Source organism: Myiozetetes cayanensis, unplaced genomic scaffold (assembly GCF_022539395.1).
Source record: "Myiozetetes cayanensis isolate MyiCay16 unplaced genomic scaffold, myiCay2020 scf5-8, whole genome shotgun sequence".
Lineage (NCBI taxonomy): Eukaryota > Metazoa > Chordata > Aves > Passeriformes > Tyrannidae > Myiozetetes > Myiozetetes cayanensis.
Window position 1 is genome coordinate 83,272,952 of NW_026087742.1, and position 245,594 is coordinate 83,518,545.

A 245,594-nucleotide genomic window follows, 5' to 3' on the forward strand; every position below is an offset into this window, starting at 1 on the left:
TGTTGATGGGACAGAACATGGTCAGAGGATCTTCTTTATCAAAACACTCAGCCAGAGTTGATCACCTGCCCCAGGTGACCACTGAGGATGGACTCCTGAGCTCTTCGGAGCTTGTGTTCCTATGTGCTTGTGACCACTGGAGAACAACATCCAGCTGCCCCCGTGTTTTGTCACATGTGGTTCAGACAGCAGTGCCGCAGCTCACCAGCATCCAAGCGGCATTTAATTCACCAGGAGGGAGGAAAAATGTTTTACTAAGTGTTTCACCAAATAAGAAATCCCTCCTGCAAAGAGGCTGTGCCGAAGCTGAAGCTGCAGTCTGTCTGTGGAGTTAATAGACCCCTCATGGAGCCTCCTCACGCCTTTGTCTGGACACAGTTAGTGGTGTATTCACAACTGCCTGTCACGCTACACAAGTGCAGATGAGGCTGGAGGGGACCGTATATTGATGGAATTAATTGAGCATAAGCCATGCTGACTGGCGGGGAAAATCACATGAAAGAAACAAAACACACGTGCCTGGCCATTTCTGTGTTCTAACAAAGAATGAGCAGCTACAAACAAATAAAAATCATGGTGGAGGATGTCAGCCCAAGCTCTTTATTATCAGTGGCATTTCATTCCCCAAGGGATCGCACACCCCTCAAAAGCAAGGCTCATTCCCCCAAAGTCAGCCGCGTTATACCAGTGAAAATCCAGTTTAAATAAATGCAATATTAAATCCTGTGACAGCCTCTGACAGGGTCAGATTCAATCTCCCAGTCCATATTGCTTCCCTCTGACTGCAGCCTCTGCCTTCCCTGCTCCTCCCTGCCTCCACCCCACATGCTATCTAATACGTTTGATGTTCTGCAAAATGAGGAAAAACCCTAGTGCTATAGCTATAATGAGAATGTGTTCTCGGGATGCCCATTAATTAATCCTGGGAGACCTCTGCTCCCTTGTGCCGTACCGTTAAAGCTGCAGGCAGCTCAGATGCTCTCCCTGGCTGTTCCCAGGGATGCGGCAGAAGTGGAGAGGAGGGTTTGCAGGGAACTCTGAGGTGATGGCTCTGCACACCCTGCTCCCCTCTGCCCACCCAAGCCCTTGCCAGGGCACATCCAGCCTGTGCTTCCTTAATTGGCCATCTGACCTGGCGGCGTAAAGACAGCGGTGGCTGCTTCTCTCCCGTAGCAGGGTGAGAGAGGGAAAAGGTACAATGGGTTGGTCTTGAGATGCTATTCCAAACGTCAAGGCCAGGCAGATCACCCCGTGCACATGACAGCTGGCCCAAAAATAGCAAAGGCAGCAGAAGTCGGAATCACCTAATGAGCCTCCTCTTCCCTCACTTCAGCGGGCGTTCATGTTACAGGCAAGGCCAGCGATCTTACACTACAGAGGCCTCTGCTTCCTTTTTTTTAAATATATTTCCAGCTCCCAGATATGCTTTGGGACAGCTCTACAAAAACAGTAAAAAAAAAGTCACATCTTGAAGCTGACAGACACATTCATCCCAATATTGTCACTAAGAATCTAGCAGGGGAAGGAAATGGAAAGGGGGAAACAGAATATTAAAAAAAATAATAATAAACACCCAGGGAAGAAAATGCCAACTGTCGCTCAACACCCAGCCTAATTTCCTGTTGTTCATATGAGAAGTTAACAAAACAACACAGAAATATCCTGTCACCCCCTCTGCAGTTATTACAGCATTTATAGTGGCTATGAGAAGTATCTACACACAGTAACAGGATTTGCAAGGATGCCAAGAATAAGACAACTCTGTCACCTTAGGCTGGCATCAGTGACATCAAATGTAAAGTGGCTGTCACGTGCATTAAGAACTTCATGCATGATCTAGTGGGCCCAGGAAGGATGGTGCTGCAGGCTCCACAGCAATTCATGCAGATGCAGAGGCAGGTGAAGAGGATCCAGGCAAGCCCACCTTCCCGCTGGCCGAGACCTGGGATGCCAAACTTCTCAAAACACAATGAGTCAAATTGCCCCTTGCCCTACTATACTACCCCTCATCTCTTCACCTGCAAATTAATCCTTCACTGTTCATAAATGTAGACCTAGAAATATTATGCTCTCAAAGTCAAGAGACCATTATGGACAATGCTGATGACAAAATGGTCTGTTGCTTCTGTCTCTCTGCTGCCTGGTGTGAAGCCTGAATGCATTCCAAAATTATAAAGAAAACATATACAGTCTTCTTTTTCTTCTTCTCTCCAGCTCTTTTCCATTCAGAGTCAGTGGGGAACGGACTTTGTTCGTACTTATTTATAATTGTGGTATATTGAGGAATGTTCAGAGAGATGTGTTTCACATCTCATCTCAGAAGTCCATGCCTATTTCGATCTTTTCCAAGCATAGTATCAGATATCTCTAGTTGCTTACAAAGATTTGTACCCCGCACACATGAGCTGTGCACTGAAGGACAGTGGATTTGTTTTCTTGTGGAATTCAAGTATTGTGAGTCAGAAGAAGAACACTTTGGTTACACTGCTCCTTGCAGCAAATTAGTCATTACCTGGTTTTTGTTTGTTTGAAGATGTGGTCCAACACCTGCTATGTCCTATTATGTTAAATAGCTCACTACAGTCATTTGCTTTTGGCAGCAAATTGTAGAGATGGGTGCTTTGTGTTGAAACAATTGTGCTGCCCACTTAGCACATATTGCCCTAATATTTTTATAGCTATATACATAGAGGAGGGCTATTCAAATACTTTCCATAGAAAAACAGTTTACTGACGGTTTCCATAAAACGCTGCTCCTTTCCAAGGAAAATTTTACTACTGGCTGAGAAGCTAAACAACTGAAAACTAGTGGGCTTTTAGTCTTGGGGCAATAACCAAAAGAATGCTAATTAAAAAAATGTACAAATGGTGATTCAAAAAGCAGAACAGTTTTCCTGCAGGAAAACTTTATAAAGCAAACAGTGCTTTACAAGATTTGTAGTTTTAATGCTCCTCTTTTACGTACAGGGCTTTCTTCTGACCCACTTCTTACGTAATATAAGACAGGTAAAAGGCTACCATGATGCAATCAAGAGAAGACACAGTGGCACAACAAATACACAAATACTTGCAAGATCAGTTGCCAGTGAGGGAGAGAAATTATAATGCTACCTTGACTAACTCTTCCAATGTCAGTGTAAGATATGGGGAGACTTTCTGGAGGTGTCTTTCCTGGAGTCACTTTAACAAAAAGACAGCCCTTGTTTCTACTTTAAAAATAATAAACAGTTGCAAACTATCTTAGATGTGCAGGAAAGATGACTAATAGGCATTAAAGGCTTTTAAAACATCAGGCAAATAAAGGAAACTCAGAACATACTCTGTCTATATTGCCTCATTTTGAAGGCAATTTCTAACAAGAGATTATGTGAAAGCAAACACAATTTTTCTCACAGACCTGAGCTGGCACTTTGGGAACTATTCAGTGTGATAAAAGGCATTAGAAGAAGGCATAGTTAGCTTTTCTTATGATCTAATTAATTTACTTAATATCCCATGGTTGTAGAAGAAGTAGTGTTTAAAAGAAATTTAAGCAGTGTTTAAATATTGTTTAGAAGAAATTTAGTACAGAGATTCAAGCCAAGAAATCATAAAAACCATGAATCAGTGTGGTTATGTTCATTTCCAACAGGTTGGAGCATAGTTTTCAAAGTAACCCTATTACACTAATACACTAAAAATGCACACTGAAATCTTATGCTGGGAGAGAAACTAGATGACTAGGTTTTTTCCATCTACACTTTCTCTGGTTCCAGATGTCTGTGGTTTTATTATTAGAAATTATTTTAAGAATCCATTTTCCTATAACAGTGAACATACTTGTTCTCTGTTATAATCACTGTGAGACATAACAAGGTTAATATTGTCATATATTAAGTAATTCAAGCACCAGGCCTTCAAATGCAGTGATAACCCAAGAGACTACCACTCCTGTGAGGTTTGTATCACTTGGACTACATAGCTCCTATAGCCTTTTCCTCTTTTGGAGGAACAGAGGGGAAAAGAAAAAAAAAAGCAGTCAAACTGCAGGGCTTTTTTTTTTTTTTTTCCTGAGCTTTAAAATTTTTCAATTGTCTTTCTTATGGTTGTCAACCATGCCAGCTCTTCAGAGGCCACACCAATATGAACTCCATAATTATAAGCTTTGAAGGCTAGCCAGGACTAATGGGGTCCTCACATTTGGATAAAAGTGTGGTACTCTTAGTCTTGATGAATAGTCTGGTTTTGGTCTACATCCACCAATTAAGTTCCTAACGTCAGGAACAATAGGGAGCTGGAAGGAGCAAAGTTTTCGAGGACTCCACCAAAGCCAAAAGGTGACATGAGGAGTAAAGCACTGTCAAAGGTTAGGAAAAGCATCACTGAATGACCTTTTGTGAACAAAGGAGTCTGGAAAATCCATGTACGCTACAGTTTAGAGCAGTAGTCAGGTAGAGGCTGAAGGAAATAGCTTCACTTTGCTGCTCAAAGTTATAAAGCCCAACACTTTAGACTTCTCCACTTCAAGCAGCTCTGTGTGAAGTGAGTGATTCTGCTGTGGTCACAGGGAGTGTTTCTACTGGTATGATTTTGTGCAGTTGAACCTCAGTATAATTCCCATGTTAATCTGAATCGTCACAAGAAAAGAGAAAGAAAGAATGAAATGAATATGCACAACTAAACCTGTCATTGTAGCTGGCCAAGGTAAAGAGCAACAGCGTATTGAAACAGAACCACTGTGGTCTGCAGAAACATCTGTGAGCTAAGAAATGCACTGCAAGTAAAATGTGCATTATATGCTGAGTGTTAAAATGTGGTGCCCTGCTTTAATGAATCCCACAGAAGCAAAACCCACTTTTTCAATATCTGTGGTAATCCAGTGAAAGGAAGGGAACTATGGAAAGACCTTAAGGATGCTTTTTCTTTCCAGTAACAACAGATACAGGCAGTGTCATTCCTTTCTCAAAACAAAAACAAAAACAAACAAACAAACAAGACAAAAAACAAACAAAAAAAACCCCCAACACTTTCCATTTCTTTGTTCAGTTTCTTTATGCTGTGCAGCACAGAACATAATTACTTTACACTGTAGGCTCAAAAAGTCACTAAGCAGCTGATAAAAGGCAAAGAAATCAGTACAAATTTCTAGCTGAAAAAAAGACTTTTCTTATTGGAGCTGATAACTCTCACCAAGGGCTCCAGGCTTTTGTTACATCAATTTGAAGAACTCATAATCTCTGCATTATGAATGTTCAACCAGGATATTTTCTGCTGTAGTGTATCAGGCACCTTCAATATCACAGCTCCTGTTGTCATTGTTGGGTAAACAGCTTTTGACATGTTTTCAATATGATTACATTAGAACAAGTGGGTCATGATTGATAACCTAATATTCAGGCCATGCAAATCATCAATCACAGGAAGTATATTAATTATTCAATGTAACCATCTAATGCAAGAATCAATGTTGGAAATGAAGAAAAGAAACTCACAGCTCCCAGCAGAGGCTACATCAGATAATAAAAAAGGAATGCTAAATAATCTCAGCCCATAATCCTGTTTAATAAAATCCATTTATTTAGCTGTCAAAAACATGATACAATTATTAAACAAAACAAAAAAAAAAGATAATTAAAAACATTTTTATTTTTTTTACTTGTGGAAAACAGACTTTTGCACTTTTATGCTGTGATTAAATGTGAAGTCTAAAACTACACTGTAAATAATGAAGATAGCTGTAACATATGTGAAGAAGAAGTATCACTTAAAAAACAGGTGTTCTTAGTCATGCTTAGTGAGGTTAAATCAATTATGAGAGTATGACACTTGGTCTGCCACCACCCAAGAACCTCACAGATCCTCTACACATCCCACACACATAGAGTAACTAACGATTCTGCATAGGAGTGGACACAGTCCCTCCTTAAACAACCCAAAATTACTTTAGTAGCCAAAGTAGCCCTAGGAAGAAGGACACTCGAAGTGTGAAGAAATTGTGGCCAAGAAGATTTGTAATACAAAACCAGAAGGGCAATGTCAGAAGTTGAAAATTTTGTGACCCACCTGGCTGCTGTGTTGCTGCATGGTGGAGAGGGACTTGATGGCACTCACCTGAGCAGGTAGCTCTCTTCAGACAATTGTTGACCCATATTCTCTGCTTTATTTGACCTCAGTAATTTCTGAAATAACACAGCCTGCTTCATTTGAAGTAGAGCCCAGAACATCTTAAACATAAATTCTCTGGCAATTGATGCTGATGTAAGACCTGTCACTGAAATGAATATCTACCTCATAGCCACCTTTCTTTTAATTTTAGCATTAAATTAGTTTTTCCACGTGCTTTTCTTCTGCATTTTATCATCAAATTCTCAGAGCATACATTTTATTCATAGGATCTGCTTTTCTTCCAAAGGAAACTTTTTGAAATGTATTGGTGCACCCTATGCACCCAAACAGAAAAGCGTGAGATTTTTCACAGAAGTTCTACCACACCAGACAGAGAAAGAGAAGTAAAGACAGGAGCATTTGACTTTGCCTCTAAATACAAACAAACACTCTTGAACTTTGTCCTGTTTCATTGTGTCTAAGATTTACAAAGGTCTCCATGTACTCCCTGAGTGGCAGATGATGACAATCTGCAATAACAAGTCCACCAGAATGAAAAGGGGACCAACCCCACTAACGTTACCCACACCATACCAGTCCACCTGCAGAAAGGCAATAATTATCGTCATTTTGTGGCTAATATTATTTTATCACCATCAAGAAATAGATACTCTCTATCATGAAACACGGCTTTCAAGATTATATGGAAGAAGGACAGTGACAGTCATAGCATGCTCTTGCAGACAGCTTCAGAAAGCCCTGACTCTGATGAGGCAATAGCTCTATCCACAGTATCTTCCCAGTGAAATACACCCAAAGATTTCATTCAGGCAAACTTACAGACCTCATAATTTATCTTCCTGCTAGGATATGGTGTAATAGTTTTCTGGGAGGATGATGGCATGTCAGCAAGTCCCTTTACCTTAGCAGACTCATTTACAAAGTCTTGATTTTGAAACAGGATATTCTAAACAAGCTGAATAAGCAAAAGCTTCTCTGATTTCATTGCTACAGTTTTAAATGTTATCAAGTGGGCTCGACTTTCTGTTTGGGCAGACACCCAGCTGGTGTTTAAGCCCACTGAGCTTTGTGTGCTAATAAGTTCCTAGGGGTCTGCATGACTTTCATGCTTGTTCCTACCTCAATATCTTTCAAGTACTTTTCTTGAACATTATTTGCTACCTGTGATCCCTCTATTAACCTGCCATAAGGTCTCAGATGCTGTAGGTCCAAACCAATGCCAATCCCAGAAGCGTTTCAGCATCTGAAACACAACCTTTCTCTTCTTTCCAAACCTCTTCGTTATCCAGGAACAAAAAGCTGGTCCCAAAGGCAATCAGGTTTTAGGAAGGTAAGACTTGAAAAGAATTCTAGGCTGAGAATGCACTCCCTTGCTCTTAGAAGGATTAACCATACAAATCATTTCATTAAACTCCCCCAGAAGCTTCTCAAGTTCTAACATTTTTTTAATTTTTTTTTTTAAAGCATATATGCATACATATGTGCATGTCTATTATTTTTTGGGCTTACCACTGCTATCGTAGGATTGTTCCAGAGCCTGACTGCTATTGAACTGTATTCTAATTTCCAGCCACAAAGCATTCATTACCAGTTTCTGCTCATTTATTCTGATCTTAACTTTGTTCTGTAGCTCTTCTCTTTCTCCTGAATCAAAAAAATGCAGAAAATGCTGACAAGCCCCCATATTCAAAATGGAGTACAGAGTTTAATGCACATAGAGATAGGAAGTTCCTGTAACAAAAAGAATTCTTAAATTGTAAAGTCTTCCTCAAATTGCAGATTAATAAAAATCTTCATGCCTGTTTTCTAAAAAGATAGCAAAAAATTGAAAAATATTGTTGAATAGCAAAAAATTCTTAAGCTTTAAATGTTATACCAGTTCGTAATGAAGGTCCACTGAATTTTATAACAGAACACAGACAGTTGTTTTACAGGAAAATGGAAGTTGAGTGTGTTCAACTCTCCCCATTCAGTCTGTAACAGGGAAAAAATACAGATATACACACAAAGAAAATGTGTTTAAATAACAGTTTTCCTATCAAGGATATCAGGTAATTATTTTTGGAGGACATGGAAAGAAAATCAAGAAGAAATAAGATCAATTCATCTTTCCAGAGAGGTTTCAAAAAACTTTTTCCAGTACTAACGCAAATAAATACAAATCAGAAACTCTGAGGTCTCAGCAGTATGACTGTGCTTTGTCATTGCTTCTGTATCACTACAACACAGCTTTTCACAGCCCACTGCCCTACTGCATGTGACTCCAGGTTCTCAGAGAAGCTCGTTGTGGTTCATCAGAGAAGAGTCAGAGAAAGAAGTTGCAAGCAATTTTCCACTATAACATAGTAAAGCACTTTAACAGTCTGTTAAAACAAATGTTCTGATCACTTATTTGAGCACTTGCAGATTTTCTTCTGAGGGAATTTAAATGATGACACTGACCAAAGGAAGTTCAACCACAGTTGGAGCATTTTGATGACTACAGAAGACAGTGTCATGCAGGCCTTCCTCATTCTTGGCAACTCTTGCTAGTACATTCATGCTTCTCCTTTAAAAATCTCTATGGACAGTTGATTAAACATACATAATTTTAGCTGTGATTATCTTTTCAGCTTTTTAATCAGAACATGCATATTGGTAGTTACCTGGCCTCTTGCATGAAGTAGTGGGGAAAAAAGTACTAGAAGTCGTATAAAAGGCAACGGGAGCCTCACAAACAGAAAACTAGTCAAAGCACATGGAGTCAGTCCATCATAGAATAGAATTTGGCCCACAGTCTATGTGAAAGCTACCAGTGGCAATTTATCCACAACAGTTTTGCTTTCTCTCCTTTTGAAATCTTATTTATACACTGAGTTTAATCAAATCATTAATTTGACCCCACAGAAGCAGAAGATAAATTTTACCAGTCTCGCTCCGTGCTGAAAATCTCTCAGACTTTCATTGTTACAGCTCCCTAGCCAGGCATTCTCAGCATAGCATTGAATCTTTCCTGAAGCCAATGCTAATTTTCTCTTATTATCTAACACTTTAGTTCTTTCAATATTATGATATTGCTTATATGAAGAAGACCAGAAGAACTCCAGTACATTACCATGCTGATGCAGATCTGTGGGGTTTGGGACCTGTTCTGATCTCTCCAAATGGATATGCTACTCCTCTCTGTGCCTCAAGCTCCATTTTCAGTAGTACTGTTATACTCAGAGCCCTGAATGCTCTCCCCAGGGTAGGTATCGAAACTTTTTGATTCTAAACCTGAGAGTAGGTTGCTGTTTTCCTTCATAACCACATTAGAGTTTTCACAACCTGAGCAACCAAAAGCTGGGAGCACTGGGTTTATTGCCTTCTAAGTGATGGGATTCATGTTCCTTACTCCACAGGTGGTTTTAACCTTCTCTCTCTAGGCTATTCTGCCAAGACAAGAACACAGCTTCAGCCCATCTTGGAAACTGTTTCATTCTGCATCAAAGATGTGACTCCAAATCACTTTAGGTACCAATTGGAGCTGACGCTAGGTTTCTCACACAGTCAATCAAGGGCTTACTCACCTGGCTGAAGGGAGGGGGATGAGAAGATGGAGAGGTACTCAATGATTGTATTTTGTGCAAAACCCAGTCAAGTTGATATGTTTGTAGAACATCTGTTGGATTGAACCCCTCAGGCAAGAAAACAGAAAGACACATCATTTTGGATCCAAACAAAATTAAAACATAATACAGGCTCTGAGCTGCTAAGATTGTCCAAGCTGAGGTGCCTCTGAGATTGACCAAAAGTAGAATTTCGGTTCCTGAAAAACCGAAATGTCAAAAACTTGCATAACTGTAGGTTTAAAGCAGTAGCTGAGCAGAATTTCTGAGATTAGGTTTTTGGTCTAAGATACCAAAGCTCCATTTAGAAACTTTGGTTTCTTCATGGGTGTGACTTCATTTCCCTCCTGCAAAAAAAAGAATAGGAGCACTCTCTTCTGTAACAGAAACACTGAAAATATGTACACAATAAAATCAGTGAGGTGATGAGCCCTAGAGGAAAAGTACAAGCTTTTGAAAAAGAAAATACAATTCATAAGTGGATTTTGCAAAGTAGTTCTTCAGTCAATGGCAAGCTTACAGGAAAAAAACATTCACTCTGTAGCAGTGAGGCCTTGCACCTAGCACAGGGCTGTGCTGGCTGGACACAAGTCAGTCTGTGATACCTGAACACCACTATATCATTTATAATATCTTGTGTGTTGTTGACTGTTATTACACCATAGGGTACAGGACTCAATATGTTATTTCTTGTATGGGACAAAACACATGCAGAACATGCTAGTCCCTCACTCTGCCCTGTGCCTGCTTTAAGCTGTCAGGGTAGTGGAGGAAGAAACTCTGCTCCTCTCCCACATGAGCCTTTGTCTGCTTCCTCCATCACAGAAATTGTCCAGGGTTCCAGAGAAATGTTCTCAGGCATTTGTTGCATGCAAATAGCTGCCAAATAAATCATTGTATATTGCAGCGCAACCCCTGAGGGGGTTTGTACCTATGGAACTTGCTACTGTCACTCCACTTCCCCACACACCTTAATCATGTTATTCATTCAGCAAGAAGGATGAATGTTACAGCATGAGACTTTCATCCTTCACTGCTGAGGATCTGACTCTCAGGGAGAGCAGGGGAAAGAGAGCAGGAAATATAAAGAAAAAAACTTAAGGTGGGAGTCAAATACCATTATTTCTCAGCAATGGGTTTAGGCAAGGACTGCATTATAAGAACATCTTCCTAAAATATTTCAGGAGAAATTTACTACCTGAGCACACATTGACTGTGCATGTGTGTATATATGCACGTCTGTAAATACAGAGCCTAAATAAGCCTTTTAAGGCAGTGAATTTGCAACCATTTAAAGCATCTGAAAAATTCTTACCTTCTCTTTACCTCTGTGGACTAGCTCTATGGATTACAAAGTATTTTACGAGAATGTTTCCTTAGAATTTTTTCTATAAAGACAATAAAAATAAAATAGCAGCAGGCATGAGAGTGAGAGAAGCACAGCATTTAGTGGTAATCTAAGAGCCTGTCTTTTCAATAGCCCCAGTACATTTTAAAGGTACCAGTTTATCTGATATCTCTGCAGTCAGTGCTTTCTGTATGAGGGGCAATGCCTATTTCATCATGCTGGCCTTGACAGTAACCCCGATGAATTCCTTCCACTGAGATTTAAGCTCTCAGGTTTCTGCTAAGACTGCCAGGCAATATTCTAACTACCAGGTCATAGACAAATCTAGAGGAAACTAGAGGAACACGATGTCACAGCCCATAACCACCCTAGAACAGTTATGGTATAACACTAAAGGACAATTGATGGTTTGGCTTACCTATGGTGTGTACCTATAACTGCAAGGTGGTTATAAATCAGCAGATGAGACATGCAATGCTATTGTCGTTCATTACAAACTACTCCCTCCAGCTGGCCCTTATTATTCCAAACAACTAGGCAAGTACAAGAACTGGGGGCGAAAATGCAGCTTTTTGTATTTTCAAACAAATTGAAAAGAGGAGCTAACACAACATCGTCCAGTTTAGAGTTTATGAGAAGCACATCTAACAGATTTTTTATTTTTTGGATCTTTCCCCTAAGCATGACTAGTGACGACTTAATGAACTATCTTCATAATACTAGATCCATTTACACAACCTGAAGATAGGGACTTACATTCTTTTTCAATACATCTTTCTGATCTCATCCCTGCTTGAGGGATTCAATAGTGTTAATTTTCTAGCTCTGTTTTGATGTAAGCCGTCTGTAAACCTGCTGACTCTCTCCCTTCTTGACCTCATTCCATGTCCTCTATCCATCAACATGGGAAAGAGGACTGCTTTTCTCAAAAGCCTTTACTTCTGAGAAGAAGCAGAATGACAAAAGTAATGAGCTATTGAAGCTAGATACAGCAGAGGTCTCAGCCCATTGATCAATTCACCAATTTTAGTAATACATTATAATAATATTATAGCAGATAGTCATAAACTGCATTGTTCCTAGTCCATGAAGGGAGTAGGAAAAATCCCTTTTTTCTTCAAACTAGTGGAAAAGGCAGAAATCTATTCCAAAACCTTACCTGTCTATCAGATTTCCCAACTGGTTTGTGAGTCTGTGGGACTCATTACTATATTACTAACCACTATTCAGTGATTGTGGTACATTACCACAATTTTCATTTTTCCAGTACTTATTCATCTCCCCTAGACAGACTTGACACCTCTATCTGTTCTTTAAGTTCCACATGATTGCTAGTTTCCCAAGTGTGAGAAACCTGGAGTGTAAGGATAGGACTGAATCCCATTCCTGCTACTGCCACCCAGCACTGAGTGGCCACAGATCGCAGTATAATGACAACAATGGCATTCCTGAGTCACCAAGGATTTGTGGCACACATTTCATAGGCAAAATACAAAAGATCATAATGAAGACTGGTGATAAAAAGCCCTCCACACTTCCTTCTTACCATCCCTACCAAGCTAGGGAAGAATAGTGGTTCATGGACAAACTCGGTTTACTGTCTTGTCCGTTACTATTGAACATTCTATGGCAACAGATGAAAGTACAATGGTTAACATTATAAATTATTTGCTGCAGCTTGATCTATAATTAAACAATTATATGTGTGACAAGATTTTCAGGGATAGGAATAAAAAAGAATATGATGAGGCACAGAATCTGGCATGAAATTTTTGCTGACTATGTAAAATTAGAGATCAACCTTGAGCTGTTACCCAAAAGTGCTATATCATCTCAATGTGCATCAAACACAGAGGAATTAAGGTATGGGACTATACAATACTTACAAGACATAACAGAGACTAAGGACCCATCTTGAGAATATGGCTTATATTTTTTGATTTTTTAATAATCTCCTTCATTTTTTTTACTTTTTTAATCAAATGAACTTGGAAATGTCAGCACTTTATATTTTTGCATAATCCACAAGGAAGGTAATAAAAAAAAGATAATCCTACATCAACTATTTACTGCACAGTACTCCACAATGTTCTACAGTCTAGATAATCAAGCTTCATGAACTCTGTGGACAGACTGTGTCATGCTAAACCTCAGAGCTCCACTGAATTGATCTACAGCCAGTATTCTCTGTCATGGTCAAGAATAACAACTGTATCTTTGACCCACCAAATCTGAATAATTGTCCTTGATCCCAAAGTTTTCCACTTCTATTCCAGTACTTTTCCAAAGCAGAATGTCATGATAGAGTCCCATCGCAGCTCAGATCATCCTCAACACCACAAAGGCCTGTGCAACACAAATGCAGTGAACCATTCACTGCTGAATAGTTTGATCAGGTTGCCAGTAATGGTTTCACGAAATGGTGCAAGAAATAGTTTTCTCATTATATGTCTTTAACCAGATTATTATCCTGGGAAATACTAATTTAAGAGTGCTAGTATGTACTGTTGCAAATTAATGACAGTTACTTTCTCAAAGGCAAAAATATTCTACTGGAAAAGGATTTGTTATGTTATCCACCACTTTTCTGATGTTACATTATTTGGATTTAGCCCTAAGTTTAGGACTGAAATCCAGACACAAACATCTATGCACTCTTAACCCCTACTGTCACCCTGGATATTTCTGCTGGTACAGCCTGCATTTTCAAAGTTGTTTGGCACTTTGTTTCATGTAGTGCACAGATTTTCATGAAGACACATTCAGACTGTTAAATTACAAAGATATTTAGGATATACACAAAATAGTTGTGAACTCTTTTTTTCCTTTTTTTTATCTCCTCCTTTTTATATTTTCATAGACCACCGGCCAACATCAGCATAACAGCTATGCTGACAAATAATAAAAAATCCAAGCAATAATAAGGTAGAGTCTATGTACATAAATTCACCCTATTCTGGCAGGACATTTCTTATTATTTTTTAATCTGGAGACGTGTTTTACAGGGCAAATATGAAGATGCAAGCACCGGAGTGACCTTGCAATCCAGCTTTCATAAAGCTGCAAAGGCAAGATGTCATGCCACAGACTAGGCTTTTATTCTTTGCTCTGCCAGTATCTTGCTAGCAATGCTAGGCACTCACCTTAGCTCTCTGCACCTCACTTATCTCATCTGTAAAGCAGAGATAAGACTAAAAAGTACCTTAGATCTATGTTTGACAACAGCAGTGTAGTATAATGGCTGATCTTTTGAGGGAATAAGTGTTATTCCTTCTCAGAGCTTGAGTAAATTTGGTCGAGGTGTGGGGGCAAGTGGGAACAGCACAAATTAAACCAAGGAGGATTTCTCCTACAAAACCATCAAGGTATTGCACAGTTCTGGCCTAGGGGTCTCTGGCTACATGACCCCCTCTCATCCTCCCAGTGTGAAGGATATTTCTGGGACCTGGATTTTCTCCTCTCTTCAAAATGTTCCTGCATAGCAGCTAGCTTTGAAGAATACCCCTCCACAAGGGCTATATGTGCAGCCAGTCACAGGCTGCTGTGTATCAGAGAATCAGAGAATGGTCTGGGTTGACAGGCATCTTAAAGGCCATCTAAGTCCAGTCCCCCTTCCATGGGCAGGGACACCTTTCATTAGACCAGGTTGCTCAGAGCTCCATTCAACCTGGCCTTGAACACTTCCAGGGATGCAGCATCTACAACTTCTCTGAGCAACATGTTACAGTGCCCTACCACCCCACAGTAAAGAATTTCTTCCTATATCTCATATAAACCTACTTTCGTTCAGTTTGAAGCCATTCCCCATTGTCCTCTCACTACATGCTCCTGTAAAGTCTCTCTCCATCTTTCTTGCAGGCTCCCTTCAGGTACTTGAAGGCCACAATTACGTCACCCCAAAGCCTTTTCTTTCCCAGGCTGAGTATATATATATATATATATATATATATATATATATGCTGTATAACCAACAACCTTTTTTACAGACCTGTTAAGATTAGGCATGAAGAATGAAATATAGCAGACTCAGCCATGCCAAAAAGCACACATGTGTGTACACATGCACATCACATAGCCATAATTAGTCAGGCTCATGCTTTTACCTTTATTACTGTAGCACACAAGTAAACCAGAGGGTTTTTTTATAAATGCTTCTACGCTCTTACTGCTGTAGACCTGTCTGAAGGGATGTCCTAAAAGTCACCAGCTTAACTTGGACAGCGTAAAGCCACGACAAGACATTTTATGTCACTAACCAGTGGCTATATCTCTTTGCATTGGGTTTATCTGGGACTTAGGGGTCAATGTCAGTTCCAGCATCTAAAGCTGATAGTGTCAGATATTGCTAGTGAACAGTTTTCAAAGTCTTTTAATGGATGACAATCAAAAAATATCGTCAAGAAAATAAGGTTCTCTTCTATGTAACATAATAACAGACCCTTCTGCCTCCAAATAGAACTTTGTATCCATACACATCTCATATTTTTCAGGTAATGTTGTTGCCTGAATAACATCAAGTGTCAAGGAGTGGCATGGGTAAGTCATGCAATACCTACAAGACAGTGGTTTAGGTTCACATGAATCACCCCTTCAAACACCTGAAATCATTAGAGAGCTGTGGCCAGGGGAGCCTCAGTCCAGGCTGAGATAATTCCTTCTGAGGGTCAGCTGGCCGTGCTTGCCCAAACACATCTCATCTCTGGCACTACACCATCACCCAACTACAAGCCTTCAAGATTCAAGGGATATGAAAGAGGGAAGTAGCATGGCGAAGAGATATTTGACCATCAGATGTTAAAACTGGCCAGCAGGAAGTCTGATTAATATATTTCTACCAAATGGGGAGTAATATTTAATAAATATCCTATTTATCAAGCTAAGAATTATCTGGCCCTTTTTTTTTTTTGGCTTTTCTTGATGCAAAAGGGGAGGAGACAAGCAATGAAATTACTTAATAAAGGCTCTCAGAGATTGTACCTTGTTAGCAAATAAATTTTTCTGTAACTTCTTCATTGGTTTGAAGAAGGCCTGACAGATGTTTTAAATCCTGTAGCCCGATTCTTGGTTTTCATTTGACAACCCTGTTTTCCATGTTAGGAAAAAGGATAAATGAGAGCCCATGAAATATCTATTTTATGTCCTTCATCTCTTTTTATACTTTCATCATGCTCCCTCCTAATTGTCCTCTCATGCTGTAACCTTTTAATTCTTCCCAAATACAGAATTTATGCATTGCCTTTAATAACTTCAATCCACTGCCCATCCCATTTGTGCTCTCTATTTCTAATTATAATTATATTATGACAATCCAAACTTTCAATGTTCTCTAGTCCTTGATTTTAACACTTGTCTTGCTTTTTCATCATCATGCTTCTACTCCCTGATTTGTCCAAAGACAAACCCTTTTCTGCAGTTCAGTTAGAAGGCAACAATGTGAACAAAGTAGATTAAATTATTCCTTCCAATATGTATTACCATGTATTTGTCAGTACTGAATTTCATCTGACATCATGTTCCCCAGCCACCTAGCTTTGTTAAGTTCCAACAGAGTTTCTCACAGTCTCATTTTATCTGGACTAACCTAAATAATTTTGAAGATTTTGTGACCTTTACATTTTCCTCCCATGCTTCTTACAGGTTATGAAGGGGTCTGTTAAATCCTTGGGATCACACACAGCAACATTGCCATATCACGCTGAAAATGGACCATTTATTCCAACTCTTTTTTTTCTGATAACCAGCTATGACTGGTGGCAGAATTTCACCCCTCTCACCTCCCCTAGAATGACTGGATTTTGTTGACTTTATTTTCTTAGGAGCTTTCTGAAAAACAAAAACGGTATTTGCTAGTCCTCAGTAGCTGAACACAACTAACATGTAGTCCTTACCAGCCTCTCAGGTGCTGAATGTATTAATTTGGATGCATACCTCATCTTTTGACATCTCAGCTTCCTTAGTCAGGGAAAGTATCCCTGAAGGCTTGCCCTGTTCTATACTCCTCCTTAGGCATCTGCTATTGGCCACTTCTGTGACAGAAGTTGGAATAAATGGGCCTATGGTCTTGGTTCATACAGACGTTCTTATGCAGTAATCTCATCTTCATTATCTGAAATATTAGGTTTCAGGTTGGGTTTTCCCCAGACTCCCTGTGATGACAAACGATTTAAAGGAAACATTAAGACAAAAATGCTCAAAAGTGACTGATTTTGGATGGCATAGGATGACAGCTTTGTGCCACGTCTGAATGCAAATAACTTCCTGCTTACCCTCACCTTCGAATCTTTAACAGAGACAGTAACATAAGACAAATCTTATATTAGTACACCCTCAAGCCCATCAATCATTTCCCTTTCTCAACAGAATATGATTACCTTTGTATATGATTTTTTTCTACAGTTTTGAACCCACATGACAGTGTCCATACTCAACCACCTTTCAATGAATTAAGAGAAAAATATTTTTGAGATGCATCTAATGTTTCCCATGCTGTTATTGCCTATATGCTCTGAATTTCCTTTTTTCTTTTTTTTTTTTTTAAAGGAAGAAAAATAGCAGACAAGAGCATTTATGAAGCATAATTTATAATCCCATGCCTGTAGTCAGAGCTCCACAGAAGCTGTATTTCTTTCTTTTCTTGTCGTATTTGTTGGTTTATGGTGTTAGAAGGAAAAGTTCAACAAGAGATTCAGTCACCCTTTTGGTTTTGAAGATTACTATATGCTTATCATTATTTAACAGTCGATTTGAGTGACTCAGTCCTAGACTTTCTTACTGGCATCAGTTAAAAGTCCTCTAGCATTAATAGCAGACTCCACATTGATAGATATTTTAAATTAGAAAATGGAGGGTCTGGATGAAGGGTGAGTTAACAGCACTGGCATTGAGTTGGTCTTTGTACCAAGGCAGATGTATATGCTTTTGACAGTAGCAAGATTAATCAGCAGTGAATATTTGGGTAATATTCCTCCTCTGGGCCTGTTACTTGCTGCCAATTTTTCAGAAATATGTGAGGTTTAGTGCATTGGTGATTAGGCTTTGTACTTTTGGCGCTAGGTCTGACATCTGGACCACCCAGGTAAAAGTCCACTGCAGTTCAGGAAACAGTTGACTCTGAATGCTTGGGAATGTCCCCTTACAGAAATTATGTTTGGGGGCTGATCCATGAATTCTACATATGCTGCAAACATCTGCTTATGCTCCAAGCTCAGAAGAAGACCTCTGAAATAGCAGAAGTGAAATAAAACACATCTAAATTTTCATTTTCAAGAGCCCCAACCCTAGACCTCCAAATCTGAGTGTTACAGGGAAAAAAAATTACAAGGCAGGTTGAGGCAACTGCTTTGAGATTCTTTATCATTGACTGTCCTTTAGGCTGGAGATGCCATGTTCCACCCACAAATCACATGTTCAGTAACCAATCCACTCAGCCACAGCCAGCCAATAATTGTTTGCTGCACAAACTCTGTAACACTTCATTAGTTTTACCACACATCTACTTCCACTGAAGTAGTGGTAACTTTCCCAAACGAAAAATCACAGAGCAACATTACAGCTTCAATCTATTTTTAGTGCAACCTTAAAAAAATTCCCAAAACAAAATAGAAAATGCAACTGAGGAAAAGGGCTGCTTGCACTGTAGTTTACAATTTAAAGCAAAAATATGACCTGCATTTTTGGTTGGGTTTTTTTGGTTTGGTGTTTTGTTTTTTGTTTTTTCCTGTCAATCTTACATTTCTCCAATGAGACTATGAGAAATGTGCAAAGTTATGTGATCATTTCTGACAGTTCTTGGCAGCAGAGCAGGAAAGCATTGGAAAGGATCTCTCTCTCCCGATCCAAGATTAAATTTGGACTGAAACACAGGGCTCATTTAGGCAGCAATTAAAGGACCTTATAGACTGAGGGAGAATGAAATGATAAATGCAAAGAGGCTTATTTAATGGGGATATTAAGTAAACTGCTGGTAAAAATGCCCATTTATCATCTACTGATTCCTAATTGGTTTCCTGTTCCTGCCTGCATGTGGCATTTTCAGAAGGAATTACCTTCCTTTAGTGCGACTGTTGCAAATGCAATAAATCAAGGCCATAGATTTCTAGCTAATTTAGATGGAGACTAAATTGGAGCCAAAGCATACAAGAGTGCTTGCAATTAATGTTCATTACAACTTCTAGCTTCAAAAACAGGAAGGATCATTTTAATGCACCATTCCCGATCAAGGGCGCTACTTCAGGACTCGGCCACTCTTTGTAGGCTCAGCAAAAATTGCTTGCCTTTGTAAGCCACTGGCCTTCCTAAAAACTTCCTAGGAGTCCAGGTAGAGGTCTAGCAACCCTTTAAACACCTGTACTTCAAGAAAATTCCCTGTCCCCTTTTTTTTATGTACGTGCCTTATCTGTCTGTGAAGGCCAACTTACACAAAAACAGCTTTCATTCACAATATCGTTACTGATCTCAGTTGTCTGATTCCTGCAACATATACTTTATTTCCACCAGGTAGTGTGAGCAGGTAACAATTTTCTAGCTGAAAAATCAGGAAAGTAAACTTCAGTTTCCCAAGCAGTAGCTTCAGTAGTTGGTCTACAGTCTTTCGACATATTCGTTTTCCAGAGGTTCAGCTTTGCCAAAGAGAAGAAACAAGACTTGTTACCGTGGGAATTTCTTTGTTTCACCATTCTCACAAGATGCTTTAGAGATGTTTGTGTCTCATTTTATGATATTTTATTGTTTGATGCAGCAAGCACGCTATTTTTGAAAACACGTACAGTGACCCACAGTTTGTGCAGCTTTTCTCAGTTGCTTCACTTGATTGTAGCCCTGATAAACAGCACTATGAGCATGAACAAAACTTGGTTACCTGTTGTGAGTTTCCAAACACAGCAAAAAGAAAAAGAAATATCCCACTTTCTGAATTCAGTGAAGTTCATAGAACTCATTTATTTTCAGTGGCAAGAAAATTGGTTTATTCAGTCTGAATTCCCCAGAAAGTTTTGCTTTTGGATATTCTCTTTGTTTCTTTTATGCACTGAAAAAAAATATATTTGCCTTCTTGTCTTTTGCTTCCAAAAAATACAATTAGCACAATCTATGTATCTTATGTCAATCAAGAGAAATAGATTTAGAAATACTGTCTATCCTTAGTGTCACAGAACAGGCAATAATCTATCTTTTATTTAGATTTGAATCCAGTTACAGACAGGGTTTTTTGTCATCTCTTCTGCTTGGTCATTTACTGTTTAATTCCTTGTTTTCATTTTGGATCACCACTCACAGAATTAACATTCAGAATTTACAGCCTTCAGAGCTGGAATGTTTGTTGCAAATGATCAGTTTTGAGTGGAATAGGTTGAAACCCAAGTGGGTGATAAAGAAATCCATTAACTTACTGACACACAAATCTTCCATCTTCCCCTGTAATGTACCCATGAATGGTTAAAGGCAGTACCCTGGGGAAGATGAGGGTTACACTTATTCTCCTCCCTCAACCATATGTAGATAAATATTCATTGGAAAAAAAACCTGACATGGAAATACAAATGTTGGTATTAATGCCCATTCTGAGAGTCCATGCTGTGGAGGAAATGGGCTGGCAATCTGAAGATCCAATTTCCTTTTTCCAGACTCTGCTACCAACTTACTATTTCATCACATGCAGAACACTTCATTTTTCCATGCCTCATCTTCTCCCTCAGAAAAACGTGACTGCATTCCACAGTCAAGAATTACCATACACAAGCATTAACTACTTTCACTTTTTAATTTTAAGCAGCTTCAGGATATTTACTCTGAATGCCAGGAGCACAGAGAAACATTAAGGCAGGCCTGGGAATGCTCTGCCATGACAGAAAGCAAAGAATAAATGTTCCTTAAGTGAAACAACCTGTCAAGCTCTCACCCCAGCCACACTTCTGTTTCAATGCTTGCTGCACACACAACTGAAATGAGATACATAGTGTTCAAGGAAAGTGTGGATTATACAGAGAGGAGGAGCACTTAAAATTTCCATTCTACCTAAGGATTCCCTTTGGTTTGATATTTGATGAAGCCAGCAGAGATTCCAGGTTAAGGAATTTCATATTTAATTTACACAATACTTCAAATAGTAGAAAATTACCCTTTTAAAAGTACTTATTCTCTTTTTTCCTCGTTTTACATTACTCTAATACCTTAATAAATCAGAACCTATCTCCATCTTGCCAGCTCCCTGCCTTTTTCTCCAAGCTCAGAAGATGATCTCTGAAATTAAGAGACCAGAAGCAGATTTTTACCAACAGAGCATACAAAGCTGTTGGGGCCTGGTGTACTGAGACATTACACGTCAAAAGGCAGGGACTGCAGATCCCAGGGTACAGTACTCTCAATTCCAAATAACTGACCAGATCCTGATCTGACATTAATGGGTTTTATATTTCTTTAATGCCACTGACTCTAGTGGAGCTACTGATGTTTATTTACCAAAACAAGTAATACCAGAATCAGGCTCCAAACCTCATGGTTGATAAGCTCTCTTACCCAACCTGCTCATTATTTTTTTAATCCTTCTCAATTTACCATTCTCAAGGCCCCACAGTCTTCAGAAAGGAAGATGTTTGGGTTTTCTTTAAACCAGATGCAACTCATCTGCCAATCATTTAGTCCAATTAAGTCCCAGTTTTATATTATTTTTCAGCCACATGTTACAACAAACAACAGAGTGGAAACCGACATATGTTTTCTGATATTGGAATAACACAACTCAAAGAAAGAAATATTTGAATTTCCTGTGGTTCCTTTTAAAAATATAAAATGTGTAATATTCTAATAGACTAAAATCAGTTACCCATGGAATATTACTTGGTCCCATCTGAGCACTAGGTTGTACATTAATGGAAAAGTCCTACTGATGGAAGCAAAGAGGCAGAACGCTGTACTAAATAACTGGGAATTTATTACTCAACCAAAACCATGCACAGAAATGGTACATGTCAAATCCACTGGCAGAAGAGGAAAGCATGTTCGTGTTAAAAGCAGCTGCCTGTAGCCAGTGGTGGTGGAGCAAAGTGATTCTGATCTCACACACCTACAAATGAGGAGTAATTCCAGTGTTTCCACAGGGCTGCAAGACTGCAAAACAGTTGAGGAGAAATCTTAATTGGCCCACAGTGTAATTGATTCCATCAAGTCCTCATGAACTCATCAGCAAAACACATGTAATACTGCAGTCAGATACAGTCAAGTATATTTAATTTCTTTTAAATGGTGTGTCTGTCCCATAAACAGTCTGTCTGCCCTGATAATCAATTTGCTGTCTTCATGTTTTACTCTGCAATGCACAGATTTGATGACGGAAGATTAAAACTAATGTTCCACAGGTCCTCCAACATCCAGACCCAGGAATGCATGTGCTACTGATCTTTCCCCTGTGCAGGCTCCACAGAATCAGTGACCATCCAGGGTGAGGCAGGTTCAGCTGAAACCATAGCCATTCATGCTTTTGGCAGCATTGGTTCAATCCACAATCTGTCAGTTATGATGCCAGGGAAAGACTCACTTCAGGGGGCAATGGCTAATACCCACAGGACATAGACCTCAAACCTGGATGCCTTAACAGTAAGCCATGAAGACTGAAAGATGTTTAAGTGCAAATTATTTATTCCCAGTGAGGCTCAAAAAGAAAGAAATGCAGAATCCAAAGCCTCTCCGTCCATCTCTCAATCACTTGCTGTGACTTAGGAAAAGAAAAAAAAAGTAACATAGTGACCTGTGCAGCCTACCTCAAAACAAACCTGTGTGAGGAATGTACTGTTATTAACCTTCCCCTTGGCATACATTAATCGACAGCATTCTGCACATCTGTAGGGTATCAGATGCAGGAGGGAAACAACTGCAGAAAGTAGAAAACAGCACAAAATAAAACTACAATATGAGTCTCTGAAACAATAGTAAAATGCAGTAATCTGCAGGGGTGAAGTGACCACTTCAAAATTAACTGCAAGGATTTACAGATGAGAATTAATTTCATCTCTCTTATTATGTCAGGTAAAATAGTCACAGTTATACACTAATTTATATAGAATCACAAAGGAAATCCTATTTCATTAAGTGGATTAAGCATTAATGTATTACCCTTTCCATTTTTATCTTCATTTCATAAAGTGCCTAACAGGAGGTCAAATTAAGAGACCAAATTAACATTTAAAAAAGTCATAGTGAATGCTATACCACAGTGATTCTAACCACACTATTCTTTATCATGATGGTATCAAGGCTATTTTAGCCTTGGTACTTGAAATTAATAACTGTTATTTCCATGGGGAACCATTTTTCTTGAATGTAAATCATTCAGCAGAGTCAGACAGAAGAAACAAAAGCATTACTCATTTCTTACAAAGGTGTAAGCAGAACAGGGAGAAAGAAAGCAGAAAGTGCTACATCAGTTCCCCATTTACTCTGTGTGAGCCATATGAAGGAAGCCCTCACCAAGCTCAACTTGTGTTTATGACTGAAACCAACGCCATGCACCCTGACCCAGTAAATCATATCAGCTGCTTTGAAGTCCTTTCTTCAGTTTCTGGTTATTCAAAACAAGATGATGTGACCATTACCCAGGTAAAAATACATGCATGTGCTAAGCTTTATACAGTTACACAACAGAGCAGGTCTCCAAATCAAATTCCAGCCACAATATTTTCTTTGCTCTGCTTGTTTGTGTTTCTTTACACCACAGGCATTGTCCTGCTAACACAGTTTCCCAGTCTGTTACTTGCAGTTGGTAATTTATATTATCCTTAGCTAACATTAAAGGTTTATCACTCCAATATTATTAGATCCATTTCCTAAGGAATTTCTATTTTATTTGTCTAACACTGTTTATATGTCAAATGTGTGTCAAGTCTGGGGGCATTGAGAGTTTAAGAGCTTGAAGTAACTAGTGAAATCACATCTGAAAAACAGCATTTGTTGGAATCTGAATAATACATTCATCTTACCATAATGCCAAACAGGAAAGATTTCTGTTTAGTAATATATAACTTTGAAGAAATATTTTTTTCTATTCTATTCTTCAGGTGCCATGTTGTAGCTGGACCAGTCAATTTAATTAATGTATGTATTCACATCTGCTTTTTTGTCCCTTTGCTCATAATAAGCTTTAGTTTGGAATGTCTTTAGACACCAGATTTTCCACATCATGAGTAGGGAAAGGAGTAAGGAGAAGAGTATCAAATGCAAATTGAACCTGTCCTCTGTACAGGAGTTGGATGTGCCATCTGTCTACTTCTTTTTTTCCACCAGCAAGCAACCTCCAACCTCCAAGTCTTTTCCTAAGAGATGTTCTTTCTGTGCAAGCAGTTTCACAAACATCCTATTCCAGTGGTGGCTGGCTTCTCCACCATCCTCCCACTCCCACATCCAAGTGTAGCTTTTCTGTTGGCTGGTATTATTCCTTCTCATTTTTGAGGGTTCGACTTCCTTTTCGTGAGACTCACCTCCCTCCTTAGAGACTTCCCACGCTATGAGAAGAGCACAAAGGCAGCTCTGACCTCTCTGCCAAACTCTGCTTCCTGCTCTTCCTCTGTCTTTCAGCAAAGGGCATTGTGGGTCAGTTCCTAAGGTGGAATAAACTGGCTGGTAGCTGTACTGGGAGAAGAGAGGAAACATGACTGGGGATGCTAACAGAAAGTCTTTCCTGGACAGTCAGTACTTTTTCTGTGGGTAATGTGCCTGAAAATGTACCTACTGGTCAGCTTACAGAATACAAATTTTTGTGAGTCTGACAAGCTATTTTCTGAAACTCAGGATTATTCAAACATAGAACTTGCAGAAATTTTGTATCTCCATAGCTGAAAATTTATTCTACTGCTAAGAATTATTGCTGTTGTATTGCACAGGAATTCCAGGTAAGGAAAGGGACAAGTATGTCTGAAATGTCCCTTTCTTATTCAGTATGGGATGGCTTACTAAGCACCTTCTAATGTCTGGGTTTCCCAGCTAATTTTAATATACGTAGTCTTGCAGATCTGTTTAGGCAAGAAGTGCTATGTGGTCCAGATGGCAGAAAGAAAAAACTCCCTAGGGAAAAATTCTGTAAGGTCATTGTTTTTATTGTCCTATCAGAAGTACTGTTCTGAGTGAATCAGTATTACTCTAACTTTTTCTAGTCAGTTTGGCCCCTTGTACATCAAGGACAAAATGTAATGCATGCCAGGCAAATATGTCACCAAGACTGTGGGATTTGCCCTGTGAACGTGTTTCTCAGCTGGTTACAGAGAAGGTCTCAATCACTAGTATAGACTACCTGGACTTTCAAATGGCTAAGTTGGAAGAAATCAATTACGTTTACGCCAGAGGCCATGAGCAAATCAAAGGCCATTTTACATTGACACACAACAGAATTATAGTTGCGTGCCAACCCAGCCAGAAAAGAAGGGAGAAGACAATGAGATGCTACTAGTTGTACTCGGCACAGATAATCCACCAATCTTCTGGTCTTACACAGAACAAATTCACAGACATGTAGATGGGGGAAGGAAACAGGTATGTGTTGGTCCGAGCTTACAGTGCATTTAAAAAGACAAAGCTTGGGGAAGGCATGTTCAATAAAAGCCCCATTCTTCCAGATGAGGGAAAGTTTCTTCCCTTCTTTTCCATTTGGACAGGGAGTCACTGGAGTGGAATTGCAGATAGAATAAGTTGAGCAAAGTCATTTCAGCAGTTCAGAAACACAGAAGGGAGCTTGGAAAATGATGGTCAGTATTTTAGAACTTGCAAAGAGACCAGTGTGGGGCAGGCAGATAACATATAGAGTAGGGTGGCAAACAGAAAAGAACAAAGGGGTAGAGGGGTTGGGGGTCCAGAGCAGCTGCTGAATGAGGTTGATGTCTGGTCATTTCTTCACAACTCTATTGACCACACAGAAAAAAACATAGAAAACAAGCCAGAATGGCCACAGTGGCCAGTCATCCTGATGGCAGTCCTCCAACAGGTGGACTGGATTATGGAAGGAAGAATGATCTGTTCTGTACAAGTTGGATGTTTCTGGATAGTTCCCAGATGTGTTAATAAAGCTGCAGGCTATTCAAACAGCATCTCAGGGTCTATTGTAGCTCCCCCTCTACTTCTACCCTCATCCTGAAAAAAACAAGACTGTTAGTTAAGCCAGTGAACAGCTTACTTAAGAAGTCTCAGGTTTTGTGAAATAGAGCAAACTTTGTTTGGAAAAACATAAAATCAGGAACTAATGGGATTAAACTAATTGGTAAAAATGGAACAACAGACTCTTGGCGCATTTCCGTATGCAAAATTTCAGCAGCTTCCAGAGCTCAGAAATCCAAAGGAAGGAATTCCCTTTTTTACATAGGATCACAAATAGAAATCCAAAAATTATTTTGTACAAAGTCATGCAAGTTTACATAGGTCTGATATAAAAAATGTGTTTCTTTCAGGTACCAGTAAAATGGCCATGGCTTACTGCCTTTCTGGGTATGGTGCCTGTCAGCTGTTCACTTTCCCTCTGCAACTAAAATGGGAGTGCTAGTCCTGGCTTTTCAGGACATCCGTGACAAGCAGAAGTCAGGAAAACTAGCTTAGTTCACGTTTTTCTTAAGCACTGAAAAGAGATATTCGAGCACATAGACTCAATAATGAGATTAAGATATTCCTGATGATTTTGCTGTATTTTTAAACACTGCTTTTGTTTGAAAACAGTGGAGTTTATAGACCCCTATAATGCCTTCACAATGTCAACTGACTGTGACCAAACAGACTGAAATAATAGCTCTATTCATTTAATAGGGTGTTAGCTTTGAAGTTTAATTATCAGGGATAGGAACTCTCCACATTCAGGGAAATGCAGACTGAAGTATGAAATCCACTTGGCTGCAGATCATTTCTACACCATGTCAGTGCAGGGAGGAATTTCAATTGCGTGCCTGCAGAAGTGAAATCAGATCCGTAGACGTTCCTTGTTGCCTTTCACAACCACAACATCCAATCCAGTCCATACAGCCTCTCACTGATTTCCTTCCAGGTCCTGACAAAATCTACTCCTCTTTTTCTAAAGTGGCCCCTGGGAAATAGGAACTTGAGTGGATTGGATTGTTCATTCTTGCTGCTGTCTGCACTGCCCTTTGGAGCACCCAGCATTGCAGCTTTGGCACAGACATCAACAACCACATAAAAAACTCTGAGGCTTTGGGGACCATCCTAAATGCCTGAGAACTCTCCCAGAAGATAGAGGGACCTTTCTGTTTAACACACTGGGCACTCATCTCACCTTCATGAGAGTAGGTGTAATAAACTCTCCTCATAGTGTAACAAAAATTGTCACTTGCACTGCAATAATGTAAATTGGGTTGATCAATCCAGCTGGCCCATGCAGTCCATCCATTCTGCTGCCTTTTTTCCCCACGTCCTCAAAGGACATCAAGAACAGCTGTTAGGACAGTACACAGAGTACAGAAGCCATTTGGAAACCTCTCTCACTTCCAGGACATGGTTGGGTATTTGGAGCTACGAGTGACCACCACCACATGGGACACGGAGACAGTTCCCAGGCTGGCATTCAGGTCCAGTCTGACTGAGAGAGTTGAGATACCCTTGATTTTAATGTACCCAAGGGAGGTAAGAAAAGAGCACAAAACCCATGCCTGCAGCAAGGCAGATTTGCTTGGGAAGAGACTTACTTCTCAGGATTTGGGGATCTGTGAACGTTAAGCCTAAGGGTTTATAAACAGAATTCCAAACCTTCTCTGAAAATGTCACTGCATTTCATCCAAACAATCCAAACCTGCTGACAATCAAAACAATCTTTTCCAAATCCAGCAATGGCCTTTTCTGTCAGTGTCCATTCTCAGCTTATAGGCTTAAATGTCAGCTTTTTTTTTAGAACCTAGTTCTCAAGGAATGCTTAAAATGTTTTATTTGTGGCAGCACAAAATTATTTCCATTTCTTTCATCTCCAATACCTCAAAAACCAAAAGGATTTCATTTAAACCTTTCAAAACTGAGATGTGCACCACCAAAATTGTTCACTCCTGTGCCAATAAAATCAATTAGCATAACTTCTCAAATACATTATTTGAAATATCAAGGGTTTTTTTAAAAGTGATTCTGTATAGTTGAAAAAAACCATAATTACTTTGTTTCAGCTATCAATTATATCATAGTAAATACCTTATTGCATTGTTTCAGGACTACAATAGACAAACTTGTCACAGCGATATAAAACTATGAGGTCATCAAATTCAACAGCATCACAGTGACTCTAACCAAGCATTTTAAGACATTAATCACACCACTGATTTATAAAAATATGCAATGAACTGCGCACACAGTGTTTGTGGTAAACAGCTCTGCACCTTCTCTTCCAGTATTCAAAGGCCAGATAGAAAAGTGATCATTTCCTAAAAAAAAAAAAAAAAAAAAATCTCACTTCTGACAGATAAATCCCCTTAAGCTAAAAAAAGGCAAATACGATGCAATAATTAGGGTGAGTTATCCAACATGCAAATCAGTTTCCGTGAATTGCTCAGGAGCTGCTGAAGGTTATTCAGCAGGTTTATCCAGAGACATTGGATTCCTTTAAAAAAATATATATCCTATGGACAATGGAATGAGTGGGTCCTGCTCTTTCACAGAAGATCTAGCTGACATGTAGCTTACTAAAAAGTGTAAATGATTTAAAGAAAGGCTAAGCAGAAATGTACATCAGGTGCCATTATTTTATCACCCACTTTAATCACAGGCTGCTGTTCAGAATGGTTTGAGATGTTGGTTGTTACAGAAGAGATTTCTGTACCATTATTAGTACCTCTGAACAAATGCAGTGAGCAGGGGGAAAGAAAAAGACAGTGGGGGGGGGAGAAAGAGTGAGAGTGAGAAGGAAATGTAGCAGCAGTTAAAGCATAGTTTAATAACTCCAATCTCAGTCATTTTTTTCATATGTATTGTATGTGCAAGTCCATAGTACAGCATAATGTGTCATAATTTGGCCTCCAATTCTGACAGCACTGCTTGACTTGGGCATTAAATCATTGCCCCGAGGAATTCACATTCTGGCAATTCCTGATGGTAGGACTGTCATCTCCTCCCACACATGACCTATCATTTTTGACATGATTGAATCAAAATTAGTCAGTACATTTAGATGTAAATTAGAGACATCCAAGAATAATAATGAGCACAAAAATATAGCTCTGTGTAATTGACACGGCAACAGCTTAGTACAGTCTTCCACAGTGTCCTCGAAATTATTAATATCATGATAACAGAAGTACTGTATCAAAAAAGTGAGAAAAGTTTTCCCTTTTTTTTTAGAGGGGCATATTTAACTAACCCTTAAATCCTAAGGAAATCTGTAAGTGTTTGCTCATCTGGTATTTGCATTATCCATGTGGTCCTAACCAGAGACAGACATAACCAGACAGCCAAAGAGTGCATGAGGGCTCTCATGTCCTGCCACAACTCATGTCCCGTACTTCCACCTTCTCCGCCATGCCCCCTTCAGTCACTAGTCACTGTCTGCCCTGGTGCCACTCTGGGGTTCCCTGAGGGGGACAGCCACTTTCTCCAGGAGGTGATGCCTCCAAAACCAGGCAGAAACCTTGTGAGCTTCCAAGTGCTGCCCCACAGCAATATTGCACCCGGCATTTTCCCTGTTAGAAGCCTGTTTTCCATGTATTTGTACTGACCCAGATGGGTGATGCTGTCGGGAAGGTACCAGAAGGCACGCTGCCCCATAGGCCCTGCTCTCCTCATACCTCCCACTACACCTGGGGCAGCTCTGTCCAGCCAAGACCCAGCCTACCCTTGGGCTCCATCACCCCTTCCCAGCAGAGAGCACATGAGGGAGGAGGGCTGAAACTCTTGAAGGTAAACTACACCAGTACTTCTCCAGAGCTCTTGCCTTCCCTGGGCAAAGGGTCCTCCATCTCACCACTGCCTGAGGGAGCACCTGCACCCAGGGTGGGTGTGAGGGGTACAAGAAACAGCCACAGACTTTAGGGAAGAGAGACACCCTTAATTTCTCTAAAAAGTGCATAATCCAACACTCCTAAAATACTCTTCTGTGAGGTGGGAAGAGGGGGAAACAGGAGCAGCTCTTGTTTTTTCTCCTGTTTCCCCACTTTAAAAAGGTCAGGTGCCCTCAATGTAGGCAGGTGCCTGAGAAAAGGACAGGTCTTAAAACCAGAGCCACTGTACACACAGGGATGAGGCACACAAAAACAAGATTTAAAAACATTTCTAAGTAGTTTCCACCTTTTCCCCATGAAATTCCATTTAACATTTCTGGTGGTGGCACTTTGCCCATGGGGTGTGCCAGCATGCTATCCTGGAGGAAAGGCTGCCCACCGTTAGCTGTTCCAGAACTGCAGGGTGCATCACAAGGATAGAGCCTAATTTTGTTCCCATGTGCCCCACAGGAAAACAGGTAACTGTTTAGAACCAAAACAACTGAGTGAGTCTTTCTTTTTTTTTTTTTTTTCTTTTTTTTTTTTTTTTTTTTTTAAAGATGGTGGGAGCATTTACATGTGTTAATGTGGCACTCAGTGATCTTGATAACCCAAGTCTGTATTACTACCTTGAAGCAAACCTAAAATCTCCTGGGGTCATGCCAACATCTCAGTGGTTGCGTACTGAGTATCTCCCTAAAGTCTTTGATTACCATGTTGCCGGGGGAAAAAAGAAATTAGCTGGAACAATTTCTGTGTCAGTTGTCTGTGATGAAAGAGGAAGTGCCCAAGATTACTATGTCCTCGATGTGCTTGCCATACTTTCACTCAACAGAGATGTTAATATTTTGAGCAACCAGGTGAAGCAAATGTCAAAGCTGTTTCCTTGGAATATGTTTTTCTGGAAGCCACAAATCACAAAGCCATTTCTGAAACAATATTGCAAACACTACAAAAGTTACCCTGTGCAGAGAATATGTGGCCAGAAACACTGCTTCATGAAAAAAAGTGCTGGTAAGAAAGAAAATTGTCTGCTTCTTGCAACTCAGTTTTCAGGGCTGGTTAGTAACTTGTACACTGAACACTGGAGTTTTCAGGAGCTTAACACCTCTGGGAACATGACTAGTGAGGGCACACAATTTGTGAGACTTAAATGCCAAAGCTTACTGGGTGAAAAAATCTCACGGTATGCATGGTCTCACTGGTTCTGCTTAAACAATAAAAATAAAATCCAGGAGTATTTTTGAGAGAGAAGAAAAACGCAAGCAGTTCTTATGTACTTCAGGCAGATGCTCACCGTTATTCTCTTTGATAGGAGTTAAAGGCAAAATGGTTGCTTCCTGTTTGATTTTGACCCTGCAGTGTCACTGGATAGTTACTGCCTTTTGAATTTGCCATACCACCTGTGCTAAAGTATCACATCTCACATTCAGAAAAAATTCAGTACAGGTTGTTTCTCGGGCTTAGAAACGACAGAAGAGTCGGAGAAAGTAAACCTGAACCCAGGTGCATCTTGTGCCAGCTTTGACTGGATGAAATCAGCTCTGTAGGACCTATAATAAAGTTCAATTGGACTCAGACAAGTTGGCAGCAATTAGACATATGTAAAGATTGTGTACTAGACAAACATTCTTGGTCATATTAACAAATCTATGCAGATTTAGCAAAAATGAAGGGCATTTCAAATGTTCAGATTTCGTGAAGAATGCTACTAAGAGGACTGACATTTGTGAATGTAAAATAATGTTTTCTGGTAAAAAAGGGCTTTGAAATCAACACAAAATTGCTTTCCTTCAATGACTGTGCCTGAAAATGGCTGTCATCTCCCACTTCCTCTTAGCCAGGACTGACTTATTTAAAAGGCCTGTCTCTTTTTTTTTGTTTTACTCAGGAGGTGTTGCTTCTAATAGAGATGACCATTGGAAGGTCCCTTCATGGGAAAGGACCAAAGAATAAAAATGAGGTTAAAAAAGGAAAGGTGACATTCCTTCTTGTTTTATTTCCCTATGGGAAACTGAAGAAATACAAGATGGGGAAGACTGAGAAGTAAATATTTAACGTAGGAGGTAGGAATGGGACTGGAATGCTTTTTTGGAACAGCATTATTGGGCTAGATTCAAAAGTTTCAGAAGAAGGAAAAATTAAGGAGTTGGCAAAGGTCCACGTGAATTACACTCTGCAATTTATGGAGGTGCAGTTGAGACTCAGTGAAGCTCCAGTGGACTGCCAATGAAAATGAGCATGCAGAGGAAAGGCCTCCATTTTAGAGTTACCAGAAGTGGAAATCCAAATTCACCAACTACAAATTCAGGGTGAGAACCTCTCACTCAAGTCGAAAATAGCCAGGACATAAACCCTCACACTTGACAACATTCTATTTTAAGTCCTTGTATTTAGCTTCCAGTCATACTGGTTCTGATAAGTTCCCCTTGCAGTCTGCACTACCTTTAGCAATCAAAAAACTCAGGATAGGGACAGAATTCAACATTTCCAAGCAGCCACAGAAATGATACGCTCTATTTGAAGATACTTGAGCAGGCTGCTAAATGTTACAATAAGCCCAAACCACCGACCCCTTGCATTTGCAATTGTTTGGCTGACTCTCAGGCGTACACACCTCACATCTGACCCCTAACCCTTGAAACGCCTTATAGTGTTAAATCAAGGGGAGAAACAGGCTCGTGTGTGCTACATTGTGCTTCTCCATGCATCAGAGTGGAAAATGCTTTCTTGCTTAGTGGGAACGCTCAGGTGGAATTACCCACATGAAGGACAAGAAGCGCTCTGGCAGGTGCCTGCAGCATCAGGACCCTCCTCTTTAGTCATCCAGCTGGTTGTGTATAGTTTGGCATATTAATTGCCAAAGCAACACTTACACTTTTGTATCTGCTTTTTTTCCATGTCCTACCCTAATGGTACCAAGGAAACCAAATGCAAAAAACAAAGGTATTAAATATTACATTATAAGAGAGAGCATAAAGTGCCTTGATAAGGCTGACAAGCCAGCCTTGTGGGAAAATGTTACAAAAATAATTCTCTTGCAAACTTTAGCTGTGTTCTTTTGAAACGAGTCTTCAAAAACTGAGGCAAATCCCACCTCAGTTTGACATGCAACAATAAAAGACACACATGATATACAAAATTTCTGTCTGATAAACAGATCAGCCAAGCTACATTAAATTAGGTAATTAACACTTACTTAATTTGTCAGACATGTTTAGGGGAGCAGCTGATTCTTGAAAGTGTCATTATGCATATAGACAATCTCCTCTGGCATTTCTTTACTTGTCCAAGAAAAGCCTAATATACTTAAAACTGTAGGGTCTCTGTATACAGCTGTATTTAATGATTGCCTCAACATTGTATCAATGACTGGTCTAACTAGGACAAGGTGAAAACCCGCCTCCAGCTCTGTAGAGGCAGGAAAGCAGAGTGTATGTTTATTATCACCCTGGTGAACAGAAATTCACAACTAAAATAATAACACATTGTTATAAATAGGGCAACTCAAAATCCACCTGAAGAGTATCTTGCAAAAGTGCTTCAGCAAAATAAACTATAATAAGCCACATGAAAAAACTTCTTTTTGTAATAGTTATTTTAATCTCTTTTGCCATCCGTAGGTATTTATCCTTGTAATTCCACTACAGCAGTGGAAAACATTTTGAATATTCTGAAGTATTTCAGTTTAATAGTCTTCATAGTACCAGGGGAAAATTCTGTTACTACAGAGCCCTGCAGAGATGATCTAAAAATGGACTTAATCCCAGATTATGTTCTGTTTGCCTCAAGTAATCAGGATTTTTAAGTGGTAATAAGTATTCAGCAAAAAGCATTTATCTTAAAAAAACCCAAGCAAACAAATAAAACCAAGCAAAACCCCCAAACTTTCTTCCTCATCCTACCTTTGAAATTAACTGACATTTTCTGATTTTCAGAACATATCACAGAATGTGTCATTCTGTGACACTGCAAGATTTATGCAACCCCTGATACTATCTGTGTCACAGAAAGACTGCGTTCTGGAAAGTCTTTAGCAAATTAACAAACACTAGATGATTTCACATGAGAGAGAAAAACTAAGAGTTTCATACTCAATTGGCTCCTCTTGTATATTCCCTAATGTGGTTCCTGAAGATATTCTCATGGAAGTCTAACATTAACTCCATTTTCTTGTTAGCGCACTTGTTCTTCAACAATGACAGAGAAACAACAATTTGTTGTCATATTATATGACAATATTTCTCAGTCTCACATATATTCTTTATGTATAGAAATGCTTTTTCACAAGGACTGGTGCATTGTCTAAAAGATTTTTGATAGGTAAAAGGTCTGCATAGGAACAGTAACTGTCTTTATTTGCAGAGTTCCAGATCAAAATATTTTCTTTAGACCATATTAGGTGTTATCAAGGTTTTAAAATGTCCTCTTCATTCACACATAATCAACAAATTTAAGAGTGAGCTCCAAGAAAAGATCATCTTTTCATTCCCTGGGCTACCTTGGAATATATAGTATTTTAACTGCCAGATTCTCAAAAGTTTTCCCTGAACCCTTTAAACACATTGTCCATCTGCATCTCTAATACCCTTGTTCCTGAATGCTGCACTGCTCTTAGACCAGTGCCACAGATGTCTTTGACCAGATGTCGAAAAAAAGAAGTTTTCAATTGGCTGCAGTACAGTTCATCTTGTCTTGGATTTTTTTTTCTTTAATTACTTTATTTATTTTACTCAGTTCATTCCATAAATCTTTTGTCTACAAATTGAATGAGGAAAAAAATGGGCATTTCATATGAGCAACCTATGCATATTTCCTGCTAGAAGATGAACTAGAGAACTTAAACTCAAGACACTCTGAACAAACACACATGTCTTTTTATTTTAAACATGATAAACTAGAAATTACCCAAAGTTACATCTTATGAGCACAAAAAGGAGGAACAAAAAAAGTGTGACTGTTTTGGAACAAGTTCTAATGTCCTCCATAGTAACAAATACATTTTTTTATGAAATACAGAATTTATCATGGAGATATATCATGCCTCACAAGAAACCACTTGCCATGTTTTGAGGTAAAGTATCACATGGCAAACAGCAATCACATACCTTAGGTTTTCAATGTTCTAAAGAAACTAACCCCTGTTGATCATTTTTCTTCTTGTTTCTTGCATATTTGATCATCAGCTAAATAATAGCATGAACTCTGAGACAGTCATTATTAGGCTTCAGAGTCAACAAGAGATTGAAGTGAAAGAATGGAATATAGGCCATTCTGAGCTGCTGTCTCCAGTTATTACAAAAGCTAGAGGCAACACAGCATCAATTTGCTGTCAGTCCAAGTGGGGAAGGCTATTTTTGCAATTATATGCTAGAGGCTATTTTTAATGAAGGATTAGAATTTGGAGCACAAGATGACAGCTTCCTAAAACAATAGGACTTGTTCAGCTGCTGTGAGCCAACATCATTCATCTGCTGAGTCGTGGCCCTGATCCGTCAAAGCACTGGATCTTCAAGGAGACTATCTGCATATTTTTCAGTTTTATTACTTGAGCACCTGGGAGCTTTTTGTCATGGGCAAAAATGCCACTCTGAAAGTCACTGTATGGACACCAGCAAAACAGCCCTGCCCCTAGCAGCTTAGAGTCTAAGCTTTCTTCAAGTTTAGGGTTCTGTTGGATCAAGGACTTCCTGCAACTCCTAATCCAGTTCTAGTAACACAGATGCTATAAGACAGTGGCCAAGCACAGTATTTCTCTCTTCCAAACTCTACCAGTTCAAAAAATAGCTGGGGAGAAATATTAAAATGGCAGTAGGAAATCCTTCCTTGGCCTGGAATACGAGTAGGAAAATGCTATTTACCAGCCCGTAATTCTGAATCCAAGCTGGTATTTTCTGCACTTAAGAATAAAAATGTGCTCTGTAATATTCTATTTTAGAAAGTGCATCTCTTCTAAGGAGTCTGGAGTTTGGCTTCAAAAGTCACCAAGTTCTTTATTACGTAATTAATTTACTCCACTAAAACATACTGCAAATTCCTTGGCTGAAAGCAACCATCTTATTGAAGGCATAAGCTGGATTCTCAGCTGCCAACCCTTCAGCTTAGTGAAGTAATGGAATTAAAATAGACTTAAATTGTCATTTTTGGAAGAGCTCTGTTTCCCTTAGTGTTTTGGCTCATCACAACACAGATTGTTGACATGCACAAAAATCTAATGCAACATGGTGAGTCAAATTATTTGGCTAGTACCACTCTGCAGAAGTCTGTCACTGTGTTAATACCCAGATTTGATGCATTTTGGAAAAATGTCATTGTACGTCCAGTGTTCAAGCTCTTTCTGCTGGGAGTATAGTTAAAGCTATCGGACTTTTTATCTTGCATACAATATTCAGGTAGGTACTTACCCTGAAGTTTTGTCATCATAATTTAGCATGCAACTACAGAATATTACATAGAAATATCTGCAGATAAATTAAAATAAACAAGCTCCAGTGTGAGAACAGTTCAACAGGAACTCAAAGTGCCTTACAGTGGCAAAAAAGAACAGCCCTTTTATGCTTAAACAGGAAATGCAGGAACAAGAGAGGGTTAATGACAATGGTGAATACCTGTAGTGTTTGTGCTCTAAGAAGGAAATGGAAAAAAAATGGAAAGTGTGAAGAAAGCATCCCAAGAGCTAAGGAAAATGCTTTACAATGAGACACTCTAGGAGCTCAGTATATTTATTTTATTGAAGCAAGATTGAGAGGTTACATGATTTCCGTAACATCTTCTCAGGTAGCAAATACTGTAAAAAATTCTAAAAGGGAGAAGTATAGCAAGAACCCAAAAGCTGGGAAGCTTAAGCCAGATGATTCAGATCAGTATAAATGTATCTGGGGTTTATGGTGCAGGATGGCGATTAAGCTCAGGAACGCTCTACCACTAGAAGTAGTAGGATTCTTTTACATTTTTGGACTTCTTCCATGTAAGACTGGTTGGCTTTACGAAGATATTCTTTCACCAAAGTACAAGTTATTTGGGTTCTATGTCTGTAATTTGGGATACATAATGGTTTATGATAATACTAAAGGCTAGACAAGATGATTACTTCCTGGGCTTCAACTCTACATGTTCTGGGAAAAGAACAGATACAATTTCTACAGCAAGGATTTTCTCTCTCCAGTAAGGCATTCAAATTCAAAATAAACTCCTTCTTAAGTGCCTAATTCTGCCTATTGAGACAAAATGGCAGCCTAGGTTGGCTAATTCTTGTTTGACTGTGTAATATCAGATTAGAAAATTCAGCCTACTAGTAGGCAAACGGGATGGATCACAGTCCCATACCACTCCATATTATATAAACAGGGAATAACCAATAACCACCGCTCCCAAGAGCCTACATTTCAAACCTGACAATCAACAGAAAAGTATAGCATTATGACAGGAAATCCTACAGTTACTCTTCACGGAAGGGCAGTGTAGCAGGAACACCACCCTCTCAAGGATACAGCTACCTGCTTTGTCTGCATCACCTGCAGTCTCCAGGTGTTAGTAGTGGGATGTCAACAAGGGAAAAAAGTTACTACAAATAGGTGGATGTCATATCTTTCTCCCAGTACTACTCAGTGCTCACTGGCCAAAGACATTTAATTCAGTCACTAAGTAATCATGGGTTATGAAGGGAAAAAATAACAGTACAATGAACATAGTTACCAGTCCAAGTTCTAACCAACTGGGTCATTCCAACACTATTAATTCATAATGTCTGCATGTCATTACAGCAGTGTCACAGTTCCAGTGGTACTCACGTGAATTACTCCACACAAGTCTTCCCCAGCTAAAAAGATGTATCTAGAAACCCCATAATTGTCTCATTGTCACAGAGGGGTTTTGCATGGTATATGATATAACTGGTCATGGCAAAGGAACCACCTCTAGAAACTATAATTGTTGCCATCCTTCTACATCGTATGGGTCCTTCTACACCTAAATGCTTCCTGTGGCTTCCAAGTTAGCTAATAAATTTGCCTGGTATAGAACTTTTTGATTGAATGTATATTTCTCATGTGTGGTTGTGTACAGCATTATCAGGGAGATACACAAAAAATTAAAATAGTAGTAAAAAAAGAATTAAAATACATCCAATTAAGCATGAGTGAACATACACGCAAGGTAAAAAAAACAAGCGTGCAGAAAAATATATTAATTTTAGTAAGAGAATTACAAAATAGGTTTTCCACAGAAGCTATGTCCCACATCAGGTGCCAAAGGCTGTCACTTTCAGAAAAATCATCTCACAGAGCACTTGGGACACCTGACCGCTCCCTAGAGGATGCTGGGTTCACCCCAAGTGAACATCCAAGGCCCCACATCCTGACTGCAGTGATTGCACTGCTCCATGAAGCGCCTTAGCAAGGGAAGTGTTTCAGAGAGAGACTTTGGCTGATTTCTATCTGTCCCATCACTCCAGCTGGAGGAGCAGACAGGGTGGTTTGCTCCTCCATACATACAGTGGGAAAACTGCAAATGTTGACAAATATCTGGTGGTTCCAGTTGGTTTTGTCTGAGTTCCACCAAGATACTTGTTTGCTCATCAGGCACCCCAAACCTGATATGGCATGCCACTTTTGGGGGCTTAAATTACAAAGCAAATTACAATAGTTTTAGAAAAATACAGTTTTGTGTCCTTTAAGCACAAGGTTTTCAAAAGCAACTAGTGATTTTTGAAGGCTTCCATATGACAAAGACATGTCTTGCAGAGACCTCTTTGAAGTGTCCCAACTTCCAGAGGTCAGATACTCTTCATTTCCTTAAAGTCTAGTGCCTTTCAAAGACCTCAAGATGAGCGTTCAGATGCTGAGAAGCCTAAAATCACTAAATTGCTTGGAAAACCTTGAGGTAAAAAATGTACCTAACTGCAAGAGATCAGATTTCAGCTGCTTGACAGAAAAACTCAACAGTTGCCTTTTCTGAGGCCAAGAGCAAGGCTTACTTTGTGTGATAAAGTGTTCTCCAAAAGGAACTCATTGCATCTGACGGAAAATTAACACAGGGCATAGAAGATCACAAAAGACTATGACCTTTCTCCTATATAAATATTTAATCAGGTACTTGACCTCACCGGATTACAAATTAACAGTAATTGGGACCCAAAAGGTTTCCTCCTCTTAACAATTTTTTTCAATTGAACATGTTATTAAATTGGTTCAACTATTTTTTTTTTAGTAGAAGGGAATTTTTTACTTACAAAAAATATATTGAGGGACATTAGGAAAACTGTCATCCCTCTTACCAGTTCTCTGAATCCATGCGTTCTTCTTGTTCCACAAGAAGAAAGTCACCCAACCTACCCAAGTTTCACCTGAAGAGATTGTAGGCACAAGGCACAATGTTGTTTGTATTGGACCTCAAATCCCAGACAGTAGCTGAGGTTCTTAGAGACCCCAATTAATATCCTTTTCCCCTTGTACACATATACAACAAAAACAGGGAAACTTCCTCAAAAGCTTTTGATCATTTTTTGAAGAGGCAAAGGATAGGTTTTGATCTAAGCTGGGACCTCACTTCCAGGCAAGACAATGATTTTCTAGCCTGGGAATTTTGTTTGCAGTCATCCTATGAAACAACATGCATGTGTTGTAAAGATTATATGGGCATGTCTGCCCAGTCACAGGGTTCATGAGTCCATAATCTGCACTGAAGCAAAACTACCACTGAAGTTTCCAAGAGGATTTTCATTTGCCCCAGGCTTTCTGACTCCAAAAAAATGTTTCTTTCTTTCTTCATTAGTGCAGCAGTCTCTACTACTTATGCTATATTTTTATCAACAGTGCAATTATTTGTCCTGCTTTTTCAAAAGTTCATAAAGCATACGGAAAAAATTCATATGAGAGGGAACAGTCAACACATTTATGGGAGAGGACTTTTACTGGACATGAAGTAATTTGGTTCAGCTGTGTGCAAGTTAAAAGAGAATTAAAAACAAATATAGCAGTTTTGTGGAATTTGTTACTTTTTCTTTACATCTGTAATTCAAAAACAACTTTGAAATGACAACTGTGTGTTAGCACAGACACATTCTTATCTGCAAAGTGCCATGGCCATGTGTGGTGCCCCACCCTAGACGAAAAATCCCCATGTCACAAAGACCTTTGCCCTCCTAAATAGGAAGGATCTCTTTCCCTACAACTACACATCTGTAGCTTCCATTTCAGCACAGCACAGCTGCAACCTTTCAGATCTAACAAAACCTGCTTTGGATGTCCAGAGACTGACCTGGATACAGAACATGAAGAAGAAGCCTGTGGAAGGAAGAGCTCAGAGTGATTCTATCAGTCTCAGAGGGAGGTAGTTTTACATGTAAACTGGCCACAGCATAAGTGAAAGAACTCAAGAAATGACTGTGGGAAAACAGGCCTTCAGATTAGTTCAACTATTCCCTGAGTTAATCTCAATGCCTGATCTGATGGAAGTAAAAAGGTGACTTTGGGCTCAGCCTTGAGAGGCAAATACCGGTGATCAAAGAGACATGTTCTTGAAGCTCCTTGGTGTCTGCTCTTCATGTCCTGAAGACCAAGGTTATGTTCACCTTCACTCTGGCAATAGCCAAAAACCACGTTAAACACCAGGCCCTTACACACTATATGTTCTGTACCAGCCTTGTGCTGGGCTGCCTAACCAGGGGAATTCTCCAGCTCTTTCATAGGGTGACCTTGTAGCTCTAATATCAGCCAAATACCAAAATCTAAGTTTTCCTATAAGCACAGTACCGAGGTGATAAGTTTGTCTGAAAGTCCATTCACTGGCTGAAATCCCAGAATGTAAACCAGGTGATATATCTTCACTCTTTTTTTCTGACAGCAGTAATCTTGCCAAACTCTGTATTTCTGGGCTGTGGCAAACACCTGATGACTGTTACAGTTCTGTGTCCATTCTGACTTCTCAAGGCTGTTTGCCAAAAGTCGCAGTTATATGTTGTTCTTTGATTAAAGTTTGTTTCTACGTCTCAGGTGTCTATGCAGACTTGTATGGATGATTTCCCCCTTTTTTTTTGCCAGGGTTCCTTTGTACCAAGTGTTTCCTGAGCAAGTTCTTCCTTATGCAGAGACTATTCTCTGGTGTGCCTCTGATATCTATGGTTAAAGACTTACTTGGGTCTTTATGATACATATGGGTACCTATGGGATTTGAGATGCCCTAATGTGTCCACCATGGCCTCCAGCTCACACTGTAGTAATACACAGGTCTCCTTTAAGCCCTACATCATTCCTTGGGGATGTTTCAGGTAGTGTGTGCATTCTAAATGGAAGCCTATATGTGGGTGAGTGAATCAAGCCTTTGATGTCTTATTTTAAAATGCATACACTGTAGAAACATTTGGGAGTTCAGAATTTGTGAACTGAAGTACAATAATAACCATTCTCTTTCTTAACAGTTATGCATCAGTTGTAACACACTTGATCACAGCTAAACCTGTGGTCTTTTCAATTAGTTATATGCCTTGAGAGATGCTATGCTTATCCACATAAATCATGTTTCACTTCTGATTTTGGAACCTGGAACATATGAATAATACAGACATTACAGGCTGACTTACAGAGGTCTACTTGATGCATTTAAACCAGTCTTTATTTATGAACACCATTTATGATATCTGTCTTCATCTGTGAAAAAAAGTGCAACTTCAGGGGTATGTTTTTTGACTGGTCATTCCAAGGTCTCCTTGTTGATGAATGTCCTGCCTATATTTTATTTTGCTTTACTGTGGTAGCTGCCATTCTTGTGCTTTTTGTGACTGATCTCCAGATGATCCCATGTGAGCATGAGAAGTGTTTTCCATCACTCTCTGCTTATAGTTCACATGACTGCTTGCATAACTCATCCCACATCCAGGGTAAATACAGAGCTTCATACATTTGTAGTGGTCATACACTGTGTTATAATTCATTCTAGGTCTCGTGGTGGCTTACAATTACTAGTTAACGTCTTAGCAGGACCTCCATGTTCACAGCCTCCTCTCTGCCTTCAAAAAAAAAAATAAATTTTAGTAAGTTTGTTTGGCAGTGTTTCACTTAGTCCTTTCCAATATTTCATAAAAATGATCTATGCTTAGTGTCTTGTCTTTTGATTCTAGACAAAATCACAGAACTTTCTCTGGCTGTTACATGTTCTACTTAGAATGTGCATTCATACACTTGTCCTATGTCACTGTCACAGCCCTCGAGGCCTCTTCGGTGGATGAGTTAGGCATCATTTGGTTTGTGGTCTATTTCTCTCACTGGCTTAAGATTGAGAGTTTGGAGGTGTTCAGTTTAAGGTTGTTTCTTCTTGCAATTTTCAGTATTCTCCACAATTCTCCACATTCCTGATGCTCAGCACTGCTGCTGCCCTTTTGTCTTATGTCATTCACATGTATTTTCGTCCCTGGGAGACCTCCTAGTGTTTGGGTTGTTGTGCTGCAACACGCTTCTGGTGGTAAATGGATTCCAAAAGGCAGTCTCAGGAAGCGGCATCTGAAAAATGGTGATTTGAAAGCAAATTTCAAAGCATTCAGTGTCCAGGGTTTGTAACCAGGGTGTCTGCCAAAACCCTCCCTCTGTATCTAATCTTCTGAAGAACTTGCCTACTGCCATCTCAGCAAACATTTTGTTCCTTGAGGGTAAATGAAAATGCTTCCCTTTTTAAAGGGGAAGCATTGTTCAGCATCTTGTGGTCACTGCAAAATCTAAGACCAATCCTTTCTGCTATTTTTCTCCACAGCTACAAAGAACAAGCCTATTTTATTGCCCTGGCTGATCCTGTGAATGAAGCCATCTGTTGTCATGTTTTGCTGCACTTTTATTAGTGCCACATGTAAGAGATTCTGCATCTTCCATTAACTGTACCTTGAATGTCACCAGGTGACCCCTTTTTTCTGCAAGCACACTTCACTTCACGCATTGGCACATTCCTGTCTGGTTCAGGTTTGTTCCCAGAGCTATGAATCTGGGATTTGGCACACATTCCAGTGACGAGACCAAGCTTATGCCCATGGACTACTTTCTCTCCTTAGTGCATTACCACAACGTCTTGTTTTACTTTTTGTGCCTTTGAACATCAGTGACACTTCACACTTGGCCAGGCCTGGAATTTGTCCCTTGCTTTCAGATTTCAGTCTCACCTTTGACTTCTCTAACTTTATACTTTCTTTTGAACAAGTGTGTTTTAGTTTTTCTCACTTCTTTCATTTTTGCTCCTGGGCCTAATTTGTGCATCACATGGAGGCCATTTGTGCTTTGTTTTATTCTCCATTCTTTTGACTTTGCAGCATCTTTCTTTGCTGAGCAGATGCACGGCTCTCCTCTGCACACTCTTTATTAATTTCATTACCTGTTCCAGTCTAAGTGTTTTTGCAAACACGTGGCTTCTTTTCCTTTCTTGATATTGGCACACGTACTGGACAATTTTATACCCATTCACATCAGCTGAAAAGGCTATTTTTGTTGTTTTTTAAAAAAAGTACTTGCGTTTTTCCTACAGACCCATTCTGTATTCTCAGGCACAGGCTCAAGCACTTAGTCTGAACATTGAGCTTTCTACTGATTCACCACAAAGTGTGTAGTTTTGAACAAGGGCACTTTTCAATGCCCTAAATGCACAAGGACTGACCTGATAATTTTGAGTCTATCTTAAATTGTTCTATTGTTCCATCTATATTATCGATAGTATCTCTTCTAGAGGCTTTTTTGTCCCCTGATGGAAACCTGAAGATCAAATGTCTTTCACTTTGCTCTCATGAGAAATGAGGTACTTCTATGCACCAAACTCAGTCAAAAAATGTGTTCCTCTTCTGTTTTATTTGCCTTTACAGCTTTCATGTAGCCTCTAAATATCTGCCTGAGTTTTCCCCTTACCTTTTCAGCATTCACTATAATTTTAAAATGTTGGAGAATTTTATCTACTCCAGGCACTGGTTCCTTAGCAGGGAGAAAAATAAATTTTTATTTTTCTACTCGAGGATCAGCCCCAGTTGGTTCAACTTTTGTTTTTGTTTTTCTGGACTCTGAAATAGATCATCTTGGTGGTCTGCCGATGAAATTGGGGAGCTACTTTAATTGTGTGTCTATGTGATGAAAGTAACATCTCCCATCCATAAGTCAGAAACAACCCCATAAGCCACCCTGTGAGTGATCACTGCATTTCCAGCCCTTGTGCCTCTACAGGCAATCACAGAAGATTTGCAGACCTGCCAGCTCTCCATCAGTTTGTGAAAGTTAGTCCTAATGAGAACGGGGAAATGTCACACCACATTACACTTCCCTGGATTTTTTGCCAAATCCAAAGCACTCTGTTTCACTTCCCTCTTCCTCTTACCATTTGTTCTCTTTCTTGGACTCTTAACACCCTGGTTTGAGATGCATTGCTCAGGCAGACCTTCAGATTGGTGTGCCAGTAAGGTAAACTACTAAATTTGGAGCTGCAGCTGTTACAGCAATGTTATACAACAGGCATCACCTGTAACTTCCTACTTTTAGTAATGTATTTTCCTAGAAACCTGTGGCATTATTTTATAAATCAAACAAAAATGACCATGAAAAATGATGAATCTGTGTAATAGCAGCTTTGAAAGACAAGATAGGACATTTGGATCCAAACAGTAACCTGAACAAACCTAATAGTTTGTCTCTCCTTTTCTCTGAAACTTCCAGGCATTATGCAGAACAATTTTTAATAGGACAAAATAGTTTTGCCTTCTCTCCTAGGTAAGAAAACACTTCGTTGACATCATCTCCATGAGTTATTCCTTGGAGTTCTTTCTGTTTCTCTTACTTCTCTCCATATACAGAGATACAGAGTTTTACCTCGTATCTCCTGTTAGCACAGTGATGGAAAGTTGCATAGGTGGACCAGAAATAGTTGAGATGTTTGGTTTGGAGTTGTGGGGTTGTTCTCCATTTATTTCTTCCTTGTGAAGGTAGTTAACTGTAGTCCTAAGAAGCCTGGGTTAAGCTCTCTGAAGTTCACTTAGTACTAAATTAGGCCAGTTTATCCTGGAGAAGGACTTGCCATGTAGCTGTGGGACTTTAACTGTCACCATGTTCTTCAATAATGTAGCAGGTGAGAGAGGGCTGAAGTATTGTATTCAGCCTTTTGAAGTGTGCAGCAGGGTAGGTTATACTTTTCATACAAAAGTGAGCATGTCAGAGGGGTTATAGGGTGAGTGGAGAGCTGTGGTGAGAGGAAGATAATGTTAGGACCATTGTATTGTGTTAAAACCTTATTCTGAACTTGAGGTTTTTCTGAACTTGAGGTTTTTCTGGTGTGCAGACTGCTCTGAAAAATCATACTTCTGATACCTTATTTTAAATATATATACATATATCTAAAAAAAACCCAAACAAACATACTTCAACGTACTATTTCAAAGTATGCATGCAACAATGATCCCAAATGAAAATACTGATGTACTCTAATTCCCTTAGAGTGGTTTGCTCACTTGTTTGCTCTTGGAAATGAAAGAAATAATTCCAGCGTTACACGTGAAAGAGTGTATTGTCTTTCATGTTTAATTCTTTACTCTCATGGTTTGACTTCATTTTAAGAGTAAAAATATTTGTACTCAAACCAGTCCAAATACTTACCTGTGGTCGAACACTAAGGATTGTCATTCTTGAGTGCATCATACAAACCAACTCAAGCTACTTAGGTGCCTGCATGTATTTCCAAGATGGAATGGAAGGATTTGGGGATAAAGGAGGTGTCTGGAAACTCCATCCAAAAGAAAACGTCAAATTTAAATTTTACTACCAGAATCAAACTGAAATCTAAATTTAAATTTCATTATATATAAATATTTTTCAAGTATTTTGTGTTTAAAATATCAGCTATTAGTGAGAATTTTCTTGAAGCCATGACCAACCGTGACCAAACAAAACCAACACAAATGATGGAAAGTCATCGTTTCACAAATCTTTGCCTCCTTCATGAGATTTGAAAGCATTTTTTTATTTTTTACATCATTTTATCCCTGATAATTTTCCCATAAGAATTGTGCTTAATTTTAACGGTATCCACTGTCATACCCTTTTAAGCTAAAAAATCCTGTGCCTTTGCATGAGCCTCTTCTGCTAAAGTAGAAATATGCCATCGCCATGCAAGCAGCCCATCCCACTGTGCATTTCACTTGTGCATTGAGTGTTCTCTGTAAATAAGAAGTAAAACCTACAAACTCTCAGCATCCAAACAATTGTTTCTTTTAATGTAGAAACCCAAGCTAAGGTCTCGAATAGGCAGATATTAAACATGATTAGGCTAAATATACGCCTAAGGACAGCTTTATGGTAATTCTATGTACCGCCCCCTCCACAGTCCATTGAGTTAAAAGCAAAAGCACAAACACGAGGCAAACATGGAAAATGCCATTACAGTATTCTGAGAAAAGCAGCAACCCAGTGTCTATGAAAATTTAATAACCATTGACTTTTTTTTTATTATTTCTTACTGCAAATCCAGGACAAACTTTTATTTGACAACCATATGTCCTTTAAAAGAGATCCATAAGTCTTCAAATAACCCAGACTGTTCTTCCCCCTCTCTTCCCCTCTCTCTCTCTCTCAGTCTCTCTCTGTCTCCCCTTTTAATGCCCACATCTCCACTATCAGGAACAAATATGATTTCTGATTGAACATCACTTTATTTGCCAGTTCTGTGGTCTTTTCTTATCTTGTTCCACACTTCTCAGGCTTTGTGGTTAAATTATGTATTAAGGTCAATGTCAAAACACGGAAGATCTGTAATCTACAGGGAGCTCCCTTTTATTCGTTATTACAGTGAAGGCTGAGCGCAACTGTCAGGGAGCTTGGGATGTGCTCAGCATGGAGGCTTGCTACACAGCAGGGCTCTACAAAGCCTCTCTCCTTGTTCTCCCAGGACGAACCCTTGATAGATTTACCCAGATAACCCATCTCACTTTAAAGCTCTCTTGTCTCTGCTTCAATCTGAAAGCTGTCAAGTGCACCTATATAGTAATGTCATAAATCAAACGTAAAATGTGTACACTGGAGACACTGCAAGTGTCATGTATTCACTTGTACTTTGAGATCTTCTAAAGTAAAATGGTGTCAGAATAAGGAAGGCTGGGAGGAATGTTTTTTTCCTTAAAAACGACAGAATATTTGAAAAGGTTGGCAGTAAACTTTTTTTAAAAAACTTCTGTTGTTATAAAGCCGAACTCTGGTTTATCCTAAATTAATCAGGGACAGCTATTTAGTAAACAAACAAAAAAAATAAAAATAAAAATAAAAGCATTTCCAAGATATCTATCTGTAAACAATGTGATTTAATGCAAGACCTTGTATTGATTTTGTTTCTTTGGTTTTCTTCTTGACAAGCATTTGTCAACATGGATTTGTATTAGTTCCCAGGTTTGTTTATTAAAGACACGTCATTCTTTCCCTGAACTAGAAACAATTCTCTTGCAGCGGGAGTACCACATCAGAGGCAACCCAAAACAAGACGCTAAGCATGACAAGAAAGAAAAGGAGCCCTCTAAGTGGAATATACCATCACTGAACTTAATTTGTTCCTTACCTTTAGATAAAGAGAATTTTAATTTTTTTACTGGCAGAAAAGGCTTGCTATTTCGTATTTAGTAAAGTCTATTTTATTTTTCCTGTGGGAGGAAAGGATTGCATTTGCAACAGCCATATTGCCTCATAATGAGATAATTTCTAGCAAAACATCCTACAGAATTTCCTATGCAGTTCAGACTTTTTTGACTTTAAATGTTCTGGTTCAAAGCATATCTGTTTTCAGGCCAGTTTGCATATGACACTTAAGTAGAGGTACCTGTGAATCATACTGTATTGGGAGATCATTAATCTATGTATCCTATACTGCATCTCAAACAAGTTTACATCATTAATCTGCAAAGAGCACTAGCATAACTGTGAAAGAATCTCACCCATACAAGCCCTAAAAGGGGATTGTGTCTCCTTTTAAATCATCTGGAAGTGAAAAGTATCCAGTTCAGCTGGGATCCAGAGCGTGTGCGCTTTCTGGTGGAGGGCAAGGTGAGGCCCAAGAGGTGTTCAGCTCTGGAGACAGATGTGTGAGCCTGAGCTATAAACCAGCTGGTGCCAAAGGTCACCCCAGCGGGTGCCAGATTTTTAGGCTGGGGAACCAGCCTGAACAGGATGCAATACTAGTTTTTTCATTCCCCTCCTTAGTGCTTGGTTGCAAATCTCTCCAGCTCCTTCACCAAATACACCTATGGTCTGCTTAGGTTCATTGAGGTACTTGGACCTCTTGAAGCTGTAAAATCATTCATCTTTATTTCTGATATTTATGACATTACATCATGCAACATTTCAAAAGGCTTCAGGTACAGGGAGTGACTTTCCCTGTAGTCCATACTACTGACAGAGGTAAATCTACTGCATGAGGTGTTACTTTTGCACATTCCTAATCTATATCTTTTGCCTTGTTTTCATTTAAAACAAAGGCCTTTCTGTGTAATAGCATCTGTTTCATTCTCTTTGAATTTAAAAATGATTCAGAAATGCTTGACCATCAAGATCTCAACATGATACCTCTGTGGAGACCTATTGCAAGAACATAAGTCTAGCCATGCTGGGTCAGATCAGAGGTCCATTTGTCCAGTATCCTGTCTCCATCTGTGGCCAGCCAAAGAGTACAGAAACAAGTCAACTAATGTTATTCCCACCAAAATGCTCACAACCCCCAGTAATTTGTCACTGAACAACCTCCTAAGACAAAGATTGTGTCTTTGTATTTAATAGACATCGATTGACATTTCTTCCATGAATGTGTCCATTGGCTGTGTCAATATTCAAGTATAAGTATCCATATCAGGAATCCCACAGTCTAACTACACTCTGTGTCAAGAAAGCCTCACTTCACACTTTTGAATAGTTTACCCAAGATCCATAAAATGGAAAAAGAGCAGAGAAATGCCAAAAAGGGTCTGACTTAAAGGAAGCCAGGAAGCATTAGAGGCTGTCTAGTCTTCTTGTCATCATCTGGAATCTTTTGATTATTTCAAGCAGGAGAGGACCTTGTGCTTTTTATTTCGAAGCGTAACTAGATCTACAACTCTATTAATGTTGTTATGTAGAAAGAAAAGGCTTATGAGAAGAGCAGTCCCAACTTCTGCATCTCCTTTACTAGGAGAAATTTGCCTGTTCCCTCTTAAATATTTTATTCATTATTGAAGACAAAAAAAGTCTTAAAAAAGTTTTTTTCTGCCATTCTTCTACCCCATAGTTCTTTGGGGTAATCCCTAAGTAATAGCAATGTTCTGTGTTACTGAAATTTAAATGACTGTGATCTCACCAATTGTATTTCTGCATTACGGGTTTAAATTCAGCTAAAGGAGGCATTGACTATGAAAAAGAAAATATTTTAGCTGTGTGCTTCAGAGTGTGAATCTTTGTACACCTTCTCTTTCTTAGGTGAGTAACATTCTACTGAGAATGGTTATTACTGGAATGAAGAATGTGAGTGTTGAGAATCATGATTTTCCAGACTGTTGAAGTGCAGAAAAGGTAAACAGAGCTGTGCTTTTAAATAAACATAGAGTATAAGATATCTAGAGAAAATACATTTTTCACTTTAAAAAGTAGAAATTGGAATAATTTCACTTTCTTTATCTGTCTGAGAAAATGAATACCAACCTATGTCCAGATTTACTCAACCCTTCCTCACAAAACAGATCTTGAAGCCTCTCAAAAGTACCTCTGGGTTCCAAGAGTACCTTGAACTTGTCTGTTTAATGTAGTAACTATTTAATGTTTGAAGTAGTAACTATTTGTTTAATGTAGTAACTATTCTAAAATGACTTTTTTTCCCTTTTTAATAAAAATAGACAATTTTTAATAAGAGACAAGTAGGTTTGTTATTCAATGATTTTCTTTTTGTAGAGGTCAGAGGGTATACCCTAAAAGCTCATGGTTACATTATTATCAGCAGTAGCTGATCAAAAGAGGAATGAACATTCAGAAATACAAATCACATTATCAGTCATCACTCATATTTTACACTTTTACATTCTTTTCAGTGTCAACATTCCTAAGTGGCAACAACAGTAAAGAGAAGTCACTGGAAACCCTGCAGATTTTTTAAGAGGTCACTCCAGAGAGCAAGTTTAGGGCTTTCTCTTTAAATTCATGTTTTTATATTCACAAGCCTGTGAGTGTCAGGCTCACCACTGCTCCACTTTACATGTATGCTTTCCACTTCAGAAGGAAAAGCCATGGTGCATCTGAAGCAAACCCTATCTGAACAGCCATGAAAATAACTTCTGACTACCAGGCCTAATTAATGCCTCCATGCTGACCTCTACATCCAGCCCATATCAAAAATGTTACAGCAGTGCTGATTCAACATGAACTCAAGATCAGGCAAGACCTGGTACTAATGAATACTAATGAACAGTAATTACTGGAACTCTGCCACAGAAACCCACTGCAGAGACATATGCTAATGGGTTTTACACAACCAGACACGGGACTTCATATCCACTAAGAAACTTTTACTAGCCTGAAAGCAAAAGGAACCATATGTCACATGCCATCCTGTTTGCATCCATTTCCTCCCTTACTCCCTTGTACCTAACATCCAGCTTCTATCTCCACCATACAGGCCAGCTCAGACCCAGTTCAGTTCTGGTTTACCTCAGCAGGCACATACAGTCATTTGCATCAACTTGGCAGCCGAGTTTGCTCTTCTGCTCTTGGTTCTTCTTTAAGAAGTCTTAAGTCTCTCCCTCAAGGCTGAAAGAATCAGGATTTTTAACTCTGGAGAAAAGAAGGCTCTATGAAGACCCTATTGCAGTCTGCCAGTATTTGAAAGGGGCCTGTAAGAAAAAGAGGGACAAATTTTTTTAGCAGGACCTACTACAATAGGAAAAGGGATAGAGGTTTTAAACTGAAGGAGAGTCAATTCCAGTCAAATATAAAAAAGAAATTTTTTTAATGAGAGAGGTAAAACACTGTAAGAGGTTGCCCAGAGAGGTGGTGGATGCCCCATTCCTGGAAACATTTAAGGTCAGGCTGGATGAGGCTCTGAGCAACCTGATCTAGTTGAAGATGTCTCTGTTCATTGCAGGGGAGCTCAACTGGATGATCTTTAAAAGGCGTCTTCCAACTCAAACTATTCTAAGAGGGGAAGGCTGAAAGGCAGGAAGGCTCTGCAGAGGGACCTGGATAGGTTGGAGAGTTGGGCTGATTCCAACGGGATGGAGTTCAACAAGGCCAAGTGCCGGGTCCTGCACTTTGGCCACAACAACCCCTGCAGCGCTACAGGCTGGGGACAGAGTGGTTGGAGAGCAGCCAGGCAAAAAGGGACCTGGGAGTTTGGATTGACAGGAGGCTGAACATGAGCCAGCAGTGTGCCCAGGTGGCCAAGAAGGCCAATGGCATCCTGGCCTGCATCAAGAACAGTGTGGCCAGCAGGAGCAGGGAAGTGATCCTTCCACTGTACTCAGCACTGGTGAGGCCACACCTTGAGTATTGTGTTCAGCTCTGGGCCCCTCAGTTCAGGAAGGACATTGAGGTGCTGGAGCAGGTCCAGAGAAGAGCAACCAGGCTGGTGAAGGGACTTGAGCACAAGTCCTATGAGGAAAGGCTGAGGGAGCTGGGGTTGTTTAGCCTGGAGAAGAGGAGGCTCAGGGGAGACCTTGTCACTCTCTACAACTCCCTGAAAGGAGGTTGTAGCCAGGTGGGGGTCGGTCTCTTCTCCCAGGCAATCAGCAGTAGGATAAGAGGGTATGGGCTTAAGCTCTGTCACGGGAGGTTTAGGTTGGATATTAGAAAGAAGTTCTTTACAGAGAGAGTGATCGGGCATTGGAATGACCTGCCCAGAGAGGTGGTGGATTCACCATCCCTGGAGGTTTTTAAGATGAGGCTGGATGTGGCACTGAGTGCCATTATCTAGTAGTCACAGTAGAGTTGGATCAAGGGTTGGACTTGATGATCTCAGAGGCCTCTTCCAACCCAGTTAATTCTATGATTCTATGATTCTGTGAAAACATAACCTAAGGCAAAGGAATTTTATACAGACAAATCTTCATCTGTAACAATTGTGCAGATAATGTGATGTGCCTGCTAAAAGATTTGTACTCATTTCTGAGCACAGTTCACTGTGAATGGCCCAGCTGGCTCCCCCTGAGAACACTCAGCTACCAGGTTATTGCTGGTCATAGCTCACTCAAGCTGTTTAAATTTGCCGTGTGTTAGTGGTAGCTTCTGTGCTGGTCTGCACATCCCTAAACATAGGAAGGACTTTCAGGGAGGAAAAATTAACCATCCCTGACAATTTCTATGGGGACAGAAAGAAAAGAGAAAACACAAGGGCACACAGAAAGTTTACTTCTTCACTTGACTGCATGCTCCTACCTCTCCTTATAAGATTATTGAGGGTTCAACTTTTACCTGCCAAGAGATGATAACGTAGCACATGATTACCTGATGTAAGGAAGAGAAATGACAGACATGATAAGCAACTGCATGGTGGGCCCTGTAGGGTCATGAACACTAAGGAACACTGTGATTACCGCTGCCAGTCATCATGTACCCAGCTACAGGCTTAGCTGTCATTTAACACTGTGTCCATTCAGATGTGTTGTTCTTCGTAACTTTTTGGCGTTCAGTTATTCTTCAGAAGTATTTTCTTCATCTGATCCTCATTCCTTGCCTTTTTCAACCTCATTTGCCCCTGCTCTATGCAGAGGTGCCATAGTAACTCATGGTTCCTCATAATTCATGCTTCCTATGACTTCAGACTTCAGAGTTCACTGTTTGGTGAGTTGGGATGGAGAGATTTTTGTGTTTTGAGGCATTGTTTTAGCTGGTGTGTTCACTTAGCAAGAGTGATGGTTACACTTGCCAACATTTAAAAGTTTCTATCCTTTTGGCTAGAACAGAAATATTCCAAGTTTTTCCACTTTAAATAAAAACCTAAATTCTACAGAATCTGAACCTACCACATAACCCATAGAAATGAGTCAAACAAGAAAGAACCAACCCATGGACGAGCTGTTTGACATCTGGTTCCTACTTTTGTACTTCTGCATCTTCTCTCCAACCTTCTCTTACCCCTGTTGTGTTTGTATCTTGTTAATGAACTTGAACTAAACAGGACATCACAATGAACCCATAACAGTCAGCAGAACCAGAGGTGTGTTTATCGGCTATACTATTTAGGAAAAACGTGCACCTGCCAGCTGAAAGATCTCAACACACTTGACCTTCAGTCTGAAAAGACAAGCAACAGAGTTATTTTGCTACCGCCCAGAAAATATATGAAAATCTTTATTCCTTGTCCTCTAAGATATTAGTGAAGTTATCCCTTTTCTAGAAGTTAAGGGGTAGTAAACTTTCTTTGTTTTGTTTTGGGGGTCTTTTTCTCCAAGCATTAATATGATTTTTTTTTTTCCTCATTGTCTATTGTTCAAAACTAAGAAATCAGTTTAACTACAGGTACTGGGATCTGACTACGTTATTTCTGGAAAAGGTCCACATGATCTTTAATTAGCTACTACAGGCTGAAACAAACAAATGCAGTGTCTGTCTGATTTGGCTGTAGAACTGCTCCTCCCCATTTGGTCATCAGAACAGCAATCAAGCTGTTCAGCTAGAATTGGATTTTCTCTATCACGCATGTTTTACAGTTTTTAATACATTAACTTTTTTTGTTGTCTTCATCAATGCATTCCTTTTTTCCATTTTTTTCTCATAAGATATGCCTGTAGCTCATATATGAAACTCTCAGTGCTAACAGGCCAGACTTCAGTAATACAAAGGATGTACATGCTCTGTGAAGTCTCTTAGTTCAACCGTAAAACACTGTAAGCATTGATTAACATTTTTCAAACTATTCAAGAGCAATCAGGCATATAGTCCTACAGCCTGATAATTTATCCTTAGAGTTGTTTGGTGCCCAGGTAGACTTTAAGGAGGTGGGGTTGAATCTTTTGATATATGAAATTCTAGACAACATTGGCCCTAAATCTTGTCAACTGTCCATTTCTTCTAGCAGAGACAGGGACGAGGTTCACTTGCAAAGACCGAAGCAGCAAAAGTCAACTTTGAGGACAATTTCATTCAACCTCCTAGTCACAAGATTCACCAGAGGACAGACAGGGAACATAGCTCTCTAACTGTCAAGGCCACTGCAGCATAGACATACTCGTAGTCACATGATGATACAACATTTGCATAGCTTTCCCACTCACTTTGCAGATATAAAGGACTCTGAGAAGTTTTCGTATTTTATCAGCTCGTCCAGTCAAAGATATTAGTTCCCGTTACAGACTTTAATTGACTTGTAACCTTACGTCCACACTGGTACAACAGATCATTTATTTCTTTTTATAATTGCTTTAGCATTAGAAATAGTCGTTAACTGTGTATACACTTTACTTCAGGCTCTTTTTTTAAGAGGTGATTTGAATTTTATGTAGTGCTTTAGAGTTCATTAAGTCACAAAAACACAAAGTGTTAAGGCAACTTTGGTACTACCTGTACCCTTATGCTCCTTTAAAAAACATACTGTGCAGGTCTGGAGATGAAAAGATTTGAGTTCAATGCCTTGAATACTTTGATATCAACAGTGCAAGAGTCACATATGAGCAGAAACAGATCTACACAGTCAGCGATAAGCTTTGCCAGAAAGATTCCCATCCCACCTGGTAGTTCTTTATTATACCAGAAGACAAAACTTCTAACTTGTCCTGTGGAGAACAAGCTAAATTTGAGAGACTTTTAAAAGCTGGCCTCTTTCAAAAGCTCATCTGCCATTTCTGAGGTTTTCTTTTTTACATGTGGTAAAACTTTATGTGTATTTTTGTAAAGGATTCCAGGTTTCAAGGAAACTTAGAATAGCTGTTGCTTCATTCCTAAAAAAAAGCTTTTCTGAATGATTAATAATCCATCCCTTACTACATGTCTTATTCATCAGAATTTGAGCAGTTTGGTAAGTACCTGAAATGCTTGAATGTTTCAAAATACAGCATCTTTTAAGCCTAAGTGAAACTTAGCTTCAGCCTTCAAAGTCAAAACACTGGCAATATGTAGTGTTATTGCCCCCTTCTGAGCCTGCTTCCCATGTCATGTTCTTCAAAGAGCTTCACACATGTTAGCAAAGCTCCACACTTCTCTGTAGGACCAGATATCATTATGGACTTCTTAAATATGGTGGAGTTTCTGAGGGATGAACAAGTTAAGCAATTTTAACCACACAATACATCAATTCCAGATTGGGACTTGATCATTAAAATGTTACAGAATCAGGTTGCAAGTTGGCTCAACACATCATTGTCAACCTTTAAAATATGTGGTAAGCGTAAAAACATTCCATGTTCAAGCAATGAAAACAAATCAGATGGTCCGCCAGCAGGATTTTGCACAGTATTAGTCCAGAAGAACTTAAGGGATTCAAATTTTAATGAAGGATGACAACAGGCCTTGTGCTTGCAACTTGAATTCTTGAAGATCAGTCCAAGGTTATCAAGCCAAAGGTCGAGCCAAGGTGAAAAAGCATAGATCTTGCAGTGCAAGTCACAAAGCACAGCAAAACTACAATCCAAAGCAGAGTAGAATAAAATATAAAGTATGCCAGATGTAGATACTTTAAAAAGCTAAGGAAAATTATGATCCTACAAATCTCTGGTTGACATCACTTCAAAACTAGTAGAATCCAACATACCCTTCCCATTACTAGCTGGTTATGGGAGCGTTAAGCTGTTAACAGTTATTACATCATCAAAAAGGACATTGCTTTAATATGCTGTCAGAACAACATGCACCCCTTAAATATTTCATAAAGAAATGAGAACACTGTAAGGGGAAGCAAATGGTAGTTTTAGATACATCTTGATGGTATCCTTGTATTGCATCATTCAAGGCTCAGTGAGCAGGTGCTTAAATAACATATTGAAATCACTGAAGTTTCTAGTCTGGAGGTAGACCAAAAGAAGTGTGTCATGAAAATGAATCACTCATCTTTTACGCTTTGTTGTAGATAGCAATGAAAAAGATCTGGACTTGATAATCAATGCTGAAAATATTCTATGAATTCTGCAGACTTTAGTGAATGGTAGGAATATCTGCTTATCTTGGTGACTGCTTGAAGAGTATTGTTACATACAGATGCCTGCCTAGAGTGAGCTTTTCCACTGACTTCACTGCACCATAGACCAGGTCCTACAGTGCTGCAGTCTAATTTAGTTACAAAGATATTAGGGAGTTTTTAAGTGAATCATTAAAGACATGCTCACTAAGGCTCAGTGTTCCCCTGCTTCTTTATTCAACCATAGCTTGGTTTTATGTCTGTCCAAAAGTGTTACCAGTCTGTGTATACAGCAGAAATCTCCAAAGATCTGGCAATCAGCTTCTATGTAACATCTCCCTTTGTTTTGCCACTACTAGCCTTTCTGCATGCCTGAAAGTACCGTGGAGTCAGGGAACAGGCACTGAAATCCTGCCACCCAAAACATAACGGAGAAAGAGAAGAATTTACTTTTCAGTCAATCCCTAACTGTACTGTGTTGTCCCTGCAGATACCATTCTGCTCTTTTCCCACTGTATCCACACTGTCAAAAGTGATAAGCCAAAAGCTTTCTTTTATGGAGTGGAAAAGATATATTTCCCAAGTCTCCTTTCAGATTTGATTGTACCACTTTTATCATAGATGAGGTTAATGTGTATATGCAAGCACTCTTCATTCTAGATTCTTTATTTTTTATTAAAACAACCATTTACCAATTTTTCAATAATTTCTTTTTACTCTTGACAAAGATCTTCCTGATTCTTTCTCTCTTTCTTTTCTGAACTCAAATATTCAATCCAATTAAATTATCATCTTTATCCAGTGTTTAGCATGAAGAGTCTCACTGTTTAATAGATGCAGTCATCTCTTTCTTCTGTGCAATGCTCGGCTTTTTCTTCAACTGTTTGTACCTTGAGGAAGATACATATTTCATCAAAAGACCCAATAACACATTAAACACATAACCCCCTCCTACCTTCAGAAGATCATACCTAACCCCCTCTTAATTTGGTGAGGTATGCAGCCTTCATCCAGTTTCTGCTGAAGACAATGAAAATACAAATTCCATCTTTAAAGGAGATAATTCAAGCCCTTGACATGCAACTACAGAAAACCCAGGCCATATCCAGAAGGAGACATTATTTTCATAAATGGAAGAAGACATCGGTCTTGAAGCTATAAGTCTGAGGCTCTCATGTGCTTAAAATTCATTAAAACTACTCCTTTAAAGAAATAGAGATAAAAAGCTCAGAATATCATGTGACACAATATAACCTATCATGGCAATAAATCAAAGATTCTGACCATGATTACAGATATTATCCCTTATTACTTGCAAAAGAAAATATAAGCCAGATATCCTAGTTTGTATCCAGAATTTCTCTAGTGGTTTAGCAGTTTTCTAATGAATATCAGCTTAAAATAAGCTCATCTCCTTAGAGAACTGCTTCTGTGAAGGCAATATTCCCAGAGAAAACTCATGACTGCTAAATAACCTTTGTTATACTCATATGGCAATGATCTATTGGCCTAGGAAGCATGTACATTTTGTATAATTTTCAGTAAAAGGTAATTTTTTCCCTGGGAGGTTTTAAGAAAATATCCCTTTTAAATGTTGATGTAAAACTAATTCTCTTTCCTCACTGATTAACAAAAAATATTGCTACTGTGGAGGAGAAATGTCAATGAATGACAGCAACCTCGGCTTGATTTGAAAAACAGTAGAAGAAATATGGAAGACTATAAGAGAACTATATAAAGGCAGTATTTTCAAAACAATCTACTTGGATGTGAAAACTTTCAACATCTTGGATGTAAAAAATTATTTTTTTATCACTTCTGCATATTTCATACCAACTTATATTGAAGAATCGTAGCAGGCTCGTGATGCAATTTTTATTCATCCTGTGAAAGCTGTTAAAAAGTTAACACATATTACCTTTTGCTAAATAAAGCAAAACAAAAGAAAATCCATTATTATTTGACTACACTTTTCTGACAGCTGTAGTGCAGTAATAGGAAACTTTTTCAACAACTAATCTGTATCCAGCATAATTACAGTATTTGATAGTTTGGTTTTGACATATTTGTTACTTACCTCATTATCTCCCTATAAACCTAGATCATCATATTTAAAAATCCTCCATCCATTTTGAAAAGTTTTAAGCAACATTCTTTCCCTTGCTCTTTCGGTACCTCTGGAATCTGTTGTTTGATTAGTGGATGCCCTGTCCTCATTTAAATATGCTAAAATACTCACCTCTTCTGATTAGCAGTCTGCCATGCAAAGCCTTTGTGTTGCACTTTCTACTGATTTGTACTGTATTTCACCAAGATCCAAGTATGTGTCTCCTCTCTTCTCTTGAACTCATTTATCTTTGACGGTCAGCCTTACATGTGCATTTGGTGTCAAGTGCTGGAGAGAGAAGCAGTCACAGAAATGCCTCTGCTCCTTTACTCTTAATTTTAGTACTGAAGGGAATGTGGATTCAATGCCTAGCAATTGCCTTTCAAGTTAGCAGCAGAACCACAGATAATTATCGGAGTTTGGATTTGAATATACTGTGCCAGACAAAAGGCTTCTTGACAAGTTAGCCTCTAGGGGGTGGGAAAATGTAGCAGGACGAAAATCACAGTGGCCTAGTACAATGAGAAAGGGTAGTATACAACCAGTTCTTGGGTCAAGATGCCACAATGGTGTCCTGATATTGTTGGTACCATTCTCCACCCAGAGCAAGGGAAGGTTGAATAGGTGCTCTGTGTTATGCTGTGCCAGTGTTTCTAGGGTTTCTAATAAAATAAAAGTCTGGCCTTTTTCCCGCTGCTTATCTTTCATTTCACTTGATTTCAATGCAAATAAAAAGCCAAAGCTGTAGTTACTATACACATCCCCCACTGCAAAACCAGAGGAAAACCTGACTTACTGAGGCAGTTGATAGCTCAGTGGAAAAACTGAAGCCTCCAGCGTCCCTTTATCACTGGCACACCTTGTGTGCTAACTGGGCAAGTGGGGGAGGTCTGCACTGACCAAGGTGTCCCAGCAGGGAAGAGAAAGACTTGGCTCAGAATTATGCTAAGAGCTGAACCTTCAGGTCTTCTGGTCTTCAGGTCTTTTGTATATGCTGAAAATCTTTAGAAGAGCAGAGAGTGTGTCTCTACTGAGAGGCAGTAGAGCTGAAATCACTCAGGTGTCAGCTCTGAAACTTTAGTACAAGTGTCCTTAAGGTCTAGTTTTTCAGCTTGCAGTCTTTGCTTGCCTCGGATGAGCTCTCATGGAACAATGTACTTGAACCTTGAAAGGTACACAAGTCAGGCAGCACATCCTACAGATTCAAAGGAGTCACACCAGCATCTCTGAGGTCAGAACTGAACCTACGGGCTTTAAAGCTCTGTCAGCATTCTCTGATAGCTGTTCAAACCACTCTGTTGCATTGGAAGCATATGTGTAGGCATCATACTGCGGTTAGCATAATCCATACAAAAACATACCATCTGCAGAGCACCCAAATCTCAACCTCCAAATTTAACTCTGCAGTTCCATTACAGCAAGGCCAGGAATGATTAGTTTTCCTCTGGGATGAGTAGACAAGCTGTCTTTATTCCGCCTGTATTGCTTGCAGCTTTCTTGTTCATGTGGCTGCTTTTGTCCCACTCAGAACCTGTAACAAACACATCCAGGTGACATGGAGATCATACAAAACCCTCTGCAGTCCTTCCATCCCAGAAAACAAAATCAAGTTTGGTCTTAATGGACAATCAACTAGATGCAACCAAGGAGTGGGAATGAGGGCCGGGGGAAAGCCATCCATAGGTTACTGATTACTTTGTGACAAACAATACTGGGGAATTATTTATGGGGGAGAATGCTGAGATCCCATGAGCAGAAAGAGATCTTTTGAGAGGAAAGTGTTGGCAACCCTAGAAACTGAGTGCCTATCTCTTTCTGAAGATATAATTTTTCAGTGTGCAAAAACAATCAAAAAAAAGAGGAACGAAAAGAAAACATTTTCCCCTAGTAAGGCCGTCTGATAAAAACTGTTCTTTCATCTAGCATTTGATACTCAAATGCACTTTCCCATTCACAGTTGGATGGAGATTTTTTTCAAGTTCAACTCTAATTTATTTATCTTAAAGCAGGCAATGTACTGTAATTTTACAATAAAGGACTCCCAATCAAAGCTTACCTTATCCAGAGGTAATTAATACAAAGATTGTTGAATTAAAGATGTGAGTCTTGACACTTTGGCGGGGGGTAAGGGACATGGTCTCAAAGGCACAAATTATGCCTGAAACAGACCAATTAACACCATGTATCTTCTTTTATGTTAACTTCAATTAAGGTTTCTTAAAATTTTTAAAGTTATTTTCTTCTTTACAATCTCAGAATGTCAGAAATGTACATCAAAGAAAAACGCTTCAGTGTGAACACCATAGGTAACGCTCATTTGCACACAAATCTGCATATTGCAAAGCAGTTCAGAGCCCATTTTGCATGAATTATTGCCGGATGTGAGTCAATGAATTAAACAGCTAAAAAATAACAGCCATCCAAGTGATGATAAGTTGCATGTACTTATGTTGACATAATGAATTTCAAAAAAAAGCACATCAGAATTTGAGTTAAGTTACAGTGGAAATAAAGAGGTGATTTAAACTATGATGCTAGTCAGGCCCGCATATTTTACAATATTTTTTAAATTAATTTTGTTTATCATTTTTCACAATTCCTGCACTGAAAAAGGATATTTTTTTCCTACCAGATGAAACAGAAATGGATAAAATTTCACACTCTCATCTCTCTTCATTTTTACAGTGAATCCATTGACTTTTTTCTCAGTATGTCATTTACGTAACTTTTATTCTGTAGTCAACAGTCTGACAGATCACTTTTTCCTTCTACAATTCCTCTTGCAAGATGCCACCTCTTAATTTGCTACTTCATTTGCCAGAACCTCCTTCTTTTCCTTATGGCAGTGCAAGAGACGTATTTCTGAAAGTGCCACAGCAAAAAGGAATGTAGGCTAGCACAACTACTGCAGAAATAGATGACTAATCTTCTTTGAAGATTTAAAGTTTAATCACAAACAAATAACTAAATAAAAATAGAAAATCCAAAATTGTCAATATAAAGTCTTTTTTTCAGAGTCAAACCTATTCCTTCTAAAACCTGTATGTGGCTAGCACTGACTGCAGTGTGCTCATTCCTAAGCAGAACAGGCTGCAAACAATGGACTCCTCTGCTGGGGCTTTTTCTTTTCTCCTTCACAAATTCCCCACCCATGGAGTAAGATTTTTCTTTTCTGAGCTTGTATGCTCTTTGTTTTACTGATTGTTTTTATTAATATATTTGGGTTTAAGGATTTTCCAGCAGTATTCATAATGAGTGTTCCACAGGGCTTTTGCCATTTAGAATTCAAACTCCAGATTGTGTGATTGGTTATATATGTCAGTTGGCATGCTGCTTCTCTCCTTGTTGGATTGACATCCCTCTTACAAAAAGAATAGTATCTTGAGAAGGTTGAAGTTGACTACATTTTTCAAAAAATGAGAAGGGGATTTAAGGAGAAAGTGATTAGTAGGATTGCAAAAATTCTGGTTGTACATAAGGGGAAAATATTCCAAAGTGAGAGTGGTTATGAATGTGGCTACACAGAAGGACTGTGCAATCTGTCTGTCCTTGAAGACATTCAAAATGCAACTGGAAAGGCCCTGAGAAGCCTGCTTTCACTTGGAAGTTAGGTCTGCTTGGAGCAGGGGTTTGGGACAAACATCCTCCAGAGGTTCCTTCTGACCTAAATCTGTTCATGGCTCTAATCTGTGACTCTACAACCTCAATATGAATGGAAAAAGGAATGACAAAAATTGACTGGGCCAAAAAGCCTGATGTAGTTAACAGCAATGTCTAAATTTTCCCACATACTGTTTCTGGTCTCCTAATAGCTGCCACACTCACTACGATGCTTAAGTCAGTGACAGTCCCAAATGCAAGCCCAGACAAGAATTTGGGTGGTTTTGTGAGTAGCATATTTGGCTGTGGGTTGCACTTTTCTATAGGTTACTACATTTATTATAGTAATTATAGCAGTTTGTCTTTTAAAGAGCTTTAAGAGAATTGGAGCATGACCCCAACTTCCACTACATTAAAAATTACTTAATCATTCCCAACCACCACAGGAATGAGTAACAGTTAAGGTCAAATGCAGGGTTTGTATGTACTTTGCTCTCTAAAGACCCTCAAGAGTTTGATAGTTATAATAAATTTTACACCTGTATTACCTCCATCTTTTCATGTTTGTGATCACAGGGTAAAAAAGAAAAAAAATGGGAAGAAGAAAGAAAAAGCCAGCTCAGCTTAAACTGTAAGGGCTCAAATTCCATCTGTTTTAGCTCATTTTTTGTCTGAGATGTCAGTATTTTTTAAAGACCAACTGTGATAAAACTTATCTTTGATCAACAATTCTGAAAACCCTGGCCCTTGGCCAGAACTCATCTGTTTCTCAGTTTGGGCTCAATTAGAAGTCTCCACTTTTTCATGAACTCCATCATGGAACTCAAAGAACTGCAGCTCCAATGGGAGGGAATCATCCTGTTGAGTTACAGGCAACTTGTGCTATCCCTGCTACCTAAGTAAGGTTTTTCCTAAAATTGATTACAGAGCTTCATTCTTCTGAACATCCCAAATCTCGCTCACTGGGATGAAAGAAAATCTTATTTGACTGAGAGTGAATTTTGGCCTTAGTAAAAGAGACATCTTAAACTCTTTTGGTCTTTAACCAGAAAAAAATTCTGTCTGTAATTCTGACTGTTTTGTTCCTCAGCAGCAGACTGAGAAGAGAGACAGTGGTTGCTGACATTTAGCCTACTGATTGGATTGTATCAACAAGTTGATTTTTGCAATGAAAAGCCTGTGTACAGACCCTTACCTGTAAGGAATGCAGGTGGTCTGTGTGCTATTTTGGGATTGACAGTGGACCATTGTCCAAAAAGCGTGGAATCACTGGTTGAAACAACCACCATTACTATGAAGAGAAGGGATGTTCATTTAACACCTCTGAAGAAAACCACAATATCTGACTAGGAGGCCCAGCCATTAGTGTTTTACCACCATAATGCTGAATATGAGTCTGACTCCTGCTCCTACAACCTCAACAGAAAGCAACAGAGCTACAAAAAAAAAAAAAGAAAAGAAAAAAAGGAAAAAATAAAAAGAAAGAAAATCTCTCTTTCTTATGCACTCTTGCCCTCAGAGTGCATAAGAGTCAGAGTCCCTCAGGACATAAGTAGTAAGTATAATCTATGCTGCCATCAGTCATCTGCAAAAAAAAAAAAAAAAGAAAAAAAAAAAGAAAAAAAAAAAGACTGAGGCTGTTGGACAAGTAGGGCAATTCCACACAGTTCTGTACCAGGGAAGGCTAGTAGAGAAAGGGTTTGCTAGTTGTGAGTATTCAGGGATTAGGGACAGGTTATTAAGGCTATTTAAGTACCTAAACTCCCATTAGAAATAAGCTGTGAGGCACATGAATTGGTGCATTCAAACCTCAGGAAAACACTGAATGCTTTAATCTGTGGCCAATCCCTTACAAACAGAATTGCAGAATTCAGTCTGCAAACATCATCATGAACCAAACCCTCCAGAATTCTCACAATTATTACTATTAGGCCAAGTAATCATCTCCAAAGGTAAATGATGGAAGCACTGTTGCTTGAGTTATTTAAAGCTACGTTGGACAAACCTCCAGGGAATATTCTGGGGGGAAAAGTGGGGAATTTGTTACAAGACTTTGTTGAGACAGAGGCTGTAAATGGGAAGTCAGCATTATTTAAACAATAATGCTGTTTTATGGGGGTTTTATAATCTGAAACTAGGGAAATTCTCACTTCCCACAGCAGTCTCTGCCATCCTCAATTGCTCCTATTACACTGACCAGTAATAACGCCTCATGGCTTTTCATTCATTCTGCAGTGCTGTAACTTCTACCTTTCTTCTCATCTGATGTCAGAAGCAGGAAGATCTTGTGCCTTTCCCATGAGGTTGTGTATAGCTTTTGATTCCGAGGTTTACAACCCACATGCATTCAGTTGATCCAGTAGGGCTTGGACCCTCAGAGCAGAAGTCTTAGAGCAATACAGTAAAAGTAAGGACAGTTTGGCACCTCTGTTCTATACCTTCAAAATGAGGAATGTGTAAAAGAGTCTCCAGTCTCTGCAACAAGGAGAAGGTAAAGATGTGTTACCCATCCATTTAAAAGTAGACAGCATTTCAGTCCATATTTAACAGGCTTTGGAAGGTGTTATGTTTTCTTCTGGGTGGTAACACGCATTTTCATTCAACTAGTTGGAAGAATAAGCTCAAGGTTAACAAGACACCTGGAAATAGTGGGGTGTCTCCTCAGTTCTCCATCATTGTAAGGGTTTACATGTAGGCAAGTAAAGATAAAACAGAGGTAGAAAACTGGATCAGGAAAATTTCTGCTATGTCTCCTTACCTAAATGTAAAGACATGTAGCATGTACACAGCACAGAAAAGCCAGATTTTCAGGTAATATAGGCTATTCACAAAGACAGGATTTCAAAAGAACCCTTATAAACAGGAGAGTTTGATGACGTCTTCTTCCTTTGTCTGATTTTTGTTTGTTTCAAGAATTACTTTTACCTTGTCAGCTCAATCCAGAGGCAGTGAAATTCAGACCCATAGCATCATAAACTTCATTCTGAATTCACCAAGAATATGGGATGTAACATCAGTTTAATGGGATATATAATCGCTTCCGACCCACCTGCACACCTGGCTTGTCAAGGCCATGTGATTGTGTTCTCCACCAGCTTGTAACATCCTCACAAACAACACTTGGAGAGAGGGTTTACTTTCTTCTCTTAAATTTTAGGATGTAGGTTAAAGATGAAGCTGAGGAAAACGTTCTATAGGCACATGCACTAGAGCTGGGCAGATGGCTTCAATAGGCTGGGTGGCATGCACACATGAAAACAAACATGCTTGAATGCACATGGGGAAACATTCTGCTGTCCTAATTCCTATCCTTCTGTCATCCATTCCTCTTGTAATGTAGCTAGGCTCATCACATTTTCCTTTAGGAATAGCGGGTGAATTTTGAGGACAGGTATGTGAAATATCTACAGGAGTGCTGTCAAGAAAATCACTGTTCCTTAAAATAAATAATAGCAGCACTTCCGCTCTCCCCATGAGTGCACAGGGGGACACATTGTGAAACATGTCAAACCATTTACTAATTCTCGTCTCAGTTCTTGCCCTAAATCGTGCTGCTTCTTACTGAATACTAGTCCTTTTCAACAGTTAAAAAAATCCTTGGTACTGTAGCATTCCAGAAAGCACAAGCCATGCTCAGACCTCTCTTCTAGTGCAACCAATACCTTTCTTCTGCCTGAGCAATGGTATTCTGCTGCAGCTCACACAGAAGAAAAGCCCATCACTGTGACAAGTAGACCTTCAGAGACCAAGGCCCACCCTTTCCTGCCACTGCTGTGTGTGGCCTTCAGGCTTTAAAAATGCTTTCATTTTGCCACAGCCACTATATGGTTTAAGTCAGAATGTTATGCTAAACATTTGCAAAGAAAAAAGTTCTTCTAAGTATTGTTTAGGCATCCAGGGTGAGGCGGATTCAGTGCACATGATGCTACAAAAATTATCTCTGCACTTTTTCAGCCACTTGCAGACACTGCACATAGAACTGCTTGTGGCTTCTCAGCAGAAGACCAGAAGCCCAGAAATTGCCCAAGGAGAAGAAACACAGACCCTTCTTTTTTCCCATTCTGAAAGAAAACTTTTAAAGTACAAAGACCTGCATTTCACTCCCCCTGAGTCTCATACATGGTCAAAGTTCTTTCCGTAACAGTAACTTGATTTTAAGCATAGGAATGCACAGAGCACTCCTCTACTGCCCCTGACCTGCACACGCAGATATGCCACAAGATGTTTTCCAAATTCCTCCTGCTGAACCAGGTTTAAAATCAACACACAAATAGCAAAACACAGGCTATGGTTGCTGTCCACATTAACAACTTCTTGTTGAAGGCAGAATTAGCAGGAAGGCATTTTCCCATTGACAAGAGGTAAAAAACCCACTGTTGCATTGTCTGTGACACAGACTCTGAAACACCACTGCATACATGTTCTGATTACTTTTATTTCAAGTGATTTATTTGAAGGATCTCTCAGTTCACTCAAATACAGGTCCCCAGCAGAAAGCAAACAGACTATAAAAACAGAGTCAGCGAGTCCACTCTTATCCCAGCTTAGTCTTGCCCAGTGTATTAATTTCTCTATTTCCATTTGCCTTTACCACCATATATATTGATTATTTCCCATAGTTCTAATTAAATACATTTTTAGTAGGGATATTTTCAGAGCTATGACTTTTTCCAGGACAATAGCACAAGAAAAAAGAAATTCATGTGACTATCAGGCTAAAACATTTGAATCTCACAAGTACTAATTTAGCAGTGGACACTGGTGTCAGTGTTATGTGTCATTGCTATGCTAGTACTTTGATCAGAAAATTGTCTTAAAGGAAGCTGCCATTATCAGTATCACGTGATTTGGCAAATTTTAAAGGTGACCTCTGGAAGGCAAAGGTAGATTTCTGAGAGACCATTTTAGGAAATGGAAGGTTTTGCTGGAGACTGCTAACTCTCATACCCCTCAGAGGATTTTCACATGACACTTCTCTGCAATTCACTATTCTTTATCACAAATTCCTGTGGAAACCTGAAATTATAAAGCAGGGAAAAAATCTTGGGTTTATTTTGTAGTATGAGGGGGTATCTTCCTTGTTGCTTTTTATGATACAGTGAAAACCTGTGTGGCACCTGACTCTTGTGACAGAGCACTTCATTTTTTCACAGTGCTGAGAAATCTAGAAACAAGTGTCAGCTAAATACAAAGGTATAATAATTAAGTAAATCCTCAAAGTCTGTTGGCTTTTGAAATAATGTTTTCTACAAACGTTGTGTAGCAGAAGGCAAACTAACCCACAGGTAACTGTCCCAGCCACAGCTGTAACAGCTGGCTGCTTCTGCAACAGCAGCCATAGCAATAGCAACCAGCTATTCAGTGCAATAAAGTCTCTTCTCAATATGTTTTGGATAAAAGAGTGCAATTTCAAAGCTTCAGTTGAGAAAGGTAAACATATGCATTAAAAGAGTGCAAAAAGTCTTCTCCAATTAGCTGCTTTTTTATTTTAAAGTTACCCAATATTTTTTCAGAGCACAAGGTAGAGAAACAAGCAAGGGGAATACAAGGAAGATAATTGCTTCTGTTTATCCAAGAAGTCCAATGTTCACACTAAATACTTCTTCTTTAAGTCTTTGAGAAATAAGTCATGAAATAAGCAGAAGAGAGAGCATACTTGTGAGTCAGGTTATGTTTAAAACAGTAGTATACTTTCAGTCTCTTTTTACATCATTTTGCCGGTGTTTCCTTGGTGTGATGCTTATCTGTAATGCAGTTAGTTAAAAAGGACCTGATTCACCACTTCTTCCTCTGCTTCAGATAGTGACATCTGAGAAAAGCACCATCAAGACAGAAGGACAATATACAACGAAAATAACTACTAGAGATACCAGGCAGCATTCAGAAGAGCTCAGGGAGAGATTCAGAAATTAATTACATCTAAGTAATTAGGAAAGTCTATTTCTTGCAAGTTTTTTCCTCTAGCACTTGCCCAGGACTTGTGGATATTTTTGCCCTTCCAGCTAATAGCATTTAGGGTGGAAAAAAATTAAAGCAGATAATTTTACATTTTCCTGAATTCCAGTGGGCTCTGAGTGGATCCAGAGAAATCAGTCTAACAAACTGCTAGTGCAAAGAACAAGTTAAATATTATAATGCATTGAAATGCTGATTTAGGTATCGTATCAGTAGATTATACTGTCATCTAGTGGCAACTACTTAACTTGCATTCCAAAATACTACAGAGCAGTCTACGGACTGCAGATACCTACCAAGAAATTTTCTCTTGATCATCTTTCTAAAACAGCCAAATGATCAGGAACACTTTCAAGGGCTATCATTGAAAATAAAAAGCCCCTAAAATCCATCTCAGAGGATGCATAGCCCACCTAAACGTCTTTACTTTCTGAATAGTGGAAGGTAAAAACCATAAAAGTTAGAGAAAAAACAGAGCCCTCTACCATGATGCAAAGGAAAACATACGAGTCCCTAACGCATCACATTAGGACTAGCTGGTGATATTTTACTCTGTTTTATAGCAATGTATTTTACTTGGATGTCACTGACATAAGAATGCATAAAGTCAAATACTAACTTGGAAATAGATTAAGCAATAAAGTCAAAGGAATTTCCAGATGTTCAGAGAACAGAAGTAAATGGAAGGAAAACAACAAATTCGTCACTATATGAATACAAGCAGCAGTTTAAGTGTGATTAAGAACCCACAGGCTTGTTTAAGAGACACAATTCTAAGTGTCCAGCCCATTCTAACATAAAACTGCCCATAAAATAGTTGATTAAAGGATTGTTAGAGTCTATTGACAGAGCCAGACAGAAAGAGCACAGTGGCATTAAGCAGTTTGTCGGGCAAAAGTACTGACCAGTCTCCTCAGAGAAGCAATGGATTTAAACATCAAAGCACAGAATTCTTTCCCCTCCTGCACCCCCCTGCAAAAAAACCCAAACAAGACATGCCATACAAATCTATTCTATATTGGATTTTAAATCATTGTAAGAAACTTATTAATTCCTTTAAAATAGGTGGGAAAAATCAGTAGTTTTTGATTTTCTTATGTGACGAACCAAAGCATAAGTCCAGAATACTCTGATATCTTTTATTTTCCTGAAGGATAATACAGGTATGAAACAGATCTGGAAAAGAGGAGACGAAGACAGAAAATGACAAAGAAAGAGCAGACTTAGCCTGAGCAAACACTGAAGGGAAAAGATACAAGACCTTTGGGGCTAGATGCTGACTGAAAGCGAGGAGTGTGGACACAGATGCTGTGTATTGCTCTTTAGATCACTCTGGTGTCCAGAGACACAGATGGATAAGAGGCACAGTCCTGTGTCTGTGACCTTGTCCTGCAACAGAGATCCCCTGCATTCCTCTCCCACGGATATAGCTCTACCTGCCCAGGGAGCTGTATTTGCACCCAAGAAGCACCTCTTCCTGTACTTACAATACCACAGAGTTTAACCAACCCTTTTGAAGAAGGGTCACGACCCTTACAATCAGGTTCTGCCTGCAGCGCTGTGCCAGTGTAACCATAGCTCACATATCGCGTCTGTGTAAGAGAAAGCACAAGTGAAAAGTAATTTTTAGCCTGCACCAAGAAGTCTGGTTTTCAGATATGTAGCTCTTATTGGTCATTTTTTGTTGGGTGTTTGTTTTGGGGTTTTTTTTGGTTGTTATTTTTAAGGCAGATAGTTACACTGTTTTTCCAAATTATTATATATTCCATTTCTTGTACATCCTGCTATTTTGTTTGCTTCTGTGGATTGTTGTGGGAAAGACACTAATGTTTGCTGGACTAGACCTTTGGGTTGGACTTGTGCAGATGTCCTGGTTGTGAAATCCTGTGTACTCCATTATCTATTATCCATCTCCCAAGCCATCCAGTTCTCCAGTGAATTCTCTTTTTATGGCTGTAACAAGGAAATTTTCTGGCTTTCACAACTCATGAGGAAAGGCAGTGTTCCATAATTTATTTATACTTATATTTTTGTAATTTGCACAAATGAAATGATCTACAGGAAGGGATTCTCAGTAGTATAAATACGTGTTATCACAAAGAACACATTTGTAACAGCATTAAAGAAACTTCAAAACTAAAAAGCATTTTGATTGCAGCAGGCCATTTAATATGCATACCCCTCACTGAAATTAAGCTACATTAGCTAATCAGCGAAGAAATAAGAGAAGCAATATCTTGGTGTGAATTAACAATGCTGGCTCTGCAAGACAGTTAATTGAGAGCCGAAACACAGGGAATTACAAACAAGAGACCAAAATATTCAGAATTAGAACATGTTCTGAAGTTTGACAGCATTTCTAGTTAACAAAAAAAAATCATACTTTTTAGGTAGAAAAGCACGACCAAAAAATCAAATGCCAAGGAATGACAACTCATTCATCTAACTGTGGCTGTAGCTGAGCTTTATAGGGAAGGATAAGGGAAAAGGAGGGGCAATCTTTTCATGCTATGTTTCTAGACCTATATTATCATATGGTTACTGCTACCAGCGCTCACTGCCACAAGAGCAAGCAGTCCTGAACAAGAAAGTACTGTATTAGGCACTGCACAGGAAGACACAGGCATTTCTTAGAACCCATTCAGGAGACAACAGGTGGATAGAGGCAGACCATGGGTTGCAAGAACTTAAGGGACAGGCAGGAGAGACCAGTCACAGAGAATGGGCAGCCCAGCATTGCTCTGTGCTTTGAGAACAGCACTTATTTGAGGATCCTAACACCCTCTACGATGGGATAATTGGATGGATTGTCTCCACTTCACAGATGGCACAATCTCAGCAAAAATATTAGCTGAATATGCACAAGTTTTATATATACAGATGAAGATTACTGTACTCTACTGTACTGTACTGACACATGTCATGGAAGCCTGTGGTACCCCACAAAGGTGCTTCAACTGTCCAGATATGATGGTCAGAAACCAAAAGCCCTTCAGCATAAGCATGTGCTTGTGCACAAGAACATCTCTTCAACATACTGCTCTCTGCCCAGCTCGTGACAGAGCAGAGGCCTGGTTTGAGTCTGCCCATTCTCAGCCTCTTGATTTAATAGTGAAGATGGTAGCTCTGCAACACATACCCCTCTCCTATATCATTTCTTATCATTTAAGACACTACTAAATAACTTCAGTTTTAACTGCTGTAACAGCAAAGGAATTATATTCTTATGCACCCATCTAATGCTCATTTTGTACACCCTTACAATCTTATATTGATTGCACATTGTACTTTTTCATTATTTTTTATATAATTAACTTTTAACTACCAGGGCAATGGGGAAGCCCGGAGACAAAATGATCCAGATAAAGCAAGAACATGGTTAAACATGATGCAAATTAAGTTGTAAGAGCCAGAGTAAATATATTTAACTTTTAAAAAGTTGATATGAATAATGAGGCAGTAAATATAGTGAAAATGAGGGGACAGGGGAAGTGATTAATCCACTGCTCAAATAATCTTCACAGAACTAATGAAAAGTTGGTAGTCCATGTTTACACCTGTCGTACAATTCACAGCTGCTCTTCTGATCAAAAATTGCAGGCCCTGGCTTGCTTAGGCCTAGGACTGTAGGAACTACTGGAAAAAACTGAAATCTTATCTGTCTTGGTGAGGGAGATCCAGTCCCTCACGGATGCAGAGTTTCTCGATTTGTAAGTAGCGAAGGTAGAAATCATGGCTGGTACCTAATGTTTTTCAGGACATCAATTTCTAGCAGACTAAGACCTCTGGAGGTGGAAACTAATGGAAAGCAACTCCCAGGTTCCACATGCATGCTGCACTTTTTTCAAAGCATCCTCAACCGCTGTTGGACTGAGACAAATTTCAGCCTGGCTAAGCAGTCATTTTTAGGGCAATTCTACAAAATCAAGCTGTGTTTCAGTCTCTCGGAACTTGTTAAGGACAAAAAAAATATATAAAAATCTTTAATTTTCTTCCCACAGCAAGCAAGAAACTTTGCCCCATCTCTTCACAATACAGGTATCAATTCCTCTATCCTACTACTGCAGTCACAGATAGGTTTTTGTGCTCTGAGTTTTGTTCTAACAAAGTAAAAGAAATAAAATTAGAAAATCCATGGATATTTTGTGATATTTTGAAAGCTGCTCTAAAAATCTACCATTCTAGAGAGAGATTATCTCCCATCCAAACCTGGCCTCCAAGACCAATCCCAGAAAACAAGACCAATGAAGAAATTACTGAAGAACATAGTGCTGTAGTTTTCAATACTGACTGAGAAGGACAAGAAAAAAGTGCCATCTGGAAGATTTTAGAGTTTAAGGCTTCTGCTGCAACACAAAAACTTACTTCAAGAGCTCCTTCTAGTTTTTGACCATAAAAAAAATTTGTTTACTTCAAGAGGTTTTGGGCGTTCCTGAAGAATCAGATTTATTTATTTGCACTGCCACAAAACTTCAGAGAAAAACTGGATATGTGCCTGGTGCTGGATCTACTCTCAAAGAAGTTACAAGAAAAATGGATGAGCCAACTGTATTCCAGATTTACAAACGTGAAACCAAAGCCTGAAATTACACTGAAAACCCATCACAGAATTCAAAATTCAATTTACATTACTGAACCTGATTTGGTGCCTTACCTACAAATATCTCTGTCTTTTAATTGTACAAATTTACTTTATAATTTGCATCATATGCAAATGTTATTAAAATTTACAACAGAATGTAAAAGTAGACAGAGTTTAAAGAAATTACATCCTCGTGGAAGTTTTGTTCCAATAGACTTCCAGAGTTTAGCTAAGTGTAGGTAAAGGATGGATCTCAGCAGTTTGTAACTAACTGGAATTTGATCCTAACTGTGAAAGATGTGAGCTTTCCTTGGGCTGAATTTGCTGTTCAGTATGCTCACAGGGATTTGTTCTTACTTCAGAGCTTACAGCTTGCTCTGGTCTCTCTGAGGCATGGAGAATATTTGAGCCAGGCCTTTATAGTCAAATAATACATTCCACAGCTACATATGTTTTAATAGTCCCAAAAATCACATCTCCTGCAGAACTGATCATGTGATCTATTTTAGGCAGTCCTGCAAGGAGCAGAAAGTTGGATGCAATGATCCTTATGGGTCCTTTGAACTTGAGGTATTCTATAATTTTAATTACAAATAAAGCACTTGATACATTAAGCATATTTCCTTGATTATGAGCCAACTCTTATTTCTCCTGATGTCTTGGTTCTTTGTAAGTTGCCACAAGCAGCTTGGGCAAACAGGAGGTGGTTTACTTGGATCATTTACTTTGAATATTTGATATTTGTGACTTACATTGGGTGATCCTTACCTTTGATCAATACTCAGGCATTTGTCCTCCTTTATCAGATGACAAAACTTAATGAGAGAAAAAATATGTATACAAATAAATAATGAACAATAACAGCTATTTACATTAATATTGAATTACACCTTACTTAGCCCCAAACCCAGACATTAACAAATCCAATTTAACTGACAACCCACAGTTTAAGAGGCCACAGACATTGTCAAATGCAGGATGAGTATAACCATTTTTTTTTCCACATCCTTACGTGGAGCATCTAGGCAGCTCTAGTCTATACTTCTGTGGTGTCTCTGAAAAATCAGGTTATTTGTACACACAATCAAGTTTTTTATAAGCCACAGGGACACAGAACTGTAACAATCAGATTTTTTCCTACCTCTTTTCCTTTCACCTAAAAATTACACTCATTCAGTATGTTTCTGCAGAAACTTTACTCAAGATTTACCATTTTGAATAAGGGCCAAAAATCATAAAATTAAGAACTTAGGACTACAGAAATAAAATTATTAGACTAGTGTGCCTGGGGGAGCTTATAAGGAAGCACCATAAAATAATAACAACAGTAATGTTCTTCTTTAAGAAAAGAGGGGGGGGGGGGTTTCACATGTTTGTGTTTGCTTATATTTATAATTTCTCTTGGAAAGGTGTATTACACAAAATAAAGCAGTAAACATCCATGAAAAGTATTTCTAGAAGACACAATAAATAACATAACAGAAGGTTGTAATGTTAATTGCTGTCAGTAATAATTTCATGTATCAGGTACACTCTTTCTCACATCATGTGCATCGGATGGCAACTGCTTGCAGCATTGAACACCTAAGGCATGACGGGCTTTGAGGCAAATACTCGGTAGTTACAAAGGCGCCACATGAAGTGATCTTCACATGCCTGTGGAGCTACTTAAAATCCTCTCACAGGCAAATTTATTAGGACTCTGTTATGCATAGTATAAACTTACACATAAACGCTTTCGGGGTCCTGATCCAAAATCTACCAAAACAGTCAAAATCTTCTTTTCTTTTGGTGAGTCTGGCATTGCCTCTCGTTTTTTTGAAGTCCAGCTCAGGCCTTCAGTTGTATGATGGCAAACCCCAGCTTCATAAAACTTGCCCACGATTTCCAGAAAATAATTTTCTAGCTAAAAATGGAAAGACCTTCAAAGAGTAACAGCATGGAGTCTTGCCTTCTGGTCTTTAAACCTATAGATCCAAATGTATTTACACCCTGTTTTTAAGTTGTCCCTACCTCCCTAAGACTTAAAAAATCATTCTGCTTTTGTTAAACTGCGTCTTTTGCTCCAAGGATCTAAGGCTTTAAGAAAGACATAGTTAATGAAAGCACAGGGGTTAGCTTGTGTTGAATTGTGGTTAACTTGTGTTAACTATGCTAAATAAGACTGAGACATAGATCTGTGGGAAATAGTATCACTGAACAGTAAATTTGACATAAACTGATTTTCTGAGTGAGAATATTTGCCAAGTCAAATCAACTCTTACAGACTGTTTTAGGAAAAAAAAAAAAAAAGGAAGAAGAAATGTCAAATATGTCAAAACACTTCTCAATATTCTGTTCAGAAACACCTCGTATCCTCATTTTCCAAATAAGACACTGGTACTTTCTATTTAGAAAGGCACTTCTTCCTTAAAAATTGAACTGAGCTTCAGAAAGGAGATGCTGGAGAGGGTTAAATAACCTGATAATTAAACACAAGGAATTGTCTCAAGCCAGCTGGTCTTGGCATTGTTTTTCAAAATCAAAATCTTCAAATCTGTTGTAACTAGCTTTGAGGAAATCCATAGCTTCTTGGCTGTGAGGACATGGTTTAGTAGTTTGAAATGATTAGGAAGGACTTGCCTCCCTAAGTTTCCATTTTTGACAATGTTTCCTCAATGACCTTGAGTACATCACTCAGTGATCTGTGCTTCAACCTCCTTGTCTCTCTTCTTGGATTTTACTTGGAATCTATCAAAATCATCTTGTGTCAAGAATATTCATTTACCAGTATGGATTGTCATTTACTTATCAGTTTACCTGTGACAAGACTGTCCTGTAATGTCATTGTAACTGGGAAAGTAGAGCTTTACATGTATTTTTATCCCATTATGGATTATAGGAGGTTTGTTGGTGTGGTTATTTCCATTCCTCTAAGTAATCAAGGAATTCTTCTGATGTGTTTGTAGGCATTCCCAAACTGTTCCAGCTCATATTTGCACCTCAGTGTTTCCTTCATAAATAACCCTGTTGAACTGTGAAAAATAAGAAAGAGAAAGCTTGTTATATGCATAGTGCAGTACACAATTCCTTCCCTGATGAGGGAGGTTTCTGGCATGACCTACTGCTTGCTCACGCTTTTTGCTTTCCTCACAAGGAAATTAAATGAGTTTCTACAACTGAGCTTTAACCACCAATAAAATACCACCCCTCTGGCACAGGCCACTACCAGCAAGGTGAAGCAGCTCACACAGAAGCAGGTCCTTGTGCCTAATCTGTGCTCTGGGACCTCTCAGAAGTTTTGCAATATCAATTACTGGGACTGAGCCGTCAGGGAGGTATTTGCACACAGTAAGTTTCCAAATTCTCCTTCTTTGTATCCCACTCGGTGGCCACATGGGCTGCCAGGTGGCACCCAGATAGAGACAATATGAGTCCTCTGCTCCCAGGGGAACCATGTGGGATGTGTTCCTGCTTCAGGGAACAATGGCACCCCCAAGTAGTGTAATTCCTCAAGCATTTGCTGACAAAAACTCTCTCCTCCAGCAATAAGCAAGGAGCAAAAATATTGGACAATTCCCAGTACCCATGAGATTCATTTTGTAGTAAATTGAAGAATTTTGCTCCTTAGCTACAAGAATTTGAACAAGTATGTTTATCTAGCTTACACATTGATTATTTTCTACAACACAAATGACCTCTGGCCACATTCACACTATTCCTAGGACCAAGAAAACCTTTACAATCTGTCCTCCCTCAATTCCTAAGTAAAACAGCCAAGGGACTATTTTCTCTCACATCCCCACCATTAAACTCTCACCAGGCAAGGTGGCCAAGTCCAAATCATCTTATGGCAACAGCCCCAGGCAGGTGCCTGACTCTGCCCAGCAGAGCACCTGACTGCCCCAGCCAGAACCCACACCCAGCCTCTCACTGAGGCTCCAGATCCTTTATGGCTACTGGAGCATCTTGTGGGCACCAGTGAATTTATCTGTGAGGATAAGGGAGAATGGCACTGCTATCATCTTGAGGATGGGATGCTGACACTAGTAGAGCTATATCACATGCTCAAGGTTGCAGCAGTTGCCTGTGGGAGAGGGAGGGAAAGGGCCAGGGCACTGCCTGGCCACCTGAGCAATTTTGTCACAAATTTGTCTTCTGAAGAGCCTCAGTATGCATCTGACAGCCTCTCTAGAGTAGAAATGATCACAGCAACACTCCACAAGCATGGAGGGATAAATCTTCTGCTGATATGAGTTCAATTAAGCTATGGCAATAGCAGGGGAGGGTATGACCACATGTGCAAGCACTCACATTTAAGGGAGAAACTAAGGGGAAACTCCAGTCACCTTTCGGTGGAAAGCTGATTTCATAGCTCAAGGATCATCTGTTTCACAGTTTTGCAGTTTGTGATAGTGAGCAACAAAAGAAAAAACTTCTTCCAAGCAAATATATTTTGAGGGATGTGATTTGTTAAACACTTTAAATCAAATTATAAGTTTGACTGAGGGTAAAATTATATGCATCTTCATAGGTTTTATTCAATTCCAGCAATCATATCTCACAAATTCTTAAGAGGACTCCAATATAGGCTTAGCTGCTTTGCTGAACAGAAGTGAGTTTCCTCCTCCATGCAAAGATAAGCAAATGCTTAAATTTGCAAAACAACTTTCTTGAATTCTTCCTGGAACAGAGGTCAGAAGAAGCATGAACTTCGTCTTCAGTGCTAATCCATAATTCTATTTTAATCATTTTTCTATTAGAGCTAGATTTAGATTTTTCTGTTCCCTACTGAAACAGTTACAGAATGTCTTGCATCATCTCAGCCTCTTACAGAAATAAGAAGTATGCTTAGCTCCACAGAAGGTGAAAAGCATGAAAACCCATAAATTGGACTTAGACGTTATTACATTTGTTAATATCTCTTTCAGTGCATGAACCACATCTATGGAACAGTGAATCTGCCCCGGTTTCCAAATTAATAATGCATATTTTTAAAAGACCATTGTATTTTTTGATAAAGGTTTTGTTTTATAAGGTGATACCCTCTGCAATCATCATATAAACTTAGTTTTAAAAACACAGATTTGATTCCTGATGAAATCTACGGCAAAATTGCAATTGAATTCTCTGCTAAATGTTCAGTACCTGCCTTCTTTCACTGCGTGCCAGTATGGACAACCTTTTGTTCATATACTTAAACTGTGCTTTTAACCTCCCATAGGTGTTCTGAAGATACCACAGAAGACTGATAATTAGTTTACATGCTAGAGCTTTTCTTGAAACTCTAAAGTTACACAGTGGCTGCTTGTAGGGTTCTTGTTTGTCACTGCTAGGCACCACCCCATCTGCCTTTATACATGCTGGGCTCTGCCTGCTATTATGATATCCAGGTGCTTTTTAACATAAAAATACTTTGATTTTAAATAGATTAGAGGAAAAAAATTTTGACCAAAAGACCAAGTTTTTAATTGTACTTTCAATGAAATAAGTTAATCTGAAGCATGAAATCAGCCCCAATCTTCAGAAACTCCATTTCCTATGAAGGGACATCTCCCAGAAGCAAATCTTCCATCACTGTTTGTGATCTGTTCCAGAAAAAATCCCAAAGAATTCAAAGACTCTAAGGTTTGTTCTCCATGACTTGACAGCGGGGATGATCAAACTATCGGAGATGTCTGAGGAAACACACACATTTGCTGTGGCAGAATGGCAAAAGCAAGACACATTTACACCCATGATGCCACCTCTGTGCACTACACAACCCATCAGAGAAGAAGCAAAAGGGATTTTTCTTTGGACATTTTATTTGTCTCAGATAATATTATTTATTTGTCTTAGATAACATTTTCTCAGAGCATATGCCTCTTTTTTTTTTTTTAATGGTCATTGCCACAACAGTACCTCTGCAAGAAAAAGATGTGGTAAAAAAAAAACAACTTTTAAAATTTTGTTTTCTCCAGAAATTTGGTGTTCTCCACAATGGATGTTGATTTGTTGGTTTGGTTTTTTTAACTGGCCTTAAAGAAGCACTGCTGCATGTATTTTGGCTGGTTAGAAAAACCAAGCAAGAATGACTGCCGGGTATTTGAAATGCTTGCCCATCTTTTCCATTACACCAAGATGAACACTGCCCTCTGCTATAAGCACAGGGTCTATTTGCATTACCATCAAAGTTGGAGGCAAATTTCCCATTGACTTTAACAGTGGAACACAAGACCCTTACAAAACAGACAGGCCACCTTTGTATTTCTTACTGTATAAGAAAAAGAAAAACCCGAGTACCAAAGTCTTTGATCAAAAAGAAAATAAACACATCTTATGGGTTTTTTAATAACTTTTTCCCCAATAAAAAGACTAAAGTTGGTCTGAAATTATTATACCTGTTTTAACAGAAGGCATATTTTCTTTATAGCCAGGCATTATATCATTCCATCTATGAGCACAGAGATGTAATATAAAGTAATAAAGAGGAAATACAACATAAAGTAAGATTCAGACATATTAAATTGCTTAATGAAAACTCAAGAGAAAAAGAGTGAGTAGAAAATATGATTTCCTTTATTGAGAAAAATCCCCTTTCAAATACTTAATCAATAATAAGGTTCATATTTCCTGACTTATTTCTTACATTTATTTTTTTAGAAAATTATTAAATATCTTTTATGAATATAGATTGCCATTTTTTCTGCAGCTTGTCCTGGTAGCATCCTGGATAGATTGTTGTCTGCTTAATCTGGTTCCCTTATGCCCCTGATTGTTCTAAGCAGCGCATTTCTTAGTTTCATTTCAGATCATTCTTGTCACTGAATTCTATCCAGTAAATGTAAATACACACTTACAAATGCACCTGGGGAAAAGGAAATCCTGTAGGATCATGCTGCTGGTTGTTTGGAGACAAGTCAAATTAACACTTGTTAACATTTAACATTTTTATGGTCTTGTAATGCAGAGCTATAGACTGAGGCTATAAGAGTATTGTAGTCAAACCACCAACATTCCTGTTTCCATATTCTTTGACCCTAATCCATTGTCCACAGGCTATTAAATATCTGGAGTATAGTGACCCAGATGGTACCCTCTGGGGAAGAGGTGGTAGGTACAGAGGGGGAAAGCTGCAGGTAGCTCTCAGCCACATGAAGACCTCAGAAAGTTGGATCACTATCAAACTGCCCCATTTCTCTTCCATCTTTCCTACGACCTGATGTCAAGACAGTAATCCCTACACATATGTGAGAACTGGTGTTTTGGACAGCAGGTATACAAACAATGAGACTAGGGACAGTAGGCACTGTCTTGTGGAAGATAGAGGTCCTTCTGGACTGGCACCTGATGTCCAGCTGGAAGGCTTAGGTTGTATTTACTCTTTGGCAACTGGTCCCAAACTGAGATTAGAAAAAAGGCTTTTATGGTGACAACAGGTTCTACAGGGTGTGTGATCTGCAAATAGCCAGACAGATCTCCACATTGCCACACCACAAACCAGTGGGGACGTAAGCCCAAAACTCTCCCTCCATGAATGATACTCTATGGGTGTCACTTGGGAGATTAATAAAAATTAGTGAATATCATCTTTAACTTCATAAATAAGAGGTGGGAAAACAAAAGTGCACAAAGTACACTGGCTGGAGCCAGACCTGTGGCTGAGCAGCAGGCAGGTCAGGGTGCTGGAGTCCCCACATACTATGCATGCCATGGAACACCAGCTGCAGGGTAGGAGCAGCTCCTGGAGATGCTTTGGATGGTTCTGCTGTGGTGAGGGAAGTCACAGAGGGGGATCATGCAGAGAGAGCAACACACCATAGTGTATTGAAGTAATTTTATTTACATATTTGAGTTAAATTTGGCTAGTTTCTAAGGAGTATCACTACAGGTGTACATATCACCTGGAGCATCACCTCCTTCCATTATAAACCTCTAATAATGGTTTATAAAGAGAAATGCGGTCAAGCTAGAAATAAGCTGTCACATAAAATGCTGACATCTCTAAATACCAAGAGTATCTGAGAGATATTTTTTCCTCATTAAAAATATTGCATTTGTTTTTCTCAGAGGAAATAGAAATCACAAGAAAAATCAACATTACATTACCTAATCTTTCTCATTTTCATTTTTAATTCCCACGGCATGGGGCTGAGATAGCTCTGCTCCTTTGCACTGAGTGCCATGACAACCAACAGACCCATCAGGTATCTGCATTGCCATTCTGTTTGTTACCTGGGGAAAAATGTACATACCAAATGCTCAATCTCTTTTTGAACCTATTAAATATAAATTACAAATATGATTTGACCTAGATAGCTGAATTTAATGTACCATAACATCCCAATATAAAAAAAGACCCTAAGTGTAAAAGTTTTTAGAAATATTATGGAGACCAAGTAAAGTTGCTACAGTGAGTACATCAGTTGTATTATAAGAGTTTTCCTTCAACCAAATGCTTTTGACATCAAACGTGGGCATAGCATTCAATACCTTAGGTACAATTCTGCACTATAAATACAAAATTCCTTTAACAGTGTAGGTAAAGCACTTCAAACACATGTACTTTTATAAACTATAGACATCACAGATCTGGATAATGCTATCCCCAGAAAAAAAATATATGTTTTAAGTTGCCCTTGGAGATGTAGCTTTTGCACCTTCTTGGAATCTAAAGCACAGAGGTAAAATACCACAGCTTTTAGCAGTATTCATCTATGAAACACAGTGGAGATACATACACACTCAAACACAAATAAGCAAAATAAAGATATATTAATTTCTTGCCACTAGCAATGGGTGGCTATGAACTTACGAATAGGTGTATCCAATTCAACTGTCAGTCTTATGTTTCTTTTTCATCTTGTAAGTAATCAACATATGCCAGAAATTCCATGCAATACCAATGTCCAGTTTGCCTTTGATGTGCAAACACCAACCATGTATCCAGTTTTACTTCTTGTCCTTAGAAATTTTATTATAATTTTCACAGATATTTCATTTAAATGTCCTAATGTTTTCCCTAAGAACCACCATCATCATTCTGGCAGCTGGCTTTTGCAAGAAAATGTAAGATTCTCATCTGAAAAATGACAGAGAGCTGTAAGACCAAGCTCACCCTCTTCATCTGATGCAAGGTATTCATTTAATTAGCACATCTTTATCTATGCCAAATTTAAATGGATGCATTTCTTTCAAGGAAATGCCTTGACCAGTAATTGCTTTAAAAATGAAGGGCTTAGAGTTCTCTGGCTGATCTTAACTTTATTCAGTTTAATTGTCCAGTTCTCTAATCAGTATTATCGTATTATCCTATCCTACTGAATCTTTCTCCTCAAACATTTCTCCAGTCTTCTTCCCTCATATCATTGAATTCCAAAAGCCTTCATTTTGTATTTGATTTTAATTTTTTTTCCCTTAAATGTCTCCCTAAACACTTAATTGCTTTTTCAGTTTCCCAGATAACATCCAGGGACATTCAAGCATTAATGGTTTTGCTTCCAGCTACTGACCAGCCATATAAATCTGTTCACACACCACAACTCTTTTCATGAAAATTGGGTTCAACTCTGTCCAAACTTCAATACAAAATCTGTTCAAAATCTACTGATTTAAATCAGTGTGCCATAAAAAACACAGTTGTCAATGCAAACTGACCACCTTTGTGACCCTAATGTTTTGACACGTTTGAATCTGTCAGGAAGTCCCAAACAAATGAATTTCCTTTGTAGCTGGGAGACAAATAAAATTATTTTGGGTGGAGGTTCCCCCATAAACTAATTCCATTAGCCTCAGCTCTGCCTTTCATCTGGTACCACATCCATTTATTTTCTGCTCAGAAACAGGAAGAGCAGGCTGCTTCTTCTGCCATCCCTGATTCAGACCACATGAGCCCCAGCAAAGAGGCACAAGTTGGCCTGAGGCTGGAATTTGGCCCACAGGAGCTGGTGAAATCAGACCAAGCTACTCTCACAGAAGTGCAACCAGAAAGAAGAACTGTAGGAAAACACAACTAAACTGCTTGTATATGTTGTCCTCTGTGGAATATTCTACAATCTATTACAGTTCTTATTCCTCTCCTTTGTGAAAGTCTAAGTGGGGGAAAAAAAAAGATAAATCTTTAGTTAACATGTGAGGTCATCCCAATTATTCATTTTTGGGACTTTTTGTTTGTTTGTTTGTTTACAGCTGTTGCAAGAGAATTTCTCTCACTGCCTCACTGCAGTTTCCAACAGAAAATTTATTAAGTGGAATCAACTATCACAACTACCAGCTATGCAGAGCTGCATTACAGAAAAGTATGTTATCAGGTCATCCCCTGCATGTTACCCCATATTTGACCAATGTATTTGCCCCTATATGACCAGTATTAACTGCACTCAGCTATTTATGAAACATATGTACATTTCTATGTGCAGGAACAGAAGTGTGAGAAGTGTGTTTTCAGCAAGTGAGGAAGTCTGACTGAATGACGCACAAGACCATTAGCCAGAGCCCTCGGGGAGCCAAACCAAATACGTCATTGCTCATACAAGAAGAAGCAGGTAAAGAGGATAGAAAATGTAAAAGTTTGACAAACTACAGGACTATGGACTGACATTGCAGAGGATAATAAGCAAAAGCAAACAAGGACAATAAGTGATGTCAGTGGTAGAGAAATCAGCTGAATTACATGCATAGGCAGAGGTACACAGTTCTGGGAATTCTGTATTTTGGAACTAACAGCCAACTATTTTTGCTAAACCAGTGATTACCAGCTCTGGAATGGTGTTCCCTTTGCAGGAAGGTAATATCACTGAAAACTAATTTCGGGTTTCAACCGAGGGTGTTGGCAAAAACCAATGGAAAATCTGACATATGGGTAACGTAGGCAGATCCATTCTGGCCACCAGCAATCTGCAGTCAGACCATAGAGCTTCAGCTCTGTGTGCAGTAGTAACTGCAGTATCTCTACAACAAATGCCTTCCTGGTTCTTCAGCACCCAGCAAAATACTTGCTTCTGCTTCCTGAACACAGTGCTAAAGTTACAAAGAAAAGTTCCTTTAATTTATTCAGTATGCTGTCCCCTTTCCTATGCTGTGGTTGCACTGGATTGCCCTAAGCCCAGGTTCACTCTGCATTTCACAGAATCAGAGAATCATTAAGGTTGGAAAAGACGTCAAAGATCATCGAGTCCAACTTTTGACCGAGCTACCACCATGTCTACTAAAAAACAGCACTAAGTGCCATATCCAACACTTCCAGGAATGGTGACTCAACTTTCCTGGACAGCTCTTTCCAATGCCTAACTACCCTTTCAGTGAAGAAATTCTTCCTGATGTCCAACCCTCATGCAGCTTAAGGCCACTTCCTCTCGTCCTGTTGCTAATTGCCTGGGAGAAAAAAACGATCCCAGCAGGTTGTAGAGAGTGATAAGGTCTCCCCTGAGCCTCCTTTTCTCCAGGCTAAAGAACCTCAGATTCCTCAGCTGCTCCTCATAGGACTTCCTCAACTTGTCAGCCATCAGAGTTAGGCCAGTCTCTGAGCCCTGCTTCACACTGCTCCTTTAGATCAGAAGACTATATGAGGATAGTGTGAAAATAATAAAATTAGTAACTCATCACCCTCCTTTGGACACACAAAACCAGACTTTTGATTGGTTCAGTTCCAGGGAGAGGGCTCACTGCTTCAGTGAGCATGAAGTCCTGAGCCAGGTTTATGGAAGCATGGGATAGACATGCCACCCAAGCTTCTCAAACCTTTCAGTCTCAGGTGGACATTGTAGGAATCCAAGGCCCTGTTCTTCCCTGTTTGCATTTCAAACACCAATCATATGTATCCCACACCCTTTCTTCAGTGACTGCAGCCCACAGGAAAACAAGATATCAACAGAGCTGTTTTCTTGCATCACAGGGTCACCATTGCTAGAGCTTCTCTGTCTCTCAGCAAAGTCTTCAGTCTATCAGTGAAAACCCTTGCTTGGGGTTCAAACGAGGGGAAAAGGAGGCTTGGTATGGTATTTGTTATATATAATGTATGTGTGAGTCAATTTCTACTGCATTTAAGGACACCGAATTGGGCATCTGAATTTTCCTCTTCCCTCTGTCAGCCCAATGCTGCTTGTAAATGTGTTATTTTCTGGCTTTTTTTCCCCTTCATTTTCATTTTCACTGTCATTCTCTCTGTCACAAGAAACCATAGATACTAATACCATTACATGGGCAGGGACGTCTGTCTTGCAATAACTTCTGGAGGCACAGACATGTTTTATTAATTTATCATATATCTTTGAATCTTTGGCTGACTCTTTTCCCCTTTGCTCTCTTAGGCACCTTCCAGGGCCTCACGCTAAGACTGGACAGCACTGAGAGGCTATAATGCACATCTTTGTTTTCCTTAAATCAAATGGCCAGGAAAATGTTTTCTGTTCGTACAAATATAAAATTTATAAAAAGTATAAAACTTTGCTAAGTATTACACTCACTTGTACCATGTCTAGGATTAACGAAACTTGCTCCTTGGTTTGTCAGACAGATATATGCAAAAACATTCCTGCTCAAAAATTCAACAGCTAAAACCACTGTGACAATAAGTTTTTCCACATGGAAAATGGAAGATTGCTAGTTTCCCAGTGACTGTCAGTCCCTTCTCCTAAACCTGGAAGACAACAACAGAAGTGCTGAAGAACTATTCACAGTCTAATTTACAGTATTTTATTCTGTCTTACAGCACAATGCAGTTAGAATCAGGGACACACACAATTCTATAACCTTCTCACAGGATAAAACAGATGGACTGAGAAAGCAAAAATCAAAAATATGTTACTGGAGTTTCACCTAGTATTTCACAAGCAACAGTTTCTGACATTTAGAAGTATGGCTACACTTCTATTCCTACCACAAATGTCTGTGTAAATGAAACCAGCTTATACCAGAAACCACTGACCTGATACTCCTAACAGCAACTGCTTGTTGTATATCTTGTTTACTGACCTATTCCATAAGCTGCATTTTTTATGTGGAAAAAACATCAAGGTCATTCCTTCACAGTCACTAACACATAGACAACAAAAATCTCGTTTCTAAAAACATGTTAAATAAAACACTGTATTTTCATCCCTGTCTTCCAAAATCTGTGCCTACTGTAAGGGTACAGGATCAGGCAGACTTGTCAGTACTGCACATCTGTGAGAATTAATATTGTCAACTTCTGAGCTGCCATCAACAACAATAAAGGACAAAGAGTGGCAACAATCCTTACATTAAAATACTAGTTTTATTTTTGCTGAAATCAAGGACTTCTTATTTCTTGGCATCTTTACAGACTACACTTCATATGCATTACATTAAAGGAAATAGATACAATGCAAGAATATTGTTACACTCTTTTTCACAGATATATTAGGCAATTGTGCAAAAGGAAAGGAAAATACTTTTTTAGTAGACCACAGAGATAGTATTGCACTTCATAGTCCAGACTTGCACAGTCCAGACTGATGCAGCATTCAAAAATCTTTCCTCTGCACAATCATGGGTTTTATTTTGACATTCAGAGTAAGGAATATTCTGCTGTAAGAGACCTAGATGCCATTTGTTACTGGGAGAAAAGTCTTTCATGAATGCTTGTATAAGACAGCTTTATGCATTTCCAACGTATCATTTACCTGAATTCCCATAAATATATTACTGTTTCAGCTACCTTGAAAACAGTAACAAAACCCAACGGCACAGTCAGTCAGTCATGAAAATACATGTGTTACTGCCTCACAAGTAGCTCAAGGCTGAAATTTCTATTAGAAGAGAAAATAATTAGGCACTAGATTGGAATTGCTCATTTAAACTCTGACTAACTTCACAAATAGTACAAAAATTCTCTTGTGATTTGGAAATCATATTTTAAGTGAATGAAAAAGGTGATGAAACATTACAAGGAAAGAGTGAGGCAGGCACATGTCTTTTTATATGATGGGAGAGTATTTATACTATGTCATTATCATTTGAGAGAAAAAGAGAGATATTATCTGATGTATCAGTTTTGATAAGGAGAAGAGAGATGATTCTTCCTTCAGTGAATAGATAACATAGATATACACAGACTTTTCTTAACTTCCAGCTACAAATACACTTGCATGTTTTCTCCTAATAGTTGGTGATACAATTTATAAGGTTCACTTCAGAAACCTAATCTAATATCCCCAGTAAATGTTTGGGAATTTCGTAGTGTTAATGACGTAATGTATCATGACAAATGTGACCTAGAGGCACTGCAGCAGCAGTATGGGAAATACAGGATGGGCACAGCCTCTGGCACGTGCAGGTGCCAAAGAGAAGGAGAAGCACAATAATTCTTTCCCTTTTGCATGTTCACATCATTTCCATTTCCTGAAAGACAGGATTAGACACATGACAGTTAAACCAGCTCCTAAAATGTAGGGAAGGGAAAAGGGTTCTTTGGCTGTGGCAGTAATGGGGGATTCTTTATAGTTTTCTTAGAGATTTGGAAGAGCAGTCTTGCAGCTGAGGTCAAGGTTGCAAGAGAGGTTACTACAAGTTTCCAACTGTTAAGCAGTGAAGATTCATGGGAAATAGAAAAGAATTTTCTTATTCTGTCTCAAAATAAAATTCACCTGGGAGGCCTTCGGAGACTCCAGTGCTTCACTTCTTTAATACAGCTAGAAGCATTCCATCTTGTTTCTACCAGGTGAAAAGGAATAGATAAAGGTAACATGCACAGATCCTTTACATCTTCAGTTATTTAGAATGGATGAATTTGAAGTTTCCTTATTCATCCTCAGAGGAATTGTCTAAGGAGTTCATTATTCACAGTTATGTATTTTTAAGCAAAACACTTAAAATTATATCAGTAGCCTACAAGCTGATGGGTGTTTTATGTCCTGTTCATATAAAAGCCCATTCAGATAACTGTGTTTCAGCCTTTGGGGATGGCAGGAAGGGAGGTTTTAGTTGATGAACTGCCCAGTTACCACTGAGGCATCCCTGCCCACATCTCTAGCAATAGAATTTTCATGTTCTTTCTTCAGCAGGCAGCAGCATGGTCATTAGAGAATATAAGAAAGAGTTTCCCAAAGCTTAATAGGCTTCTGCTTTCTACATCTATCAGTACCTTGTCCACAGTAAGCCTTTGTACACTTGACTATGAACCTACAAGTATGGGCTTGATCTACTTAGTCAAGGTTTTTTAGTTTTTCCCTTTCATGTCCCAGGAGGATGCTTTGAAAGTCCTACCCTCTAAAACGTCACCTAGAGTTCAAAACTCAAGAGTTTTCACCTGGTGTTTAATTTTTCCTTTTCACTTTCTCCAGTCAGAACCTTGCTTCCCACCAGGCAAGGCTGACAAGTCCATCATCATGCATATGTATTATACTCACCTGAATTGTGTCTTTGGCAATCAGATTGTGGTAAATAAAAGGTATGGCCTAAAAAGGATTCTCCTTTGGTTCTTATTTGCTTGTAAAGCAGAAAAGAAGGAAAGGGATGATTCTTCTCTCTTTGTAAGAGACAGGTATCAAAAAAAAAAAAAAATTAAGTGTGGAAATTCTGTATCTACCAGTCTGACAACTTTTTTTAAGAAAGACTGTTCTGCAACACACCCATGTAACCCAATTATACAATTGGCTTTATCATTTTACATGTATTTCTTTCTTCCCAATGGCAAGCTAATCATTGCACTCTGCAGTTATGAAAAGCAACTTCTTGGACAGATTTTGCTTAAGAGTTTTACCAAATTATAGCTGTATTTTAATAAGTCCATGATCCAACAGACAACAAAGTAAACAGGAAAAGCTCTGCTGGAGCTAGACTCTCTCTGGGCTTTTCATCTGTTTCTGTATGTAAAATGATTAGTACATGTGTACATATTCATGCACGGGGGAAAATAAGTCCAGATTTAACTGTCCGTATCCATATGTGCATACCACAGTACCTAATTTGTTGTTAATAAAAAAAAGCTAATAAACAAGGCTTTGTGAGTTTACTTTTCTTTAGAAAGGTTCAATAAACACAAGTGCTGGCTTTCTCCTAATCTGCTCTCAGCAAATAACCTCAACATAACTTATTCTAACCACTGAAAATGTTCCCTGTTTATCAGTTTAAAATTGATTGCTCTTTTCTTGTTTACTGTTGCAATAACAGGTCTGCAGCTGAAAGAAAAGAGGTTTATTCTTATAAATAAAAGAAGCACAGTCATATTCATGTTAAGATACTTCCTTCATATTGTAGAGTCATAAAAATGGAGAAGAAAACTGTTGGAGGGAGGGGTTGCCACTCTGCAAATTTCTATTAAAGGGATGAAACAATTCCATGGAGTATGGATATCCAGTTCTGGCAGTTTCTGCCGGCTTTTATTCCACTTATATTTTACTGAATAAAACTGTCTTCCACTACACCTGCAACTCTAACTGTCCCGGTAAAGCAGCATCCTGCTGGCTGCAACATGAAGTTTTGCTGAAGTCATTGATAGCTCAAGGTGTTCAACATCTCACTTAGACTCTGATCCAAAACATATCGAGATAACTGATGCATTCCTTTCACCAGAGTACATTTCACATCAGTCACCTGGGCAGGCCCTTTTTCCACCAGGTGTTCTGTAACACTCTACGCCATTTGCACACTTGGCTGTTCAGAAACCACGGTGTTGACATGTGTCTAGGGAATTCCATTCATACACCCAAGGTGTACAAACCTGCATGCTGCTGGTTAAGGCCATGCACCCTTAAAGCCAACGATGATTCTTCCAGCAATGTCAAGGGGAGCAGGAATGGATCCTTCAGTCAGCATACCATGGCTCACAAAGCCAACACAATCTGTGAGCTGCTAAACTTGAAAACTGCAGAGGGAAAAAGAAAGGTATGTGTTACACGTGCTGGCACAGCCACAAAAAAACTTCACCTACTCAAGTGAGTTCCCTCCAGATGTCATTCTCCAAAAATATATCTTCTACTCTTTGTGGACTTCTCCAAATATCTGGTTTATCTAAATTTTCTGCTGGTAAAACAGCAGCATAGTAAAGAACCGCATTAGAAAGGGCAGTCCCATACTGTTAAGCATTGAAGCTAATTTTACAGGAGTCCAGCAGGGGTCATATGAGGGACATCAGCTTTTTCTTTGATACTTTTTTCCCTCTATTCCCTCCATTCTCCAGAGGCCACAGAGCCACAGAGGAAAAAGTCGCAATAGCTGCAAGGAGCCTGGCTCATCCCCTGGGCCACCATCCATGACGCAGAGTGGTCAAAAGCAATTGTACAAGCAACTTGTCCCTAATGATACCAACCTAGAACCTTGGGAACAAGCCATTCCACATGGACATATTGGTCTAGCAAAGTACCTTGTCTCATACTCCATCTGTGTAATCTTTTCCTCACAGTGAAATACTGCAGGGCTGAGTTGAGCTTACTTCCTTACCCACTGGGAACTCCTGACTATTGCATGTCTAATGTCACAGTTCTAACACTGTGTGGAAAAGGGTTTTGATACTTAAAAACTCTTCCCAAAAGTATTTGATTAAGTAGGTCAGACTCTTGCCTAGACAACACAGTTTCTTCACTTTACTACGGAGCAGCTGTTAGGTTGCACTATCAAGCAGTGTTTTACCATGTAAGTGATTTGCCTGCATTGAGGTGACATATAAATAAGTGTGGCCTTTAAATGTTTATCTCTGGCATTTTACATCATTTGTTCGGCCTTGCAAGTCCAAGCTGCCACCCAGCTTCAACTCCCACGGAGTTCACCTGAGCTGAGGATCTCCAGCATCTGTCTTACAAGAGAGAGAGACAGTGCAAATCATCCTTAGACCCTTTGTATAACCCTTTACCTTCTTTGTTGCCTGCATCTTCTGGCCTATCTGTTTTTAAAGTGATACCTCTAAGGGAAGTGAAAGTTTTCTATTATATCTTGCCTCTGCCCAACTACCACTGCATAACCTCTATTTTGCTGCATTCTCCAGCAGTACATAAAAGTTAGTTAAAAAAGGAAGTTTCTACAGTCCAGGAGGTTGACATTGGTTTTAATTCCCTTTCCCAGATCTTAGGATTTCATCATAAAATTTCTTCAGAAGGCCTTCCCCGTAGAACTTTACTCCCAAACACTGAGGCTTAAGTTTGCTTTGAAACATCAAGTGCATTTATTTTATATTTATATTATTTTGGTGTCATACCTTTTCATTCTAATAATCACTTGGTTCAATTTTATGCACTGTATATATTTTCTTTTGTTCCCATCATCCAAGTAGCTGTTTAATGGTTAGCTATAAATTTGCATTTGTTTGATCTCAGTGTCTTTCTGCCTAAAGAATTAGTGGTGCTTTTGATAATATATACTCCAAAGGTATATTGTTTTGAAAAACTCTTTTGACCTACTTGTTTCCATTATGTCTGAGGTTTCTGTCAATGTGATTTCTCTTTATCATTTTTCTTCCCTTCCCTTTACCAGAGGCTGATATTCTTCTAACAACCTATTTCAATTCAGTAAAACTCCTTTTATTTTTTAATTTTCCTAGGTTACTGAAGTCCCCAGATTCAAAAAACATTAATTTTACATTTTGTCAAATAGAAGGAAGTTCAGTAGATTTAAACAGAACCAGACTGAATAATGTTACCTATGTAATGTCCTTTTACTTTTAAAAATTCAGCAACTGTGGATGAAATTCTTGTTCCTGTGATAGGTTGAAATGAAAATTAAAGTAAGTCTTATATCATTAGATATTAAACAGAAAACTCTTTGTCACTTTAAAAAAAAAAAAAATCAAATTTCATTATATAAGCAACATGCAGACACTCCTGATCCATCTAGTAGGAATTTTACTTTACGGAAACCCCAATCTTGCAATCCAATCTGAAGAGAAGAGCCCTTTCACTTCCACTGAAAGCCAGTGAATCTATTAAGCACTAGGCTTATAAAGGTGTTCTGGCACTTAAAATACAGAGAGGATCATAGTAAGATCTTAAAAAATCTAAAAAAAGTGAATTCCCACTGAAATAATTTCATTCCAGTTCATTTCTGTGTATATAACACAGCCCATTAGATTTTAAATGAAATAAGGCAACAAAATTGAAACATAACTTTGGTTTACAGGAAAAAAAAAATCCAAGAATTCAGCTTTCTCTCCCATGGAAAAGGATGCTTTGGGGAGTGCTTGGGCCATCTGTTCTAAAGGACCGTTGAATCTGGGAGAAAATTATTCTTCCCTATGAACTCTGTCACACATTCAGAGATGTGCAGAGTACTGCATCATTGTTTCTGCTTCCTAATAATACCAACTGCATGTGCTCACAAACAGGCAAAAGGTCTCATTTCATATCTGCATGTACAATCCCTGCATCATTAGAGAACCAAGGTTGTGATTGATAATTTCATGTTTTTAAAAAGACACTACCAAATTCAAGAACTGGTATTTGCAGTATGAATGAAGTGCTCCTTAGAATTAAAATATATTTGATTGTTTAGTTATATATGGCAACATCTATTCTACCTAGAAAAACTATAAACAGTTATGAAATTATAAACTATTAAAAATTATCACTTACCAAATACGGGTTTATACCACAGTGACTTTTTCTTGGAAAGAACAAATGTTTAGGAAATGACTGCCAACTAAACTAACAAATACAGACACTAAATAAGAACTCCTGAGTTATCTCAAGCTAATTTTGCAAATCACTGTGTAATTTACAAAGCAAGTTTATGAAGTTGCTGAATTAGCATTCCAGGATCTCACTGGAAATCTCTTTTCCTTTAAAATTACTCTCAGCATTAGCTCAAATGCTTTTTAACAAGAGGAAACCTACCCTGCAGACACAGGTGTACCGGCAGCAGCGACAGCGGCCATGCAGCTGAGAACTGAGCAGGCTCAGCAGCTCTTCACTAAAGCACGGCCTGGATCTGTAATTGTTAATGTGTCAGAGGGCAAGGTCTGGTTAATTTTATAAGTTCTTGGTATCTACACTAAAACAAATAAAGAGGAACATTAAAAAAAAATAAGCATGGTATAACACCACTGTGCTTCAACAATTATTTTGAACATTTGACGTTTAATATTGTGAGTTAAGGAGGGGAAAGGGTAGAAATTGTGATCGCAAACTGTCTTAGAGGGGAAACTGAGTACAAACGTTTGAGAATTGTTCTTTCTTAACAAGACAATTTTATCGAGACAAATTATTGCAATTAGATATTCATTATCTCTCCCCACCACTGATGAACAAGCTAAAATTGCAATGGTTAAGGCTATGAAGAATTGGCCACTCTATTCTCATATGGACTCTTTATAATCAATTAAGAATGTTTTCTGATTTATACTTTTAAAAAAAGTTTAAACTGCTTGACAAATATTCCATTGTTCCTATACAGCTCACTGCTGCCACTTGTTTGGAAAAATGAAAGGTAAGTTGAAAAATGCACCTTTTCTATTTTCATCTCTAATTGAATTCTCTCTTGACCCCCTTATTCCCCATGGCTGTATTTCAGGTTTTGATGATAAGAAAAAGAATTTTGTATTTGGATAATACAATTTTCTCACTTGCCTTCAGCGACCTTCAGCTCAATTTCCTCTCCCTAGAGACACTGTATATTATAGAATTGAATCAAAATCCTTATTCATAGAAAAAAAGTTCCAATTTAATCTGAATATTCAGCATTTTACACTGGTCAGGGTGATGGATGGCAAATTGAAATGCTTTTGGTTCAGGTAATCAAATGGTAGAATTCAGACTTGTATTGAAAAAAATAATGAAGTCTATTCAATATTCTCATAAGGTGCAAAAAATGCACATTACCTGGTAGAACTGGGGCTTTTTCTTATTACCTAAAAAATAACATCTCCACTGCAAAAAGTATAGTAAAACATTAAGAATTTATGTAGGTTAGAACACGTGAAAAGCAGCCACCTTTGGGGGAAAATGCAGGCATCTTCCTAAGAATGTTCAAGTGAACAAGTACAAAACTGGGGGGGGGGAAACACACCTATTCCCAGTATGTACCGACAGTGTTCAATGGTGGCTTACTGAAGTTTTTTAATATGTTTTTAAATGCTTTCAGAGAAAGAAATATAACTCTTTTAATAACTTCAAGTTGTTTGATATACTGAACTACTGTAATGTTTCATTTCCATCCCCAAAAGTTTTGTCAAGTAATGTCACCACGTATCTCATTATTTCCAAAGGACTATCGATTTCATTTTGGAAAACCATCTTGCTACTTTTGAAGTTCAACTCCAAAACAACAATTGATTTGAACAACTTCAGCTTGGCACCGCCCTATTGATTAGACATTTGGACTTGGACAAGATGCCTCCAGGAAAACAAGAGGATAATGATGTTGCATAAATATCGTTTGGTTTAAAAATTCCATCAATATTATTTTCTTTCCTTCTAGAGGTGCATGGAGTTATGCTGTTTGGTTTCCAAGTACTCTATTCCAGTTATTTCTCTTCTTTTGTCTGGCATATTTAAGCCACAAGGAATGCCAAACTGGCACCACTGCCATTTAATTATAAATGTGATGCAGCAGCCTAAATGTTACGGCACTGTGCTACACATGAGGTCCTAGACTGCCTCTACTGGTTGTACTAAAGCTTGCGCAAACAGGGGAGCCCCCTCCATGTTTTTCTCTCTCACTCCACACAATATGTGCCTGGTGCCCAGGTGTTATCCAGGTCAGGAAGATGAGGGGAACTCCTGTTCAGAGGAACTTCCCCAAAGCTGGTAGACATGAGGTGGCCCTCATAACCGGGGAAGAACATTTTTCATCATTTTTCCTTCCTCCACATCACAAGCAGCTCGCAGGAACGGTGCACAGACTCGAGCTTCCTCTGTGGAAACACAGAGCTCTGCATGATGTTGGACACATTCACAGGGCTTTTATTTTCCCTAAGTAATCTGTCAGTGGAGTTTCCCATAACAGCTTGTTCAGTTTCACAGCCACAGGGTAAAGATGGAGTGTGAAGCACATGGCAAAATCATGCACAGAAACTCTCAGCAGCAGAGTAAGTGCTCAGATTATCAAGGATAATAGCATTAAAAATACTTACAATTAGAAACTCTTAATATTGAACTAACTCTACCAAATTAAGAAACATTGACTGGAAATGGTGAATGCTAGCAAGAACAGTAACTTGTGATCCACAGCACAGTCATGGGAGAAGAGCTGAACCTAGGGAAACACACAAATATATTCATTTCAGTCAAGTCCCAGATTAAAAAGAATAATAAAAATTGCATTTTTTCAACCTTCCTTGCAAGAGCAATTTAGGAACCAAACATTACATGCAATGCTGTATGGTATGAAGGTGGTTATGCAATGGAAGCCACTAAAAGCTACACTGATGAATATGAAAATAAAGCCCAATTATTGTTCCCAGATCCTTTACCTCCTTAGGACTTGCAGGAATAGAAGTCATCAAAAGGCAATATTTTATAGGTTAAAGTGGACCAAATACCAAATAGATACACAAAGTCTAGGGTGTTTTACATAATCAGAAACATAAAAATGAGTTTAAGATGTCATAGAACAGGATTTAAGGATGTGATTTTGAGGTAATTCAAGTAGAAGTTTGTCCTCTGTCCTGAATAGGATGGGAAACAATCTCATAGTTTTGGTTAACCTATCAGCTGCATTTCAAGGTCTGGAACACTTAATGACATTTGCTGCATGCACTTACTTCTGCTGAGAGTTATTTGGAATTTCTTTTGTGAACAACTCTGTGGGAATATAAAAAGTGTAAGACACGTGACAGGAATTTGTACAGCTCAGTACAAAAGAAAATTAGAAGAATATTTTAATTTTGTTGAAAAGTTGCATTTTGATCTTGATCCTTCCAGAAGAGCTCTTAGAACCAGTCCCTGTAGAAGGGGTAAGTATGGAGTTAAGGCAGTAAAGGTACATGAGGAGGTGCTTAAAAGTCAGAAATGGCAGCATTAAAATACTAATACAAGCTGGTTTCATGTTACCATGGGGACTATTCCCAAAGGCCATATTAGCCTGCGGACAGTAAGCCCCACAGGGGAACTTTCACAACCAAGGGATACCAACAGGCTATTCTGGAGGTGGGTCAGATCAGGAACCGAGGTCCAGACCGGAGAAGCCTGCATCAGCCAGATAAATTTAGCCCCTGTGAATGCTCCTCATACATTCAAATTATATCCTTTAGCTGCAATTATTTTCCCCAGGATCATGTGGAACATTATGCAAGCTTTGCCTTCTTCCAGCTTGCACTTTTCTCATTTCCATAATAGTCCAGTATTGGATCTATACCTTGGCAGTTGCTGCCTGCTGTCACATTCACTTCCCTTTCCAGCTGATAATATTAAAAGCTTAACATTAATTACAGGGACTATTTCTTTAACCTTGTCTCTGGGACAGAATATTTAGTTGGGAACAGTATAGTCCATCACAGCTGCAGTCTATTTGATAAGTGCTTCTTAAAAGCCAGACTACTTGTCTGCTGGGAATCCAGTCTCACTGACAAGTGGGGGAGCTGAGGGCTTTTAAAAGGAGCAGCATGGCTCAAGGAAACCATTTGTTAGTGCATCTCCAGTGCTTTCCTCAGAGCGATCGACAAACACCGCTTGAGCAAAATACTATGTCCCAGCATTCCAGGGGAATTTGTTCTTCCTCTGTAGGCTCACCCCAGTGAGCATGGAGGGGAGCAGACGTTCCCATGTTAGCTGGCACACCACATGTGAGCTGCTGATATGCTGTGCCTTGTTCACTGCGGATGTACTCCAGCTTGGGTAGCAATTTAATAAAGCAGCTGAAGCTAATGCCATTTTTTGGCATGACATGAAAGAGTTTGTTGCAGGGTCACATATATGCATATAAGGGGTCATGTACCAGCAAATTTTCAGGAAATAGTAGACATGCACATTATTAGACTGAATTGCTGTCTGGCTCCAACATCTAAAATATGTAACCAACCAACTCTTACCCTAAGTCTCAGCACTCTGATGCACTTAAATCAGAAAAACGTGTAGCTTTTTTGTGTCTTAAAAGAAGTTTCCAAAGTAGGAAAAAAATACAGAAATACTTGAAGAACAATAATGCTGAATTAGTGCCATTACTGATACAATATTTAGATTAATAAAAACTTTTCAAAATCCAAGATTGCTTCTAAAATCTTGATTCTAAAGAAATTAATCTGAGGCTCATATATATATATTATTAATCAGGATTTTTGAGCCATTAATTTTGTATTTCCAATACTTTCTTTGCAACTACAAGGGCTCTTTTTAACATACACATTTAATGGAAGATAACATTACTTCATAATCATGAGATTCTGGAGCTTTATAAGAAAAAACACTAAATCTTATTAAACTTGTGATAAAATTACTGGTGTTGGCAACCTTGCAGACACATGCCTAGAGCTGCACAGTGTTTTCCTCCTCTAACTACTGTAACTAAAAGGACTTTAATGAGAGCAAAAGAATGTGGCTCTGTCTGCCCAGAATATTTTGGAATTTTCACTTTTCCCTAATGAAAATGAAAACAAACACTTTTTTTTTTTTTTTCCTGTGAGCTTTTATGGACATCTGAACTGACTTTTGTAATGAAGAAGGATTAAGCAAACTCAGGGAAATTATAAATGTGGTTTGTATTAGTGTACTAATTAGCTCATAAATTTAGAAATAGTTAATCTTTTAGTTTTGCTGAATGAAAATAGCAGTCAAATTGCAGATCAGATCTTGTAACAGGAGTAACGCAGTGGTGAATGAAACCCCCCAGAGCATAGGTGTCTGATCCCATACCATTATGAAAAATGGAAATCTTGCTACTGGCTTTGAAGAGCACAAGGCAAATTTAACCAGAGTTGAAAATATTACTCAAGCAGCCAGATACTTAGCAGATAATAATAAAAAAATGTTATTTATTAGGTGTGTGCTTCTCATTGTGTTGTAATCCAAAGATTAACTATATTAATTATTTTTAGTTCAGTGAGCTAATTAGAGCAGTGGCAGCTAGCACAATTCTGTGGTTTACTGCAGTTTCTGTCTAATGTACGTATGTACGTATGTGCACAGACATTCTAAGACCATGTCCTAAAATATACATGTTATTACAGAAACAGTTGTGGGTAAAAGTGATAAAAATATACTTGTTCATTACATGATTTCCATTTCTTTAGAACTGCAAAGGCAGAAAAGGAGTTGTAGTGGGTTGACCCTGGCCAGATGTCAGGTATCCACTAAAGTAGGGTCACAGCCTCCTTCAGATATCCAACTCCTCCAGCATGGGCTCCTCCATGGGCTGCAGGTGGGTCTCTGCAACCTGATGGTCCCTCCATGGGCTGCAGGGCCACACCTGGTCCACCATGCTCTGCACCACGGGCTGCAGGGCCTCAGCTCCGGCGCCTGGAGCACCTCCCGCCCCTCCTTCTGCACTGACCTTCGTGTCGACCTTTTTGTTCCCATGTTCCCACTCTGCTCTTCCCTGGATGGAATTCTTTCTGTTCAATAACCTTCTGTTCTTAAATATGTTATCACAGAGGCATTACTGTTACTCCTGATTATCTTGGCCTTGGCCACAGGCAGGAAGCCCGTCCTGAAACCGGCTGGCTTTGGCTCCACCGGACAGGGAAGCTTCTAGCAGCTTCTAACAGAAGCTACCCCTGTAGCCCCCCCGCTACCAAAACCCAGCCACAGAAACCCACTACAGCAGTACAGGCACTGTGTTTTACACTGCCCTCTCAATAATCTGATGAAGACTGCTCTGATGAAACATAGAGAAAAGTAGATTCTATCCCAAAACAGTTTAGGTCTCAGCTCTTCAAACTGGGTCCTAGCCAGGTGACAGAGATGAAAGAGCCAAGCACCTGGCATGGTAGCAGACAAGTAGCTGGCAGACATTGCAGGATGCTGCATACAATAGCTCAGAGTCTCCTCTCCCCTTTAATGATTGCACCAGGACAAGGTTGGAAGAGAACTTGGCTCAGTAACACTCAACGTGGAGAATGAATGGACTCCCATTCTCACACCCCATAAACATCCTCATGCACACCTTGTTAAACACCACCCCAGAGACTTCATTTCAAGCAGTTTTTCATAAACTCCATGTGACCTGGATACAATGCTAGATAAAACCATCGGATAAAATACAGCACTTGAAGTATGTGAACCTGGGATTAGAAGATCAGGGTGACTTAATGCGGAACCAGCCTTCACATCTGGACTGCTGTTAAACACTGCCCAGCCCAAGGCCCCTGTGGGAGAAAAACCAACACACCGATAGTAATTCAGTAAAATGTACCAGAACTGTTCATTGCTAGCCCTGCAGTGATATGCAGCAGGAATTAATCTAAAAACACGATGGCAAACAACTGCTGAACCAATTTTCTTCTTTGCACTTTGTAAGTGCACCTGCTCTTACAGCATTTACATCTTATACTCTTTTTTTTTTCCTTGCAGAGATGTAAATGTTCCCACATTAAACCAACTGCTGCTGTAAAGAGATAGCCAGTGACAAGGCATTAGAATCTAACTACATGGTGTGTATGATAAGGAGGAAACAAAATGTGTCTTCAAGTACAGAACGTTTAAATGCCTTTAGTCATGACAAAAGCTGGCAAGTTACAAAGCATCGTGTAATTTTATCTCTGATTTGCTCTTAAGGAGTAGTACATCAGCAAGATAATAACCAGATCCTATACTGCTGCAGTATTCCACCTCAAGGTGGTGGAAGACAGAGAAAATTCAAGCCTAAAGTCTCAATATCAGGCCCTTCTGAGAGCTTTGCTGGCTGCCAAACATGTGCACCAAGTCAGCATTGCTGACATTTTTTTGTCTGCATATGATGCTACTTCTGGAGGCCATATGACCTGTAGTTCACCATCCCAGCTCTATTTTTGGTAAGCTGCTGCAAGAAAGGATGGAGTGGCCTGGTTAGCTGGTATGAATGCATAGCTTAAGGGTTTCCCAGTTATTACTCTTTTCTTAGCCTTTCCTTTCAGTTTAAATGAGACAGCATAAGGCACCCAATGTCCTCTCCATTCTCCCCCAAAATTAGTACCAGGACTAGGAATTTTTGTTTGAGTGAAAGTATGCTAGATTTGATCCTTTACTCAGTGGAAAGAAACATTACACTCTCCTGAGTGAAGTCTCTCTGACTGCATACCATAAGCAGGTTTAGAAGGAACATCACCTTGGCAGCACAACCTCAATGAGCTCTTCTGGCCAAAATTTTCAATAACAACAACTCAAATAAAAGTGACTGGTTTGCCAGAGACATTCAGCACACTTGCTTCCAAATAAGTTAGCACACCGGGAAATCAGGACACGGTTATTTTAGTGCTTATATATAGGTTAGAACCAGATTTCAGATGCCTAAATTTGAAAGTTGTGAAATGTGTCAGCAAAAGCATTTTAAAAGCATTATAATAGCAAAAGCCTGATCATAAGGCAATATTCAACTTAAATCAACAGTCTAAAGAGGTACTGTAGTTCTCTTCCCTATATGACGGGCTGTCGTGATTTAACCCCAGCTGAGCCCCACGCAGGCAACTTGCTCACTCCCCCACCAGCAGCGATCGGGAAGAGAATAGGAAGGGTAAAAGTGAGAAAACTCATGGGCTGAGACAAAGACAGCTTAACAGGAAAAGCAAAAGCCGTGCACACAAGCAAAACAAAATAAGGAATTAATTCACTGCTTTCATGGATAGGCAGGCATTCAGCCATCTCCAGGAGAACAGGCCCCCATAATGGTGGCTTGGGAAGACAAACGCCATCACTCCAAACAGCCCCACCTTCCTCCTTCTTCTCCCCACTGAGCATGATGTCATATGGCATTGGATATCCCTTTGGTCAGTTAGGGTAGCTGTCCCAGCTCCCACTTTCTGTGCACACCCAGTCTGCTCACCAGAGTGGCAGTATGGAAAGCAGAAAAGACCTTGGCTCTGTGTTAGCACTGCTCAGCAATTACAAAAACATCTCTGTATTATCAACCCTGTGTTCAGTACAAATCCAAAACACAGCCCCAGAAGAAAAATAACTCTACCCCAGACAAAACCAGCACAAAGGCATATGAAAATCTCTAAAATAAGAACTCATAAAGATCCTGCAGTGAACTGTATTTTGATCTCAGGCTTGTGTTCCACCTCAACCTCCCACTCTGCTGAGTTATGACGACTCTTCTTTTGAGACCAGATGAGACTAAATCTAACATTGGTGTGTGAAAGTAAATATAATACTCCAAACAGATTTATTCTATCTAACTTTAGACTTCTAAAATGTGGTTGTGTATACCTCAGACACTAACTGAGATTCCTGTTAAATAGTGGAGAGGAACAGGAGTTTTAAATCATGTTACTTCTGACCTAGGTTACATGCCTACCTCAATAAAACTACCCTCATATAATCAGGCCTCAGAAATGCTGCTTTACTCCCATTAGTACAGAGGGAGTGGAGACACCTCTTTAATACCCATATGTCCAAGTTGTAGAGACCCAAGATTATCAGGAAACAAGCCCAAACCTCATGGCAAAATGCTGATTAGGAACAGAAATATTCTCTATGAACAGCGCACAGTGACAAATAAAGGCAAAGGAGGACCTTGATATTTAGCCAGGAGTACTGGCAGTACTGGCAGTACTGCTAATATCCCCTTCTGAGACAAGACAGGTAAAACAAAGCCAGAAACGAGCTAAATGCAACAGAGACAACAAGAGCTAGAGCTCATGTGGCTCTTCAGCTTCTCCATGAGGCTTAGTAGTTCCACACACTGTATGGAGGGAAGCACTGTGCTACATGGATATACCAGCATGGGTGTACTGACTCCACTGCACTGTGTTGTTAGGCCCAAGCACTCCTGTCATTAATTGGCATGAGTTATATCAATACACTTGCACTTGTTAAACAAGTGCCTTACCTAAAGTGTAGTCAACAACGCTAAGTGTGACCCCACCACTAACCTTTCAGATATCAGTTGGATATTGCACATTCAGTACTTTAATATTCAATGTTTATTCAGGGGATTTTTAAACCAGATAGATACATTTCACACAAAATGTAAGACACTAGAACAGATTTTTGTTTTCCCTACTTTGAAAGCAACAGAGAAAGGTACAGTTTCTGTACTTACTATGCCAGAAAGAACATGGAAATAGTGATCATAAAGGAATTTCAAGTTTAAATTCTCAGAGAAAGATCTGAACAAAGAGGTCCAACTTTGATATTTCTCCATTTTTGGCCAAGTTTGGACTCCTCTGTCTCTACACACATCCCCAGCAGTGAATACACTGCTGAGTAGACCTAATTAATTCAGAGACACATTCAAAATATCCGTGTGAATTGCCAGTATTGGTACAACCTGGTGAGGATACCCAAAGTGTCTTCTGTTTAACAGAAGGCATGGAATTGATTTCTCTCTCATACCAATGTTAATCATGACTAAGTCAGAATTAGAATTGCTTTGAATGTACACTAACATGCATGAGAGAACACTGTGACTGTGTTATCTCTCACAGGTGGGTTTTTTTTCTTTTTTCTTATTTCTCATGTTCCTCTGAGAGATCTCATTGCCAGTTTCAACAAAGAGCATCATCTCTACGCAGATGATATCCAACTCTACAACTCTGTCAAGTCTGTCTCTGATCCCCTTCTTGCCACCTGTCTTCAACATGTCAATCAACAGATGGCTACACCATCACTAAGGAATGCTTCAAAGGCATTCAAAATGTTTTAAAAGTACTCTTTGTTCCATGTCTGTTGCTCTGCTATCAGTCTTCTTAATTCAGCCTTCAGTTCTCAGCCAAGAATCTTGCTACTGTCCATAACACAGGGTTTTCTTTTCCTCTGCTTTAAAGCTAGTTCCATAGTATTTGCAGATTTATCCCTACTTTGACATCTGCTTCCTCTGTGTTATGTTGAATGCTTTACTCCAGCTTAAAGTTATGGTGTTTTGTCCACTTGAGCTTTCCAAAAACATACTTCCCAACTTCACCAACCAGTGCGTAGGAAACAGAGTACTGCTCTACACCAAAAAGTGGAGACACTCTCAAGAACTTTCACCACTCCACAGGTTTCCTGGAATGTAGAATCTCATTTAAGACTTGTGAAAATATATTTCAGTGTCTACAGCAGTAAGTCAAAGTTCTCTGGTATGCTTACAAGAGTTACACTGCTTTTTGCCAGATGATTCTGTTTCTACAAAAATGTAATTCTGCTATTATCAAAACATAATTCTGTTGGACTGTTCTGGATTTCTCTCACAGCATCTCATCTTTTGTTTCTCCTCAGCCCTTTTATCTCCGTGTCCTCTGTCCAAGCTTCCAGAAATGAGAAAGCAAGCCCATTCCTTCACTTATGCAATCTGTTTTAATCTTGTCTGCATTTTTAAGCCTTCCCTTCAAACCACTGTAACATGCAAATGGTATCATCTTTGGTACAGCCTCGGTTGCACAGTAGTAACATTCCCAGGATTTGTGATAATAACCTGTCAGAAATCTGGAGCGTCTCTCACAGTAAAGGAAGTGGCAGAACGGTAAAATGGATAAACATGAGCAAACCAGCAAAACCACAGGAGCGAAGTTCGGTGTAGTGGAAGTAGGGATCTGATGTAAAAGCATAGATGACATGCTGAAGTACAAAATACCAAAGAAAAGAACTATATGGGGCAAGGCTCAGTTATCTTAGACCCCACTGACAGGTGCACCTAGGAAGCCTCACAGGGTTGCCCCTAAAGGCTGGTAGCCACAAATTTCCAGTGTATATTTTTCAGTGCAAAAAAAAAGGCTGCAAAGAGATTGGCACAGATGGTTCACTTAATAAGGGGATTATCCTTTTATTTGTTACTGCCTCCACTTCCCCTTTCATCCTATCATTTGCAATCCTGTAAAACTAGTGGCAACCACAGCAATTGTGTAGAAAGGGCATTTAGTGTTCTCCTTTTAACAGCATTTAACAACTGGAACCAGCTCACACACTTTCACAGAATCACAGAATGGGTAAGTTTGGAAGGGACCACAGTGGGTCATCTGATTCAGCCTCCCAGCTCAAGCAGGATCATCCCAGAGCACATTGCACAGGATTGCATCCAGACAGTTCTTGAGTATCTCCAGTGCAAGAAATTCCATGATGACTCTGGGCAGTCTATTCCAGTGCTCAGTCACCTGCACAGTAAAATAGTTCTTCATATTCAGGCAGAATCTTCTGTGCATCAGTTTTTTGCTGTTGCTTCTTGTCCTATTGCTTGGCACCACTGAGAAGAGCCTGGCTCTCTTGGCACCCTCCTTTCAGATATTACACATGTTAATGACGTCCCCTCTCATTCGTCTCTTCTCAAGGCTGAACAGGCCCAGCTCCCTCAGCCTTTCCTCGTTAGACAGATGCTCCAGTCCTCTTATCCTCTTTGTCACCCTCCACTGCACCTGCTCCAGGAGCTCCATGTCTCTCTTGTACTGAGAAGCCCCGAACTGGACACAGCATTCTTGATCCAGCCTCACCAGGCCTGAGCAGAGGGGAACACCTCCCATGACCTGCTGGCAGGGCTCTTCCTAATGCACTCCAAGGGCACACCGCTGGCTCATGGGCAGCTTGTTGTCCACCAGCGCCCCACACGGTGTGACTCTTGGGGATGGTCCTCTGCAGGGCTAGGAGTTGGACTGAGTGATCCTTGTGGGTGCCTTCCAACTCAGCATATTCTGTGATTCTTCAGAGCTGCTTTCCAGCAGGTCAGCCCCCGGCCTGTACACGTGCCCGGGGCTGCTCATCCCGAGGTGCAGGACAGAGCATTTGCCGTTGTTCAGTTTCAGACAGCTCTGCTCTGCCCATCTCTCCAACCTCTCGAGGTCCCTCTGGAGGGCTGCACAGCCCTCTGGGGTATCGGCCACTCGTCCCAGATTTGTGTCGTCAGCGAACTCGCTGAGGAGTCATCTGCCCACCCCCCCCATCACTTTGCCAGCTCCTCTCAAAAAATCAGCCAGTGAGGAGCAGCCTGTGAGCTGCCGCAGCTCTGAGACACCGCGACCCTGTCTCAGCTCTAAGCTCGGCGCAAGAGGCAGCGGTGGCAGCGGGTGACACGGGCGGGGCGGCCCTCACGGCCCGTCGCCATGGCGACCGCCGCCGCGTCCCGCGGGGCGGAAGGGCCGCGCTCTCGCGAGACGGCGGGGCCGGGCCGGGCCGGGCCGGAAGGAGGCGCGCGTTTGAAGCGGCGGCGGGAGGGGCGGCGGCGGCTGAAGGGGAGTGTGTCGCTCTTTCGGGGCGCTGCTGCGGCGTGGAGACTCGTCCCCTCTGAGCTCTGCTGGGGGCAGCGCCGGCCCGAGGAACCGAGCGTGGCGGCGGTGGCGGTCGTTCCCCGCTGGCGGGGCGGCGCCGGGCTGGCCCTTCGCCGGAGCCGTTTCCTCCCACGCCGATGGTGCTCGGGGCTGGCCGGGCGTAGCCGCGGGTGCCGCGAAGGTGTTGGTCTGACTAAAAAGGTAGCGAAACGGCGTGACCTTCAGGTTCAGGGACGGAGTAACTGAGCTGCTGAGCGGTGACTGTTTGAAAAGTTTTAAGTGATTCGGTGTTATAGGGCTTCCAGTTCTGCCACGGGATGAGGATGAGCTTCGGTTTTTAGTAGTGTTGTTCGTTTGGTAGATGTTATTCACTTCCAAATTGAAGTGCTTATTTTAAGGCTTCTTCAGAAAGTATTCACATATACAACCATAGAATAGAATCATTTAGGTTGGAAGAGACCTGTAAGGTCATCGAGCCCAACCATACATCTTTGCTGCTTAATGCATATAGATCAAATATTGACAAGGCCTTAAAACCAAACCAAACAAACAAACAAAAACATGAGGAAGTATAAGTTTTATGTAAACTGTACTAGATCTCGATAGTAACTTAGTTCTGTTAGTATTTCATTCCAGTCCTCTGTTTCTCTTTAAAAAAAAAAATAATACATTCTGTTTGTTTCAGCTGAGTAGCTGAACTTAAAATCATACTATCCCAGTTCTTGAGTCACATTGGGTTTTACATTTGTTTTGAAAAACTGTAAAAGTGAATGTCAAGGATCAGTTTTTAAAATATCGAATGACTGATACCAAGCTAACGGGTATTCATCTGGGCATCATGTGGGGGAATTGCAAGATTTTAAGTCAGTAGCACAGACCTCAGAATGAAAATTGAGCCTTCAGTCTTAGTTTTAAACCTCTTGACTGAAAGACTTGCTTCTCAAATCTTACCTGTTCAATCATCAAGGCTTTGCATAAACTCCTTAAACATTTAGTTCTTAGCACATTCAAGTATAAGTCTTTTCAAGTCTTATTTGTCATAATACATGTGGGTTTTAGTACATTATTAGGGGTTATTTGTTAGATATCTCTTGAGAAAGTCCAAGTGCCGTGTCTTTTTGTCCAGTCTCCATCATTTACACAGTATACTTTTAAAAGAAGTTATTGGAGTTGATTCTGACTTATTAATGGCTTACACTTATAAAGTGTTATTGAAGTCACATATTATAATGTAACTCTCAACTACTGGTGGTATCTTGAGAGAATAAATATCAACACTTGGTTAAAACAGAAAGATTTAATAATCATATTTTTCTTAACAGGAACCATGAAGAGTGTGAAACACTAAAAGTCAAGTGGAATGTTTAGATGATTGTCAAATCTTTACTTTGAATTTGAACCAAGAAAACCCAGAAACTGGTGGAAAATGTCACCTGGGAAAATTCTGCAACCTGCAATGAAGATGAAGGTAGATGAACTCTTTTTGTGCTGGTTGAGTCAGCCTGCAACTCAGTCAACAATAAAGGACTGCTTGAGGAGAGTGAAGAATGAGGAGAAAACAGAGATTGGTAGTGCAGATTCAGGAAACAGTAAAAATGAGAGGTTCACTAATAAAAATTCCAATTCCAAGCAGTGCATATTAGGAGATACCAGATTGCCTTTGTCTTTCAGTCCTCCTCAGCTTTCTACTACTCTTCCATTGGCAACTCCAGCTACCTCAAGGAACACTTCTAATGTTAGAGCAACACGTCAATCCTCAAGAACAAAAGTAGTAAGTTTGTTTCTTACTTATTAGACTTATTTGTTTAAATGCAGCTGCAGTTTGTGTTTGTGGTTTTGGCAAATTATGCAAGTAAATAGTTTCCCTGCAGGAGGTATCTGGAGTGGAGTGAAGCAGCAGCACTGAACTTAGAATTTCAATGTTTGTGTGTGGAATTAGTTGTAACGGTTGGTGGCCTAAACTTCCGAAAGATGACCTTGGCTCCTTGCAATCTAATTGTGCATAAATGTAAGTCCTTGTGTTTGTGCTCCTTTTATAACATACTGCCCTGACTGCAAATATTCCTTTGTCTAATGATACCAGGCACTATTGTTAGTACAAGACTCAAATCTGGCTCCACTGAATCTGCATATTAACAAAGTAATTGTTTTGGTACTGCATGGTACACTCAGTGCTTCCTTTCTAATGAGGTCTTCATTTATAACAGACAATACCCTCTGTGCAAGAATGACAACCCTGCCCCCAACCTGAAATATTCTTTTCAAACTTGCAGTTCAGTTCAATCTAGTTTCTAGCCCTTTTCACAAATTGTAAAAAATACCTGGATAGAAAATTATGTGGTGACTGACAAAATTAAGCATTGCTTATGTATGGTTTGCCTTCATAGGATCATAGAATTATAGAATGGTTTGGACTGGAAGGCATCTTCAAGACCATCTAGTTCCAATCCCCCTGCTAAGCAGGGTCACCTTCCACTAGACCAGGTTGCACAAAGCCCCATCCAGCCTGACCTTGAACGCTGCTGGGGATGGGGCATCCACAACTTCTCTGAGCAACCTGTTCCAGTGCCTCGCCACCCTCACAGTAAAGAATTTGGTTTTCTTCCTAATAGGTAATCTAAACCTACTCTTTCAGTTTAAGTCATTTAAATCCTTGTCCTGTCTCTACATGCCCTTGTAAAGAGGTTCATGAGGACTTCAAAGAGTTGATGAGAAGCATGCTGTTTGTGCTATAGGACTATAAATTTATATCTTTTAATAATACTGGGATATTGTAAGAGGTCATCACTCCCAATTACTCTACATACTTTGGTATCTAACTCATTCCATTGACCAAACCTGCTGTGCCAGGGAAGCCTGCTCAGATTGGTATGGGTAGAGAGAACAGAGCTGAGGTTGTTTAAGAGTACTGGTTATTTTTCTGTTTGTTGTCAATGTCCCTTGAGTGTGTATACTTACCTAGCTTGACAACTTTAAGTTCCCGCTTCTTAGCTTCAAAACATCAGGCTTCCAGTCTAGTGTTTGTTTAGATTGGTTTTACAATAATATGGACTTCTGTTTATGTGTAATTACCAGAGAGACAGCAAGGCATGACAATTGATTTACTCATTTCTTTATGTTCACACCATTATGTTCTAGTGAACATTTCACCTGTTCTAGTGAAATGCAGAAAGTCAGCAGATACTCAGTTTATTGTATCAGATAAAAGTAAGCAAAGGAAGAGCTGCTATTAAAACCCACTGTTACTTGATGTACTTGATTGCTAATTTGTATAGAGTAATTTCTCTTCTTGTGTCTTGGTTGATTGCTTGAAGAAGATCCCATAAAGAGGAACTAGAAGAGATTAATGAAGAGTAACATTCTTTACTTAATTTGAATTGTTTATATAGTGCTGAGAGAAAACCTAAAGGGTTAAGTTGTTGATTGCTTGAAGAAGATTGGGCAGGGGGAATTTCCAAACAGTAAGAAATTTATTTATGGCTTTTATTATTCAGCTGAACTGAAGCTTCATCCAGAAGTTTCTTAATTTTTAAGTGTAAATTGCATTTGCAGCTCATACCACCAAGAGTTGCATAATTGCATGTGTATACCATGACTGTGTTTTCTCGTAGAAAGCAAAATGTACCCCATTTCCTTCTGTAAAGTACCCACTGCAGTGTCAAAACTAATGCATCTGGTTTTGTACACTTAATTATGTTTCACAGATGAAGTCACAATGGTTTTACCTACCTCATATGAGTTTAAGTAAGTTTGAGGCTCTCATCTCACTTCTACAAGTGGAAGAAACTGTTTCAGATAGCTTTTTTAAAAAGAAAACTTGTCCTGTAGATCTAGTAACACAGATTTAAATTCTAAATAGCAACCCTACAGGTTTCTGCACTTGTTAGAAAAACTTGTTTTTCAGAATGGGAAGCATTCTCAGAAGAGCAATCTTGAATCTAACTAGGTATTTAATCTTTGACACTTTAAACAGTAGCATATGAGCAAAATAAGTGTGCTGATGGCAACCATTAAACAGTATTAAAAGCACTGTAGCTGTCAGTTACTGTATTCAAGGACATCTTTCTTTTTTCAGATTTTAGTTTGTAGTTGAAGTCTTAGGGTTATATTTTTATCCAAAATTCAGAAGTTGCCATGGGTTTTGCTGAAACACGTCTTGTCGAAGGAGAATTTACCATCTTTCAAGATAGTTGAAGCTCTCCACTATTAGCAAGTCCAAAGTACTTTCTCCAGTAATGAAAGAATTTACAAATCTTTGTTAAAGATGAACAAAAAACCGAAGTGCTTCTAACAGGAATTTTTTCATCTGAACAGGCTACTTAAAACCTATTCAGAGTAAACTGTTGGCTTAATCCACATGCACATTTTGAAATCTAGACAGAACTCTACCATTAAAATCTGTCTTAGAGTGTGTTTTAGTGCAAGTGAAGAACAAGCATTGTTTGTTTAGGGTTTTAGTTTTTCCTTCAGAGGAGGCGTTTTGTGCTACTTTCATGGTGTCATTCACAGTGGGGTTGGTGTCTGACTGCACCCATTGTACCAACACTCTAATTGCAAAGTTCTGGTCGCTTTTTGTACGTGATGTGAAGTGCTTGCTAGCACTTAGTATTCTGCAAGAAGTCCTGTGCTAAATCTTAAAATAACAGAAAATCAGAGACATAGAAAAATTTCAACATTCAAGTCTTGAATATTTTCTGAGTCTATTGTTGAAGAAATTCTAGAGCTATAACTTTCCAGCTTGAAGAATAGCTGTTGTAGATTTCTTCTAACCCTTGTTACTACTGTGCATGGATTTAACAGTGTTTCTGGGGCCCTAGATTATCTTAAATGTATGGAGTATATACAATTGTACACTATTCATCACTTTGTCACAAATGCCAATCCTCAAGGCCAAAAAAGTGCCATAGGCAAGATGTTTAATCCTAACCAGCTGGTGTACAAGGCATCTGGGGAAACAATTCGCAGAATTCCCTATGGACATTTTGTGGGGTGGTGGTGCAGAGAGAATGTGATACAATGTGAAGTACTTGAAAGTTATGTTCCATTTCTCTGCAGGGTCAACCTTTGATATAAAGGTACTTCTTGGAGTGGTTTCTCTATATCCTTTGCTCAATAAGCATATGTTCACACTTGATATCCTGTGAGGATTAAAGCTCATTACCTCGTATTTCCATAACTTGTAAATTTTTTAGTGTTCTAATATATTGCTGCATAGCTTTTTTTCATCAATAAGATTCTTGCCAAATTTTTGTTAACAGTTACTCAATTTAAATGATGTGGTACCGCTAGGATCCATTTTAGTTTAAAGGGAGACTAGAATTAAACCTTTTAACATTGCCCAAAGTTTGAGTATAACAACATTTGAGAGTTGCTTTTTGAAACAAATAGTTCTGAGGGCTTGAGTTAAAGTGTAGCTAGGCTTGTACCTGCATCTGTCAGACTAGTGGTGGGCTATGTTCATCTTCTGCAGGTGTGCTGGCAGTGTCTTTGGCGACTACCTTCCATTAGCATGGGGAGAAACAATGTTCATAAAATGTCAGAAAAGTAAGAGGAATGACAGTGTTTGAATCCTGTGCCCTACTCAAGTAGCTGCTAAGCTTTGATGTTGGCCTTCACATGTCCAGCCTCTGGTCTTATGTGATGTCTGCATCTGAATTGCTGCCTTGTATACCTTAATGCTTGAAGCAATACTAACTGCTGAGCCTGGGTTATGTGAGCTGTATTAGCACTGCACTGCACACCAGGTTATGCTGTGCAGGGCTGAGTGTGGCTCAACACATATGCTCTCTAACGCTGTATTATGCAAAGATAGTGTTAGTAGTGCCATGTCCCATCACTAAGTGAGGGAGGGTGGTGGACTTGGCTTTCAACTCGAGCCCGTGACTTAAAGGGAGACTGTAAATAACCTGATATCAAACCGATGTACTTTTACAGTGATAACAGGGTACTATGACAGATGTCAGCACTAGTGTGTTCACAATAAAGCTCCTTCTATGGTGCCAATAAAGCAAGGGCAGCCATAAGTTCATAATAAAGTCTGGAAGAGTGCAGCTATAGGTGCAGCTATAAAATCATTATTAGTTTCAAGTGTAGTGAAATAATAGTAGTCAGCACAAGCAGTGCTGGTAGTATGTTGTGTTCATCTTCTTAAGCTTTACTGTACTGAGTAGCTTGGAATAGAAGAACCATTATCCTGATTAGAGAACTATCTGTTCTTTTAGTTATAATTGAGAAACTTATGTTATTCACTGTTGTAGCTTTTTGATAGTGCTCCTTGTTCTAGCAGCATCTTGTACCCTGGGATATAAATGTTATTCTTCTTAGCACTTGTATTAATTCTGTTTACACATTGTGCTTTGTTAGAAGAAATAGTGAACTGTTCAAGTGGCAGTTGTACTTAAAAATGTCTGTCCTCCTGTAAACTCATATTTCTTACATGCTGCATCCAGTCTTAAGAGTTTTTGGCATGTCTAGTGCTGAAAAATGGAATTCAGAATTATGTGTTGCTTTCCGGAAGTTTGAAGTTCACCTGAATCCTGACATGGGACAAATTCAAATATTTGGATGAAATTTATTAATCATAATCACTCCTTTTGAGTAACTAACTCTTATATAGCTCTGAACTTTTTTGTTTGCTTTTAAGATCAGTACCTACTTCCAGTTGCTTCTCTGTCCAGTCTTTCAAAACATGTAAGTTTAATTATAGCTTTACATCAGCCATTTAAACATTTCATTCTTTTAACAGGTGTTCAATCTGGGAGGAAATTAGATATTGATATAGAGGAGATAGCTTTCTCTTTTTTCCTTCAGTGATGCTTGAGAACCCATCTTATATTTTTGAGAACCTTTCCATACACTCTACACTTACTCTGTCAGCAAGAAATAAACTTGAGGCCAAAACCATGTATGGGCTTACTTCAGTACAAAAGTATAAATGCAACTCATCCAGTGAATTGGTTTGTCCACTGATAGACCTAGTCAGTGACTGCACAGAATTTTTCAGCAAGCCATGTTATGAGAAAAATCTACAAAATGCCGGTGGTGGTATCATATGGCCAAGTCTTGGAAGATTGGCTTTGCATATGTTACTAAATTTAGAGTTTTAGGGTTTTTTGGCATAATGTGTAAATAACTCCTTTTTGTTGGGCTCTATTAGTGTGGTGTTCTTGTCTTTAAGTTAACCACATGGTACCAATGTCTTGGTAGATAAGATCAGTTTGTGTTCTGCAAACAACAGATGCAACTCAAAATGGGTCTATAAAAACCTAACCAGTAAGTAAGAAATGTTTTTAAAAGCGTGTTCCAGTGCTTCACCTTAGACGTGCCCCTTTTGCATAGCAGTCACCATTCTGTGTAAAAAAAATAGCTAGGAACCGTAGAGCCACCCAAGTAATATTTCTAGACCACAGGTACTTGCAGGGTACTTGGGCTGTTGAGATACGTGTTTAATTAACCTTGTGCATACTGTTTAGTTTCATTCATATGGAATTAGCCTTACATATTTGTTCTATGAGGATCTAACTAGTAACTTTGGCTGATTTCAGGCAAGTGAGATGAGCTGGAAGTCTTCAAGGAGATTTTCACACCATTTGTAAAAATCTATATGCTGGGGAAAACCTCATGAGTGGATGCTGAGGAAATCCTTGCAAAATATCTGTACAACAGAGTTGTAATTGTGTTCACCATGAACAAGGTTCAATTTGACCTTGACAAAACAAGGTGTGTAGAACTTGTGGAATGGCTTGACTTGATTTGTTTTTTTAGTTCAGCAGAACCAGGAGAACAGTTTCTAAGCAGTTTTATTCATTTAGAAGCTAGATTTGTATTGATAAACAATAAATAATCTTCTAAATTTTATAATTTATGAATTTTATAATCATATCTGCTAGATATGATCATCACTGATGTATTGTAAATAACCATCCTTGTGGCATACTTCACTAAGAAATAAGACAAGCTATTTGAAATTATGCAATATTGAAATCAGTTAATGATGAACTAGGTTTTTCTTTCATCTACTAATAGTCTTCATGAATAGTCATTATTTCCACCAAATACTTTGTCTTCTGTTGTAACTTCAGATTTTAAACAAAAGATCACTAGTTTTGTGCTCTTAATTGCTTTTAGCACACTAAAAACACCACTTAAAATTTCGAGTTCCTGCTTATTTATCAAGTGACAAATTTAAGGTTAGTGTTATTTTAGAAAGATTTCTAGAATGCTTGAAAAAATATTTAGACTTCACATAAAGACTTAAGGTAATGGAGATTGGAGGAAAGACAGGAGTACTGTTTCTGTTCTGGCAATGTATTTGTGGTGTTATACCTCTGTAAGGTGTCTTATTCCTTGGGTCTTTTTTCTTCATGTGTAATGGTTGCCCCTTTAGTTATACTGAAAGATAAAGTTCAGTTGGTTACCAGTGACCTGCTTCTTTGTTCTGCCTTCTTTCTTTGCTTTGTCCTTTGCTTGTAAGTTTGGAAGTGCTTAACTTTTCATTTAGCACTGTAGAACTCAGTATAGTTTCTGTTGCCTCCATTTCCTGAATCAGTAATGATTTCATACTGATACAACAACACAGTAGTGTTAGACCAAGAGTACGTCTTCATAGAAATTCATAAAAATATCAGAAATCCTGATTTTGATTGGTAAATTAACAATTTGCGATTTTACTGACAGTCTTATAGAACAAAGTCTGTGTCTTAAACTTCCCAATTTGTTTGTTTTGCTTTAAGATCTTTGGGGAGGGAAATCTCAATCAAAAGCAGAAGCAAAGCAAGAAGCTGTCCTGCAGCTGTCACTGACTCAAAATTATTGTCTTGTGATTTCAGGGACTAAATTACATGTTGTGTTAGCCTGTGATGCTGGATTTAAAGTAGTGGTTGTACCTTCATACACCAATCATTCTAGTTTGGGAAATGGTGTTTTTGAAAGGATTAATTGAAAATGCAGTTGATGTCAAAATGATGGAAGTACTGAACAGCTGGTGCAATGTTTAAATAAGTTCCTGGACAGTTATAAAACATTGTCATTCATGTTCTTTATACCAGATTGCTCTGTCCATTTCTAAATTAAGGTGACACAAGGTAAATAATAGCAATGTAGAAACGACTAATTATCCATAATGACTAGTGTGACTTTAAAAAGTTGTAAAATATGTATCATTAGACTCTGTAGTAAAAGCTGCTGTCACCTGCAGGAATATCTCAGTGGCATTCTGAATTGACCTGAACTGATTCTTCAGTTCAGCCTGTTCTGGTATTCAGAGGCTTACGGTGGTAAAGTTACAAGTGCATATATTGTGGGCTGTAGCTTCCTCTGTGGATAGTCTCTGTAGCATCACAATTCATCTAGAAAAAAATTGTGTAATCCATACTAGATTTTTTGCTTATGTCTTTCTCTCTTCAGTAGCCACCTCGGCAGCATCAATTTGGGTGGTCCTGGTTTTCATGGTCTGATGAACAGGGTCATCTGAAGATCATGAATAATAAATAGGCTCCACCTATAGAACTATTCCAGCAACGTGTTTATGTTAAAATTCAGTTTATGCTGTACACAAATAAAATGTAAACTGATAATGTTTTCTTAGGATGTCTGTGGCAGGATGGTCCACCCTGAACAGATCTAAAATCCAGTAATGCATACTATGCAAACCAGCTATCATGCAAGTTCAGCTGCTGGCACCAGGGTGCTGTCTTGGTGTTAAATTATGCTAAGACCATCCTGGTTCACCAGACTTCGAATATACATCCTTTTTTTGAAACAAGATGTGACAGATAAGCTAGTCTGTGAGCTTGTAAATCTGTGACTACCAGTCCATCACTTCATAACTATAAAAGCCCAGTCCAACTTCCGTACGGCAGATTCTTCCACATACATCCTTTAAGTGTGGAGGTTCTCCCATGAAGCAGGGGCACCTCTTAATCATTATTCCCCAGGGGTTAGGAGAAAGGGAGAGTTCTGCTTGTTATCTTGTATGGTGAGTTATATCAGTCTCTACTTCATAATTATTTCTTTTGCTAATTTCGATATAATTGCTGTGTTACAGTGCACTATATTACTTTGTTCTGTAATACACTACTAGTAGATTTTTAGCTTTTGCACCACGTAGTAAATAATTCTAATTAAGATCTTTCATGTATTTACCCTTCTGTGAGTTTGTCATGATAATTAATTTATATAAATATATCTGTTTTGCCATCATTAAAACCTGCAGGACAAAGTGGTTTAATTGTACTTCTATAATTCCTTTAAATTTAAACCGTTAACACAGTCCAAGGCTAAGGTAGGATTCAGCTGCACCTAAACCCTTCCCTGAGAAGGAGTTTAGAAAGCAATGGAGTCCTTTCTGCACCTCGAGACCTACCGGCAAGGCTTTACTTTCTAAAACTTCTAAGCCTTCCACTCTCCCGCGACAATGGCAGAAAACTGTTCTGAAAGGTATATAAACCATTCATTTACTGTCAGGCTTTGGTTCTATAACATCTAGTGTTGATGCTTGCTGAAGTTAGTCTGTCAGATGCAGTCAGCAGTCTAAAAAGGCCCATGCTATGTCTTTGGAGTCCAGGCTGTGTAATCATAGCAAGGTGACATGTATCTTATCTTACAATCTGATAACAGCCCATGGCGTGGTGTTCATACATGGCATTCTTTTGGTAATGTGCAGAGAATCTGATCAGCCCATCCTTCCCAGCCCAGCAGCGTGACTACACATCTGACATCTAACTGCTGTCTTTTTATTCACTGTCTTGCCTTGTAAGAACTCTGGATTCTCCTAGCCTGCCTGGAAAGAACTTACAGGCATTGTTCTGTCTAATTCAAGAGTACTGGAAAATGTAAATAGCCATTAGAGAAGACATGCACATGCAAGACTTCCTATTCTAAGGGGGAGGCATTGCATCCTCTGAGAAAAACAACGTGCATCTAGGCCCAGATTGCCATGAACTTCTTTCCAAGGCAAAAGCATCAGTTTCTTCTTGTAAAGGTATATTTCTTAACTGCACAGAGTCAACATCTAGCAGTTCATCAATGTTGTATGTCATATTCAAAACACTGTCCATAATTTTAAAGCAATCAATTTGCATAACTGGCAGCTGAGTATGAGCATAATAACTTGATTCCTTCTGTTGTCTACACATTGTAGACATATTTCTCTTGGGTTTTGTCAGTTTACTGCTGATAAGGTGGAACTCTCATCCAAAGGAGATTTAGGGATGGATAGTTATACTTTGTTATTCTGTTCAACTCACAAATGCATTGTCCTCTGGTTCTCTACTCATGCAAAGCAGTTAGAAATGGGAAGTTGCTAGCAAGAAGTTAGTTCCAGGATCTTTTAGTACATAAAAGGCCAGGTATGGAACTATCTGGTTTAGAAATAATTCTCAATAATATTTAATAATAGTGATAGTCTAGTCACAATGTTTTGTGAGGAAAAAAAGAACTTAGCATTTCAGGGTGTTTTTTTTTTGTCGGGTGGTTGTTTTGGGGTTTTTTTGGGGGGGTTAGTTGGTTGGTTGGTTTTAGGGTTTTTTGCTTGTTTTCTTAGTCTAGCAAAGAATTGCCTCTTTTATTTGTCTGTCTTCTAATATATTTATGTAATTTTTCTTTGTATTTCCTACCTCATAGTACCTGTGTTTTAGCAAGCATTCTTGGCTGATTGAATTGTTGTTTATCTTCCTGAACTATTTGTTTTTACTAGTAGTGCTTTTTTTCCACTTTAAGCCTTTGAAATATATCTTTAGCACTAAGTCATGCTGTTTCATCTTTTTTCTATATTGAGAAAGGTGCTATCTTGTCTTAACTATCTTCCTTGAACTGCTGTGTTCTACCCCTTACTAATCATTTTTTTGGAAAGGGTTACACAGTTGCATAATAACCTTTACACTGGCTGTTGTGGAGATAAAGCACTTCTCTTTCCACAGTTGACTTAGGAGTCCCTTAGCTTGGGATGCTGAAGAAATTAAGTGATTCTATTCGGTTCCATGCTGTTGCCATTGGGTTTGGCCATTCAGCCTTATTTAAACTGCCTCCACAGGCCAAACAGGCTTTCTGTCATTTTGGTTCGTATGTTACAGGGTTGAAGACTGGACTCCAGAAACTAAAGGTTTTGTATGGCTGAATACATCTTAATACATATTTAAATTATTTTCTTGGGCACTTCCTGTAATGTTGGGATGCTTTTTTTCCAAAGATTTGTGGTCACTTCCCTGTAGTCTCTTAAGACTTTAAATATACTGTTGGCATATGCTTCTGATAAGAAATTCTGTTTCTGTAGGCAAATGCTTGAGGTTTTTTAAGGTATTCTTCAAGTTTCTATTTCCTCTACATTACCCAAAATAGTTTTGCTGTTTATGTTGTGTTACTCTTGTGTATGTTCAGATCTCTGTTAGGTAAATTCTTTAGCCACAGTCCCTTGAGTCAGACCCATTCATAGTGTATATCTTTAGCTTTGGAAGGAAGCTCTGAGCATGCATCTTTCCCTCTGTTTGTTTATCTAGCTAATAATAAGCTGCCAGGATACTTGAACAGCTTCATGGCTGGCATCCAGCCCTTTACCCAGTAAAGGATCTTGCCTTGGCTTTCACTGGAGAGAATTCAGATTTAGAATAAATGTAACACTATACTTGAACACTCCTAGTTCAATCTGGATGGGAGCTGGCTTTCCCTTTCCCCTAATTCATGGCTAATTCATGACTGAAAAGGTTAAAATAGATCTTAAAGGATTCTTGGCCATGTTGCTTTACAAATACTCTCCTTAAATGTGGCAATACAAACCCCTTTTCCCTTCAGCTGGTGAACAGGAGGTGATTAGTAGCTGCTAGTGTACTTAAGTATACTCAATTGCATGTAGCTTCTTCATATATTCCAGCAAAAACTGAATGTGGTTTGCCTGTTAAGTGATGATGGACCCTTGAGTTCCATTTGAATAAAGGAGGGAAATATACAACTCTTTCCAATATGGTGTTCAGAACACTTATTTCTTACTGAGGCTCCTTCAGCAGGTTCAGGACTGCAGAATCAGGACTGATAATGTTTGGACTGCAGCTCCAGTCTTTTAGGTTGGCGCTCCATGTGACAGTCTGTCATCTTAATGGCCTACTACAGTCACGTCAAACAAGAACTGTGAATGTAGCAAGTAGCAAATAGAAGCGCATCACCTGGTGAAAAGGGATGAAAATAGAAAGCAATTTAGGTGAGAAGATACCTTTCCTTACCTCAAGTGCGGCCTATTTTGCCTAACCTGAAACACAATCTGCCTTGCAATACAACCTTTCTGACCTTCCACAAATATTTTGGTCTGCATATCTGTTGCTAGAGTAGGATTCCTCTCCTACTCTAACACCTCAGTCCTTCATCTCAAGTTCCAGGCATGCTGCTGTTGTGTGCTGCATGCCCAGTTCCCTGCTGGCTTCCCTGTGGCCAAGGTTTATCCCAGGTTAGTTGATTTAGTCTTCCTAAAAGACAGTGAGTGACAGCCAGTTTTGCTCAATGCAGTTTGATAGTCTGGTCATGCCAACCACAACATGTCTGACTCTTGCCTTGTCAATTCCTTTCTTGTTCTCCCACTTCCGAAAGAAATAAATATCTTCATAACAAGTTGCAATAAAAAAGCAGGGGGAGGGGACTGGATACTAAATTAAAACCAAGAAAGCAGGTGTTTTGCCATCATTACTTTGTAACAGTGTGTGATAAACTAAAAAGGATCCAATTAAGACAAACCATGTTTCACTATCACTTTTTCATAGTTTCCTTTTCTTAATCATACAAGGATATTTACTGTGGGGTTTTAATGTTCTGTTACATGACAGAATGGCTATGATTGGATAAATAGGCCTAAGATTATATGGGAGTAAAACAGTGCCATCCAGTAAGAAAAATCTCAAACTTAGTATTGAAAGAGTTGTTTTAGTGTTTCTTGGGCTGTTTACATTTTTGTGTAATCAAGAAAATGGCTTTATTTAAAGCATGAAGAATGAAAACAGAGTAAGATTGTCCAGATCTTTCTTTTTGTGTTGTTAGTAACTCAACTTAGGCATGACAAGGTAGGTGTCATACCATTATTTTAAGAGAATTTTGGGGTGCTGAGAGTGTTCAAAGCTTGAGCTGGAATAGTAAGATTTGCCATACCCATAACTGCAATGGTGATATTTGAAAAAAAAAAAAAAAGGTATCAAAATAGGAACATTTCCTAAAGATTGCTGTGATAACTGTATACCCATATAAAACATGAAAACTTCACCAGTTATCAGGTAATCTACCTAAAACTGTAAAGGAGGAAGGATGTAAGGTCACTTCAATTTCCACAAAAGCTTATCAGATTTCTATTTCCATGAAGAATATTGATGTGGAGTAAAACTTGGCCTTACCACCCCCATAAAATGTATTTGAGATTCAATACACTGAAAATGGAGTAGAGTGGTAGCTGATTCTAACTTTAGTGCTACTGAAATGTGACAGGTGTTCAATCTAGTATGTGGATGTAAATGTTTATAAAGCTCCTATTTAAGCAAAGAAAAAAAGTATCCGGTCAGCTTTTTTTCAAATTTTCTGACATCATTGGTATTTCTAATGTAACCTTTTAGTAAAACATGATTTAAAGCAGCATTTCAGTGTGGTAACATTTGCCTCTTTCCTGCTACTGCTTTCTGTCTTTGCATTTAAATTATTAGATTCCTACCATACAGTAACTTACATGTAGATGAATGTCAAAAAAAAAATCTTTTTACATGATTTGTGAGCCACTCTGAAAGTCTGCAGCTTTTTTATTGTTGCCTTCATTTTGCCAGTGTAATAGGGTTCCAGCTAAAGAGTTTAAAAGGAATTTAATTGCTGTGTAATAAACCTTATCCTTTGGTGAGGTACTTCGTTGAAGCTAGGGAGTGAGTGTTTTGTGACAGAAGGGAAAGCTGAGGGGGATGGGAGGAGGAGGAAGCTACAAAATAACCACGACTGGCCTCTGTAGGGCAGTCCTGCATTCCTGTAGGGCTTGCTTTTTTTAAAATTGGAAGCTGCTTTTATAGATGCTCCTCCAAACAGGGTTTGTTGGTTTTTTTTTTTCATACTGTCCCATTTAGACTTTGGAATGCATGGACGAAAGGGCAGGCCCCCAAAGTGACTTTCCAATCTGTTTTTGCGATTCCAGCCAAGTTCCCTTTAATGTATGGAGCGGGTGAAGTTGAGCTGACTCTTATAATATCACAGAACTCGGGTGCAGCTGCTGCTTTAAGTGGCACTGTGTGATAATACAACAGCTCTGCTATTTACTGGGACTCAAGTGCCTGGACTGGCACACAGAGACATTATATGAAATCCGAAAGCATGAGGATAAAGGAGATTTCTTTACGGCAAGATCCTGATCTAAGAAAAGAGTTGGCATTGCTAGCTCGAGGATGTGATTTTGTTTTACCTTCTAGATTCAAGAAGAGACTGAAAGCTTTTCAGCAGGTCCAGGTTTGTCTTTCTGTTCTTATACAACTAAGTTATTGTTGTCAGTTTTACCTTCACAGACACGCAAACTGGCGGAAATACATGGGACTTCTTGCTAAACTAATCCTAAAAGAAGGATTTTGATAGTCTGTTCCTTATATGTTGATTTCTTCTGTGTTTCAGAGGACTATGCAGGTAGTTTTCTGCAAACGAAAAATGAGAGTTTGCTAAAGCACCTATCACAGCTAAAGTACGATGTTTGCACAGAAGTATATGCTGTGGAAATTTGGTGCATTTAATGCTATTAGACTTTTAAAGACTGTTTTCCTTGATCTATATAATCATGATCTGCATGCATTTCCTCAGGGGATTTAATTTACCTTTTACTGGAACTGGGCATATAAAATACGCTGAACTAGGCTGTAACTTTACTAACTCAAACATAATATGCTAAAAGTTGCTTTCATACTTGCATGATGATCCTGAATTCCCTTAGATTATGTTTATTTTGGACTTTGTATTTGGATGAGATCAGTTGTTGCTACATGCTTCACACATGCCTCTGCTGTTTTGCAGCAGAGTTAAATCCACCATTTTAAAATAAGCTCATAATTGAGAATAGAAATATTTGAAATGTAATATTAGAAGGAAAACTACTTATAGAGTAACTGTTCAAAGATATTAACTTTTTGGAGTGAGAAAAAGTGTGCAACTTTTTTTTTGAGAAACGGCAATTTAGTATTTCCTCAAACACACTTTAAGTCATTTGGTGGTATGTGAAAACATTTACTTTGTCCTTACCTCACCCTCACTTCTAACTGATATACTGAAGGTATATCAGTGATGGCATGTGTGACTGGTTTTCCCCCTTTTATCATTAAGAAATGTTTAGCAGTTTAACAAAAATTACATTATCTTAGATTTTTTTTTGCTTTAAATCATTCTAAATATAGCCTTCTACTTAATTTTGAATTCAGTGCACTAGTGTCTCTTTCAGGTGACCTTCAAGAGAGGGACATAGAGCTCTATGACCCTAAGAATGTGTTAGCGTTCTGACTTCTATAGTATTATTTAATTTTTTTAAAATCTGACCTTTATAAGCAATGTTTATTCCTTTGTGCAAAGCAGAATGTAAGTGTTGGTTGTGCTGGTTTATACCATTCAGCATAAACACGTGAATGAAAGGATTTTTGTCTTGTATCTTTTGTGCTGAACTGGAGACAGAGAAGGGAGCTTGTTGACTAGGGACAGCATGAAAAGAAAATGCTATCTTAGTTACTCAGAAATTGTGGTAGCAGTTAATTTTTAGGCACCTCAGAGCAGGAGGCAAGTTTAGTCTAGTCATGGCCTCCTGTTGTAAACAAACACATCATTACCTTGTGTGGTGCCCCTTAACTTGATCCGTCTTTCATCGAATGATAGTTGGATCACTTGTACTTTTACAGGGCTTTTTTATGTTGACCTAGAAAACATCTCAATGTGGTATGGTAATTCATACCTACAGGCAGCTAATTACTTTCAAAAACAGCTTGTCTAATCTGTAGGGTTTTTTCTGTTTTAGCATGCTGCCGGCTAGAAAATTACAGTGCAGACAATGAGCAAATATTTTTCATTTTTAACCAGACTTGCACTTCCTGGGCGAATGGTAAATGTAGAATAATGTATGATAAACTACTTTAATTGGATTACAAAACTCTTTGAGCAAAATAGAATTAATAGGAGAATAAAACTAGACTATGAGGTCAGTCATGGCTTAGTTTGATATAAAGTATTTTATCCAGGGTTCCTTTTTTAAATGATGCTTGCTTTAACTACATCATTTTAAGGAAACTTTTTTGGAAGTACTTTCAAAAACTAACTATGGGTACTGGTAACTGTTGATACAGAAACTGAGCATTCTTTACCTGACATTTTATGTTTATGTTAATTTCAACTTGACCTCGTAGGTTGGGTGCAATTTAAGGAACAGCTATTTATCAGCTATATAATCATTGAAGAAATTTCATGTTGAAATTAAAGACTGCTTAGAGCTTTTGTAGAATAACTTAAAAAAAAACCCTTTCCCATTTCAGTTGCTAAGCTTCATTGCTGTTGGAGTTTACAACCTGCACTGTATAGGCTTTAAGACACAACAGTTTAAGATGTAAAATTAGAATGCTAAAATCAAGTAGAAATTGAAGCAAATCTGGTTTTCTATATTTTTACTACAATCTTGTAATTTTATAACTTGTTAAACAAATGGCAGATTCTCTTTAAGGGCTTTGTGCCATTAAAGCTAGCATCCTAAAATAAAAAATTAGTAATGGTGGTGGAGGCTGATATTAACATGTGGCTCAACATCTGCTCTGAGCTGGGTTGAAGTGACTGGGTCTTCCACAGGTTCCAGGAATTCTAAGGCAATGGCATTTCATATAGGGCCATGTAAGTAAGTAATCTGTGTAGGTAATCCCCTGTGGTTTAGAGCATAGCCCATCAAGTTTCTTGAAAATCTTTAAATAGACAACCAGCAGTGAGATGGGTTATTCTGGGAAGTGGTGGAATAGGCTGTTCTTCAATTTTCATTTATTAGTGAAAATTTATAAAACTGAGCAACATAGGGCTTTCTCGAAAGATCTGTTTCTCAAAAGAAAGATAAAACAATACACAACTGTTGAAATATTACTTCAGAGAACTGAATTTTTTAGTAGGTGACTGCATAAAAGTAAGTAGAACTTCAGTCCATCTTCTGACATTGGTTCTAAGACCAAAACCTTTCTTAGGTAGTTCACACCTACAGGATATATTGAATTGGGAATGCAGCACTTGAAGAACCACTGTGTCCATCTTGCTCATCAATTTATCTTCAACTTTGGAGGCAGAAGAACGAACCACCGTGTCAAATGCACTGGCAACTGAAAGATGGGAACTGAAAGGCCCATTACCTGCTGATAGCTGAGCAGCTTGTTTTGGCCAACAGCCTGTAACATTCCTACCTATCTGAGTTGGAATATAAGCAGCACTATTATCCCAGCTATGTGAGGAAAATATATCTGAAGTTTGAAACAAAATTATGACAATATAATACATCTGTGTATGGTGACATGCCTATACCCATGTAACTCAGTGTTACCTAAACTAGGAAAATAGGTATTATTTTGCTGCTTAGGGGCCACATCACCTTACAAAACAGTTGAGTTCTAACTTTAAAACCAAACTTTTTTAAAAGTCAAATAAATTTGTGCTCAATGTAATGATTAAAAAAACAGGAGTTAAAAAAAAGCTGGCCTAAATTTTTAATTAATCCTCTCGATATCAGTGCCAGACCTGAGTGCTGGCATATTTTCTGATACTTTTAAAGCATCATAACTTCATCTGCTGTTAGTACTTGGTGATTCCTTGGTGTAGTTGTATGTGTCACACCTCAGTGTGGAAATGGAGAGCTACTAGTTTCATGACCACCTGTTAATGATACTAAATGCTGCTTACACATGCTATTTATGTCAGCTGTATGAGAACTATTTCTTCGGCTTCTACAGGGCCTCACGAGATTTGCTTTCCTTCTGAGTGAAGTAACTTTAGAAGTTGGTGCCTCTTGATCACTTTTACATTCGTTACCAAAATGCTACATAAATGCTGGTGGCATGTTGAAGACAACAACAGAGTTTGTAGGTGTTAGTGTGTGCTGGGCTGGTGTGTGATAGTGATGTAGAGAACCCAGTTATTCTTTTAGTCATGAAGACAACATTCTCATGTCTGAGGAAAAATTAATTTCAAAAAGTTTAATCAAGATGGTTTTACAGCTGTAGTCTCAGAAGTATACTGTGTAACAGAGGCTTCTGGCGGCACAGCTTTCCTATTAACACCAGTTTTCCAATTTAACATCATTTGTAGAACTTCTAACACCCCAGACCGAGGACCTGATATTCCTTTTTACATAATACCTTTACGTCAGGCACACAAATGCTTTATTAAAGAACACAACCCAAGTGTTTGCTGGAAGGGCCAGAGATGGAATACAAATCTCATTCCAACTGTAGCTAATAGTTATACTTGATGCTAGCTTGCTGATACAATACCAGTTTTCCAGAGCTGATGCCAACACTTAAGACAGAATGAAAATATATAAGCTGCCTGCTTAGACTTGCTAGTCAAGATGATGTTTTCCATAAATGGAAAACTAGTGGATTTCCATATTTTAAGCTTTAGCCTCTTGAAGGAAGCTGTAAGCAAACTGGTAGAATTTTACTATTTCTGCAATGGATGTTCCTGGTTCAAACTTAAAATGTATTGCTGTAATTAAATTATTATTACAGCAAATGTGTACTGTTTCCAGAGAAACCAATATGGTGCAAGTTTGTTTCAGGTTATTTGCATGCATGTTTTAAGACTCTAGATTTCAGTTCCCTCAGCAGCTAAGTTTTGTGACACAGCAATTCAGCATTGAAAAGTTCAGATGTATTTATTCTTCCCTTGAAATAAAAGATTCACTATCCTTTTCTCCATTTTAATATACTTCTCATGCCCCTAATCACTAATGCTAGATGTTTTGTGACTGTTGATGCTAGAAAACCTGAAACAGTTTGGCACATCTTCGTATAAAATGTCCTTTGATTTTACAGGGCAAGAGGGATATGAGATTATTTTTGCAATTGTCCGGATCAGAATTTTTCAGGGCATCACCAGGAAAGCAGTTGACAGAATACTTACTCCAACTGTTGACTTTTCAGCTCAGTAGCAAGGCTATTGATATACTTGGTGATATTTTTCTTCTTTGAGAGCATTTTTCTTAAAGTCAATTGCATTGAGTGATTGAAACTTGTTTGGTTGTAAACATTCAAAGATAAAAAGCTGTTGCAGAGTTTTAAATGGATGTCTGTCTAAACCGTACTTGTTACTTTTGATGTTAAACTGATGTCCTGTCCTGACAAGGACTTTTTTCTGTAGACAAATGTTAAAATTGTCTCAGGTGTAATTAACTGTCAGTCCTTTGGCTGTGTACAATTAAAATTATCACATACTAGGAGGATCTTATTCAGCTGGTGTGCTGATAACAGCTGGGGTAACAGAATATACTGGATAGAAGAACTGATTTGACCTATGATCAGGGTATTCTCTGTGTAGGAGTATTTTCTGAGAAAGCTGCATATGTATGGCAAACTGGATATATTAGTGACTGGGGTACTTAATTTAATGTAATTCATAAGCTGGAGACTGTTCGGCATCAACTCACAGGCACCAGTAGTCATACAGTGACTAATATATTTTCACTACTTCTGTCTTACCAGAAAAAGTAAAAGAAATTGCATTTCACAGGGTAGGTTTTTCTGAAGAATCTTGCTTTTTTCATTTCATAATCTGTACTTTTTTCCATTTTTAAATTAGTAGGGCATGTGGTGGAGAAAAATATGTTCACTGGTCAGCCACAGCAAACTCTTAGAGGGTCCTGACTCTAATGCCTTTGGTAAAAGTTTTGTCAGCAAATAAAAGTTACTGATGGACATGCATGTAATATGGAAAGGTCTTGTGTTTATTGCTTTGAGGGGAGGGAGATAACTACCCTCTTCCATTTTGTCCCAAACTCAGGTCTTTTCTGAATAAATCAGTAAACTCTTCTTACTGCGTAACTTTTGATACTGAAGCTCTATGTGACTGTGCAAAAAAACACCAAACCTGTGCAGCCATGTTTGGAGGTGTTTCTGTGGCAATAATGCTTTTGCAATTGCATCCTCCAGTTCCCAGTAGGACTGCATGATTTGTTTATGTCAACTATACCAAACTGCAAATCAGGAGAATCCCAGTGTTTCCAAAATCAGAGTTGTAGAACTTGGGTGAGAGATCTCTTAGTGCAGCATCTGTATTACTGGAAGGGAGGAGACTGAGAAATTTGTACTCTACTGGTTAGGTATCATGCAGAAGAATGCCAGTTTACCTCAAATGAAGAGTTTAATCTTCACTGAACTAGTGAAAATCAGGTTTTGACCATTTGAAAGTTTCCCAGTGTTTGCCTGTTTATTTCATGCTGCTTTTGCATGTGTGCATGAGATATGACTTGCCTGTGGTGGCCATTCACACAGGCTTGTAGTTGAATGTGATTTAAATTCAATACCCAAGATGGTGTGTATGGAATGCATTTCACAGTTTCAGCTAGAAGCTTTTCCTGGAGGCCACTACCTACTGTCTCCTCCTCCATGAGAATTAAAATGCTTTCCCAAATAGGTGTGTGTAGATGGTTCAAAGTTTGGCATGCTCTGAGGCTTCAGTAGCTTTTTATTGAGGCTCAATTTGGCTGTTTCAATTTGGCTTGGTTAAATAATTAAGAGTAACTAGCAGAACTACTACTTACTCTGCTGTCTTTGGACTTAAAATAAGGGGAGAAATTATCTTCAGGTAGCAAACAGCTAACAAGCCCTTTTTTTTTTTTTACCTCAAAATCTGAAGTTACCATACAAACAATATTTCAGTGACAAAATAAAACTCAATTCTAGTTTGTTAATAAACTGAACGTTCCAACATTGAATTGTAAAATGAATGTGCGGTCCTATCCCTGTCACTTTATAGCCAGGGATACTGTAAAAGGATTGATACTCTGCTGTTGAAGTTGATGTTTGGACCACAACTAACTCTTCTGAGCTTTCTGTTTGTAGTTTGGCCACCATTTGCTGGAACGGGAAGGGTTCTGCTTGAATCAGGTTATCAATGGACAGCAGAGGGAACGGATAACTTTGATTCACCATTTGTTTTATCTCAACTTCCAGTAACAGTGTGTGCACTATGAACTTCTGAACACAATAAACTTGGCATATAGTCCAACCAAATATAAAAATGGTTATCTCTTCTTCGATATATGCTGTATGCAAATTAAGATATTGAATATTACAAATACTTGTCTCATAGCAAATAAGAAATTGTACATATTTTTAGGCCATGGAACTCTAGTTTTAACAACATCATAATCCTCCTTCCTTCTGCAACTTGTAAGGTTAGGGTCTTCCTTAGACTTCATTTTTAATGTTACCCAGGACCCTTCTTCATGTTAATCCTGACTGCTCTAAACCTCACCAAATCTCTTTAGATTTGCTTGTGGAAGTGCTACTTGCTGTAATGTGTCAATTATCCCAAAAAGGGACAGAGCTCTATCTCTAGAGTAAAGTTAGTTCAACATTGAGGGTTATCATTTGCAGTGAATCACGAGACCAGATTACCATATACTTTTGTCCAGAAATAGACTTGAGAGTAAATGGCCAAGAACATGCGTAAATGAGATGAGAATGGAAGTCAGTTTGTGTAAAACTGAGATGAGTGCCCAACGTGGCATGCAGGAAGGAAACTCCCAACATACTTATCTGGTCAGAATTTGAATGTGAACACAGATTTGCTAACTGGAACATAGACTGCTTTGAGAGGGTTTCTGAACCCTGCTCCTTTGCATTAATTCAGGTGACAAGTATGTATAAAGTCAGAAACAGTGTAGTTTGAAGTACTTTTTTTTCTTCTAATGGTATATTGCTAGAACTTTATAGAAAAGTGTATTAATTTTTGCATTTCCTTCCCCTTATTGTAGCACAAATATTAAGTAACCAAGACCAAACTATGAGCCAAATTGTCTAAGTTAAGGCTAACAGCAAAAGTAAACTAGTTGAAAACTGCATCAGCGTTAAAATTAATAGATGTTTATCTCTTACTGTGAAAGGAAAGAGGAGCATAAAATTAGTCTCTATATAACACATCCAAAACCAGCTGTCAGACAGTGACTGAAGAATAGCAAGCTGTAGACCAGGATAGAAGGAAGCAACTGGCAGTAAAACATTTGTTGCCAGAGGAAAGACTTCTGCAAATATACCCTGATGACTGGTTTTAGCATAGGTTCATTCTCTGTAGGTGTCTCTGAGTTTGATTATTCACATATGTCTTACATTTCTGACTAAGTTAGGCAAAATCAGTCACAATCTTAGCATGGTTTTAAGCCTAATGTAAGATGATTTTAAGCAATACTGCCGCAGTACTCCTCTAACCTTCCTTATGTCAGCATCAGAACCATGTTGCTTCAAAGTGGCATCAACTGTGTGAGACTGGATGAAGACAAATGCAGGGCAGTGGGGGGTTTACTTTTTTAGCTGTCTTGGTGATCTGGGGCAATTCACCATATTGCTTCATTATCACTGGTGACACATGGGATGGTAGACTAGAGAGTTTACTCTCTAGTTAAGCTAGTGTGGGCATGGGGGAAGATGCAGGGGTGCTGTGGTGTAGCTTACCTTATGCTGTACAACTTCATTATTAAGCTTTCAGATTAACTATACTGGTTTCAAGTTGGTTTCAAGCGCAGTAACTAGATTTTAGAGTAATAGAAGTTGGGGGGGGACAAACACAAATTTTGAAAGTTTTAATTTGTCCAAGAATCATCTTTCACAGAGGAAAAAATACTGTTAAGCATGTGAAGCTGAATGGGAAATGGTACAGTCAGTGAACTCTTGCAGTAATAAATTCCATTAGTTTGGCTGGAAAGAGGCTAATGAGGAGCATACAAGGAAAAAGCATCACTTCTTTAACTTAGGTAATTGGAAATGTAAATGTCTACCACAAGGTCAAGAGAGCTGATGTTGCAGAGGACATGTTTCTCTGGGCTTTTTCTGAGGAAAGTTCTGGTAGTAACCTTACTTTACCTATCCTGAAGCAGATTTCTGAAGGCACTTTAACACGCTGAATTATTTTAGGTGTTAGAACAGGTTTTTCAGAATTAATGTCTCTGTTTAAAATGAGACTGAACCCTTTTCTAGACAATAGTAGCATAAGTCTTTTACCTGGTGTTTTTCAGATTTAAATTCCATAAAACTACTGATAATGTCAATTGCTTATCTAGAGGGAAAAGCTGAGTTTCACTGGGCAATCAATTAGTAAGTTAAAAAAGAAATATTCCTGTGGTTTTATTGACCAGACTTAGACTGTGAGCTGTAAAAGGTCAGAGAGGTGGGAAGGTGGGTTAGGTATTCCTTTTGAGCCTGCTTACTGAAAACATTTTGTTACATTCACAATTTCTGTTCAGCTTTGATAGGTTGGAGGACACCTTGTATTCTAAAGAACTTAATGAAATCTAAAAAAAAAAGTGATACCCTTTAGTTAACATGTTGGCTTCCATTTTTTGTTGTGTATTAGGGAACTTTATGCAGTATCTGCTTTTGTTGTTGGTTGGTTGATGAGCTTGTACATGGGTGGTTGCAGATATGCTAGGATTTAAAAGGCTTAATGGCATACCTCTGCAGAAAATCCTCTTAGCTTATTATGCACTTTGTTTCACCCAGGTAAGTTTAGTGCGAAGTGAAATATATAAGAAAAGATAAAAATCTCTTTAAAGTATTTTTGGTATTTAATGCCATTTTTTATATGGGATTATGGTGCACCACTTAGCAAAAACCTAACATGAAGTTGGGTATAAATGTGAGACAGAATTTTTGGGGATCCTGTTTTGACCATGTTGTGTGCAATCCATTGACTTTCCTTTAATATGGGCATCCTCATGGAAGTGGATATCAAATGCTACAGCAAGTGCTGACTGTGAACTCCATAATTTTGTTTTAAATGTTTGGGGTTTTGTTTGTTGGGGTTTTTTTTGTAGAGAAATGGGCAGAACAAATGTTGTTGTCTGTCAGATATTAGAAAGCATCAGCATTTCTGAATGAGGTTATCTTATTCTGTAGTCATGTCAAAACATGCAAATACTGAATGAGTTCAATCTAAATAGTGATGAACAAGGGGCAACAGTTTTCAACTAAAAGAGGGCATTGGGAAAAATTCTTTACTGTGAGGATGGTGAGGCACTGGCACAGGTTACCCAGAGAACTTGTGGATGCCCCATGCTTAGAAGTGTTCAAGGCCAGGTTGAATGGGGCCCTGAGTAACCTGGTCTAGTGGGTGGCATTCCCTGCCACAGCATGGCGGGGGGAAGGGCTCGCATTGGAACTGGACATCCCTTCCAATCCAAGCCACTCTCTGATGACTCAAGGGACTTGTGTCCTAATCTCTAAACTGTCTACAAAATATTACATTTATAAACATATTTACCTTGCTCCCTTTTTCAGCAAGTCCTTTGTAAGTGAGGTTTCACTCACTTGCATTTGAATTGATATATTCAACCCCTTTGTGGGGCTCAGTATTTCTGGTTGGCAGTCGCTACATGCAAATGTCAAATCTAGACATTACTGAGCATACATTCTCAAAACATCTGGGAACAAGCTTCCCATTCCTTCTTATTTCAGAAATACATCCTGTAGTTGAATGACTGTATCCTAGCATCAGCTCTTTCTTTCAGTGGAGAGAGAAGGAAAAGAGCATCCTTTTAAAATTACCAATGTCTTTATTTTTGCTTATAACAAAGTTAACTGCTGGGTGCAACTCATCAGTTGGTAAATGTAAGAACACTATCTAGCATGAAGAATGAATTTCTCTGTTTGGAATAAGATATGTTCTCTTTTTGGAATAAATATGTTCTCTGGTATATACTAGTAACTATATTACTGCATTGTAATTATAATATTGATTTCCTATTATTGTTGTTGTTGTTATTATTATTATAAGCAACTGCTGGGAAAATTATTGGAAAAGGATCTGGAAAGCTGCAAAACAAAATTAGAAGTTTGCCCTTTGAACAGTGACCCCAATAGGGTATAAACTTCCACTTCCTCTGTTGTAAAAGTCAGGGCAAGTAAGTGTTGGATGGCTGTGGACAGAACTTACAGTTCTATATGTCGGGAATGAAAACTGGTTATGTATTAAAAGTTTTCTTGAATTGTCTTATAGACAAATCTTACATAAGTTTGGGGGGTTTTTATGTTAGTACAAGCAAGAAGTTTTCAAGGAATCCTCACTTCCCATCTGTTACATAAAACCTAAACTGCAGTGGCAGCTTCACAATACAGTTATAGATTCTGGACTTCATATATACTTACTGCAAAGCTTAATGCTCCCTTCAGTCCTGACACTGCAGCATACATCTGCTTGATGAGTTATTTACAAGCTTATACAGCTGCTTTCCTTAATTCCAAGCATGTTATTGTTGGTGCTATTTCTCAGCAAGTTGCAGGGAAAATTTTCACTGACCAAACCAGTCTCTTTTGTCATTTTAACTTACTGTCATTTAGCTTACTTACTGTACTAAGGGTTTTAATCTAAAGCCATAGATGTAGATTACTTTCTCATGTTAAATTAGCCATTGAAACAGAGTAGTTGTGTGAAGAGATTAACAAACTATTCCTGCAAATTTTCCAGTCCAATTTGATGTTAACAGACTTCTAGCAGTTCTTGTTAATGATGAAATTCCCTGGTTAAAATTATAATTCATTTTAGAACAGCTTAATATTAGTGCATTTTAATTGCCCTGAAATAACAGAACTGACTGTTTCACCCCTATGCAATATGTGCATCTACAGAAATAACTAGTATCTGAAATTACAGAAAATAATGAAGTTTTTAGAGCCCTTTTAGTATCACTTGTTCCTTCATTAGAGCACATATAGTAGAGCGACCTCAGTTGTACAAGGAGCCTTTCAGTTACTGGATGGGATTCGGACTGAAAGAAAAGAGGAATCCCTGACCCTTCTTGGGAAGGTGAGAAGAGGGAAGAGATATAATACCAACTTTATAGTGCATTAGTTGGAGCTGATAGTTTTGGACAACCTGTTTCTTTCTTTGGTACAAGCTCTTCTCGCTGTGTTGACTGACATTAACAGCACCATTCAGTTGTCCAATTCCAAGTTGCTGGTGGCATTTAAGAAGCATTAGTGTGCTCAGAACATCCATGTGGCAGATGCAGAGTGAGACCTGTGCTCTGAGGTCAGTTGCTGGATACCATGAAGGATGTTCAAGGGCATTTTGTTTTGTGCTCTAGAGAGTATTCTTACTAGGTAGCTGTATATAGGCACCAAATAAATCTATCAGAAATTATTGTGAAATGATCATATATTTGCTAATGCAAATGAAGCATTTTTGAGTTTCATCTTTCAGCAACTTTGAGAAACCAGCACAGGTATAGTTAGTTTGTCTTGCTTTGAGAGGTTTGTAGTCTATACTTGCTTGGTTTTGGAGCTGAAAAAATATACTGTCTCACAGATTAAGTATTATATATTTTTACACTAAGCATGCTGAATTCAGTCATGCTTAAATCAACTGGACTACTGAACTAATGATAAGATATCAGAAGTTGTTACCTACAGGATTCTTAGCAAGTGACAGACATCGACTCCAAGTGTCACAGATTGAAGGTAACTTTTTCCTCTATGAAACAAAACTTGTAACACAGTTGAGGGAATTCTGCTGCTGTGGATAGGAATGCTGGCACAAATGCAGAGGGGAAGGAAAGGTTAGTTCAGGCATGTGTAGCATTCCAGCTCCTGGGCTGGAACTCTGCAAATTAAAATCTTCTGTCCATAAGCACCTAGTTCTTTCACTGACTTATGGAAGGACCTTGACTGTGGTAGGAAAGTTGGATATATTTGCAGGCACTTTGGCAAAGATGATAGAGAGTAAAATAAGGGTTGGAGTTTTTTTGGAGGGATTTTGGGTTTCTTTTCACCCAATTCTGAGAGATGGAATTTAGGACCTTGAACATATTCAACACTGGGATGAGTCACCATATAGCATTGTTTTTTGCATTTGAATAGTAGTGTTGGGATTAAAGAACTTCATCTTTAATTGCTAATTTTGAGTAGCTTCTTCACTTTGTAGTTACTTTGCCTGTTATCTTTGCTTCTCTGCGCTGCTTGACTTCCTTTTGGAAACTAACTACAAGGTAAATTCTTCTTAACTGAAACTAAATGTATTTAAACAAATTTCTCCTGTTATTGGTCATCTGGGTTTTTTTTTAGTGGTATGATATATCACAATACTTGAGAAACAGTTTCTTAAGCTCTCATACTATAATTGTGTATAATTTACCAACAAAATCCCTCTGCAGACATCATTTATTACTGTATAAAATCTGTCATTTTTAGGTTAAAAAGAAAAGAAAATCTTCACTGTAACTAAATTAAACAGGTTGGTGGCTTGTAACAAAGTTGTCATGCTTATTTCAAAATCTTGAAGTGGTAAAAGTAGAAATATTTCAAAAGAAAATTCTTTCATAATCTGTCTGTTAAGCTAGAAGTTGAAGGGTTTTTTCTGAAACAGATAATAAAACCTGAGTAATTTCAGATGTCTCCAAGAAGCTGTCTTATCAGTCTTGAAATTTCATATGCTGAAGACTGAGGTTGTCTTTATTAAATTTTTAACATCCTAGAAATCTTTCTAAATGACAGTTTTTGGAAATACTCATTAATTTTTCCAGTGTGCTCTCATTCTTAAATAGCTTGTTCAACTTATAATCTGAAGTCTTTTTGAAGGTGTGTTTGAACATATAATACCCAGAGATTTAAGTTGTCTGCAGATGACTACATGATTTCATTGTACCTGACTGTCAAATGTGTATTTATCTATTCAGGTTCAGACAAAGAAGGAAGAAACTTTGCCACCATCACACAGTCAAAACATTCCAACTTTTTATTTTCCTCGAGGATGTCCTAAGGAAAAAGTGAATATAGATGCTGTGATTGCCAAAATTGAGAAAACTTTCTCTGAATTTCCAAATGAGAGGGCAACATTAGAAGACATGGGGAAGGTTGCAAAGGTGAGAACTTGCTTGCTGTTCTGAACTCCTATGGAAAGGAAAGATGAGTTCTATGTGCTTTATTTTATTGTATTATGTGTTTTCATCTCCTACAAGTTAGTACCCAACAATATTCTACGTTGTTGATAGCACAGTTATGTGTGTAATTTTTTTGCATTAACTGTGTATCAAATGACCTGACAAAAAGAAACAAACATTAAACCAAAACTTGAACTGCTTTTTTTGCTGCATGGATGACCAAATACTAAAGGGCACATTGTATGTTGTTCTGTGTTCTGTGTTGACCAAGAGACTTAGGGCAAAAGCACTGTTAATACCTGTTTTGTTTTCAGGTGTCCACACTGTTTTTTCTCATTTGGCAGGGTCATGAACCTCCACTGTAAAGACACTGAAAGACAGAATGGTTCGGTAACTTGAGATTATAGCTTTCTAGTTATTACTGAAGAGCTAATTCAGAGTTATGGCAGAGTGACAAAATACTGAGCTTAGAAAGCAGCAAATATTTTTAAACTTCTGTGTAACAGACAATAAGCCAGTTAAACATAAATTTCCTTTTTTTTTTTTTTTAATATTGAATCAGTGCTTGAAAAATCACTGCAAGTCATGGTCTTGGTAATGAGTTTCAGGTTCTTATCCCTGTTCCTGTCGCTTTGCATTTAAAGTTCAGGGTCTAGAAAATAGAAACTAAGATTCTTCACAAAAGCAGGACTGGGGGTTCAGAGACTCCTTGTTTGCTCACTGAAACTGTTTAACCACTAAGCTGAATGATAGGATCGCTGCCTTCCAGAGCTCCATCCAACATAAAAGTGGGGAGGCATGAAAGAGACCCTTCCCTCTCAGCAAGGAAGGTGGAAAGGTCCAGTCACCTACAATTCAGTGATGAAAGGCACCCTCCTGAAGAATAATACAAAGCCTCTTTGTCTGTCAGACTCACCTTTTCGTATTAGTTTGAAGCACCAGTTAAACTATTGCATGAGAAGCAACTGTCCTTTTGCTTTGGTGACCTTATACATCTTGCAGTATTCACAATCTTATTTGAGATTCTTGGAGATGCCGGCATCTCTGAGTGCTCCCAGCTGTAGTCAGTTTTAGGCAGGATAAGCACTTTGCTGAGGAAGGTTGGAGCAGACACAGAAGCAGCACTGTGGGTGTAGAAGGGAGCACTGAAGTGGTGAGGGTTGTAACTGGTACTGCTGCTCAGGGCAGGCCAACCTACAACTTAAAACTGAGTAGAAGATGTGCCATGCACGTGGAAGGATGCAGATGAGTTGAGCCATCCTCTGAGACAGACAAAGGTAAATTTGCTCCAGTTCAGAAGTTTTTTTACTGTTTGTGCTGTCTTGAGGTTAGCTTAAAGATAGCCAGCTTGTTAACATTGACTCTGTTCAGCTGCTTGGAGCATGGACAGAGCAGACATGCCAGTGCTTTCATCTGTTAGGAATGCTACAAGTTGCACTGTGTTTTGCTTTCCACTTTTGGACTTCAGCCTAGAGCAGTTGCTAAAAATGAATTATTTTGGAAGGCGCAGTTGTTTCAGAAGCAGTTTTTAAAAAATCTGTGCCTTAATGTTTTCTTCTGAACACTTGTAAAGTGTAATTTTTGAAAGATCTATAAATAAGGGAGTAACCCTCAGATAAGCAAGCAATAAACTGATCTGATGTACGCTTTATTGTAGGCTTGTGAATGCCCACTTTACTGGAAAGGTCCCTTGTTTTATTGTGCTGGAGGTGAACGAACAGGATATGTGTCGGTTCATAAATTTGTTGCAATGTGGCGGAAGTAAGTAGATTTTTTTTTTTTTTAGAAGTACTGCATTTTATTCATTGAAATGTGATATTTAAAGCTCTGAATGCAATCCCATCTGTAAAGGGGAATAAAACACTTCGTCATAACCAACCATTGACAGCAAACTTCTACCTGGGAAAATGTAACTAAATAATACTTTAATATCTTAACATAAACAAACAAATCTTCATTTACAGAGTTTATAGATTTTAAAATGCATGTTAAATGACTGGCTATTTATGGGAAAAGTAGCCCTAACTTGTAAATGCCAGTTGTGGACAAAATGCCTTTTATTCTGTCTAGTTCTCCTCTAATGCTAACTTAAATGTCTATTCATGTAATCAATTACATAGTATACCCACTTCCTTTAGCAGAAATGTATGAGACAGTACTGCTTTGATAAGTTCACTTGGAGCATAGTTTGACATTTTTAATTAGCTTTTGAATTAAATGTTGTGGTTGCAGTTTCATAGGCCTTGGTCTAGGATGCCTGCATGAGGTAGCATGATTAATTTTCTGTGTAGAATATTAAATGGAAATATTTACATTTCAGAATACTTCAGACCTGCTATGATGATGCTGCAAAGTTTGTTCATCTTCTTATGAACCCTGGATGTAACTACTTGGTGCAAGAAGACTTCATTCCTTTTTTACAAGTAAATTGCAACTGAAACTAGTTCTGGAAACACAACAAAATGATGAACTGGCAAAGCCCTGAATTTTTTGACCTAAATGTACTTTTTCATTGTCATTATTAAAGTTTATTGATAATATTTAGTGCAACTCACTTTGCATGGTCCACTGAGATGCTAGTGAGTGACTTGTTTACAGTTAATCATTTTGTATAAGGTGAAGACTTTTTTAAGAGCTACAGTAAGATGCAGGGATTTAAAATTGCTTGCAGGAATAGCACAGCTATTGGAATCTTTTATGTTTAGGAAGGCAGCTGAAGTTATTTAAGTCAGGGTGGGCCTTAGGAGGGCAAAGGAAAAGTGGCATAAGAATTCAAGACCTGATAAAGCTTCGCTGAAGGAGCAGCAAACACCACTGAATAAAACCTAAATTGACTTTACTGACTCATAGGCAGTCACAAAATTACAAGCTACAGCAGTCAGCAGTGTTCAAAATCTTTAGCCTATCTAAAATACAGGCCAAAAATCCTATAATATTCCTAAAATATCTGAAAGCTTTTGTCTATATGGATTCTTTAAAAGATAATTTTATTTTTAAGAAGTCTGTAGTGTTATTTATGTGAAGCATGTTGTAAATGAAGTTATTATTAATGGTTGTGGTGGTTAATTTGAACTGTTTTGGTTAAGAAAGCAGATGTGCTATTCTGTGCTAATTGTTTTAGTAGCCACTAATGAATACTCTTTGGGATATTGTTATTCCTTTTTTTTGTAGGATGTGGTGAATAGTCATCCAGGCCTTTCATTTTTAAAAGAAGCGTCTGAATTTCATTCTCGGTACATTACAACAGTAAGTGATTTGTATTTGGAAAAGCTATTTTTTTGTTAACTAAGTCAAAATTTGGATTAATCAGTATGTCTAAGCATCTTTGTCTCTTGAGAAAACCAGAGTTAAGAGTATGCTGTCAGTCTTCATTTCTACATAACTAGAAATATTGTGAAGAAAAACTATGATGCTTAAGAAAGAGTCTTTCTTAACATGTATAAGAAATTGCTGAATTTAATACTAGTGAGAGAAGCACTGAATTGTAAGTGTTGGATAAGTTAATGAACATTAAGCAGGCTGTTATCTTAAACACTTGATTGTGGCTGTAGACTGTACTCATTAGAATCCTGACCTTAATCTGGGATTAATTAAATGAAATCTTGAATGAAACATCTATATTAATATGATTATGTTCAGTGTTAAGTGAAATAATGATAATGTTGAAACTGCTTGCCACTTTCCTCTCTGGGGACTTTTCTTCTTAAGAAGGTTTTATACATGAAAAGTTTCATTCTGTCTTCCCAGGGTTATGTGACTGAAGTATTTTTTTCTGTACCCAAGGGAAAAATCAGTGACATTAAATTTTCTCAACTGTAGACTAGACAGCCGATTCCACTGAAGTCTCAAAAGATTAACATTCTTCAAAATGACATTCAGTTCGCTTTTTTGGTGCATTTGAAAACTAGCTTAATGAATATTCTCCAACAAAAAACATGCAGAGTTGATTATCTTTTATCCAGCTTATATTTTGACCTTGGCTAAAATTGCAGAAGCTTTTTCTGAGAGCATTTGGTTTTGATTTGTTACATCCTTCTTGCAGAGACTTGCTGGCCTATCCAGTATGTCCTGCTGCACTAGGTTTTGCTTCTTGTTATAATGATTATGTGAGCTCCCAGAACTTTCTTGTCCATTGTGGCTGAAGGAAATGTTCTGCCTGTGAGCTCTTTTGTTGCTTAATGGATTCTGGGTTGTATCAAAGCCTTCTCTGGTTAAAATTGTGAAAGCTTGCTGCCTGTTCTGAAGAATAGTAGGAAAGAAAAGATCCTGCCTTTTCAGTTGCTTTTCTTTGCAGGAACTAGCAATATAAAGTAGTCTAGCAATATTGAATAAAACAGTGCTGGCAGTACTTCACTAACAAAATTTAGTGTAGTCTTCAACAGAAATTGGTGCTTAATCAAAAATCCCAAAAGTAAACTAGTATTTGGAATACTAGTTTAAAGATTAAGGAATGGCAGGAGCACTCTGCCCTTTCCTGTCATATTTTAGGATGGCATAACTGTTGCCTGATACAGTCTTCTAAAATTCTCCCCTGCAAGTTATTACTGATAATTATAGATCATTTTCCCTAAGATGAATACATTACTTGTATGCAATTAGTTTCACTTCACTACATGAAGTTTTGTCTAAAGGATACTTCCAGTTGCAAACCAAATGAGCTGTTCTTCTGCTGTGTTTTTGTAAATACATGCATATATGTGTGTGTGTGTGTGCATATGCATTATATACGTGTCTTTAGCGTGTGTCTTGTGTTGTTCAGCCATGGAACCAATCTGTTCTGTCAGCTATTCTATAGTATAAGTTGGTTGGTCAGTCTAGTGGTAAGATAAGGTACATGTGGCCAAGATGAAGCTGAAATATGTTAAAAACGTTTGCCCTGACAAATGAGATAATACATTTATTCTGCAAGGATGTTATGTGCATATCTGAACTGTGAATTCTTGACATTGTAATCTCTGTATTGCACCATTTCCTCTCCCTTCTGACAAAGCACTGTGCAGCATAGTAAACAAGGCAATTTGCTTATACTCTGCCTCAATTCACTTTAGAAAACAGTTTCAGTCTGTTCCCAGTTGTCTTTACCAAACATTCAATTTTGTTTTTATTTTTAGACCAGTTAAATGTATAACAGATGAGATAATGACATGCAGAAGGATTAAGTTGCAAAGCTAAGGCAAAAACCTTTTTAGAAAAAATTACTTTGTAGTATAAGCCAAAAATAGACCTTCCCTAAATCTCACAATTAGAATTAAGTTAATTAAGTTTCAGAAGTAGGGTAAGATGTTCTTCTATCTGGAGTTATTGAACCGGCTGTTCTTGTTCGAAGTAAGAACTGAAGAGCTAACTGCTCTACCGTTTAAGATTTATGTTAAAACTTCATAAATAAATTATTCTTCTATTTGTAATTCAGAAATTATTGGTTAGTTTAAACTATTGACTTACTGTAATTAAAGTCTGAAGTGATAAAAACTTAAGTCTTTAGCTGGGAAGACATTTTAAATGGGGGGAAGGGGTTCCTAAAGAGGTGGGAGTTTTAGCTGGTAACTGCTCTGTTACAAATGAAACACTACACGTGCAATATTGAGTCTTGCCAATTAGCAGGTATAATCAATCACCAGTTGAGCAGTTATCATTCATGACATGTTTAGATTTTTTTGTCTGTTTTTGTTTAGTGGTGAATGACTGACTTGACATGTATATCTGGTTGACATAAGATAACCTAATTGAGGTGAATATCAAATTCAGTTAAGTAGCAGGAAAAACATATTTTAAAATCTTATGTTTGTAAACTAAATCCAAACAAATTACACCAAATGCATGAGTTGTCCAAAATAGCCATCAAGCCATTTAGGTTGGAAAAGACCTGTAAGATCATCAAATGGATGTATGTGTAAAACTGATTTAAACAATAGTCTTGGGTACTCAACTGAATGCATTTGTTTCTGGTTCCAGTATCAGTCAAGGCACAAGAACTAGTCATCTTTCTTACACAGATTTTATTAATATTACTATTATTGTTGTTGTTATCTTAAAAATATTCGTGTACTACATCTAATGCTATCAACAGGGTTTTTTCCCAAGAAACTTAAAATAGAATACAATTAAATGAGGGAAAAGCACATTCTATCTGCACTTGCAGGAAATATTTCTGTCAAATGTTGATTTGTTGTGTTTGTGAACTTCAGAAGTAGTAACATCTGCTGTACTCTGATCCTTAAATTCTACTCCCAATTCTATTTCGTTAAATTCATTTATGAAGTAAAACAGTCTTATAGCAAGCATACAGATGTTTAAATCTGAAGTAATAAGGTATATTAATATGATTATTAGATGATATCCTGTAGATCTGGAAGACTGGGAGGTAGTGAAATTGCCAGTAGACATACTTTCGATAGCATACAAGTATTCTGCAACATTACTGAGTGAGATATGAGTACTGCAGCATTGAAATAAAACTTGTCTACATGAGTTTAGATATAGATTTAGGAATGGGTTGGTAATACAACACAAGAGAAGCATCAACCTATTAAGTTATTAGAAGAATAGAAATAGGAGAAAGATGGAGCTCTCTAATGCTGAACTAAGACATCTTTGACAAATGTTTAGGAGGCATAGTTAATATTTCTTTCCATTTTCTGTTTCTTGCAGGTTATACAGAGAATATTTTATACAGTAAATAGATCCTGGTCTGGAAAAATAACTTGTAATGAGCTCAGGAAAAGCAACTTTTTGCAGGTACGTAATATCTAAAATTTTACAAGACAGTTATTTCTAGAAGTTTTAAAATTGCATTAGCTAATTGCTTAAGGGAGTAATGTAAGTAGCATTTCTTCCTTTTCTGAAAAGTGGTGAAGACCCAATTGCATTAATTCTCATACATTGCAATATGTTTAAATGTAATTTCTTCTATCCAGAGCTGTATACATGCAAATGTGTTTAGCAGAAGTTGGGCTGATATACTCATTCTTCTGTGAATGCATTAGTTTTCTACTATGTGTGTATTCAGTCTTTGCTGTCATGCTGTACAGTGTTCATTGTCCCTGAAGATAAAAATTGTTCCACTGAAATAGCGTAAGATGTTAACTAGGTTGTGAGAGCTCAGATCATTCAAAACATCTTACAAACTCTTTAACGTGTTCTGTTTATCCTTCTGATAATAGAATGTGGCATTATTGGAAGAGGAAGCTGATATTAACCAGCTGACAGAGTACTTCTCATATGAACATTTTTATGTTATCTATTGCAAATTTTGGGAGCTGGATACAGACCATGACCTCTATATTGATCGGAAGGATTTAGCTCGACATAACGATCATGGTATGACAAACGAAGCACCTTTGTTTACATGTATTAAATGACCTGTGAACTTTCAGCTGATGAAGTGGTTAAATGCCAAGGCTGGTGTTCATGAGTCTGTTGGTGTTGGTATAGTTGATCCTGCTGATTCAGTGAAATAAAGCAGGACGAGTCATCTGTGATGCTGCTTTGCATCTACCAATGCCAGATTTGAGGAATTTGAATTCTGATCTTGGCAAAGAAGTAGAGGAAATATCATTTAAGTATTGATGTATTATAAATGGTTGCATTTGGCAATTTTGTGTTGTTACCTTGGAAATTATCAATTATACTGATATTATTCAAGTGCCATGGCTTCTATGGCAAGGTATGAAGAGTAGAAAAGGCAAACATACATTCAGGTACTTGGCTTATTTTAAAGTCTTGCTAACTTAGCTGCAGTACATTTTGTTTTAATACTATGTAGCACTAGTTAGCAGGTTTACATTTTCTGCATTTATAATATGCAATGACTCTGATTCTGTAGTCTTGCACTATTTTAAATATTCTTGTAGCTTGTATGGAACTGCTGAGGGGTTTTTAGATGCTTTCTGTCCATTGTCATCTCAATAGTGTTCCCTTCAGGACCGGAAAGCTTACTTAAGCACAAAGTGGTTATGGAATAATGTCCCATAAAAAATCCAAAAGAGTAAACACAATTCCGATTGCTTCTGAAAATTTTCCTACTCAAGTTTGACTATGCTTTAGGACAACAAGGAGGGAAAGGTGCTTTCATCTGAGTGGCTGCTCTGCTGAGTTAGCACACTACAGAAAGAAAGCACAACTGATACAGTGCCACTTGCAACTTAATTTTGCATCCTTTAAACCGTGGAATTTGGGTTTAAAGTTAACAGCTGCTGCTTAGTGAGAACTAGACTAAAGACTATAAAATGGGTCTGATAACTTAACTTTAGTCCTTTTGCTTGTCAAAATCAGATAATGTGGTTACATCAATCTCTCCCTAGTACTGTTGCTGGACTAAAATTACACTAGATCAAGAATGTAGCTGTTGTTGAGAAGGTTGAAAACTAGGTAAGAAGCAGCAGCACATATGTGGGAAACAAATTTGCTGACCTACAGTTCTGGGGATAAAGATGAAGTTTAGTGTCCTTACTACAATGATGTGGTGATGGCATCACCATAGGTACATAAAACAGATCAGTTATTTGAATTGTTAACCACCTGCTTTAATTATCAGTATTTCTACAGTGCTGAAAATTTATTTCAAAGCTAGAATAATGAGAACTAATTTTTCTTCTATGAGAATAGTATCATGTGCTGCTTTGAGTACCATCCACAAATTCTTAAGGATAAATAGAATATCCTTTACAGAGGTAGTGCTCAGTTAAGACATGTCTCTAAAATCCCTGAAATGGTTTCAAAATAGAAGCATGGATCAGAACCATGTCAGAAATAGATCCCTGGCAGAATCAGTTAGGTATGTTTACTATGTATGATCGTGCCAGTTCTATTTTGGCTCTTTGCCAAGGTCATGTAAAACTTAACATCACTGGAAAACTTGATTTACTTGTGAAAGAACTGGTAAATGCTGTCTTTTATTAATCAGCCAATTTTATTATTTTCAGTACACTACTATTTGTGTATCAAGTTGGATTTCAAAGCTGGTTGGTTCTAGCTTTGCTTTGGAGAGTTTCTGTTAAGTGATTCTCTCCAAATGGACCCAAAGGGATTTTAATGAGCTTTCTCACAGATCTGTATATATAAAGGGTTCCAGTAAACTCTTCAACTAGACAATACAAAGCAAAAAATAACTTGTATTGAATTGACACTGTTTTAAACCTTTTTTCACAGCAATTTCGAATAGGATGATAGAGCGGATCTTCTCAGGGGCAGTAACAAGGTACTTACTTTGTATGCTGATCTAAATCCAATTCAATATTTGCTTGTTAAACTGTATGATATTCCCAGGGAAAAAAAAGCTTTCCCCTTGCAATGTAGCAATGAATTTCAACATTTATTAAGTAACTTAAACTCCAGTAATACTAGAGTGCTGTTGGAATCTTTGGCACACTCCAAGTTCTTCACTCTCCTTTCTTTACCCATGTGAACATTTGTCACTGGATGTGGTGTGATTTAGCAGGGCTGGGAATGAGGAAGAGAAGAAATGTTGGCATCATTGTTTTTCCATCCCTTGAACCTGTAAAATGTTCAAAGGGAACTGAGATTTTAAGTACTACTTGTAAAATAAATGCTTATTGCATCAATAAATTTGCAAAAATGCCTCCAGTTGAGTTAATTTGCATTTTTGACAGTCATTTTTTCTTTTTTCCCCTTTGGATTGACTTCCTCTTGTGTATTTATGGCATCTTATTCATTTTTGAAACATACTGCTAGCATGGTATCTGCAGTTAGAAAACAACTGATAAACAGAAATAACAAAAGCTGAAATGAGTGAAATGACACTTGGCAGGCACATGTCTACTAGACCTTACTCCTTTTTATGAGTTTTTTGGGCAAGACAAAACATATACCATATATTTTCTTTTTATTTCTTGAAAATAAAACAAAACAGAATTTGGAATTGAAACGTAATATATCTAGGAACTGCCTACCTGACTTTTTACTAGACAGGTTGACTGTGTGTCTTCAGAACTTATTTTAGTTACTGTGTTCTGTGGTATGTGAGTAGAAACAGACAATTATGTTCTTGTCCTCGACACTTCCTGAATATTTCTATTTCATTTTCATTTGCATTCCAAAGCTTTTAGCTACTGAAGTTCAGTAAAGCTTTAACTTCTCATCACTTCTACCTGAATAGAAATTCTAAAAAGCATATGTACTTGTATATAACATATCATTAAAAATTAATTGAGATATCTCTTCTGTTAACAATTAAGCAGTGGCTTTGCTGCCCAGGGAGAAAAGCTGTAAGTCCTTGTAGGACAGAGTGCTACCTTCCTCTCCAGCTGCTCCCTTCCTCTTTACCATTGCCTTAGAAATAGAACAGAGCACACAAGCTCCTTATCCTGAATGATCAGTGTAGTCTGTGACAAATTACCTTATGAACACTGCATCATTTAGGAGCTCATAGTTAATAGCAGCAAGGAAAATAATCCTTCATTTTGATTAGTAAAAACTAGGTGTTCTAAAATAAATTTTCTCTTTCCCCATTGGCCTTCAAGAGGTAGAAAAGCACAAAAAGATGGGAAGATTAGCTACGCTGATTTTGTCTGGTTTTTGATATCTGAAGAGGACAAGAAAACACCAACTAGGTAAGTTTATGTTTTAACAAAGACCAACTTTATTGCTTTTCCAGTCCTGAGATGGGGGCCAGTGATGCACAGCTGGAACTCTGATGGAAGAAGCTAAACTATAAAAACATGAGTGGAAAACTGGCCCAGTTCATTGCATCATTCTTATTTATCTGTGTCTCCTGTTGTTGTTGCTGTAGAAGTCTATTTTCCTGACTTTTAAGAGGCTAATTCACTGGTTTTGTTCCGTTTGCTGTGTGTGGCCTACTTATGGACAGGGTCATACATAAAGGAAATTGCAGTTGTTTCATGATGCCAGTGACTTTGGGAAACTGCAGCTGCTATGAGTTGTATGATATTGATAAGAAACCTGTGATGTGACATGTTGAACAACATGTTCAATGGCTTGTTCAATATGGGAAAAAAGCAAAATACTGAAGTTTTGATGCACTTTTTCTTTGGCTCCCTTGATTTTTATTTTTTTTATATAAAACCATGGGTTTCAGTCTTCTTCACACAATTAACAAATGCATTTTCAAATGCAATACTGAGTGGCAAATACCAGAAACTTCTAGCACAGTAGGTGGTGTTTAATGACTTTCTATGGCATTATGGAATGTAGTCTTAAGTCTAGTTTTGCCTTTAAAAGAGGCAACATGAATTCTTGAAATTCTGTAGTAAGTTTGTATAAAGAGCTCTTTGCTGTTACTGAATTTCAGCATTGAATACTGGTTCCGCTGCATGGATCTTGATGGGGACGGTGCTTTGTCTATGTATGAATTGGAGTACTTTTATGAAGAACAGTGCCAAAAATTAGATAACATGGCCATAGAACCTTTGCCATTTGAAGACTGTTTATGCCAGATGCTGGATCTTGTAAAGCCACAACATGAAGGTAATAAAATCCTTCTCCATCCTTCTCTTCTGATTCTCTGGGTTTAGGAGTTGGTGCACCTGTAAGAGCACTGAGTTGGTCACACACATAATATGCCTTGAGGTTGTCTTTTCACTAAAGTCTGTTAGAACTTATTAACTGATTGGTCTTCCAACACCAGGCAAGCATTCCTTCAATACTAAAATTTAACATGCTGCTTTAAAATTCCTTGTAGGGTTTTACTTTGGCCTTGTAGCCACATTTAGTCTTAAGTGAAATCTTGTCACTGTCTAACTGAGTTGATCCTCTCAAGAAAAGCTCTTGACTGTTCATCCATTCTCTTGCCTGTTCCAGCACTCATTTAATTAAGATTTCTTCAAAAGGAACAGTTTTTAAACAGTGTTTGTCTCTGTAGATCAGTATTAAGTTATTTTACATTAGAACCCTAAGCTGCCCTTAGGAAATTCTTGAGAAGAGGCTTAAAATTAAGTGAATAATAAACTGTTCTGAGTTTTCAGCTACTTTCTATGTCCATCTGAACCTTCATAGACCTATATTCTGTTCTCCTGTTCTCTCTCTTTTGCTGATAAAGCTTCAGTTTACATTTTACACAAGAAACAGTTGTCTTTTATTGAGATGTGATTTTTTGCACAGGGAATTGAAATTACTCAAAACTAGAACTTAAAGCTTCATATTCTTATTTAAACAAAGTTAAAATGGATTTGCTACGTGAAAACAATTTCTAAAGGCAAATAAAAAAATTGTAACTGAAAAGGAATATAAAGGAATATGAAGTATGATTCTTCTGGAAGCTCAATCCTTGATATCAGTGGAATGAAGTCTTAGACCAACACTGTATAATGCATGGGGGCTGGGGAGCATTTAAAATGAAGTGAAGCAAGCTCTGAAAAGCACATTTATGTTATATGGTTGCTTACAACCACCTCCCAAGCTCTGTAGTAATTCCCTTCCAGTGTTGTACGAAATGCTTCTGAAAGACAGAGGTTTCCAGTAATGTGTCTGTTCTGCATTTCAAATGAAACAAGATTGATGTATCTCCTCTATGTCATGAGGATGGCAAAAGAAGGCTATGGAACACAACCAAGATGAGTTATTTAGGACAACAGAAAGGAAAGCCAGTAGTGACTTCTTTTAATATAAAAACTGATATGATGTTTAAAAGGTGGATTAAGAAAAAATTCTTCTGCTCTCCTAATAAAAAAACTATCAGCAAAAAATAAAGTTTCACCTGGTAGATTTGAAACAAGAGATGATACTTTCATAAAGTTAGGGCTAAAATGTGGTACAGTTTGGTACAGGATGCTTACGGAGACCTGAATTAATTCCTTCAATTTCACTCTTTTTCTTGGTGTTGGAGGGACAATGAAAGGCACCTACATGAGTGTTGAGTGTCTGAGCTCCCACTGCAATAAACGGAAACTGGAAAGCAAATAAATGAACCAAATATAGGAGTCTAACTTAAATTGGGAGCTTATATAACTAGGACTCAAATCATTTGCTTGGTTGTGGAGAGCTGCTGCCACTCGAGATGGCCCAGTGCATGAGACATCTGTGTGGGTCTGACAGATACAGCACAGGTGCCATGGGGGATTTGTGTTGTTCTGGAGCCAGCTCTAACCCAGAATACGCTGAGGCACTTCACAACAGATGCAAGTGTGGCAACCATTTCCAAATGGGATTTGGCTTTTGCTTTCCTGTCATGTCCTTGAGTTACACTTTTTTAGAAGCTGGGACAGTATACTGAGAAAATATTTTTCCAGGTCTGGTTTTTATTGAACTCTTCTATAACATCTTCAGTTAGTTCCTATTTGGTTGACGATGGAAAATTGTCTGTATTCCAGGTGAATCAATAAAGGGGAGTTTTAAGGATAGTTATCTGTCTTTTCCTTCCCTGAAAAATTTCATATTTTTCAGCCTTTCTGCAGAAGCTTAATATTCAGCTTTGAAATAGGGTAACATTTCTGAGCAACAGACAAATACTTCTAATGCTTAACAGATCCATTGATTTGAGTCTTTAAAGTATCACTCTATAAAAATCAAACAAAACACCTCTGAGAATTCAGCTTTCCTCTCAAGCAGTAAATATTGATCAGGCTGGACAAGTGTGGCAACCTTGTCTCTATGAAAAATTCATCTGTACGAAGCACAGTCACACACTGTCATCTGTGTCATACATTTGTCTGTTCAAGTCAGGGAAGAAAAAGGGTCACTGCCATAGGAGATTCCTACCTGCTACCCAAGCACTCCTTGGGAAGGAATTGTTAGCTCACTGGAGACTTCTATCCCTTGAGGAAGCTTAAACAGTTACCTTAAATGACTTTTAATAGCTAAGTGAGGTAGACTGTATCTCACTCCAACATACCAAAGGACAGTGGGATGACAGCCAAAGCAAGGAACAAACCTGAAACATTTAAAAGTTCTGTCCACTTTGAAGGACAAATCTCTAGGTGTGTATTTCATCTATTCACTTCCTCCCATTGCATTGAGCATCAGTGACAAATGTTCTTGAGCAATGATGATTGAGTAATGGTGACTTAGCTTTTGAATAGCATTCCTTCTCTTTGGAGAAAGGATAAGTTCACCTCTAATTATTTTACCTCTAATTGTCTTATAATATTCTTTACAGGAAAAATTACCCTGCATGATTTAAAGCGATGTAAGTTGACAAATGTGTTCTTTGATACTTTTTTCAACATCGAAAAATACCTTGACCATGAACAGAAGGATCAGTTTTCTATGTTGCGGGTGAGTACGAAGCTTTAAAAGTCTTTATAGCTATGTGCTTAGCAGTTGAAAAATTTTCTTTATATAACTTGCAATGTGATTGTTTAGGATGGTGAAGGTGAAAGTCCAGAGGTCTCTGACTGGGAGAGGTATGCTGCTGAAGAGTATGATATCTTGGTAGCAGAAGAAGCAGCGAGTGACCAATGGAACGACGGGTAAGAGTGTAGCACAAGGGTTGGTATGAGTCCTCTCTAAAAGAAAAAACAAGTCCTCAAAAAATATGCAATTAATGGTGTAGGAGACTGTCAAGTACAGGTGTGTTAGCCAAAACTGTTATTATGGTAGAATATGCATCTCTTTTTGCAAACCCTAGTTTTCAAATGTGTTACTTGGTGAAGTAAACCTTTGGATGGCTTTTGTTTTCTCTTTAAATCCGTGCTGAACTCATGGGAGAAACCCAAGGTGCTGCTCTATTTTAGTGTTCATAGTGGATTCTCAGTATTTAACTCTTCTTTGCCTTATGTCTTTCTCTGAAATAACACTTCTCCTAACCAGCACATAATGCTTTTATAAACTATGTTTAAATAACACATCCTGTAGTATCTAAGGGTCACTCTCTGCATAGTCCTGTTAAGTAGATGGAAATAATCAAGTGTCGAGACGAGATTCAGTAGTGCTTGGGAAGACATGAATGAACCTGAGTCACCTTAGCCTAGGAAATGGTCAGTTCTTTAGTCCGACACCATAAATATCCACAGACTTATTTTTTTAAAGGATACAAATTACAGATTGATCCCACGTAAACAGTGTTGAAGCTACTCTTTTTTAAATATCAGCATTCACTGACTTGAGTTAGTTATCCATCTTTTCATTTGCATCACCAGCAGGTGGTTATCAGTGCTTTCTGGTTAAACAGTTGTCTTTTGCTTTCCAGCATCTGCTTAAAAACACAGTTGCTATTGCTTCCCAGTGCTCACACGAATTTTAATAAGACTCTCAACTGAGTATTCTGTCTCTTTTGTCATATCAACTGCTGTAGTTTGTTCTTTGTAATTGAGCCTCATTTTAGCTTTCTTGAAACTTCAGGGTTATTTGGCAAATACTTAGTTGTGTTTCTAACCTATGCATAGTCCACTGGAGCAGTGTGTGCTTTGAATCCCCTCAGTAAAGCTGATATAATTATTACAGAACCCTAGTACTGCTTCTGGTTACGTGGTTCTTTACTGTATTTAATTTAATATTGGAAAATACGTTCTTCCTGCAGGTGCCATGTTAGTGTTCCAACTTTTAAACACTCCCTGGCATAGACAGACTCTTTCAATATCTTTTTTTGTGTCTACCACTAGGTATGAAGCAGAACTGAATCCTGTAGACCATCAGAAGGCCAATGTCCTAAAGTACCAAATGGAGAGAAGACCATTTTTTGAAATGCCTTCCCATCTGGCTGATGTAGACTTGGATGAATATGACTATGAAGAGGATTTTGAGTAGAGGTTACTTATGGTCAACACTTGCAGAAAGAGAAGGGACAGTCTGCAGCAGGTCTGCTATACACCAATACATTTCAGTGGGGTTTGTTTCCTGGAAGTCAGCTTAGTTTTGTGCTAAAAATATTTAATCACTACACTACCTTTTAAGTAAAAGAAGCGCATTTGTATGGAATGATGAAAATTTTTGTATTTATTCAATAGTTTATAGTTTTTAAAATAGATTAAAATATTTATTTACAGATGTTGCATAATTCCTTTTTGGAAGAATAACAATATTTGGCTTTAGAGAAAAGTAATCTACTGTTTTTTAGAGAACTGTATAATTCTCTCAAAGTTGACGTGTGGTGCACTGACCATCTCCGTCCTGCCTGTGAACAGGTATTTCTGTCCTGGTGTGGGAGGTAAGGAGACAATTTATACCTGGCCTGCAATGCGCTTACACTCATAGAGAGCCCTAGTGGATGCCTTGGCAAGGAAGAGGCATGACAATGAGTGCACGATTCAGTGCTCATTTACAAGCAGAGTTTTGTTTGACAGGCTGACCATATTAGTAGTATACAAAGAAAGCGAATGCCCAAGATGAGTTGCTTTTCTTCTGTGTAGTCCTTGTTTGCCCGAAATTTAATTTTGCTTGCCCTTCTAAACTTCAGTCTTTTCATTGATGTTAATCATAAAAAAGATTATTTAACAATGAAATCTGTTTTAGTGTTCACACTTGATCCAAAATGGGTGTGTTAATTCATGTAGAAGGAACCAATTTTTTTAAAAGATCCTTTGTATAAATGTTACTTGATAAGTGATGTGCACTAATTTGTTGTGGGCATTCAGTGCTTTTGTCTGTCCCCCCCTTCGCTTGTTTGCTATTGACACATTCCGTGAATTCATCAGTGTCACAGCAGCATGAAATTGTTGTCTCACTCTTAAATGTTAAACAGATTTTTGTTGGGGGAAAAGATGTACAAAAAGATGTAAGTTATTTTTTTGGTTGCAGTGTAGATCTTTAAAATGTTTAAAAAACATGTTTGTATTTTCAAATAAAGACTTTCCTACATGTAATGTAACAGTTCTAATTGTTACATACTGCACACAGTAATGTCTTACTATTAAAGAACCACTCACAATAGGATGGGTTACACAGGTATGCAGTCTGGTTGGATAATGACAACAAGCTGCATATTCAGAGCAATCAGTCTCTAGCAGGTTTTTCTTTGTCCAAAGAGAGTTATCGCTGAGCAGCTGGGAGTGGTGCAGAGAAATCTGTTCTGCTCTACTCACCACACCCTCTCCTGTACAGACCCACACACCTGTGTGTGTATCTTAAGTAATGAAACCGATTGCTAAAGTGTTGGGGAACCTTACTGAGGAAAACTCAAGTCATTTTAATACCATTCAAAGGATTCTTAAAAAAAAAAAGGTGATTGGGGTTGATTATTCCAGTTTTAATAGACTCAACAATGTCAAATTTCTGTTAGTTGGATACCTTTTGCTACTTGCCCATGGTTTGGAGCTTTTAAGCAGTAAAGATACACAGAACATTTATGTTAAGCTCTGTTCCCTAAGGTGCTGTGGGAAAGGATGACCAACCACCTTTCTACATGATCCTGAACATCTGTTGCAGTGCAAGAGGTGGTGGCCTGCTGCTTTATCCTACCTGAAACCCGTCCTAAAAAGGGAGCTTGTAAATGGGCAATGAACAGTCACAGGCTTTCTCAGCACACAGTGACATTTCTCTGGTACACAGAGCTATGGTGCAGGGTCGACCTCTCCTGCAGAGCTTGTAGCTGTTGTTGCCACTTTAATGAGGTGCCTGTTAAATTCTGCTCTCTATTTTACTTGTAATAACCAACTCCCTTCTTTCCTAAGAATAGCAAATTATGTTGTTACTATGGAAGTGCCTTTTCTTACAATACATGAACTATAACAATTACTGTACCTTTCCCCAACAGGGTAATTCCCATACAAGAATTAAAGCATCTGTATGCTTGATGTGGTCCCAGGGATAACTGTTTTCTTAGTCAAGCTGTATTCTGTCTACCTGGTGCATGCTTAGGCCTAAATCCACACATCTAGGTGGATTAGGGAATTATCACTACCATAGTCCAGTTACTGACCAAGTCACAGGGCAACTGAGAACTGCATTATCTTAGAAGTGCTACCTCACCCCTTGTATTAGCCCACTGCATCCCCAGCTCTGCAACAGGAAACACGGGTTTAGTGCTGCCAATTCAGACTGCCCAATACCTGGGAGACAGTCATGGCTTTTCACTTCCATGTTTATGGGAACTCCCTTCTCAGCCTGCTGAATAACAGAACAAATGGGAAGGTCAGCAGGCATTGCTGCTCTTCTTTCCTCCAGACATGGCGTGGGAGTATCGCTTGCACATTCAGTACTAATGGATAGCAATAGTTCTGTAGTTTATTTTACACAGTTACAATCCAAAATATATATATATATATATATAAAAAGCTGATAGCGTTACTGCAATATACAATTCCATGGAGCAGTGCCAAAGTGTCAGTGAAAGCACCCACCACTCCCCCCCTGCTGCCTCTGAAACACTTGAGTGAAGATCATTTGCAAACTCTTAATGAAAAAACCCTACTTGTAATTACCATATTTACAGTGTATTTACAGTGTCTTTCCAGGCTTTACATTTTCCAAGCAAATACCACACAATCACTGTGTATAAAGGATTTCTTCCAGAGGAAAGTACTCAGTCAGCTGGTCTGCTGTTTCTTCCTTTGTTACTTAGAAGCCTTGATGCAGGTCTCCTGGGAACATGTCCTGATGCCCACAGACCACTAACCACATCTCTCTAAGCAATGCAATTTAGAAATACTTTCAGATGATTTGATCCAGGTTTTCCATTTTACAGGCAGGAAATGGCACTTGCCATCATCCAGCAGGTCACAGTGTTCACAGCTGGGCCAGGCTCCTTTCTCCCCAGCATCAGGTAAGAGGAAACAAGTAGGTATCCACCTTGGTTACCTCCAGTGGTAAAGAACACATCCAGCAGATTCAAACAAGCTTGTCTCACCTAGTTCACAGTCTTCGACTCAATATTTGTCTATACCCTGATTCCAGTCCTTCAGCTGTTAATTTTTCCAAGGCAGCATCAAGGACCAGGATGCAGTTGAGTAACGATGCTCATAACTCCCACAGCCTTGGAAGTGCCGCAGCCACATCAGCAATGCCCACAACCAGCAACAGCGAGAAATCAACCGCAGTGCTACAAACTGGTTCTGGGTGGATGCCCACAGGCACAGATTCACCTTGATGTGTCTCCTGCTGTCTCAGAGGATGCCCTCACAACCACGTTTTCAATTTAAACAATTTGCACAAAAAAACATAGTGTGTTCTTCACTTCTGTTTCTCCTCTCAGTGTCTTAACTGTCCTAGACCATAAGAAAAGGAAATTAAATCAGCCTTGACTTATGAAGAAGACATTATGTAAGAGCACATAAGGAATCTGCATAACATTGTAGCATCTAACCATCCACCAGCTTGTCCATAAAGCCAGCTCTTGGAAAGAACTATATTTAGCCTCCACAAAAGGAAATAAGCATTTCTATACCCCAAGGAGCCCAGAAAAGGCACTACAGGGAAAGGCCACACACTGAATAAGTAGTGCATTTTATATAAAACTTTAATCTTGCTCCATGGATTTAAATTCTTCTATTATCTATCTTCAGTAGGAGCTGCTCCAAGTACGTGGTCCAATCAACCTACATTTTAACACACATATGACTTGAAGAAAAGGTAGAAGTCCCTTTTTTCCTTCTAGTCCTCTTTAAAAACAAAACAAAAAAGCCCACCACTCATATGAAAAGGAACTCTTTGATCAACTTTACAGGAAAAACTCAAAAAGTCAAAAATCATGCAAAGTCTGAATGGGGCTTTAGATCCCAGATAGCCAGAGCCACTGGAAATCAAGGGGTTGCCTTACTCACTTCAGAAAACTATCTGCCAAACACTGAGTTAGCTGCGTTCTAAAGTGCAGAGAGCAGGGGAAAATACAGGAGAAAAACCTGAAGGAACCACTCAGGCTGCTGCAGTGGCTGACACAGTAAACCTTTAGAGGACAGAAGGGCTGTGAGTAGCTGCAGCACAGGAAAACTCATGGCCTGTCTTCCCCACTGCACCCCTTTCCATACAGTCACTCTGCAAGACCCTGCTGTACAATGTCCTATTTGAGTCCTTGCACTCCACTACCTCAAAGGCTTAAAAGTCTTTCTCTGCTGCAAGTATCCATTCCAGGGCTGAGCTGAGATCCAGGCAGACAGCTGCAGCTCTGCCAAACTTTGATCCCAAAGGCAATCAGTGCCTACAAGACAACCCGCCGGCTACACTGGCTGCCACTCCAAGCCCACAATGTTCTCATGCTTCCCTTCAAATCCCCAGCTGCTTTGGGGACAATTTAATCTGCCCAACAGCCTTGACTGGAAAAGGGCAAGTAACACGGGACACTCCAACGAGAGCTCTGGGCTGACCAGTGATCAGACACGTTCTGAATCTTTCAATCCAAAGAGCACAATGCAAACACAATTTCTGAAGCAAACATTCCCTGCAGGCCACGCAGCAGTGCCATTCTGCAATGTGTCGGTAACACAAAGCAACTGCGGCAAATGCCTCTTAATCAGAAAGCTTCACAATATGGCAAAAAGGAAATGGGATTCTCTTAGTGCATCCTAGCTGGCATTCAGTGTACCTAAGGATGTCTAGATGCTACAATAAGAATTGCCCTAAAATGCAGATCAAGCTGAAGGAGGAAACTACAGTTACAGCTGGAAAGGGAAGAGTGGAATCCCCCTTTTCTCACCCTGAAACGGACCACAAAAGAGCAGCCCCCCTTTGCTGCTAGATGGTTACTCAGGAGTCTCTGACCTCACATTCACCACCTCCACAACAAGTGGAAAACCTGAGCCAGGATTACCTGATCTGCACCAACAACATCAACATCAACATCTTCAGTTGTGCCTCCTGCTTGACCCTCCTCTGAGACATCTTCTGTCTTAATCTCATCTTTGCTGGAAATAAAAAAGAAACCAAAAAAATCTAAGTCTTGAGAAACCTCATAACAGAGGCTGCACATTGCACAGTGTGTTTAGGGCAGACACTTCTGCTGCTGATATCCATGTAAGGTAGCCTAAAATTACTGGCCCAGAATTTCCCAGGTATGAAACAGGTTATGCTCTGAGGAATTTCCAATAAAGCAGTTCAGAAACAAAACCTTGATTTAAACAGGGGCTACCTTCATGTTTAATAAATTTTTGTTCTATTTTACTTGTATTCACTGGGTCCATTTAACAAGTGTCCCTGGAAACCTGGAAAAGTATCCATCTTTCTGAGATTTATGTCTCACCTTTTAACCTACCAATATGGGAAATGGCACCTAACACCTCAATAAATTGCCTGTATTAAAGAAAACTATTGCAACTGAGCCCTTTGATTGATTTACAGAGCTCAGAAGTAGACTCCAGACTCCTACTTCTGCAGCACTTCTCATATCCAAGTTCTGTGGGGTTTCCCTTAGGCATGTGTGCCTGCTGCACAAAGACAGACACTCCTCTAAAAGGAAGCCACCAGTTACACAATAGTTAATAGCAGATCTGCAGAGACAAGAATCCTCTTTCATTTCCAGAGATGCAGAAAAGACTTATCATCTGGCTGCAGCAAACAGCCAGGGAGTAACCAACACCACAGCCCTCCAGTCAGGACCAGAGAAGTGGCACAGGGAACTTTCCTCCTTCCTTGTCTTTTTCTCTGTACACTCGATATTAGTCCAAGAAGGCACGGAAGCCCTGTGACAGTGGCAGGCTAAAGCAGCAAATGTAGATACTGGACTAAGGAAACATGTCCTTGGGACAGAGTCCATAAGAAAGACAGGAGGGGCACACATCCTTTGCCCATAAGTATTATCAAAAACAGAAGCAGAGGTGGATAGAGAGACCCCAACTGTCAATACTGGGACAAGTGAAAGAGGTTGTAAGGCATAAAACTCTCACCAGTATCTTCTGCGCAGCCCTCCTGGACAAAGGAATGGCAAACGTTCCTGCAAGCACATCTCTCGAGATTTCAGCCTCTTCCTGTTTTTCCCTGCTGCAGAGGGAAGCTGGGAAGAGCACTGCTGTTCTGGGGCTTTGCTTGCTGCTTCAGTCGGGCTGGTTTCAGGCAAAGACCCTGCAACAGACAGCGAACAGAATTGCTCTTCAGCATCACCCTCAGAGGTCTTGAGATGGACGTTTCCAGCATGTTCCCCACCGCAGTGAAACAATGGGGCCAAGCTCAAAAGGAGATCTGGAGCAAAGTATTCATTTATTGAAGGAGATGGCTAAAAGCCACTTAAAAGAAAATCCATTTAATTTGCCCACTGGTCATTTTTGCAATCTAGATTTATGAACTTGGCCCTGGTCCATAGCTGCTATCAGTACTGCTGAGTCTATAAGAAAAGAAGGTCCTCAAGAAAAGAGGACCTTTGGGGACACAAGGGAACAAGGTCTCTGAAGGCAAGGCACTGAGAAGAAAATTTACAAGAAAGGATGAGAAAGAAACTAAGGGACATTGGAAAAATTTCCTTTCCTCCACATATGACTGCACATGTCCATAGCACTTAGCATTGTTATTAGCAATTGTTTTCACACTGGCTTTATTACATTTTAACAGTCCCACCATATCCATGCAATGAATATTTAATTACAGATTGGAAGTCCACGAATGCTGCTAAAGCCTGGATGCAGCCCACCTAACTATAACTCTTAAAAGCAGGAATATAATCTTACAGGCTCCCTAGAAATTCAACAGAGAGAAAAACCTTAGAAGATGATTTGGCTGAAATTCATCTGGGCTGAAGATCTGAATCAACTTCTGGAAATGCCTCTCCTGTCTCAATTACCTACAAGGCCTAAAGCAACAATGCCCTTAAGTTAAAAATTAAAAGCCATCAACCAAGTCTCAGTGGCACAGACAAATGCCAGATCTCAGTATAGAGCAGAACTCAGATAATCTTGAATTCTGCTCACTCAGAGCAGCTCAACCTTACTGCTATTGAGTGATGAAGGGACCTTTAACAACAACAAAGCTGAAGGCAAAAACCACCGTTTAAACTGGAAAGTCCACAACATCCAGTGCACTGTGGTACTGTACTGCTAATGCAAAGCATGAAGTGCATTTTAGCAAATACAAATTTGGTAAAACAAAGCAAAATAGCAAGTGCAGCAATTTTGACAGACAGACAAAGCAAATACAGCCGATCAAGAACAGGGAAGTTTTCATACCATTAGACAATTTCCTTTTAACAGAAGATGTCTTAGATGTGCCCACGGGGGACCACTCTCCCAAACTGCCGAGGGCAGAGCTCTCCTCATCTTCATTTGCCAATAAAGAGTTTCTGTAGCAGACCAAGGGCTGCCATTCGTCTCCTCTGCAGGGCAGTGGTTCTGCTATGTACCTCTGTAAGTAAGTGTACCTGGGGAAAAACAAAAGCAAGCATAAGAAAACTCGTATCTTTCACTTCAATGTCTGGGGCAGGTATTGCTAGAAAGGCTTTTCCCTTTACTCTCTAAAGGTGCAGACAGAACTGCTGAACAAAGGGCTTCCCTCATCTCTGAAATCTCTATTTAAAATACAAATGCCTTCAAAGCTAAAAAAGTGCTTTAATTTTTGCATTAGAAACAACATTAGATCCACTGAAATTACAAAATTACATCAGTTTCTAGAAAGAATTTCCTGTGCAGGGAAAGTCACTGCCAATGGCTACTGCCAGTAGCAATTTGAATGGAGCAGAATTCGTGAGGGTGCACTCCTACTGGTGGCCTTTTCTGCCTCATGGACTGCAACACAAAGGAGATCCCAGGTGAGAGATGCTCCTTGTGATTCAATAGTACAGGAAACAACAGAGGTCAGAAAATGGGGTATTTACACCATGAGTGCCTATTCTGTCAAAATTTAAAAAAAAAAAAAAATCAGTTAAACCACTTTTCCATAGTATCATCTCAAAAACAATCCAATTCTTTCAGCTTCTCAGTAAAATTCCAAGTGTCTGCAACAAGCAGCTAACAGCTCTGCAGTTATGACAACATGGGATGTGGGAAACATTGTTTCAAATCCCTCTTCTGTCTGATTCAATCCAGAGATTTGACTTCAGGCCTTCCTGAATCCCGTGTGAAGCTATCACCTTTTCTGGAGCAAAGAGGCCTTCGTCAAACATTCTTTTTGAAAAACAAGACATTTCTGACAAAGTCTTTCTGACCCATTCCTACTTCATAACAATAAGAAAAGAAAACCAAAGTCTGACTCAGGATTAGAAACTGGATATTCACTGCATTTCAGCTACAGTTCATCACTTTGAAATCAAGCCTAGTGTTGTTAAAACAGACCCCACCTTAGCAAATACCAGAAGTGACAGCTTTAACACCAGCCTGTACAGTATATTACTCTTTTTGTGATTACGAGAGTGGCCTGGAAAATATCAGACATTTCATTCACTTTGCAAAACAAGAAAACCAGTGCTGAGAGGAGGTCAGGGTAAGCACCGTCTCCAAAACAATTAGAGTCCTGGCCTTGGGGGGCCCCAGGGATCGAGAAACCCTGGTAATGGAATTTGTTGGTTTCAAACAAGCACGTATTGTAACTACAGTTTCAGGGTCTAATCTAACTGCTATCAATGTCAATGGAAAGACTCCTACTGATTCAGGAATCAGGCCCTTCATGCTGCTTGCTATTCAGCAATTCATTTCTTGTGTGCATTTTGCGGTACAGAGCAATTGACAAGTCAGGTATTTTACTGCTACAGCCTGAGCAATTACAGGGGAGAGGGTTAAAGTCCATATACTTTGATGGTGTTGAAATATAGCCCTTTCTAACAAATGCCCATATTCTGTATCTCATCTGTTACAGGTACGTTCACATATGTTAACATACAGACCTGGACATCAATCCTATGATTAATAAGAAACATGAAAATAACCAGATGTTTATTTCTAAAAGTTCATGTTGACCTAAAACATTCCATTCAATAATTTATGATAGAGCTAAACATAAATATTTCTAAGAGGAAATATAATCTCCAGCCTCTGCAAGGCACTTTAGGCTTCCCAGAATAGAAACTGTTATTCTAGAAACATAGTATGAATTACTTGTGGATAAATTGCAATTTCCCCTCTTGTGAATTTTATTGTTTCCCATTTGTTCCCAGCAGCAGTGGGAAGGTCCAAAGCAGTAGGAACTGAAGTCAAGTGCATTCTCTGCTAGATTCTGTATTTCCCACAAAACTTTTCAATCAATAAACCGACCTATGTAACACATTCAGAAATATACTTCTAGAGCATATCCTCTGATCAAGAGGTTAAATACAGTCCTAGCAAAAGAGTTATCAGGATTTAGCTTTAAATCTGCCCACATCAACAATTAAATATTTTCCTCTTGTTGAATTAGAAACTACTCCTTAGAGGTAAATGAAATGACAGCTTTTCAAATATGGATTAACAGAAAGCTAATTATTGCATGGGTGTCACCACAGATGGTAATAGTTCTTTAAAATCCAGACAACATGGACAGAGTTATACAGAAACTGTACAATCTGGGTCTGGAGCACTTTCCCTATGAACACAGTTTGAGAGAGTTGTGGTTGTTCGGCCTGGAGAAGAGAAGGCTTTGGGCACAACTTACAGCACCTTCCAGTACTTAAGGGGAGTCTCCAAGGGAGCTGGAGAGGGATTTTTTACAGGGGCACATAGAGATAGGACATGGCTTTTAATGGCTTTAAACTGAAAGAGAGGGGGTCTGAATTAGATATTAGGAAGAAATTCTTGACTGTAAGAGTGATAAGGCACTGGAACAGATTGCTCAGAGAGTTCGTGGAAGTCCCATACCTGGAAGTGTTCAAGGCCAGGCTGAATAGGGTTTTGAGCAACCTAACCTAGTGGAAGGTGTCCCTGCCCATGGCAGGAGGATTGGAACAACATTATCCTTGAGGTCCTATGGATTCTATGAAAAGCAGTTTTAGTCGTAAACCTCAAAGATTCTCATCTGAGAAAAATGCAAGAATACCCAGAGATTATCCCCCTTTATGTTTATCAGGGTTTGTAATCAGTGTATGTTAACTATTTTTCTTCTGCATTTTGCGTTCTGGGTTCGAATTAATTTTTTCAAATGAACTGTCTGTGTAGCTGGCAATTGTTAATGAATCATGTTATGTGAACTAACAGGAAGGTAGATGTTTTACCACTCTTGACCCATGTTACATAAAACCTGGTTGATGATCCCCACAAAAATTATCCTTCAACTTAAGAAAAAGCAATGCAGGAGCAAGTAAGTTACACAGAGCTCAGCAAGATGCGGTAATTGGGGTTTTTTTCCATTTCTGCTGACTTTCTTTCAAAAGTGAAACTTTTCTTGTCATGTACTGGAGTGATATGCTCAGAAATTCAAAAAGGCAGATGTGTCTTAATGTTTCATCTTACATTCCCATGTCTCCAAATATGCTCTCAGGAAAATGGAAATACCTGGGGTTTACAGTATCTATAAATAAAATACTGAAATGCAGAGACCCAGATCCAAAATAAGCAGCACTGACTAAGGAAGTAATGCTAAAGGTCAAATAGAAGGAAGAATGTTACTTCCTTCTCAAAATGACTGGACCTGAGGCAGGTGAAGGGAATAAAGAGACATACTCATACATCTCTCCATTCAGACATATAATACCCCACAATGCCAAAATAAGGTTATCATTCTTATTAAATGTAAATACTTAAACCACTGTAAAACATGGGCCTACTGATAAGGGCATATTCGTATGTAAATAATAAATTCTTGAATTTAAATATCCACATTATGAAGATGTCACAGATATATTCCAAATATACACCACAGAATTCACGTAATAGAGGCCTGAAGCTGTGGAATTAGATCATGACAAAATAATGATCCATGCCCTGTTTGTTCCTGAAATAACTCCTACTACAAAATTCAACAAGTGTCTCTCAAACAGCCTCAGGGACGGAATGATTTCAGAGGTCTCTGAAAAGCCCTTGAGCAAATTCTGCCATACTGAAGCTCAAGTGTCCTGTGTACAGGGATACACAAATCACAGACTGTGTATGATGGTGTACAAGAACTTACACTAGTCTTTTGTCTGGCTTTAACAGCTTGTTGGAAAATTCACTGATGATTAACAGAAAGCCCAAGTTAGGAGGCAAGCATTTTCCATCTACTCCAGTAGCTCCTTGAAAAGCAAATTCAATCCCTTCCCTATTGGAAGAAAAGGAAAAAAAAAAAAAAGAAAAAAAAAGAGCAGAGTAATAAACAGTTAAAATAGACAACTAACAAAATAATGACCACAGACAACGTGATGTTACATGGCACATACTTGTGTATCATGGCTATAGATTCTCTAGATTTCACTTGGTCCCAACCAAATGTTAGTGAAAAGCGACGAGCAAGTTCTTTGATGTTTGTAAAGGAAGCAGAGGAGAAGTCCACACCACTACTGCTGTCTTGGCTTTCTGCATGTGTCTGAAACAGCTGCAAGAGAAGTCTCAGATAAGCAAACACAGGTAATCCTAGAGACAAACAGCACCAGGAAGACAGAGAGACGTGCACAGCAAGCAACAGTTGCCTTACACAGACAGAAGCCTTACAAAATAGCAGGTAAGTCAATTGTTTCTGAAGCACATGAATGAACAAGAAGAAGTAACTTGACACAAATGACACAGGTGAGCTCAACAGGCACAAATCAAAAAAAAAACTAAAATAAAAAATGATGTGCATAAACAGAGAAGCAATTCCTGAAGATCTGAAGATGATGGTTCCACTGACCCCATCTCCTCTTGGGACTTCTGAACCAAGCCCCAGAAGCCTAATTTGCCTGAGAGGCTTTCAGAGTAGCAGAAGGCTACAAAGCAGCAAGTCTGACAGCAGCATAGTCCAGTTTCTGAGAGTGGGTCAAAAGCACAACATGAGCCCAATTAAATATGCTTTGGGGTTTTTTCCTAACAGAATATGGAAGTAGCTTGTTCTCTTCAACCTGTTAACTTTCAAGGTCAAGCAAAGGCCAAAAAGGGCCTGCTGTCTATGTGATACCTAAACACAAAGTCCTGACTATGTCAGCAGAATATATGTAGCCAAATGCTGCTTAGCCCCATCTAAGCTCAGATTTCAAGGGCTAGTTCACAGATCTAAGCCCTGGCAATGTGTGTGAAATAACCAAAGCTCATGTATCAGTACCCTCTGGTAGGAGCCTGCTCTCTGGATTACAGCACGACTCCAGGCTACAAGCAGCTCTGGCCATGGGCAGAGCAGGCAAAAGCAGCTGTTAAAATAGCTAACTGGTTATCAGTCAGCAGCTGCAAGCCACAGCAACTGAGCTCCCTCAGAAGAGCTGCAACCCACTTTTCTCCAGAAAAAAATGCTGAAAATACAGGGGGTTGGAGCTGACCAACCAGAGGCACATCTGTGGTTCCTCAAATTCAACAGAAATTAGGATAATCCGTAAAACACAGCACAGTATCCTTAACATTTGTTAAGGTTAAGAGAATACTTACCATATGCCAAGAAACACTTCAGTTCTAACATACTTGAAGATTAAAATCATGACCAAATAAATCAAGCACAAAATTACCTTTTAAAATTGATGTAATGAATTTAAAGGAGTTTTAATTATGACATGTGAAAACAATGTACACATAGAAAGTGCAGGAAAGGAAATAATTTCTTTCATTAGGTTTTCTAATGATTATGAATAATTATGGCACAGTAGGTAAAAATCTTCACTGTGAATACAGCTGTCATAAGAGCCCCTAGTAACTTACTTTAATCTTAACCTTACCTGCTGCAGACAAAGAATCAGTGTCTTGGCACTCTGCATTTTGTTATTGTGCCTCATCTTGCTTAACATTTCTTTAATTATGTCTCCAAAATCGTTGTAGGTCTAGTAATAGCAACAAAACAAATGAGAATTATCATTCCCCTTCTTTAGCACTGGAAGCACACAAAACATGTGGCTGTTCATGTGACACAGGAAGTTCATAAAACACTCCCAATATCCAAACACACATGTTAGAAGATGAAAACTGGACTTTTCATATTATTTCATATGTAAACCAATGGTATGCTCCTTTAAGAGTAATGTCAGGATTAAAGTTTTACTGAAATAATTATTAAGTATTATTTATAACAAAAGAACAAAGCCTCTTTGGGAGACAAAAAGAGAGTTTTCTGTCTTTAACCAGTGTTTGCCAAGGTAGTAAAGAACAAGATTCATATTCAGGGATTTCCAAGCTCTGTTAGTTGACTCAGGGAAACTTCCCACTTTGTTCTCGGCCCTCTTGAAACCCAGTTTAGAGTGGCTGAAGCTCTACTAATTGTCTAAACCCTGGGACTCAGGTGAAATGTAGGCCACTTCTGTGTGAGCAGCATGAAGTAACTTGACCGCTTCAGTGTGAGAAGCTCTACGTCTAGAACACTCTCCAGCCATACACTGCTTCTTTGCAGTGGCCTCTCTGGAGAATGTGAGGAGCAAACATATTCTTTGCTCAGTTTTCAGTTGCTTTGTCTGCAGTGAGGTATCTTTGTGGAGCCAAGGGAAGAGATTTGCCCCACTCCTGCTTGATTTTATAGCCCTTTGGTGATTATACAAGGATTCTGAGCCATAACACTATTAACACCACATCTTTCACACACAATGGAGTCACTTTCAAAAACTAAAATGCACTGATAGGGAAAGCAACCCTATATAAAACATTACCTTCACATAATACTTATAGATCTCAGCAGCTGCAGTCATCTCTACCACATTATACACTATTAACTTGCAATATGCTGCAAGAAGACTCCGCTTCTTGTGCAAGTCATCCAGTTTGCAACTTTCATCCTTTTTCTCTTCCTCTTCTGTCAGGTCTAGGGAAACAAAAGCATTGAAGCTTTGTTCTATTACTTTTTTCAAGATATCTCAACTTAAATGACCAACTTTCATCTAAATAGCACAGACTCAGCTGTTCAGTCAACATGCTAAGCAACAGATGCCAGAGCTCATTCCTGTATAAATCAGAAAACAAAGGTTTATACCCATTTCAAAGCCTGCAGCTGATGACAGTGAAAAAAAGTTATTTCCACAGTCTTCTACTCTGATCCTCATAGGGCCTTTGCATTTCTACTAGTCAGAATCTCCTTGTACAACACTACTCACAGCTACAGAATAAAACCAGAGTGTAGAATAGCAGGCACAAACACAACAAATGGAAGTGACCAGAAAAATTGCAACCACATTTCTTTTTCCTATAATAAAACAGATGCTAGAAAAGTAGCACATAACTCATCAGAAACCCTACAAAAGTAGTCATACACAGTCAACAAGAGTTCAGATGAGACTCTCCAAGTGGTTATCAACAGGACTAAAAAAAAAAAGTCATTTAATAGCATTAAGAACATATTAAGTGTCTGGAACGTGAGTTAACTACTATCTGGATAATTTGTGGAAAACAAATACTCTTATGAGTATTCCAACAATGCTACGAAGGTGCTTGGGGAGAGCTTCATGCAGTAGGAGAGCTGATACACTTTTTCTTGCTGCATGTGAAACCTATCAGCTGCCAGAAGACTTCAGTCTCTGGCCTATAATTTTGATGTGGACTATTTCTGCTTCTAGAATGACTATGGGCCTAGAAACAAACATAAGGCAAATGACTTATGAAGTATCTGCAAATTAGAGTTAAAACTAGAATGAAACAGCTGCCAGCTGTGCACACAGACATGCACACCCACAAGCATCACAAAATCACTTGTTCAGAGAGGAATGTGCAATGGGATGAGAGGGATCTGTTGTGAGGAGAACTGAGAAATTGAAAGCGTCATAGAAAATGGGTTTGAAAAAGATCTCAGGCCATCTAACTCAAAACAGGAACAATTTTATCAGTTTCAGAAATGTAACATATGCAACTAGGATACTACAACCTACACTTGTGCCACCTTTTTTACTGTATGTCTCCCTTTACTAATACAGATTGTCTTCTACTATCTCTCTGCTGCAGTTTTGGCCCATCAGCAGTTCTTGCATATACACTGTGATCTGAAGAACTCTGGTGCCCAAACCTGAACACAGAACTCCATCTGAACAGCTGAAGGAAAGAGTTTTACAGAGAAATCTAGAACTTGTTTTTTAGAGCATGACACTTGAACTTGGCCTCAGAACCACAATGAACTAACAATCTATTTTCAAAACACTCCCAAAAGAAACCAGCCTTCATAATTATGACCTCAACAGAGCTTCCAAATGTGTTTGAAAAAAGGCAACAGAGCAACAAATACTGTTTCCCACTGGACTGAGAGCAGCCCTGAGAAAAAGGACTTGGGGGTGTTGGTCGATAAGAAGCTCAACATGACCCTGCAACATGTGCTTGCAGCCCAGAAAGCCAACCATGTGCTGGGTTGCATCAAAAGCAGCGTGGCCAGCAGGTCAAGGGAGGTGATTCTGCCTATCTGCTCTGCTCTGGTGAGACCCCACCTGCAGTGCTGCATCCAGTTTAGGGGCTCCCACCATAAGAAGAATGTGGGGCTGCTGGAGCAAGACCAGGGGAGGGTTATGAAGATGATCATAGGGCTGGAGCACCCTGGCTATGGAGACAGGTTGAGAGAACTAGGGGTTTCAGCCTGGAGAAGAGACCTTACAGCACCTTCCCAGTACCTGAAGCGGGCCAACAAGAGCTGGAGAAGGACTTTGTACACAGGCATGTAGTGATAAGACAAGGGGAAATGGCTTTAAACTGAAAGAGGGCAGATTTATTCCTTACGTATAGGAAGGAATTCTTGATTGTCAGGGTGGTGAGGCACTGGAACAGGTTGACCAGAGAATTCGTGAATGCCCCATCCCTGTTCAAGGCCAGGCTGGATGGGGCTCTGAGCAACCTGGTCTAGTGGAAGGTGTCCTGCCTATGCCAGGGGGGTTGGAACTAGGTGGTCTTTAAGGTCCCTTCCAACCCAAACTAGTCTATGATTCCGTAAAATCTGCCCCACAGCCCCAAAATCAAAATCCACTAATCCTTTACTCTGATGGTTTCAAAGGGTCCACACACTGAGAGCCACACTGCAACACTGCAAGGCTTTCCTCTAATACCATCACCTGTACCACAAAAGTCAGTCTTCCAAATTCTTTTACGTTCTCACTCATCCCTGCATAGCTTCAGCCCTTTTCATCCTACAAGTAAATAGGCAGCTATATCCTATGGTTAATCCACAGATCAAGTGGTACAGGTCAGTGAATAACAGGTCATCCATTTCGTCTGTAAAGGGGCCCGACAGGAAAAAAAAACAAAGCAACCCACAAAACAACGACAACAACAAAAGAGGCCAGCCCCTTTTCCTGATACATTCACTGCAGATGACAAGTGATAGCAAAAGTGGTAGATTGTTTTTCTGGTGATGAAGATGCCTAACCTTTTCTTTCCTCTTCTTCGTCCATAAAAACATGTTCCCGGATAAACAGAAACAGTTTTTCCTGAAGTGATGCGTTAGGAAGATAACCTAGAAGTCCAATTGCTTCTTCGTTATTATTTGAAGCCTGATGACTCAAAATCAGCAACCAGTCACAGAGTATCATGAAGGCCTGTATCAAGCAAACAAAACCAAAGAAGGATACTGTGTTACTTGTCATGCCAACTCCACTTTGCATCTCCATCAAACACAACCTAGCTTCCATCCCACTTCTTCCTTGCAAACTAAAGATTTCTTTTTGCCTCAGCTGTGGTGAAATGCCACAGCTAAGCCCTTTCAAAACTTGTACCTTAGGATGCAGTGTATATATGCAAGTATCATACATGAACAACACCTAAAGATTTTCAAACTTCCATGGGAAAGAAGAGGAACTCCATTATGTTGGAATATCTCTCTTTTAACCCATGAATCACTGGACAATTTCTACAGATTTTTTAGGTAATATTCATAGCAAGACATTAATAAAGCAATGATAGCAACCAGTACACTGATCAGTCTAATCAGAAAACACAATGACTGTCACTCAGATTCAGGCCTTGATTCTGCAGATGGACCCATGGAGATACAAATCTATGCTTGACTAAAGCACAAACTTGTATTTAACTAACATAACTTTAGTTTTTCATTAAAATATATAGTTGAAGATTTTTTTTTAAAGAATTAATTTTCTTCTAAGAGACAAAAACATAGCAAAATTGGTAGAAGAAAATACGAGTATGAAAAGAAAGGCAGGCACTTAAAAGGAGATCTGAGCATGAATGCTAATTAAGTGATAGAGAAACACAAACCTTTTCTCTTACATCTTTTTCCTTATGTTGGAGGAAGCACGTGCAAATCTGACTGAAACGTCTCAGCTCCCTTCTTAGTGGAAAAAGAGTCTCCTAAAAACGTATTTAGGAAAGGAGAAAGGATCAGCATGTATAGGATTATGATTCAACAGAGAATTACAGAACAAACAACAGTTGCATCTTTCTTCCACTTGTATTATTCCTTTAAGATAGCACAGCTGATGACATTATGAAAGAAGCTGACATCTCATGGTACAACATCTTACTAGCCATGAACAACTTGCATCTGTCACACTTGCTGAAGTCACAAACTCTTTGTTTTTCATTCTCTAGGGTAGGCAGCATGTATTCCCTTATTTACTTCATCTTATCCTTATAAAGCAGTGGTAACAATGGAAGTAGAGTCATAAAAAACTCAGGTCTATCCCACCTAATCTTCAGTGTGCACTGCAATCTGGAGTTGCTTTTCTTCCCCTCTCTATTGACTACAGAGGGAATGGAGTTTAACTTTGGCACTCAGAAACTTAAGACACCTCTGTTTGCTAAGCTGAATCCAGCATCAGAGACTGTTTGCCTAGAGCCACACAAAGGACTTTCTGATCCTCCACCAGGTCCCAGCTGCGCTACACTGAGCCTTGAGCTCTCAGTGTAAGAGGAATGCCCTTACAAGAGGGCTGGCTTTCATGCTGTGCAACTGTATATTTATAAGAAAGGGGATCCATCCCAGGACACGCTGAGGAGAACCAGGGGAGGAGCAACACATTGCTTTAACACTGCTGGGGGAGGAGCAAGGGGGAAGTAACAGTCCTAGAGCTGCTGTTCAGGAAATGGTTGGGTTTTTGGCTCCTGGAACTTCTCTCTCTGCCAACATCCAGATTTGGCCCTGCAGAGTGGGCCGTCACACTGTGCTTCCAATCAAAATCTGCTCCCGTATGAAAGGCCAAATTAAAAAATGTGCTGCCCCATTACCAGTTAAGCTAACTGTGTCTGGAGTGAAAGGCAGAACATACTAGAGCAGTGAGAGATGTGGACATCCACACAGGAATGGAATGGGACAGGAATAGGCAGTGAATCAGTCTCCAAATGGGTAATCTCCCAGCTAGCGTTTCTCACACAAAACACATGTCCATGTCAGCGTCCTGTCCTGTATGCACAGGAGCACCAGGGACGGGGACAGAATGACAGAAGGAGCAGCAGTCAGTGTAGTCAGAAATCACCATGAAGATCAGTCCCATAGGTACACATTCACAAGCGAACCAATGCATAATAAGAGTTTTCCTTTCTGGTATCTTAAGCTAGACTGTCTTCTGAAATACCTGCCAGAGCTTGGCACTTTATAAAATCAATTACAAAAGTAAATTGTCAGCTGATGAGAAAAATTACCCCTTTCCTCAACCTTCTGCCAGAAATACATAAATTAAAAGAAGCAAAAAAAAAAAAAAAAAGACACAAAGCAACAGGACTTCCTGGAGTTTTCACTGAATATTCTTTGTTGCTTAAAACAAGAAAACAACAAACTGTTTGGCAGTGAAACAAGTTCCTTATGTCCATCAAGCCCCTGGAATTCGATGCACATGTTTTGCAGTAAAAATAGAGGTAAACCATTGTTCACTTATTCTCCTGCAGACTAAAAAAAGCATAAACACAATTTGGTTTCCTCAAGAAAACAGACTAATTATCTTCTTATAAAGCCTGTTTTTTTTCTGGCAATCTGAGAACAGGAAAAGTAACTTAAACTTCTAGAAGCACAACTCTGGGTTTCAAAGTTACATGAGTGGCCAACCTTGGTAGAATTTTCTGAAACTGCAGATAGCTGCCACAGGAGAGAAAAATATGTGCACTGGAGAGCTGGCAGGATAATCTGAAAATAAAAACACATGTCCTTTATTTACATGAAAGGTTCAATAGCAAAAAGTTTAGGACTAAACAAAGCATTCAAGCCTGACATTCTGCATGCTGCTTGCACGACCATTTCTCAACTGTACTTAGACCCTTAAAATAAACTCAATAGGTTTACATACAAGCAAACACTGCCCCCTGAGAAACTTCATTACTAAGGTGCTGCTTCTGCAGAACTTCTTTGACATCTTGATGAGTTCAAGGGAAAGTAAACCCATGTACCAAAAGTGTGTTCATAAATTTCAACTTAGGTTCCCATGATTTTTCTGCAGTCTTTGATGAAAGGTAGACTACTCCAGAGGGCAATTCAGAGCAGAAGCCAAATCTTGGTGCTCCAATGCTCCATCCAAAGAAATCCAGCCTACCTACTGGCTGCAGCCTTTCTACTCAACTAAATGTCACCTTTTCCCAAAAAATCCTTCCAGTTCTCTCCTGAAAACAGGGAGAGAACTCCTAGAGTATTTCACCTTGTAATCCTAGAATACAGAACTCCATCTTGGCACAGACAAAGCTTGAGTTGAGAAAATCAGATAACCAAAAGGCTGCAGTTGAGACAATTGGTAATTACAAACCATTACACCAAGAGTCAACATATGTAAGCAACAGGTCCAAAGTATTCCAATTTCTGGTTACAAGCAATCTAAAAAGGGGTCTTCCCAGTCTCAACAACTTCATATGTACTGAAAATGAAACAGCGCAATCATTGGAAGTACTGAACATGACAAAGGATCAGTCCAGATGTCAGATGATTATCACAGTTCTGGACAATCTCAAAAATAAATTAATATAAAGGCATGAATTTATAGATTATGATAATTTTATACCAAAGACAGCCTCAGTGTCCCAGATTGAGAAATGGAAACAATATCTTCCTTCCTCATATGACATTGATATATAAGATTATTTAATATTTTCTTTTTTTTGTGCTTTCATCAAGAAAAACCTTTTTCACTGTTAAATATTAACAACTCACCAGAACAGGCAAACTCCCATGTTCCATTTCAAACACCAGGAACCTTAAAGTCTTGTCATACAGATTCCACTTGGTGAGATCATGGGCACTGCAAGTGAAAAAGTAATTATAATTATACACTAAGCAAGAAATTAAGTCTCACCTGACCAAACAGGTTAAATGTATCCTATTTTTGACTTCAGATGATGTAGAACAATAACATTAAACAAGTAAATATTAATTATAAGGGTGAAAAAGTAAGTTTTTGTGATCTAACACTGCAATCTTGAGTATTCAAAACTCAACATAAGACTTCTCTTTGCAAAACCAGAGCATTTCATTCCTGTGTGAAAAACCCTATTAAACCCAAAAAGTAATTCTCAATTTGCATGTTTAAGGTTGACATTTTAAGTATAAGAGAACGTAAATTGTGTAAATGAACATCTCACTTATGAAAAGCTGCTACTCTTCTCAAAGTAGAGTTCATCCGGGAAATTGCTCCTGCATCCATACAAAATCCTCCTTCCTAAATCATGAGAGTTGGGAAAGAGAAAGCAATTAGCCAGAGAAAGGAAAGGCCACTACTATGTTCTCTTCCCAACCAACCCACAAGCTTGAATCACTCTCCTCCAGCCCTCCCCAGTATCTTCACCTTTAACCACCCTACTCGTGTCTTCCTCTACAGTAAAAAGAAAACAATACAACTGCACAGAAATTTTCTATAAGGAAACATCCCTGTCATTAATAACCCCATGGCAGCCTCCCTAGACTTCAGTATTGCTAACACAGAGTAAAAACTAGCAATTAGGCTAACGTGGTCCTTCACACAGTTGTTAAGGATCTCTGGAAAGCTAACTGTTCACATGGTGCTGACCTTCTTTGCTTCCAGCTGCCAGATCACATTCAAAGATAGCTAAAAATATATTAAATACTTTCCCATAGATGCAATTGCTGTAGTTTCCACAAGTATACTACGTGATTCTGGGGGACGATATATACAACCAGGAATTAGAAGGGAGGGGTTCCAGGAGAAAAATCTCTTTATTTAGATATGGATCACACTACGGGGGAGTTGAAGAATCCCTGGTCTAGCACTTATCTTGTTTCTCATAAGTACACATTCTCCCACATTGACATAGATCTCTATTTAAGGCCAATAAAATTAATTCAATCTGAGGTTAGGGGATTTTTTAGCTTGACACATTTTACAATATCCCAGTGTCCAATAAAAACCTGCCAGTGTTAACTCTCATACCATGGCATGACACCTGTTCATGACGGCACAGTTGATCAGATCAGCTGCAGGCTTCTGTTGTTCAGTTCAGCCAGCAAGCTATTCATATCACCACCAGCTGTTTCTGCTTTTTAGACCTAATGAAAAACTTTGAGGGAGACTTTGCAGTCCTCCTTCAAGGGGAAAGTCATTATTTCAAAGACCCCCAAAGCTACGAATCTGCACTACAGACTGCTGTTTACCGTTTCTTTTCCCCCCTACAGCCAAAGTGACAGCACAAAGAGCATCTTGTGCACAGTCAAATATACAGAAGTACAGAAACATACCTTTTTGGGAACAGTCTCATCATCTGTAGATACACAGCACTTACTAGCTGATCTTGCCCATAGTTTCTTTGGCATAGTACTAGAGTAACTACAAAGCAACTATAGAGTTTAGGTCCAGAATATTTGGTCTGGCACTTATTTTGTTTCTCCTAAGTACACATTATCCCACACTGACACAGATCAACAAAATAGTTCCAATCTGAGGTTAGGGGATTTTTTGGCTTGACACAATTTACAACCTCAGTGTCCAATAAAAGCCTGCCAAAAGACATAAAATGCCCTGTTGTGGGTGCGGACTACCTTGTTTATAATTTTCCTCACTCTATTCCTGCAAAAATATATCTGCTTCATTAAAATACGAACAACAAATCTTTCCAGAGGTGCAAACCTATCTTTCAAAGTTCTGCACCCTTCAAGCAGAAACAGCAGGCAGAGAACAGCTTCATAACCCCCTTCATTTTTTTTGTCTTCCTTTTTTTTTTTCATAGTGAAACAGTCTGGTTACCTCCACAGTGAGTCACACTCACCTTTTGCCAGAAGCAATCTAGTAGCTGGCTAAGCTGTTCCGTCAACTCATCTATCAGTTGAGTTCGAGCACAATCCACCTGGCTATAAATGGCAATTTCTTCACTGCAGAGGATATAATAAGTCCTGGAGGAAGCCTCGAGGACAGACATGTCAGAGTGTTTGGCCACAATGTCTTTTACCTCTCTCAGCAAAGCATCCAAATGCTGCAGGTAATAAAAGGGGTATTGTAGGTAAATTGTACAGAAATCCACTTACGCTTTTAATCATTTCACTAAGCCCATATATCCCTGTAGGCCATATAACCAAGATGCAGTCTTATAACCAAATGCCAGTCTAAGGAGCAGAGGGGCAGGATTAGAGGATACAACTTTTTTTCCTGTGTTTATAGTTCTTTTTCGTTATTGTGTCTCTAGATCTTCCTAAAGAATGAAGCAACTGCTTTATGCGCTACTTCAGCAATACGTGTTTAACACCGTATGAAGAAAAAGGCAGAGAATAAAATATGCCTTTCCAAAGAACAGGTGTGTCTCCAATGAAAGTTGTCTCCCTCAAGAGTGGAGGATGGAGAATTTTTCAGATCACATCAGCAACTGAGGTCTTCACTCCTAGGAGGAGGAGGTAATTCCTGCTGTTCTGCTGACTCTCTCTCTTCCAGTTAACATTTTGTGCTGAAATTAACCTAGGAGTGTTTGCCTAACATTACCTCCCTGTAAACATTCCTGCTTAAGAATACATTAAGCTATTTCAAAGATTTCATCTATCCATTTCTGACCATCCCTTTCCCATCAGCAGATATACTATCTCCATTCTTATCTTTCAGTTACTGTCATTCCCCAGCAGCTGGGAGTCAGCCTTCAAGGAGAATGAAACCTATTCTGTAGTAAACTCCTGGGAGACACCAAGTTAAGACACACGGTGTAATCCACCCTCTCTCCACTCAGCAATGAAAAAACCCTGGGCCGGGCCTACCACATGAAACCACAAATCATCACCCACCAGGGCCAGTCACAGCATATCAGAACTGACAAGCACTATGGCTTTTCTTTGACAGCCCCAAATAAAAAACTAAAGCCTGAATAATACCATTTCCTTTAAGATATGAGACCATTTCTTTGTATTTCAGCAATCTCTTACTTGTTCCAAAACCCACTAAACTCTCGGCGTTGTCACATGAATTTAGTACATTCCACGTGAACCAATTACCCCAATTGCTATTCACCTTCTCTTGATGTCCAGTACTGTAAACATCTAAATCATAATACTGAGGAATCTGCAGAAGATTTGCCACTTTTTGTGCATCTGTTGAATACTGCAGAGAAAAAAACAGGATATGAGTATGCTGCAGGAATTTTAATGAAATATTTAACATGCGTTCACAGAGCAGCTGTTAAGTTACCTTTGCCAAGAGCTGAGGAAGCACCATAATAAAGTGTTCAGTAATTTTAGTACAATCTTCCAATTGTATTTTCTTCTCTTTTACTGACAGAATCTGCAAATAAACAATTTTGTTTCAATTACAAAATCTCTGAGATTTGAGTAGAATTTTACATATAACCAAAGGTTAACTCACATGGCATTGTCTCAAGCATATCAAGCTAAGATAAAGATACTTTTCCAGAGAAAACCAGATGCTTTTTTTTTTATTAACCTTAAAATAGATGCAAATCATTGTACAGCTATATCTCATGGATAAAATGCTCATCATTTGTCCATAACAAGCTTCAAGTGGCTTTCCTCTAATGCTCATGTCCTTCAACATCCACTTCTAACAAGATCTAGAGGTCAAAAGACACTGCATCATTTCACAAAAATATGCCATTTTATTTCCTAAGATACATCTCCAACTAGGAACATGCTATCCGGCAAAGATCAAAAGGCAAAGAGAATGTGACTAGAGGGGAATAAATAAGACTAAGATGCACTGACTTTTTTGGCTGCACCTCTGCCCACTGGAGGATGACCTTCAGCTGCTTCTCTAACCGTTGCGAGGATAATTTCAATGAGAGCACTTTCCTGGGCATCGCTCAGCGCTGTAAGTAAATCAGTCTCAGCATCACAAAAAAGAAAGAATTCAGATGAAGCAGCAGCCTACTCACTATCTGAGCAATTGTTTCTAAACTAACATTACAAAAATACAGAATACTGAATAAAACAAATATGTTGACATAAATATTACATTGGCAGTGCACTGAGTTGCATCTGCTTTTGTGACACTTGAGGACCACAATCCGGGATTAAATGGTACGGCAATATGAAATGATCCTAAACTAGCTAAGGTAAGCTTCAAAAACAGTATGGAGAGATTAATTCAGAAAAAACAATGTCCTCAGCTTACCCACCTTCTCCATCTTCTTCAGCATTTTTTAATAGAAGAGTTGTCATGCACTCCCAGTCCTTCAGGAACTTGCCTGCCCAGTCCCACAAGCTGTCTATAAGGTATGCAACGTGTTTGTGTAGCTAGGGATTAAAAACACAAGCTTATAGAAGCAAACACACCAATAAAAGAAATACAGGTTCATATGTTCCTCTCCCTTTTTCCAATGACAAAGCTTTGTCAGTCACACATATATTCACACAAAGTATTCTAACATATTCTGTTTGAGGCTAACCATGTCTTCAATTTGATACAAAGAAGGAAAATAGGGGGAAAAAAGCAGGAAAAGGAGGAAAAAATATTTTCTCTTTTTAGGATATCTTTCCCTTGTAATTTAAATAATCTCCTTAGAATTAGCTTCTGTATTGCTCTTATATTGCTGATCATAACACCTAAAAATCCAGTCATAGGACTGGAAACAAGTAATCTATGGAATTCTTTGCAGAAAGATTCAAAACTGCTGTGCCTGAGACACTTTGGCCAGATACAGGCCTGCACCACTGCAAAAGTTAAACAGTGAAGCACAGCACTTAAGCCGATAAAACTTTAAATGGAGCATGGAGCCATGGTACAACAAGGCATATACACCTGCAGAAAGACATGGACACAGACTAAAAAACCCTCACTCAGTGGCACTGGTCTTTTAGGTTTGTTTTCAGAAACTGCTTTAGCACTGATTCTCTCTATTAGCAGAGTTGTGAATTAGTTTTAATACAACAGAACAGAAATGTCTTCATTAAAAACTTAACCTAGGGAGCAAAAACATTCCAAACACCAAACATTTCAGAGCTCACCACCAGAAACGGTTTTCAAAAGGAAGCCAATACTTAATTTAACATGCAATGCTGGATTTCAAAGGCTTACTGCAGCATCTATTCTCCTCACCTCACTTTCGAGGAAAAAGTGTATTAATCTTTTCAACTGGTCAGTACTTGCCCCAAACTTTCTTCCTCCTTTGGGCTGAACTTCTTCATCTCCCTCATGAATAAGCAGCCTGCCAACAGAAGAGGAAGTAAGTCCAGTCCTGCCACGTTCTCCTTATACTCATTTGCAAACATAACACTAATTCTGTCAAAATCCCAAGAACTGTATTCCTCCTAAGTGTCTACTTATTTACCCCAAATAATATTAGACTTTTTTACAAGATGAAAGAAAAAAGAGAGTGGATTGTTTTCCATTATGAGAGATCTGCTATCCCTGTGGATGCACTGACTATTTCTAATCATTTCACAGGTACCCTGCAAACTTTCTGGACAATAGATGCAGATTCCACAAAAGTGATGATATAATGAGGTAGGCATTTGCTCATGCTTGAAAAGGAGCTTGCTCTAGGCCAAATCTAAACCTTAGCAACAGAGTAGAGATATTACTTCACAGCCATTAGTCACATCACGGTACATCTTAGAATTGCAGCTTCTTAAAGAAAGCACAGTATCTTGTATTTATAAGAGGCAATTAGCTTCATAAATACAGTGGAAAATCTGTTCTTCTTTTTCTGTCTGCAGTATGAAGCACAATATGACACTTCAATTTCCATTTCCCCCTTTCTCCACAATGGCTGTGACTGTACTGCTCATGAAAAGTGCTAATCCCAAAATAACTACAGGAAGGCCATCCCTACAGATTACTGCAAGGACCAAAAGGCTTTGATTTAAGAGCTGGACCACATTACTAAACATCAGTAAAAGCTTATACTTTCAGGAAGCGCTTCTGCTGGTATAATTTATGTCAACTAAGTAACCTAAGATAAAATATGCAGTCACTGAGGAGATTTTGTGCAAACCAAGAAGCAGGGACAGCAGGGGTGGAAAGCATAAACATTTACACTACAACTTTTAACAGTATGACTGGGAAAAGGAGAGTGTCACTAACATCTCTATCACACTGGAATGAACATTTCTAGACTGGCAGAAGTACCAGAGAGAAAAACTGAGCAAACAAGCACAAGGATGAGGTTTACAGGGCCAAGGTGACCAAACTGCACTGGCCAGCTGAGTTGAAAAAGGAAAGTTATTAGGGCAAGTCACTTTAATGATAAAAAGCAGCAGAGTTCTGAGACGAAAAACACCTGATTTATGAGAGAATATTAGGACCAACACAAAAGACTAAGTCTAGTAGATGTGACAGCAGACTTGTCAAAATAGAAATTTATCTGCATTTGTCTTTCTGTTGGACTTGGCTCCACAAACTCAAGAATGTGAACAATTCAGCTATATAGGAAAAGACAAGTAGGAGGGGATTCTGCATGTGTGGAAACACAACTATTATTTCTGAATTTTTCCCAACAAAATTCTTGCCAAAATATTTTTAGTTTCATTCCTTTTTGTAAGGCAAAATTATTTCTCTCAGCTGTAGAGACAGAATATTTATCTCTTCTCTTTTAGCTCACCAACTCCATTCATTTCATGCAACCATTGTTGCCCATTTATAAGAGTTACTCCTGGGGAAGATAAACCCTGTACTTCATTAACCTGACAGAAAATTGGGAGGGCTTTTTAATCTGCTGCCTCTCTCATTATTCAAAGTATAAGGCAACTTCCAAAGGGAGGAGGCCATTTTTGTGATTAATTACCAAAGCTATGGAAAACCACAGATGCCAGGTGACAGATTAGCTTGTAAGAAGCAAAGCAACAAGAAAAGAAAGTGGAAAGAAAGAGGGCATGCACTCAACATAGCGTGGCATTTGTGGATCAGTCAGTAGTTTCATATTCTCGATGTTAGTCTTGCCACTTTTCTCATGCTATTGTGCCAGGGCTGTGCACAGAAACATGCAATTACCCCCAGACAGCTTTTCTCTTCTGATTCAGCACTTTCAGCAGTAAAATGAATGCTTAATGTCCCCCTTAAATAAATCCACCTTAATTCCGAAACAAATGAGAATATGCAAGAAGTAGGCAGGCAGAGATACCTTTTGTAAAGGAATTCCCCAGCTGCTACTGCAAGTGGACGGTGTGTGGTATAAACAAACTGGTATAACATTTCACAGTCTTCAGCTGATAACACATCCTCACAGTTCCTAGGCAAAAATAACAACAGAAGTTATAGTTCAGGTTTATCTGCAAAGAACAGTATGAATGCTATGTCCAGCTTTTACTAGACCTGATTCTCCATAACCGTGCCACTTGTTTACACAGCTACGTTTTTGTAGGGCATTTCTAAAAATGCTAATTGGCAGCTTTCTTTTACTCACTGTGTATAGAAACAGAGTTCTGTGCAAGCCATGACAAATCAGGCCCACTGCATGGACAGGAACATTAATTTAAAGCATAATTACAGTTGATCAGGGGTCATAGTAAAAAGAGCAATAGTAATAAAACAGGAAAATCATGCCTTTATGCTTAGATGTTCACCATAGAATACAATAAAAAATAAGAAGCCTTCCTTTTGCAGTACAAATTATTTTTAAATTATTTGTTACAGTATTTTAAAACCTGTATTCTATTACACTAGGCTTGTACAGAGTGTAAGAAAAAAATCAAAACACATACTTGGTAGCATGCTTATGACTGTGACCTCTCTGCACAAATACAAACACTCAAATGTCACACTTGTTTTTCATTCAGCTACACATCTTGAGAACACCACATGCCAGCTAGCAAACCTAGAACACTCTATGAGGTAGAAAAGGTATTAATTTCAACCTTTTACAAAAAGGAAACTGAAGCATCAAGGCTGAATAACCCGACAAAGAGATACCAGGGGAGTGAACCCAAAGTGAGGATTAGAGTTTCAAAGTACCTGCTTCTTACAGCCACAGCAATGTCATTGGATTAAGCTACTTCAGAGAATGAAAGAGCAACACACGACATCCTTACACTTACTACACCCAGGTGACAGGAAAGGGATTTTATTTATCACTGCATTCAATCCTCAAGTAGTAACAGTTCAAAACCAGCTACAGTTGTGGTCCAATACCCCCTCTACGACTGAGGATTCATGCTCTTCATTTACTAGGAGTGGTCTAAAAAACATCAGCAGTCCTTCCTACACTTGCCCATTTGTCTCCAACCCATTACATCCTTCAGCATTCTTACAAGTCACAAAGCCCCAAAACATCCTTCAACCTGACTGAAAAAAACGTGAGCTCACATTAGGTGAGAGTATCAGTGGAGCATCCATTAAAAAGGTCTTTAAATGAAAGTGCTAATGGTATGTCTCCAGAACTGGCGGATCAATATTACAGGATAATGCTTGCCTTCAACCAAAAAGAAAAGCTCCCTTACATACTTCAGGCAAGTTTTGGTGGACTCTTTGAACATGTAATTCCCTTCATCATATATTTGAAGTAATAGGACAGATAGAAAGCGCTCTGAGTATACATTTCATGAAATCACATAAAGCAAAATATTCATGCGACTCATTCAACCACCTACAAAACTGGGGAAATAGAGTAAAAATGTGTTTATTAATGTTAAACAGTAAGGAATTGAAAGAGGCAAAATGGTGCATTAGGGTATATGAATAAGCATTGGTGTGTCCTATGAAGCTATGAATGATCAAATGTATTAAACTTCTACAAGTTTAACAAGTGAGAGTAAAACAAAGACTGACAACAAAGAGCACTTACAGTAACAAAAATACATTATATAGCAAGTCTTTATATTAAAAGGCTATGGGGACTTTACAGAAATAAACTAGCGGTCTGACAATGTTTCTTTCATTCTTTTCAATGTCACTCTATTACTTAATTCTTTTAAAGTGCTAATTTCCATGAGGATGTCTTTGCCATTTTTTATATTTTTTTTAAAAAAACTGTCAACAGCTTGGAAAAGAAGAAATTTCCATGCGAACATACTGTGACCTAGATTGAGCCAACACAGAATCACAGAACAGCTGAGGATGGACAGCACCTCTACACATCACGTAGTCCAACTCCCTGAAGAGGATCAGGTAGAGCAAATTGATGAGGGTTGTGTCCAATCAGGTTTTGAATATCTACGAAGTCAGAGATTCCACATCTCTGTCAACTTGATCCAGTATTGGACCACTCCCACAATGAAAAACTTCTTCCTTATGCTTAAATGGAATTTCCTTTATGAATATGCCAGACAAATGTATACATTTTTTAGATTTTAATTTATTCCTTATATTTCAGATTTTCTCTTCTTAGCATATTTATCGAAACAGTGAATGCAATACCTGAATGTCTTTATTTTAAAATAATTCCTTGCCTAAATTGTTCAGATAGCTCAAAGAGCTCAGTAATATGCCTGCCATCTCTCTGGGTAGAAATTGAGGACTCTACAGTACTAATGCAACTGCCTTTCCACAGAAAATTTCTATCCTTAGAAAAGGACCTGGCAGTCCTGGTGGACACCAAGTTGAACGTGAGCCACCAATGTGCTCTTGATGAAAAGCAGGTGAATGGTATCCTAGCCTGCATTAAGAGTGTTACCAGCAGGCCTGGGGAGGTGATCCTTACCCTCTACTCAGCACTGGTGAGGCCACACCTGGAGTGCTGGGTCCAGTGCTGGGCTCCCCAGTAAGAGAGATATACCGGAGAGAGAGGAATGAAGGGCCACAAAGATGATCAAGGGACTGGAGCATCTCTCCCGTGAGGAAAGGCTGAGGGAGCTGAGACTGTTTAGGCTTCAGAAGAGAAGGCTCAGGGGGATTTTATCAATATGTGTAAATACCTGATGGGGGGAGTAAAGAAGATGGAGCCAGGCTCTGGCTCAGTGGTGCCCAGGACCAGAAGCAACAGGCACAAACTGAAACACAGGAGGCTCCTTCTGAACATTGGGAAACACATTTTTATTGTGAGGGTGACAGAGCACTGGCACAGGCTGCCCAGGGAGGTTGTGGAGCCTCCACTGTCAGAGATACTCAAAAGCCATCTGGATGTAGTCCTGAGCAATATGGTCCTGGTGGCCCTGCTTGAGCAGGGGGGGTTGGACCAGATGACCCTCCTAACTTCAGCCATTCTGTGATTTCTGAAATCCCAACTTCTTGGTTTTGACTTTGTGTTCTAAGAGGCTAGGCATTTGCCCCAGTTACATTAATCTATAGTAGTGTTATTTCCTCTCTCCTCAAGATATGAGTAGGTCAAATGCAATAGCTCTGGCTGCATAGGAAGCCACCCCTAACAGAATAGAAGCAAAGGTGGGGAGAAAAATCCATTTTCTTTGCAGCACTGGCTGACAGACACTCATGACACCATTTCAGCACTTTTTCTTTCTTGAATGGGAAGGAATACCTGTGTGTACTACTACTACTACTACTTTTCACATACTGTTCAATCACTACTCTCTGTGATACAATGAGGTTTCTATTCATAACTTCCATACAAATGAGTGCTTAGGCATTTTACTTGTCTCTGGAAGTAGCAGCACTCAAATACACCTGCTACCAGCTGCACTAATGCTACCACAGTAAATGGGTGTCCTTCTTTTTTACATACATAAGATGTTCAAAGAATACTTCAAATACAGCAATAACACTGCTGCACATTTACAGCCCTCAGAAGGCCAAGTAACATATAAAGGTTAAGCCAGAAGTTCCTGCCAGTGTTTAGGTGCCTAAAAATAAACAGGCATGGCCTTCCACATACCAGTGTCATGACATACCATTTTCTCCGCACTTCAGTGTGAACATGTCACAAAGAAGAAGCTGGGATACCCTAGAGGGAGATCACAGCCTGATTTTGTTCTGAATATGGCACCAGTTGAAAGATTTCATATCTGCTGCTTTTTGTTTCATTTTGCAAGAGGTATGACTGCTGGCGTTGCCTGACTTGGGCAGCACTGTTGTTTATATCAAGAATAACCATTAAAATCACAACAATAAAATAAAAACACACCTGATGCACTTTTCAGAGTTTTGCCACCCTGCTCTTTGTTTTTAATGGCTGTGCAGGGAAAGATCTGGTACACATTATGGGGACACTGGTAATCCCAGGTATAGCATCTCAATCAAAAAAGAATCAGTTCATTTTGCACTTAAAATTAAGTCAACTTAAATGTCCAAATCTGACAATACACATTGTAAAAACAGTATTTGTGCACTGTGAACTATCAACCAAAAAGCTATATGTTGAAGCTGTTCTAATATCTGCAATAAAATTTTAGGTTAAAAAATTGGCTGATTTGTTCTGTTATCTCATTCTTACTCCCCTGCTGTCACTGCAGGTATTACAGGACACCCTTTGGTGATCAGCAAAGTGATAACATGGTTGCTACCACAATATAACAGTAGTCCTTTCCCACCACTTTTCAACAGGATTAGCGTGTTGCAATGCACCGTGATTATGCTGTGACAGACTGATGTGATTTGCATTCAAAACTCAGTTTAATTTCTAGTTACATTTAACTAATGTAATACAAAGTCATTTTCCCCTGTGCTATTTACATATTCAAGCTAATTGTAGATTTGTGCCCCTACCCGCACCACTTGTAACCTTCCCCCATACATCTACCACAGTTACATAATTACTTTTGCTGCTCCTTTCCAAAATCCCTCTACTCTTTTAGGTAATTAAGCACACAAAAATTAACAGAATTGTCTAGCAGTAGACACACTAATCTAATTTGCCTCCTAAAAGGCAATGTTTTCAGTAACATTCCATGGTCTCTCACTGTCACTCATGTTTTCTCCCTCTTTATTTTCTTCCTAGTTCTATTCCCTGTCAGATTCTTTGCAACATTAATGCTAACAATTATGCATAATTCAGTACCATTAATAATTTCTATTATGCTAAACCTCATATGCTCATTTCAGTTTTGGGATCGCATCAGGCTTTACAAATATAAAAATCTACTAGCCAAAAAAAAATATAAATCTACTAGTCCAAAGACCTGGCATTCAATTGAGACAACATGCAACAAACAAGAAGAAAAAAAATCTCCGATCACAGAGATAGACAAGAAGAAAATTCAAATGTGTATTTGAAAAAAAACCAAGGTTATTCATAGCAAGAGGGTTTTGAATCAGCACTGGGAATATTTTTTAATAATGTAATACATATAAGTGAGTTGAAAAGATCAGTGTTTCCACTGCCTCTGTAGCTAGCAAGAGAGAATGTAAAGGCCAGCACAGTAGTTTTATGGGCCAGTAGCACGCAGAGTAGTCAAAGTGTATTCCACAGGACTGCAAGGAAGTGATGGTGAAGAGATGCTCAAACCTGTTACCAACATACATGGAGCACAGCTCTGCTTGCAATTGTGAAACATCACAAAAGCAGTTAATGGGTGATGAGGTCTTGTTACTATCCTCACCCAAAAGACAATTATGGAAGCCAGTAAAAGCAAGTTACTGACATAGTAAATCTTCCCCAAGAAAAAGCACCCAGTGGACTAATAGTGGGAGAAAGCTATTTCTGGTCTTGTTTCTTGCTGACTCACGTCACAAAACAACAAAATATTTATTCCAATATTAGAGACATGTTCTAAAGGTCAGCACCTGACCAGTTAACATTTTATTATTTTTTACAAAATAATTATTGATTTCAAATCGAATATAGGGAATTCATCAGGTAGAGATTCTTGCCTTTTTCTAGCTTTATAAATAGAAACTTGATCTGAAAGGTCTCTCACATCTCATTGAAAATGCAGGTTGGGCCACTAGAATTCAGTTGCCAAATTTGCAGATGACAAAAATGAGTCATTCACGGAGAAGCCAATACAGCATGACAAAAGTGGCAAAAAAATTAATTACACCAATGCATACTAGTAGACATGCCATTTATACCAGCTGTCATTTATTATTCTATTAGTCCCTCCAAGGCAGGGGAGTTGCTGTCCCCAGCCCCATTTCATGCTTTACTGCATGTATCAAGCAGCATTACTGCTCAGTATCCAGATACTGGGTTTGAGCTATGAGACACACCTACGCGAAATACAATAGCTCTGAATGTCTTTGCTTCTGCAATGCCAGCAGCAAGTCCTTTCTGCCACTATTGTAGGAACTAAGGCATCAGTTTTCCCCTGCTAGAAAAGCATCTTGATGCAGGCTCTTATCAAGAAGCCTGTAAATGTGACCAATAATATTGTCTGCATTCCCTTCACACAGGTTTTACAGACCGGTCCATACTAGTCTTATCAAAGAGAAGAGATGTCATTGAACTTGCTTACTGAGTCCCCAGTTCCCACTTCCATCAGGCCAATAATTAAGCTAAATTAGAAGGGCTCAGAGTAACTGGGGGGTCAAAGTGGAAGACAGGAGGATGGCTATGCAACAGATGAGCAAAAAGAAAGAAAAGAATGTATTTGCTAGGCCTCTACACAGCCTAATTAAAAACAGTTTCAAAATGTATTAATTTTACTTATGAAAACTACATTTTATGATGGAAAAGTGTCATTCTGAAAACTTTAGAAGGCATTTATTCACATTGAAAATCATATTTAAGCAAAATTAGGAAAAAATTGCTTCAGGGAAAAAGAAACATTGATCAAACTTTTATAACTGCAGCTTGCATTAATGAGAATATGCTCTCCTATAATAAAGCCAAAAATGATAAACAGCTGCAGTGCCAATATAGCTCTTGTCAGTTCAGACACAGAACAAGGGCAGCCCTAAGTGGTGTTTGGAATCTTTGTACTTCAACAATGGTGAGCTGCTCTTCCTAGCACAGGGACACATTATACATGGACACAGCATTGTGCTTTGTTCCAACAGCTACACACCACGGGGAACCGAGGGATGTAGAAATGGACACTGTGAACACAGAAACAATATAACCACAGATATGACCAGTGAGGCCCAAACAACTGTCCTCCCTTCAGAGAAGCGTACTGTGTTCACAGCATCATATGCTGCTCTGATGTGCCTGTTGAAGGGGGACTGGAGAAATGCCACTCAAACTAGTAGAGTGCGAAGTGAGATAGCAGACTATAAAGCAGCACTTCAACATACAAATGTACTTGAAATTTAATGTAAATACCTACAACATCATATTAATTGGTCCATTAAGGTTTACATGCTGAGCTATCAAAGACTAATACTTCTGTCTTAAATGGAGAAGTAAATCCCACAAGGTTAATGGACAACGTGTCATGCTGTACACGGAAGTTAAGCATCTGCATCAGCAGAATTCAACTTGCTCTCAGACACAGAAGAGACACTGAGTTCCAACATCTCAAATGTATTACCAATGAAATGGGAGTGAGGGTTTTACTCACATTTTGCTTTGAAAAAGAGGGACAGAGAATTTATTCTCCACATGTTTTGCAAATAAAGCCATTTCTAAAATAAACATGCTGCTCAAGGATATATTAGAATAAGATTCTTATTAGAATAAGGTTCTTACTTCTGTAAGAGTAAGTCTAATTTTTCCCCACACTTCCAGCTTGCTATTATCCTACCAAATCTATGGCTGGCAGGCAGATTTCCCAAGAAAACAACTTTTCTGTTAGTTTTGAACTTCAGCAAAACCAAAATATCATACACATGCTCATTTCTCGCTGGTCACTCTGCTGTGGGCTCAATGGCTCCCGGATTCTCTGCCATGAAGTCAAGAATCTGAAAGTCCAAATCCTCACAAAAGCCTCAAAGCTTAAGGCCTCCTGCATCAGGTGCAGAGACAGGGAAGCTGGCAGAGTTCTCTGAGCTTCTGGTCAAGGCCTGGCAACCCTAGGACAGAAATGGGGTGGGGACCCCATCTTCAGTGGGAACTTCCTCCAAGAGAGGCAGATGCTCTGTTTGAGAAAAGCCAAAATGAATATGTGGCATTTCCTTTCAATAGGAAGTGTAAAGACATAAAAATGTAGTTTTCAGATTGAATCTCAGCACAAGGGTTTTCTTACCATTGGTGTTTCCCACAAAGAAAATGCCACATTTTGGGCAGCGTTATCTGTAACTCATATCCTGCCAGGAGCAACTGTTTCCCAACAGGTAACTGATTACAGGAAGACTCATCAGGATTCTATCTAGATCTTGTTGCCATTAAAACAATACAGTAAATTAAAAAAGAAATTATTTACTGTGACATAAGCATCAAGAGTTTCATGGCTTGAACTGCTACTTCATGGTCCTTGTCCAGAGGCATGGACACAATTCGATCCTAATGGATGTAAAATGACAATAAAAAGATGTAACATGGTTTGTTCTCAATAAACACGTATTTTTGCTACAGCTAGATCATCTACGCTAGTAAGTAGAGATTTATTTTTATTTCAGCAGCTATTTCCTAAGAGACTATAAGACAACTTGATTACTACCAAGTAGTTCCCCAGCCCCTGAAAATTAACAGCATGTTAATTTTTTAACTGAATTAATCATGCAGTAATATGATATTTTTATAGATGTAATGTATGCATTCACAAGAAATCAACTACAGTCTACAAATTAAAAGTGACTGATAACTTGTTTCTAAGATGTTACTATTGGCACTTCAGTATGTTAAATGAAGGTAAGCTTCAAATTACAAGCAGTACATAATCAGTTTCTCCCATCAAGAGTGAAGTGCCTGTACCTACACGTTACAGAAGCCAGCGCCTTGCTGGAAAGATAATTAGGACTTAAGTCGTAAAAGTACCTCCGGGAATAGCAACAATATTCCTGGCCTCCGGAATTCACACTATTGTAACTTGGTACACATGCAAACAGCTCAGAAAACTAGAAATTTCCCTGTCCTGTGTAACCAAGAACTTCCACATGTCAGTGTGGCCTATATCTTTAAGATATATTAAACCTTTAGACTTCCTTGACTGGGGACTAACAGCTTTCTCATTTAACATAAATCTCTAGATTCATTTTACTTTGGACCTTCCTTTTTCTCATAATCCAGTTGTAAGGTGTGTTAAGTCCACAAATCCTGAGTTTGAACACTCAAGGGTAACAGAGAGAACATGTGAAACTCCCTCTTGCAGGAAATGGATTCACAGTTATATGATTGCATTTCCCGTCGCTCAGAACACATGATTTAAACTTTGAAACTTGTATGTTGCCTGTAGCTGTTTGAGGTACTTTCACTTAGAGGGGAAGGAGTTGTTTGGGTGGAGTTTTTTTGATTGGGGGATAGAGTTCGCAATGATCCATTTACATCGCACCCTCCACACAGAGGGAGACTGCAGTACAGACAGACTGGAGCTATTTCATCAGTATTTATTGAATACCAATCCTGTGTTTGGTTATGCAGCTTACAGCAGACAGAAAGATAAGGGACTACCACATAATCATTTAAGTCAGGAGTCAATCTCAGATAAACAAGCTTCAGTCTAAATAATTTATTCTTAAGATACCAATATTAATCTATTTCTTGTTCTTTGAGGATGTGCTATAGGTATTTTTCACTATTAGCAACTGCTCTGATATACAGACAAGCCCTGCACCTTTTGCAAAATGAACACAAATTAGCATCACATGCAGGCATTGATTATATACTGACTCAGAAGGACTGAGATATCAATCATATCTTGAGCTTTCTTATCCAAATACTGAAAAGGTGCAACCCTGCTGGGATAAGAGTAGCTGACAAAATCATTACCAAGGCCAAAATTCAAAAAAGTAAAGGACTCACTTCTTAAATGAGTCAGAATGTTGAAATATAATAAAGGCAGTGTACAGTGTCAGTGCAGCCACAAAACAAACTCTCAAACTTACAGTGTATCACCTGACTTGATCAGAAAGGAGATAAGGGATTCTTCTTCAAGATTCATACTGACATGGTAGATCAAGAGAGAGCCATTCCCACATCAGTGTGATACATGGACAGCCAGTCCAGTATCTACAAGGTTAACCCATTATCCAGGGCAGAAAAAAAGGGACCTTTAGCATATGAAATTCTTTGCTATCTGCCAAAGATCCTGTGAAAAATCTGGGCCATTCTAGATGAACGGTGGAGGTAACTGACCACAGTGCATGCTAGCACTATTTTGTGCATGAACTGAAGTGAAAAGGAATATTCCATGGAAAGAGAGGGAAACATCCCTGCAAAACTCCTTCATCCACTCAGTCAACCAGGCTGTTTCTGCAGTTCCTGTCAGTCAAGACAGTGGGGAGATCAGCCCTGATCAAAACATTTGACCCCGTGTATACACCTGACCTTGACTTAAAAAAAACAGTAAACAGTAATTCATTTACCTTGAATCTGCTAGTAAAGAGATCCATCCTGGAAACAAGTTCTTTTCTGCTATAAATTCCTTGCAGTCCCAGAAGACACTTCAACCGCACTTCAGCTTGCTACAAGACAAAGACAAATAGGCTAAGAGTAAAAAACATGTATCTTTGTTATTCACTACTGGCATTTATATTATGTAAATAAGAGTTCTTTGTGGTGCCTACAGTAGGCTATCCAAATGCTGCCTCATCTTCTTTATTAGTGTTATCAGTACCATTTTGTTTGTGCATATACTACACTTGTCACAGAGGAAGCCTGCAGTGAGCCAAACTTAAAAGTAACATCAAAGTTTGTGTTAGGCTCCCTAAGAGTCAAAGAAACTCTCACAGACCTTGCAGTTAATAAAAGCAACAGAATGGAAAAGATACAGGGATTGTGCTATTTATCTGTTAAAGATACAAAGACAAGAGTATGGATGACCTACTTAATACAACCAGCACTCTCCCATATATCAGACTTTGCTTGCTTTCTTTCAACTACTGACTTGGAGAACTGTTAGACACAGACAGGGACTCCAAGAAATTCTGGATTCCTCTGGATTCCCAGAGGAAGAAGCACACTCTAGAAATGCACTGGCTTGTTACTGTGGGTTCTTACAGAGTTGTGTTATGCCTTCTCACTATTTCTGTTTTACACCAGAACACTGTATTTTAAGCATTCTAAGAAAAGGTTGCTTTGAATTTGGCCTAATTAGTTAATTTAGGCAAAACATATTTATCCATGCAAGGTGTTATTTCATATTACTAGTACTGCTGCTTCGTGGACACCTCAAAAAGAGGTCTTTTCCTTATCCAGCTTTTAAATGATCTCATGCATATCACTACATCTTTCAACCAACAAAGTTTTAAATGGTATTAGGATAGTCATTTTTAGGATCCAACATAGAAAAATCACCATGTTCTGTAAAATTACAATGCTAAGGATATCAACAAAGACACTTAAATGAACTACAGCCTTTGAATCAGTCTCTTTATATTTCTTTCTTAATTCCTCTTGCTAACAATAGCAGTAAGAATAATCAAGGAAATCCAAGAAAGGTGACCACCTACTCACAGGCTATCCATTGCTACAAGTTCCTGTTCACCTGCTTAGGTGGAAAGCCAAGGATGATACCCAGTAAAAGGCTTTGACTAATGGTTTTGCTTTTTGCTAGAAATATAACCCGAAAGATCAACAAGTGACAAGTAACACTGTTCTTTAATCTGCCCATAATACACCAGCAGTACTTATTCTATATTTTACTTGAATTTTAAAGTCTCCGAGGAAGAGACCATTGCCCACACCTGCTGCTTCCTACAGCCACAGGGGGTCCACAGCACAGAATTCACTCACAAACAGTCCCAAGTTGGTATCCATCCCTGCACAGTGGCACGAACTCAGCTCAGCCAATGAACAGCAATCTTGGCTTCAGTTGCACTTGGCTCTTTTCCACAAGGCTTTGCTTGTGAATAGGGACTGAATTTGTGCTTGGAGAAAAAGAAAAAAGTCTGCAATGGTTTGCTGAATGGTCATAAAGCCCTTGGCATGCCACTAGTAATTTCATTTGTCAGTCAGGTGGCATTCAAGTGTAGGTCTGCAGATACAAAGTTTAACACATTAAAGTATACCATCTTCGTTCTAAGGTATCCTGTTCCCACCTGAAAGCTCTCAGTCATAACCCTTTATGCGTGTTTCTTTTAAGTGTTGAGAAAATTAACTCTAGTAACTAGAAACACATTAACTACTTCTACTATGACTAGCTCTACTATTTTCCTATGTTTTTCATCTGCATTTTCTCCTTCTCAACCACTTCCCCTTTTCCAGATTCAACATTCCTCATAGTTTTAGAAGGACATGAAGTAATTTTGAATGATCAATTTTGAATGACCTATTTCACTACTTTTGAATGAACTACTTCACACACTGTCCTTTGAGTAAAACAATTTAAAAAACTGCCCTCCCCACAAAAAAACTCCGCACACATGCACAAAGATATGAGCAGAAAATCATTTGAAGAAATAAGTATTTCAGAAGTAGCCTCAACGATAGGATCAGTTTCTATAGCCATGTTTGACAGAAAACAAAACTAAAAACGCTTTCAATTTCCTGAAATTTGCCAGGAGGATCCCATAGTCAAGACACACAAGTTCATTTTAACGGAAAGTTCTTGTTTACATGGGATTTCTTCGAGTGTTTTTCACAGTCTAATGAGAAAACCTCAACAACTTGCCCTGAAGTTCCAGATAAAGCTAGTCTAACATGGCAGGAGATCCCAAATGTTAATTTCCATTCTCTCTGCCTTCCTGATTGCTCCCACTTTTCCCATCCTTATTCTTCATTGTCTTGATTTTTCTGTCTTTAACTCAGAACCTTTTACATAGCACTTCCCTTCAACACCTGCTGCTCAGATCAGAACTGGTTTGATTGGATCTGGATGCTGATTTATGTACTATATATTCCCTTGAAAGAACAGTAGAACCTTTGAGTGCAAGTCAAGGGCCTGGGTTTCACAAATGCAGGTGACTGGGCTCATATATAATGTCCAACTGCAAACAACTATCAGATTTATTATCATCTGTTCCTTAGTCTTCAAAAATAAAAAGTTGTTATTTCTGACAGATGAACATAAACTACTTGAAAGCATATCTTTATAGTGCTGTTCCACAACTCTTACTGGGCCAAAGAGAGATCTTCATGTGCAATTTTGAGCATCTTATCTCTAATTTTGAAGAATCTTCTTGTACCTAGGAAATAACCTTTCAAGTAAAAATATAATGTTTAATACCAAATTATAATAGCAAAATGATATCTCATGGGGAAGAAACATTGATCATCTTCAAATAAAAGACTCTGGAGACAAAAATCTTAATTTTATACTTACTTCCTCCTCCTCTCTCCCCTTTAAAGCCTCACAAATAACTGAACTTAATCTCCCTTTTACAGCACTGTAGATGATCCTGGCCAGGTTAGAATACTTCTGTGGTTGTTAAACTCTGGGGCCTAAATTCTTTGGCAAACTTCTCTGTAATATATACTAAAAGAAAATTGGCTCTGGGAGTTAGCAGTTTCTTGCTGCCCACCCCCAGCAAGATGGGATAGAAATGCTTATTAAGGAGGACTAGTGTGAAATTACATTCATATGTATATAAAAGCTCTGCTGCCCCTGCTGATGCCAAAAATGCCCTGCCCTCATTTTGAAATCTGGCAATCACAAATCTGGCAAATAACAAAACAGCACCAGGACTGCAGCCACCAGTAGTGGCACACTACCAAGACTCAGGCAAATGCAATATATGGAAGACACCCTACTTTATCTCACTCTTTTTGCATCTGCTTTGCTTTCAGATAAAAATCTTTAGAAAGAAATAACATCTCCAGTTCCCAGTAAATGGCACTGGATGAACTATGTACATTAATCAGAGACAACAGCTATTAATTTTCACTGTACTGTAAATGAAGACATGTCAACTTCAAAAATGACTTTATTTTTAGAATTCTCCAAACTGAACATACATTAAAAAGATATTCTTATCAGATAAAATTTATGCAGGAAAAACCCACCAGTCCTTGATAGATTTGTTGTCCTAAAAAACCCAAATGCCGCCTTCAGAGGAACTGCACGATGCAGGGAAGCGAGAGGCCTCGTGCGGCCCCTCCTGGCCTTCGTGGCAAACTACAACTTCACTCACAGAACAGAAACATTGCCCAAAGTTGACACAAATTCCAGGATATTTAGGGATGTACACAGGAGCTATACACACCTTCAAAGGTGGTCTGCAGAGGTGCAGTGTGCCAATTTCAGTAATTAGCCATTCTCAATAAATATTCCTATCCTCCTAAAATCTTTCATCATTTTAGAAGCATGAGAAAAAGCATATTTTCATGGAATCATAGAATGGGTCAGGTTGGAAGGGACCTCATCTGGTCCAACCTGCTGCTCACGCAGGGTCATCCTGGAGCACATTGCACAGGATTGCATCCAGACAGTTCTTGCATATCTCCAGTAAGGGAGGCTCCATGACCTCTCTGGGCAACCTGTTCCAGTCACAGAATCATAGAATCAACCAGATTGGTTTTAAAAGACCTCTGAGATCATCAAGTCCAACCCCTGATCCAACACCGCTGTGGTTACTAGACCATAGCACTCAGTGCCACATCCAGTCTCATCTTAAAAACCTCCAGGGATGGAGAATCCACCACCTCCCTGGGCAGCCCATTCCAATGTCTAATTACTCTGTAAAAAATTCCTTCCTATTATCCAACCTAAACCTCCCCTGGCACAGCTTAAGCCCGTGCCCTCTTGTCCTACTGCTGATTGCCTGGGAGAAGAGACCAACCCCCACCTGGCTACAACCTCCTTTCAGGTAGTTGTAGAGAGTGATGAGGTCACCCCTGAGCCTCCTCTTCTCCAGACTAAACAACCCCAGCTCCCCCAGCCTCTCCTCATAGGACTTGTGCTCGAGTCCCTTCACCAGCCTGGTTGCTCTTCTCTGGACCTGCTCCATCACCTCAATATCCTTCCTGAACTGAGGGGCTCAGAACTGACCACAGTGCTTGGTCTCACACACAGTAAAGAAATTGTTCCTTGGGTTCAAGTGGAACTTCCTGTGCATCAGTTTCTGCCCATTGCTTCTTGTCCTATTGCCTGGCATTTTGGAGTCACTCACTTCTTTTGGGTTTTTTGCTTGTTTGTATTGGTGGGGTTTGGGGGGGGGGGGTTTAAATGTGCCTCTATTCAAAAAGAAAAAACAAACATACTATAAGGAAAAGGAGAAAATCCTTTGGGAAATGGCTGGACTTTCTGTAAATATTTTCTATATCCATCTAATTCCAAATGAGAAATGCAATATTGAAGACTATTTTACTATAGGCAATATCTATTTGTTCATTTTTATAAGTTTAAACAAAATTTTAAATGTCCATGAAGCATAAAAGCAGAATTTCAATCAACATTTAACACTGCATATGCTCAAATGATATAGGCCATTTTACAATTCAGAAATAATTCCCAAATCAGTAATATATAAAATTAATTGCACACACAGGGATACACACAGAAATCACAATGGCTTTAAAAATAAAACCTTATACGAGGCAGGAAGTAACTTCTTTTTTGTACCACCACAGTTTTAAATATCTACTCTCAAGAATTTAAATGTTGGGATTCTTCAAAAAAATTTGTAAAGAATCCCTTGTACTACCCCCAGTAAGAAAAACTTTAAAACTTTACCTTATCATACAGCATCCATCCAACATATTTTAAATAGCTATCATTTAAAAAAGCATCTGGGTATGTTTTAATCCAGCTGCCAATTTCTTCAATGCAAGTTGCTCGGATTTCAGGGATCACATCACTGTGAAATTATAAAATCATAATATTAATACACTAAAAATCAATTTAAATATCAATTCTATTATTTGCAATATTTTTTATGTTCTGGAATTGCAAAGGCATGTATTACTCAAAACATTACAAGTATTTTCACATTAATAAGTTAGTCTTCAATCAATACTTTAGCCACTTTTAGCCACAAAGTTTCATGCAATAATTATTTTGCAATGCCTGATATCTTCTCAATCACAAATGCACTGCTTTATAGCCAGCAGGAAGAACTGAAGAAGCATACTCGAGAGGTTCTTTTGTAAGCCCAAATTCTTTAAATTAATTTAACCGCTACACTTTCCTTGACACTACCAGTGCCTCTAGGATGTTTAACTTGATTCAGCTATCTGTATAATCTGAGCAAGAGTTTCTTGGGAATGAAGATACACATCACAGCTTTGTTTTCACTCTTACCGGTAACGGTTTAGAAATGTCCCTTTGAAAATAGCATTCATCATGTTCTGTATCTCTAGAAGCTTGTGCTCATACTGAAATATAAAGAGAGCTGAATGTTAATATTGGTCCCACGATTCACTACACACGAAAAGTTTGCAGCAGGGCACTTGGAATACTGCTGTGGTGCAAACTGCTGGTGTTTACACACGGTACCAACACAAAATGAGTGGTCTGTATCTACACCAGCAATTGGCCTATTTGTTAGCTATGTCCTGAGGAAAGGTTTACTGGATACCAACTGCTAACCTGGATAACAAGGAACTTGTTTGATACAGTGAGTCCTGATCTATCAATACGCAAATGATGTTCACATATAGGTCCAAACTGTCGTTTTATGTGCTTGAACAGAGATGGAAGAAAGGCACACAAAGGAATTTTCAAAATACACCTATTGCACAATGAGCATGTATTTCAACTGAGCCCTGAAAATCTAAACATGAACTTCTAAAAAACCAAGTCACTTAATAAAAACATTCTCTCATCAACGGCATCAGGAAGGGTGACAAGTTTGGGTTTCCCCCCCAACACACCCATTTCCTCTGTCTTTCCCATAAGATCAGATTTATGATGATACTAAAACACTCTGTCTAACCCAAACACTCCTTCCCACAAAAAAGGGGTTGTTTCTGTAACAGAGAATTCCATGGACATCCAAAACTCAGAACAGAGATAAGTGATTCTAAGGTCAGAAGACAAGGAACTGTGCTTGATGTTCGTACATCAAGTCCCCTCCTTCTTTAAGTCATAATTATTTTTTACAGTTATAGCTCTGCCTCTGGGAGTTGAAAAGGAGCTGTTTGTTTGAGCAGGGAAGAAATGACAGAAACTGAACAGCAAAAGTGATACAGGACATACCTGAGTTAAGTCTGTTTTTATAATGCATTACTTACACAGACATGAGTTATCCTGTGTCCTTTTTCATTCTTTGCTAACATTTTGGTTTGTAATTTGTACAAACATATACAAAACTGCACTCTCACAACACCAGAGCTATTGAGGCAGTTAAATCTGTATGTAAATCCACATTTGTGCAAAGATGAAGGGCTAATGATGCCAATTTAAAGAAGCAGCTAATAGGACAGACATCAGAGGTTAACAGTACATAAGGCAGTTTTTATGTTAGTCCTTTTTGTACCACTTAATCCAGCCAGTCACACCTGCTCTGCACAATGCACTAGATAAACATACAAACCTCAAAGAGCTGCAGTGACCCAAAAGCAAGCAGTCAGAAATCCCTCTTTTTAACATTTTCACACATCTCCCATACAAGACACCTCCCTGACCTCTTTCATTTTTCTCTCTAGCTGGTCAAGTCTGTAACTGGTCCTCTTGCCACTTATCCTCTGCTTCTCCACCTCATATAATCTTTGAGCATTGTGCTTGTTGACATCAAGGTTCAGATGGACGCTTACAACTGCCGTCAAAAGTTTCATTGCTAAAAAAGAAACAAACCCAACACATTTAGCTTAGCTTAGAGATATGTAGCATAAAAATATTCACCACTTTACCACAAAAAGGATATGGTTAGCCAAATCCATTTTATATCCAAAATATGAACATTACTAGATTATAGTAATTTATTTTCAAAATATAGTGTTTATCTTAAAGGCAGACAATTTTCAAAAAAGAAAAACTAAGTTCTATTTCTGGTGATTTAAAACTTTTGGTCAGAGTTCTAGTCGGAGAAGTAATTTACTGGGCAACTCTTAGTTTATGTAATTCTGACTTTTCTGCAAAAGAATCTAGAATTGTGGAACAGCTGATTTTCAGAAACAAAAAAAAAAAAAAAAAAAACCAGGAAAAAGCAGGGAAGTTGTTTCAGAAAAGCCTGTGAATCTTAATTTTAATTGAATTGACAAAAATTCATGTTTCCCTAAGGATCATTAGATACTTTGTATAGATTTCAAGTGGGTTTTTTGAGCCTTCAAAGCAAACAGCGTACTACAGAATAAATTATACTTTAAGTGCTCTTTGCATGGTAAAGAGGGTATTTACTAGCTTCAGGGGGAAAAAAAACTTGCAGCTTTATTATCATCATGCTTCATGAAACAAAAATGTATAACTAGTAATGCTCTTTTTAGCACAGAGACCACAAAAATAGCAGCTCTGCAAAGGAATCGTTTTTAGATGAAGCGTTTAATGTAACCTCATCACAATAATTAGTGGAGGGAGGAAAATAAAGTAGAAAACTATGAAAAAGCAGTTACTGAAAGAAAAAAAGACTCAGAACAGCATAATTCTAAAGTCAGTCATGTCAGGCACTAAAGAAAATTCCATTCAGATAGACATGGGAACAAACAATCCATATTACAGACAACTGTATAAAGTATATTACGAGGAAGGCACTCTCAATGCATAAGAGAACAACTGCTCCAGTAAACAGAGCTTTTCACTGTCAGAGCAGTTTTGTTTGCACACAAGACAACAAAAGTCTACCTACTCTAAAGATTATCTCCAGAAACTCTGCAAGTTATTTTACCTGCCAAAGTGCTTGTGTGTCTAAATGCTCTGACCATGGAGTCCGCTAAGCCCGTAAGCAACGAGATGACAGCGTCCATCAAGTAGCTATCATACAGGATGCTGCACTGGCACTGCTGGACAAGCACTGCAATAAATTCACAGAAATTGGCCTTGAACTTCTTCCAATAGGGTCCTGTTCTGATCAGTGGGTAGTCTTCATTGTCCTGCACAAGAAAGAAAAGTCAAGAGAAAACACACTAACTATCTTTGTGCATCCATATCTCTCCCACTGAATATCAGAGAGAGTTTTGCTGAGTTTCACTTCATGCCCCCAAAACTTTTTTCACGGTTATTACTCCAAAGCAGGGACAAGCAACTAGGCTACAAGCAAGCACAGAGACAAAAGAGCTTCATCATAGCTACACTGTCTTGACAGCTCACATTTGAAAACAACGTACATGAGGTAGCTGTGAACAGACAGGAGGAGAGGGCGTGTGAAGCCAGAGCATCATAAATAACTTTCACTGGCATAAACCATGAGCACTCATGGCCCCTTCTACTTCCTCACAGCCAGTAGTGTCTTTCCTTTTCCTGCAAAAGCAGGGTAAAATCCAAGCAGGAAATTAAATGAGTGTAAGTGGAGACAAACAACTGTAGTGTGAACAGGATGAGACTGTTTTCCTCAGCAGCACTGCCAGCTTATCAGGCTAAAGCTTAATGACATAGGAGTCATTCACCTATGCCGCCCACACCAGGGTCTCCAAAAACTTCCACAAAAACAGGAAGTAGGCAATACCTTTGACATTCCACAAAAAGCAAGTTACAATAAAACCATAAGTGTTCACAGTACAGTTGATACTGCCAGGAGATAAGCAGACAGAGGGAAGTTCAAATGACTCCTCACACAAAATGGTGCACCTCATGTGAAAGGCACACTAGGGAGACTTTGTAAAAGGCAACCACAGACAGTGTGAATATCTATTTCATTTACAATGTCACAGATCCCAGGAATGGTTCAAAATATGAATTTGCATCCTGACAGTTTCCAAGCATGAGTGAAGCTGAAGAACTCCAAAACTTCACTCACTATGGAAAACTTCATCCTGAAGACAGGTCGCTGTTCAGCTGGTCCCTCACTAGGTGGTCAAACACCTTCTCAGACATATTCTAACATACAGCTTCACATCCAGCATAACTTTACGTACTTTAAAAGTACACTTTATGCTCTTCTCTCGTAACTTTGTTTCCAAAGCACTGGGACCTCGGCTTTCTAGAAAAATAAATGCAAGCCCAGGCTGATCACAGGGTTGGCCACAACCCAAAATACACTGGAAATCTGGAATCTGGGACGTGTTCCTAGTCAGGTTGTAAGAGTCAGTTCAGAGCCTAACAGCAGCAGCAAGTGCCAAGACAGAAAGGGAAGCTCTCATCAAGCCCCATTTAATGCTCCTTGATCTTGACACAGACAGAAGAAAGACAATCTACTTTACCACCATAGCTTACTCCTCGATCTGAAAAGCAGCACAAACACACAAAATCTCACTTTTCAAGAGCATTTCTACTATCCTTGTTTATTGCATTGGGATACTGTATAATGGTAACATGCATATTGTAAACATATAAACAACACAATGGGTACACCACCTAAATTTAGGCACCTAACTTGGTGCTTAAACCCTTGGTCCCTTAGATTCCTTCCATAACGAGTAGAGAAGCAGCTCTGCTTCCAGAAATCAAGTCAGATTAGGCACTTAACACAGGTTCTTCCAGAAACTATTGAAATCACCCAAGTGAGTGGTGTGAGCTCCTGCTCTGACTCAACCTGGAAATGCTTCCTTCTTTCATACAGAGTCTATGTAAACAGAGGAAAATCCAAATGAAGTGCCAACAAGGAATTCTCCACAATGCTGCAATTGTTGTATGGGAAGAGGCATTGCAGAAAAGCTGACTCTGCTCTCAAAATATTCTTCCAACTAAACATTTATTTGGACAAATCTGTCTGCCAAAACCTCTGTGTGCATATACCTGTGCACACATACGCGTACATACGCATACGTCTGTGTGTTGAGCTTGCTGGAGGGGATGGGGTACATTCTTGAGCACCACTGCAACTTGACACACATCAGTCTGTTCAAAATGCTGATGTCTCACCTCTTTGACATCAGTAGTGAGAAACAGACACTTTAAAAGTGTGTGTTCATCCAAACCAGAGGTCTAAAACAGACCCGATGAGGCACCTCTAGAAGTGCACGATTATCTCCATTCACTAACACACAGTTTGACTACTTCTGATGTGACTGCCTACACTGGAAACAGGATATACAGCCACAGAAAATGCTGTACTTCAGTTGCAGAGAACTACAACAGTCCTACCATGTCCACCGGCCAAGTAACTGTCAGGATCCAAGGATAGGCCATGAATTTCTTGTACTGCAACCCAGTTTCCTGTAATGCAGGAGATAAAATTTTGAAAGCTTGACAATGAAATGGCACAGTTAATTCATAAACACAAAAGTATAACAAAACATACAACATCTTTAAAAGGCTATTAGTACTTCAGAGGATGTGTATTACAGGTGGTTCAGACAATCCAAAACATGAAACAAAATCTAAATCCTTCTCATCTTGGTAGTTTTTATTCATAACCAACAACAGAAGAAAAACACACTTTTATACAAAACCTGAGTTTTCTTGCTATAAGTAGACCCAAATTGTTTCCAAAATTTATAAGCAAACATATACAAGGCATAATTCTTATTATTAATTCTAAGATACGGCTCCTCAGCAAGTCTAAGTATATATCCCTTTCTAACATTTAGTACCTAGTTACTGTAAAACATCCAAACTAAAAAAAAAAAAAACAAAACATTTTGAGGTTTTCAAACTATAGAGAAATGTCAGCACTAGTGTAACCTGATTCAGAGATGCTTTCTCAACTCTGCAATTATTCCAAGACAAAAGGCATGAAATCTAGAGTTATTTATTATGCTCAGTGAAGTAAAAGTACTTCTATCCCCATGTGGTTGTACAGTTATACATCAAACTTAACTCTTCCACTGATAAAGATTTCAACAACAAAATGGGAAAGGGAAGGAAACCTATAAAACAACAAAGAACTGCAAAAAATAAAATGTCACATACAGAAAGAAAAGTAGAAGAGAGAAACAGAATAGTTTAAGAAATAAGGAAAACAGAAAACAGCGGTCCTAAAGACAAGTCTATCTCACCACTCAGGAATACCACAGACCACAAAGAGGAAATGCCTCAATGATCACATTCTCTGCAGCCAACACCGGTAAAAGTTTTCACAGAATCACAGAAAGACTGAAATTGAGAAAGACTCTTTTGAGATCACCTAAACCAACCCCACCTGCTCAATCAGCCAAAGTAGGCTGCCCAGGGCCATGTGTGACTTGCTCTCAACCCCTGCTAATGTGTTTAGCATAACTAATGCTATTTTATGAGGCAAGCACCACTTCTCTGTGATCAAGCAGGTCACATATTCATTCCCTTTCCCTCGTTCTCAGGACCAGAAGGTCTTGTGAACCAAGCAGACAAACCAAACAGATTTCTTCTTCCCCTTCGTAGTGTTCTCCTGGTTCCTGAGCTCCAGGCCAATTACTCCCTTCCTTACTGGCCTTGAAGGTCCCACACATCCAGACAGACAGGTGGTAGCAACGACCCAGTCACAGAACAGGGAAGCATCATAGCAAGCAGAGCGGTCTATAGAATCAAGGGGCTGCGAGACCTAAATGATGAACTTTGACCAGAGCTGCTGCTGGACAGTGAGACCTAAACTGTATTATAAATTCTATATTATGCTATTACATTGATTCTGCTTATAGAAATCCTGTGCCATTTTAATCACAAATTCTGTGCTAGACTAATCATAATATACTGTTAAGAAAAAATGCTCTAATTGTAACTACAGTTAGTGCCACCATCATTCTGCCAAGGATCCCCTGAAAGTACGTGTCAGGTGATGCCTTGTGCAGTAAAACTAATATTTTCACAGAAAGACACTCACAACCAGCTCTGGGCAACCTGTTCCACTTCTTAAACATCCTCCCAGGAAAAGTTTCCTTGTGTTCAGGTGAAATGTCATACATTTCTGCTTGTGCCCACTGCCTATCTTGGCTTGCCTTTGTGCTCACTGTCTCATTGGGCACCATTGAGCAGAGCTGTGCTTCCTCCTTGTCATTCTGTCACATCAGGTATTTTTACACATGGATGAGATTCCTCTGAGCCACCTTCTTTCCAGACTGAACAGGCTCAACTTTCTCAGCCTCTCCTCATATGAAAGCTCATAAATCATTTTTGTGGCCCTTCACTGGACTCACTCCAGTAAACCCATCTCTCTCTCTCGTACTGTGAGGCCCAGAACTCAACTCAGCACTCCAGATGTGGTCTCAGTAGTATGAACAGAGAGGAAGGATCACCTGCCATGACCTGCTGGCAATGCTCTGTCTAATGCAGCCCAGGAGGCTGTTGACGGTCAACTTTTTTGTGAGGGCACATTGCTGACTCATGTTCATCTTATCATCCACACAGAGATCCTACTCTGCAGAGCTGCTTTCCAGTCAATCAGTTCCCAGTGTGTAGTGGTGCATGGGGTTATTCATCCCCAGATTCACGGGGTTTCCTGTTGTAAAACTTCATGAGCTCCCCTTCTGCCCAACTCTTCAGTCTGTTGAGGTCCTGCTGAAGAGTAGAACAACCACCTGGTCTAGCAGCTAATCCTCCCAGTTTTTGTATCATCTGACAACTTGCTGAGAGCAAACTGGTAATCACCTGGTAATTTACTGTCCCACTGTCCAGGTCATTATTAAATATGATGAACAGTATTGGCCCCAATATCAAACCCTCAGGTACAGCACTAGTGACTAGCCTCCAACTGGACCTTATGCCAACCACATGGGCCTGGTTGTTCAGACAGTTTTCAGTCCACCTAAGTAACTAACAGTCCACTAAACTAACTCACTACTTCACCAGCTTGTACCCGAGGACAGTGTTTCAAGTCTTACTGAAGTCAAGATAAAAAAACATCTGCTCATCCCTCTTCATTCACCAAACTACTCACTTTGTTATAGTTGGCTGTCATGTTGATTAAGCACAATTTCCCCTTTGTAAATCCATGCTGACTACTCCTGATAACCTCCTTAAGCTCCATGTGTTTGGACATTGCTTCCAGAATTAGTTGCTTCTTCACCTTCCCAGGGATCAAGGTGAGGCTAATCAGTTCGAGTTTGACAGATCTGCCCTCCTGCCCTTTTTGAAAACAGCAGTGACATTTGCTTTCTTTTGAGACTTTGGGAATCTCTCCCAATGTCCACAACCTTTCAAAGATCATCAAAAGGGGCCTCACAGTGACATCGGACAGTTCCCTCAGCACTCCTGGGTACATTCTGTCAGACCACGTGGTTTTATGTACGTTCAGTCCATTTAAGTGTTCCCTACCTGGACCCTCCTCCAAAGAAAGTAATCCTTGCTCCAGACTTCCCCTCTGGTCTTATGGACCTGATATTTCTGAAAGCCAGTTTTACCAGTAAGGACAGAAGCAAAGAAGGCATTGAGTACGTCGGGCTCTTCTGTGTCCTTTGTCACATGGGCCCCTATCACATCTACCAGTGGACTCATGTTTTCCTTGGGCTTCCTTTTGCTGTTGATGCATTTATATACTCTTTTCTTGTTGCCCTTCACACTTCTTGCAAAATTCAACTTCACTAACATTTCCCACTAACACTAGTGAGAATTTTAGCAGAAACCATTGGTACAAGGTTGCAATAAGTTAACTGAACAGCAATGCCATGGTTGAATCACTGAAATCATCAGGAATGAAGAATTACATAAAAACCTTTAGTTTTTCAATCTTCTGAATGCTAGAAACAAACAATATAAATTAAAAGGCAAGATGAGGCACTCAAGCACATCTATGGCAATAATCTCCACTCTCATTACTGCTTTCTCTACTACTATCATTTTAAAAAATGGTTTTGAAATTGCAGTAGTTCTCTATAGCACCATTCCTCAACTAACCTAACCACTAACTGACAGTTCCATCTAATTTATGAAAAGGTAAGAGAGAACTTACTTTCTCTATATAGCATGCAGAATACAGTTTCTAAGGTAACTGTAGAACCTTCCTTTTTGCCCACCAGGACAGATGAAAAGGTTACAGAGCTGTAATACTTCCAGGATGATGATGACAATAATCACATGTTTGTATCTGTCAGAGTCCCTACACTACCATGAATGTTATTCAGGGCTAATTTAGTTGGCAAAGAAGTGCCAGATTACTAATTCATATGGCCAGACACATATCGGATCATTTCTGTCAAAAATTAGCCCAAGTACTACTACACTTCTAAAACGAAGAAAACCATATTGGCAAATTCATCCTCTGTGGGAATTTCTACAGCAGCTGGTCTTTGAGAGATGCTCAATTAAAGCAAGGCTGATGGCTGCTGCTTGACAAATCAATTCAGAGGTGACAAATACAGAAAAAAAAAAAAAGCACAGAAGCAACTGTGAGAACACTGCAGAAAATTTAATGTCATAATTAGCCAAGGAGCAGTCAAGCAGAGAAACATCATTGTAAAGCTGCATCTTTTTCTTAACAATCCACAAGAAATGAGATCTTCACTATATTTTCAAAATTATCTAAAAATTTGTCTTGTTTCATATGACAACACAATTATTAAAAATCACAGTATCAATAAAGCAGAAGGAACAGATTCAAATATCACTTAAAAATAACTCATCAGTAATCCATATTCGTATTTTTTAAAGGACCCATCAACCAAATACCAAAGGAACCATCTACCTGCTGTAACGCCAAGTTATATTTACCTGCATAAAGTCACTATCAAAAGAACTCCTAAGAGAAAGCCAGATTTAGGAAAACTGCAATTTGACAGCCCCAATGAAACTCTCAAACTAAAAGTGACTTACAAGAAACATATCCTGCTGCTGCTAAAATGGGTCATTATAACACCAAATTTCCCTTCTGAAAAACAGGATTATTTTTTTAAGTTAAGGAAATGGGACACAGCTCCTGATAAGCAACAGGAACTTTGTCCAGGTTGGCTACTAAGATAGAGTCTATTACTTATATAAAAAAGGCATGCAAAGTCAAAGCTGTGCCTACCTTGTCAAAGGTCTCCGTCATTTTTCGCATGACATCTTTCTTGTGCAAACTCTGAAACATCTCTGCTGTTACCATGCCTAGGAAAGTAATGTTTTAAAAACAGGAATTACCAACAACCACACAACAATAATCAAGTCCAAATCACAGTAAGGACTTTATTTTACATTTAGAAACACCAAGAAAGGGGGACTCTTTTTTATCTATCTGCGGCGCTGCTGTGGGCAACAGATACATAAAGAGACACATAAGTTCACTGATAGGAAAAAGTACTGATGAACCAAAACTGAAATTTACTTTAGAGAAGTCTCCTCCGTGATGTCTGGCCCTGTCTCTGTCCATTCATTTACTTCAAAGATTTACTAAAATTTTGCCCACTGCTACTCAAAGACCCCCAAATACTAGAGACAAGGCATATTAGCCAAAGACCTGTGAAAAAAAAGTGTAAAAAGTACATTTCTAGCTGCCTAAATACACTCAGAAGTTTCAAACTAACAGAACTGTCTTCTTAAAACTCTTACTTGACATCCTGAAGTATTTCACTAGCAGATTGTCCCCACAAGTCAGTGTCTCAATGTTTGTTACCAAACAGACAGCTTCACCACCCTCTGGTAAAAGCAGCCACAATGAGGCAACAGATTTCTTTTCTAGCCACCAAAGAAGGGAGCTGAATTTGTTAGCTGCTTATTTTCAAACAAAAATACCAGCATTACAAAATAAACTCAGAAATTACAAAACAAGTGGCAACTGAAACCACTGGATTTTAATTAGAACACTCATCAAAACCCTCTTCTTTATGTGGGTACTCTGCAAAGCAATGTGACATGCCACTTCAGAAACCTGACCTTGCAAACCACGTTCAAATACAACTCTCAGAGCTGGAATGCTGTGAACACAGGTCAAAGAATTTAACCAGCAGCATTCTTTACTATTAGTCCTGCCCATCTGGAGCTTGTCCTAACGAACAGTACGGATTATAAGTACGTGATTTACTGAAGAGAAAAATTCCATTTTAGAAAGCACACTTCAGAGTATTCTCATCCACAGACAACGGAAAGGGCTACTAAGAGGGTAAATTACCTTGACAGCCTGAGCACTGAATGAAGAAGTTGATCAGATCTAGAAGTGCCACATTCCTGTCTTGTTTATAAGCTTCAACCCAGTCATCTACTACAGACTAGAACAGATTTTAAGAAATCATTATTAAGGAGCTGAACACAGTATGCTGTACTCCACTGACAATATCCATAATAACAACACCAACACTGTTCCATCTCCATTAAATTATAAAAACAAAAATTAACTCCACACAATTCTGTTCCATTTTCAATAGTTCTAAAAGACTCCTTCTGGGGCAAAATGAAGCCTTAAACTACTCATAACCACAGTTTTAATAAATTTAATATTAAAAAAAAAAAGTCATTCTCCTGACTTCTTGCTAGCATCAAAGTAACAGTTTAATTTAAAAACAAAAAAAACCCAAACAAACGAATACATAAAAAAACCAAAACCCACATACATTTAACTGCTGTACCATCTAATAATTAGTATTAAATTATACTAGCAATTTTGCCTGGGAGTTCTTGTCTTTTCCAGCACTTGGTTTGTGCAGTAAATTGAAACAGTTCACATGCTACATGTAAGCCAAAAAGCAACTCTAGATTTCACCTCTAGTGCAGTACAGCCTACAGCCTGTGTGTGACACAGGCCTCCTGGGACAAGCCATCCAGGCTTCAACCCACTGGTAGTGCCACACAGGTCTGCTAAATTCTAGCAGCTGCAGCAGAGCTCAAGCTCTACTGCCTTTCCAGGACCTTCCTGTCACGGTTTGCAAAGCAGAAGGCGAGCTCTTCAGGGAGCTCTACTGAAGTTAACACAGCTGTAGCATGGCAAAAGTCCATCCACGCAAACATCTTGGAAAAACTAAGGTTTGGCATCCAAACTATAAATGTACTTTTCATGCATGCGTGCACAGACACACACACACACTTTGCTTACAGACACTACACACTGGAGACATAGGTATAACTCTGTATAAAAATATTTGGGGCTCCAGATTTTCCTACACATGTACAAACATAATGTATACATGTGCTCACAGAGTATGGGGAGGTGGGCTTCCTCACATTGAAGAAAGTTTATACAGACACACAGGAAACCTGATTATTATGCAAACGACTATCAAACCACATTGGAATAGAGGTAAAATAAAAATATCAAAACGAAAGAACCTGGAGAGGAAAAAAAAAAAAAACAAAGGAAGGCCTGATTTTCAGCATCGTGGACAACTAAAATCTCATACTGATCAGATTTTTCCACACTTTTTAAAATAATTATCTTTCAGTATGTTCAGGCACTGCCTTAGGAACACTGGTTTAGGTACAATCCCGTTCCTCTTTTTACGTATCTGACAGCTACTTTTTGACTAATTTGAAGATGCAAGATGCTCTTTTTAAGAGTCATGCTCATAAGAGTTGTTCAATCAAACATGTTTCTTCCCCACCTACGCCAAAATGTAAATGCTCCACAGCATAAATGACAGAAATACTGTTTACCCATCTTCCCTCTACCAAGTCCTTTCAGAAGTCAGTGCTAGAAATACCTGCATGGCCTGCTTCCCCATGCTAACCACTTCAAACAATGTAACTGCCTCAATGACTTCGCCATTCTGCAGCCGGCTCACTCTCCTGCTGCTGGTAGAATTCCTCCTTACGTTTTCACACTGTTCTCGGACCTTCCGCTTCTCTTTCTGAAACGAGTCAAGCAAAGAAAGCACGTGAGAAAACGCAGTGCACACCAGACACTCACAGACACATGAATTATCCCCTAACAATGAGTTTATTTCACTCTTATTGTAATCATTTCCCCAGGCTGCTAACTTTTACCCTCCAAGGACACCCACAAAGCTTTCTCAAACACAACTGTATTAAAAGGGAGTGAAAGAAAGGATTTATCCGTCTGGTTTTTTTTCTCAACAATGAGTCATAAGCATAGGAAGGTATAACAGGAAAGAAGCTTCCGTACAGTTGTGTACTACCCAGAAGGCAGTTTTAGGTGTCAGCTGTAATTTCTGAAGAGCAGACAGCAAGCACATAAACTCCTCTAGATCTTTTCATTCTCAGCTTGAACTCACAACCTGCAAATCAACATCAACTGCACACCAAGCCCAGGGAAGGAAAATCACATGCTGAAACAAATTGAAAGCCAGAACTGAGGCTATGATGCCAGCCAATGGAATTTGAGGGTCAAGCTATATCCAGTAACTAGATTTTAGATGCACTGAGATCGCTTTATATAATACTCATTTTTGTAACAATTGAATGAGACAGAAAATAAATTCTGCAATTTAAAAGAATTAAATCTTTTTTTAAAGTTTTAAAACTGACTTACTGGTGTTTTCAGGTTGCCATTTCTCACACAGTTGCCATTCTGCACAGCAGACTCAGGCACAGTCTCATCATGGACAGCATTCACTCTAAAGTGTAACAAACACATTGAAGGGGTTAGCAACAAGAACACAGAACTACACAGAGGAAAATGAAAGCATATATATGTATTTTAGTATTTTTAATTACTTGTTTGGAAGTTATGGCATTTTGTTACTAAAAAACAAACAGCAAACTTTAAAAGTACAACAGAAATTTGGGCCTTTTTCACACTATTGGCTTTCCTGTAAGATATACGGAAAATTAGAAAACTAGGAAAACTATCAAAGAAAGTAGAAAGTAAGTAAATGAAACAGAAAGCTGATGTTGACTTAGTGCAGCCTTTGTTGACTTAAGAGCTTTGCACCATGAACCAATAACACAAGAATGCATTCATTCTGCGAGTGCTCTAAACAAAACAAGGCGGTCATATTTGACAGGTATACAATTTAAAATGAGAGAAGGAATCTCGTTTATTTTGTGTATAAAACATGCTGAAGAAAAAAGACACATAAGAAATTTCATTTGCAGGTCATTGCTAATATGATGGAGGAATAATTTGATAAAGAAAGATGCACCTTCTGGGAGATCTGAAGCCATACATTTATCTGCAATGAAATCATGCCACTTTTCGTCATTCCCAATTCTAACAATGTGCTTTGCCAAAGGTCACATTTGAGCAGACGAGCTGGATCCCACTTGTGCAGCAGGTCCAGTGCTGGAAGCTGACTGCTATGGCCTCCTTCTATGGCCTCCTTTTAAACTACAGTGGCCAGGACATGAAGCCAGTTGACTTGTACTATAAGAAGGTACAAAAAGAAAGTAAATATGAGACTGTACAGTTACTTTTATTTTCATGATATTGCTGCAACAAGCGAGTGTGCTAACACAAGTGACCACTTTACAAATCAAAAAACAGTGTATTAAACTGTCAAACACAGTCAGCCCTCCAGTATCCAGTGTTGGCTAACCCAAATGGAGAATTAACTGTGATATGGATGCTGAGCCAGTTCAACTCCAGCAAGGTTTATCAATGCCAGATAAGCATTCTTGTTGTTCTTCTTCCCAAGACTGCTTTGTAAAGCAAATTCTGAGGCTGAATAGCATCAACTGCAGGACCATGTTATCCTGATGTTATTTTGTCGGTGACAGCAGACAGAAGTTTTTATTTAAAAACGTCTCTGTCTACTTTTTTAATCTGTTGAAATCAAGAAGCAATGCAGAATTATGCTTCCAAAGGCTCCTATAAAAATTCTATATAAATATAAAATTACATAAAAATGCGTAAAATTTCTAAATACAGTTATGTAACTGCTTACCTTCCCTACAGAGAAAAGTCCCATGAAAGTTAAATTCAATTAACTACTTGTCATAGAAAAGTTTAAAACATGCCACAATGTTTGACAAATGGAAGCAAAGAAAATAATTCAGGATGAGCTAATTCTTCCATCAGGACTTCTAGCCTGGACTTTTGCAAGCGTAAAGTAGAATGAACTACAGGTCACAGCTGAGTCAGCATGCTATAGGCAATCATTTGCAAAAGTTTTCAAATATCTTCTTTGATTTATAATTGTGAGCCACAGAAATTAAGTATCTCAAGTACCACCAGAGACTTCCTACCTGAAAAGAACAAGCAGCAAGAGATAGCAATATGTATTGCTTTTCTGATGCCAGTTTGCTCTTCCCAGATTCTTCTATGGAACACAAAACCAAAAAGAATCCAAACGTGTTCGTCAAGTAGATGGTTCTCCTTTGTGATTAAATCCCTTCACTCTTGATTTCAAAGCAGAATGCAACATTACGGGGCTGGACTAACAAGTTCTCACTTGCACTGTTTAACTAAACATACAACTCAGATGCAATCCAACGTGAGTTACCCGTTTCTCCATTACACCTCAACATAACACTTAACACGCTCTCAAAAAGTTTTCCTGAATTGTTTACAAGTACTCTTTAGCAACTTACTCCATCCCATAATGAAAATAAATGCGCTGCATTTGATTATAGCAACTATGATTGAGTTCAGGTTGATTTAAAACATTTAACTAATTAAAAAATCAGAACTGCTGCAGGACAGTTCCATCAAGAACTTGTCTGATCACATCCTGGTTTTAGTACTTCTGTCTAGAACATACTTCTTTGAAGTTTTAACTCATTCATCTCTTTCCCAAGAACATCCTGAAGGATGGCACTGCAGACAGTGTCTACTGGCCCTGTGCTACTACTTTGTACCTTATGCGAGACAAAATGTACTTGTAGCAAAAGGGGCTCAACAAAGCAAGGGAATGCCTGGCATACGGAACAGCGTGTTACCAAAGCTCAGCAAAACCTGCAGGAGCAAGAAGACCGCTGATCTATAGCTTCCTCATGTTGGGCTCACAGTGCCAAATAAAACAACATATCTGGGATGAAACCAGTTAGAGTAACAGCAATGAACACAGCAATGCCCCAGGAAGAAGTACAACAGACAACCTACACAGCACCAAGAAACTGAACCCCATAAAAGCACTTAGCAATCAAATGAGATATTTAAATGGAGTTTTTATTTGCACAACTGCATTTCTCTTGAAGAAACTGTTAAAAGAATTATGACATCATCTTATCCTCTTCAGCAAAACAGGAGCAACTGTACCTAGTTGAGGAGGACATGGGGATCTGCAGCAATCCCTGTCCACAACTCCATCTAACATCTTTTCAACTACAGGAGTGCAACAGCAGGTTTAACAAATTTTGAACTAGTTGAGTTTTTATTTCCTCCCCCTGTTATTCTACACCTTTCTGAGTATTTTTGCATACATAAATTCACTGCCTCAAGCACTGGAAGAAACAGCTCTGAGCCATTTAGTTTGCTTCCATCAGCAATCAGTAAGAAAGCAAAAGGAAAATTTCATTCCTATTTTTTCATTCCTATAATTTTCACCTTTATGCCTGGTTACTTAAGGCTCAGAGACTCATTTTTACCTTGCATTCCTGCCACACTATGGTTCTTTCACTAGCACTTGAAGTATTACTGATAAGATAAAACACCTGAAGCAGGAAGGAAGTCAAGTCCTACGTCTAGTCGTCAAACACAATACTACTGTGATAACTTCTGAATTCAGTTTTGGAACATTTGGTGACTAACACTTAAAAAGAAAGCTACCTGTTTACCTAAAAGATAACATTATTCCTTTAGCTGTGTAAAAAGAAACAATCTACGTTACTGAAAGAATCCTACACGTAGATTTTTTAAATTATAAATTTCAACACAAGTGTTTCAACTTTAAGAAGCAACATAAGAAGCTCCACTAAACAACTACCAGGTGCCTTCATGACCCTTCTGAAGCTAAAAGGCTGGTTTCAGATGAAACATACTTGAAAAGCCATATGGGAAGCTTTATTAACTGTCATCATGGACTGCAACTCCCTCAGCTCTCATTAGAGCAAACTGGCTCAGGTGACAGGGTCGGCAAAGACTGGGCTGCAGTGAGTTCAAAGCACGCAACACTGGACATCTAAGAAACTTCACTCTTTGAAATCAAACAAGATATGCCCAAATGTTTTAACTTCACCATTTATTTATTTATATCTGCTCTAGCAGAACTTCTAATTATCATTCTCTAAGTATGAATACTTTAGATCATCTCAAGTGATAACTGAAAAACACATTATAAGAGGGAGAAGACTGGACCCCTACAAAAACAGCTATGCCCCCCCGTCAGTCCCAACAGGGAGCCTACAGATTACTTAGTACTCTTCCCCCTCAGCATCCCCAAATTCACCACTGAAGAAATCACATGCACTGACCATGAATCTGCCTTTTTCCTTTTTTTCAAAGTAGGTTCATTTGCATTGCAGTGAATAAGGCACAGAAAAGCTTATAAGGCCCAGATCCCTTTCAAACAGCATAAAGCACTACACTAAGAGGATGCTAAACAATACATAAAAGGGAATAAAATGAAAACATTAGTAACAAGACATAGGGCACAGCAAATCCCTTTTTTTCCCCCTCCCACCCAAAATGACACACTGTGATTGCCGCGGTATCAGCAAGGCACAAACCCACGGGGCAGCACCCTAATTTACCAAATAAATTTTACAGGCAACCTGCGCCAGGTCTTACTTTTGGCTGGGAAGGCTGCTGGCTGCGTTGGGCTCGGCTATCATTTCCGCTACATTCTTTCAGCAGCACAGACAGCAAAGTTGACACGACCTTCTGAAGGAACTTCACCGAGATCGGGAGCCTTAAAAACTTATCCCTTCGGCTCTCGCGGGCGAAACAGCAGCCGAAAACTGTCATGAAAGGAAAACAAAGGGAGCTAATTCCAGGCAAACCGAGGCGGAGAGCCCCTCCCTCCCCCCAGCCGCAGAGGAGTATGAAACAGAGAAACAAACTGAACCCACCGACGCCGCTCTCGTCCCTCCGGGGCGCTCCCCCGGCGCGGCGGGCCCGGGCCCCGCGCGGTCACCGCGTCAATCACGGCCGAGCCTGGGCCCGGCGGGGGCGGGAGCGCCGTCACACGGGCGGGCGGCGCTTCCGCGGCGGCCGGAAAGACGCGGCCGGGGACGGTCCCTCCCCGCCCTGCCCGGAGGAGCTGATGGGGCCCGGGATGCTTTCGCGGTCGCTGCTGCTGCGCTGCCGGCGGGCGGCGGTGGCGGCTCTGGGCGCTGCCCGCTGGCAATGCCGGCCGCTGCCCGCCCGCCCGCTCAGCGCCGCCGCTCGGCTCGGGGCTCCGCGCCCGCCGGGCACGGGCGGCGGGGGGCGGCGCAAGGGGGCGGCGGGGACCGGCGGGCATGGAGGAGGAGAAGAAGAAGAGGAGGAGGAGGAGGACGAGGAGGAGGAAGAAGAGGAGGAGGAGGATGAGGCGGAGCTGGAGGAGCTGCTGGGCCCCTCTCCGCTGGCCCTGGAGCCCGGCGCGCAGCGCGTTTTCATCGTGCACCCCGCGGTCAAGTGGGGCCCGAGGAAGTCGCCGCTCACCACGGGTGCGGGGCTGCGGGGGGCGGGCGGGCTCTCGGAGCGCTGCGGTGCGCAGGAATACAGCCAGGGGATTGGGAATGCACTACCCTGGGAGGTGGTGGAGTCACCGCCCCTGGAGGTGTTTAAGGAATGAGTGGATGCGGCACTTGGTGCCTTGGTGCAGTTGCCGTGGTGGTGTTCGGTTGGACTCGATGTTCTCAGAGATCTTTTCCAACCTAATTGATTCCGTGATTAGTGCCACAGTGTGAAGTGGACACGCTGTTACAGCAGAGAAACTGCGAAATGCTGTTTGCAAAATGCAAGCTCGGGTAAAAGATCTAGGTCGTTCTTTCCTTCTTTGACAACTTTTAAAAAGACAAGGAGCTGTCAATGAGCGTTGGCAGATCTGTGCTTTGACTTGTAAATCATACTAAGTTTGCATTTTGGACGGCAAAACACCTCAGCGCAGGAGTGCGCAGGTTCCTTAGGGAAACAGTTGGGTGTCCCCCTCATTAGCGGAATGTTAATAACCTTCAGCCCTGAACCGTGCTGCCTGGCCATTTGGGCAGGAGACCCTTGGCCTTAAGCTTGCCCAGCAGGTGACTGAAGAGCAGGAATGCTCTACTGTCCAGAGAAGAGAGTGCAGTGAAGATGAAGTCTTGTATAAGTCCTCTCAGGGACTTCAGTGGTTTTATGCAGATACTTAGTGATGCAGTCACCAATAATTCCTCTGTAAGGACCTTATTTAGGAATGCTACTAGATTTCACTCAGAAATCCTTGTAGCTAGCTAATACATGTGCTCTGATCTTGCACAATTAAGAGGTGTGATGTGTTTGATTCTACTCTTCAAACTCTTCTCTAATTATAAAGTTGCAGTAGAAAGTATTAAGCAACTTTTAAGTTAGCTTTTTAGGTACAAAATCATAGAATAATTTGGGTTGGAGGGAACCTTTAAAGGTCATCTAGTGTGACCCCCTGCAGTAAGCAGGGACATCTGCCACTAGACCAGGTTGCTCAGAGCCCCATCCAACCTTGCCTTGAATGTCTCCAGGAATGGGGCCTTCTACCACTTCTGTCAGCAACATAGGAGAAGTTCCATCTGTCTGATCATCTTTGTGGCCGTTCCCCTCAGCCTGCATTAACAGGTCCATGTCTGTCCTGTGCAGGGAACTCCAGAGCTGGGCGCAGTGCTGCAGGTGGGGTCTCAGCAGAGCAGAGTAGAGGGGCAGAATCACCTCCCTTTACCTGCTGGTCATGCTGCTTTTGATGCAACCCAGGACACGGATTGGCTTTCTGGCCTGCAGGCACACACTGCCAGGTCATGAGGAGCCTCTCATTTATCAGCACCCCCAAGTCCTTCTCAGCAGGGCTGCTCTTGATCTGTTCATCCCCCAGCCTGTATTGATACCAGGGGTTGTCCTGACCCAAGTGCAGCATCTTGCACTTGGTCTTGTTAAACCTCATGAGATTCACATAGGCCAGCTCCTAGAGCTTGTCCAGGCCCCTCTGGATGGCAATAGACAATTTATATATGATATCTATTCTTGTATTCAAATTTATTATGTGATGAACCGAAATGTCATTTAATTTTATTCATGCTGCTAATTATAACAAATTGTCACATTGCAAATAAAGTTTATAACCTTTTCAGAATTTACGGAAGCGCTCCTATTTTACAACTGAAAAATAAGTAAAATATGAAGGCACCTTTCTGTCCAAACATACAGAAGAATAGCAGTGATCCCTTTCCATTTATTGAGGCCCTCCAGATGAAGAGCCTGAAGTCTGAAAAATCATTGTTGAAAACCAAAGATAGAACAGGAAATATTTGCGTTTTACAAAAATACTAACAATATGAGGAGAAAGCGGAGCATGGTTATCTTTAAAAATATATTACCTTTTGGACCAAGGTAACCTATTTAGTATATAAATTACATTTTGCTATCTAGAGAGACTTGATAAATCTGTTATGAGAAAAAGAAAATTTTGGCAAATCAAAACTGAATCTACTGATCTGATGTGCCCATGTAGTGTTTTTCAGTCAGTTTTACAAAATACTCAAAAAATAAGTGATGCCCCAGAGAATACAGAATTGGAATTTGCTGGTTCTAGCAAGTCGTAAACCAGTGTAGGTCCTTTACAAATAAGTGGCTGTGAAGTAAGCAGCAGGATATGCCATATTAGTATTTCTTAAAATATTGCCTCAAAACACCAAGGTGTTAATCACATGGTTTTGTGCTCATCTGAAATATCCGATTTTCCAGCTAGTTATTCTTTTCACTTGTTGAGCCTAAAAGCTTGGTAATTTCTGTCAATACAATTAAAAAATTCTTCTAAATCAACAACCACAGTAATAATTTCTACTGGCAAAAAGATGCTTTGTGTGATAAAATTGCTTCAAACTATTCAATTACTCTGATTAGAGGTAAGACATTTTGCTCCTTGTGCTAGAGGATAAAATAAATGCCCAAGTAGGATTTCGGTGTAGTGTAGTCTTTCCATGTTCATGCATATACTGTAGCTATTGGAGAGCTGAGCAGAGTTATGATGGTACATTGTAATCTTTATTTCTTCTTTTTTATTGTTGTTATGTTCCTGAAGCTGAATTGCAGATTGCTGAGGCCGTCGCTCTTGTAGATACTCTTCAGAATTGGACGGTATTAGATAAAATAATTATTCCTACAAAAAATCCTGACAAGAAGTTTGTTTTTGGCAAAGGAAACTTTCAGGTTTTGACAGGTAAGGACTGAGATCTTTCAGCACTGAATCATTCTGAATGCAAGACTTTTGCAGCTAAGCTGTTTAAGGATAGGTGTGAAAGCTGAATAGAGGGAGAATTTTGTTTATCCATCATGCATGTTTGCAGACAAACTTCAAATAATTTTTTAAGGTTACAAAAGCAATACAGAATAGACATAACTTGTGCTCACAGCAAATATGTGAGCCAGCTTAGTAAGTTTATGTGATGGACGTAAGTGAAACTGGCAACTGTTCTTGGCACAGTACTAAATTAGTGCAATTGCAACTGTTCCGTGAACAAAGAACATGGTGCCATTTGGTGTTTGATGAACATTCTGCTCAGTGCAAAATGGTTTATGGTCTGGGAATTTTAAAAAGAGAATTTACATTTAGCTCTATATTTTGCAATGGTTATCTTTCAGAAAAGATTAAAAAATTGCCAAACCTGACAGCTGTCTTCTTGAATGTGGAAAGAATATCTTCACTGACAAAGGTAACTGAATGTGATATCAAATAATATTCTTCACATTGGTATTGTTGGGAAGCTATTGATGTTATGAGAAGTGGTCAGTTATGACTCTGAATTTGCAAGTGGTAATATATGAAGGCACAGGACTGAGTTTTGTTGAAAGGAAACTTAATGCCCATTGCATTTGTCCAGTTGATATATCTGTTGCCAGCTCTTGTGCATGGAATTTTCCAGCAGCCTAGTATCATTTGTTACAAACTCAGCTTCCACATTTGCCACTGCCCTAGTTAAAATGTTGGAAAAGTTACTCAAGGTCTTGTTCACAACACAGTGGTTTTATGAAGAACAACATTTTGGAATAGCTGTATGCTCAAGTGTCTGTACCTGTACTGGATAATGTCTTAATTTTCTTCTAGTTCAGTGGATGCTCAATTGTAATTTGAATATGAGGTGTAAATTCAGAACAAGATTACATTTTAATGTTTCAAATATTTAAACTTTCATTCCTAACCCTTAAAAAGAAATGTTGAGGGGTGGAGCATACTTCTTTTTTTAACACTGGCAGTAAAACTATGGATGCATGAACTGTAGATACTCTTTGAAATGCTTAAGACAAACTGAAATAAAAACTGTTTTGGGTTTTTATATGTATAGCATCATGCAGGGTGCAAAATGCTTGCAAACTCTGCAAGCAAACCTTAATGCTTTGCTGGTAGTTTTGAATGCTTTTCCTGATTATAAAATGAAGAGATGGTAAATATCTCTAACAGATGGTTATCTCAAGCACTTCATTTGTTGATGAAAGGGAAGTTGAATTTTTTTCACTTCAATTTCCTAGTTTTTATTCTCAGAGTTCTTTTAGTTCTCTTTAGTACTCTTTAGTACTCTTTTTTTTTCTTTTCACAAGTCTAGATCTTTAGAGCAATTAAACAGACTTGATTTGTGAAAGTGTTTGAAAATATATATATATATATATGGATACACGAGCATTCTGAATTTTAGAGATGGCATAGGGGAACTACTGCATACTTTTAAGTGCTGAATTAGATCAAGGGTGAGGGATTTTGATTAGTTGGGGGTTTTAAGTCTTTTGTGAAAATCTTATTATTACATATTTTTCCTGCCTTCCTCTCTATTTTTTTTAAGTTTTAGTAATCTTTTTCTTCTTATTTTCCTATGTTATCCCTATCCTTTCCCATTCCAGCATTTCATAATTATTTTTTACAAGGACTTAATCGCTGAGATTGATTATGAGATAATGCTGGAAGAGTTGTTGCCAGAATCCATTAAAGGCAATGGAAGGATTCTCGCTGAATTTGATGGGCCTAAACATAAAGTTCTACTTTCTAAACTCTCTTCTTAACTCCTTTCTTCGTGGTCAACGAAATTTTGCCTTTGCATGCTCATAATCTTTGCCTGTCCATTGAAATGGAATCCTGAGATCCTCTGAGTTCAAGTGTCCATCAGCTAACTGTAAGTGTAGTGCTGTGTAGGAAATGATCTAGTGATACTGCGAGGGACAGAAGACATCTCAGTTATTTTGTCTTACATGGCTAAAGAAAGAACTAGAAGGTGCCTGGGGCGTGAAAGTCTTTGACAGATACACCATTGTACTTCACATTTTTCGTTGTAATGCCCGGACTAAAGAAGCAAAACTGCAGATAGCTTTGGCCGAAATTCCACTTCTCAGGTACCTTGAGCTGTGCAAATCACATACTGATATTTACACATTTTAGTGACTATTTCTTTACAGTAACAAAAATAGCGATACTTTCTTTACAGTACTGTAAAGAAAATTTGCTGTTATAGTGCTTTCATATATGGATTAAAAAATAGAAGTGTTTGCTATAATGTCATTGTTTTAAGGTGACAGGCAAAACCAGAAAGTGTTCAATAGATAGTCTTAAAAAATGTATTTATCATGAAAAGGTTCCAGTTCTTCCTAAAGTGGAAGATGTATTGCAGGAATATGTAGGAAATGGATATGTGTATCCAATATATAATATTGATGGGTTTAATAAGGAAAGCTATAAACAAGGAAGATTAAAGGCATTCATTTGTGTCTGAATTTTCCACAGTTCTGCATTACGTGGCATAGAAATGTGTACATGGCAGTTGGTGAGAGTTGTGGGGATGCATCAGAGGTATCTTTGACTCTCTGAAATTTCAGAATAGCAATTACAATTTGCTGAGAGAGTTGCATGCTTCACCAAATCACAGTTGAGCCAGGAAAATCTGGATTTTTTTTTTGCCAGGCTTCTGCCATGAGGAGATTTTATTTACAGCTCAGTCATTTGCTGTTTTTATTTGTACTATCAGAATATCACTACTGCTTCACATTTTTTTAGGCATTTTAGGATAGCTCAATTAAAGAAAATTGATTCTAGTTAATTGTTACTCTGCTGCCAGGTCAAATCTGAAAAATGAGGTGTCTCAGCGAGATCAGCAGAGAGGTGGATCAAGATATATCATGGGCTCAGGTAAAGTCTAAGTATTCTCATGAATTAGAGGATTTTTTTCTTCCATATCCTTTAAACAAATTTAGTTGCATCTTACTTTCTTTGGAGGAGGTCAGGAAGAAAAACTGTGTTCTGCATGTTCTGCATCTAATTAGGGAAATGTACAAAGTAAGTTAAATAATAAAGTTTTGGTCAGTACTCTTTCAGTAACTGTCCAAGGACAGACTATTTCCTGCCACAGGGGTTTCTCATAAGTGTACATGGATATTCTGAAGTACTTAGCATATGTTTTAATTTACTTACTCTGATTCTTAGGCAAGAATACAGAGCTTTAGTTGCTTATTTCTAACTTCATATTCCCTACTGCTAACTCACTTGCTTTCCAAATGCACAACACTTTGTTTACTTCTTTTTCTCTTGTAAACTATTCGGCCAATTATTCACCTGTATTTTTCAGGCGAAACATTTCTGGAGACACAGAATCGTATCTTGAAAGAAAGAGAACTTAAAATTAGGAATGCCCTGGAGAAACTAAGAAGAAAAAGGTCTTTACTTAGAACTCAGCGCAGAAAACGCGAGTTTCCAGTGATCTCAGTCATGGGCTATACTAACTGTGGTAAGCAAAACCTCTTGAAACTGTAACATGAAAGAGCTTACACTGTCTAATTTTTAATTAGCAACTCTAGCCAGAATTTGATGTCTGTGTGAATAGGCTTCACATTTTAATTAGTTTTTAAAATGTGTAATGAATTTATGTCAGTTAGGTTACAGTTAGGAAAGCAAATTAAGCTGCTTGTTTTTTTCAGTCTTGGAGACATGTTTTGGAGAAATGCCTAGCACTTATTGTGCCAGAAAGATTTTATATATTGTGCTGAAGACTGTAGTGTTAGTGTCCCTTTATATGAGACTCTACTACTTGATCAGAATGGGTAAAAAGAGAAAACTACATGGGTGTTTAGATCACCGTGAAGGCTTGAGGCATAGGAAGAAAATTGAGAAGAGTTGGCAGTTGATCTAAGAAATGTGCTTAAGAAGCGCTGTAGTTTTTCATGGATTATGTGTAGTGTTCTGTGTTCCTAAGAGTATATAAATAAAGCTAAAGTGGTTTTGATGGGGGTTTTTTTGTTCGTTTTGGTTTTGTTGTTTTTTTTTTAAATTGAATTCTTACACAAGGCATAAATAGACTTTGGACTAGACACTTTTTTTCCGGTTACATTATCTTAAGACCATTTCATTTTCTTATTCGACAACTTTATAAAAACAAACTTACCTTGCACAAAGATGTGGGTAGGTCACTTTACAGATCAAATCAGTCTTTGATCATCTTGTGATTTCACAGCACAGCTGCCATACGTTCACCTTAAACCCAACTCCAAGTTACAAGACTGTCTTTGGATTTCCTAACATCATATAGATAACTGATCACGAGCTACATTAAAATTACTAAAGTAGATATGAAAATATGTTACATCATACAATTCACCTGAGCCTTGCAAATGAGATTTTTACTTGAAACAAGCCATCAAAATCTTGTCCTTTTTTTATTTAACTAGGAAAAACTACTTTGATCAAAGCCTTGACTGGGGAAGCAGGACTTCAACCCAGGGATCAGCTGTTTGCCACTCTCGATATTACAGCCCATGGTGGCTATCTGCCCTCACATATGGCAGTTATTTATGTTGACACCATTGGGTTTCTGACTGATCTTCCCCATAATCTGGTTGAGTCCTTTTCAGCTACATTAGAAGAAGTGGCTTACTCAGTAAGTAGTTGATTGTAAAAATTGAGAAATCAAATTAATTTCCTATTAGATAATCCTCACCCCTTCAAAAAAGGGGAAGTTAATTGATATGCTGTTCTTAGTGAAGCATCTGGCTGACTATAATAGTTTCCTAAGATAATGAGGCATATATCTTACAGTAAACCAATTTTCTGATACTGGAAATTATGCAGAACATACAGATATGAAGAGATTTTGGAAAGGGCTTATTTGGAATATATGTGCCCTTCTCCATGATATGTAAAGCAGATAAATCAGATTTTGTTGATTAAATATCTTAACAGTGCACCTGTGAGTTGAGACTAGCTTTCTTGGGAGTTAAAAATTAAATAAAGCTGCTGGGTTTAACTTAAGGTTTCCTATAGGACTAAAAGTGGGTGATTGTAATGTGATGCAGGCAGCATGTAATTAACATAAATGTACTTTTCCAAATATTTTCTCATTATTTTCCTGCGTTATAGCAAATTGTAAAGCTTCTTACATACACACAGACATTTAAACAAAGATCCTGTATCATCAAAGGTAATTAAATTCAGTGGTCACCAGATGCTAGAATGCTTCTGAGGATTAGACTTCACCATGTAATAGCAGGGCTTTCAAAACCTGGCTGAAACTGTCCTGTTTGTCTTTCCCTGAAGTGTTAAATGAAAGGCAAGAAATTTATTTCATATTAATTTTCAAAAGTTTAAAGCAGTGTCTTGAGCAAAGATGATGAAAGATTTTGAACGCAAATATTGAATTTGGTTGCTTGGTTTTTATCATGGCAAACGTGATTGTGTACGGACTTGAAACTGATAACTTTTGTATAAAGCTTTTTAGTTGAAGCACCAGTAGTAGTATCCTGAGAGCTAAGCATAAGGATAATCTTCTACATTTTGAATGTAAAAATAGAATTACAAGTTATGTGGGGGTTTTTCCCTCTATTTTTGAAACAGTTTTTCAGCTATTACTCTTCTAAAAGTGCTTTTTAGGGTTCAGTCTTTTTTCCTCTGGTGTTTGTGAAGCCTTGTTGTTACAGAGCCTTGTCTTTGAAAAAAATGGATCAGCTACTATTTGAAATATGAATTGTAACTGTAACTAGCTTGATTGACAGGGTTTGTTTCAGGTTTGTTGAAGGCAATTTGTACTCAATGTGAAGTGGAATACTAAGCTGCTACGGATTTTCTTCCATCATGGTCTAAGAAACAGAATTGGTTTAATACTGTTTTAGTAGTTAATTTTACATTGCTAACCTGACAGTGTATTATCTAGTGGATAGGGAAGTATCTTATATGAATAAGCAATACAAAAATGGTGTAAAATCTCTACAACCTGGTAACTGGTGTTTTATATTGATCCTTGCTAGGATCTGATAGTTCACGTGAGGGATATTACTCATCCAGAAACCGTCCTGCAGAAAGCAACTGTTCTGTCAGTTCTGAAGAATCTTAATCTTCCCAGCCGTTTACTGGACTCAATAGTAGAAGTTCATAACAAAGTGGACTTGATAGAAAGGTAAGCAGGAGATGCTAAGTGTACTTAAACATTTCTTACGTTCTGGAAACTTTTTAATTCATAGTCTAGAAGAGCTCCCACACTCGAGAATACATTTAATAGTGTTTCTCAATCTTTTACATATGTAACTATGGTCTTAAAAAGAACTCATTATCTTTTAATTACCAAAGAAATCACTCGAGTCATAAAAGAAGTGGCCTCTGTTGAAGGTGCCAGTATAAAGTAACTCGGTTAAAATTGAGTTTGGAATATTTTCACAATCTAAACTTCATGAACAAATGTCCTAGCAATTATTTTCTTTCAGGTATAAACCCACTGAAGAGAATACTTTAGCTATTTCTGCTCTACATGGGCATGGTTTAGAAGAACTGAAACAAGAAATAGAGAAGAAAATACTGACAGCAACAGGGAAGAAGATTCTGACAATTAACGTTAACTTAGAGGGACCGCAGCTAAGGTAAATAATTTTGAATTGTATGAAGGATTTGGAGGAATATGAAACACTTAGTTGTGCATGTCCTAAACCTTACAAATCATATCATACTGATTTTAATCTGCTTAAGAATAACAGATATAATTATCAGCATTTTCTGACCTATTGAAAAAAACAGCCCCATTAGATACCCTGGAGAAGTGAAGCAAAGCACTTCATCTTTTAAAGTGTTAAATTACCTAGATAAAACATGTTGACCCTAAACCAAAGATGACGTTACCTTTAAGATGCTAATATGCTTTTACTTTTACAGTTGGCTGTATAAAGAAGCAACAGTTCAGGAAGTAGAAGTCATGCCTGAAGATGGCACAGCCAGGGTGAAGGTGATAATCAGCAGTTCTGCTTTGGGCAAATACAAAAACCTCTTTCCCAACAGTAAGATTTTCATGTCATGAAACTGCATCGTTTTCTAAGAAAAGAAACTGGTATCGTTAAGAGGATGCAAAATGAAGTTAATGACCTGTTAGTCCCAGTGCTGAGGAGACTATTTTTCTTCCCCTGCTGGTGTTCCAACACCACCCTGCCAACTATACCATGGCACTCAGGGCCACATCCAGTCTCTTCTTAAATACCTGCAGGGATGGTGACTCCACCACCTCCCTGGGCAGCCCATTCCAACGTCTGATCACTCTGTAAAGAATTTCTTCCTAATGTCTAACCTAAACCTCCCCTGGCAGAGCTTAAGACTGTGCCCTCTCTTGTCCTACTGCTGATTGCCTGGGAGGAGAGACCAACTCCCACCTGGCTCCAACCTCCTTTCAGGTGGTTGTAGAGAGTGATGATGATCTCAGAGGTCTTTTCCAACCTGGTTGATTCTGTGATTCTGTGATTCTGTGTTTTAGAAATGGACATTTTAGAAATTGACACATTTTAGAAGTGGGCAATATTTCAGAGAACTTCTGTTTGGAAACGATAAGAGCTTTGAGCTTAATTTTATCAGCAAGTGCAAGGACAATACTAAATTTTTTTATGTTAAAACTGTTGCTGGCTATGAGCTGTGGACCTCAAACACATGGAATGGCATCTGACTTAACCTTCAGAAAAGTATCATGTTTCTTATATCATATAAATAAAGCTTTTTACCTCCTTTTTCAGAATAAAATATTTATTACAGTTGTTTCAGATGGTCTTTGGAAAATGAAAGTAAGTGAGCAAAATGTTGTATATAAATATGTATTCAAGCAGGATGCATGAAAATGAATAAAATAACTGCCATGTCTTATTGCAGTGAAGCAAAAACTCCACAGATTTGTATATTAAAGTATTGAATAAAGTTAGCTATGAACACCTTTTACCCATGCCGTTTTCTTGTTTGCAGTAATTTATCCCAAATACCTATTACTGTGTCAGTTCTTGGAGAAGACATTTAAGGTACAGCAAACCTTTCCACAAATGAAAACGAAAAGAAACCAATCACAACTGATCTATTACTTGAGTTATTAATTACTACTGGGAACCAATAAAGCAATCAATATCACAGAAAGGAGGAACAAAACTATTTCAGTCCATATTATACAGAGATCAAGTTTTATTAGACTAACAAGGATACAAAAGATAGAAGAACATTCTGAGTACCTGTAACATAAAAAAGGAATGACTATTCATTATGAAGTACACAGAGTAAGAACAGGATGCAAAGTACTGTAAAAAAAGCATTTAGAAAGTCTTCCTGATAAATGTAATGTTCAATTTTTACTTCTGTGTATTCTGCAATTGCAAGAGATTCCATGAAGAGGTTGCATCTTACTCTCTCATTCTGAGCAGTTTAGAGAGAGTTTGATACGATAAGTAGCAACTGATTTAAGATTTCTTCAGACATTAGCATCTTGTCAGACATCTGAACTTAGCTTTTGCATATAAAGTGCATCTAAAAAGTGAGGTATATAGTGAAGCTGCATAGTCAGTTTTACAGAATGACTGTTTTTTAGTTCTGATGCTTGCTATTCTCTTGCCTTCGTGATCATCTGTTATTACACAGTTCATTTAGAAAAATAGAATTAATATGCAATAGCAAACAGCATAAACCTCTTAGTTTTCACATAAGCAAAAATTACTTAGTGAGAGGAAAAATAATTACAGAGCTATTAAAATAGCTAAATCAAAGATCAGGTGTGAAACCCTAAATGAGCATGACAGAAGTGAAGAACCTGTATTTCTAGAGCATTGTGAGTTTAGATAAGGAGTTTGTTTCCTCTGTTTATTTTCAGTGTAAGGCATACTTTGGCAACACCTAATAAAACATTTGCCACAGACAAAACTGCCTAAGGGCCTACTTTTGGTATCTATCACTTCAGAACTGGCATGAGTAAGTGTGCAAGTACACATACTGCTTACAAATCATAAATAATTTTGTGACTTCTCTGTTGGTAAGGCAGTTCACAACTGATACTCAACGCATTGGTGTATACAGCATGTCAAATTGGATTGTCAATACAGTACCTTTGATATATCAAAAATATTTTTAAATTTCCTTTTAAACTATGAAAACAGACAAGTCAGTTTCACACTGATATAAAAGAGTAATAATTGGGGATGCAAGTAATGCAGAATATCCTTACAAGAAAGATAAAATCACTAAATAATTCATGCAGCTACTGACATATTTCTCCTTCTTGGTCCTATGTAAAATAAGATTAAATTATTGGGACTTCCAATATTGCCTGCTGCTACAGAATCAAAACACTTCCAAATAAATTACACCTATACCATACTTTTCTAGAGACTTCAGCAAGGTCCAAAGGTCTTGAAACTCTGATGATGCTGAGAGACCTTTTCTTACTGAGCCTTTAAAGCAGCCCTGGTTTAAGTAAACTAGACCTTTATGGGATTCATGATGTTTACAGAAGAGCACATTAAATGCAGAGAAAGCCTTTTCAGCTTTTCACAGACTAAGAAGCAAAGAATGAAATGCTATTTTTTCCAGCTTCTCTACTTTGACAGTCTAATGGAGGATTAATTTTTGTGTTAAGTTCTATCACATCTTTGACAAAATCATTGTTTCCTATAAAGTCTCCAGCAATTATGTTAATACATTCTTTTTTTGGTCCTGAATACTGCTGCTTTATCCAGATTTTCAAGCATGGAAGACTCCGGAGTGTCATTTTCTTCAATGATCCAAATGGGTGTAGGAGAATATACCCTAAATTTTCAGTAAGGTTAATCCCTGCTACAAAGAATTTTCCTGAAACAAAAATCAGAAAGCGACACATTAAATATTCTTTTAAGGAGAACAGAAACTGCTCAGTATTGCATTAGCTTCAGATTTTGTTCCAATGGGAACCATTAAAATACTTAACTTCATGCTCTTTCTGTATTGTTTCATATTCCTACAACTGATTCAGTAGACTGTCTCCCCTTGTTGCAACTTCATGCTGTAGTAAACAGTTCCTGAGCCATACCTGGTTATCTAGCCATTCCAGTTTAGCTAAATTTGTCTAACTACTTCTCCTTTGTAAATTGTGTTTGTTTCTGTGAGGGTTGCTTCCAAATGCTTAGCCTTCCCCCGTGATGGATGGAAACAAAGGGCGCACCACATGAGCATTTTTCTTTGGCTGGAGAGCTCGCTTTTGAAGCAACTCTCCCCTTTATCACCCTGTGCATTCGTCAAAAGCTACATCAGATGTTACGAGCTCAATTTCTCTCAGATTACACTACAAGAGCACGCTTAGGTGCTGCTACTTAGTGGTGCATCTACACCCTCCACGTACTGTGCTTATATCATAGAATCATAAGGTTGGAAAAGACCTCCAAGATTGAGTCCAACCTTTGACCAAACATCAAACCATGACAAATAAACCACAACACTAAGTGGCGCATCCAGTTGTTTCTTCAACACTTACGGGGTGGGCAGCCCATTCCAATGCTTAACCACCCTTTCAGTGAAGAAATTCTTCCCAACGTCCAACCTGAACCTGCCCTGGCACAGGCCTGAGGACATTTCCTCTTGTCCTGTCAGTTGTTGCCTGGGAGAAGAGGCTGAACCCTGCCTTGCTACAACCTCCTTTCAGGTAGTCATAGAGAGCAACAAGGTCTCCCCTCAGAGAAACCTCGTAGGGGTTTCTTTTCACAAGGCTAGCGGAATGCGTTTCTCTCATCACCTGCGCCGCCTAAAGCAGCAAGCACTGGACTGAGGAAGCTGTGTCCTATCCATGAGATGGGTACAACAGGGCCGGAGAGCTGGTCTGCGCTGAGGGCCTCCTTTGCGTGGGATGACACAAGCGATGTGGCTGCCACGATTTATACGGTCTATGCATGTACATACACTGACACACCACCACAGGTGAACACTGCACTCACCCGTGGCTGGGCAGAGCACTCAGCAACCACAGGCACACAGCACGCACAAACGGGTTATACCCCAGAAGGTTACAGTCACCCAACTTCCTATTTGTTTTGCACTGCTGTAAGTGCCCCTCCTTTCTTCCAAGCAACTCCCTGTGCCTACCTGGACGGCCCCTCCGCTTCATGCGCTCTAAATACCGGATGAGAGCACGAGTGGACGTTTTGTTTCCCCACCAGTATGGGATCGTGGGCCACAGCTCACAGTGCTCCTTCAGTTCCATGTCCTCTTCATATGAGACTATGATCTGATGGCCAAGATGCCACATGGTCCTCAGTGTTGGTGTCACCTAAAATGAAGCATGCTCAGGTTGAAGTGAGCAACACAACCAGTGTTCCCAAAGTTTGAATACTGTTGTGTGACATTACCTTGACACAGATTCAGTTCAGATAAAGCTTTTGAACAAGCAGCCTAGTAGGCCACGGGCTGGGTTACAAGCTGCAGGGGCAATAGAAGCCTGGTTACTTCAGCAAATTCCCCCTTTCCTCAATTCAACTATGATAATGTACATAAATGAAGGGCTTACACCTGCATAGCCATCCCTGTGTCAGCCCTTGTGCACAAGCCACTGCGTAAAATTTGTTGAGAGAGGAAGAAACAGACCATCCAGGGACAAGGAGGCAAAGCCCTACACGCAACTGTAGGAATGCAGACACAGACACAGAAAAGCAAGAATCATTTTGGCAAATGCCCCACATTGATGCGTATTTGGCACTGTAGCCATTAAAGAAAAGTGAACTGCTTAAAACTTGGTAAGACTAAATGTCGGTCTCCCAGAGCTACATTAATTCTGATTTCTTTAAGTGGAAGGTTTCTGAAATTGGGATGCTCCAGACATTTTAAATTGAGAGAGAGGAAGACTTGAGTGAGAAACCTTCTCTGACAGACAGATGGGCTGAAACAGATCTGTTAAATTTAAGTATTTTAATGTGAAATGACATTTTCCAACCTTCAAATGTTACCACTGGAGAGAATTGAGGCCCTCTGACTAGTTTAATTGCAAAACCAACATATTTAACAGGCATTGTTTTTCCTAAGAATGTTGTGGTTAAAAGCTATGTCTGCTGCTTATGAAAAGGAAATGGTGGCTTTTTGATGTTCCAATTAACTTATTAATTAAAATAAAAGCCAAAGGCAGTTGAAAATTATTTATGTAAATATTTGAAGAAAGCCAAGGGTTGAATGAACGTGGGAATCCCTCTTATTTCATCCAATAAAAACAGAATGCAAGACCCAGTTAGGTCAGAAAATACTGCAAAATTAAGGCACAAGCTACACAAACTACAAAACTTTGTGGCTGACTGAAGCCTTTGCTTTACTCCAGCTGCCTTTCTAAAGCTAGAACCTCTTAAGCAAACAAACAAACAAAAAGTTGTGGAATAAAAGCAAAAAAAAAAAGCTACTAGAAATATGTACATGAGCACAGGTGCTTATTTTGCAAACAAAGCAGAAATGAAACTGTAGGTGTCTGACAAGGGATTTTTAAACCCTAGTAATCCAGATCAAAGGAAGACACCTTGAATAGTTAAGGCAATTAAAATTTTAAGCACAATGTAATATTGTCACGCTGTGGCCTGTGCCAGTACTACATACAGACCTCAACATAGCAATTGCTTCATAAACACTTCACACTTACTCTTCTACTGCTACAGAGATGCAGTATTGAAAGACAACAGATAGCAGTTTATTTTAAAATAAGTGAGCAAACACTTCGATATTTGATATGAAATCTGAATCTGTGATCCTGAGAAACCCCACAGCTGACAAACTTGCAATGGTATCACCAGCAAAACTGGTGAGATCCACTGTGCTGGTCACAGACCCCATACAGATAAAGTCGTTCTGCTCAAAGGAAGTACTTGGCTTGTCTTTTCTCCAGTGCCACTCCTCCCTTCCCCTGGACACAATTCAGAAATGTTCTTTCCTCAGTGAAGTGATCTCAAACCATTCTTTCAACACCTTCGTTCAACAAACTATCAGCAGCAGCTTGCCCCTTTTGCAGTGAGTTAACTCTTTTCTGGCCATGTATCTGAAGGCAAATTTGACCATCTCTAGTATCACTCTGCTCATCCACAACTTACACACTCAAATTATTTGAGGAAGTAATAGAATGGTGTCACTCAGGTCTTCAGTTATTCAGCTGAGGTCTGAATATTCAGAATCTCCTAGTTTTGCTGAGAATTGTTCTATTTTAACTCTGCTGTACAAAATGCTTTGAAATGGTAATACTCACCGTTACTTATACACCAGCTTCAAAGGCTGGATTTGAATCACAAACAGGGTCATCATTCTCCTGTACCACTTATGTCTCCAGAGAAAACCCTCTGTTCCTGTGCATCTTTGAAATGTTAATTGTTTAACTACTAAAAGCTCCCACACCTCATAAAAAAAAAGGAAGCTAAAAATCTCAACTTCTAAAATCTATCAATCAAACATTTTCTGATTATTTAAATTAAGGCTTTTCTGGAAGTTTGGATGACTGAAAATCTTGTTGGAAGGTCAGTTCCAGGAAAAAAAGTCAGTGCCACCAGAAATGCACTGAGGGCAGAGATGCCATTAAGAGGGACCTCAACAGGCTGACAGAAACCTCATGAAGCTCAGCAAAGGCAAATGCAAAGAGCTGCACCTGAATGGATTAACCCCACACAGCAGGACAGACTGGGGACAGCTGGCTAGAAACCTGCTTTGCAGGAAAGGACCTGAAGGTTCTTGTAGACATCAAGCTGAACATGAGCCAGCTGTGTGCCCATGTGGCAAAGGTCAACTGTAAACTGGGCTGTATTAGCAGAGGCACAGACAGCAAGTCAGGAAAACGGGTTCTTCTCTTCTATTCAGCAGTTGTGGAACTGCATCTCACATACTGTTTCCAGCTGGGGCTTCCCCAGTACAAAAAACTCATCAATGTGCTGGTTGAGCCCAGCAGCATGCAACCAGAGTGAGCAGAGGCTAGAGCATGACACACAAGGACAGGCTGAGGGAGCTGAGTCTGTTCAGCATGAAAAAGAGAAGACTGGAGAGGTCTTACTGCTGTCTGCAAATACCTAATGGGGAGATGCAGGGAAGACTCCTCAGATATGCACAGCAAAGGATGGAAGTTGGCAGACACAAGTTACAGCAAGAGAGATTCTGATCAGATAGAGAAGAAAAACACTGTTACTGTGAGAGTGGACAAATGTTGGAACAAATGTTGCACAGAAAGATTGTGGAATCTCTGTGTTTGGAGATGTTCAAGAATAGACAGGACACAGCCCAACCTAACTTTGAAAGTGGTCCTATTTTGCATGGTAGTGTTGGACCAGATGACCTCTAGAGGTCACTTTGCACCTACACTATTATAAATAGCATAAAAATTCATTTATAATTATTGCTGTGAAAAGGCAGAAAATGATTCTTTAAATTCTATAAATATAGCATATACTATATTTATAACACACACACCTTTCCTTTTCGTTTCCTCTCACACATGACACTGGATGACAGTTGTGTCTCTATTGGTGTCCCAAAACTGTTCATCAACATATATGACAGTCAAATTTAACTCCCTCCTTCTGTCCTAGTTCCAGGGGCCAGGAGCAGTTCACTACTGTGTGGGTAAAATCAAACCTGTGTATTCTACACTCTCTGTGTCATTTCTGATGGACTGTTAGTAATGGGTCATTTGCAGCAGCTGCCCAGGGCACACCTAATGACTCAGCTGTGATAACTCCCCTCTGGGGAGACCCAGCCTGAGGGGTCATCTCTGCTAATGGGCCATACTGGACTGGCATAACAGGCAGCTGCAACACCTAGACCATCAAAGACTCAAAAAATATTCCATGACTCACAGAGTTAAATCACCCATTGTGAAACTCCCACTCTGGGAGAGCTACTGGGCATTCCCCCCTGAACCTAAGCATATATAATCTCTGGGGTTTGGGACTTCTGGTACCACTTGTTGGATCCAGAGGAGGACCAGAACTCCAACAGGACTGCTACTGCCAGTCTCGACAGGACTGCAATCATTACGTCAATCAGAACTGCGACCACCATCTAGGCCAACAGGTTTCCTTTCCTTTTACTTTGCACCCAGGGTGGTCAAGCGGTGCTCAGCACAGGGGCAATGAACACTGTTCTGTTCTTGTCGCAGGGTGTGGGGTTATACATCTGTTTTTGTGGGTTAAAACCAGTTTTTCTGTGTATCATTGCGTCTATTGTAATTTATTTTTAGTAAATTTTAACTCTGCCTTATAATCTCTCTAGAGTTGGGTTCATTTCGCCTGCTGGTTTACTTTTAAACCAGCACACCTTCTTACTGTGTAATGTAGGTTTTCTTCATCTCCTCAATTTTATTAGGTCAACACCTATCTCTGATGCATCAAATGTTACCTTTCCTAGGTTAAAAGCACAGTGAAAGTAAAATATATCTAAAAATTTGGAATCATAGATCTCACTGTAATATATCATTCTTTAAAAAGGAGAAAAGAGGGATCTCATACTTACATTTCTGGGACACAGTTTACACTGGAAAATCTCTTTTATACAGGCAACAAGATGCTTGTGAAATCTCCTGGTTAATCCATCAAAATTCCTGCAGGCTAAGATAACAACTTCCTGAGGATGAGCTTCTAACCACCTTAATACTTTCCACAGAGTATCCTGCAGGAGAGAGTTATGGCAACTTAGGAAGTTATCTCTGCTATGCAGAGGAAAAGGCATAAAATCAACAGAGCATCGATGGTGGAGTAGATTCACAATCACAATCATGAAAATCGGTGTAGGTTTCTGGAGGGTGACCATCAGACTGCCCTAAAGGAGTTCCAGAGAGATGTGTCCCAGGAAAACCTACTTTTACAGATCTGTGCCAGTTTGCTCTGGATGTGGTTCTAGGACACTAGACTAAACATAAATATAATAATATCCATGAATATCCTACTGCCTATAGGCAGGTTAGCACTAAACCTAAATCCCCAAGCTCCTTTAGGGACAACCAACATCTTGGTGGCAAACTCAAAAACAGGGAAAAGTTCTGTGCTTAAACATAACAGGACTCATTTTCCCCCTTTGGTATGGACAATGGCAACTACATCAAGACCACACATAACTAGCAAGGTAGTCAGGCATTACATCTGTTTACAGGAACGTCCCATGCACCGTGAAGTCTCAACACATGAAGGGTTCAGACTCATGAGTATGAAACTGAAGTTTAGCCAGTTACTCTACAAATTAAAAGCTGAATTAGCTGACTGTGCCTGGCTGTACAGGTCACAACAAACAGAAGGAAGATGTAAAGTATTCCAAGATGACAGGGTCCATGCAAGGAGCAACTCACAGCAGTTGCTTCACAGCAGCTGACAGTAATTTGATCATGGGATCCAGACTGAGTTTCTCAGTCTTTCGGTGAAATATTTCTTTAAAAAAAAAAAAAAAAAAAAAAAGTGTTTCTGTGATTTTTATTAGGCTTTTAATGCCTTCTTCTAATAACTTTTCCCCCTACCAGGAAAACAGGATTGCCCTGGGTATCATCCTGGGACAACACAAGATAAACCCCAGAACATCAGGCACTTGGTAGGGTCTAGGCAGTAGAGAGCAGACATGACTCTGGTTTGAGGATGAGGAGCTGACTGATGTCCTGGTATCACATGCAGCTGCTGAAACTAATTTCTAGCCCTGCTGATTTTCTCTAGTTTGAAGTCCTCACATAAGGGAAACAACATACTTAGAAGACCTTGGACCAGCATTTTCAGATTATGATGAATTTTAAATAAAAGAAACAGCACTGGTTTTATAGCCATCACAAAGGTAAGAAAAATACCTGTACAGTAACAGTTGTGTAAACCATATGCACAAAGTACAAATTCATAGATGGATCATTAGCCTTGTGGGCAATCCTGAAATCCAGGTATCTAACTCCAGCCTCAAGTTGCTCTGTCACAGTTAGGACCTGAAAGGTGAAACAGAAAACAAAGGTCTTGAGAGCTTGAAAGGCATTTGTTTCTTTAGTATATAAAGCTGAAAAAGGTGTACAAAGTCAGCCCTATGATATTTTTCTCAGGTCTTTTGTCTTTAAAATGTCGCTCTATGGCACCAAGTTGCAGCTTTGAAGTATTTCACTCTCTGAACAACAGGAATTAAAATTTCCCTGCAGAATATACTGAAGGTACAGATTAGATTAATTTCAGAGCACTGCCCTTGTTTTGTTCTGAAAGCTAAAGATCCATTAACCTACGCATAAATACATGATCACTCTTCACACAATTATTCATATGAACAACAACTGCAGGATCAGCACCTTAGAAATGCTGCATTTACTTTATTAGATCAAAGACTTTACCGTGGTTGTCTCTGCAGAGCTCACTCATCCTCAAAAGAAGGAAAAAGAGAAAAACTAGTGGCTATTGCTCTTTTTCAAGATAAAGTTTCTTACGAAGTTTGAATTAACCTGTAGAAGTCCTACAAAACAGAGGTAGTCCTCTATTTCCACTTCCCTCAAACCTCTTCCTCTGGATTTGAGTGCTGAATGCAACAGGTGAGAAAGCTGTTTCTGGGGCAAAAAGTCCCAAATGGTATGTGTTTTACATCTATCAAGGTTCTCTTTGAGTAAGAAAATAGAATCAATTTAATTAAATACATTTAAACACTAATTTGTCTCAGTTCAGCCTGCTATGTACAACACTTCCAGGTTTCAGAAAGCATACACGGGACTGATATAAGCCTGAAAGGATTCAATACAAGGCATTGCTCCTGAATAACCACAATCACAGCTTTAGGGCTGAGACAGAGGTTATGACACATGGCAGGATGCTCACCCTGCCTAGCTTCAACCACCTAACTTCCTGTTCTTTGGACAGGAATTTTATCTCCCCAGGCTGTGCCAGAGGTTCCAGGCTGGGACAGCCCAGCCCCACGTGCCCCAGGGTTCAGATGGTGCAGTCGGCCCGGCCAACAGCTCCATCTGTGCCTGCTTGGTCTACACCAAGCTGGAACAGGTAAAGGAGTGATCCGTGCCCCTTTGCTTGGAGCATGCTGGAGATGGGAATGTATATGGCTGTAGGTCACATATAACCTTTGTGGCCAGAAAGAGCACCAGGTGAAATAGCTGCTCTAAACTGCCCCTTTAGATGAGTCAATTTCTTTCTGCTGACAGCATGGGAAAACTAGACAAACTAGACTCCCTAATCAGTCACCTGCGTTTGGATGCTGAATTAGCCAGTGTGAACATTGCCCCCTAAAGGGCAAAATTTAAAAGGAAGCCCTGGGGAGCAATGCTGCTCAGTGCTGCAGGCATTCAGGGCATCAGTGGAAGTTACACAGCCATTGCACAGGAAAGATTTGGGCCTCTAGACTGACACCCATAACAGTCGGGGCTCAAGCAGGCACCTCCTCCTAGGCACTGGGCAATCCAAGAACCCGTGGGTCCTACCATCAGTAGGGCTCCTTCACGTCTGTTCTGGCTACCAGTGGGTGGAGTCATCTCCTCTCAGAGATAACTGGAGCACCACAGAGGTAAGGAGAGCAGGATTGCAGCTGTGCCTCTTTCCTATTAACAGTGCACCACTTCCCACTTGGCACACTGGGTTTGGACCAGAAATTACTATAATGATATTAGGAGATTGTCACCAACAGTGTCACTTTGCCAGACAGAAACCCACAAGTCAGGAAGTATCTAAATCTTTCACTGTCTTGAGTCCCAAAGCAAAAAGCAGCTCAAGGCAAACAAGACTCTGTGCTTAAGCGAGTGCCTTTCCACATCATCTCATCATTGCCATTACATATAACCTGGTAGTGTCTAAGATTCCAGTTTACCAGAGCTGCATAAATGCAATAAAAGCTTAGGGATACTTATTACCATTTATCAATTTTTCAGTTTTAATTCCATAATAATTAACTACTCCTTCAATAAGAACAAAAGCAAAAAGATTTTTGGCACCTCTTTGATGTCAGGAAAGTCTCTTCTCTGGAAGAATCTTCAAAAGCTCTAGCTTAAATCATGATCCCCAATTTTGTCTTTAACATACATTTGTAAGGAACAAAGAGATAACTACTAGCTTAATATTCGGACATTTAAAAAATTAACTAAACCTTACATGAAGGAACACACCTTCATTCTCTTAATCTTTATGGGAAAAAAATATCCTTCAATGAGGAATTCTTCTGTCTCTGCTTCTGGGTGAAATACTCACACAGTATGGATGGGGAAAACAACTGACATCCACACAACAGTGACAGCAAAAACAACAAGCATTACCTTCTGAACAAAGTAAAACAGAAAAAAACTCTGTTGATTACAGTAATATTATATTGATTTGAAAAAGAAGATGAGTTTCAAGTACCAAGTGGTCAGCTTTAAGCAATATCTTTGTTTAAGTATCATCCTGCCTCACCTACATGTTTTTTTCCCCACAAAAGATGACCAGGTGTATATGCCACCTATCTCATACCCGAGTGTGCTGGACTTAGACAGGAAGAGTTAATTTTCTTCACAGTGGCTGGTATGGGACTGTTTTTTGGATTTGTGTTGGAAACAGTTTTGATTACACAGAGATATTTTCCTTATTGCCGAGCAGTGCTTACACAGAGCCAAGACTTTTTCTGCCTCTCACTCCACCAGCAAGCAGGCTGGGGGTGCACAAACAGTTGGGAGGGGACACAGCCGAGGACAGCTGACCTCAACTGACCAGAGGGATATCCCAGACATACGGAGTCATGCTCAGCATATAAAGCTGGGGCAAGAAAAGGGGGAACATTGAGAGTGGTGGCATTTGTCATCCCAAGTCACTATTACACGTGATGTAGCCCAGCTTTCCTTGAGATGGGTGAACACCTGCCTGCCCATGGGAGCGGTAAATTAATTCTTTGTTTTACTTTGCTTGCATGCATGGCTTTTGCTTTACCTGCTAAACCATCTTTATCTCAACCCAGGGGATTTCTCACTTTTACCCTTCCAATTCCCTCCCCTATCCACACACAGGGGCAGTGAGAAGCAGACGTGTGGGGCTGAGTTGCTGGCTGGGGTTAAACCACAACACCCAAGCACAGCATCTGAGGAGAGCACAGACTTCTGGGCAGCAGGCTATTCTGTCATTGTGCATGGCAAAGCTTGGCCACTCTCAGCCCTGCAGCACAAGCTTCAACTTTACTGAGGCATGAAGAGAACACTAGATGACAATTACCTGTGTGGTGGACCACTTCATGATAATGGGGCGCACAATGCAGGGCATGCATTTGTTTAAAAGCTTCACCACCTTGGATTCATTGCCACTAACAGCAGATCTTTTATCCAAACAGTAGGTCATAGTGTCATGACTCCCTGTAGAATACAAAAATAGACACACAGAAAATCTCATTTCTTAACTACTCAAGACCTGATACGCCACCCCATTTATAAATCACACACCTATATTGTCTGACAGCCTATGTAGTTATGGCAAAAAGGTGGGCTCTTTTACAGAGGTTGCTCACCTGACACTAATAAGCGTAGTGTGAAATCCTTGTGAAGTGAAGGCATCAAGACATATCAATAAAGTAGTCCCCATCTAAACTACACGTTGTTGTTTGCCCAAACCACAATAAAATGGCCTGTTTCAAATAGCATCTTCCACTGAAATAATAACCATGATGTCAAAACCCACTTCTTTTTTTTTTTTTTTTCAGGGAATAGCTGAAGGCTGAATTTATCTAGGATTTGTCCTGTTTTCAGAGCTGTCCAAGTGCAAGATTTCATTCTCCAATTCCATCATCTCTGCACAGGAAAATATGACTGAAAGCAGAAATTTATCTTCTTACACTTTTGACTGGACCAATTCCTAACTTGGCACTTTAAATATTTATATCTGAAATATCTGGTAAACAAGCCCTCCTGACCTAAACCCTCAATACCCTACAAAACCAACATACGAGGTGGGTGCTTGAAGGTTTCAGAGGCCAATCCAAATGTAAGTTTATGTGTGATAGATGAAAAAGATCCATCTTCTATACACTTCAAAAATTATCTGACTCTTTCCAGCGCAGAGAATCACACAGGGGCAGCCTTAGCAACAGAGCCAAGCACAGCCTGCCCAAATATTTGATTTCTTTGAAATCTTAATAAATCTCACACACCTCTTGCATCATATTTAGATGAAACTATTGCAACTCACAATTTCTTCAGGACAGGTAACCAGTGATTTTGATAGCTTTTTCTGTTCCATTATTTCTTCTAAGTTTTATAAAGAATCAATAAGAAAAGCTAACAATTCAGTCAAGTGACTTGCTTGGATCTTTACAAAGAGTTTGCAAATGCATATTATTTGGATTTGTTTTGTTTGGGGTTTTTTTGGCTTCAAATAAATTGTTTACTGTTGCTAGAAACTGCTTTTTTGAATGGTCAGTCTTACTGGTGCCAATGGCAGTATTTCTAGTAGTCAAAGAAAAAAGGACAAGATTGGTTTTGCATTCTTTTAAACTACCAATAATAGTTTCATTTCTCACTCCAATTTTTCACCTTTTTCCATCTATTTTCCTGCTTGAGACACCCAAACTAAGCTCACTGCAGATGGAAGATCGACATTGTGGGCATGTAGTCAAAGAAGTATGTCTTAGAAGATGTAAGAGTCATTAAACACCCATGGACCAAATCCAAGTCTGAGAGAGGTGAGCAGGATTCCATCGACGGGCGTTGCATCCACTGATGCCAACCAGCAAAAGGATAGTAATCTTTTACTTAGGATTCTCTTTGTGATGCCAGTGAGTTACAGTAATGAAAGGAAGATGGGTATATCCATGACACAACAAATATGATGCAAAGATAGTGAGCTAGCACCAAGCCAGGTAGCTTCAGAGCTTGAATCAACACCTCCACAGAGGAACTGTGCTGGATCTGGTGCAAGCACAACACTAATTACTGAGATTTGCCTCTGCCTCTTCATCATGCTTTCAGAATGCACTCTGTCACGTTCATGTTTCTTGCATGACTTCTATGACATAAACTTCCACTTCCAAAGTGCATTTCTCCCAGTTATTGCTCCCTTCAAAAACCTGCCAGGGCTGTCTTGACCTGGTTGGTCTTGATCTGTTTTTGTTGTGACTTGGGCTAGATCAGTTTTGTAGGTCAGCTGGACAGCCACCAAAATATTTCAAGCTAATAGCCTGTAATGCTCTGTAAAAGTCCTCCAATGTTTGCTGAAATGGGCTTGCCTTCAACTACTCTTTTCTTCATGCCTGTTCTCCCTGCAGGCATATTCACAAGAACAACAAACATTTGCAAGAATAACAAGGTCACCGTTAGGAGAGCCAGGAAGTCAAAGGCACACATCAGCAGGTTCTCCACTTTCTACAATGTCCAAGAAACACCACCGTGAAAGCCTTTCAGAAACAACATGATTCCTTTCTCCCAAAAAAACAAAACCCCAGCGAGCATGCTACTGACTATTTGAAGGATTCTTGCAAGATGAACAAAAAGAAAAATAAAAAGTAGGAGGTTAATACTTTCTTTCTTCTTTCCAAAGACAGATACATATTTTCTTCTCTTGATGGTTAAATAAGAAATTCTAAATTTTTTTTTTAATAACATCTATGCTGGGTCCTCTTACATAGGTTTTATCCTAAACAGAGGTGTGCCTGTTCTGCAGCTAACATTAACTCAAATTACATATCTAAGAAGTCACCTTGAGATAAGTTTCTGGGTTTAAATTTTAATGAAAACAAACCCAAAACACTACGGTTCTTGGGTCCTCCCAGGGCTCCAATCACTAAAGACAAGACTTCACACAGTTTCTAAATATATGTCTTTCCTAAAATTAACCTATGATCCTGTAGCCTACCGAAAACATTAATCTACACACCGTGCTGCTCTCCACCCAAACTACCTGTCACATCTACAGATATGAGAGAAAACGTGGGCTAGACATTTCTTTTGTAGCATTTTTGATGTGGAGGCACAGGGAGAGCTGACAGTCCTCCAGTGCCTCCTCAGCTTCTTTGGACAGAATGAGAGGGAAAAAATATCAAGGTAGCAGAAAAAGCAACAATATGACCAAAGAAAGGCTAATGATACACAGATGCCACTTATCTGCACCTACACATGATAGGATAAATCCAGTTTTTGTAAGCAGGATCATGTAGCACAGTCTACATAAATAAAAACATATTGATTAAAAGTCTCAATTCTCCTTTTTCCATACCTCCACAGCCTCTTTTAAACAGTACAGAGAAACAAATAATAAGGTAAAATGTTATTTCTCTCCTTATGGAACCATTTCATTATACAGGAAGTGGCAAGAATTAATTAGGAAAATTTCATGATTGCCCAGATAAGCAAATGCTTAGATTATTAATACTGATCTGACAAGATGATGCAGAGAGATTGAAAAAAAAGTGCCTCTTTCTTTCCTTTTTCCTGTCTTCCCTCTGAGAAATGCCAAACATTACAGACCAAAATTATTCACGCACACATAACATCACACAGGCCCTTCCCCAAGCCCTTCTCCCACACCTTGACCCAAATTATAAACATAGCCATCATAAAATGGGACAAACAGGACGTTCCAATGCTTAAATGACAAGCTAACAAAACAGTGGAGAGCAAAAGTTAATCTTTACCTGGAAGAGCTAAGTTATAGAGGGGAACATCCCAGAGCTCCTCTGGTAATCGCGACATCCACTGGCCATTTTCACGGCACGTGTGAATGAAGGTCTGCAAAGGCATTTTGCATTAGTGCCTGCTCTGGGACTTCATGGGGTGTTCTGGGAAAAGAAAAAACATAAACCATTCTGTACACTGTGGTTGAATTAATGACATTTTACCCGTGCAGAATGGATTTACAGATGTGATAAAATGTCAACCCTTCTCTCAAGTAGCTGCAGCAAAACATCAAGGGTTTCTCAGCTACAACACAGGCTTCTTTTGATGACATTGTCTCTCAGCATAGTGCCAAGGGAGGGCTCCAGCTTCAGGTCTGTAAACTGACCAACTGAAAGAAAAATGCAGAGCCAAGACAAATATATGCAGTTTCATTGGTATGAAGAAATAACTGTCTACACTGGCTATTGTGAAATCACAAGGAGTAACCTACCTCCAGAGTGAAACCATGTCCATTCCTTTACCCTTTGCAGTCCCAGGTGCATGGCAAGGGACTGATGGCAGGGCTGGGAACAGCGGCTGGGTCTGCTACCCTCAGGTCCCTAGAGAATACTTACCTTAAAGGACCAAATCAGGTGTCACAACACTACCTCTATGAAAAGCCTTTACAAAGATGTCAGGACTCTGTATTTGCAGGTCATGCTGGCTTCTGGGGTCAAAGATGAAAACCTTTATCTCCTTATCTCTTGATCTTTTCTTATCACCCCTATGAGTCCATGATCATAAGCACTTCAGTTTGCTCAGATCTTCTTGAAAATTACTCTGGAACTGTTCTTCTTGGATACAAGCCTCTCTGGGATCTTCTGCAAAATTTGCAACCGTCATGCAGGAGTGTCAGTGGATGTAACCCAGATGAGAAATCATGGCATCACCAGTGCCTACTGGAGTTATTCTGTTCATTTTTCAATTTATGATCTCCTGGATAATGCAGAACATGAAGATAACATGTCCATGTCTTTTTTTCTAGGATGTTCCTGCAGTTTAAGTAGTGGTTTGGGGATCAGAGCCTTCCTTCTTCTCACTGCTTTCAAGGCTTTAACTATTTTTTTACAGCTAGCGTGATGGTTTCTTTTAGACCATGGCATAGTGATTACCTTCATTAATATCACACCTTTCTTTTTAATCCTTTTTAAAAAAGATATGGCTGTGAATGGTTCTTTCTTGTCCTCTACAGTAATGACAGTCAGATATGTAATTGTTCAGCTTTTGTACCCTGCAAACAGCTTCACTAGTCCCTGACCCTTTTTGCTGCATCTTAGCACATTCATTCAGGATTGCTTCTCCCCAGAGTGTTCTTCAGATTGCTTTGAGGAGGTGGTTGGTTTTTCTGAGGTGGTGGTTGGAATGTACAGGTGAGCCATACTGCTTATATGAAGAGCATTTCCTCAAACACAGTGCAATAGATTATATTTTTTTTTGGCAGTCACATAGGGTCATCTGAAAAGCAACTTTAGGAATTGCATTCCTAAGTTTTATGTCCACACCACACGTAACAGATAAAATCTGCTTTTAGATCTGCCAGTGATTCACCTGCCTAGCCTGCCTTGCTGTGCCTTTGGTGTGTCTTTGAATGGGTCTCTCTGAGTACAGTCACCCCAGTTTAGATTAGAATGGGACTACGTGGGATGAAGGAAATACCTGGCACCCCTGGCACAGTGACACAGGCTGCACGTGTCCAGTGTGCAATCTGGGATTTTCCTCCTGGTGAAGAGCAGCTGCCTCTGAGGTTACCCAAATGCACAAGGCCTTTGCATAAGCAGGAACAAAAGTGGTTTAAACCCTCTCTTGCTCCCTTTGTCTCCTTATTTAAGAAACAGGTATTTGATGGGTCTAGTGCAAAGTCAAGTGGAAAAATGCCCATAGACTTATTTGGGAGAAAAAAAAAAAAAGTACAGATCCTTTTTGTCCTACATAAGCAAATGGTCTCTCTATGCCACATCTGCTAGTCTCATTCTTGGAAAGACACTCAGATCTCAGTCAGATCAACTCATCCATGGCTCTGAGATTTAACATGATGAACTGCCTCCTGCAGACCCCTTGTTCAGACAACATAACTCTGCAGCTAATTTTGTCACCTTTTGCTGCATTTCATGCTTTCTCAGACTGCACACCACTGCTCACCCATGGCTGCTCAGCTCTAGTCTCTGTACCACGTAGCATCAGTGTGGGCAGGGGCTGCAGGTGCTTAAAACAGCATTGCTGTTCAGTAGTTGCAAATGACTGGATGGTGCCTGTCCTTCTCCAGCTCTGAAGATGACAGGAGCTGTGAGGCTGCAACACTCTAGCATATGGCAGCACTTCTGCAAGTTCTGTATGCCAGCTAGAAACTTAGCTATAAGCACTGTTTTTCCTCTCTTGCTTGTGATCTGCAGCCCCCTTTCCAGAGACTTTGGGACCAGAGAATTGGTCCAATTCTCTAAGGTTCCCCAAAGCCATCCACAGCTCCCAGAGCAGGCACACAGCCCCTCCAGGGAGCAGCAAGACCCATAAGACCCATTTGGCAGTCACACCTTCTCCCAGCACAAGCTCTTTTGCACTGACAGCACTCCCAGGACGCAACTGAGAGTGCAGTTCTATCTGCTGCCATCCTCTCCTCCCACAGTGTGCTCTCACTGACTTGCTTGGGCTAATGCAGGCACGGTCCCACAGCTAACAGAAAAAGGTGGTCTTCTGCCACACTAGTCCCTTTCACCAGTTCACCACTGAGTCAGGACAGCCCAGCATTGGCCCATGCTGAAGAAGAAGCCCCTGTGGAGGCACTGAGCCTTGCAATCAGCTTTGCCAGGCTGTACAACAGCTCTGTTGGCATTGCCCAGCCAAAACCCACAGGCAACAGGTTCTGAGCTGCCATCAACACCCCAGCCTCAGCGGGACCAGGACACTTCTTGTGTCCTGCTGGGCCTGGAGAAAGCCAGCAGAGAGCAGAAACATCAAGATAAGACATGCTGTGGTCCTGCAAACACAGACATGTGAGAGATCAACATCTCATCCTCCTCTTCCTTTGACCTCCTTCCACAGCACCCTGAGGCCGGGAATGGCAGCCTCTGGCAGTGCAGGAACTGCACCCTGGCCATCTGCTAATCAAGTCCTGTCCAAAAGTGACTGGACCAGACTTTTGCTTGATCCCCTGGACAGTGCAAAGCTCTAGCTGTTCACACTGTCACCTCTAAACTCAGCTGCTGGCTTGTGCATGAGATGTGATATAACCTTTAAGGATACAGACAAGGCCTTCCTGGAGGAATGAAACTGCAACCATTAGCTACTGCCTCTCATGACTAAATCCTAAACTTCACAAGGAAGACCTGTGTCTTTATTCCCTCTTCTAGATAGGCAAACCACCCTACACATGGTGCTGTGATTAACTACTGTGTTGGGTTTGCATGGCAAGGTTTTGGCAGCAGGGAAACTACAGACGTAGTTTCTGAGAGAAGCTGGCAGAAACTTTCCCCACATCCAGCAGAGCCAATGTCAGATGGCTCCAAGGTGGACCCACTGCTGACCAAGGGTAAGCCCATCAACAATGGTGGTAGTCTCTCTAGGATAACAGATTTAAGAAGGTAAAAAAGTTGCTGTGCAACAGCAACTGCAGCCAGGAAGAGAGAAGTGAGAATATGTGAGAAAGGCAAGTCTGCAGGCACCAAGGTCAGTGAAGAAGGAAGGGCATGAGGTGCTCCAGGCACCAGAGCAGAGATCCATCTGCAGCCTGTGTAAGGCCCCTCACTGGGGCCGGTGAATGCCCAAAGGAGGCTGTGACCCCATGGGAAGCCCATGCTGGGGCAGGCTCCTGGCAGGAACTGTGGTCCAGCACAGAGAGGAGCCCACGCTGCAGCAGGTTTGCTGGCAGGACTTGCAACCCTGTCAAAGAGACCCACACTGGAGCAGACCATGAAGAACTGCAGCTCATGGGAAGGACTAATACTGAAGTTCTCAGGGAAGAGTGTGAGGATTCCTCCCCCAGACCAGGAAGGAGTGGTAGAGACAACATGTGAACTACCCCCAGCCCCCATTTGCTGCCCCCCTGCGCCACTGCAGGGGTTGGAGGTAGAGAAAACCAGGAGTGAAGTTGAGCCCAGGAAGAGGGAAGGGGTGGAGGGAAACTGTTCTAAGATTTGCTTTTTATTTCTCATTACCTTACTCTGATTTGATTGGTAATAAATTCAATAACTTCCCCAAGTCGAGTCTATTCTGTCTGTTGTGATAACTGGGGAGTGATCTCTCCCTGTCCTTATCTCAACCTATGAGCCTTTCCTTGTATTCTCTCCCCCGTCTTGCTGAGGAGGGGAGTGATAGAGAGACTGTGGTGGGCACCTGGCTTCCAGCCAGCATCCACCCACTTTAACTACCCTCGCTCCCCTTGTTCAGGCCAGGTTTCTGACCTCCTGGGTGCTCTACACGCAGGCAGCAATTACATTTTGAGGACTGTAGCGGGACGCATGCAATAAACAAGCAATAAAACATTCAAAAGCACAAAGCCGCTAGAGATCACCATCCTCCAGCCTCGGGACAGCGAGACTATCGGGCTGACTCCCTCTCCCCCGGGCTGTGCCCTGCCGCGGTGTGCCTTGCACGCACAGCCCCGCCGGCCCGGAGCGCTGGGACACAGCCAAACCCCACGCGTTTCCGGGAGGGACAGGTAATTAATGAACAGTTGACGGTGACATCAATAAAACATTTGCTGCAGCCTATCCAGAAGCTAAAAAAACACCTCACGGGAATCACGGCAAACGCTGTGACGAGAGCTATCGGAACAGCCCCGGCGAGGAGGGCGCCGCCAGCCCCGCCGGGCACGGGGGTACCACGGGCACCGGGGGCACCGCCACCCCCGCCCCGCGCTGCCCTCGCCTCCCGCACCCTCCGAGGGGCCGGACACCACCCTCCACTCTGCTTCGCACTTGTTTTACTCACTCCGAGGGGCGATTCCTTTCCCATCCCGGCTCTCCGGGAAGACGAGCGCTCCCCTGTCCCGGGGCCCCGCGCTGCCCGCTCCGGGGCGGGACGGGGCTGCCCCGCCCGGGTCAAGTGACCGCAGGTTTGAGGAAGGTTGAAGGAGGGGCGGGAGGGATGAGGAAGAGGAGGGGAGGTGGTTCTGGTGAAGTGGCGCTGCCCGAAGCGCAGAGGTGAGCCGCTCGGTGGATTGAAGGGACACTGTTCCGGGAGGAGCCTGCGGGCAGGGACAGGCGGGGGAAGCGCCAGGTAGCACTGTGTGCCATGCTTCTGCTGCGTTTGAAATCTAGTAATGCAAGAAAGCTTAAAATAAATATTTATAAACATATGCATACACAGAAAGTACCTTAATTTCCTGTTTTGTCCAACAAAGCTTGTCAGGCCTTCATCTGTGGTGAAATTCACTCATGAGGGCACCTCGCAGAAACCTTGGCAAGCTCTTCAAAAAGCTTTTCTGTATAAGGAGGAAGGAGATAATTGAGTGAATGGCATGTAGAGGCAAACAGGCAAATCCTCCGTGCAATTTTGGAAGCAGGGTGCCTTCTCAGCCTTCCCAGAGAGATAGAGAAAGGCCCCCTACTACATCTACCTGTTCCAAAAACACACTAAAACACACAGTTACCTGATTTAAGAATGGTGAGATGAAAGTCCAGTGGAAAGAATGGGTAGAGAAGATCAGTTCCCCTTACTCCACAGGGCAGCATTCCTAGAGGGTCACATACAACGGAACTGGGGTCTGACTGCTCGGGGATCATACTGTGGTCAGGACTAACAAAACTAAAGGTTGTTACAGTATTGTGCTTCTTCATGCAAGGATGCATTTTCCAGATACGCCTTTTTCACTATCTCATTTTTGCATGAGGCAGAGTAGCGTGTATGTACAGAGCAAAACTTGCTGTGTCACCAATAGCAGCCAGATCAGGTTAACACTCAGCTAACCGAGTGATTCCCACTGGTGAGTCCCAGCGTGGCAGGGCTGCCTGGGCTTCAGAGTGATGCCACAGTTCAGGCTGCTGTTTATATATCAGTTCTTACTTATCAGAGTATCACAAGACTAGGTGGATTAGATGCAAAATAGATGTGCAGCAAGTTGTAAAGCTAGGCATGAAAAGGACAAAATGCCAGAAAGGATGAAGGAGAGCAAAGGAGAAGGTAGGAAAAAAAGATGCTATCTGATGGCCTTGTGGTTTTGCACCACCATGACAGAAAGCAGCTGAGAACAATTACAGAGAAGTATTACTGTACTCTTCGTGAAATTAAAGAAATGGGGAAGTTTCTCAAACAGAAAAAGCTAGGTGGACAAATCAGACAAAGTCAACTTTAATTCTTCATTTACTTAGGAAGTTAAGACTATGGAGGTAGTGACAAAAAGCCAGCCTCTGGATACTGCCATGGTGAATACAGTAGAGCCAGATATGGTTCTGGTCTTCTGAAGCAAACCTGCATGAAGTTGTTGGGACTAATAGGCAAAACATGAAAAGAAAAAATTAAAATCTATTTTAGTGTGGATTTGAAATGACTAACAGAGAACTCAAAGGGAAGCATGAAACTGAAATCCCATATTTTATTCTTTACAACAGGACTTTACACCCTAGTAATGTGAAGAGTCTGCTGAATGATGTGATCTTGCAGGTCTCACCTCAACAGAAATGCCCCATCAGGAAATCTCAAGCCCTCTCCAAACCCTTCTAATACCCACCCTTTCAAGCCTGAGTTTGGGTCTCATTTCTTCTTTGTTTGCACTAGAATCACTACAGATCCCAAGAGAGTTGCTCTTAGTTTAGTTATGTGATCACAATCTCTCAGGAGGGATTTAGGAAACCCATAAACCAAGGAACCACAGGAAATTAATGATTAAAGGAAATAAATGATTAAAACCCTGAATAAGCATGTCTCCTGAGTAGCAGTCAAGGCGAGGATAACTTTTAGCAGTATTTGCAGAAATAATAATAAACAGATTTCAATATGAGGAAGCAGGGGCATGAAAAAGCCCAAAATTTACCCTCCTCACAAAAGAAATGTCTGCATTAAAAAGGCAGAGTGGAGTTCAAAAGACAAAGAAGGAAGAGCTTTCCCGAAAGGAGCTTATCAGGTTTTGAAGCATTCAGTACTGAAGAGGTTTGAGGCTGGCAGCACCTGAGAGAGCCCAAACAGGCAGATATAGAAGCCTCAGTGTGGGGATTGATGGAAAAGCAGGTCTGATTTATAGGTGTGGATCACAGTGAAATTTCTGTTTTGTTAGTCCCAGTGACAGCAGTCATAGAACCTTAAACTGGACTTTATATATTTAAACACTTTGGCATACCAAAATACAATGCTCTCAGTGTGAGAGAAATCATTTTCCAGATGACATAGAGGTTCATGAGAATTTTTGAAAATTTACAATTATTTTGGATGTTGCAGGACACTTCTGTGTTCCATCCCAGTTTTTTATTTTTTAATATTGTGCACCTTTAGTCTGTACCGTAACGTACAGAAATACCAGTAAGCATTTAAACAACCTTAACTGAATTCCCTGGATTTGGGGTGTTTGTTCTGAGGATGTTTGCAACACTCTGGCAATATGTGTGTTTGCTCCTGCCCTGACTTACTGATAAGTCCTCTCAACCTTCACCTAATTTCTATCTTTGGGAACAAGCAGGCAGCTCAGTCTCCAAGAGGAGGTTGTATATCTAGTGGCAGCAGCCACAATGGCTCCTAAGAGTGGGGGAATCATCAAGGAGGCAGTCTGCAGCACCAAGGAGGTCACTCTGGGCAATAAAAGGACCTGGGAAGGAAAACACAGCCTAGACCTGCTGGTAGCTTGAAACTTGGTTGCCTGTGTTTGCTTCTAGAGTTATGAGACCAGAATGGCTGCTCCAAGCTTGCGATGCTGTGAGCAGGATGCAATGAGGATGGGGAGTCACACCCAGGAGCCCTCCTGTGCACCCAGTCCTTGTGCTTGGGGCTACCTGTCAGCAAAGTGCCTCTGGCAACCTGGCACCTGCCGGCAGAAAACCTGAGGCAGAAGGATTTGGTGGGGTTTAGGTTGCCCAAACACATTGCACTGTGCCAACACCATCGTGAAGAAGCAGCCCTGGCTTTATTTTCAACAAGCAAGTTTGGTGATCAAATTCAGTAGCAAGTAAAAATGCTGCTGTGATTGTTAGACATGGGGTACAGTGATGCTGAGAAGAAAACAACAGAGTTTTAGTAGCAAAAATTTTAATTGAAATTTTTGAAAAAGAAAAACGTGGGGAGAAAAAAAGTCCTCAAACTTCTTCAGTTTGATCCAATCCCGCCAATGTACGTGAGACCTCAGTGAAAATAGATAAAGGTGCAGGCAAAACAATTTCCCTCTCAAACAGAAGCAAATCAGATTTTAATTTCAACTTAACTACACCAGTACTGACAAGAAGGCTTAAAATGCCCTTAAAAAACCAAAAGCCAACTTGCTTCATGTCTGGTACCAGCAGTGTTTAAAACAAGAGACACAGGAGAGCTGCTTATAATGTCCTACTTGGAAGAGAAACTTAAGGGGGAGATAAAACTCTCTCCTCAGACCCAGCATCTGAGAAGATATGAGCAAAAGAAGAGAACTGGGCTTTGTTGCTAGAACCCAACAGAGAGAGATAAGCTGTGGAAACACAAAAAATATATGCATTCCCGTCCACTAGAAAGGATTTCAAGTTACAGGGAGAAAGAAAACCTCCTCCTCCTCTCATTCCTCCCTTTGA

At 39.3% G+C, this 245,594-nt stretch overlaps 4 protein-coding genes across 7 annotated transcripts; 2 read left to right on the forward strand and 2 right to left on the reverse strand.

The window, feature by feature from the left end:
• Positions 1 to 104,475: 104,475 nt before the first annotated feature.
• Positions 104,476 to 150,200, forward strand: PPP2R3B (protein phosphatase 2 regulatory subunit B''beta). 2 transcript variants are annotated; one of them, XM_050331299.1, is made up of 14 exons: positions 104,476 to 104,615; positions 105,737 to 106,185; positions 133,285 to 133,470; positions 135,146 to 135,249; positions 135,809 to 135,911; positions 136,660 to 136,734; positions 140,137 to 140,223; positions 140,649 to 140,805; positions 142,636 to 142,684; positions 143,967 to 144,056; positions 144,755 to 144,930; positions 147,557 to 147,675; positions 147,763 to 147,869; positions 149,001 to 150,200. In XM_050331299.1, exons 2-14 carry the CDS (start codon positions 105,841 to 105,843, stop codon positions 149,143 to 149,145), a joined length of 1,743 nt encoding a protein of 580 aa, XP_050187256.1. In that variant the 5' UTR covers positions 104,476 to 104,615; positions 105,737 to 105,840; the 3' UTR covers positions 149,146 to 150,200. The 2 variants fall into 2 exon arrangements, with proteins under 2 accessions (XP_050187256.1, XP_050187257.1); XM_050331300.1 differs by lacking the exons at positions 104,476 to 104,615; positions 105,737 to 106,185 and adding an exon at positions 119,412 to 119,861.
• An 82-nt stretch (positions 150,201 to 150,282) lies between these two features.
• On the reverse strand, positions 150,283 to 210,130 carry LOC126648402 (cohesin subunit SA-2-like). Of its 2 annotated transcripts, none has more exons than XM_050331296.1 (33): positions 210,013 to 210,130; positions 209,732 to 209,901; positions 205,595 to 205,679; positions 204,807 to 204,953; positions 203,285 to 203,381; positions 202,208 to 202,284; positions 197,434 to 197,505; positions 195,080 to 195,284; positions 193,884 to 194,035; positions 192,559 to 192,632; positions 191,992 to 192,115; positions 186,746 to 186,844; positions 184,645 to 184,724; positions 176,637 to 176,744; positions 174,614 to 174,722; positions 173,694 to 173,811; positions 173,281 to 173,384; positions 172,751 to 172,843; positions 172,574 to 172,663; positions 171,354 to 171,557; positions 169,716 to 169,792; positions 169,288 to 169,375; positions 168,199 to 168,276; positions 166,416 to 166,508; positions 165,571 to 165,739; positions 162,887 to 163,038; positions 161,969 to 162,070; positions 160,511 to 160,665; positions 160,264 to 160,392; positions 156,420 to 156,610; positions 155,151 to 155,325; positions 154,079 to 154,172; positions 150,283 to 152,540 (listed from the first exon to the last, which is right to left on the reverse strand). In XM_050331296.1, exons 2-33 carry the CDS (start codon positions 209,773 to 209,775, stop codon positions 152,532 to 152,534), a joined length of 3,594 nt encoding a protein of 1,197 aa, XP_050187253.1. In that variant the 5' UTR covers positions 209,776 to 209,901; positions 210,013 to 210,130; the 3' UTR covers positions 150,283 to 152,531. The 2 variants fall into 2 exon arrangements, with proteins under 2 accessions (XP_050187253.1, XP_050187255.1); XM_050331298.1 differs by lacking the exon at positions 210,013 to 210,130 and adding an exon at positions 206,208 to 206,428 and having other exon boundaries at positions 209,732 to 209,870.
• A 61-nt stretch (positions 210,131 to 210,191) lies between these two features.
• On the forward strand, positions 210,192 to 221,294 carry GTPBP6 (GTP binding protein 6 (putative)). Its single transcript, XM_050331301.1, has 10 exons — positions 210,192 to 210,591; positions 213,168 to 213,305; positions 213,728 to 213,798; positions 215,334 to 215,464; positions 216,184 to 216,254; positions 216,691 to 216,849; positions 217,787 to 217,995; positions 219,359 to 219,507; positions 219,812 to 219,964; positions 220,254 to 221,294. Exons 1-10 carry the CDS (start codon positions 210,207 to 210,209, stop codon positions 220,393 to 220,395), a joined length of 1,608 nt encoding a protein of 535 aa, XP_050187258.1. The 5' UTR covers positions 210,192 to 210,206; the 3' UTR covers positions 220,396 to 221,294.
• A 268-nt stretch (positions 221,295 to 221,562) lies between these two features.
• Positions 221,563 to 241,959, reverse strand: PLCXD1 (phosphatidylinositol specific phospholipase C X domain containing 1). 2 transcript variants are annotated; one of them, XM_050331303.1, is made up of 7 exons: positions 241,840 to 241,959; positions 236,895 to 237,038; positions 233,489 to 233,625; positions 230,131 to 230,259; positions 228,819 to 228,974; positions 224,445 to 224,628; positions 221,563 to 223,181 (listed from the first exon to the last, which is right to left on the reverse strand). In XM_050331303.1, exons 2-7 carry the CDS (start codon positions 236,998 to 237,000, stop codon positions 222,889 to 222,891), a joined length of 1,005 nt encoding a protein of 334 aa, XP_050187260.1. In that variant the 5' UTR covers positions 237,001 to 237,038; positions 241,840 to 241,959; the 3' UTR covers positions 221,563 to 222,888. The 2 variants fall into 2 exon arrangements, with proteins under 2 accessions (XP_050187260.1, XP_050187259.1); XM_050331302.1 differs by lacking the exon at positions 241,840 to 241,959 and adding an exon at positions 237,492 to 237,781.
• Between the last annotated feature and the right edge of the window lie 3,635 nt (positions 241,960 to 245,594).

Coding starts and splice junctions, on each gene's coding strand:
- PPP2R3B (XM_050331299.1), top strand. CDS start 105,841: ATGTCACCTGGGAAAATTCTGCAACCTGCAATGAAGATGAAGGTAGAT. Junction 106,186..133,284: donor AATCCTCAAGAACAAAAGTA/GTAAGTTTGTTT, acceptor TTATCTATTCAG/GTTCAGACAAAGAAGGAAGA. Junction 135,912..136,659: donor ACTTCATTCCTTTTTTACAA/GTAAATTGCAAC, acceptor TTTTTTTTGTAG/GATGTGGTGAATAGTCATCC.
- LOC126648402 (XM_050331296.1), bottom strand. CDS start 209,775: ATGATAGCCGAGCCCAACGCAGCCAGCAGCCTTCCCAGCCAAAA. Junction 172,844..173,280: donor GCAGAGGTGCAGCCAAAAAA/GTCAGTGCATCT, acceptor GTTTATTTGCAG/ATTCTGTCAGTAAAAGAGAA. Junction 156,611..160,263: donor AAGCCAGACAAAAGACTAGT/GTAAGTTCTTGT, acceptor GTTTTTCCCCAG/GTACACTTACTTACAGAGGT.
- GTPBP6 (XM_050331301.1), top strand. CDS start 210,207: ATGGGGCCCGGGATGCTTTCGCGGTCGCTGCTGCTGCGCTGCCGGCGG. Junction 213,306..213,727: donor AAACTTTCAGGTTTTGACAG/GTAAGGACTGAG, acceptor GTTATCTTTCAG/AAAAGATTAAAAAATTGCCA. Junction 216,850..217,786: donor CATGGGCTATACTAACTGTG/GTAAGCAAAACC, acceptor TTATTTAACTAG/GAAAAACTACTTTGATCAAA.
- PLCXD1 (XM_050331303.1), bottom strand. CDS start 237,000: ATGCCTTTGCAGACCTTCATTCACACGTGCCGTGAAAATGGCCAGTGG. Junction 233,626..236,894: donor CTATAACTTAGCTCTTCCAG/GTAAAGATTAAC, acceptor TGTATTCTACAG/GGAGTCATGACACTATGACC. Junction 224,629..228,818: donor GTAAACTGTGTCCCAGAAAT/GTAAGTATGAGA, acceptor GCTTCATTTTAG/GTGACACCAACACTGAGGAC.